Genomic DNA, 232,029 nt, shown 5'->3' on the forward strand with positions numbered 1-232,029 from the left:
AGTGTGAGGCATCACCTTACCATTGGGATAGAGTTCAGGTCTGACTAAATCTTCTGGCAGATGCGAACATAATAAGGAAGTTAGTCTTCATTCTCAGCCTTCTCAGGGGAATATCCTTGACCGGTTCAAATGGATGTTTGGTCAGGGCTGTGTAAAATGTCTACTGAGTGAGGGCTTCCCACTCAGAGTTGTAAGTTCTGAGCATAAACTGAGCATAAACTCAGAGTTGTAAATTCTGAGCATAAACTGTTTTCTGAATGCTAGGAGAGTGTTGGCCACCTCTCGGGAATATCCCCATCTTAGGAAGGTGTTCCTTTCTATTTCCACACTGTTAAGCAGAGTAAGTCTAAATGAAAAGGCCAAATTGGTCCCTGCTGTAACTTGACCGGAGAGGTCAGTAGGATGAGAGGTGGAAATATCACCATCTGTTGGAGGGTGGAAATGCATGGTCTGTTACTGGTAAGGGTAGTAATACACAGAGGAGGCCTAATGGCAAATGCAATGTCAGGGCATCTGCTTGTGGGTAGAACAAATCTTGTCATGTACCCCGGTAGTTGATGGCTGTGTTGGGGCGCACACAGGTTCATGAGGTGTTGTGAAGTGCAATGTTATGAGATGTTTCTTAAGGGACTATTCCCCTCTTGTCCCCTCAGCCAGTCTGCCTGGGCAGTGGATATGCCTTTGATGTGTACAGTTCTGATCGAAGCTAGGTGACCATCCTCCCAGGTAAGTATCCTTGCTGCCACCTGTGTCACTTCAAGGTCCTGAATCCCCCTTGCTTGTTTATATATGTTTTGTCTGCAACCTTGTCCATACAGATCTCTGAACTGGAACAGGGCCAGACAAATTGCTCACCTTTCTAAGTCATTGATAGGAAGACAAGCCTAACCTGATTCTTACACCTGTAAATGTGTTGTTCTTGAGGGGTTGATCTGAAGTGGTATCTGAATGGGAAGATCTGTCTTCTCCATGATCTGTTGTTAATGAGATCTAAGAAAGGTCTGAAGTGGTCTTGCCTATAGACGACCCCAAAGGTATTGCATTGTAGGTGGCCACTAGCAAACCCGTCAGTTTCAGTAGTGTTGTGAGAAGTGATTTTGCACTCTGATGACAGTCTCAATCAGCAGTTTGGTCTTCATGACTTTTTCTTTGGTGAGGGATAGAAAAAACCCTTTTGGTGACTGTGATCTAACCCAGGTGTTCAGGATTGTAGGAACTGAATGGTGAATTGAGTGTTGTGGTGAGATTTTCTCTTGAACCGATCAGGAGATCATCTGGGTACAAGTGAACATGAGTACCCCGTCTCTGAAACGTATGATGGGGTTGATCATTATTTTATTTTATTTTAAACATAAAATCTTAGGTATTGTTGATGGGCTGTCAGAAATGGCACATGGAGGTATGTTTCTGTGAGATCTGTAGATGTCATGTGTTCTTCTGATTGATTGGTCACTGCAACTGAGTCCAGAGTCTCCATTTAGAAGTGATACAATTTGATAAACTTGTTCAAAAAACTTGAAGTCTAATAACACCCTCCAGTCCCTATTATTTTTAGGGACTGAGAAGAAGATTGAGTAGACCTCTTTCTGGTGGGCAGCTTTCAAATTGAATGGAATATTTGTAAGGCCTGCCTGCTTGTCAACCTAGGCTTGATGATAAAGAGTAGTTGGCCTCTCACAGGGACAGCTAGCAAGTCCTGTCTTAAGAGATCTGGGTATTAAGGTTGGATCTCTTTCCACATGTGGAGAACTGTCTGTTTGATCTTAGGAAAAGGTAAGCATTATCCCCACAATACAGCTGGAGAGCTGGGACTGAGAGGACTGGTTTATCCAAGGCCATGTGGCAAGTTCATGGCAGTAGTGAGATTTGAACCTGCAGAGTGCTGCATCACCGTTCAGTTACTTAACCACTATACTACAAGTGGGGTCTTGAAAAGACCCCTCTTAATAAAGGGCTGCCTAGATTAACCCCAGGATGGCCATTTGGAATCTTGTCTGGACCTTAGTAGTGTGTGTTGTGAATAAAAGGCTAAGGGCCAATGGATCTCCTCTCAGATGGTTTGAGTGTTTTTGGCAACACATTTTTCTGTCCTAGGTCTCAATCTAGATCTTTCCCAGGGCATCCCCAAATAGCTTGCCTCTCTGAAAGGGGTATGCCAGGACGATATTTTTAGAGTGTGAATCTGCTGGCCATGCTCTTAGTCAAGCGTGCTGGCTTGTTACTGCTGTCAAGACCATAATCCTGGAAGAAAAAAGTAAACGTATCCAGGATGACGTCTGTCTTGAAGGTATTGGCCCTTACATTTCTGTTTGCCCCTTCAATGGGGGCAGCTATTGTTGTACAGGAGTTGGATCAGTTTCCAGATCCATACTCCTGACACTCTTGAAGCAATTGAGACAATAGCTGTAGCCTTAATAGCCATGGTCACGGCCTCGTGAGCACTTGTTAGCATGGCCTTTCTCCTCTTGTCTAAGTGGTCTCTGACAGATCCTTACCCATCTTCTGACCAGAGCCCAGATGACTGAAGTGTAGCCACTGGAGTTTCCATCGCAGGTACCTGCAACAACTCATAGCAAAGAAGGGTAGTGAGTACAGTTTGTTTTGTTTTGGGACCAAGTTTGGGGATTATTAATTGGTTTATGGTTTAGAGCACTCAGCCTTGAACCTTCTCCCCAAATATTCTGGAAATGGGAGGACCATTTCTGAGGAACTTCACTAGGAACAGACTCTCGTTTCCCTGGGTTGGATTTAGTATTCCCAGACTACTCCCCCAAGGGTAATTTCTACAGGTCTAAGGCTGAGAATGTCTTAGGTAGTAAATACTGGTAGACCTCAGATTCAGACAGCTGGACTGACTGTTCTGGTAGGGATATTTTCTCCTCTTCCACATCTGAAGGAATTCATCCTTCTCCCTGTCATTACGAACTCTATCTGAGGGCGATCCCCCTGCTCCGTGGGGATCCCTGACTGATAAACATAAGCCTGACTGCCTTATTCTGACTCAGACCATCGGTCACAGTGTCATCTCCTCAGACTGGCAGCAGGTCACCAGGGTCTCAGGAAGAGGTTTTTCTCCTCATCTACCTAATCTTTTAAACTGGAGTTAATGGGAAACAAACCTGGATCCTTTGCATACAAAGCAGAAGCTCTTCCACAGAGCTACAGCCTTACTCATGGAAGGAGGAGGAGGTAGACACCACACCACTATTTCCTCCCTCCTGGTTAGTCTTAAGAGTTAAAAGGTTCAAAGACACTGGCAAATTTGCGCCCTTTATACATTACCCATCTGACAGGGAAAGGCAGGGCTAGATCCTGTTGTAAAAGCAGGGCTAAATCCAAAGGGGAAAGGCCTGCTGTAAAAATCTCCAGCCAGGAGATTGGCATGGGCACATTCACATGGTGCCAGGGCTGAGGAGATTTCTGGGATCTTTATAGGGCCAAGGTGCTTCTAACTGGCAAAGTGACAGGATTTCCTCCCTCATCGTCAGTCTAATTGCTGACAGGAATTCTGGAGGTATAACACCCTCGGGGGAACACTTACGTACGTGGCCCTCCTGGTCTTGTTGGCTGGAACTCTCTCTTTTTTTTTTTTTGGCCTGTCTTCAGACTCTGCCGCTTGTGCATCGGGGAGCCGGGCTGCCCTCGAGGGCTTGTCGGCGCCAACAAGGTCTGTTCCCACGGCCGGCAGAACGACTCCATGGGAACCGCCAGGGACTGCCTGGATTATGTTTCAGCCGTGTCTCTCCTGCCAGGAGATTGGCAAGCGCGTCGCGTTGTTTCCCACCAAAATTGAGCTCCGCCAGGTGGCGCTGTTCTCAGCTGGCTGGCTGAGGCACGCTGTTTGAACAAGCTCCCTCTGTGGAAGATGGGGCTGTAGAGAGGCCTGAGTCTCTTCCGAGGCCATTTCCTTGCCGGGGAACCCATACAGCCTCAGAGGCATGCTGGTGCCGGCTGGACCTGTTCCCGCCGCCGGTAGGACGGCACTCCATGGGAACAGCCCAAATTCTCCTCGCCAGGGAACCCATACAGCCTCAGAGGCAAGCTGGTGCTGGTTGGGCCTGTTCCCGCCGCCGGTAGAACGGCACTCCGTGGGAACAGCCCAAATTCTCCTCGCCAGGGAACCCATACAGCCTCAGAGGCATGCTGGTGCTGGTTGGGCCTGTTCCCGCCGCCGGTAGGACGGCACTCCGTGGGAACAGCCCAAATTCTCCTCGCCAGGGAACCCATACAGCCTCAGAGGCACGCTGGTGCTGGTTGGGCCTGTTCCCGCCACCGGTAGGACGGCTCTCCGTGGGAACAGCCCAAATTCTCCTCGCCAGGGAACCCATACAGCCTCAGGGGCATGCTGGTGCTGGCTGGGCCTGTTCCCGCCACTGGTAGGACAGCTCTCCGTGGGAACAGCCCAAATTCTCCTCGCCAGGGAACCCATACAGCCTCAGGGGCATGCTGGTGCCGGCTGGGCCTGTTCCCGCCGCCGGTAGGACGGCTCTCCGTGGGAACAGCCCAAATTCTCCTCGCCAGGGAACCCATACAGCCTCAGGGGCATGCTGGTGCCGGCTGGGCCTGTTCCCGCCGCTGGTAGGACGGCTCTCCGTGGGAACAGCCCAAATTCTCCTTGCCAGGGAACCCATACAGCCTCAGAGGCATGCTGGTGCCGGCTGGGCCTGTTCCCACCGCCGGTAGGACGGCACTCCGTGGGAACAGCCCAAATTCTCCTCGCCAGGGAACCCATACAGCCTCAGAGGCATGCTGGTGCTGGCTGGGCCTCTTCCCGCCGCCGGTAGGACGGCTCTGTGGGAACAGCCCAAATTCTTCTCCATGAAGCTTTCCTCAGAGTCCGATGACTCCCTAGAGACCACCTCGTCCTCTTCTTTTCTTTCTTTGGCAAGAGGAGTAAAAGAAGAGGAAATGGGAGGAGAGTAAGGTAATGAAGTAAGTAAGGAGTAAGGAGTACGGTAAAGAATGGTTTGAGGAAGAAGAAGGATAAATAAGAGATAGAGAGAAAAAAGGCAGCAGAGCTAGCCTGCTGAAGAACTACTCTCCCTGGAGGCAGGAACAGAACTGAAGAGAGAGGGTGGTCCCACAGGCTAGACAGGAAGAGGAAGAAAGTTAGTTCCTGCCTCCCTGATTGGATGGTGGGAATCGCCCAAGATGTCCTCCGCCTCAGAGGGAGAAGATGTAATTAAAGGCCCAAAGACAAGCCAAAGGCATGTTTAAAAAACAAAATTGTTATATATTTTATTTTATGTATGTCATTTATAGACTACCTTTCTCCCTGAGACTCAAGGCGGACTACATAGAGCAGAACCACAAGTGACAAAAGGCACAGGTTGGACACTTGTCAGCTTCCCTCAAGTTTTGATGGGAAATGTAGGCCGCTTGGCGGAATGTTGGACAAGTGACAGTTGAAAAGTCCATTGGACAGCCGTCGGAGAGCCAAGCTGCAAGACCAGGACGCCTACATTTCCCATCAAAACTTGAGGGAAGCTGACAAGTGTCCAATCTGTGCCTTTTGTCACTTGTGGTTCTGCTCATAGTGTGAGATTAGTACAGTCCATATCAAGGACATTTCAATAAACAATGCCGTAGGGTAAGTAGATGCAAGTTTACAAAGACATAACATGAGCCAAAAAAAACAGTATAGAGTTGAAGAAATGCTGAAACAGCATAAGCAATTCTAAGACTGACATTCAACAACATAGAATTGCCCAGTAGGATCATACTAGGAGCACATACTTAAAGCAACAAATAGGACGTAAGGCAACACAGTGGTCTATGGCCCCTATCTCATTAGTGAAAAATCTCTCTGAGATCACCTCCCTACAATACAGGCCTCCTATCATGAACAAAAAAGACCTTTTGAATCATTCAGTTTTGCATCAAGGAATCGGAATAGCTGGCCGGTACCAAGCAATTACTACTTGACTGACAGCTGCCCATTTAGTGTTCAGGGAACATAGTATGTCATAAATAACAGCAGACATTTTGGGACTTGCAAAGCCTAAGCACGTTAAATGCTCCAAACAATTCCCCATGGCTTCAATATTTTAAAAAGTGTTTTTTTTACTTAAGTCCTGCAAGACTTATAGAAGGTCATGACATCCTGCGTTTTCTGGGAGGTTCCTGTCCGCTGTACAGAGTTGGATGACCTCCTTCGGGTGTGTTTTCTAATGTGTGGTAAGGATAAGGAACTACTTTCTCCTGCCAGCGAGGCTGGATTAAGACATCTGAGGGTCAAGTTTAAGAGGCCCCAGGATATTACCAAACGAATTGTAGTTCAGTCATTTTTTAATTCTAAAAAAATGTATTTAGAGGCCCCATAATCTGAGGTCCTACGCTGTAGCTGACTCAGTTTGTGCCCTATGTTCCTGCAGCCTATGTGCATATACATGAACATATGTAGGACATTGTATGCATGACCTGCTCCCCTGGAAAATAGAAGACCCGGAAGTGTGCGTACAGGAGCACATAAAATTAGCCATGCTGCGATCACTAGAGAAACATACTTTCCTCAAAATCTCTTGATTATATACCAGCCAGAGTTTTTCTCTTGAGCACATTCTTAGGGCTAAGCCCCAGTGAAATTGCCTCCCCCTTCTTAGTAAAGAATCCAGTAGCACATTTAAGACTAACTTTATTGTGGCATAAGCTTTCGAAACGTATCTGACGAAGAGAGCTGTGGTTCTCGAAAGCTGACGATGCATCTGACGAAGAGAGCTGTGGTTCTCGAAAGCTTATGCTACAATAAAATTGGTTAGTCTTAAAGGTGCTACTGGACTCTACTATTTTGCAACTACAGACAAACATGACTAACTTCTCTGGATCTCCCCCTCCTTATGACCTTGAAACATGACTACTTGGGTGGTAACCGATTAACTGGATATATCAGAAGATGTAGCAAATGACACCTCACTCCCCCCACACACACTTAAGTACATAAACTATACAACACTGGAAGAGAAATACTCCATTTACACTCTGCTAATGCTCAGAGGTTAACCTAAACCAATCTTCCCAGCTTGGTAAAAGGCTATAGAACCAGTTTCTTTTGCTAGCTGTTAGCCTCCCTGGCCTGGATTCTGCCAGCAGGGACATTCAAGTATGTCTTCCTTGTAGCTTCCAGACTGTCACCTGACCACTGGATTCCCAGAAATCTAGTGCCAAGACGAGTCATTTGCTTCAGGAAAAGTCTGGTGGTTCTTTAAGAAGGAAGGATTCCTTTGGGAAATCTGGAATAGGATGTCAGTAACAAAGCAATAATTTGGCCTTGCTGAAGAAGGTAACATGTCGTTAATATAACAAAAAGATGGAAACTGAAATCTGGTAGCTATTGTTATTTTATTTCTCTTAACATCTTAAGAGAAGGTAAAGTCATAGGGCAAGCACGTTCATTATTCATAGTTTTATTTTCCATTGCTCTGCAATCGTTAGGCAATTCTTACTCAACTGTACTTTCCCCTTTTTTCTACCCAATGACTTAAATTATAAGTAAAGTTCCATTTTTCTTCTTTGAACTTATGTAGGTGCAGAACAAATACAACAAAACAAGTGCAAGAGAAGATTCTTCCCAGTAAAACTGGGGTGGGGGGTGGGGGACTAAGCCCCCTCAGTTAGATTGGAAGGGCTCTGCAGGTAACAGCACACTGCATGCACAGTGGAGAGGCAGTGTTGTATAGTGGTTAAAGTGTCTGATTCTGGGAATCTGATAAAACAAAACCAGTCCTGCCTTATAGGACTTCACATTACACAATTCTCCTTTTTCCAAGGCAATGTGTCCCTAACTGTGGCCTGTACTGTCACACACAATGGTGTACAAAGGCCATTATGGGTTTGAGGAGTGAGGGAAAGTTCTTTTGAAACAGTTGAACTGGGAGATGGCTGGTGTTTTGGTGTAAGCAAGTGCCTGCCTGGAGTTATTTACTACTTAAATCTTTTTTTCCAACCAGCTGAAAGGGAGAATGTGCTCTGAGGAGTGACTCTTTACTGGACTCTTTACGGAGTCCAGTAGCACCTTTTTTTTTTTTATAAATTTTTTTATTAGATTAGATGTCATTAAATTGTACATTACAATCAGTTTCCTTTAATTTTTCCAATTCTAACCCCCTCCCTTTCCCCCCCTTTTGTTGACTTCCAACAGTTTTCCAACCCCTTGTCCCTTTTCCCTTACTCATTTTAAATTTATTCTATCAAACGTAAACTTTCACTTTCTTCTAAGCTTATCTATATAACACAGTGCTCCTTCTGTCTTCCTACTTACTTTAACAACTAAATAATACATAACTAAATAACACATTCTTGGCATATTTTCTTTTGGTAATAATCATTTAGCTAATTTTGGTACTCAATACTCTATTTTATAATCTCATCTTCAATATGGGACAAACAATTTATCCCTCATTTAGCATAATTTTAGATACTTCTATAAACAGTACATTTCATATAAGTCAACCAATTTAACTTATACTCTATATATTACTTTTTCTACATATCTTATCTTCATACTGTTTTAATTATATAATTGTATTATTCTTTCATTATGCAACTATCCACCAAAAATAGTCAATCAATTTGACCCATATATACCTCCAAACCAATTCAGTCAATTTAATACATGATCTATACATTAATATATATTTTCCCACCTTACTTAAATTCCTTCATTGCAATTATAAAATTATCTCCATTATACAATTATTGCCAGAAATGAAATTAATTAGTTTCTATCCTTATAATTAGTTAATTTCTATCATTATAATTCTTGTAATAACACCTATAATACTTAATGCTATATATAATAGTCTAATAAAATAGTTGCTTAGAAATCCTCATTTACCTCTCCAACCCCCGGTAAAGTCACCTCCCTCTACTTTTATTGTATTTCAGTAATTTTCAAACTGCCACAGTTCTCCTCCCACCTCCCATCTCTTCACTAAATATTGTTTCAGCTTCTCCCAATCCGTGTTGAACTGTCCTGGATCAAGGTCTCTGTTTCCTTGTCATTTTATCCATTTCCGCCATGTACAGCAATTTATATATCCAGTCCTCAATAGTTGGCACTTCTTGCACTTTCCACTTTTGCGCGTACAAAAGTCTAGCCGCTGCTGTCATGTAAAATAGCAATGTCCTATATTGTGCTGGAATATCCTCCATTCCCAAGTTCAGTAGCAGGAGTTCTGGGTTCTTATTAATTTGAAATTGTAAAATCTCGCTTATTACTCTTATTATTTCCCCCCAGTACTGCCTAGCTACCTCACAAGTCCACCACATATGGTACAAAGATCCCTCATGCTTTTTACATTTCCAGCATTTATTAGACGTGTTCAAATTCCCTAGCGCAATTTTCTTTGGTGTCATATACCAACGATAAATCATTTTGTAGACATTCTCTTTAATATTGGTGCATGTCGTGATCTTCACTGTATTCTTCCACAAGTATTCCCACGCCTCCATTGTTATTTCCTTATTAAAGTTTATAGCCCACTTCACCATTTGCACTTTAACTGTTTCATCTTCAGTATACCATTTCAGCAGCACTTTATATACCTTAGAGATGGAGTCCAGTAGCACCTTTAAGACTAGCCAACTTTGTTGTAGCATAAGCTTTCGAGAACCACAGCTCTCTTCGTCAGACTCATGTATCTGATGAAGAGAGCTGTGGTTCTCGAAATCTGATTCTACAGCAATGTTGGTTAGTCTTAAAGGTGCTACTGAACTCTTTACTATTTTGCATCTGACAAAGAGAGCTGTGGTTCTCGAAAGCTTATGCTACAACAACCCGGAGAGGTTCTAATGGGCTGAAATTTCCCTTCTGGCATTTCACAGCCCCTTCGCACAGCTCCAGTGTATAGCAAAGCCTTTGCCCTGTTGCAAGCTCTGTCTTTTTAAACTCCCCATTCCCAGCTACCATTGCATCTCCCGACACGTGTTCTTCACCTGTCAGATGTCTCGTGTAGAGAGACTCTGTGAAAGCGTGAGAAATGGGAGAGGGTTGTACAATGGGGGACCTCCTCCTCAAAAGGCCTCATCCCCAGTCAAAAGTCTCTGTAGGACGGTAGGACCACTTTGGTCACTTTGTTCTGGGACTCGGGACAATCAGAGCGGCATTGTTTCTGATTTTCCAGTTCAGGCAGCACTAGATGAAACACGAGGAGGTGGAGGGAGAGAAAGAAATAATAGAAGGTGGGACCTCAGACCTTCGAGAGCCCACAGTTATGTCTAGGGATGTGCACTTCGGGTTTCTGATTTGGGTTTTTAACCCAAATCGGGCCCAATTTGGAAAGATTCGGGATTCCTGAATTGGACCCAGCATTGCTGAAACGATTCGGGAATCCCAAAGCAAAGCTCTACGCAGGGCTTCCCTTGAGTCTGACCCGGAAATTACAGCTGGTCCAGAACGCTGCTGCCCGTGTCCTGATGGGCTTGCCTTTCAGGACACGTGTAACTCCAGTTCTGCAGCAGCTACACTTGCTCCCTGTGGAGTTCCGGATCAGGTTCAAGGTTTGGTCTTGACCTATAAAGCCCTAAACAGACTGGGACCAGCATACCTGAGGGACCATCTTTTCCCATATACTCCCCGGAGGGTGCTGAGATCAGCTGGGAAGCACCTACTGGTGGTCCCTGGCCCCAGGGAGGCTCAATTCGCCTCAACCAGGGCCAGGGCCTTTTCGGTCCTGGCTCCAATCTGGTGGAGCTCTCTGTCTAAGGACACCCAGGCCTGTCAAGATCTTGTCTCCTTCAGGCGGGTCTGTAAGACGGAGATGTTCCGCCAGGCATATGGTTGAGGCCATCAGCGATTCCATCAAATGAGCCTCTCTCCTGGTCTCCCCTATATCTGTAGGGGGGTATTGACCATCTATCCCGCCCATATATGAACGACCATGCATGGTTAAGCTGCACCACCTCCGTCAGATGCTAAATGGTTCTTATACAGTGAGCAGGTGTTTTATTAGAAGGCCATGTTAAATGATTGTGATTTTATCTCTGTATATTTTATCTACTGTTGTTACCTGCCCTGAGCACGCTTACAGGGAGGGCAGGATATAAATATGATGATGATGATGATGATGATGATGATGATGATGATGATGATGATGATGATGATGATGATGATGATGATGATGATGATGATGATGAAATAACTTGAGCCACTTTCCATTTGATGGAGAAACACTGCTTGGCCCAGAAAATTCCAGCTTCTGCTTCCACAAACTCTGGGCCTTTCCATTATCAAGTAAGTGATCTTGCTTCGTGTCAAAGGGTTTGAATTACACTCCTAGATTGTACAAAGGCTCTGTTTAGTTGCAAACCTCCTAGGTCAGCATCTTCTCTCTCAGTGGCCTGCAGATGCTTCACCCATAGCCAGCAGGGTGTTTTTAAAGTGACAGCGTCTACACCTCAATGGACAGCCAGTCCTAGCAATTGAACACAAGACATTCAAACAACAGAGAATGCTTAAATTCAGAATGCATCTGACAAAGAGAGCTGTGGTTCTTGAAAGCTTATGCCGCAATAAAGTGGGTTAGTCTTAAAGGTGCTACCGGACTTTGTACTATTTTGCAATTACAGACTAACACGGCTTAACTCTCCTCTGGATCTAAATTCAGAATGGAAGACACTTAAAGTCCGAAAGCTACAAGAATGACATTTCAATGGCTGCAAAGAGGTACAGTAGAACACAGAGGCATCTCCTCCTCCTCCTCCATATATCTAATTCTTATTGTGGCCCTAACTGTGGCTATTTAAATCCAGAGATTGAAGCCATGAAAAGATAAGACAGATCTTTCCACAAACCTGCAAAAAGTCCCAGGTTAGCAGGAAAATTGGAAATCTCCTTAGGTTTTGGGACTTCTGCTAGTTTTCTAGTCATAGGGAGGCCATGCAGGGTTCCCAACCTCCAGGTGGGCCGTGGCTTTCTCCTAGAATTACATCTGAAAGCACCTGCCTGGGAGAAAATGGCTTGGTGGAGGGTCCTGGCTGAGCTCCCTTCCCTCCCCAAAGCCCACCTTTCGCAGGCTCGGTCCCCCAATCACTGGGAATTTCCCAACCCAGCGAGCCAGTTTGGTGTAGTGGTTAAGAGCCTCAGGACTCTAATCTGGAGAGCCAGGTTTGATTCCTCACTCCTCCACTTGAAGCCAGCTGGGTGACTTTGGGTCAGTCACAGCTCTCTCAGAACTCTCTCGGCCCCACCCACCTCACAGGGTGATTGTCCTTGAGGATAATATAACACACTTTGTAAGCGGCTCTGAGTGTGGCATTAAGTTGTCCTGAAGGGTGGTATATAAATCAAATGTTGTTGTTTTTATTATTATGGGATAAGATTTGGAGAAGTCTCTTCATGCAACAGGATAATAGTTCTTTAACCTGTGGTGCTGGAGGAGAGTTTTGCGGATACCATGGACAGCCAAAAAGACAAATAAGTGGGTATTAGATCAAATCAAGCCTGAATTCTCCTTAGAAGCTAAAATGACAAAACTGAGGCTTTCATACTTCGGTCACATCATGAGAAGACAAGATTCTCTGGAAAAGTCAATAATGCTAGGAAAAGTGGAAGGCAGCAGGGAAAGAGGAAGAACCAAAACGAGATGGCTGGGCTCAATAAAAGAAGCCACGTCCTCCAGTTTGCAGGATCTGAGCAAGTCTGTTAATGATAGGGCATTTTGGCGGTCTTTCATTCATAGGGTCGCCTTAGGTCGGAGATGACTTGAGGGCAAATAACACACACACAACTACTAGCGGTTAAAAAGCCGCAGGACTCTAATCGGGAGAGCCGGGTTCGAGTCCCCACTCCTCCACTTGAAGCCAGCTGGGTGACTTTGAGTCAGTCAGAGCTCTCTCAGCCCCACCCACCCCACAGGATGATGATTGTTGTGGGGATAATAACAACATACTTGTTGAACCACTCTAAGGGAGCATTAAGTTGCCCCGAAGAGCGATTATTATTATTATTATTATTATTATTATTATTATTATTATTATTATTATTATTATTGGCCACGCAGGGCGGCGGCGGGGCCGGCCGTTCCTGAGGCGCCCCTCCCCCGCCAACGGGCGGCCTTCCCCAGCCCGTGCCGCGCGCGTGACGGTTGGCGGCTCCTTCCCTCCCCCCTTCCCTGCCTGTGAGGCGGCGCGTGAGGCGGGCCTAGCGCGGGGCCGGCCGGCCGGCGGGCGTTGCCGCGTGTGGCGCCGGCTGAGGGGAGGCAACGCAGCGCGGCCGCCCGTCAGCATGGAGAGCCCCGAGGAGGCCGCCGCGGCGCCGCGCCGCGCCGAGCCGCTGAGGCGCCCGCCCGGCCTCCACAAGCGCTCGGCGGCGCGGGGCGACGGCGCGGAGGCGGAGAGCGCCGGGGGCCCCGAGGCGGAGGGGCGGCGGCCGCGGCACCCGCAGCACCCGCAGCTCGAGGGCGCGCCTCAGTCGTCGTCGTCCTCGTCGGGCTCGGAGGAGGCGGCGCCGCCCCACCCGCCGCGCCGCCACCGCGCCCACCACAAGGCCTCCCCGCCGCAGCGCCGCCGCCGCCGCCGCGCCGACCGCCTGCTGCTGCTCGACCCGGGCGGGGGGCCGCTGCTCTTCCCGGCGGAGGACGAGGAGGACGGCGCGGCCGAGGAGGAGGAAGAGGACGACGAGGAGGACGAGGACGGCGCGGAGGAGGAGGAGGAGGAGGCCGGCGGGCCGGGCAGCAGCGGCAGCGCCGGCAGCGGCTTCTCGGGCCCCGCCGCCGAGCCCCGCAAGCGCCCGCGGGGGGCCGGTAGCCGCGCCGCCGCCTCGGTCTCGCCCTCGGCCTCGGCCGCCCGCTGCTACGAGGTGGTCCGCGAGCTGGGGCCGGAGGAGGTGCGCTGGTTCTACCGCGAGGAGCGCAAGAGCTGGAAGCCCTTCATCGGCTACGACTCGCTGCGCCTCGAGCTGGCCTACCGGGCCCTGCCGCTGCTCGAGCGCCGGCCCGCCTCGCCCAGCCCCGCCGAGGGCTCCGCCAGCCCCGAGCGCAGCGCCTCCGGCGTCCTCAGCCCGGAGCCCGTGTGTGTCCGCGGCGGCCTCTACGAGGTGGACGTGGGCAACGCCGAGTGCTACCCGGTCTACTGGAACCGTAAGTCCGCCTCCCCGTTGCAGTCACGGTAGAGCCTTGCTCGTGAGTACGGCTGCCAACCTAGGTCTCTCGGAATTGCAAACGATCTCTAGGTTATAGATCGGCTCCCCTGGAGAAAATGGCAGCTTTGGGAGGGGGGGGGTACCCTTGACATTACACCCCGCTGGGGTTCCTTCCCGGACCTGCTGTCTACAGGCTCTACCCCTGGACTTCTGCTGGTTTGCAGATTTACAGGCACATACCCTCTTACATGTGTATTGAAGTGTTTTTGAAATTGACTGCACTGACCCACTCTGTAAACCGCCTTGAGTCTGAGAGCCAAGTGACGAATTACACTTGCCAGGCAGATGAACAGACACACGTGTATTCCCCCCTGTTCACTTGCCATTCACTTGCTCTGGAGCACAAGTGTAATTTGTCACTTGTAGCTTGGCTCTCAGTGAGAAAGGGGACTATCCATCCATCCTTCGTTCCTCATTTTTATAATCCGCCTTTCTCCTTGAGACGCAAGGTGGATTACACAGTGCAAGATTATTACAGTCGATATCAAGGACATTTCCATAAATAATGGCATGGGGTAAGTAGATGCAAGTATGCAAAGACAGCATTAGCAATAATCCAATTCAGAGTTGAAGGAATGCTGAAACAGAGCATAAGCAATTCTAGGACTGACATTAGACTACGTGTATCTACCCAGTAGGATCATACTTGAAGCACAGGTAGTACATAGGAGCACATACTTAAGGCAACAGATAGTATATAAGGCAACATGGTGGTATATATGGTCCGTATAAATAATGTACATAAATACAAATCATCAGGAATTTCTCAACCCAGAGTTGGCAACCATGTTTCCAGAGTTGGCTGGCATAGGGCAAATGGGATAAACGCAGCCTGCAGACCTGCCCCGTCCCTCTGTGTTTTTTGGAAGTGGGTCCCGATGTAGTTCTATGGAGTTTATTCTCTTACAAGGGTGCATGGAATGGCAGCCTTGGGCATTGTGCAGCAGGAGTGGAGGAAAGGCCATGGCAGCCCTTGGACAGTATTACAGATTATGGGCACAGGGAGGGAGATGCTGAAGGGAAGGGATGCTGAAGAGAGGCACACTGCAAGCCTGACTCATTGTTTCCTTTATCTTCCTTCTCCACCCAGGCCTCCGGTGTCTGCCTTTGCAGTGTAGTTGCTTGACTCTTCCAACTACCCCCTGCCCAGCACCAATATTATGTGCTGGTGCCTGGTTTTAGAGTAATTGTCTTCTCCATTTTGGTTTTATTCTTCCCCTGTCACGAGATTCCACTGCCCTGTTTCCAATGTGGGTTTATCTCTGCCTTTGTTTTCTCCAAGTCCATATAGTCATCATCATGTATTCCATTCAGATTTTGCTTATGCATACACCTGAGTATGTATGTGGTAATGGTGATGCATAGCCACGTGTTTCCGCAATCGCCCATATTCAATACCTGCTTACTCATAGCAAGAATCCACACCTGCCAGGTAGAGGTGGAGCTAAAACCTCTCCCTGTATCCTTTGCCGTACCAGTCAGCAGCACCTGGTTGTCTCTGAATATGGAACCAACCTTTCTCCCTCTGTTCTGGCACAAGGTTAGCCAGGTGCTTTTTTGTGCCACGCATACGTGCTGTCACTTCCCTCCTGTTAAATCTGTGGCTACTGCCTCCCTTGCAGTCTTAAAGAGATGTCTTGCATTTCCATCAAGTTACCCTCTAAGCCACTCTGCTGATTTGGGGAGGAGTAAGTTTGCCTTTTTTCCTACCTATGCTGTTTATCCTGAATAAACACCATAATTGGCACTGGGGACAGTATGGCTGCCCTCAAGGCTCCATGTATCATGTGCTAAAATATTTCTACAGTGAGAAAAACTGAACTTGCTATTTATGTAAACTATTTGTATTTGAGTTTCTTCTATTCTGCTCACTTTTCCTGCATTTAAAGGGTTTTTTAAAAAACAAAAATCAGGTTTCTGTTAGATAAAATACAGGATATTTTAAAAAGTTAAGACTGTTTACCCACATCTGTTGAAATCTTTTTTCCTCTAGCTTGTGAGACTTAATTAGGCATTATCCACAAACTTTCGACCATAAAGGATTTATTTTAGAAAGAGAGAGTTTTCTTCTAGAATGGTAAGTAGAAAGCTAGGTTCATCAATTATCATGACAAGGAGAGAGGCACCCATCCAGGCAACTACAGGAGAAGGCCAAAAACTGAGGCAATCCTTTCTCGGCTAGCCAAAGGACACAGTTTGGGCAGAGTGAAAAAAGTACAAGAGGATCCCTTCTTCACTTACAATTGCCTCTATTTTAATTGCACCGTACCTCCACAGATCTGCTATTGCAAATTGGGCCCTGCTGTTCCAAGAGTTCTGGCAATTACACATTATTTTATATGCCAACAGTACCCACCTTGTGGTTGAGGAAGATTCCTTGGCCTCCTTGCTAACTGATTTGATCTGTTGTTCTTAACCTTTAGTCGGCTACTGCCTATTAAGTATGTGTGCACTGTATCACTGACTGTCCTCCCGAGGATCTAAACTCTGCATGCCAGACAAGGCAACTTTGTTAACGTAGGCAAGAACTTTATTTACCCTTGTTTACCTTTACAAGAAAGTCCCTGCAGTTTATGCCCATTAAAAGCTCTAGTGAATAAAATGGCCTTGCAGTGCCTCCTAAAAATCAGTACTAGGGCTCATTCTGTAGGAAAAAGTGGGCTGTAGTAGATGCCGGGTGGGCTACCTCAAAGAGGGAGGCAACCTGAAGGCTGCCAATTGGTGTACAGGGACATGTGGGGAGAGACAGATACCTGGATTCCAGGCTGTGAAGGGCTTTATAGGTCATCACTGGCATCTTGACTGGGACTCAGGAATAGCCTGGTAGCCAATGTAGCTGTTTTAAAATGGGCAAGACATATTCCCATCAACTAGCCCCTGACTTCCATATTCAGAACCATTTAAAGCTTGTTAAAGTAACCCAACCACAAGGTAGCAAAAATGTGGTTTAACGTGGCTAGGAAAGGAAAGAGTTGATGAACCAGCTACAGCAGACAGAAAGCTCTGTTGGCTACCCTGCCATCCCCAGCAGAGATGGGTCTGCAAGTGTCGCTTAGCTCTTCACCTGCTCTGCGAACACCAGTTCCACTCTGTCTGCCAGACATGGCTCCAGTCCCCACAAAGCAGCATTCTTCCTGACCAGCATTGCTTCTGTCTTGCCTGGAAAAAAACATCTGTTTCAGGGGAGAAATCTAAGATCTGGGATTGTATGCCAGGGACAGAGTGAGCACGATAAAACATCTGTACAGTGGCTGTCAGAAGCTGTTGCAGGTGGAAAGAATGGCCTGTCCTGCATCGTCAGACTCTTCCCTCAGAAATCAGCCTTCATTCCAAAGTGATGCTGTAATTCTGTTGCAAATTTCCACAGGACTGAGTATTTATATAGGTGCATACACCTATGGGTTTGCTCCTCCTCTCTCTCTTTCCCAGAAACCTTTCAGTGGAAGATGAGGGGCCTTTCCATGCCTGCTGTCTCCATGTAACTTCACTGCTAGCATGGCTCCAGCTTCAGCGTCTGTAGACCTTCCTTATCTGTTTTACAGTTGCTGCGCTTTCCCACATGGTGTTTGCTAGGCAAGGTTATCGATCACATTTTTATTCTGCCGTCCTTTCTCCACGGGGCTCATGCTGTTTACTACAGCACTTGCATCACAGTGTTTTGGGGGATATGAGTTAGGCTGCGAGAGAGTGATTTGCCCGAGATCATTCAGTGGATTTGAACCCCATCTTCCTAGTCCAGTGCTTTAACCACAAACCTTTTCTGATTTTTTTCCTTGTCATTTCCACTTTCCATAAGTTTCCCTTATTGTTGTTTAAAATGCCCCTTTGAAAACCTGGGTCTCGGAGATAGAACCGAGGGAGCAAAAGTGAGCATCTGCATGCCTGTTTCTGCTGATTTTGATCCGTGAACGCAGGGGGTGTTCTTGCTCTGCCTCAAAGCCATACAGAATGCGCGCGCGCCTGCAGCAAAGTTGCATCTGTGCTTCCCTGTCCCTTTTATCACCTGAAGTGCGTAGAGATGGTGAGGCCTCCTGTAGTATTTAGTTAACTGGGGCAGTTAGATGGCTTTTTGTGTGAAACACAGTCTGACTGCAAAATGGGGGAACAGCTTTATTTTGCTTCCTGGCTGATTGTGCAATAGGTAATGGAGAGGGAGAAAGCAATACCTACTTGTTTGATGAGGTGACCATGGGGGGAAAGACAGAGACTGGGAGACGGTGAATGTAAACAGCAGAGACTGAATTTGGTGCCCTCCTGTGTTGTTTTTCCACTTGCAGGCAATTTCATCTTATTAAATCTGGTGGACAGATGTTTTAAATCACAGCATATGCTGTTCACAGAGGGATTTCTGAGGTTTGGAAGCAGAGGTTGTGAGATACCAGCTTTAAAAGCAGCACTGAGAAGAGAGGATGTAAACATGTGGCCTTGAGAAGATTAAACACAAGATGCTTTTCTGTCAACAGTAATATTATAGTAGTGGTGACCTGTTTACCTTGGGTAACTGTATCAGTTTACAGGACTAAAATCACAGGTGGCTTAGGGATCCCCGAGGTCTTTTGCCTTCTGACGCTCTGTGGGAGTCTCTCTGTGTACAGTGTCCATAGTTGCATTTCCTCAATGTCTTTTCTGCCCGGTTGTGGAGGCTTACTGTCTTCCCATTGATTCTGTTCTCTGGCAAGCCATTTACAGTTGCTTTAGTAGGCAATTGTTAATCATCTGTTGCTTGTTTTTCTGTCCGGTTTGCTGTGGTGCTGCCTTCTGCAGTGTCAGATCCCAGAAATTCTGCCCTAGGTTGGATGCCATTCATATTGCACAGCTCCCATTCCTTTCACTGAAGTTCTCACATACTGGATTTTCTAATGATCGGCCTCAGAGGTACTTTTCTATAACCCTATTGAAATGAAAAGAGGATGCGTAGCAGTGGCGCTCCGAGCAGTCAGCCACAGCAAGTTTCAAACTGTAATTACCACTGTCTTTTTACTGCCCAATTCTGGTCGCTCTTTATTAGGATAGCTCTTGTTTTAATGAGCTAAATATGAATTTGCAACATCAAAAATCACAGCTTGGAATGCTAGGGGCACGATACAGAAGCGGGGGGCGGGGGGACTAGAATGCTTGCTGCATAATTTGTGAAGCCAGCTAAAAGCAATTGCTATGTTAGGATTGCTGCATTTCTTTTCAGCATTTACTTTGTACGTACTTTTTGCCTCTGGGATTGTTGAGTGAAGTAAAATCATTCACTTAGAAAGAAGTGTTGAATGCATACATGGACAGCTGCACAGCTGTATGATATATGTCTTTGTGGCGTAGTAAAGCAGCTAGCAAACTCCTGAAGTGTAAGAGTGTCTTATGAGGATTACTGCACAAGTGGATATTCTCACATCTGAAAATCCTTGGCCTTAAAAAAAAACACATTTTAAAGGCTAAAAAATGAACGGAGGAGTTACAGTTGACAATGGCTGCAATGTAGGAATTCTGAAATGTTTGTCCAGCCCATTGTGCAGGCATAATGTGCACATCTTCAATGAGGCATTATCTTTTGCATAAAATATATAGGAAGGGGCGTGTTAATTGGGAGGAATGGGTGACAGGATGCGGGGTCAAGTCCCCAGTCAAAAATTTCATGGTGGGGGAGCTCTTGTAAGTAAGGCATAGTAGTCAGCTCTACTTTCTTTGGTTAAAATGTGTAGCCTAACAATGTCTGTAGACATCTGAAATAAATTAGAATTTCAGTCAGGTTGTTCCATCTTTCCTAGTACGAGCTTGTGTGCCAGCTTTTTATTTTTATCATTGGTATGGTTACAACTCCTTTCTACAGGGAAAATGAGAGTTATAAATGTTTTAAATAATGGCTCAGATCACTTTTACTGTTGTTGATGATGATAAAATCAAAGCTAGTGTGGGAAAATATATAGGATGTGTAAAATTCTTAATGAATACCAGCCACCTGAGCTTTCCGACATACCTAGTGATTAGAATTTGTAGAAAGTGTTTGTTAGGATCTCAGGCGAACAGCCTATTAATTCAGTGATTATACCTATGCTTAACTAGGTGTGTAGGATTACAGCCTTATTCTGATTCTTTCAATATACAGGATATATATTGAAAGAATCAGAGCGAAGGAATCTGCAGGAGGTTGTTTTGTGGTGTGTATTTTCATCTTTCAAACTGGTGAGCCCAGGGAAATTTCTTCTGTGATTTGGTGTTTGCCAGGGGTCAGTGGAGTGAAGCATTTGCCACATATTAAAACCCACTTGGGTGTTCTCCCTTGGCTCAGGCCTCTTTGAACCTGACAGGTTCACTGAGCCGGTTTATGGTCTGTGTGTGGAAAGCTAAAAATATTTGTAAATGGAGAAAGGAACTCACTTGAATGCAACAACTAGTTCTTACATTACAGTTATGGATGAAGTTCAAAATTAGGCCCCGTTTTAAAATACCAATTTACTGTATTCTGTGGAAGCTGTAAAGAGCAAAGCCTTTGTTTCTCTGGAAGTATCTGCTTCAGTGTCTTTCCTAAACAAGGATGCTTTCTTTAATTGAGACCTTAGACATGTGGCATGGTCATCTCCTTCTTTTTCAGATGTTCTGACGGATTCGTCGTGGACGTGGATTATATTTGAAGAAATGTTGCTTTCTTTGTATTTCTGTCTTCATTATCATACTTTATTTCCTTTGAGAGAGACAAAGACAAATGTGTATTCTTTTCCAGGCTTGGTATAAATTATCCCTGCTGACGCTGTAGATCTCGGTAAGTGGAGACTTCCTCCAGGACAGGATAGCAGCAGAGCCTACAAATGAGCTGAATTGATTTTGCGGTTGGATTCGGTGCATTTGCAGAAGCCTTGCGAGGCTTTTTGTTAATTTGTCTAATGGTTTCAGGCATAGGGAGAATGTTAGCAAAGGGTTTTTGTTGTGTAATGAGTTTCGGTTGCAGACCTTTCTGATAAGGAAGTTTAAAGGTGGAGGAGAGGAGAGATTAGAAATAAGCATTTTCTTATATGTTTAATATGTACTTTTTCATTTCTAGTCTTTCTCATTGAGACTCGAGGATAACAGAATTAGAAAACAATGCAGTAAAAACAGCATAGTATATACAACAATGCAATAAGAGTAGATTACAAAAATTAGAAAACAATGCATTGGATAATGCACAAGAATTGGATAATACGCTTAAAAAGCAACGCACTAAAAAAACTGCCTGCAAATTCCCCAAATTACATCCCTTTCCCAGAATGTCCTCCTGAACAATTCTGTTTTACTCAATCTGTTGTAGGGGTTCCCGGCTTTTTTGAGTCTGCTGGCACCTTTGAAATTTTGACACAGTGTGGCGGCTGCAACTGCAAAATGGCTGCAGCAACTGCAAAACGTCAGGAAGTGAAGTTATGCGTAACTCCAGTAGTAACACTTTAACATTTCAGGCAGAAGCTCTACTGTGGATGCCTTTTAAAATGACATATTGTTTAAAAAAACTTTCTTCAGTCATGCAGAGAAGATTCTTGTGCTGTTGTGGCAGGTGCTATCAAAAGCAAAGATTTTTTAAATCTGCTCAGCCAATAAGAAGCCCTGCTGGGCAGAAGTCCCACCTCACTCCACTCACTTTCTAAAAACACTTGGGCACCTAGAAAGGTAATAGCAGGCGCCATGGCACTCATGGGTGCCCTTTGGGCAACTCCTGATCTATGGTATGATATAAGTAGGCATGTGCGCTTCGGGATTCTGATTCAGGTTAAAAACCCGAATCAGACCCAATTAGGGAAGATTCGATATTCCCGAATCGGGTCTAGCGATCTGGAAATACCAAAGCAGAGCAACCCGAAGTGATTAGGGTTGCTTCGGGTTGCTTCGTGTTTACTGGGTTGTAGGCTGGCCAAAAAACAAGCCTCCAATTTATATCCCTTGCAGCATCTCCTTCCAGAGAATCCACTGGCTGGAAGGATGATGCAACAGTAGAATTGGACACTCCTAACTCCCCCCTCCTTCTCTGACCTCCCTCCTCCCCCTTATACTACTATCACGAAGTGATTAGGGTTGCTTTCGGGTTGCTTCGTGTTTCGCATTTGCAAACAGCCAGCAAAGTTCTGCAAAATGCAAAGCTTCCCGCTCTTTCTTAGCAGAGGGGAGGGGGAGAAAGAGTGACTAACTCACTACAACCTCCCCCCTCCCATTTGGTAAAAAAAAGGCAGGAAGCTTGAAAGCAGCACGTTCCTAGCTGTTTGCAAAGTTGCTTGCAAACAGCAAGAAAAATGCTGCTGTCAGAGATTCCCTCCTTTTTTCTGAATGGCAGGGTAGTTAAGGAGGGATAGTAGTATAAGGGGGAGGAGGGAGGGAGGTCAGAGAAGGGAGGTGGGAGTTAGGAGTGTCCAATTCTACTGTTGCATCATCCTTCCAGTCAGTGGATTCTCTGGAAGGAGACGCTGCAAGGGATATCAATTGGAGGCTTGCTTTTTGGCCAGCCTACATTTTCCCTTGGCCCACAGAGAGACATTGAGAGACTTCCCCTGCTGGATAGACTCTCTGTCTCCATGCTGTACATAGAGATTTCCTCGGGTTCCCCTAGAGTTTCTCACAGTTTCAGCCTGAAGTCAGCTTCGGGGGGGGGTACTCCCTCTTTTAATAATTTAATATTGATGTAATAAATGTTAATGTAACATTAATGGCTGCTGTTACCATAAATCTAATAAATTAAATTTATTTAAATTGATTTTTTGTTGGTGTGATTCTCTGATGTGAAGGTTGGTCCTCATAGGGGAAAATGAAAAGTGGCACTGGCTGGCCAGCCTGCTCTGGGGGTTTCTGGAGCGTTTGGTTCTGTTTGGCTATCCCAGGAATGTGTGCATAAGTGTCCCTGAGAAAATAATTTTTAAAAGTTCCCATTATCGAGAATAATGGGGACTGGCTGGCCAACCAGTTCTGGGGGTGTTGGGCTTTTGGGCGGCTTTGGTTTGGTTCTGTTGGGCTGCCTGGGCTGTGGATGGTAAGTGGAAGTGCATCGCTTCCACAATCCATGTGTTTACTGTGTGGGAATCTGGATTTCCTGCAATAGAAACAGACAAGTGGAGTGGCTAGGATGGTCAACCTTCTTTGGGGGACCATTACATGACCCCTCAAAGTCCAATCTCCCTGACAATAGGGTGATCTTCAGAGGGCAGGTAGGAGTATGTCCCCTGCAAGTTTGGTGCATTTTGCCTGCAAAATGCCACCCCCCTCCCTCAGCATCTTAGAACGGCCCACTAGTTTTTGCCACATGGTTTAGGTTGAATTCAATGGATGATTCTTTGGAGGGAAGTTGTTCCCCTTTCATAAGTTTGGTTGTACTGAGGGGGATTTGTCCAGTAGTCTACTTCTAGTTGCACACTTACTTGCTTCATGTGGTTTTGTGTATTTTTAATCAAATTTTTCTTATTGAGATTTTCTGGTGTGAAGTTAGTCCTCATAGGGAATAATGTGGCTGAGCAGATCTTTTGGGAGGATCATAGCATGGCCCCCCAAAAGTCCAATCTCCCTGAAACTTTGGAAGCCGTGAGGGGAGGGTTGGGAGAGGGTTCCCTGCATATTTGGTGCATTTGCTTGCTGCTTCGGGTTTTGGGTTTACCCGATTTTTTTTCTTGCTCTGAGTAAACCAGAAGCAGGAAACCTGAATCTTTTTGGGGGTGCGCAGCCTGAGATATAAGTGTAGGAGTCTTCCTGTCTTCATAAGGCATACTGTTACCCCAGCTGGCAACAGTAACAGAGAATTCTTGGGTATGGGCAGCTTTTGACCGTATCTATTTGCAGAGTCCAACAATAAAAAGTAGTATGCAGTGTTGTATCTTTAGTAGGCAGAGTGAAGAGTTATTTGTTCTTACTATCACTGACTGTATTTTAAAATGTATATTCTGTATTTAGACTGAAAGTTCACAGATGTAGTTGCTTGCCAGGGTTTGCCCATTGCAGTTGCAGTTGACCATGCAGTGTCACTGCCCATTCATATATAGAAAGATAAAACAGCATTAATGAATCCTTTCCCAGTGCAAATTAGGAGATCCAATGGCATGTACAGATGGGAGCCAAAACAGAATACAGCTTGATCCACCTAGTTTTTCATTAGCTCTCCTGAAATACTCTGTAGGATTGCTGTGAATGAGTTTTCCCCTTGACAGAATTTGAAGTCATTTTCTGTTTGGTTGGACATGAATGTTGTTTCAGTTTACACCCGCATGTGTGGAAAAACCATGACATATCGGCTAATGGCAACATATTTACAAACTATAAGAGAGAGACTCGTAGGGAGGCTATCTGCTGAGCCTCCCTACCAGTCTCCTGTTGAGAGGGGGCTTTATATCATCCTGCCCCCCATATGAATCAATTTGACTCGAACATTGCTCCTGCCTCCCCTCCCCCCCCCCCGGTGTACTATCAGCAGGGGTGGGTGTTTAAGGATGAAGACTGCCATTTTGGAGATTACAACTTCAAACTGTAAATTATATGTGTATATGACTATATGATTTTACTGTGATTTTGAAATGTATTTATGTCTGATGTAACCCCGTTCTTGGGGAGGCCAGGCTAAAAATATAATAATAATAATAATAATAATAATAATAATAATAATAATAATAATAATAATAATAATAATAATAAAGGAAAGAGAAAGGGACACTTATTTTTCAAAATTGTACAAGTGTCTCAATTCAATATTATATTTGCCAATTACACTTTTAGATGATGTACATTAAATTTTAACCATCTTTCAGAAATTACTATCCACATTCCTGCTCAAAATTTCTGACTATAACAATGAAAAGCAGAAAATAATCTATACTGGCTTAAAGATGTGTCCTAGTTTATATGGCGTCAGATAACATCGGTATTGGATTTTGTAGAGATTTTCTCTCGTATGTAATACAATATTAGGCTTTCAGACCATGCTATATTCATTTTATATCATATAGTTCCTTCCATTTCATCCTTTAGTGGAGGATCAACGACTAAGATGAATTAAATACTTTCTAAATTGGATGGGCCGTATGTATATTCTTTTTTGTTACATACAAACCTAATTACCAAATGGGACAGATGATGCCCCTGATGGTAAGACAACATAACCACCTTCAGATGATATCATGCAGACAATTAATTTAATTTTTAATTTAATTTATTGTATTTATATTCCGCCCTCCTTTTTTTTAAAAAAAGCAGCACATAGCAAAAGTTTAGTGTATCACACAGCGGTGTTACCAGAGCAAATCCATACCATAGTAAGTGTGGCACCAGCATCTGCGTTCACATGGGGGAATAGTTTAACCCCCCCTCCACGGTGGGGGGGCACCGCCCGGCGTCAGCCATATGCCTGGCGGAATAGCTCCGTCTTACAGGCCCGGCAAAATGCAAGCAAATCTTGCTGGGCCCTAGTCTCGCAAGGCAGAGCATTCCACTAGGCCGGGGCCAGGACCGAAAAGGCCCTGGCCCTGGTCGACGCCAGGCGGGCCTCCCTAGGGCCAGGGACATTTAGAAGATATTTTCCACCAGGTCGAAGAGTCCTCTGGGGCTCATACGGTGAGAGACGGTCCCTCAGATATGTGGTGCTCCTCCACAGTCAGAAACTTGCCCCTTTTGTCTTTGACACACTTGTTAGTGAAAATCATCCAAGCAAAATATACTTGATGCTTAATTGTGGAAATTTTGCTTATGATTTCCAAGGCATGCAGAAAAGTTCAAGTTACTGGAATTATTGAGTAGTTACAATCCATTGGAAAAATAAAGGTTAGGCTCCTTGCATTTTTAAATTTTAGACCCATGACTGGAAAAAATGACCTACTTTAATGTTTTGCAGTTTACTGACTTCCTCAAATCACAGGACCAACAATGTCATTGATTTACCTCAAGTTCAGCAAATGCCTTGGAACTGCAGAGTTAGCAATCACTGTAAAAGCAGTTCGGTTCCCCATTGTGAAGGCAAGATCCACTGCAGTCAATCTGTGATAGACAAAATTACATCTGCCAGACAATGTAATTTCTTAGTCTGCAATCCCGAAATGACTGTGTTCCTTTCTTTTTTAGAGACAGAAAAGATTCCTGTAATGCGTGGGCAGTGGTTTATCGATGGCACATGGCAGCCTTTAGAAGAAGAGGAAAGTAATCTGATAGAACAAGAACATCTCAGCTGTTTCAAAGGGCAGCAGATGCAGGAGAACTTTGACATGGAAATATCAAAACCCGTGGATGGAAAAGAGGGTAAGAGTACATTAACAAAGATGCTGCGCTGCTTCCCTGTATGAAAGCCATGATCTTTTATTTGCAGACATGGACTATTAGGCATGATTAACCATGAATTTGCTTTAGTCTCCTGTTAAGCACATCTGAACATTGGCTCGGTACGTTTTCAGGATCTGTAGTCCTATGTGGAAATAAAAAATTCACAAATCTACTTGTTTTTCAAACCAGTTTTTCTTATATTAAAATGTATTTTGTTGTATTTGGAATTCTTCCTTGAGTCACTCATTTTGTCCTCCTGGAAAACATAGTAACTTTATAAAAAACAACCAGTCACTGTCTTTAACTATACCACAGTTGGACAAGAAGTCTTGTATTTCTTAATTTTGGATCTTTCCAGGGCTAATAAAATCATTTGTTGTATTTTTAGTTGCTTTATGGTAGAACAAGATTCTGTTTTTAAATGATTAGGGTGAGTTTAGTTCTTGGGTTTTGAGAGTAATAACCAGTCCCCGTGTTTTGTGTGTGTGTGTGTGTAAATCCTATGAAATGCCTATAATTTACCCATTTATCTTGTACAAAACAATCAGTTGCCATGAGTAAGCTTGTCAGCAGAGTGGGCCTGAAGTCTGAATGCTCTAGGCAGAGATGCAGCTTTGTCTGTCTGCTGCATGTGCCGCCTTGCTTCTGTCTGCTGCTCCTGTCATTGCCTGCCGTCACCAGATTTCTCATCTGTCTCCCTGTTGATGCCTGAGTCATGTTTTTTAACCAGATTGGGGCTTTATTGATAGGTGGCTTCATCTGGCTTCTGAGTCCCTCGTTCCAGTCTGGTGCTTAGGACAAATTCCTTTCTTGCTCCATGGACAGACTGGTGCCTAATAGCAAAAGAGGGACATCCTTGCTTGCCACTTAATTTCCAGCAAATAAAGCACCCTGCAGATTTAAGGGTCGTTTCACCCCCTCCCCACCATACACTGGTAAAATAACAATTTTACTAAAAGGTTTGCATGGAAAAGAGAAGCATTCAGAAAGGTTGTTTTTATAGTTCTGGACATGTTTTTTCTGCATCTGTTTGGTAATTCTCTGTTTTTTTGCTACAACTTGAGCCTGGCCTCATTGTTATTCTTGACCTCCTTTTTACCACAGCAGACTGTAGATGGTTGTTAGCATGGAGAATTACTAATGTGGGGAAATGAGATCATGCCTGACCTGTATCTGGGTTTGCTGGGCATTGAGGCATTGGATGCTGCATTTTCTTGGTGTCTCTATCCTTGTTAAATTCAATGCTCTTTAATGCCTGGAGGTAGGGCAGGCATGACCCAGCTCCCATAGCATATATAGGCAAATTGCAGTTTGAGCCAGACTGGGTGGATGAAGTGAATACCTCTTAAACTGCTGACAATGCCACCCATCATCATGGAATTGGAGGGAACTCCTGCGTCAAGCTGTGGTCTGTGGATTATAGAGGAGAGGAAAATTCCATTTTGAAACACTTCTCTTCAATTAAAGTCTTACTTGGATGGCTTATGTTCTTCTGGGATGCCCAGCTTGTAATGATCTTTTAAAGAAATTATTAAGCATTTTGTATTATTAAAGCCCTGTAAAATGCTTGCTTTGAAATCATATTGACTTCATTGGGACTTGCATATGTCTATTGGGATTGCAGTTATAAAAGCGAACTTCAGGCGGAGGTTTTACGGCTCCTAAAGACTCGAGAGCAGAAAATGTCAGGATCTATAGAAAGGGAGGTGAAGCTATAGTCGTATTCTTCCATTTGACAGCTTCTCTAAATTCCAGGCTCCCAGTAGAAATCTAACCGTTGCCACATAACCATCGCCATGCACTTTCTCTCCAGTGTTCCATTTCTTGTGAACGAGATTGGTCAGCTTGAACCAGAGAGGACAGAGGGTAGAATCGTCTCCTGTCCGTCACATGATCAGATCTTGTTAAACCCTCTCAGACAATTCCCAAAGATGGATAAAATGGGAGTTCCCTTTTTGGAAGCCATGCTGATGCTTCCTCAGTAGGATTTAATAATTCTGTCTTTAATAACAGTTTCATCTATTGTTTCTCTTATTTGCCTGAATTCTTCCAAGAACTTTTTTAAAAAAACAATGTCTTTGGCATGGGTAGCTACCCATGTTTTCCTGCAGTGAACAATCTCTTTGTCTTCGGCAATCTCTACACTCCTTTGTCAAGCTAGTTTCTTGCTTCTGATGTATATAAAGAAATTCTTACTGCTTGTCTTAATGTTCTTAGGAGCATGCTTCTCATGGCTCTCTTTCAGCTTTCCGTATCAATTTCCACTTGTTTTGCTATCACCTCTGTTCCTTTTCATTCACCGTGTTTGCGTAAGACTGAAAGGAAATAGTCCTTGTTTTATGGCTTAATTGATTTCACTCATTTGTTACACTGACCTCCTTTTAGATCTGATGGTGGTGTCCTTATCTACTGTGTACATTCTAACTGAGCTTTCATTGTTGTGGGTTTAAATAATTTCCAGAGATCCTGAAGGGATTTGACCCTTTCTGTGTGTTTGTGTTGCATGTGTGTGTTATGTGTCATAAAGTCACCTCTTACTTATGGTGATCCTATGACTGAAAGACCTCCAGAACGTCTTGTCGTTAACAGACTCTTACCCCATGACATTGTTTATGGAAATGTTCGTGACTCTGTATGGAAATGCCTGCCCTTGTCCTTGCCACTGATTGTACTAATCTCACGCTACGTAATCCGCCTTGAGTCTCAGTGAGGAAGGCGGAATATAAATGACGAATGAATGAATGAATGAATGAATGAATGAATGAATGAATGAATGAATGAATGAATGAATGAAATAAGATCTTGGCAACTGGGGGATGTGGCTTCTTTTATAGAGTCAAGCCATCTCGCTTTGGAACTTCCTCTTTTCCTACTGCCTTCCACTTTTCCTAACATTACTGACTTTTCCAGAGAGTCTTGTCTTCTCATAATGTGCCCAAAGTATGATTGCCTCAATTTGGTCATTTTAGCTTCTAGGGAGAATTCAAGCTTGATGTGATCTAGAACCCACTTACTTGTCTGTTTGACCGTCCATGGTGTCCGCAGAACTCTCCTCCAGCACCACATTTCAAATGAATCAATTTTCTTTCTGTCAGCTTTCTTCATTGTCCAACTTTCACATCCATACATGGTAATGGGGAATTCCATCGTTTGGATTATTTTAATCTTGGTCCCCAGAGAGACATCCTTATCTTTCAGGATCTTTTTTAGTTCCCTCATGGCTGCTCTTCCAAGTCTCAGTATCCTGATTTCTTGGTTGCAGTCTCCCTTTTGGTTGATGGTTGAGCCAAGGAATAGAAATTCTTGAACCATTTTAATTTCCTCATTGTCAACTTTAAAATTATGTAATTCCTCAGTCATTACTTTTGTCTTCTTGATGTTCAGCTGTAATCCTGCTTTGGTGCTTTCTCCTTTAACCTTTATCAGTAGTCATTTCAAGTCTTCACTATTTTCTGCCAGTAACATGGTGTCATCTGCATATCTCAAATTGTTAATGTTCCTTCTACCAATTTTCACTTCACCTTCTTCTTCTAAATCGAATACAGTTTTCCTTATGATATGCTCTGTATATCCTTTTGAGTTTCCATTTGATGAATCCCCTCATTTTTTAGACATTTCCTTTTCTGAAATCGAATATGGTAATGTTGGCCTTCTTGGATAACCTTCCATTCCCAAACTCTGACCTTCTCGGTGCCATGATCACTGTCTCTAATCAGTGCAACAGCACATACATCCACACCAGGTCCTGAGTATCATTTAGTACCAGATTCTGCATTACACCTCTCTTTTAGTTAGCACCATGACCTGTAGTTGTAAGGCATAATTATTTACAGATTTTGTCACTTTCTAAGACCTGAACACACATTAATCCAGCTAATATGAGGGTAGTTGAAGTTGCCCATTGTTATTCAACTTCTTCTGTGATTACCTTCCATTCTCCCTTTTAGATCACTCTAAATTTTGGTCAGACCGGTGATACTTCATCACTGAAAGTAAGCTTTGGGCTTCATGTTTCCTTCCTTCGTAATTTGCTGGATAATCTGTCCCTCTGAAGAATATACCGTGGCAGAAAAGGGTGAAAAATTGTTAAAGCGATTGTGCGAGACAGCATTTAGAAAACAGAAGTGCTATGCCATTTGTGTATAGAAAAGCTATTCATTTTAAGCTGGAAAAAATAGCTAGAACAAGCTCATACACTTAGCTGTTGCTGTAACTCCCACTTAAAGCTCTGTAGAAGCAGGGAATTATTTGTGCTGCTTTTCTTTGAGAAGCAGTGTTGTTAACACTTGATGTTAGGCAGACAAATACCGGAAAATGTTCCCATGAGCCAAGTAGGCCCTTGTGCCATTGATGGGCTTGCATCATAGCACCAGTTCCTACTAGAAGCAGGAACAAGGGCCCTCTTTGCGGCGAGCCTGTTTGACAAGTGCCTTTTAGAAGCAGGCACCTCCTGTCTTGCCCCTATGCGGCGGAACGGTCACAGTAGGTTTTGGCTCCCTGAACTGTCTCAGTTTGGTGTAGTGGTTAAGAGCAGTGGGACTCTAATCTGGAGAGCTGGGTTTGATTCCTCACTCCTCCACTTGAAGCCAGCTGGGTGACCTTGGGCTAGTCACAGCTCTCTCAGAGCTCTCTTAGCCCCACCCACCTCACAGGGTGTTTTGTTGTGAGGATAATAACAACGTACTTTGTAAACCACTCTGAGTGGGCATTAAGTTGAACTGAAGGGCGGTATATAAATTGAATGTTGTTGTTGATATGGAGATCAGCAAACTGATCTCCATATCAGAAGCTACTGTTTGCATCTACTTCGCCCTCCCCTCTCCACCTATATATCTGACCAGTTTCTTCTTGCCCTCCATGCATCTGACGAAGAGAACTCTGATTCTTGAAAGCTTACGCTACAATAAAGTTGGTTAGTCTTAATGGTGCTACTGGACTCGTTTTGATGTTGTTGTTGTTGTTGTTGTTGTTGTTATTCTTCAGTGGCCACCCTGAGTCTCTACCTGGCAACTCGCTTCCCTCTTGGCCTGCCAGACCCTTGGAATTATTCATTCTCTCTCTCTTCCTTCCCCTTTGGTATGCTGCTACCAGTTGGCCAATTGAGGAACGGCCCACAAAGCACTCCCTACTTCCCTGCTGCACTTCGGATAGTGCCTGTTTCTCCCCCTGCCCAGCGGCTGTTTACCACAGGGATGCTTGTCCCACTTGTGTGCTTCTGAGGAATTAGTGATCAAGCAACTAACCACCTCCATTCGCCAGTGCCTGTTTTTGAATAGTAAAAACAGTAAAAAAGGAAAAAGTCTACACACATACTCATCCAAAAGAAAGGTGCAAACATGCAGTCCTCTGTCCCTAACTCTGTACAGGTCCCTGCAGGTCTTATTCCAGGGCAGACTCTTTAACTGTGGAAGTTACAGCAGTCTAAAAGCTTCCTATTACCCTTTGTGAGCTCCACATGATAATGATGGCAATTCAGATGGGATCAGCCAGGATGGGCCATGCAAACCAGACTTGTCAAAATGGACCCGTTCCCCTCACAACCAGACAATTTATTTTCTCTTTCTGCCTTTCACAAGAAGAGATACTATATGGCATCTCGCATCCTTCCCAAAGTGTTACATTCCTGCAACTGGCCTTGGATCTTGCTCTTCTACTGCAGATGAATACAACTACTCGCCTGAAACTATATTCCTGCCAGGGTATGAGATAACCTTTTGATTGTTCTCTGTTAGCTAAAAGCATTTACAAAACTGGGAGAGCCATCTACAGGTGCTTGAGAACTTTCCTTCTTTTTCTTGTCCTTATGTTGACAGAGAAATCTCCAGAAATGAATGTGAGGATTTCAGAGCTTCAACCCTCAAAATAAAACATGTTTCTTCATACCCTATAAATGTAACAATTTAAAAACTGACTTTTAAAAAACGGGTTCTCTGTATTTTGACAAGTGCTGCCTGTTCTGAATGCAGCGCCTGCTAGACAGGCAGAGATTAGGGGCTCCAGTGTATGAGTGGCACTGTGGGGCTGGGAAGAAGAGTTAAGAGCGTTGGGCACTGGGGGAACATTTGAGGACAAGCCAACCCTGTGCTAAAGAGGCAGGTTACAGGTTCCACTCGATAATGGAATTGCGCTGCTGGGGAATAATGTCAAAGAGGGCAGAGCAGTGACCTGACCAAGAGAGCAGAGCAGTTTGGAACTAACTTCTGTAGGAAGATGACAGGAGCTGGAGAGCATCTGCTTTGTCCTTAAAGGATGATGATGGGTTAATGGGTCTGGTTAATACAAATGGGGTAGAATTTGCCAGTGAGAATGTGCCAGGGGTTGGGTCACCTCTTCCCACTCAGTGCCCTTTCATCCACTGCGGGAGCAGCAGTGTCTAGAGACTTTTCTAAGCATTATTCCTTTGAAGACCTAGCTTGATGCTATGGTGCTTTATAAATATTTTTTCTTAGCACATACACCTTTTCTCGGTCTGTATACGGTAGTTAGTCTCCTGTTTGTCCTAGCATCTGTGCTGTGACATAACATTTAAGAGGTGACATTTTATCAGATTCAGATGGATGTTGGAGGTGTTAGCAGCTGACTGTAAATTTGAAACGTGTTAAAGAGTAAGTCTAGTTACCATGCCATTTTGTTTAGAGGTTAACCTACAAATTAACTTTACACTATAAAGCTCACTGGATCTTAATCCACTTACTGCAGTATTAGGATACAGTCCTTCTTCCTGGAACCTCTCTAAAGGACAAAGGCTCTGGATCTGATGAGCTTTGGTAATAGTTAAATGAGTAATTCCTCAAAAGTGGAAAGCAGTAGCTGTACGAGATACTGAAATATGGACTGAAGCAACGTTAGATCATTCAGTCAAAGAAAGTTGCCTTTCATAGCCTTGTAGTTTAGTGACTGTTTTGTCCCATCCTCAGCCGTGCAGATGACTTAGGATAGGGTAAGGTTTTAAAAAATTGCCTTTCCCCCACTGATTTGAAGAGGCAGTTCTTTTGCAGTTCTTTGGAGACGACTGTCAAGTAAGCTTTTATTATCTAAGACGGGACCTGAATTTGCTTACTTCTTCCTTCCTTCCCTGTCCTTTTCTCCTTTTGTACCGTCTGTATTACATTTTAAGCCATTATGGCAGGGAGCCATCTCTGTTAGCCTTTGTGCAGCATTTAGGAGCGTTATTTTATTTTACATCACCCAGCAAGTTTCCTTGGCAGAGTGGAGATTTGAACCTGGCTCTCTCCCAGATCCTAGACCAACACTCTAGTTACTATACGAAACTAGCTCTCTTTTATTAATTAATTAATGAATGAATTCATTCATTATTTTACTTGTTTGGGTATTTTAAATACTCAATAAATCCTCCCTCAACAGATGCTCTCTTAAAGCTGCCTTTTCGTTAAATTGTTTCCAGGTGATCAGCTATACAGCCCCACCACCCCTGTGTGTGTGGACCTGTCTGTGTTCTTTCTTCTGCCCGCAGAAAGCATAAGCACAAAAGCCAGCTGTTTTTCCTTGGGAAGGGGCAAGAACTAATGCATTCTGAACCCAGGGAGTCAATCTCTAGGGCTTGCACTATGAAAGACCGTGCTCAGGTCCCTGCAAGCTGGGATTCCTGTCCACGAATAAATATTATTTACATTTTTAACCCTTCCTGTCCTGAAGGCTACAGGGTTCAGTATAATTAAATGCCAGAAGGACTGGATACTCCCTATTTTCAAATGCGAATTTAAGATAGCAGCAACAAGAGCTAAGGGAAGGCCAGGGCAACAGTAAACTCCTTGAGCTTAAACTGGTGCCTCGTTTCTGGTTAAACGCATCCCCTAGAAATCACAAACAGGAGGTTGTCCTGGATTAGATAAGGATTAGATTTGGGTTTCATAGGTCAGCAGTACCTGCTAAAGAGGGAAGCCACATCAGTTTGTGTGCCTTGATGTCGATGTCTTTGTTCTTACATCAGCTCACCAGAGCTGTGCACCCAACTACCTGATTTGCAGCATGCAAACAGAACTTGTTTGCTGGAAGAAAACATTAATTTGCATGTGCTTTTTCTACTTCTGGAGTATCAGCTCAACTCTTTTGAAAGGACTTGAAAATAATTGGAACCTGTGTGTGTCTGTGTGTGCGCGCGCATGAAATGGAGAAATATACTATTGGGCCTGATTGCAACACAACCCAGACTTTGGTGCATTGTGGCCTTTGCACTATTTAAAAAAAAAACCCGCTTTTACAAATGCATCCCCTCCCAGTGGTCTGACTCAGTATGAGGTAGTTTCATGTATTATTAATAACAACAAATACAACAACATTCAATTTATATACCGCCCTTCAGGACAACCTAATGCCCACTCAGAGCGGTTTACAAAGTATGTCATTATTATCCCCACAGCAAAACACCCTGTGAGGTGGGTGTGGCTGAGAGAGCTCTGAGAGAGCTGTGACTGGCCCAAGGTCACCTAGCTGGCTTCAAGTGGAGGAGTGAGGAATCAAACCTGGCTCTCCAGATTAGAGTCCCGCACTCTTTACCACTACACCAACCCTCCCCATCTTATACTTGTTCCTGCTTCCTTGTACCTGTGCCAAGGAAGCTCTTTCTTTCTCCCAAACTCATGCATTTCATTCTCCAGATGGCAGGAATAACATTTCATAAGAGAAACCTATGAAATCCTAGGCAAACGATTTTTTTTTAAAAAAAAAATCAGTATCCACAAAGTTCTTTCCCAGCCAACTGTTCCTCCTACCTTTGATTTGATCGTGCCCCCTTCTTCCAAGTTTTTGCTCCCAGCTTTTACTTAGAGATACACAAAACGATTAAGCAGAATTTCCCTGCAAATCCCCCACAGTTGTGGTTTAAGACAGTTTCCATTGGTTCAGGTTAGTAAAGGTTTAATAACTGGTTCAGCTCAGCCATATGGTCATATTGTCATGCTGTTGCAACCCATCCTTCATACTTGGAATATTAGATTTCTGGTACGGTGGAGTGATTGACTTCTTTTATCTTTTAATTTTTGTTTAAATACCAGTTTCTCACAAGTTTCACTTAACAAAAAAGCCTGAAATATATTGTGTGTTAAATACATGCATTACACAGAAAATCCTGTTGCAGATCCAGGATCTTGGCTGGGGTGGAAATAGTGTAGTACAAGGAAAATAGTATGCAGATCCTGAACTTAGTTTAATTTTAAGCAGTGCCTTCTCTTGCATCATGTTCCCTTCATCTTCCAGATTCTCTCTCATCTGTTGGTGATCCGGCCCCCGAGGCTGGCCAGTGGAAGGCTTGGTGCATTGCCATAGACTCCACAGGCTTAACCCTCACCAATGCAGTTCCTCACAATAGGCTGCTGTGATTCTGCGGCCCCTTGAGGCAAAAGCTAGAAGGAAAAGGCTTCTGATAATAAGGCCAAACCAGATGTTACGAGGGAAGATGTTACGGGATTCTGTACCTGTGCATTGGATTGCCAACTGCCTGGAGAAAAAACTGTTCTGTCACTTTAACAAAGGCTTAATGGGATGTTATTTACCCATTTCTACACATTAAACCTCTAATAAAGGGACAGGGCTTTTTTCCTCCAGGTGGTTGGCAACCATACAGGCTATTCACTGCCTATTGATTCTTCCTTGCGTTTTCTCCCTTCCCAGCAGATTTTTATCCTCCTCTTTCTCTCTCCCACCTTGCCACGGGGCCTTGAAACCAAAAGTACACCCAGCTGAGAAATGTGTGTGGGAGGGGGGATAGGGTTTCAGCCTGTTTTCTTGTGGCCTGCTGACTCTCTTCAGCAAGTGTATCCACCCACCCACCCTTTCCCATGATCTCAGTACATACGACATTGGAACCTGCAGTTGCCATAATAACTTCCTGTTCTGCTCTGAGCCGTTTTCCTGAATAAAAACAAGAGATACATTTCAGTCTTATTCATAAGATTTTCTTTTACCATGAGTCTGTAGTTTGGCATACCTCCTGATTGAAAACAGGACAGGCCACAGCAGTGAATCATGCAGAGATACAGCAGACACCTTCTTCTGTGATAGATGAGTTAATATATTACTTGCAATACACTGCCTTGCAATGATCTTCCAACACAGACTTTTGGAATTGCTGAGCTATGGAGAGTGGTAAACACTAGCAGCATGAATGAATCATTCTTCTGGGTACAGATACAATGTCCTTTCACCTTTTCTCCGGTGAGGATGTTTTTTCTTCTGCTTTAAAAAAAGTTGCACTGATGTATTGTTCCATGTAAACACAAGGAGGAAATCCATGTAATACTTTTTATTAGGATCACTTGACAATTTGGTTGGTCTTGATAAAAAGGTATTACATAGATTTTGTTCTTGCTTTTGGTTTATCTTCTGTCTGCCACAGTTAATTTTCAGTCAGCTTCTGGCCTGCCTGCAGTTTCCTTGAAGGTTGAAGACTTGGATACAAACGTGAAGCCATACCTTATTTTCAGTTTTAGTCTTGATTTTTAAAATTACACACTTTCTCTGAAACTGGTAACTGGCTTTTAAAAGCATGTATCCTGTTTGGAGGTCAAAAGGGAATATTTAAAATACTGACCCCCCCCCCCCATTCCATTCCAGTTCAAGAAAAAGTGTTCCAAGTTTTGTCTTGGGTCTGCCTTGACTCCCTGCTTTAATCCCAACTGACCTTGGCGGTGCTTGTTGTTCTCCTGTTTCTTAGGTGGGGCACAGCAGCTTTCTTCCGATCCCTAACCTCCCTCTTGTGAGATGCCACAGCATTCATTCACCTTGTGATGTCCCTTCCTACACTGAACAGCACTGGCATCTTCCTGTGGGGGTAAGGTAAGTCCATCAAACCACAGTACAGTCATTACAAAGGATACCACTTTTTCAGCGTTCTCATTGGTTAGCCTGGAGGCTGTAAAGTGAGAATGCTGAAAACGTCACAGTGGACTTGCGTTACCTCCACAGGGAAGCTCCAGTGCTGTTCAGGAATGGAAAATTATATGTAGGCAGTGCATGTGGGAATGTCCCTTTCTCTTTCATAAAGCAACTTCTGCTCGTCTAGCCATCACTGACCTCTTTCTGCCTTCCCAGCATTTTAGAGGAGGCATTGAGTAGTTTTTCTTAGGCTAGCCATCACTTAGAGGTCACATATTAGAGTGGTGCATTGTAGCAGTCACAAAAAATAGCATGCTTGCTTGTCCAGTAAGAGCCAAACTACAAGACCAGCTGGGGTTCCTGTGATGCAGCTCACTTTTGGCTGCGGGAATCTTGCTTCCCAAGCACCTCAGGGCCTGATTTGGATCAGGGCCGTGACACTTGTGGGAGGTGAAGGGGCTCCTGCCTTCCCCTTTGCACCATTTTTCCCAGCTGAAATGGTCAGCGGGGCGCATTTGACTCTGTGTGGTTGCAGAAGCAGTATTCAGTGCACATCCAACCCCACAGTGGGGCAAACAACATGGCCCCCCAGGACCATCTCAGCTCATGAAAACCGGGAGGGGAGGAGCCTAGAGCCCCTCTTTCCCTGGCGTCATGGTCCCAGTCAGCCTCTCTAGTGCTTGAGGAAATTTGTCATGTGGCTGCAAAGTGGCTGCAGGGGAAAAGGTTGGGTCAGGAGAGCTGGGGAACCCTGAGCCAAGCAGTGGCCAAATGTATAGCTTGGCCTTCACTCAGAGGTGCTGGGTGACTCTGTTCATCTTGCTCTTGCACTCCTTCTGAATTGTGTTTTATTTGCATTATTAAGCATTTCATGAACAGTACAAAAGAAAACTGTAAATAATCAAATTTCCCTTAAAGCTGGTGCTCCAGCTTTGCATGGTTTGTTCCATATTTTCTGCATTCGTTGGTTTCCTTAGTTTCTGATTTTCTGCCAAAATGGACAATGCCCGTTCTCAAACTTTCAGTTTGAAGCTTGGTGTTTTTACTTTTAGTTATCTACCACCTCCCTCCCTTCTCCCTCCATTCTCTGTTCAAATGGAGAGGATATAAAGAGAATACAGAGGCGACAGGGCTTAAACGCAAGCGGTCTGAAGGTACAGTAATAGCAGTAATTGGATTCTTCTTTTCTCCTTTCATAGGAAGTTTTTTGTTGTAGCTAGTGTCTTTCAACGTAGCGTGCTAGATAAACTCGTGCTTCCATGTCTGCATGGTGTCAATATCTTCCATAGTGCAGGAGAAGGAAGAAAGCATTGTGGATCTTAGTGAGAAAATCAGTGTTTTCTTGATTACAGAGAAAATTATTGGCTCACTATGCCCTAACAATGTGTACTCACAATTCATCAGGAACCGAAAACATTTTACGTGTTTGCAGTAGCATGCGGTGTGTATGTTTTTCTTCATATAAAAGGCTGTCCTTGCTCTAAATTGTGCACAGCTACTTTCAAAAGGTTCTCAAAGTATCCATGAATTCCATCTGAGGGTAGACGTGGGTCTCGAGTTCTCTTTTCCTGTTGAGCGATGAAGCTCATTGAAATAGTCCTGGTCAAGTCACTGTATCACAGTTGAACTTGATTTCAAGGATTATTATGGGAATTAATGAAAGAAGAAGGCAGCACATCAGTGATGTACAGTAATGCAAGGTAAAGCTGAAGCATGATATAAAACTGCTTGGAATTCCCCCCAGCTCTTCAACCTTGAATTTAACAGAAGAATGCCCTTCCAAGTAGCTGTATGACCTCTCTCTCTCTTTCATTACCTATTACAGATTTAAGGAATTAACTTTTCGGAATTGTCATCACTGCTTGGGCTTCTTTTTAATGATATGCTTTCTCTCATAAATAAGCTTCGTTTTGCATGTGTATTATTCCTGTTTGCATCTGTTATACCCACTGAAAGAATCACAGTGAGCACTGACTAGGAAGTCCTTCGGTCGGAGGAATTACTGGTCTCCTTGCCAGCAGCATAACATGGGAGCTGCTTCCACATGACAGCAATTCTCTGTTTAGCTTTCATTGCCACAGCAAAGGCACTGACAGCAGCAAGGGAGCATCCACACAGTAGTCCAACCTGCACTTTAGCACCACACCGCTGACAGACACATGTACAACTGCCAGCAGAGAGTGTTTTTTTTTAAAAAGTAGTAGTTGAGATACCACTAGAGCATGTTAATGATCTATTTACTAGCTCCTTTCAACTCCCAGCTTTCATTTTTGTTAAAAAGTAATCTTTGACCATTTTCATTGTAAAGATGTCAGGATAAAGGCAACAAAAAGAGCTAGAGACTTTGTTTTTTAAGCAAAAGCTGGAAATTCAAAAGAGCCAGCAGATTGTTATAACGCTAAAGTGATATGCCAATTGCCAGAGTTTTTTTTTTAATATCCTCTGATGATAAGGGGAAATGGTAGCCATAGGAGGACGGGAGACGAAAAACCTGGTGTTGATGGGCAGGGAGGGACCTGTAAAATACGCACCTTCCCATCCACGCAGCCTGCAAACATGCTTTTGATGTGACCTTCCCAAAAAGATTGCACCACACCAGGCTTGGGAGAATTGCAGCAGAGTGGGAGAAAACGTTGAAGTCGATAATCCAAGGATGACGTCATGGTGTTTTCCACATGGGGCAGGTTGTGTCGTTTCCCTTTTGCAGTAGCAGCTGCCAGTATAGCACAGGGGCAACCTAAGGAGGGTTGAAGAAAAGCTGGAGATACCCCAAGATGCTATGGGGAAGCAGGAAAAAACCCCACTCACTGCATCAGACCTAGGGCAGACCTCTGTGGAAACAGCCACGTGGATGCTCCACAAAGCCCTGTTCTAGTTGGGATGCCAAACCAGAGCAAAACCTCCACCTGGAAGCACCCTAGAACAATGTTTTAGCCCTTGGAGAGGACTGATTTTGTCCTTCGCTGGTAAGGAGTCAGTTACAAGTCTTTGGAAATCTCATAGTGTTTCCAACTCCGCAACTTCAAACAGTAAAAGGGAGAAGTTTTAATGTTTTAATGTATGAAACAAGATAAGAAAGTATATTGGAGGCAGGATGTGGAGTAGAAAGTAATGCGCAGGGAAAGGGTTAAGCATATGCATATTGGGTTGGTTCCCTAATAACCAAGGTCTTAAAGTCAACCATTTTACACCCATTATATGCTCTCAAAGAACCATTTTTCTTGGTTTTGCTCTACAACAGTTCCGTGCGAGACTTTTGTACCCCCAGTGCATATGAGTCATCTTATTCCTCTCAGTTTCACCATGGAAGTTTTGCACTAGGTCATAAATCTTGCAGAATGCTGGATGCCCTTGGCTTCCTTCCTGCACTGCTGTTTTGGGGAGCATGGGCAGGACATTGGCCTCTATTCATCCCATTTCCATGTTTTCCTCTCCTTTGCTTCAGTCCTTCCCAAACCTGGCCTGGCACAATCTTTTTGGAAGGATCACAATGAAAAGCTCTTCTAGGCACCTATGCACATTGGTGCCACATTCCATACCTCGGTTCTCACAATGCCCCCCTCCCTGAGCTTTAAAAAAAAATTGGTTATCGCTATTGCATTATAATGATCTATTGCAATAATTTACTAGCTCACAGATTTCATTTTTTTTAAAAATGTCACTAGCAGAGTTATAAGGGAAAAGGTACAAGCTGTGCATTTCTTCTTATGACTGTGCAAGAAAAGGGCTGGATCCTTTAAAGATGAAAGCTAGGAATTAGTACAGTGTTGCAGTAGATCTGTATAATGCTGTAGCAATTTACTATTACTGGTTTTTTAAGCTCCTTCCAAAACCCCTCTGCTGGCAGGGGTGGGAAATAGCAGCCAGGGAGGGCTGAAGCAAAGAAAGTGCAGCAGAAATTTTGCTTTAGAGGCTGCATTACCAATGCAAGTGTACCTCTGCATTCCCAGCAGCACTGAGAGGTACACAGAGAATTGTCTCCATGTAGAAAGCAGCCCAGGTACTCTTCAGCATGTGAGTACCTCTCCAATCCCACAGTAGGAAGACTCAAAAATTTACACTTGATTGGGGTGAGGGATGCATAGACACTCCCTTAGTGGATCCAAACAAGCAAGTAGTAAATAGCTTCATTTAAATGGCATAATCCAGGCCTCAGCTAGACCTAGGTTATGTGTATTCTGTGCAAACTTCCCCAAGCCCATTAAGGTTATACCCTAAGAAAATACAGAGCATGTATTTGAAACCCATTCAATATCTGTGTTCATTTAAGTTTGCACAGGGCTTTTTTTCTGGGAAAAGAGGTGGTGGAACTCAGTGGGCTGCCCTTGGAGAAAATGGTCACATGGCTGGTGGCCCCGCCCCTGATCTCCAGACAGGGGAGTTTAGAATGCCCTCCATGCTGCCGAGCAGCATGGAGGTCAATCTAAACTCCCCTCTGTCTGGAGATCAGGGGGCGGGGCTACCAGCCATGTGACCATTTTCAAGCGGTTCCGGAACTCCGTTCCCCTGCGTTCCCCCTGAAAAAAAGCCCTAAGTTTGCATAATGTGTATAATCTCAGACTTAGAAGTCTTGGGCTGTTTTCAGATGTTACCATAAACCATCAAAACCCACTTTGAATCCAGACTGGGGCTTGCTGGTTAGTACTAAACTGGGATTTCAAGCTAGGGCTTGTTGGTGGTTTGATAACCACAGTTTGTACTAATGGTGGTTTGTTGAAACGTCTAATTTGACAAACAAGCCCTTATGATCACCTGGCCACAGAAGCTGCTGTATGAAGAGATGAGAAGCAAGCAGGAAATAAACTGGAGTTTACACACTAATAATAATAATAACAATAACTGAGCTTATATACCACTCTTCTAGACAGATTAGTGCTCCACTCAGAGCAGCAAACAAAGTTAATATTATTATCCCCACAATACAGTTGGGGAGCTGAGGTGGAAAGGAGTGACTTACACAAGGTCACCTGCTGAGCTCATAGCACTAGTGGGATTTGAACTAAGCCACGGCAGCCAGGATTTGTTACTTAACGTCTGGCAGATTAAACAGTGTTTGCAAAAACCACAGTTTAAACAGAGCCATGGCTTGTTGGAACACTAGACTGTAGTCTTGGGATGGTTCTAGAATTTTAAGGTTTGAGATGGCATTGAATGGCAGAAGGCAGACTGGGGAAATGAGCAGGGTGGAGCTAGGACCTGTGACCCTATGAAGCTCTGGACCCTGGTTTCTGAGCTTTCGACCTGCATGGCTCAGTATTACCTGACTGCCCTAGTGCTTAATTAGCTAGAGGGGGGAAATCTAAAATGATGTTCTTACGATTCCAAATACTGTGCTGGGGTAGCAAGCGAACGCATGAAAATACGCACAGTCTTGTACTTACTTTTCATGTTGGTATCCCTCTTTAACTCTGCCTGGCTTTGAGCGAAACCCTGCTGCATGTGTTCTTTAAACTAAAGGCAGTTCTTTTTTGCTACAGCTGTCCATAGTTTGAAGCTGAGCCGCAACCATGTGGACTGGCACAGTGTGGATGAAGTATATATTTACAGTGATGCAACAACTTCAAAAATTGCAAGAACGGTCACTCAGAAGCTGGGGTTTTCCAAAGGTACTATATTTGAGTTGCTTTTGATGTGTGTTGGAGCTCAAGTTGACTTCCTTCTTCTGTGAAGAAAACTTCAGTTAACCTAGAACTTGAAGACTGAAGTAGTCATTTGCTATTCGCCCTTGCAAAAGGATAACTATTATGCTGGGTATCCAATTTAAAATGCGCAGTAGCCTCTTTCACCAAAACTTAATGGTTTAAAGGATTTGTACATTTTCACACCACAGGTTCTCCAAGTCCAGGAAACAACTAAGCATGCCTACTGTAGGACAAACAGCTAGAGAGATCAGTTTGCTGTCTTCAGTCTTTCCCTTTGCTTCGTGGCAAAGAATAGGGAGCACAATGTTCTGCAGACCCACAACAATTTATAAGAACAAAGAGCTTTGGAAAAAGAATGGCTGTTGAATTCCTGGCATTAAGTTGACAAACAAAGGCACAGAGATTCCTGATGTGCTCAGAACTTTCTTGTGGGTGGGTGTACAAGAACTCAAGCTTCCCATGCCAGCAGTTTATGCCTCCCTTGGGAGATCTGCTTAACATTGATTTAAGCCGAAATTATATTTAGTTATATATGAAGTGGGATACACAGTGTACAGCATAAATTTCCCATGTACAGTTTACAGTCTGTATTGGGCAGATGCGCAACAGCCATTTACTTGCAGACAATTAGTAATGCATTTTCCCACTTGCAAGGGGAAAACTGGCCCCAAGCAGAGACAGAAATTCGAACCCACTTGGACCAGGTAGTTGTGGTAGTTTGTTGCCTTCTTTAACAACTAGGGGTGTGCGATTCGGGGTTCCAATTCAGAAAAAAAAAACCCTGAATCGGGCCCGATTAGGAAAGATTCAGGATTCCTGAATCAAGCCCAGCATTACTGACCCGTTTTGGAAATACTGAATCGAAGCGTTCTGAAGCAATTTGGATCGCTTTGGAAAGCGGGTCAAGCGGGAGCAGCCTGCAGCACTTTTCTGGCATTTGCAAACAGCCAGAAAAGTGCTGTTTGCTTTCAAACTTCCTGCCCCGCTGCTTTTTTCCCGCAATGGAAAAAAGCAGCGGGGCGGGAAGTTTAAAAGCCACCCTTTTCATACTGCTTCCAAGCGGCCTGGAAAGGGGCACTTTCAAACTCTGCGCCACTTGCTTCAGCTAACTGGAGGAGGAGGATTCGGCGCCAGTCAGCTGGGCTTTGAAAGTGTCTCTTTCTGCACCACTTGGAAGCGGCGTGGAAAGAGGCACTTTCAAACCCTGCGCCACTTGCTTCAGCTGACCAGTGGAGGAAGAGGCTCCCCTGGCCGTCAGCTGAAGCAAGCGGCGTGGGGTAAAGGGTAGGTTTAAACTTATTGCCCTGCCGCTTCTTTCACCCAATGGGAGGGGGAGGAATCTCCTCCTCCCCCTCACCAAATGGGAGGGGGAGGAGGGAACCCCCCTCGTCCCCCTTCCACCCATTGAAATAAGCGACGGGGCAGGAAGTTTGAAGTTGCTTTTTGGTGTGCTCCGAATCTTTACAGAGCATACTGAAACAGGTCAGTAAGTGATTTCCGAAGCAGCTTGCCACCCCGCATGCTGAAATTAAACGGTTGTGGTTATTCTTCTGCAGCTTCAAGCAGTGGGACAAGACTTCACAGGGGCTATGTGGAAGAAGCAACATTAGAAGACAAGCCATCGCCCACAACTCACATTGTGTTTGTTGTGCATGGCATTGGGCAGAAAATGGACCAAGGAAGGATTATAAAAAACACTGCCATGTGAGTTTCCTGTTCTCCTCTGTTGTTATTTTCATTTCTAGGCCGCCTTTCTCAAGGCAGGTTGCAAGTACAGTAAAAATTTTCAAACAGTCAGTAAGCAGGTTACTGCTTGGGTGGATTATATTGTATGGCTTTCTGTCTAAAAGTAGGCTGTTCTTGAGCCTGATGCATGTAGATGTCCCCACAAGCACACACCCCAACAGTCTAGGGCCATTTTAGGGGTGTGTGTACACTGGCTTGCCCCAGGATGCCCCTTCCCCAGTAGAAGTTTTGTACTTCTACTGAGGATCACCCAGAGGCTCCACAGTAAAATCAGTTCTGAAAGTATTAGGCACCGCAATGAAACTTCTAGGTGCCATGGCGACGTGGTGGCTAGAACTTGTTGAGCCCTGACAGATGCCTTGAATGGGACCCCACAGCCAATCAGAAGCCAGTGCCGTTGCTTTGAAGTTGGTGCAATCTGCTTAAATCTTCCTATTCCAGTGAGTGAATTAGCAGCTGTATTCTGTACTCCCTGAAGCTTCAAAGTGATCTTCATGTGTGGTTTACAGTCAATACGTAATTTCAAATTTTCTAGGATGCGGGATACTGCAAGGAAAATAGAGGACAAGTATTTCAGCAACCACCCCACTCACGTTGAGTTCCTGCCTGTTGAATGGAGATCGAAGCTGACCCTCGATGGAGGTAATTCCACTTGACACTGTGGACGTGGTTTTCATGGCACCAGTGGTAGTGGATTTCAGATTCTGTGTTCACAGGACACTCTTTCCTTGTCAACTTGCCCTCCAAGAAATCTCTGCCTGTCTCTCACATAACACCTGCATCTTGCAAAGGATTTTGGAGTTCATGCCAGGTTCATCTCACCTCCTAGCTCTCCCTGTGGCTTTGCATTAAAGGGAAGAGTCGTGGGCAGGTCCTCTTTTCATGGATGTTTGTCCCTCCTTGGTGAAGTCCTGAAAACTTTTTCTTCCAGGGAACACCTGGGCTTAGTTTGAAAGCAACTGTGCCATGGGAATACCTTGATACCGATCTTGAATGTACTTCTTTAATCTTAGCACTTCTCGAAGGACTGCGTCACTCATGCATTTAAATGGTCCCATAAGTGTGTACCCATATCTTCCTGAATTGTTAATCTTAAACCAGTTGTAAACCTTGCCATACTTTGCAGTCACACTTGGGTCTCCTTTCTTCCTGTAGACACTGTTGACTCTATTACTCCAGATAAAGTGCGTGGCTTAAGAGATATGCTCAACAGCAGTGCAATGGACATAATGTATTATACAAGTCCCCTCTACAGAGATGAAGTAAGTGTGTGTGTCTTTAAGTGCCTCATTTAAAGTATGCCCAAATAATAGGTGCAGCAAACCTGCGTTCTCAGATTTCATCACATTTCAGTTCCTCCATCTGCAACAGAGGAACTTGATCATTATGGAGAATCTTTTGCCTGGGAAGTATTTCCAAGACACTTGGAGAGCAAAAGTCAGTGTGTGTGATCTGTATCCCACATCTCTGTATTCTGTTTTAAGGTGGAACAGCTAAAAGGGAGGAAAGTCAGTTTTCCCAAACTCCTCGTATTTAAAAAAAAAAAAAGATAATGACCAAAAGTAATTCTCATTGATGAGGTCCCCAGTGGTTAGCTTTTTAAAAAAGATACGATACACTTTTTTGACAGATCTCCTAAAGCAGCTTACATCATGAAAAAGACAATAAAGAACTAGTTTTCTTGGGAAAGTTAAGTCAAATTAACACATGATTTTACAGTCCTACAGCTAGTGAGCATGTAGAAGATTTTGGGATGGATTACAAATTTATTTTGGGAGGGAAGTCTGCACAGTATAGTCTGATCTCATCAGATCTCAGAAGCTAAGCAGGGTCAGTACTTGGATGGGCAACCACCAAGGAAGACTGTACAATGGAAGACAATGGCAAGCCACCTCTGTTTCTCACTTGTCTTGAAAGCCCCTTGGTGGGGTCACCATAAGTCGATTGTGATTTGACGGCACATATGCATGCACACATGAATATTTTGTACAACTGATATTTTTCTAGCACATGCTTTTTTCATTTTAATGTATTTTATTACTGTTCAGTAAAAAGGTAAAGGTAGTCCCCTGTGCAAGCACCGAGTCATTACTGACCCATGGGGGGGACATCGTATCATCACAAGTGTTTTCTTGGCAGACTTTTTATGGGGTGGTTTGCCATTGCCTTCCCCAGTCATCTACACTTTACCCCCAGGAAACTGGGTACTCATTTTACCGACCCCGGAAGGATGGAAGGCTGAGTCAACCTTGAGCTTCCGCCAGGATCGAACTCAGGTCGTGAGCAGAGCTTGGACTGCAGTACTGCAGCTTACCGCTCTGTGCCATGGGGCTCCTCCTTACCTACCTTACTGTTCAGTACCTTGAGCCAAAAGGTAACTGTTTTAAACAATGCTTCATTTTTCAAGAAGAATTGCCATTGCAATATCGCAGTGATGCCCTTCTGCATTCCAGCTTGTTTGGGTCCATTAGGTATCTGGTGCAAACCCATCTGTAGACGTTTAAGGCTCGTGGTTAAGTGAGCCATCTCAGTCCCGTTGAAACAGCAGTGCTTTACAGAATTTGAAGTTAAGGGTACATGAGGATACCGAAACTGAATTTGCAAACTCTAAGAAATGTTCTTTTTTTCCCTCTGCCCTTCTCCCCTCCCCCCACAGTTAGTGAAAGGCCTTCAGCAGGAGCTGAACCGCTTGTACACGCTTTTCTGTTCTCGGAACCCAGACTTCAGGGGCAAGGGCGGGAAAGTGTCGATTGTGTCACACTCCTTAGGCTGCGTGATCACCTATGACATCATGACAGGGTGGAATCCAGTCAGGCTCTACGAACAGTTACTCGAGAAGGAGTATGAGGACCTTGAAGACACCTGGATGACCTATGAGGAGCAGCACTTGCTAGAAGAGTTTTACTTAACCAAGCAGCGGTAAAGGACTTCCCGTGCCATTACTGGAGGGAATTTGGTGTGTTGCAAATGGAGGGCTCCAGGCCTGGTGGAATTGCTGGTGAAGCAATTACTTGCTTGTCTCAGCAGAAAGTTGGTGGGGAGGGTGCCTTTCCTAATATTTTAGCATTTGTTCTTTCCCTGCATGTAAAGGAGCACTGAATTCAGCTAGTTCAGCGCACAGTACTTGGGTATACGTTAACCCACTTTTGGGATTTTTTAAATGCTGCACCTTTTAATCATAATTCTCCATGTAGCTTACAAAAATAATAAACATTTCAATAAAATCAGTCAATGCTAATTTATAGCAAAGTCATTAACTTATCCAAATGTAAATCAAAGCAGAAATAAACAGCAACAGCAATCCAAGACCATGAACTGTGAAGACTGCAAAGAAAAAAAGATTAAATGATGAAACTGGCTATTGATTATTACTAAAATGTTTATATACGGTGTCTAAAATGCCGAAGAGTAGGCTCCAGTTTACCGATGCAAGGAGGGAATGCCATAGGAAAAGTCCTGCCCGATATTGGTGCCACCTGGCATCAGAGATGGGGATGCACAGAGCGAAGCCTCTGAGGAAGATCTCATGCTGCAGGTTCAAATGGAAGCAGGGACCTGTGGCTTGGACACTCGCCTTGCTCCGCTGACGGCATTTTAACGAGGGCTTTACAGATCCTAAGCTACACAAATGCATAATACACAGCACAGCTCTTAGGCTAAGCTAGACATTCCATTGCTTTGAGTTCTCTTTTCCCAGCCCAGCTCCAGGGCTGGAAGTGAGCTACCCTGGGAAGAAAATGCTTTCAAGTAGCATAGAACTAAGATGGAAAGAAGGAGTGGGGTTAAGTCCCTCATCTGAACACCACTTTCATGTGTAAAAAAAAAAAAAATTAAACTCCTTGCCATACAAACAAATACATGTGGCTGTTCCCGTCACAGCTTATTTATTAAAATATTTATACCCAGCCATTCCTTATGGTGGCTTACCCATCTAGTTCGGCTTCAAGCAATTGTTTTTTCCACCTCTAGATTGAAGGAAATAGAAGAGAGGTTGCATGGACTGAGGACATCCACCATATCCAAAACACCTGCCTTAAAATTCAAGGTAAGACTGAATAAGAAAATGTTCTCTTATGCAAGTAGCACACTTCCAGCAAGAAAGAGGCTTTAGCGCTCTTTTCCAGCTTCCGCTGTTGTCCCCCCATTAACGAAACAACAGAGAGTTAATAGAGAGAACACAGCTGAGAACTGGAGGGTTGGCAGCCTAGTCTTGAAACAAGCCTGCCAGCCGATGAGTGCTTCTTGCATGCTCTCAGCACTGCTGTTGGCTGCTGCACTGAGGCTGCATCCAGAATAGGACAATAGAGTGTCGGCAGGACCCTGGAAAATGCGTGCATGCCTTGGCTCAAATCCTGCTGTCCTCCTGCAGACCAACACGGCTACCCACCAAGAGCATGCTTGGACTGTGTATCTTCTCCAAAAGATCAGAGAAAAGTCAGTTTGGAAAAGAGTGTACCAAAGACAGGGAAAGGGAAGATTCAACACAATGTCATAGGGATCTATTTTGAAAGGGAAAGTAGAGAAGAGCTCTTAGTGGAAGCAATCTCTCTCTGTGCCCAAGAAAAGAGATCTTGAAGTGTCAGGAATAGCACTGAGAGCTTGGCGATTAACCTGTGATAGAGCAGATGCAGACGGCCTCAGTCCAGTCCCTGGCGCCTCCAGTTAAAGGGCTGTAACGAGTCAGATCCCGTGTCTAAAACCAAGTTTCAACTTGCCAAGAGAAAGATGGATCTCTCTCCGGGGAAGCAGAAAGCAGTTAGTCTTTAGACCTGTCAAACAGATAAGTTCTTTGAACCAGCTGTTTATCAGTACATTTATTTATATAGGGTTCAATATTGCTTTGCAACTCCTTATCAAACACACAGACACCAATCTAGAGTTTATTTCACTTTATTGAAAATACACCCTAGTTTTTTAATGAAGCAAGTAATCAAAATATAAATGGCTATTAATATGAATCCTATAACAATAGAACATAGAAAGGCAATAAGAAATAAGTTCACTAACATTTCTTAATAAATCCTAAGTTTAGCATTGCTCAAAGTTTCCATGAAATACATAGGTAGAAATAGTTTCTCACCTAGATTCTCCCAAGAGATTTCTTCCATCAGTACCCTGCTTATTCTTTCTGTGTTTGCAATTATATACCTAATCATATGTAAATATTTAGGGTCTATTCACATGATAGCACAAACAAATATTGATTGGTTTGACACTTCACTGAATATTCATAATTTCATAGTACAGCCTTCCAATTAGTTAAAAAATTATGTCATAATCTAAACTTCACAACAAAACTACAAATCTCCAACAAGTGTCAGGAAAAGTTAAGTTGGACGATCACCATTGGTTGAATCTCTGATAGAGGAACATCAATCTCGGTAGAGTCCACTATTTTAATTAATTGTCAAAGGATGAAAGCACACCTGTTGAATTACCTTATACATAGAAAAATACACTGAAAATTCATGTAAAGTTTAAAAGTTCATCTAGAGAGTATAGAAGCTAGGCCTAGTATTGTTCAGTATTGATTATTGGCATATGATCTTAATCTATATTAGCATAACAGGGCTGGGAGAAGAAGTGTCTGCTTGAGACTTTGGAGAGCTGCTGCCGGTTGGAGTAAGCTAGATGGATCAGGGTCTGGCTCTGCATAAAGCGGCTCCCTGTGGTCCTGTGTGCATTCATTGGTTTCATTATATGCAGCTTGCCTTGATGCTTCCCGGATGGTCTGTAACTGGCTAGAAGAGGTGGGGGTGGGGAGGCAAGCAGTGGAGCACTTTCTTCAGATAAGCTGTGGTTGCAAGCTGCTTAACTTCCCACACAGTCACAGCTGAGCAGGTTTCCACTGTTGGGGGGACACCCTACAGAGTCATCTTTCCCTTCCAGCCTCTCTCAGGCTCACCGGTTCAGAATGAGATTTCCCGAGATATCATGAGCAATCTTACAATCTGCGTCAGTAGCCCTTTTCAGTTTCTTATTGCTGTCAAAAGGTAGAAAGGTGACTCATTTATTACCCTGTGGGTTTCCCTCAAATTTGTAATGTCTGCCTTGCGGTAATGAGATTGCAGCCAAAAACTGTGGGGGTGGGAGAGACCAGTATGTGCTAGAAAGCTACCGTTTTCTCCGCCTGTTAATATCGAATGAAATGTCTCCTTAGGTTGAGAATTTCTTCTGTATGGGATCTCCATTAGCAGTGTTTTTGGCCTTGCGTGGCATCCGTCCAGGAAACAGTGGAAGTCAAGATCACATTCTGCCCAGAACTATTTGTAACCGGTTGCTAAACATTTTTCATCCAACAGATCCAGTGGTGAGTGTTAGTGCAGTCACAAGCTTTCACCTCGAGAGCAGAGGCGGCCCTACCATGAGGCAAGGTGAGGCGGCCCCCTCACGCGGTGGGTTTGGGGGAGCCATGAAGGGCAACAGCGGAGCGGAAGATGGATTGGACCCATGAGGCACAAATCACTGGTGTTTTCCTGCGCAGCCTCATCGAAACGAAAGGGGAACTTTTGAAGACCTGCGCTGTCAGCCATTCCCTTTCGTTTAGATAGGGCTTATGCAGGAAAATTTCCGAATGGCTTGTATCCCATGTTGTCATTGGAATGCAGGGACGTACCATGGGATTTATGCCTCAGGCCCTGCTCAAGAGCATGTTTAAAAGCAGCTGGAGGGGAAATAAATAGAGCATGTAAGAAGGACTCCTCAAAGGTGCCCATGGGGACTAGGTGTGTGTGTACATGTAACACAACCTGACAAAGCATTGTCTTTTAAAGCAAACACTGATGCAGCATGAAAGGAAAACTCACAGTGCAGTCCTCAGCTGCAGGGTTAACCCACTTTCGTGGCTGAAATGACGGGCTCAGACATAGCAGCAAATGGAACAGCAGTCGGTGGTGATACACTCAGGCCCGATGAACATACATGAATTCTGTTCAATCACTTGGCCTTTGTTCATTGAACCAGATATGCTTTATAAGAATACAAAACTGCTCCATAGTTTGGAGACGGGATGTTCTTGGTGGCTTTGGAGCACTGCTCTGTCAGCACTGCACACCGCCAGTTTTTGCTTCCCGTTTGCAAGAACCGTGTTTTCTAAGCAAATTTGACCTTCCAGAGAGCAGCCAGACTGCTCTAAAATGCCGCATGTTTCTTGGTCTTCTTCCACTGTGTGCCTTTTCAAGTTGTATGTAAATCAGTTGGAAAACACTGTGTCAAACATTTCATCACGTTTTCGTTAGCAATCGTGTACGTGGTGAAATGAGCTTTCTTAAATACTTCAGCGACACAGAGCAGCATGAACCAGCTGCAGATACCATTTAAAAACTGACACAGATCTTCGTGTCTCTCTAGTGTAGGGGAGCTGAAATGTGAATTTGTCCTTAAAGCTTCGGTTTGGTCAGTTTCCAGAACTTCAGTGATCCAGTGACTTGGAGGCGTCCTGAAAGTATGCCTTTCCACATTTTATGGCCTTGTGCAGATGTGGTGAAGTCTTCTGAACCAGTTTACAGATGAAGCAATTTATAATACCTTAAACATTTAAAAACTAATAAATATTGTCGAAGGCTTTCACGGCCGGAGAACGATGGTTGTTGTGGGTTTTCCGGGCTGTATTGCCGTGGTCTTGGCATTGCAGTTCCTGATCCTGACGTTTCGCCAGCAGCTGTGGCTGGCATCTTCAGAGGTGTAGCACCAAAAGACAGACTGTGACACTGAGAGATCTGTCTTTTGGTGCTACACCTCTGAAGATGCCAGCCACAGCTGCTGGCGAAACGTCAGGAACTGCAATGCCAAGACCACGGCAATACAGCCCGGAAAACCCACAACAACCAACTAATAAATACTTCCACATTTCTCCCTTAAGGCATTCTTTGTTTACAATGTCGTAAAGAGTCCAGTAGCACCTTTTAAGACTAACCAACTTATTTGTGCAGAGGAGTTAGCCATGTTAGTCTGTGGTAGCAAAATCAAAAAGAGTCCAGTAGCGCCTTTAAGACTAACCAATTTTATTGTAGCATAAGCTTTCGAGAATCAAGTTATCTTCGTCAGATGCATGGTACAGAGACTGGTCAAATATAGAAGAGGAGGAGGAGGGGAGGAGAGAGAAGATGCAGTTAGGGGGGGAGAGGGAGGGTGCAACCAAAACATTCCTTTGCTAGTAAATGTAAACATCTCCTTTTGGTGTGAGGCTTCAAAGGAGTTTGCCATGTTAGTTTGTAGCAGCCAAACAGCTAGACCATCCAATTCCAATGCAGTATAAGCCTTCGATAACCACAGCTCTCCCCGTCAGGTGCATCTGACAAAGAGAACTGTTGCATCTTCATCAGATGCAACAGCAGAGTGCATCTGCCGTTGCATCCGCAGAGCTTATGCTACAAATAAGTTGGTTAGTCTTAGAAGTGCTACTGGACTCTTTACTATTTTGCAACTACAGACTAGCCCGGCTAACTCCTGGATCTTTGTTTACAATATGTATAATTGTTTCCCCATGTCATGGTGCAAAGTCAGCAAAGAGCCCTGGAGAGGTGGCCTAACCTTTTCTGAGCATTCAGCTGCCCTGAAATGTGTCTTGAAATAGGATGGTTTCAGATGGTTTCCATTCATTTTACTAGCCAGGCCTTTTCAGGAATAAATGGTTTGAAACTGAGGAAGGAAAAGTTTCCTGTCTAGATGGAAAGTGGATGGCAGCAGGGAAATGGATGCCTGCATCTCACAGGGCTTCCCGCTCTTTTTTTTTTGCTTTCAGGCCTACAGACTAGAACCTTTAATTCTGAAGCATTATAGCAACATTTCCCCTGTCCAGATCCACTGGTACAACACCACGAACCCTCTACCTTACGAGCACATGAAGCCAAGTTTCCTTAACCCGACAAAAGAACCTACCTCAGTCTCTGAGAATGAATCCGTTCCAACACCGCCCAGCCCAGCAACGTCGCCTGTCATGGCGCGGCGGCACTATGGAGAGTCCATAACGAATATAGGCAAAGCAAGTATATTGGGTAACTATTTCAGATTTCCATAGGGTGAAACCCCCGCTTGACCGCGAGGTTCGCAAGTGACCTTGAGCCAATCAGTGTCTCAGCTAATCTTCTCACAGGGGTAGAATTTACGTGTGGGGCGGCAGTGGGGGGTAAACAAAAAGACAGTCGAATTGATGCTTCTCTGAGCTCCTTAGAAACAGGGGCGGGGTAAAAAAGTGCGTCCGGCTTGGTGCCTTCAAAACATTGTCTCTTGGGAAGCAAATTCAGCTTTTTGTTGAGGGGCTGCCTGAGTTCACCACCACCAAAGTCTGTGCAGTACTTGCAATTACAACAGAAATACCAGCTGGAAGAGGAAAATGGCATTTTGTTTTCCCAGTAGCGGACTATGGGGTCGGATGCCACAATCTTGTCAGCAGCACTGCTTTAGGCATATTAATTTTAGGCTGCTAAATATTCTATGCTCTTTTTATGCTCCAAAATTGTGGTTAATGGCTTGTTTTAATATTTATCATTCTCGTTGTTGTTATTTCTGTGGTTTTATATTGTATTTTTTTGGTGAGCAAGTCTCCGAAGAGGCAGCATATAAATGCTCTAACTCATCATGTTCTAGCCACAGGGTGGCAGCAGCGTCAAAGGAAGAGCTGGCATGGTAGCTTTGAAACAGGAACGGTTGACGTTTCAGGCTTTGATAGTGAGAGCTTTTTCAGTCGTGCACTGATCTCGCAGACAGCAACAGTAGCAGTGGTGAAAGTTTGCACAAAGTTTGTAGCAGTGGTGAAAGTATGTTGGGAGGGTGAACAGAAGTCTGCTCTCACTGAATTTAAATATAACACTCCCGTCACTTGGCTTTCACTTTCTGGTCTATGCTCCAAGTTAAAGGTTATATAGTAAATATGTGGCTGCTTCCAAAGTGATGGCAACATGTCTGGTTGTATTCCTTTGCCCAGCGTAATGTCTGCGCGTCTGCTATGCTGTAACCGTTCTAACACCGAACTCTACAAGCACCAGTGCTGTACTCATCATTCCTCCCTCCCCCCCCCCCCTCATACATGCTTTGGCTCCAAAATAGATATAGTTCAGTCCTTTGAACAAGCCACCGTTTTGAGGCATGTTTCCTCCAGGGTACATGTTAATTGTCTTCCTCTCCCTATTTTAGAAATTTTCGCAGTCCTCCTCAGCACACTCAGTTTGCAGGGGGGATTACTGAAAGAAACTTTTCACTAAGAAACTGTAGTATGTCAGTTGTGCCTGCATTGATAGATCGTAGCTAATGATCCCATTGTGGAGGAGCCAGACTTACATTTTTTTTTCTCCAACTTCATGGTTCACAATGACAGTAATTATCACATCATCTGGAGAATGAAAGATGTGGTATAAATAATAATAATAACTGCACTTATATACTGCTCTTCTAGACAGATTAGTGCCCCACCCAGAACGGTGAACAAGTTAGTGTTATTATTATCCCCCCAATACAGCTGGGGAGCTGGCGCTGAGAGGAGGGGCTGACCCAAGGCCACCTACTGAGCTTGTGGCAGTGGTGAGATTTGAACCAGCAGAGTGCTAATTCGCAGCCGAACCACTTAATCACTGTGCTATGTTGTCTGATGGATTTTCGTCTGTTTATAAGCAAATACCACAAAACGAGACGTGATCTCTGATAACTAATGTCCGTTTGTGCATGTGGACTTTCCTTCTCTCTAACTTTACGTATTGGATTTTACTCGCTAATTTGTAAGCTAAGATAGCTGTCGTGATAAATGCACACTAGCCACCAAAAATAGAATCTGGGTATGGCAGGTCCTGCTTCCTCCTCTAATGTCTCTCATAACTTACCTGTGTTGTTTACCCAGTGATGGTTCCAAACATTCACCCCCACCTTGCTACCCCCCAGCAAGGGGAAAGGAATGAACATGGAAGGTAACAAGGTCAGGATATGTCTTTAAATCGTGTTATTCCCCACCCACCTCCAAACACTTTTGGCAGCAGCTGCTCCTGAATCCTGACATTTAGTTTGGCCTTGAGTGCTTTTGTCATTAAAACGTTTAACTCCTCTTGTGTTGTGCTGAATGCAGGAGCTGCTAGCATTGGGAAAGGCCTCGGAGGTATGCTTTTCTCAAGATTTGGGCGTGCAAGCGTGCCCACCTCACAAGCCCTTGAATCGGGAAAAGAAGGCTCAGAAGCAGAGGAGAAGAAGTCGTCCTCTAGCCAGGCATCCATTGGAACTCAGACCTTCCCGCACAGCAGTTCTGGCTTCCTGGACCCAACATGTGAGTGGACAGCTCTGGCCCCAGACGTGTGTGTTGCTCCTCCGAGAAAGAAGCACTTCAGCTACTTGTTGCTAATGTTCAAAGATGTCAGAATTTGTTCTGTGTCTTGGCAGTATTGTTTAAAATAAGACTGGACACGCTCCTTTTCTGTGAGTCAAGCGTTCTCAAGCTTCACTACGCCCAGCCTCCATAAATTGCTGGGAGTCGGGGGGTAGCGAATCAGAGCTCCCCTTGGCATGGTCAGGGCCTTGCCTGGTGACTTGCACAGTCTCCTTTCTATTGAGCAAATGGGAAAATGGGGCCCGGGGCGGGGGGAGCCAGCTGTGTGTCATGAGCCATACAAGGGGGGGAGGGTAGGTAGGGGAAGAAGGTCACAAATGGCGAACTGAGCAGCAGAACGATGTCGGCTTGTCTTCCCGTCCCAGACCCTGCCCTAAAAACCCCTCTAAGGACCGGGGCTTGGGAAAGGGCTTGGTTGCTATCCTGGGTGATCCCCGTGGCCCTGGCTGCTGCGCTTGAGGATGCAGGTAGCCAGTGATCAAGCCCCATTTACTCCCACCTTATTTTCTTTTCACAATACCCCTGACGGGCATGCAAGCATGGTTTCCGTTCCAGAGAAAGCAGTGTAGGACAGTTGTTGAGTTGCCTTCCCGCACTATCTGTGCCCTGCCATCTTGAGGCCTCTGGTGCTGTGCATTCAGACAGTGGGCTGGCTTGATTTTTTTTTAAAGTTTTCAGTTTGATTACTTTCCTGTTCTGCCCGTCTGGAACTCCAGGCATTCTGTGTTAGCTTCAGCAAGGTGGCTGGCTGGCTGATGTGTCATGTAACTGGGCCCCTGGTGTGCAGCTGTCTGGGTGGGTCCAGTCCCATTCTGGGGATCCATATTGGATTGGCAGTGGTGGCTTGTGATAACTAGCATGATCCTGTTTCTGTGTTCCCCAAAGGCATGGTGGAGGTGAGGAGAAAGTTGGGCGAGTGAGGCGGTGGCTTTCTTCTTGGGGATGCTGCATTGCAGTAGTAACCCTTCCTGACTTTGCTGTTTGTGTTTCCTGCCTAGTGGACTTGGAGCACAGGATTGACTTTGAGCTCAGGGAAGGCCTGGTGGAGAGCAGATACTGGTCTGCCGTCACGTCGCACACGGCTTACTGGTCATCTATGGACATTGCTCTCTTTCTTCTCACCTTCATGTACAAGCAGGACCAAGAAGAGGATGGCATCAAATCACATGCAGACCCTGTTTGATTTTTGCTGGGTGGGGTGGGGGGAGGGAATGGGGGCATAAAACTTGTTGAGCATCATAGACCAATCTAAGTGAAGTAAGACACAGATGTTTCAGGTTTAAATGCATGTCTGGATTTGTTCCTTCTGAGATTATTTGTCCTTCCAGGCACCCTTCCACTTCTCAAACCATTTGCTGTTCTAATGAAGACCCTCTTGAAAGGCTGTTCTCAATTACTTGCCATTTCACCTGGACAACCAAGCCAGCAGTAGCGTTTTAGCATCTACACTAGGGGTACTTCATGGCAGGTTTAACATAACTGCAAGATATTTTTTTTTCCTTTTTAAGTGCAAAGATTAGTCTGCTACAACTAAATTCATTTTTACTCAAGAAAAAATGCCTGCAAACCTAAAACAGCCATGTTCTGTGTCCTGTGTGCTGGGAAATTTGAACCAGCAGTATCAGTGGTCTAATCGGAAGTCTGTCACTCCCTGTTCCATTGAAATTCCTTTGGGATGACAGACTCAAAAGATGTGCTAACACAACTCATTCAGAAACTAATACTGGCAGGCAAACATGAGGCAGATATACTGTAATCATAATTTATTATTACCTCCAACTAACTGTTTTCTTTTATTCCAGTGTGTAAAAAGCGTTACTTTTCTACAGTTTTTTTTCTCTGGGTTTTTTTTGGGCATAATTTAAATAACCACATTTCTTTTCTACAGTGTTTAAGATTTTTCCTCAGATGACATAACTTTGTATTATTCAAATGGAGCTATGAACACTGTGGCACACTTTTCAGTATTTTTTCATTAAAAATAAATCTTTGTGGTATCATACCGTTAGCACTTGTGAAACTTCTTCAAGGTAAGCCGTGGCTCCTGTTGGGATCAGTCGCCTGCTTTGATTCTCTCACCTGAAAGCACAAAGAATAAGCTGTTTTCACACTTTAAAATACCCATATTGAAGTTCTTGCAGATAGAGAACAAAGGGGAGAAAGTGAGCCTTGAATTTGTATTTCCTCCATGACCTTGGAAGTTCTTAAATGTACTTGTGTGAACAATTAATTGTTGAGATGCTTTGATAAAACAGTGCTCGTTACGATCCAGAGAAGAGGGATCCATGTGCCCAGCAAGAGTCTTGGTGCAGCTCTTTACACCGCCACAGAGAGCATCTATTTTTTTAAACTGGTGAGCAGCTTGTATCTTTATTGATTGGAATGGCTGCTGCAGAAATATGCCTCCACCTGGATTCGCTGATCTTCCCTCCCCGCATTCTTGGAGCCCCACTGCCGCAAAATCTTTTCTGTTATATATTCAAGAAATTTACATTATGAATAAAATCCAGAATAAAGCCAACAATAAAACAGATGTAAAAAACTCAAAAGTAGGGTGGAGAAACATCTATGCTGTTCTGTGTGGGCACCTCGAAAACCACACAAACACATAAGCATAAATCAGAAGCAGTAACGTTAAAACCACTCCTCTGATATTTCCTAAGCAAGCGCTTTCACTGTTGTCCTCTCTGACTATGTGGCAAAGTTGCACAAACCAGCCCTTCATCCACACATTGCGACCGTGATCCTGTGTGTGGCAGTATACACAGGAGACGAGGTGGTCGGCTTAAGCATACCATTTTAACCCGGAGCTTTTAGGAATTAAAAGGGATTGCAATTCAAGTTGCATAAATTGCATCTGTAAAAGCTCATTCTTCACATGCTGGAATGCAAGATGACGCTTCCTTTTTCTGTTGCTTCAGAATGGAGGATCTAATTTTCTGTCTTCCAGTTATGGAATAGGTTTAGCAAAACTGCGTGCCAAAATTCTGAAATCCTTTCAAGATGTCAGTTTTATCTCAGATTTTGACATAAAACTTTTCCATCACAAGAGTGTCCTGGAATTGTTTCCATGAAGGAATGGCGGGGGGAAGACATCCAGATGGAATTAAAAGATCACATAAATGAGTAGTGGAAAATGTCTCTGAGCATTGCACAGCCTGGAGTTGGCTGGCAAGATCGAAAGAGGTTCCCCAGAACAGCCGGAGTGTTCCCCGGTTGCTGACTGGGCTGGATTTTCCCTTGAATGTGGCCCCGAATCACTTGTCAATGGCAGGCATCCTCCCGTGTAGTATATAAAGCACAAACAATGAAATGGCCCTGAACAAGGACAGAGTGCATTCCTCTTGCTGCTAGCTCAAGAGGGTCCACATGACTGCAGGGGAAGAAGATCCCCCTAATTTGATAGGGTGAGGAATCCTCTGTATGTTAAGCCATCCTTTAGACATCTTGAATGAAGTCAGGAGGGGCTCAATTCTTACTGCTACTCGAGTGTAGCAAAGGATGGCACCCCGTGTCCGCAAGCTCTTTTGGAATGGGAACTTGCCCTGAAGCACAGCCAGGTGTTTTTGAAGAATTGGTGCCCTTCTCTGTATGTGCTGGGGCATGAACAGCACAGCGAGGTTTCAGGAAAGCTCTCACTGAAGGAAACATCAGTTCTGTGGCAAGAGAGCCAAGTAATAGATGAGGCTGCAAGGTTTGGCCTGTGGAATCGGGTGTAGAATTGGACCTGTTCCTTTGCTGCTATTTCTGCACAGCTGGAGCGGATGGTCTCGCAGTACAAAGGCGAGCTGCTTTCTGTCGGTAGAATTCTCCCTCACAAGATGAAAGGGCTGTACAACTTTTAAGTGGCCTGGCTTGAAAACCTCAAACAATACATGTATTGTGGCCTGCCAGGTGCTCACCTGCCACTCCGTTTCTGCAGTCTGTGGGCAGCAGCAAGGCCAGGAGGTTTACCGGACGCCTGTTGCTGGATGCCATACACAGAAGGGAAGTTCGGCGGGTTGAGTGTTGCGCAGCTTGGTGGAAAACAGGTGCACTGCTAAATGGCTCAAATGTTGGTTTTGGTAATCTGTTTAGAGATACCATGTTGACAAATTCCCTCTGTGATTGCTCTGGATCAAGAGCCCGTTTTAAGTCTGTCCCTGGAAAAAGGTGTATTTGACCTCTTTGGACCAGTACCTGACTATAAAGTAGGAAGTTCCATAGAAAGACTTTTGTGCGAGTGAATTGTGACTTCCTTAATATGCCTCCAGACCCTTTCGCTGATCTGCATGTTTTTGCTTGGTGGTCAAAGGCGTTCTTTGGATTTGCTTTTGTATTTATATAGCCAGAAAGCCTCAAGTTTTATCTCGGGACTTTAATAGGATGTGGATGAGTCATAAGTTTTTGTAACTGTACTGCTTTTGGCTGGAGGAACCTTCTGTGCATTGTCTATTACCTTCTGGTTTCTTCATTAACCGAAAAGGTTTAACATTTCCCCCCCCCACCCCCCCACCCCCGGTTTTCTATTCTAACTGACTCACCCACCCCAAAATATGTTTTCCAGCCAGAGGGCCTTCCTGGACATTTTCTTCGTTTTCTAGAGTTTTATCGTTAGCTTTGAACATTGTCCTTGAGAATTTCTCAAATAGTGAATCTTCTGTCAATCATTTCCTTGGTGATCAGTACTGCTTGACCTTCCATCATCTTACGGTCCGCGAGTCCAATCTGAAGGGGGAACAAAGGCCCCTAAGCGGCTGCACAGCCTCTCTGCTGTGATGTGAACCAGGGTTTACCAGTGGGATCTGATTTCGATTCCAGAGCCCAGCCCTGGAATCCAGAGAACAGTTGGAACCTTTCTGTCACTGGTGAGTAATTGCAGGCAGGCCAGATAGCTGGGATTAGGGGCAAAAGGGCTTCCAGGAAGTTGTGCGTGCTAGAACCTCTTAGTGTTAGAAATAAGTACTGCCCTTCCCATCCATTTCCACCACCACTCCCCACCGCCATTATAATCGCATCTCTGCTTGTTTTTTCAAAGATGCTTTCATTCCGCTCTGAAATAAATTGTGTCGGAAAATAAAGGGATGGCAAACGCTTTAAAGGGTCACTATGGAAATTCAGAACTAAATCAATTTAAAGGACCGCACAAACCTATAGAGTAATTTAGCAAGGACACTTGTGAAGTATGAGACACAGAAAAGTAAGGCAATATGCAGAGCCTAAGATGGGAGTAATTAAAGGCAGGTGCATGTGCTAAAAAGCTGTCAGAGAGAACATACGGGAGTACGAATTGACCAGGCCGTGCTCAGGAGGTGAATCCAACAGTCGGCTTTTGAGCAGTCTCTCATGCAGCGCGTATACGGTGGTTCCAAGAGAAGCGCTGTACCGAGAGAACTTTGGGAGAAAGTGACTACTGGATGGAACCAAAATTATTTGTACATTCCTTGGCACAGCAGTCCCCACATTGCTGCTGTCTAAGGATTTTTTATCATCCTGAGCGTTTCCAGAACGCAGCGTGTTTTCCTGTTCCAAGAAGCAGTCTTACTGTCAGACAGCATGGGACAAGCAGTTCCGTGATTCTTCCCCCTCGCTTTTCTGAACAGCTACAGGATGCTGTTACGGAGGTGCAGAAGCCTGAAAAAGACTGCCGACACCTTTCTCCTGCCTTGCTATCTGTGTACTCACAATTGTCCCCAAAGATGTTTTTCTGTTAATGGGAGAAAGAGGCAGGCTCTTCATGTCTTTCCCCCCCAACTGACAGGCAGTGCAGTTTCATGACAAGCTGACTGAGTGGATCAAAGGCACAAAGGAAAAAAGGACTGAGCAGCCCCTCTGATCCTGATTTCAGGCCTCCTGCAGGCATTTCTTTTTAAAGGTAAAAGAAGGATCACAGAACTGTCCGTTACAGAGAACAATAACCTGGCCTTTAGCCAAACCTATAACCAAAAAGCACTTCAGCAAGTCAAAAAATAGTCGGCCCTCTTAGGATCTCTTGACTTCTGGAGGGGGGAAATCTCAAAAAAACTGATGCTTACTGGGGCAATGGTAAAGGGAGGTTGAACCCTTCCATCTATTTCCCTGGTTTAAATCACCACCACTGCTATTCGCTGCAGGGAGAAAAAATGACAATTTCACTGCGGGTTAATGGCAGCTACAGGGAAATGGTTTCGAATCTGGGAATTGGCAGTCAGGAGTGGGTTAAAAAAACGCATCTTCTGACACTTGCTGCATTTAAAACTTTAGTATAGAATATGTAAATCCTGTATATTGGATATTGCCTCTGCTGTGAGTGGTAACACCAAACCTATCACCAGCCTGCCTTCTGGAGTCTCGTTGCTGAAGTTTACGAACCCAAATTTCCACTGAAGCCTCCAGCTGGTGTGGCTCATGGGAGCAGAGTTTCTGCATCAGAGCTCAGCTTCCGAGGAGCAGCTGCATCAGCGGTGTGGAATCCAGTCTTGCACTCAGCTGAAAACCAAATAATGTGCAGGGCCTGGGATTTCATATAAGCTGCGGGTGGATGGTATGAGCAGGCAGAATTCATAAGAAAGCAGCACAATAATAGTTTCTGGAGGCGAACACCAGAAAATGCTGGAAGGCCAGAGTTGGTGGAGAAGCAGCATGGGGCAGGGTCCGATGAGAGAGTAGGGGCTATCCTGCAAAGATAGGGGCCACTGCTAAGCTATGGCACCACTTCTGGGTGGTAGGAGTAGGCTTTATCCCATTCAACCCTCACAGCAAATCCTGTGCAGTAGGGTAGGCTGATAATGACTGGCCTAAGGTCACACGCTGGATGAGGTTTGTAGCTAGGCAGGGATTTGAACCTGGGAGTCTGGGACTCTTCCATCCGTGTGGTGCTCTGTCCTCTCCAGTGTATGCCTCTTCAGCTGCATTCATTATTGGCTTCTCCATAAGTTCCCTGTTGTCTTCCAGGTAGAGTTTGCCAGCTCCCCCCAGTAAGGGGGGGGGGCGGCGGCAGGTGATCACCTATCTTCTCTTTGCACATGTGCATCAGTGTGCTTGCTGGGGGTGCCCTGTGACGAGGTCACTTCCAATGTAACCTGGAACTGACAATATTGTAACAATGCCAGTTCCTAAAAAATTGGTCATTGCAGCCGGATTGCACCGGAAGTGATGTCATTGGCCGGGGATGTGAGTGCATTCATGCCCACATCCCGGGCTCTTTGCCAGGTTCTCACTGATGGTGGGCAATCTTCAGGGAGCCGGCCCCTCTTGCCAATCGACATCATTTGGTGGGCAAAGGCTATAATCGCCAGGAGAGTGCCCGTCATCGGCAGGAAACTGGCAAGCCTACTTGCAGGCCAAAATTCAAGATACAAAAACCTGAGCAGGTTTTTGTCCTGCTCAGAGAGACTCTGCATCACAGCTGGGGAGATCAGCGTTGAAAGCTATCATGATCCTTGGCCTAAGGCTGAAGATTGAGCGGTCTGAAGGCCTCAGGGAAGCCTCTCTTCTACACAAGGGTTGCCAGATCCTCTTCACCTCCCAGCAGTAGGGTGGGGGCCCCAGAACTTACTGTCTCGATTCCCTCGCTCTCACGGCTCCCAGCGCAGTGTGATGATGTCACTTCTGGGAGGCGACTTCGCACAGGCCCTGGTAGCACTCCTGAGATTTGCATAGGGCTGAATTGGGCCCCAAAGGGGCTGATTCTTTAAGAACTGGCCCAGTGCGTCGTGCAAGAGGCCTCCTGAGTCCTGTGCGATGACCTCACTCCTGGGAGTGATATCGTTGTGCTGGGGGCATGCCTGGAAGACCTGCTCCCCCACTTTCCCCCTCCGCTGGCCAAGTGAGTCATGGCAGAGGGAGGAGGCAGGGAGCTGGGGTTCCCCTGCCCCCACCAGGGAACCGGCCACCCTATGTTCCGTGTAGGCCTTTGTGTACATTTTCCGATAGGCCTACAGTTCTCAACCACCCTCCAAGCTTTATGATTGGGCTGGGAGAAAATAGAGGGGGAAAGCAGAAATCGATCACTGGTGAGGAGGGAGGAGCTTGGAGACAAAGCATATAAGGCCCTGCACAGAGGCCTGCAGTGGCGGTGAGTCTGGCCTGTTGAGGTTAGGAACTGAGACAGAAATAGGAACAAGGTAAGGCCCATTGGTCATTTTGCATCCAGCTTCTTTTCTGTGTGTGTTTTGCCATGTGTAGTTACAGTGTTCCTGTCTTAATTCTGCCCCATTTTTATAACTGTTCTCTTGTTTACATAACTGTTAATAATTTCTTTAATGAATAATAATAACTAATATACCTCACCCACTCAGAGCAGTGAACAAAGTCACTGCCAATATTATTCCTGCAATACAGCTGTTTTCTTGTTCGCTCTACCTAGGTCCTTCATAGAGTTGCCAAGTCCCTGTACTCTCCCGGCGGGATGGGGAGGGATCTGGCACTTACCAGCAGGTAGATCCTGGCGCCAATGCAATGACATCACTTCTACGAAGTGAAGTCATCGCACTTACGGTGTTCTCCCACACTTTGTGTGGGGCCAATTCAGCCTGTTGGGGGCCAAAATTGCCCCCTGAGAAATTTGGGAGTATGCTTGCCACCAGCATGATAACATCACTTGAGGAAGTGACATCATTGTTTCTCGCCACGCCCACTGTGCACCTGCCCAGGTTGTCTACTAGTGGCAGGTGATGGCTGGGCAGTTATGGGGCAAACCCCTGGGAGATTGCCTGCCACCACTAGGCAACTGGGCAGGGCCCCCTCCCCAGTAAATCCCCCAAACCAAAGTGGCGGTAGCCACCTAAGGCCCTTGTCTGCTCCAGGGCTTAAAGGGGCAAGATACGGTCACCAACTCTGGTTTGTGAAAGTCCTGGCGATTTAGGGGTGAAGCCTGGGGAGGGCAGAGTTTGGGGAGGGGATGGACCCCAGCAGGGTATAAGTTAATTCAGTTCATCTTCCAGAGCGGCCATTTTTCTCCAGGGAAATTGACTCTGTAGTCTGGAGATCAGTTGTAATTCCAGGAGATCTCTCTAGGCGTCACCTGGAGGTTGGCAACCCTTGGGCAGGAAGAAAGGGCGGGGGGGGGGAGGCAGGGATCCTTGGAAGGGAAGTCCCGTCTGTGGCAAACTCTGTTGCAAACCCTGTGTGGTCCCACCCCCTTTCTCAACAAGCCCTTTGGAGACCTAATCATTTTGCAGAGATGGGATGAAGAGAGACGACTATTTCTCCAGAAATATGGAACTTTGCACCCATGGTACCCATCAGAGTCTAATCTTAAATGCCATTTGGGAGTGCTATATATGGAGAGACAATTAACTATATGTAAGCATAAGCATTTTGTTTGTTTGAAACTCTTATTAGCTGCCTTTCTACCTTGCACGAACTCAAGGCAGCTTACAATATAACCAAAATAACAACAATAAGATGAATAAAAACAAAGGTTAAAAACACAGTTTAGGATTGCCAATGTACATAAACACACAGTTAATTAAAAGCAGTCCGAAGTAAAAACATATAAATCAAATCGTTGAATTAAAATGCACTTATTTCACTGGGTGATTCTGTAATCCCATATTTTTACTATTCTAAAATTGTTCTTTCCTGCCTCCCAAGTTTTTGGGAATATGAAGAACAGAATATAAAACAGGTATCTGAATGCTATCTTAAAAGCAGCAGGAATGCCCCTAAATATGGCTGCGTTTTTTTCTCTTTTTCTCAGTTTTTTATGTAGTCACCGAAAATGATTTAATAGGAGTGGCAGAGTTTGGTGGAGTTGCCAGAATGTTTTTGCACAAAAACATGAGTCAGGCATCAAAACTGGCTTAGAAACGGTATTTATAAATCGGCATCTGGTTAACTCCTCTTCTGGTTTTGAACCTGCCAAGATCAGTGAATTCTGTTTGCAAGCTTTTGTTGAAACCAACAAAATTGATTTTTAAAGTGGTAAGCCCGCACTGAGTTTCCCCTCCTCCCTGATAACATAATTGTGGAAATAGATTAAGATGGGTAGCTGTGTTTGTCTGTAGCAGTAGAAAAGAGCCAGAGTCCAGTAACACCTATAAAACTAACAAAATTTGTGGTAGGGTATGAGCTTTCGTGAGTCACAGCTCACTTCTTCAGATAATTGTAGAAATGTGGTTAACCCCACTCCACCCCTTCGTTGTCTGTGTGCCTGCAGTGGAAGATCAAGCAATTGACATTCCAGCAAGCATTTACATTATCGGGAGAGAAGGAACTCAGTTGAGAGAGTTTTTTAGTTTTGGCATTAACTCCACATTCAGCATCACATTTGCTTCTTCCCTCAATATGTCAGTATATGTGTTACGACCCCCTTTCTGTCGTGTACTTAGATTTCGCCTTTAACCCTCTTCTTAAACCCTCTGGGTAGATTGCTGCCACCAGGAATTATATTCCAAAGTAGTTAACTTAAATTTCTCCTTTAATAACGTGCCCAAGCGCCAGGCTCCTTTGTGGGACTATGCGGCCCTGAGGAATGACAGATAGGAATGACAGATACTCTGGGATGAACAAAAAAAAAACACATTTATTTTTACATGAAGAATATTGGTTTTATACTATTGCTTGATGGTTTCAAAGAGAGTTCTTAAAATTTCCTTACATAGGCTCAGTCACACAGATATATACAAACTTTCTCAGGGTCACACACAGTTTGCCTGCTTCAAATAGATCAATCTCTCACTCAAACATACATAGACTTTCTCTCAGGCACACAGTTTGCCTGCTTTAGATAGAATGAATGTTTTTCTGTCAGACACACAGAGTTCAGATTTCCACACAGGTTGTATTTCTCCGAGAAATGCATAGACACTCTCAGGCTGCACACAGCTTGCCTGCTTTGCCCAGACTCAATATTTCTCCAAGAAATGCATAGACACCCTCAGGCTGCACACAGCTTGCCTGCTTTGCCCAGACTCAATATTTCTCCGAGAAATACATAGACACCCTCAGGCTGCACACAGCTTGCCTGCTTTGCCCAGACTCTATATTTCTCTGAGAAATGCATAGACACCCTCAGGCTGCACACAGCTTGCCTGCTTTGCCCAGACTCAATATTTCTCTGAGAAATGCATAGACACCCTCAGGCTGCACACAGCTTGCCTGCTTTGCCCAGACTCTATATTTCTCTGAGAAATGCATAGACACCCTCAGGCTGCACACAGCTTGCCTGCTTTGCCCAGACTCGATATTTCTCTGAGAAATGCATAGACACCCTCAGGCTGCACACAGCTTGCCTGCTTTGCCCAGACTCAATATTTCTCCAAGAAATGCATAGACACCCTCAGGCTGCACACAGCTTGCCTGCTTTGCCCAGACTCAATATTTCTCTGAGAAATGCATAGACACCCTCAGGCTGCACACAGCTTGCCTGCTTTGCCCAGACTCAATATTTCTCTGAGAAATGCATAGACACCCTCAGGCTGCACACAGCTTGCCTGCTTTGCCCAGACTGACTCTTTTCTCTCCACTCCGTCACTGAAACAGCAGTTCAATCCGCTCACACTCAGTCATCAGCCAATCATCTCACTCACTCATCCCTTTTTTTCACCCTAATTCTTCACCTGTAACACAACAAGCATTTAAAGACACACACACTTAAAATCATGGCAGTATTTTATAGGTTGAGGGTCAAACTATACATTATATTTAAGTTTGCCAGATCCAGGTTTGGAAATTCCTGGAGATTTTGGGGATGGCGCCTGGAGACAGTGGAGTTTAGGGAGGTGTATGGCCTCGGTGAGGTACAATGCCCCTCAAAGCAGCCATTTTCTCAGGGGGGCTGATCTTCGTCACCTGGAGATCAGTTGTAATTCCGGGAGATCTCCAGCCACCACCTGGAGGCTGGCAACCCTAATTATATTACAGTCCTTTGTGTAGTTCCCTTAACACACAAAGAGTGTGCCCAGTATGGATTAGGAATGTGGCCATGGGGGAAAGGGCATATAACGTTCTTCCACCACACCATTTCCCTCATTGAAAATGCTCCCAGCAATTTGCTTTCAGCCCTAGTAGGGAAGCAGCCGGGTACTGTGCCCGTATGTAAGGTGCTACTGGACCCGAATTTTACTTTTCTACTATAGACCAATACAGCTACCCGCCTGAAACTTTTTATTCTTTTATTCTTCCCCAACCTTATCTCCTCAGACTCGAGTCTTTTTCCCATCAGGACTTAAAACAGTGGAGGGGAAATATTTCAGTCAGGGGGAAAGTTGGAGGGTGTTACCAAAAGCTTTCCCAGGGCAGCTGGAGCAGCTCACGTACGTGACTAGAGCCAAGCTACAAGTGACGCCTGACACAGGTTGGACACTTGTCAGCTATCTTCAAGTTTTGATGGGAAATGTAGGTGTCCTGGTCTTGCAGCTTGGCTCTCCATTTAATTGAAGTTTACAGAAAAAAACCCCACACACCCAGTGGAGGGGAAGGGGGGGCGCCTGGCAAGAGCCCGCCTGCACTCCCCTCCCAACCGCATGTTCTCCCTCCCATAGACTGCCGCTCTGTAAACTTCAATTAAATGGAGAGCCAAGCTGCAAGACCAGGACGCCTACATTTCCTTCAAAACTTGAGGGAAGCTGACAAGTGTCCAACCTGTGTCAGGCGTTAGTTATAGCTTGGCTCACAGTTTGAAAATTCTAAAAGAGCTATACAAAAGCGACATGTTATTGTAATGAATGAGTTACACTCAGCTGGTCCATTGGGAACCAGAGTGTGCGCTGGATGCTTGCATGTGCTGGTTTCCCATAGAGAAAATATCACTCCCGCCCACAGCCCTTGAGCTGTTTCATCTGCCAAAACCAGCACAAAGGGGAAGGTAGGAATTCCTCTTTCCTCTAGGCATCACTCCCAATCCAAATCAGGCCCTGCTGTGCGTTTACAGGAACTATCAGCTACAGTATAGGTGCAAGCCCCCTTGGAGGGCTTGTGCCATTCGTAATGTCTAGTTAGGCTCTGTGGGGATTTGAATGTGGGTCTTCCATGCCCTAGGCCAACACCCTAACCCTGTCTCTATGCACTTGCTGCTTTGGCCTTCAAGCTGGGTTCCTGCCCTCAGCTTCCCAGCCCTTGATTCGCTGTAGCAGAGAAGGAGGAGCAGCTCCCACTAGCCTGGCAGTGGAGCAGGAGGATTTGGGAGCCATATGTGGAAACAGGTCTCCCAGGTAAGCAAGCAAGTGAGAAATTGGCAGTGGTGCAGGAAGGAGAGAGTGCTCGATGCCTGCTCGATGTGGTGCAAAAGAAGCAGCAATCAGCCAAGAGAGCTCAGTGCCCAACACAGTAGGGAAGATAAGGTGTGGTGGTTGCTGCTGCTGCTGCCCCTTATCGGTGGGGGGTTAGCATCAGTGGACCCACTCAACAGCTGCCTGATTCCAGCCCTGCACAGCAGGTCCCTGCTCTTTTCCTTGCAGCAACCTTAACATGGCTGCCCCTCTCGAACGCCTCCCCTGGGGCAAGCCCTGCTCCTTTAAGGCATGGAGAGTTGCCCAAACGCTCTTCCCCCAGGTTGCTGAAGCAGCAGAGGAGGCATGCGAGGTCACCCTGGAGCCCATGTAATCGAGCAAGCGAGCAAGTTTAATGGCTCGGACCCAGCAAACAACAAAGCGAGCAGTTCATGGGGCGTGTTTGATCTGTAAACAGACCCAGCTGTTGGCATCCAAGTCATTAATAATCCTGTTAATAGCAGAACCTCTCATAGCCAGGGCTGCCCATGAACGATGGTGAAAGTCACAAGAGTTACCGCAGTCTGAAGCACCCTTTGTGTTACCCAGCTATGCTATGCCAAGCCGCCTCTACCTGATGCTGATGAAGTTCTTCTGCTCACCCAGAGAGCCACCTTGAAATGCTCCAGAGCCCCGAGTAAGCCCTGCTGCTGCTGCCACCTCAGCAGCAGCAGCCCTTCCTACTGGTGAATCTGGAATCGGCTCGATAACGTGCTCTGCCAGACCGCTGGTTTACCTGGCTCAGGATCATCTGCTTTGACTGGCAGCAGCTCTGTATGTAAGGTCTCTTCACGAGAGTCTTTTGTAGTGCACAGAAGACGCTGTAAAATGGTGATCGGAGGGGGTGCAAGATATTATACACGGGGCTTTTTTTCAGCTGGAACACGATGGAACGGAGTTCCGGCACCTCTTGAAAATGGTCACATGGCTGGTGGCCCCGCCCCCTGATCTCCAGACAGAGGGGAGTTTAGATTGCCCAATGTAAACTGCCCTCTGACTGGAGATCAGGGGGCAAGGCCACCAGCCATGTGACCATTTTCACTGAGGGCGATTTAAACTTTAACACACACACCCTGTTCTAGCTGACTCAAAGTGACATCATTGCACAATCCCGGAAGCGTGTGCGCACTTTGCGCATGCGGTACCAGGGGCACTACGTCCCACTAGGAGTTGCTCTCTGTGCTGGCAACCCACTGAGTTCCACCACCTCTTTTCCCAGAAAAAAAGCCCTGATTATACAAAGCAAGAGACACCCATTGTCTTTTGTGTTGTCTCCTGCAAGTGGGATCTGAGCCAAGGCCCTGTAGCAATGCTCGGATCCTGCAGTTCAACATCACAAATGCATGAGGTGGTGCCTGTCTCCTCTTGCCCTGCTCAGACCTGGAGTGAGTGAGCTGAGCCCCACGGCATTGTTCAACACACACACTAGCAGTTATTTGGGGTGTTGTTTGGCCGAAGCATCAGCCCTATTGGAGAGCCAGTTTGGTGTAGTGGTTAAGAGCGGCAGGACTCTAATCTGGAGAGCCAGGTTTGATTCCCCACTCCTCCGCTTGAAGCCAGCTGGGTGACCTTTGGGTCAGTCACAGCTCTTTCAGAGCCCTCTCAGCCCCACCCATGATTGTCATGAGGATAATAATATAACACACTCCGTAAGCCACTCTGAGTGTGGCATTAAGTTGTCCTGAAGGGTGGTATATAAATCTAATGTTCTTATTGTTACGGGATAATATTTGGAGAAGTCTCTTAATGCAATACCCTCAAACACAGCACAGAGTAAAATAGGGACACACTTCTAATACCCCAAGGTAATTCCCTGAGCCACTCAACTGCACATAATGTTTTATGTGCTGAAGAAGGTTCTTCTCCGTCTGCCTGAGGCTTCATCAATTTGGTCTGCAATACTCTCTGTCTTCCATAGGTTCTTAAGCCAGGAGGGTGCATGGTTAAAAAACAGACTAGAAGAACCTGCTGGGCTTATAAAAGATTATCAGCAGTTGAAAATCTATCTTCCGCAACTGCAGGGCTCGGGGCTGCATGGTGCCTTTGTCTGCACATAGTGACATGTGTGTGTCACATACAAAAGAGGGCATCCGCTTCCCACTCCAAAAAAACTTCTAAGAGATGCTAACAAAGATTTATTGGGGCCTGCAGAAGAGGAAAAGTTGGTCACTGATGCAGTGATAGAATCAGTTTAGAGACATTGCCTTCTGATCATTTGTGGACTTGACCTACAATCTCAGGACCATAGTTTGATTTATAAGAGGGTTTAGAGGCTGCTGAACAAGATGTTTAGAATCTCTCTACACAAGACTGCTGACACTTGTTCTTCACGTGTCGGGAGATGCAATGTTATCCAGGAAGTGTAGTTTTAAATGACAGAGCTGGTGGAGATTGCTCCAGGGGGGATGGATTCTCTCACTGCCCACCACCACCACTGGCATGCTGGACAGTCTCCCCTTCCAGAGTCTTTGCCCTGCTGAGACTCAGTTAATTCAAAGTTTTCAGCAGCGAGGGCAGCAGTGCAAAGGCGCTGGAAGGGGAGACTGTCTGGCACGCCAGAGAGGACTGTGAGAGAATCCATGTCCCCTGGAGCAATCTCCACCAGCTCTGTCTTTTAAAACCCTATGACCCTATGAATGAAAGACCTCCAAAATGTCCTATCATTAACAGACTTGCTCAGATCCTGCAAACTGGAGGATGTGGCTTTTTTTTTAAACTAAAAATGCAAAATCTGTGAACCTCTTGCTTTGGTGTTCCTCGTGCAAACGTTACGGCCGTGGTGGTCAGCCTTCCTTTTCAAAAACGGAGATCAAGAAAACTTCTTTTTACTCCAGGCCTCTCGGGGCTGACAAACACGTCTTCACATTTATGTTTCTACCTCCACGGAACTAATGGCCCCCAGTGGGTTGGCTTTGCTCCACACTCTGCTGAAATCTGTGGCAATGCTAGGTACTGAAAGATGAAGCCGCATTTCCTGTTTTCTAGGTCTGTGGTTTAACCACAAGGCTCATGTTCCCTTTTAAGCCTGACGGTGCCGTCCTGTGAACAAGCCATTGTTTGTCTTGCTACCACATCAATGCCCATCTCGCAGGCCGTGCCCGGGATGCAGGGCTGTGTGTTTCTTCTGTTTCAAGGGAAGAGAATCCCAAATGTTAGAATGGCAGCCCTTGATAAGGGTGGGTTAGATCCAATCAAAGTTAAACACGTCTCAGTCCTGTGGATAGATTTCACCGGGAGAGAGTAAAACAAGCGCCCTGCCTTTGGGAGCTCTACCATGGGATCCCTCTGAAATAGGCTTTCCGCGAAATATTCCTTCATCTCTGCATTTTTAAGTGTTTTAGATTCCCAGCTTGCACTGTGCAAGAGACGGTGTGGTAGTAGCTAAAGTGACGGACAAGGATCTGGGTGGCTTGGATCCTAACCTACCTCACAGGGTTGTGTGTGTTATGTGCCGTTAAGTCACCTCCAACCTGTGGCGACCCCGTGAAGGAAAGACCTCCGAAACATCCTATCATTAACAGAATTGCTCAGATCCTGCGAACGGGAGGGCGTGGCTTCTTTTATTGAGTCCAGCCATCTCGTTTTAGGCCTTCCGCTTTTCCTAGCATTATAGACTATACCAAAGAATCTTGTCTTCTCGTGATGTGACCCAAGTACGAGTGGCTCAGTTTTGTCATTTTGTTGTGAGGAAAAATGGAGGCAAGGAGAATAACCTAAGTCAAAATAAATAAAAACAACATGTTAAAAACCTTTTGCTTATGTGAAAGGAAGTGGCGTAATGGGAATTCTTGTCATCAAGGGGCTTTTGCTTCGACCTGGACAGGAAACCCCAAAAAGCCAGATTGCCAGTTTCCTGGTCCCAACATACCATGGAAATAAACCTTCAAGTTTCACACTGGCAAGAGTTTGTGTAGGTGCTTCTCACGTTACGATTTAAAATGTGAACTCAGTGGGTTGACCTCGGAGAAAATGGTCACATGGCCGGTGGCCCCGCCCCCCTGATCTCCAGACAGAGGGGAGTTTAGATTGCCCTCCACAGAGGGCAATTGAAACTCCCCTCTGTCTGGAGATCAGGGGGCGGGGCCACCGGCCATGTGACCATTTTCAAGAGGTTCCGGAACTTTTCAGCGTTCCAGCTGATAAAAAGCCCTGGATGTCAGCAATGGGGGAACTCTGTTTTCGAAGAACATGGATCCCGGAGGGGACCCGAAACAGCTCCAGGGGCACAATTTGACACTTTAGGGGCTGCACATGTAGTCTATCAGTATACACATAGCCCCCCTCCCATGGAGCAAATAACACCACCTAGCGACATTTCAGATCAGGAGAATGGTGCAGGAGGGAAAACTGAAGATGCTTCTTCCGCTGTCCCAATCTGAATTGAAGGCCTGCACGCTTGGAAAACACGTTCTCCCACCACTGACATCTGACTGTTAAAGTCAAGGTCAAGCCTGAACCTTACAAGTTGCAAAGCAGTTATAAACAGACGTTACAAACTGTAACCTGTACTCTGGCACTAAGGATGTCTGTCCACACCATAGTTTCCCACATCCCAGTTGGCTGCTGGATCGTAGCGTGTGGACCCTGGAAATTAATAGGACCTGGCCATGCTGATCTTGCAGGCAAGCCCAAGATGGGCTGCTGGTGAATGGGGATATGTCTACACGACAGAATAAAGCCAGCTTTAATCCTGTTTAACTGTCATGGCTTCCGAGGAAGGAAGGTCCTCTACAAACTTGATACATGAGCTTAGGCAAACCTCTTGGGATCAGCAACATATGGGGTAGGAGAAATACAGGCATATTTTGCAGGAGTGTCGTATGTATTACAGAGATTATGATGCATTTATGAAAAGTGCTATAGAAATGAATGTGACCAGTTATTTTAAAACGTTGGTTAAGCTTACCCAGCTTGTGGGTAAGTTAACACCAGCCCTGTATGTTTCTGCGCAATATTTGGCTGGTGGACGGGGTTTTGCCTTTTTGGTCACAGACCTGGACTCTCTGAAACAGCTTGGATTGCAAGCAAAGAATTCTCAGTCCCTCATAGAACAGCTACCCCAAGGGTTCTTTGTGGGAAACAGTGTTAGTCGAATGGGCTTCAGTGTGAATACGGACATTTCCTGTTTGCCGTAGATATCAGATCTGCCGTTTCTGATCTGATCTGGCATTGAGGGCCAGTGTTGGTTGGGCAGTTGCTGATGCTCACGGACTGACAGAGATCCCGCTGCCAGCTGGAGACACTGGGACGCTATTTTGTCCACTGGGAGATGTGCACAGCAGCACCTGTGCATAGCGTGTCCTCTCTTTCTCCCTCCAGTTTTGGCCTCCCAATCGTCTTGTTGGTGCAAGTGGGTGCGGAAGAGGAGCCCAAGTTTGGATGGTAGGAAGCAGCTTGGGCGAGCCCACAAACATCTACAGCGAGTCCTACATTAGAGCCCCGAAATGAGCACATGACCAACAACAGTGAGTGTTTACCAGTGGTTGGTAGGACGTTTAACTTTCCTAGAAAGTTCCTGCTGAATTCAGTGCACTGGAGGACAACAGGAAGCCGTGCCCCAATATCCCAGCGTAGGGGATGTTCAGCTCACATCCAGCCAGCAGTGGGATAGGAGGGGCAACAGACAACCTCTACCTGTCATCCTTGTTGATGTGGCCTCGGTTTGCCAGCTCCTGGTTGAGAAGTTACTGGAGATTTAGATTGGTGGAGCCTGGAGAGGGCAAGGTTTTTGGAGAGGAAGGTATAATGGCATAGATAGTCTACCTTCCAAAGCAGCTATTTTCTCCTGGGGAACTCATTTCTTTGGCCTGGAGATCAGTTGTAATTCTGGGAGATCTCCAGCCGCCACCTGGAGGTTGGCAACCCTCATGTGGGCCTGTCTGAGCCGCCCGTCACTTCTGCAGGAACCACTTAGTGCTGTCTGCCGCTTGGCCATTTGAACATCCTGCTCTGCCCCTATTTTTATAAGCGGCGTGCGATTTGGTGAGAAATTAAAAAACGACTTTACAAATCAAAGGAAGGATATCTCTTGCAAAAATTGCAGCCAGGCTTTGACAGCAGAGTGCTGAGTAGAGCAAAGGAAAATAGCTTTCTTACCAAATGCAGAGACGGAAAAGGCTGAGAGCCATAAGACTGTCCGGCCCAGTAGCTAACTGAATCCAGGTCTGGCTGATGTAATTTATGCCTCTTTCTGAGCCCCCTCGCTTTGGTACCTTATTTGGAGATGGCTGCCTGTAAAAAATCCAAGCAGTGCTTGCAAACACTAGGATGAGTTTACCGCTGCTTTACTCCTTATGACGCACGTTGCCTGGATTACCGGCTTGCCTTCAAATTGTGCGATGGAAAGCTCAATAAATCTGCCTTCGGGCAATTTTTGGAGTCTGTTACAAATGCAGAGATTGCAGCAGTGCGTCTGTGCACGACTGGCTCATCCGTTCATGCATTTCATTTTGCCACACGCTGCCTCCCCTGCTTGAGGGTGGTCAACAATGGGAAAGACCATTTGTGTGTATGAACACAATCAGCAAGCTGGGCCAGCAAAAGAGGCATTTTGCTCATGCCAAAATCCACATTTTTGTAGTGCTATAGCAGAACTGCAGAATACATACCGGATGACTTGTAGCCCTTCTACTGTGTCTAGGAATGCAGAGCAAACAGCACTGGAGAAACAGCCATAAATTAGTCCTGAAATAGACCTTTTCCCCTCCCTCTTGGATACACACCTTAACACAGTGAGGGGGTTTGAGTGTGTCAGTGAAGCTGAGAGCAACACCATCAGGAGTACAGGCTTGGTCAAGAGCCTAAATTCCTGGAAGAGTCACTCAAAGCAGAATGGTCAAAGCTGAGACACCAGATTAAGATGTATCCACCCCCTTTAAGAATCAACGGTCACATCGGCAGAAGAGAATTGAACGTTCCAATGGTGATGGGAGTGGAAGAATCCTTGAAGGCTAGCTACTGGGCAGCAGCGGTAGTGGAAGGTGACACTGGCGGAGGATCTTTCACAGACAATGGCAGCGCCACTTCAACTAACCCTGGTTAGTACTGCTAAGCAGAAGGCAGCAACGGTAAACCACTTCTGCTGATCTCTTACCTTGAACACCCTATGATAAGATAATCCAAGAGGAAGACCTAAAATGAGATGGCTTGACTCAATAAAAGAAGCCACGGCCTCCGGTTTGCAGGATCTGAGCAAGTCTGATAATGATAGGACGTTTTGGAGGTCTTTCATTCATAGGGTCGCTATAGGTCGGAGGTGACTTGATGGCATATAACACACACACAGACCTTTTTTCACTCTCAAGCAGAATGCCTGCAAGAATAGGCATATGGATTAGTTGTGTGTCAATTAAGCAGCAGTGATTTTATCTTGTATATTTTATCTTCTGTTGTAACCTGCCCTGAGCCCGCTTGCGGGGAGGGCGGGATATAAATATAATAAATAATAATATAATAATACAAAGCAGATCCAAACTTGCGTTACATCTCATCTATTGCAGACTTTAAAGATGCAAAGAGCATGGAAGTAAAATGGGCTCTGCTCCAGCTGTTTGGCTTTCACAAAGATCAATTAAGCATTAAGCAGGGAAAGAGTCTCTTTGAGAAGAGACAGTGAAGTATAATGGTTAGCGTGTTGAATTATACCTGGAGAAAGCCAGGCTCAAATCCTCGCTCATCTTGAAAACTCATGGGGTGGCCTGGAGCCAATCACTGTCTCTCAAGCTGTCATCCCTCACAGGGTTGGTAAAAATAAGCGGGATTATTCTACTTTATTAAAATTATAGTCCGCTTTCACCGCAAGCGGCTCAGAGCAGATAACAACATATATAAGATATAAAACCACAATAATAAAATAAAATACATTCAAATATCTCAATACCAGTGAAATAACATCTCAGTGCAGCAATCCCTTGGAGCTTTTTGAGGAATGGTGGAACAAAAAGAGTATTAAATAAAAATATATTTTCTTATCACTGCAAGTAAAAAGCTGGCTGCGCATCACGGCATGCTGGATTTTTTACCCTTCTTTAGCAGACACTCAACTGGCCCACCTGCATTTTCACATTTTGAACGGAGTTATGCAAACAGCAAGTGTGAATTGTGAAACTTGAATTTGTAAGGGGACACGGGACAATACGCATGATTACAAAACACAGGATCCAGGCCCCAAGTTGTTAAAAATCTCTTTTGCTCCTGCTATGTTGTTGGGCGACTTGACAAAACCATTTTCACATAAGTTGCCCGTCTGGGGCTTGGTGACCGTTCTTGAATTGCTTCAGTACACGCTGTGATTACAGCTCACCACATCCTGGAACGTGGGATTCAAGCCAGGACACAGTCCTCTGTGATCTTGACACACGTTGGGACATTCACAAGACCTCCCAGCCGCCGTGTTTTGCTACTGTTTTCGTTAATGTCTTTTGTTGCATTGGGACTGACTTCTGCATCGCTTTTTCTACTTTTACTGCTGAATTTAATAACTGATTTTCTTGCATTTCATTTTTTTTTATTTTGTAAGTCTCCCTGAAGACCTGGTTTAAAGACAGGTGGCATTCAGCGGTGCTTCAGATTAATCCGGAATCAGTGTGACACAATGGATACCTGTGGGCAAAAAAATAAAAAGTTGACACGTGCTCTTATAAGTATACAATTTTCTGCACTAGTCAAGTTGCTTCCAAAGATCTTCCCTCTGGTTTTGTGAAGTTTCATATTGCTTTGCATCATATCGCTTTGCATCTCTTCCCTCACTTTACCTTCCTTCCCTACCTCCTCCAATAGGATACATCAAAGACTGAGAGCTAAGCTACAAGCGACGCCTGACACAGGTTGGACACTTGTCAGCTTGCCCCAAGTTTTGATGGGAAATGTAGGCATCCTGGTCTTGCAGCTGTAATGGAGAGCCAAGCTGTAAAACCAGGACGCCTACATTTCCCATCAAAACTTGAGGGAAGCTGACAAGTGTCCAACCTGGGTAAGGCGTCACTTGTAGCTTGGCTCTGACTTGTCAGCATTTATCTGCCTGCCTGCCTGCCTATCTATCCATCTATCTATCCAGGGCTTGTTCCCTGGGAAAAGAGGTGGTGGAACTCTCAAGAGGGAAATGAGGGAGGAACACATGGGATTCTCTGAAATAATATTATTTTCATGCGCTATTGCCAAGTATTTTCAAGAGGTGCCAGAACTCCGTTCCACCATGTTCCCACTGAAAAAAAGCCATCTATCTATCTATCTATCTATCTATCTATCTATCTATCTATCTATCTATCTATCTATCTATCTATCTATCTATCTATCTATCTATCTATCTATCTATCTATCTATCTATCTATCTATCTATCTATCTATCTATCTATCTATCTATCTATCTAGATTTTTTTAGCCCGCCCTCTGCACAAGCAGGCTCAGGGCGGGCTACAATTCCATACGCTGATATAATCTTAAGAAAACAAAGGCAATCCCACCACAGACCCCAAACTAGTCACGTGGCTAAGGGGGCACAGCATTCGCATGTCTATTTTGGGGGTTAAAAAATGGAAGGTGGTATATCGCTCCACTGTCTCCTGAAGCTAGTTTGTTCACATGAAAAGTCAACCCACCCGGAGAAAATGTGTATAAATCTCAATTCTCAGGACGTGAATTGCAGTTGGGATAATTGGAGAGGTTATTTTGGGATAGAGTGACCCTCGGGGGACATTTTTTCCATACGAGTCTGTGATCCTGCCCCCACCCTTGCTGATATAATAATGGGCTCTCTATTCTCGCCCGCCCTCCTCTTCCTTAACCTCAGCCAGCTCGACTTGGTTGCTATCCAGCCTCTGTATTTTTACAGCTGTCAAGTGGCTATCCTTTGCTGAGCTGGTTGCTTGCTAATACTCAGGAATGATTGGCGGGTGCTTCTCAAAGGGACTGAAGCGCTGGAGAAGTGTTTTTTTTTCCTGAATGGCCAGTACATCTGCCGGGTTGGGACTAAGCTCAGCAGTGATGCAAGGGAGAAAAGAAAGCTTAGAGAGCAAGAGTTTTTAGCTGGAGCTGCCATGCTCAGGTTGCACTTGTTCTCTTCGAGGACGGGATGCAGGATTCGTGGTTCTGCTGTCTGCTACAGGAGTATCTATTTGCTCCAATATACTGTGTGTGGTGATACCACAGGTGCTGCCTTTCACGTGTTTCTTTAGACATGTGTGGAATCTCTAACTTGGGTTTGGGAAACACCCAGAACTGCAACCAATTTGGGGGAATTAAGCTCAGTGTCGGGGATGTAGGGGGCCTGTTCCGACTTCCACAGCCTGGCTAGCTTGGAAAACTGACACACTTACCAATTAGGGGGAGCAGAACACGTGATTACGGGGTCTTTCGCCTGGATAGTGGGCAGGCAAACTCAAAGTACCTCTAAAACAGCAGTTCCCAATCTTTTTGGCACCAGGGACCGGTTTTGTGGAAGACAATTTTTCCATGGACCGGGGGTGGGGATGGTTTCGGAATGATACAATTGTGCACTTTATTTCTATTACTACATAATAATATATAATGAAATAGAAAAGAGTCCAGTAGCACCTTTAAGACTAACCAACTTTACTGTAGCATAAGTAAAGTAAGTAGATGCATCTGACGAAGAGAACTGTGATTCTCGAAAGCTTATGCTGCAGTAAAGTTGGTTAATCTTAAAGGTGCTACTGGACTCTTTTTCTATTTTGCTACTACAGACTAACATGGCTAACTCCTCTGAATATATAATGAAATAATTATGTAACTCAGCACAATGCAGAATCAGTGGGAGCCCCGGGTTTGTTTTCCTGCAACTAGACAGTCCCATCTGGGGCTGATAGGTGACCACCTACCTTGCCTGCTCCCTGGAGCTGGCTCTGCGCTCACCCACCACTCGCCTCCCATGCAGCCCAGTTGCTAACAGGCCACGGACTGGGACCGGTCCACGGACCGGGGGTTGGGGACCCCTGCTCTAAAAGGCAACCGGTAACCACGAAACAGCCAGATCTTTTCCAAACCAAAGCTTAAATTTATTGAGGGAAATAGAGGGGTACAGGGACTGAAAAGGTACTCGAGTCTAAGAACATTGCAATTGTTGTGTTCTGAGGGACAAGCATATGGTGAGTTAAAGGAAAGGAGCGAAAGCAAAACCAAACCTCCGCCTGAGAGGGAACTCTATTTTTATTTATTTATTTCAGATTTCTATTCCGCCCTCCCTGCGAGCGGGCTCAGGGCAGATCACAACCCATTAAAATATAATAAAATTCCATCAATAAAAATATCATTAAAATAAAAACCTATTTCTAATTATACACTTCTGCACCTAGGAATGGCCACAAGAGAGAGAGAGAGAGAGATTTAAAGAAGGGAGAAAGATTTTTCAGGGAAAGGGGTGAACAGAGAAGTTTACCTATCCTTAGAGTCTATCTACAGGAGACTCCTGACTTGTGAAGAACACATGTTGGGAGATGCAACGTTAGCTGGGAAGGGTAATTTAAAAAGACAGAGCCAGCGGCAGGGCAAAGGCTTTGCTATACAATGGAGCTGTGTGAAGGGGCTGTGAAACACCAGAAGGGAAACTTCAGCCCATTATAACCTCTCCAGGTCCAAGCCCGGCTCTGGAAGGCAGCTCCAGCCCATTTCCATTCCTCCTGTCCTCTGGTTGCCATCCCACACAGTTTTAGACTGGAGAGGTGAAATTAACAAACCTTCTGGGGAGGTGAAGATGAAATTAACAAACCCTCTGAGGAGCGATCTCCACCTGCTCTGTCTTTTTAAACAACCCTTCTCGGCTAACAGTGCATCTCCCTACCCTTGACAAACATGCTGTGTAGAGAGACTCTTAATCTGCTGAGGTGGGTAGAGTATATCAAAAGAGTATCAAAGAAATAATTGTAACATCCTGGAATTCAGGGTGAGCCCTGGGTGCGAATCTCTGCATTTCCTGAATTTGAGTGAGCTAGGAAGGAGTTTTTCCAGAAAGGTAACAAAAAGGTGATTGACTCTAGGAAGAGTAGACAAAAAGGCTGGCAGGCTGGAGGCTTCCCCCATGCCTGTAAAAAGTTGATAGGACAAGTATCTGAAGAAGTGAGCTGTAGCTCACGAAAGCTCATACCTTACAACAAATTTTGTTAGTCTTATAGGTGCTACTGGACTCTTGCTCTTTTCTACTGCAAATTGATAGGAGACATTCAGGCAGGGTCAATAGCCACCTGGGTGCTCGAGAGTAATCAGTTTGCTCAGGAAGACATGTCCTTGCAGGTGAGCATATTGATAGATCTAGGTGGGTGCAAGCCCCTGTGGCAATGGGTCGGTAAGCCGATGTCCCATCAGGGCATCAATCTCCCACCCAAAGTTATGGCCACTTGTTAGCATAGAAGAGCTCCTTGGCCTTACCTTCTCTAAAGTATGGCATTGCTATCTCCTGAAACGGCTGCCACAATGCATCTAGCCAAGATGGAGTCAGAGCAGACAGCACACATCTGGGAAAGGGGAACCTGGTGATAGCGTGTGTGCACAGGGCTTTTTTTCAGGGGGAACGCGGGGGAACGGAGTTCCGGCACCTCTTGAAAATGGTCACATGGCTGGTGGCCCCGCCCCCTGATCTCCAGACAGAGGGGAGTTTAGGGGGCAGGGCCACCAGCCATGTGACCATTTTCTCTGAGGGCAACCCACTGAGTTCCACCACCTCTTTTCCCAGGAAAAAAGCCCTTTGTGTGCATGTGTTAAAAAAAAAAAAGGCAGAATCGGGACACTCTAAGGATACTCCACAGTGCAGCTATGCTTGTCGTGAGAATAAAATGAGGAAGGGAGAACCACACAACTTGTTTTGAGCTCCTTGCAGGAAAAGCAGGATAAAAATAGATCCAGAGGAGTTAGCCGTGTTAGTCTGTAGCTGCAAAATAGTAAAGAGTCCAGGAGCACCTTTAAGACTTTATAGTAGCGTAAGCTTTCGAGAACCACAGCTCTCTTCGTCAGATGCACCTGCCGAAGAGAGCTGTGGTTCTCGAAAGCTTATGCTACTATAAAGTTGGTTAGTCTTAAAAGGTGCTACTGGACTCTTTACTATTCAGGATAAAAATGTGATAGATCTCTAATCCAAAAGAGTCCAGTAGCACCTTTAAGACTAACCAATTTTATTGTAGCATAAGCTTTCGAGAATCACGTTCTCTTCGTCAGATGCTTGCAAGCAACGTGATTCTCGAAAGCTTATGCTACAATAAAATTGGTTAGTCTTAAAGGTGCTACTGGACTCTTTTTGATTTTGCTACTACAGACTAACACGGCTAACTCCTCTGGATCTATCTCTAATCCAGATTCTCCAGGAAAGGCCCCCGTTTCCCTCCACCGTGTTCTCCTCAACTTCTCTATCATGGGTGCATTGGCACTTTCTCTCATCTCTTTCTAAACTTTCCTTCATGCCCCGAGCAATGCACAGCTGATTCCCTGCAAGTGAAGTATTAGAATTTGCCCTTGGGTACAGACTTCACTGTCATTAAGAAAGGGCAGCTTTCTAGGTCTTAAGTCTGCAAAGATAGTGTTGACGGTGTGTGGTGAAAGGCTAACCAAAGGCGAGCCTTCGGATACCCCGCGCCAAAGCCTCACCCCCTTGTCCCTCACCAGGATTCCCATAAGCAGAAACAAATCATATATTTTGCGATACTATGAGCTGCCTTGAGCATCCTTTAAAGGAAGAATGTAAATGTCTTGAATACAGAAAACATTTACGCAACGTGTTCCTGCTGCAGAATCCAGTTTTTTCTAGATGGAGAATCTGGCTTAATTTTGGAATTTGGAAGTTTCTGTGCAAAATTCAGAGCCTCTAATTTCATTCCTTCACAGCTATTTCTGCTTCTGTCTGCAACACACACACACACACACAAATGCACATACACAACAAACAATAGTAGGCCCCAGCCCTCAAAGTGCCCTACCCGCAGAGAAGACACTTAACCTCCGCACTTCTGGAGAAAGGGGTCAGGCAGGCTCAAGGGCTGCATTTGTCCAGAATCCTTCAATTGCTGACTTTTACAAGACTGTCCCATTTAAATTTCCCTCTCCCCAAACAGATAACTTTCCCCTCAAACGTATATTCCACGAGTTTGCCCCAGGTTCTCTCCTCTTTTCACCATCCAACACAACTAATGCCAGCCAGCGATGTGTAGTGGTTAGAGTCCTGGGCTATGATCCAGGAGACACAGGACTGAATCTCTCTTCTCTGGCCTGGAAGCTCGTAGGGTGACCTTGTACCAGTTGCACACTCTCAGCCTAACCTCAGCTCACAAGGTTATTGTGACAAAAAATGAAGGAGAATAATGTAAGTGGTTTTGGGTGCCCATGAGGGAGAAAGGCAAGGTATAAATGAAGTGCAAAAATAAGATCCAGAGGAGTTAGCTGTGTTAGTCTGTAGTTGCAAAATAGTAAAGAATCCAGTAGCACCTTTAAGACGAACCAACCTTATTGGAGCATAAGCTTTCGAGAACCACAGCTCTCTTCATCAGAGCTATGGTTCTCAAAAGCTTATGCTCCAATAAAGTTGGTTCATCTTAAAGGTGCTACTGGACTCTGTACAAAATAAATAACACTTGTGTGCCTCCCTTTCCTTCTTCTTGCTGCAGCTTCTGGCACCCCCTCAGGAATAATTCCTGCAGCTTGAAACTTCTCGGCTGCCTCTCTCTGCCTCATACCGGCAGTTCCATAGGTACTAATTCTGAGGAAAGATACTGGCCCCCTATAAATAGGCATATTCTTGCCTCTTCCCCACAAGTCCATTTCTTTGCCTTCCTTTTTATCTCCCCAGCCCCACTTTAGCAAACAATGCCATCTTTTAAATATACATTTCATGCGCCTCTGCATTTTTAGCAGATTGTCGCTGTACACCAGACAGGCAAGCTTGTAGTACACTAACAAAGTTATAAAGTATTAAGCTATTACAAGCTTGCCAACATACTATAAAAGCTCAATCTGCTAAAAAATTCACTGAGTCATTTCAAATGAATACATAATATAAATGATTTATATATTTTCCCTTAGTTTATGACAAGGCTGCTGTTGACAATTCAATGCAGAGTTTAACATACTGTGATTTTAAACATTCATTCGCCGGGTGTTGGATTGTATCACGACCAGGTCTGTAGGGCAAGCCCAGGGCAGAATCAAGGAGTGGAGCTTAGCGGGAAGCGGCTCCTGGGGGGGGGGGGTCAGAAACCGGTGGGCTTTGCAGGGTTGGTGGGGCAGAATCTGGCACATTTCAGCCGGCTGCACAAGATGGCGGGCAGAGCTTGGTGAGTCAGCATGTGGAACTGACAGCCTTTTTTACAAACCCCCCTCAGTCAAAATAAAATCGAAAGCGGCAAGCACGCAGGAAAAATGTCGAAGAGTTGGCAGCCCTGAAAGGAGCCATTCCAATCACATATTTCTTTGGCTACTGCAGCAAATACGAAATGGAGCCTTGTGGTACCTTAAAGGCTTACAGTTTCATTGTGAATTGAGCATCTGCAGACTGGAGCCTGCCAAGTGTGTCCCCACCTCAGCCGCTTTTGTAAACAGGAGCTTTCTTAAGGGCAAGATTTCATTTGTCTTTCAGGTGCCTCAAGACTTATTTTGGCCTCCGACTCACAAAAACTTGTACCACAATGAATTATTAAGTTAATCTTTAGGATGCCACAAGTCTCTTGTGTTATTTTGGCTCGTAACATTTCTGCAACAAGAGATATGCTTTTGTCTTTCAGGAGCCACAACACTTTTGTTTTTCCTCTGGTTCACAAAAGGATTTGAGTCCAGTGGTACTTTAGAGACCAACAATATTTTCAGGGTATAAGATTTTGAGAGCCCAAGCTCCCTTCTTCAGATAGCTTTGATGCGCGAAAGCTTATACCCTGAAAATGTTGTTGGTCTCCAAGTTGCCACTGGACTCAAATCCTGCGGTTCTACTGCAGACCAACACGGCTACCTACCCAAAACTATGGTTTATAAAACTTCTGCCATAATAAATGAAAAAAGAAAGTAATTTTTCACTCCAGTTAATTAACTTATGGAACTCACTGGTACAGGACAGTGATGGCCACTTACTTAATTTTAAAAGAAAATTAGACAAATAAGGGCCATCAGTGGCTATTAGCCACAATGAGATGCTAGTGGACATGAATCTAAGTCTTCTTATGATCATCTTCCTGATGCCACAAAGTCTCCTGTTATTTTGGCAATGAGAACTTCAGACACTCCCAGGTGGAATAAACACATTGCTACCTCCTACCTTATTAAGGTTGCCAACTCTGGCTTTGGAAATTTGGGATGGGATAGGATAGGAGCCTGCAGAAGGCGAGTTTGGGGAAAGGAGGGGCCTCTGAAGGGATGAGATGCTATAGAGACCAAAATCAGAGAGTCCAGTAGCACCTTTAAGACTAACCAACTTTATTGTAGCATTAAGCTTTCGAGAATCACAGTTCTCTTCGTCAGATGCATGGAGGGCAAGAAGAAACTGGTCAGATATAGAGGAGGAGAGGGGAGGGCGGAGTAGATGCAAACAGCTCCTTCTGATATGGAGATCAGTTTGCTTCTGTTAAGGAAATCAGTTACTTCTGATAATGAGATAACCATTCATAGTCTCTATTCAATCCCATCTTGACTGAGTCAAATTTACATATGAATTCCAATTCAGCAGCTTCTCCTTGGATTCTGTTTTTCAAAGGTTTCTGTTGAACTACAGTGACCTTTAAGTCCTTGATGGAATGTCCTGGTAGATTGAAGTGTTCTCCCATTGGTTTCTGGGTGTTGCCATTTTTAATGTCAGATTTGTGTCCATTTATTCTTTTGCGTAGAGGTTGGCTGGTTTGTCAAATGTACAGAGCAGATGGACATTGTTTGCACATGAGGGCATATATCAGATTGGAGGATGAGCAGCTGTAAGAGCCAGAGACAGTGTAGTTGACGCCATTGGATCCTGTAATTGTATTTCCTGGGTAGATATGAGGGCAGAGCTGGCATCTGGGTCTGTTGCAGGGCCTGGTACCTGTGCTGGTGACTCTGCTAGCCGATTCATGATTGTAAGTGAGAAGTCGTTTCAGGTTGGGGGGCTGAGACCAAGAGGATTCGTTGTAATTCAGGAGAATGCCAGCTCTTAACAGGACGTTGGCAAGCCTATGCTGGATTACCGGTTTGTGGAAGCTTCTGCCAAAAGATATAAAATGAGTCAATCTCCAGGCCATAGGGATCAGTTACCCTGGAGAAAATGGCTGTTTTAGAAAGGTGACTCTATGGCATTATACCCCACTGAGGTCCCTCCCCTCCCCAAACTCCACCTTTGCCAGGCTCCACCCCCCAAATATCCAGGAATAGCCCAACCTGGATCTGGCAATCCTGTCCATGAGAAATAGGGATGCCAACTCTGGATTGGGAAATTCCTGGAGATTTGGGAGTGAAGTCTGGGGAGGTTGGAGCTTGGGAAGGGGAGAGACCTCAGCAGAGCATAAGGCCCTAGATTCCATCCACCAAAGCAGCCATTATCTCCAGGGCAACTGATCTCTATGGCCTGGAGATCAGTTGTAATTTTGGGAGATCTCCAGCAACTGCCTGGAGGCTGAAAACTTTAAATCGTAAGTGCCCTTGGATTTATCGTATGAAAACATGTTTATTACACACATTAAAGGAGAGAATTCTGTAGTGTCTTCTTTTGCTTTGCAGGGAAGAATGTAGAGTTGCCAACTCTGGAGTGGGAAATTCCTGGGCGTTTGGGGGCAGAGCCTAGAAGGGGAGGGGTTTGGGGAGGGACCTCAGTGGGGTATAATGCCATAAAATCCACCCTCCAGAGCTGCCGTTTCCTCCAGGGGATCGGTAGTCTACTGGAGGTCCCATGTCATTCCGAGAGATCTCCAAGCCGTAAACTTCCGTGAGACCACCTGGAGGCTGGCAACCATAATCTGGAGTCAACAAACTTCCATTAGGTCTCCAGGTGCCCCCTGGAGGTTGGCAACCCCACACTGGAAATCAGCCGTTATTCCAGATGTCTAGACCCCACCTGGAGGTTGGCAACCCAAGACGGGAAATCGGCCGTTATTCCGGGAGCTCTCTAGGCCCCGCCTAGAAGTTGGCAACCGACTGGAGATCAGCCACCATTCCGGGAGATCTCTAGGCCCCACCTGGAGGTTGGCAACCGACTGGAGACCAGCCAGTAGTCCAATGTCTAGGCCCCACTTGGAGGTTGGCAACCGACTAGAGACCAGCCATCAATCCAGGAGAGGTCTAGGCCCCACCTGGAAGTTGGCAACCGACTGGAGACCAGCCATCATTCCGGGAGATCTCTAGGCCCCTCCTGGAGCTTGGCAGCCGACAGGAGACCAGCCATTAGTCCAGGAGAGGTCTAGGCCCCACCTGGAGGTTGGCAACCGACTGGAGACCAGCCATCAGTCGAGGAGCTCTAGGCCACTCCGGGAGGTTGGCTGCCCTAGACTGGAGACCAGCCGTTATTCCGGGAGAGCTTTAGGCCCCACTGGAGACCAGCCGTTATTCCGGGAGATCTGCAGGAGCCGCCTGGAGGGCCCACCCGCCCCCGATCAGCAGAGTTTCCCGCCTCGTCCGAACAGGAGGCGCGCCTCGGGCCGGGCTCCCCTCGGCGCCGCTCCTTCCCGCGCTTTCCTGTGGCCTCGGCCGCCGCCAGGCCGCCGGCGGGGGAGTCCCGGATGTTGGCCCCGCGGCCCGCGCCGCCGTCCTCGGCTGCCATACAAGGGCCGCGCCTCCCGCTCCGCCCCCTCGCAGCCCCTCAGGCCGCGCCGCCGGGGGCCGGGTGGGCCGGCGGGCGGAGAAGGGGCCGGGCCGGGCCAGGCCGCCGCCGGGGGGCGGCAGCAGCAGCAGCAGCAGCGCCGCCTCCGCCTCCTCCAACGCCGCCGCAGCTCCCGTCCTGGCGGCGTCCGCAGGGCAGAGGCAGAGGCAGAGGCAGGCAGGCAGGCGGCGGCCGCGGCTCCTCCATCCCCGCCCGAGGGGCTCCGAGCGAAGGCGGGCAGGGCTGAGCGGTGAGAGGCCGGGCGAGGCGCCCCCCCCCCCCCATTGGGGTAGGCTGGAAATAGGCTGGAGGCGCCACGTTGGGTCTGCGGGGAGGGGAGGGGAGGGTCGCGGGGGGGGGGTCCCCTCATGCTGGGGTGTGGGGGGGGGCGGGGGGGGAAAGACTCTCTCTCATCCCGCTTCAGCGATCGCTTTCGCGGGGCCAGAGCCAGCCGCCCTCGCGCCCCTTCGCCCCTTCCCGGGGGCTCTCCTTGCCGGGCTGCCCCTTCCCCTCGCCCAGACGCGCGTCCGGGTGCAGCCCCAGCTGGCTTTCTCTCCCTCCTGGGGATTCCCCTTCGCGAATTATTTTCCCCTTCATTAATTATTTTCCCCTTCATTAATTATTTTCCCCTTCATTAATTATCTTTTTCTGGTCTGGGCTGGATGCTTCTGCCTCCCCCGCCCCTTCCCGCACCGGATTGCATACACACGAGCTCGGTCTTTTCTCCAAGGACGCGTGTCTCAGGCGGCTGGAGGAACTGTGTCCTGAGGCGCATGCCTGGCGGCGGAAAAGGCCGGGAACTCGGGACGCGGAATTCCCGGGGCACGTCGGCTTCCCTTTCCCCCTCCATTTTCCCTCTTGCAAAATCTTTGCCTCCTGCACGTAGTTCTTCTGGTCCCTTTAAAAGAAACTGCCTAAGCTGGTCTTTATATATATATAAGTATATAAGTATATGTATATATGTTCTAAAAGGGGAGGGGGATTGTTGAAGAATCAAGGATCGGATGGGAGAGGCTCGTGTGTATGTACTGAACCATTTGCGCCGGCAGTCCTGCCTGTTCCCACCATTGCATTAGTTCATCTCCCTTTAATGCAGATTTCAGACATTCACCCGTCTTAATCAGACCAGTTTTAAATGCCCAGCCCAGGAACATTTTTTAAAAACATGGATGATGTTATTTGTTTCTTAGAGAGAGGTAGTAAATAAAGAAAGGCTGTGAAATAGCGGAGGTGCTGAATAGGGGACTCCTATAGTGACGCTGCCTTTAAATACATGAAGCTGCTGGGCAGAGTTGGAGCTAAATAAGGTTTCAGTTTGCATATATTTCAAGCTTGGGCTGTTGTTGTTTCAGGCAGCTGGAAGTTTGTGCCGCCTGATTCTTCCCTCCCCCTTCACCAACCTCCTTACTGAGTTCTTTGTAAACTGAGCTGAGGAGCCCGGGCGCTTTGCTTCTTCTCTGCAGTTGACTTCGGGGAGCTCCGCTATTGTGTCCGTCCTCCTTTTCCCCTCTCCCTCGTGACTGCAGTTTTCTTCACTAGAGTGGGAAGCAGGGAGGACGGTGTGCAGGAGGCTTCTGCTTCGCTAATGAATGCTATTTCCTCTGCTCCTTGCTTGCAGGAAGGAGGAACCATGGCTCTGGACGGTATAAGGATGCCAGATGGCTGCTATGCCGATGGGACGTGGGAGCTGAACGTCCACGTCACAGACCTGAACAGAGATGTAACGCTGAGGGTCACAGGGGAAGTCCACATTGGTGGTGTCATGCTGAAGCTGGTGGAAAAGCTTGGTAAGCTGTAATTATTAGGAGGAAAGGTGTGGCCCTCCTCGTTGCTTTGCTGCGTCTCCGAACGTTGGAGGGGGCGGAGGGTGTGGAAATGGGGTTGCATACTTGTGTCTCACTTAGAACTGATTTTCAGAGCCCTGTGGCTGTTCTAAAACCCTTGTGCGTTTGGGTGTGGAGGTAGTAAAGTTAATGGCTGTTTAGCTGGCAACCCCCCCCCCTCCATCATATTAGTCCTGTTGAATCCGTAGTTCTACTCCCATCTTATCATCATGGCCCTGACACCTTTTTCAGCTATATGTGGCGGCTGTCCTATTTCTTTAAGGTGTTGAAGCTCTACATAAGTAGACACACATTCAATTTCAGAGGACCGCCCAGCGGAGAGGGGACATTGGCCACCATGACATGAGTGCGAGGTCAAGACTGGCTTCAGAAGTAGCAAACTCGGGTGTGGTTGATGTCGTGACCCCAGGTTTTGTCCAGTGTCTCTTCTTCATCTGCCTTCACTAATGATGATGATTTGTGTAATCTGTGCAGCTGAATTCTAAAACTCGTGATTCCTCTGTATAGGTAGGTAGAGGGTCTGTAGGGGGTATTGACCATATACCCCCTATATATGAGTGACCGTGCATGGTTAAGCTGCACCTCCACTTCCGTCAGATGCTATATGGTTTTTATACGGTGAGCAGGTGTTTTATTAGAAAGCTGTGTTCATTGATGGTGATTTTATCTTATATATTTTATCTTCTGTTGTGACCCGCCCTGAGCCCGCTTGCAGGGAGGGCGGGATATAAATATAATAAATAATAACAATAATAGGTGCTTAAAATTAAAAGCTGTTGATGGAATCACATATTAGAGCTTTTCCTAGACTATTTAACTATAGACTATAACTGCACTGCTGTATGTTGGGATGCTATATATGTTTTTTTTTTAAATGGGTCAGCCTATGATTGTGCCGCTTGTAGTGGTACAATCTAGAAAAAGCTTATTTTCTGATTGATGTTAGTGGTATAAACTTGGCCATTAAATGTTACCTTCTGTAAAGATGAAGGAATGATATGTAGAGGTCTCGCTGCCTGGTCTTACACTGCTGCATAAGTGGATGCTTGCAGTGTTTCAGCTGAAGAAGGGTCCTGTGTTTGACAAGTGAGGAAAGGAGCAGGTAGCACCACTTTGCTTGACATTCAAAGAGGTAACATCCTACAGCTGTTTTGGCTGCCCTTTCACTGTTCACTGCTGCCCATGGCCCTAGCTGCCTCCTCATTCCTCAGACTTCTGAAATATAGGTGGACTGCAAGTCTAATAGTCTGGCACTGTAAGTAGCTGAAACAGCCTCTCCTTTTTAAAACTGGAATAATTTCCCAAAGACTTCTGTGGTCACAAGTGTTTAATGATTGGGGGGGGGTGATGCCCAAATCACATTGCAATGTGCTAAATTCCAGCTTTAACAAAAGTTCTGTTGTGTGTAGCAGTCCCTTGATTTTTAGTTCATAGTGTTCAGTTCAAAAACCTTTGACGAAATGCCAGTTAAGGAGAATCTTTGCATCAACTGGCAAAATATGGCGGCTTTTCTCAAGAACACTGCATGGTTATTTGCATTTAAGTTTAATAATAATGTTCATTCCTTTTTCTGTGACTTCTGGTTTGCTGAAAAGACAGTTGTATTTTTTTTAAAACTACTGTACCATTTTGAACTGGGCACTCTTCTATAATACGTGCTTGGTCAATGATTATTCGTTTAGCTTGAGAATTTATATGCTGCTTTGCCGGAGAATGGTTTGAAGCTGCTCCCAACTGAAAAAAGGACATCAAAATGAAATAAAGTCCTGGGCATAAAAACAGCATTAAGCAAATGTTGAACAGCCTAAAACGATATTCATAAAACAGTCCTCAGGTTAGAAGCAGACCATAGGGCAGCTTTTTAAAAAGGAACTTCTCCGTTAAAACTAAGGGAGGTATGAGTCCAGTTTCAAGGGAAGCATTCCAAAGACAAGACATCACCGCTGGTGGATCCCTGCCTCTGGTCACCACCTGCCTCACCTCTGCAGGCCAGGACCCAAAGAGAAGGCAGTCTTAACTGGCTGGCTGGGCAGTGCTGCCCAACGTTTCTTTAACTATCATATTTAACCCAGCGAACGAAAGTTAATACAGTATTAGAATATTTCTCACTTCAGCTAAAATCATATGTACATTTTAAAGGTTAACCGCTGCTTGGAACCCGCTCTTGTTTCAGTTAATATTGCTTACTGCTGTTCTCAGGTTATGCCTTTTCTGGTTTAAATTTAATCCCCTGCTTCCTCCCATCAGGCATTCCCTCCTGAGAACAACTGAGATCAGGCTCTGAATTCCCCCAGAAAGCCTCCCCAGCTGTCCCAGTGTCGTTTCCTTATGTCGCTTCCCACCTTTCCCCACTCTGCACTGAAAAATGACAACACTGGAGAAATCTCTGTCACTTGTCAGGCTTTATGTTACTGTATAAACAAATCCTTGGTGCACCAGCTTGTCTTTTGAAACTTCCCCTTCCCAAAAGCTACAACCCCAAACCCAAAGTGTACAACTCTTATGGTAGATTGGACCCATTTTTTTCTCCTGGCAGAACCCATCTGCATTCTGCATAACATTTGTAAAGTGATATAGAAGGTTTGAAATTCTGTCTTCCTGCATAGCTGTACATTGATTTTTAAAATCTAATGAAGAGCATTTAAAACTGGATTTCTGTTTCTTGCACCTAAGTATCAGCAGAAGAGAGAATTAAAGTGCCTCATTTGGCATGAGTGAAGCCTTATTAAGGCATCCAGTTCTGAGCAGCAGTGAAGGATCCAAAGCAACTTCCATCTTAGATGTTTAATGATGGAATGTAACTAAACAGATTTCAGCAAGAGTGAAACAGCTTCTCTCATCTCTGTGAGTGAATAACGGGGAACATGCTTGATGCTGAAGCCCTAGATGAGAACTGAAAGTTCACCCTGCACGCGTAACCCTTTCTGACTCTAGGATATGCTTAGTTTACACCTGCCGGGGCTCCCTCTGTGTCCAAGATATGTCATCTAATTTTCTCCCACCGAGATGTGGGGGATGAGAATGCTGTCTGCTCCTGGGAACTTATTCCCCCCCCCCCCATTCTGAACATTTGCCTTGTTGCAGTAATCTTTTTCTTGCTGCTGTATTCCCAGCTCTCGCTGTCTGTCTCTGTGTTCTATAACAGTGGTAGTCCATTGGTTTCTTGGCCAGGGTTGCACTTTCAACTTCCTCTGTAGGGTGACAAAATGGGTTGGCGTATTGTGCCATTGTTGTCGTATCGTGATACTCCAGTCCAGGTCCAGAAGTTTTCTGACTGATGACTGTGATGTTTTTGCACAATTCATTGTACACAAAGTCTTTCTGATCTGCTGCAATTTAGACATCCCATTATGTGTGGCTCTTGTACCAGGAGTATTCAAAGTACTGCCTGGTCATGTTTAGTTGGATCGGTTCAGACTGATCTCCTCCATGCATGTTGGCAAGATCCTGGTGGTTGTGGAAGAGACCACCATTACTGCAGATCTTTGCTTTTCCTGTTTGTTGAATTCTTGCAGAGAAAATTAACTTTCGTTGTGGAAGGGTTTTTTCTAAAAGGTTTTGAAGGAGGCCATAATATGCTGAAAAGACCATACTTGGAAAAGAATGATGCAGCCAATTGCAGGCTGGTTTCAGACACACTGTTTTAGGGAAAAGCAATTGGAACAGGTGACAGAAGAGGATTTCCACGATTTCGTAGTTGACAGATCTGTCCTTAACCAGTTTTAGTTGGTTTGGGATGGGGATGGCTTTGGCTGTTCTGATGTATTATCCCCCCATCTGATGGATGGGGGATACACTTCTGGGCAGTAGTATATGTGAAAGGGATCTTGGGGTAAGAGTGGATTGTAAACTAAATATGAGCAGTCAGTGTGATGCGGTGGCAAAAAAGGCCAATTCAATCCTGGGTTGTATCAAAGGGGCCATAGCATCGAAATCGCAGGAGGTCATAGCCCCTCTCTATACTGCCTTGGTCAGGCCACACCTGGAGTATTGTGTGCAGTTCTGGAGGCCTCACTTCAAAAAGGATGTGGACAAAATCGAGAGGGTGCAGAGGAGAGCGACGAGGATGATCGGGGGCCGGAGACCGAGCCCTACGAGGAAAGGCTGAGGGCCTTGGGAATGTTTAGTTTGGAGGTTGAGGGGGGACATGAATGCTCTCTTTAAATATTTGAAAGGCTGTCATTTGGAGGAGGGCCCAAGGGTAGGACCCGAAGCAATGGGCTTAAATTACATGCACAAAGGTACCGGCTGGATATTAGGAAAAACTTTTTCACGGTCAGAGTAGTTCAAAAGTGGAATCAGCTGCCTGGGGAGGTGGTGAGCTCCCCCTCACTGGCAGTTTTCAAGAAGAGGCTGGATGAATACTTGTCAGGGATGCTTTAGGCTGATCCTGCACTGGGCAGGGGGTTGGACTAGATGGTCTGTATGGCCCCTTCCAGCTCTGTGATTCTATGATTATCTCGCTGTCTTATACTTAATCAGATCATTGGCCTGTTAAGATTGGTCTTGCCCCTCAAACTAGCAGTGACTCTCCAGGGTCGTAGGCAGAAATATTTCGCATCGCCTACTAAGTGATGCGTATCAGATGTCGGAGTGGATTATTGTGACTGCTACATGAGGCTTACTGGAGTTCATCTCCCCCCACCCATGTTTAATATTTTTATGTGACCATTTGGGAAGATTTTCTGGAGCTTTGGAAGTGGTTTTTTTTCAATATACAGTCATACCCAACTCTCAATTTCGTTAAGTCACCAGAAGCAGCTGTCTCCATCTTGGGTCAGTGCTTTGATGCCATGATCAAGTGTTCTGAAGGAATGAGCTGAAAATGAATCCTGGTGGAATGGAGGCAATGCCAGTTGGACAAGCTGATGTCTTAGGGGAGGTTGTAATCCCAGCAGTAGGTGGGACTGCCCAGTGAGGCAGTGAGTTGGAAACCTGAATCAGTACAGACCTCTGCGGCATGACTGTTATCCAGTGCAGATTGCTTTAATCATATTTCACCGATTTTGAAAACGCAGCGCTGACTTCCGGCATGTTTCCCAGCTCAGTGTTAAGGTGCTGTTTTTGCCCTCTAAAGCTCTTCATGACCTGAAACCTACATATCAAAGGAGCGCCGCTTCTAATATTGGACTTACGTCCTTCCGAACTAAGTTTGTTGGCAGTCCCTCCACCCTTGCCCGATCAGAGAGGCGTGCTTGGCAATTGGCCGTTCCAAAGCTTTCTGTGCTGTCACTCCTTAGCTATGGGCTTGGCTTCCATTAGGAGCGCAGGCTGCCCTCTTGGCGTGTATCTTCAGAAAGGTCTGCAAGATGACTCTGTTTAGGAGGGCGGGGGGTGGGGCATGTCCTATAAACATTGTTTGAATTGGCTTGATGTAACTGGATTTATAGTTTTTTATAATTGTGTTTTTGTGTTTTTTATATATATTGATTTGAGTTCTTTGGGAGTAAAGTGATAAATACTTTTAACACATTTAAATACGCTGCTTGTGAAACAAGAATGCCGTTCATAGCATTCTTCTCCTGCCTACGTTCAGTTGACTGCTGGTCCTCGGTATATGAAAGAGGAGATTTCAGCATGATCCTCCTTAGTAAGAAGCCCCAGGAAAGATTTCTTGCAAAAACAGATGAGAGATCCTGATGTGGGAGGATCCAGCCCCTCCATTCTGCTGTGTCAAACCTTCCTTTCGGCGCTCGTATCTTGTTTGTTTGTTTAGCACATTTTTATCCTGCCCTTCTACCAAGGAGTTCAGAGCAGCACGCATTGATGTTCCTCTTCTCCATTTTACCCTCAAACCAACTCTATGAGAATAGGAAGGTTCAGTTAAAGAGAGGGTGACTTTTCCAAGGTCACCCAGCAGTCTTCATGGCACGGTGGCGATTTGAACTTGGCTCTCCCTGATCTTAATCCAGTCATTACCCCTAGCGAGTGTTTTCGCTTGCATGGGTATGCCCTCCTCCTCTGGTGTACAAAAAATGGAGGACCGGAGAACAACGTAAGCCGTTTTGGGGAGCGAGGCAGAGTATCGATGAAGTAAATAAATAAATGTGCGGGTGAAATCCGTAGCACAAGGCTGAGGTTGACTAAAGAGTTAGCTCAGGAGCTTCAGGGGGATTTGAAAGTTTTCAACTGGCCAGGACTTGCTCTGTTGACTTCTGCCTTATCAGGGCTGTCTTCTTATCTCCTGACTATGTGCATGCTGGTGGGATTTGGCAATGTTTGTGCTAGTCATTGTTTCTCTGTCCCTGTCCGTCCCTCTACGATATGCCCACAATTCCCTCCTGCAAAACCTTAACTGCTGCCTCTAGTCCACGAGTCCCCGTGCTCTTCCCTTGTGATCCCTGGCCTTTCTGCCTGGCTCAAGCGGATCCTCTTCCTTGGACGATCCTCTACCAGGACATTCCACCAAAGACTTAAAGGTCGCTGTGGTTCAACAGAAACCTTTCCAAAACAAAATCCAACGGGAGGCTGCTGAATTGGAATTCATATGCAAATTTGACTCTGTCAAACTGGGACTGAATAGAGACTATGAATGGTTATCACATTACCACAGGTAACAGATTCTCTTTACAGAGGCGTGATCTGGGGGAGCCCAGTGACGCCTGGCGTGGGCTTTCGGGGACCACAGTTCTCTTTGTCAGATGCAGCTGGCAGGGAGAGCGGTGGTTATCGAAGGCTTATACTACATAGTAATTGGATACTTTCACTGCTTCAAACTAATATGGCAAACTGACTGCACACCAAAAGGAGATGTTTACATTTCCAAGCAAAGGAATGTTTTGATTGCCTCCACGCTAATTGCATTCTGTCCCCTTGTGATTTATGTCCCCTTCTTTCCTCTCTCTCTCTCTTCCCCCCTCCTCTTCTGTATCTGCCCAGTTTTGATCAGGCATCTGACGAAGAGAACTTGATTCTCGAAAGCTTATGCTACAATAAAATTGGTTAGTCTTAAAGGTGCTACTGGACTCTTTCTGATCTTCCTTGGACGAGTATCCCCATGTCATGTTAACAATAAATACTGAGTGCCCTTTATGGCCTACATTGTGGCTTCCTAGACAGCCCTTCCTGTGACAAGTAACAAATCCTTTAGGTCCCTAGCCTACTGCTCATTACTTACTGGAAGGTAGACTGCTTAGATTTTTGTACTTAAACAGAACAGAAGGCTGTTAAATTGGATAAAAACCGGGTAAGCCACAGAGGGTACTGACAATCTGACAGCGACCAGTACTAATCATATTGTAGGCTGCATAAGGAAGACAGAAAGCTTGTGCATTTGTATTCTGCGAGTCAAGATGGCTTGACTCAGTAAAAGAAGCCACGTCCTCCAGTTTCCAGGATCTGTTAATGACAGGACGTTTTGGAGGTCTTTCATTCAAAGGGTCGCCATAGGTCGGAGGCGACTTGATGGCACATAACACACACACACACACACACACATTCTGCTTTGGGGGGGGGTAAGGCCACATTTAACAATCAAATACAACTTCCTGCCCTTTTAAAAGATGCTGAAATTTACACAGTCAATCTGATATGTTCTTTCCTTAATAAATATCAGTGAGGCTGATTGGTATAAGAGTGCAAACAAAATGTGTAAATAGCTGGCTTGTCGGCTTGCCGTGTATAAAAGTCATAATGGTGCAGTATATTTTGAAAGCCATGCTGGGCTACAGTAAGGCTTTTTTGTACTGATGTAGTAAGGAAGGAAAGGCAGATATAAATACTTGCTTTGAAAGGGAGCTTGTGTTGGCGTGAAGGACTCTTTAAGTTTGGCATGGTTTTGCACATAAGGAGTTTTAATAAAATATTTTCGTGCTCGGATGATGAAAGGAATGACTGAAAGTGCTTGCACTGGAGAGAAGTGTCTTGTTCAGTTTCTACAAATGATAAGGAAAAGTATACCGCCCTTTCTTGCATAATGAGTAAGTAATACTTCCTGCTGGCTTAGAGTGTCATTGAAAATTGGTTGTGTCTATAATTTGCTCAAGTATAGGATGGGATCTATTGGAGACAGGAAGCAGTTTAAGAAGCTGTATGCCCGGTCACATTTAATTGCTTTGGACAGGATAAAATCTTGCCTGAAGTTCATGTGTGTATTTAAGGGACATTTTAAAAAGTGGTACAACATTTATTTCAGTATAAGCTTTCACGAGTCACAGTCCATTTCTGAAGACAGATATGTGAAGGGAAATCTTATCGGGAAGGTTGGGGGAGAGGGGCCAAGGCTTGGTGTGACGTCATGAATAAACCTCAATGTAAGGGGGAAATGATGTAGAAAGGGGAAGAGGGAGTCCTGTCATAAATCAACAGAATTAGCAGTTACGCATACCGGATGGTGAAGTCAGAGGTTCAAACAGATAAGCAAATAGTTTAAGTGAAAATTAACTGAGATTGGTAGAAGGTTATCAGCCAATTAATATTTTGAAAAAGTGGGTCTTGTAGAGTTATTAGAAATGCATGTTTACGTCTCTTCAAGTGACTCTCAAGTATATAATCTACTAGTCCAATTCAGAATGTTTAGCAAGCCACAAATGTTTTGAGGATTGCTGGCCAAATCCTGAATTCCTCGGTTTGAAAGCTCAACATTTTGGCTTGGATTTAATGAACTCCCAGTGGTAGGCATGTGGATTTCCTCCATCCCAGCAGTCCGTTTTCAATTGCTAGAAAGACTGCTTCTGGAGTTTCAAGACCTTTGTGGACATCACCCCATGTGGCTGATGAAACCTTCCTTCCTCACTGCTGCCCCATGACCTGCGTGGCCTTTTGTCCACATGGCTCTGTGACTCAAGGAATCAAGGGGTTGGAAGCGAATGCTAGGCAGAGGAGAAGGTGGGGAAAATCTACGTCTGTCAGTGTCTGCTGATGGTTGGATCTAGGCCTCGGTGTCTTGTGTAGCTGGTATAGTGCAGTGGCTAAGAGTCTACGTTGTGCTTAGGAGATTCTGAGCTCAAATGTCACTTCTGCTGTAAATTCACTAGGTGGTCTTCGGCAACCCTTTCTGTCTTTCTCTCAGCCTCAGTTCACCATCTGCAATATGGGAATAATACTGGCCTACCTTTTGAAATGATTACAAGATGGAGGAATGGCTGAAAAAGATGGTAGAACTGGCTAAGATGGCAAAGTTTACTTCACTGATTAGAAAAAAGCCAATAAGTTAGTTTATTGATGAATGGAAACCCTTCATAGACTATTTGTATGAAATAGATAACAATGAATTGATGATTTGTGGATTAAGGGATTTTGATATAAGAAAAAAGAGCTTTTAATCTTTAGTAGATTTGACATGATATGAATTTGTTTTGGAGAAAATCAGAAACCTTTTAGTTTGTTCTTTCTTGTTTTGTTCTGTATTATGTATGTTAATTAGTTATTTTTGTTTTGGTTTGTTTTATTAGTTGTGCGTAACTGTAGTATTTTTGTATGGTTTTTAAGTGCATAAAACTCTTTAAAAATGAAAGGATTACACAGTGCTTTAAACATTGGAAATGCTGTATAAAAGCACAAAGTAAGCATTAGAAGTACATTATTATTATTACTTATTCCATCTTTCTCACTGAGATCCAAGCCAGTACATAGTGTAAGTGACAATTCAATATAATCCACAGCTAGGACATTTGCTGAGCAAAGTACAATAATGAACAACAGCTAGGACACTCGGTGAAAGAGATACAATAGAGTATGGTAGTAGACAATTTGAAAAAACAAGCATGAAGCCAAGAGCAGAGAAAATCTTCCTGAAAGAAAGCATAACTAATTTACATAGCATATTTAGCAACATGGGAGCTCCTTAGGAGGCGTATGTCTAAATCAGCAGACAGTACCCAGCAGGGTAGCGTATAATCCCTTTCCCTTCCAATGCATCTCTCTGAGCTACTTCTTATTTATTCATTTCTTATTTAACTTGCCCTGTAATCTGGATAGAAAGCCCTCTTGAATATATCAGTTTTATTTATTTATGTCATTTATAGTCTGCCTTTCTCACTGAGACTCAAGGCAGATCACACAGTGTGAGATTAGTACAATCCATATCAAGTACTTTCCATACAGTATTAAGGACAGTTTGCACAGTTTGCGGAAAGCTGGGAGAATAGGAGCTTTCCTGACCTCAGATCGGCCCTTCCATAAGGTGGGGGCTACCACAGAAGAATCGTATGTGCGGGCAGCCGTAGAATTCAGCCAAAAGGAATCTTAAGGAAAGACAGAGAATAAGCACAGGCATGTGGCTTCGAGGATGATGATGATGATATATTTATATACCGCCCTTCAGGACAACTTCATGTCATACTCGGAGCAGTTTACAAAGTATGTTATTACCCTCACAACAAAACACCCTGTGAGGTGGGTGGGGCTGAGAGAGCTCTGAGAGAGCTGTGACTGGCCCAAGGTCCCCCAGCTGGCTCTCCAGATTAGAGTCCTGCCGCTCTTAACCACCACACCAAACTTGGCTCTATTACTGCAAGTAAGACTTGCAAATATTGGGGTGAAAGACCCATTGAGCTGCTTCAGTCTCGGAATACAAATTTGGGGATGTGTTGGCTGGGCATATTTCACATGATGTGCTTAAACACGAGCATTGTGTGGTGTACCGGGGGTGATGATGACCCATTACCAGTTCTGGCCCACAGTTTGCCTAAACTGGGAGCACCGTCGCTGTTCATGCTGACAGACGGGATAACGGTCTGCAGAGTGTAACTTCCTTGCCTTTCCCCTCTTGCTGCAGTCCAAAATATCCCCTGAAATACTGCTGTTGTGCTGTCTGTACTCTGTCCACGAGACAGCAGCAAGTGAAGTCCAGAGATGTTCTCTATTATCGGTATGTTTTTCTAGGTACTTTAGGACAGTTCCTGTCACTGTTAATAAATTTAATTCATGTTTAGATCATGTTAGAGATAGTCCTTTCTGCAAAACAAACTAAAATAGTGGCATCCTACAAAACCCAGATTATAAAATGTTTCATGACAAACGTTAAGTCTCAGGGTACCATGCAAGTAAATAGGTCCTCCTGGAACTTATAACAGTTGTGCAGATGAGTTGCATGTGGCATTGGCTCAAGGCATCCGCTTCTTAAAATTTAGTTGGCTTCCACAAAACTGACCTTTTAAAGGAAATGGCTGCAAACTCCCGCTCTAAAAAAGGCTATATTCTCTGAGTTGTCTCTTGTCCATCCTGTTTGTCACATTGCTGTTGAGAAAGATCTTGGGATACCAAATGTGTGTTTAGAATAAAAGTACTCTGTACGAGTCTTCCCTTTAAGTTTTATAAACAACACTGCTTTGCTGACCTGTTCACTTTACCAGAAGCATCTGTTACTGGAAGGTGAGCCTAATCAAACCAAAGAACTTGAAATGGTTGTTTTCTCCTCTTAGCATGTTTAGAGTAGCTGCAGCTAGAAGATGCCAAGTTATACATTTTATCTGGGACCAAGATCATACAGTCTATCCCTAATGGATCATGGGCATACCATGGGACTTTGCGAGGCTGACCTATCAGTAGGAAGGAACTACAATCGGTCCCTCTGGTACGGTTGTCACAGTAAGAAGAGATGCCCACACTGCTCAAGTAATGTGAGCATTTAGTAGGCTATGACACCTTTTACCTACTGAGGGAATGAGGTGGGTTGGAAAGAGGGTATTTTTGAAAGCGTGGCTTGAAGTCTATTTGGTCTTCTCTTTGTTCACCCTCTGAAGGAACTGTAATTACCTCTGCTGACAGTTATTAAAGTTGCAATTTGCTTTTATAGCCGTTGTAGCCACAGGTATAGTTTACTACTTAGCTGTTAGATTTGGCAGGAAACTTCATTCATTTGCTTGATTTTTTTTTTGATTTAGGATTTTATCAGACTGTTAACTAGCATTTCCTGCGGAAGAGTAAATGTGCTTGAAATGTGTATGCATGGGATTGTCTCAAGCATCCTTTCTCTGAAGGTTGCATGCTGTCCTTAAAAAAATTAACTGCATTGCATTAAGTTTTCCTGGACCGATAGACAAGGGGCTAGGCAGTGCTTTAATTTTCTGTTTTTCCAAGATTTTTGGCTACTGGCATGCAAGGTTTAATGTTCTAGGAGTCACTCATTAACTTCGTAATTTTGATACCTTAGAATAAGGCTGGATAGAAGTGTTTTAAATTATATTTGAGTAGCCAGATCTTTGTGTTCACATCTTGGCCACGTTGCGCCGTTTTGGAAGTCGGGAACAATCTTCTGCCTGTAGGTCTTTGTATAGAACAGAAAGAGCCCCCTGGACCCTGCGCTTCCTCCTTAATGTGGGGCCCAAGAGTGCCTAGTAGCCCTACTGCTAAGGTATCTCTGTCTTGGGCTCAAAAAACTAGGGACACTGTATGGGTGAGCATGTGTGCTCTCTCTCTCTCTCATTCACACACAGGCACATTTAAAACAGGCACGTTAACTCAGGGTTTCTGCATCTCGGTAATACACTGAGAAGCTCCGTGTGAGCTAGAGATTGGGGATGCAGTGTTTCTGGGGCACAGTGTGCTAAAAAACACATGGCGTCTCCCTGTTGCAGCTCTCCAGACAGTTGCATGTTGCGACAGTGTTATCAACTAGAATAAACATGGGCTAAAACAGGGTGTACATACTCCCTCACACACACACATACACAAAGTTCATGGAGTATCTGGTGATCTGCCATGTCACCACTGCTTTAACTCCCTGCTCTGTACCTGACAAAGATAGGGAACAAACTTACTACAAATCACTGCTGTCTTATATAAGGTTTGTTGTCGTATCTGTTGTGTGCTTGGAATGGAACACACACAGAGCTCACTGTAGCTTGTTGACACCACATCCGGGAGGGATGAAGTGATAAACCATGTGCAGAATCCTCACTTCCTGCAGATTGGTTCTGATCCTTTTTAAATTGTAATAGTGAAAGTTTGGTTTGGATCCTGTGAGCCACTTCTGTGCACAGTCGTGTCTGCCATGGAACACTCTTCTGTTTGCAGAAGGGCCCACTGAAAAGCATTGCTCTTGAGCAAACGGATGGTATAACAGCAGAGGATGTGCAGTAGAGAGGCTAGTGCACACAGGCCTCGTTCACGGGATCCAAGCTGGAATGTTTGAAATGTGATGGGCTACTTCATGTGTGTGTTACGGGCAGAGATGTAAGGTGAGATTAAACATGTTCAGAACGAAAAGGCCAGTTATGAAATCACCTAGTTGTCTGTGCAGGTTAGATAAAAAACAAAGGTAAAATGCTATTTATATGTCTCCTCTCATGTGGTTGGAAGAATATTGTAGTTGCCGATCCAGTACTGGGCTAACATGTAATACAAGGTGGTGCCACAGAGAGTGACAGCGAAGCTGGTGTAGCCCAGTTAAATTCTGTTGAAATAGGTGAGTGGACAACTGCAGCCACAATCTGTGATTTGGGTGTGCTAAAATAGCACATCAACCATTTTCAGTGCCTTTTTAAAAACAATGTAAGGGAAGTAAATGCTATATTTAAATATTACACATCATTCCAATTAAACTAATCAAATATTTCCATTTGTATTGGTTACTGTAGTGGTTAGGTGTAAGGATAAAATGAAGGAGAGACACCCAATGTAAGCTGGTTTGTTTCCTCATTGGGGGAAAGGCAAGGTATAAATGAAGTAAATCAATAAAAAATAAGTCAAAATTAACATCCTAAATCAGATCACACTCTATTTATTAATTTACTTCATTTATATTCCACTTTTCTCCCCATTGGAGATCCAGACATTCTTCCTTTACTTATCCTCACAACACCCCTCTGAGTTAGGTTAGGCTGACAGTGTGACTGCCCAAGCTTACTAGTTGAGCTTCCGTGGCAGAGTGGGGATTTGAACCCGGATCTCCGAGATCCTAGTCTGATACTCCATCCACTATATCACAACGGCAATGGGTAATATGCTAGAAAGTTTCCTGGAACATTTTCCAAATTTAATATTTCTGGAAAATTTGCACCATTGGTTGTAGAAAAAATTTTATTTTATTTTTACTAGCAGGTATGTGTAACTGTATTGCCCCTGTCTCTCTTTCTTGACAGTTGCAGAGATAGTAGTATTTTCCAGGTGTATTGTTGTGACTTATGTGGTGTTTTGCGGTTGTTCTGAACTTTATCGTTTTGGACAAGGTTTTTTTTTTTTTTAATGGTAACTATCTGAAACGTTAGAGGACAAGTTCTTCAAAAAGCATCTGTTGCCAGTTTGGTGTAGCGGTTAAGAGTGGCAGGACTCTAGTCCGGAGAGCCGGGTTTGATTCCCCACTCCACCACTTGAAGCCGGCTGGGTGACCTTGGGTCAGTCACAGCTCTCTCAGAGCTCTCTCAGCCCCAGAGGGTGATTGTTGTGCGGATAATAACATACTTTGTAAACCGCTCTGAGTGGGCATTAAGTTGTCCTGAAGGGCGGTATATAAATTGAATGTTGAATGTTGTTGTTGTTGTTGTTGTTGTTGTTGTTATTATTATTAATGTATTTGCCTACCATGGCAGCTTGTTGCTTACAATAGTAGAGTTGTTATGCTATGTTCTTTTGAGTGGTTGCTAAAAATGTTGTCACCATGTCGCTTACCTACATCAAATCGGTCAAAAAGGTACCAACCAAGACCTGGTATGAATTGAGAGTTTGGATTTCTTTTCTTGTGACTGCAGGCTGCATTGCTTTGAGCTGTGACTCCGTACCGGTCAGCAGCCCCTTGAATGAAACAGGCTCCTCTTGGGAAAATGTAAACACACAAATCTGGTTTTGTCATGACATTTGAGAGATGAAGCAAATGAAACATGATAGCAAGCAGGCTTTAAATGAAGTAAATGACTCTATGTGCTAAACATCCATACATTTCCTCTCAGAACAGGAAATGAAATACACAGTTTGGCACTCTAGCTATTTAGCTGGCAGGATTTGTCCCAAAGCACAGCTTCCAGCAGTTGACTCACCCGGCCGGCGGGGGGGGGGGGGGGTTCTTTTTCTGCACAATTCTTACAGTGCATTAGATTTTGTCTATACAAGGTTGCTTTTAAATAAGAGTGGTTTAGTATGCCTTTTTACTTTAGATGACAGGAGGGAAGATAACTTCTAAAATCTGGCCATTGCAAGAAGTATTGTCGAAGGCTTTCACGGCCGGAGAACGATGGTTGTTGTGGGTTTTCCGGGTTGTATTGCCGTGGTCTTGGCATTGTAGTTCCTGACGTTTCGCCAGCAGCTGTGGCTGGCATCTTCAGAGGTGTAGCACCAAAAGACAGAGATCAGGACACTGAGAGATCTCTGTCTTTTGGTGCTACACCTCTGAAGATGCCAGCCACAGCTGCTGGCGAAACGTCAGGAACTACAATGCCAAGACCACGGCAAGACAGCCCGGAAAACCCACAACAACCATTGCAAGAAGTGTTTATGATGAGTACTGATGATAAAACTAGGTTAGCTTCAAATGGGTTTGTTTCAGAGGTGAGAACGCTCTGTTTGGACCAGGCCGACGGAAGGCCTGTCTTGACTTTAATGCCAAACGGATCTGAAAGTTTCTGGAAAAATTAATGAAATAGGGTAGAGCACTCCATTCTGTCTTGTGTATTTCCATCTCCTAGTATGTTGATTGGAAATACCTTGGTTAGCGAAATATCCAAAGGCTCTTACATTGTAGTCATTGGTTTTTGTATTACGGGGTTGGACAGATTGATGCAATATTTGACTCTGGGTGCAGTCTTAAGCAAGTGTGTGTGTGTTTGGGGGGGGGGGGTAAAACTCCACTGAAATTTGGCCATCTTTTGGATGGAACCATTCATTTATGCCATTGGTCACTTTTCTATCTGGCAAGACCTAGTTCCATATGGAACTAGCTGCACATCATATTGAAAAACCAGTTGCTGTTAACTTTTCTGGTACTTTATAGTGTACCACTTATTTATCAGCACATTTTATGCCCCGCCCCAGCCCTGATTAGGGCCTCCAAGCCAGCTAACAGATCAAAAACGCACATAATAAAAACGCATCTTCAAAAAAAAACATTAATACCAAACAAAAACACATCATTTGGACAATTAAAATCAAGCTAAAATACATATACATAAAACTAATTAAAACATAGGGCGGGAAGGAGAGTTCACTGCGAGAACATCACATGAAACCAAAAGGTCTTTACCCACCGATGGAAGATAGCAACAGAAGGGCACAGAGGTCTCTCTGGGGAGAGAGCTCTGGAGTTTGGGTGCCACAATCTAGAAAGCCCTCACCTGGATTGCCACCTGCCTGATCTCAGAAGGGAGGGGCACCTGAAGCAGGGCCTCAGAAGATGATTTTCACAGTTGAGTAGCTTCATAATGAAGTAGGCTTGCTTTGCACGTTTTCATTTATTTCATGTCCTTTTCTGATTAGACTACAATGGAGCTCTGCTTGAAGCCACACAGTGTGTTTCACTACTGTAAGCAGAGAAATGATTCCAGGACGTTCACATTTCCCTGTATAACAGCACACATTAAGAGACCTCCGAAATTTGATCCTGTCTTATATCTTGCAGACAGAGTGTCTGAGAAGGTTTGAGCTCCCTTCTGTCTGACATGGCCATATCTTTCATTGGGGAAGGGGAAACCATCTTTATATCTGATTCTGAACATGGTCCCAGAGTACAGATCAAAAAATCCACACCGTTGGGCCACACAAAGATAAAGGGGATTATTCTATTAACCTGAAGGAGCGCCAGGTTTGCGGAAAAATCTGAGAACAAAAACGGAGGGTGATTTAAACCGCAGTTTACAGAGGGGAAAAAATGAGATAATGATGCTGTGTCATCATTAAATACCATTTTGAGGGTTGCTTAGCAACCCCTTAAACACTGAGGGTAGCCGTAGCCTTATTGCCAAGGGCAGAAGGGGAAGTATGGCAGCAGCATGTGAGTGAGAGGCAGTGCCACCCAAGGAAGGTGGTGATGGGGGTGGAAGCATGCAGCAGTGGGAGAGTGAGCAGGAAAGATGGGGCTGCAAGTTGAGAGGGTGGAAGGTCTGGTGGGGAAGGAAGGAAGGAAGAGGGGGAGAGCAACGGTGGGAGGAGGAGGAGGAGGCAGTGGCTGGCAGACGAAAGGGAAAAAGATGGTGGTGGGGGGAGAGCAAACTAGAACCAATTGAAGCGGGTGAGAATTCCCCTCCTCAACAGTTTCCTCGCGTGTCCCTGTTTGTCTAGCTCTTTCCCCCTTCCTTCCCGCGTATTCTGCAGTTATCTTCCTGTTCACGTTGTAGTGATTATAAGCAAAAATATTTGCCACCATGCAAGAGGGAAGGGAAATTTAGTCTGTGCCGTTACACTCTTCTTTCCCTCCCCTTCCTTCTCAGTCTGCTTCTTTGAACGCAAGCGCTGCAAAACGTTTTTTCAGGGAGGCAGGTGCAGCATCCGAGCACATAATAAGCAAATAGGATAATAATTGTTTGCAGTAATAAGCATATAGCAGGGGTGGGCAATTGTTTTGGCTCGGGGGCCACTTTGTGGGAGCGGAGGTTAGCGGAGGGCCGCACCTTTTAAAATGATTGCATTCATTAGTTAACTTTGCATTTCAGAAAAGGTATAGATTGTATCATAAAAAATCAATAAATATAAATTAAATTAAATAGTGGTAGTTTTATTCAATTTATTTATTGTTTTACTGTTGCAAAGGCAAAATTGAAATTAACCAGATCATCTGGAAAAGCGCGTATCTACACTGCGCATGCATATTGACGTAATTCAAGAATAGTCTGAAACTCAAGTAGAGCATAAATAACATTCTGTCTAATAAGGATATATCACATATATCAGCTTTTTCTGTTATCAGTTCATTTACATCTGTCTTCCAGTTGGGTAGCAGTGATTATCTTGCTAGTTTGAGATTGTGTATGTGTTATGTGCCACACTTCCGCCTTATGGTGACCCTATGAATGAAAGACCTCCAAAATGCCCAATCATTAATAGACTTGCTCAGATCCTGCAAACTGCAGGACATTGCTTCTTTTATTGAGCCAAGCCATCTCGTTTTAGGTCCTTCCTCTTTTCTTACTGCCTTCCACTTTTCCTAGCATTATTGACTTTTCCAGAGAGTCTTGTCTTCTCATGATGTGACCAAAGTACAATAGCCTCAGTCTTGTCATTTTAGCTTCTAGAGTGAATTCAGGCTTGATTTGATCTAGTACCCACTTCTTTGTCTTTGTGGCTGGCTGTGATATCCATAAAACTCTCCTCCAGCACCACATTTCAAATGAATCAACTTTCTTCGTGTCATCTTTTTTCAAACTGCTAGTCTAGAACAGAATATTTTTTCCTTTCGGTAATATTTTATATATTTGGTTTATTTTATATATAATGTATTGTTTAATTTAAAAAAAAACAAGATTCATGTAGTTTCCTTGTAACAAAGACATACAATTGAAGTAGGGAGCTGATTGACTTCAGAAGACCGCTGCATTCTTATTTGACGGTTCCCAAACTTTGGCTTTTTATACAACAGACAGGAAATAGCTGGTTTATAATTTAGACCAAGCCCAAATCAGTAACTTCCTTTTAGGAACAACCGAGTTTGACTCTTCTCTGAAATATTGCACAGTTCTAAATCCATACCATTAATGCTATACTAAGGTACTCTTTAATTTTCTAGTTTATTGTAACTATGGGTATTGGAAACAAAGTTAAGCCTTTCAAGCCCATTTACTTCAATATATTCTGCTTCAGATGGCAAGACATTTTCATTCTAACATAAGGTTTTGCGGATTAACTAGAGGCTACTTCATCAGTGTCATGTACTGGATCTTCATTAGGCAGATGTAATGTGAGGGTATGAAACCATTTTGGCCTGATCCACTTGTTCATTCTCCAGTGTGATATATGTCATCATGCACGTGTCAACAATTTACCTCTTCTCTTTGTATAGGACAAATAGGCCAGTTCCTAAGCTGAAGAATAAATGAACACAAACTTATCACTGAAAATAGCGGTATTCAGAAACTAATAGGGGAACATAACCAGCCTCTCAGGACACACAGTTGCTTATTTATTTTTTTTATATTTATTTATTTATTTATTTAAAACATTTGTACGCCGCCTTACTACCTAAATAGAGTCCCCAAGGTGGTTTAAAACTGTTTTCCAGAAAAAGAACTTGAAAGGGAAGCTCCAGCATTGAACTGATGAATATGAATTTATCAAGAACTTCAGCTCTATAATCTGATGACATAACATGGATTTAGAAGTTAACTAGTTTAGGAAAACTAGGAAGATTGGCTTGCATTTGAATTTTATGTCGTTAACGTCTCACCCTGCATTTTCTACATTTCATTGCCCTTTGACCCTACTTCCTCCCTAACCTTGTATATATCTAGTGAGGGCCCCACTACATGCACCTGATAAAGTGGACTCCGCAAAAGCTTATGTTAGAATACTAACTTCGTCTTTAAGGTGCCGCAAGGCTTTCTCTTTTTTTCACTGCAGCAGATTGCTAGAAAGGCATTGGATACTTCTTCAGTAGTGCTTACAGCCATGGAGGATATCGGAGTCCACTAGCTTCCTTAGAATCCCACGTCTCATTTAAAAGGAGATAGCTAAACACTGCCATATCAATACTTCCTAATTTATTATCCAAAATCTGTAGCAACTTAACATGGTTTTCTAAATTGGGTTACCATACTGTGTGCCTGTGACTTTGTTTGGGAGGACTAGCAGGGCTGTCAAGAGGATCTCGTGGGCCTAGTACACTATGTATGCCTCGCTTTGGGGCACTAGAAAACTCCCTTGGGCCCACAAAACTCTTACCTCTACCCATCTGCCTGTATCCCTGAGCACCAGTATCCATCTGTCTGTATCCCTGGGGAACCAGTATTCCAGTCCAGTGAAAATGGATCTGCCAGCAATGAAAAACTGGTTTACTTGGGTTCCCCTCAACTAAGTATAGTACTGTGGGATCCACCCCCACCCCCAAATGACTGCACAATAATTAAGACTTGGTGTATTTCATGTTAGACTTACACTCTGCTCTGTCAAGGCAGGTAGTAATGTTATAGAACCTTGGAGCATATTACAAAATCAGGAAGAAGGGGGACATTCTAAAGCCGAGGTATGGGCACCAAAACCTTGTTTAATGTGCTGCTTCAGTGCAATCCTAAGCAAAATTGTACCGTTAAGTTGTGAGGGTCCACTCTGATAAGGGGTTGTTTAATTTCCTTCTGCTGTTGTGGTCCTTCCTCCCCCTCCTGTTCCTGGGAAGGTCCTCCTGTGGCCTCCGATATGGTAGCAGGAGAGCCCGGGTTACTTCACCCCCTGGGTGCTCTGTTGTCTTCCTGGTTGTGATCCTGAGCCTCGGGGCCCACACCCCATTTCTCATCCCAATTATCGGCCTCTCTTTACAACCCTCCCACCTACCCTCAGGACACGTCCCAACTCCTGTGCCAGGAGCACCTTCCTCTCTTGGGGGCCATCCCCACTAGTTTGGTGTGGTGGTGGTTAAGAGCAGCAGAACTCTAATCTGGAGAGCCAGGTTTGATTCCCCACCCCTCCACTTGAAGCCAGCTGGGTGACCTTGGGTCAGTCACAGCTCTCTCAGCCCCACCCACCTCACAGGGTGATTATTGTAGGGATAATAATGTACTTGTAAATCATAATGAGTGGGTGTTAAGTTGTCCTGAAGGACGGTATATAAATTGGATATTATTATATTTATTACTGCTTCCCTAGACCCTCATTGGCCCATGAACCTGCTGGCTGCAGCACCAGCCCTCTCTCTGGGATCCTCGATAGTTTCACCTCCGCATTCTGCCTCTGTGTCCCAGCTGATGCTTGAGGGCAAAGTGCTGGGCGCAAGGGCAGCCCCAAGGCTGGGAGTCACCAGGTAGCATGGCCAGCTTTGCTACTCCTGGTCCAACGCCGGCCAGTGATGCCAGCCGGGACTGCCTTGTTGTTGCTGCCTCTGATAGGTGTTTGTCAAGCCAGTCGCCTGTGCTCTGTGTTGCTGCCACTGGCCTGCTGCTCTCTGGGACCTGCTGCAGCTCCAGTCTTCGTTCTGGGTGAATTGGGGGCTACACAGCCCCTGAGGGGTCCGTGACTGAGGGTCACAAGGGAGGGGTAAATGAGGGGCTGTCCTGGCCCCAGACATAAGTCCATTGAAGTCAATATGCTTAGAAGGTATGATTCCATTTAGGATTGCTTTGTTAGGTGTTCCAGCATGGGTACTTGGCTGTTATGACTAGACATAGTTGAGGAAGATAATAGCGGAAAGCCTATAGATAGAGTAGCTAAAGCTGTGTAGAGCTGTAGTAAAAACCAGTACCTTGTATTGTCCAGTGGGATTGTGGGAGACAGTACAGATGATGGAACCTGCTGCTGTAGACCAATCACATTTTATTGTTTAGCTTGACTCTTTTTAAGCACCCCCCCCCCCTCCCCAGTGCATTACAGGAATTTGATGTTGAAGTTTTGAAGGCGTGAATGACATCCCTAAATCTGAGAAGGCCCTGGCCTATCAAATTGCTATAACGGCATATCGGGTTACTATCAAAATATTTATACATCTTTTCTTTGTGGTTCAAGGCAGCTTACAGTTTCCATTTCACACCTACCCAGTACACTCGGAACCCAAAATAACCCCCTTCCCACAAAAAGCTTGCAGCCTACCCCCCTTTAAAAGCCCCAGTGAATAAAGTAGACTTGCAGTGCCTCCTAAAGTCTTTCAGCGGCTGTGCCCCCCTCCCCTCCTCAGGGAGCCCATTCAGTGGGGTGAACTCTGCTACAGAAAAAGCAAGGGCTCTGATCAGTGCCGGCTGGGATGTCTTCTTGGCGGAACAGCCTGTATGCAGCAATCTCACTACCATAGTTGGTGCTTAAGGACGTATGGGGAGAGATGGCCCTTTAGATACCTCCATATTCCCGTCACAAATCACAGGATTTGTTAATCGTTGGTGCCAGCATTTTTGGGTTGGGAATCTGAATCACTGGAGGGTATTGTAAGGAAAGAGGAGGGAAACTTAGCAGTTCTTAAACTTCCACCCACACAAGCTCTCTTTAAATGTTTGATTTTCAGCTTTCAGATCGAGGTTCTACTATGTTTGTCTGAACTTACCAATTAATTCCAAAACATGTCCAAATAAAGTACTTCTGTTGGGCTTGAGAGGGAGAAGATTGTGAAACTATGGCAGAAAGTTAACGATTAAAGTGCAAGTAGAAGAGAGTTCCCTTGTTTTTAAATGTTTAAACTACATTCTGTTTAGCAAGCAAGCTAAAAAATTACCACTTATTTCTACCTCTGTGGCTTCTAAGATGGTCACGCCAACTGTTTTATGCAAAATTTGTGTGGACAAACAAAATTACCCAATCTAAATTGTACTCATTAAAGCCATTAACTGTCAAATTTCAGAACTCTGAGACTGAAACTGGGAGTAAGTATTAGCTTGGCTTCACCACGGATTTGCTGGTGGGAAGACAACTTCCTCTTTATCTTCCCTGTATGCAATCTATGAAATAGGAACCATAGTGATATATAACAGGCCTGATCTCAGGTAGCAGAACATAGCAAGAATTCTGTATATATAGCCATCAACTGTATTTTTCTAAACACTTAAGCGTTAACACATTCAGCATACCTCACAATGTATGAGAGAGAAGGCTGTTAAGCTGGAATCTACTTTGTCATTTGCCTGTCCTGTGTGGTTCTTGTATTAAATTACTAGGTCAGTGTGGGCTTTAACCATTTAGAAGGTGCTCCTATTCTGGAAAGGTCACATCTGAATTGAGCCTGTTAAGAGCATTAGAAAAATATCCCAGAGTTCTGAAATCCAATTTATTTCAGATGTCTCCAGAGGTGGGCTAGTCTTAAGAGATTTACCACCCAGATACGAGCATAAGGTTGGCCCTAACAATCGGCCATCTTGATTCCATATGGCTTCAGAGTCATATAATGAAACCATATGGGACCATTGGCGATAGTAATTTGCAAACCTAGTTTGCCTGGGAGTCATCTTCTGTAATTTCACAGATGAGGAGATAACTGCATTAAAAACGAAGAAATTTTGTATGTCCGATACCTAGGGTCAAAAGAGCCTTTGTCTGTTCTACCCCTCTTCTGTACTGAGCTTATTCTTTTCCCTCTTTGAAAGGTAATGGTTGCTTATGGTTTGAAACAAAGCGTTCAAAAAGTCTGATGTTGCAGAAACATCAAGGATGGAATGTCTTGGGAGTACAGACCCTTAGTTTTACTGTAATTGGAAGTTAAAGGTGGGGGGGGGGGCGGCTTTTACTGCTCCTATTCATTTCTTGAGACCTACATGGAAGACTGGCTTGGTAAATTGCATCTTTCATTATGGTACTGATATAATTGATGGCAGGAAGTCTTCAGTTTCATATGTAGCTATTGCAATTGTTTGTTTGCAAGCTAAATGGCATGTGTTCATCTTAAATGGTAGAAACTATAAATAAAAGCAAAGCATGCGTGCCAGTTAGGAAACCCCAGATGTGCAGTTCTTGCAGTGTTAGGTTTTTGCAAATTGCTCTAACGTTGTGGTTACAGGGCCATTGTGACAGAGATCACTAGCTTCAAATTACATCTTTTCAGCAGTAGTTTACATATAATAGGAACTTTTAAAAATTAATTATATAAGCAAATATAAAGGGATATGTTAATTTTGTAATTATTTAAACCTTTTCTTAATATTTTGTTTTGCATTGTTTTTAATTTGCAGTGTGAGGCACCATCTTGGGTAAAAAGGCAGGATAAAATTTATTTTAATTTTATCACCAAAAGCCATTCTTCTGGATAAAATTCTGAGTGTTTTTTTTCCCCTACCCATTACTAGAATGTTGTGTTGAACCTGCAATGTTACCAAATCTGCTATGTTTTTTATTCTTTACAGTTGCAGAAGAGAGCCTGAAAACATGCAATTACCGGCCTATTGCTAATGTAATTACATGAGAACAGGCTGTGAGCTTGTATGCTTCCTCTTCCTCCCACTCTTCAGTATGAATTTCTCCTTCCCTTATGTTGATTCTGAACCATGGTAACATTGATAACTGTGGCATATAGTTAAACCATAGGTAACTCAACCAGGATTCCTGTGGGTGTGAGATTTGAATGAATCTTGCAAGTCTTGAGCAAGTGGGAACTGATGAGCTTTAACTATGGCTACCGGTGCACATATAATACTGCTGCACCGTTATTAAAGCTGGGGGGTGGTCGAACTACACAGTCCTTCTCCCAAGCCCTTAACCATGGTTGAAAAATCAGCAGTGTTAAACCTGCACCTGGATATTGTATTCCAAATTCTCAGAATCCAGTGTCAAAGGATGCTTAGAAACGCTGAATATGGAACCTCGATAAACAAAGCCTGTGAGGTCACTTGAGTGATATTTAACGGGCTGGCTCAGTTTGATTGTAGCTTACTTCCCATTTTTGTTTGCCAGTCTATTTGTTTGCTTGTTTTTAAAAAATAGGGTCTATGTTAACTCCTTTGAAGGATACCAAAGCCAATGAACTGTTGTAATCTAAAATCTGCCACATACATTCAAACCAGAGACAGCGAAGGTCCTGGTAATGCAGAATGCTGCTGCCCATTCCCCCCCCCCCCCATTTTTTAGAGTACTGCAGATTTGGACCAGAGTTCATTGTGATGATTTGACAGATTCTCTGAGAGCAGCCAAGTCTCGTTGCAAGCTGCATGCTTTTCTATATTTGGTTTTGTTTAATTTGATGGTGTAATGCTGTCGAGAATCATGGCTGCTGCTCTTGCTTTCTGGCGAGCGGAGTTTACTTTAGACAGAGAAGAATCCAAGTTTAATCTTTTTTTATGATCCCAATGCAAGCATGGCTTTCTAAACTCAACAAGAATTTTCCTTTTTTTCTCTCTCTAGGTAGGCTTTTTGTTTCAGAAATTTAAAGATTATGAATTTAAAGATTATGACATTTTTCAACAATTATTTGGATGTTTCTTGTTTATTAACCTGATTCTGTGACTTTAAATTCGTTGCCATGAGTGAAGTTTTTGCCTTGACCACAAAAGCAGTTTTCTCTGCTTGGTAGGTAGGGCAAAGAGTCCTCCTAGCTCTTACCCTAAAAGTCCACTTACTCCAAAAGCTTCTTTCTACTACAGTTATTAGACAAAGAGACTAAAGCCAGAACTGGGAATGGATTTGCATTAGAAAAAAACCCTGCACAATTATTAACTGAATTCTGAGATACACAGTGCAATCCTAACAGAACTTTCCTGAGTGTAAGCCCCCATTGAACAGACTTGAGTACAGTACTGAGTAGACCTGCTCAGGATTGCTTCCCGTTAAATACTAGTTAGTTTTTATGGTGTCCCTGTTTGTATTTGCTGCATAAACTTCCTTGGACTAGACTAGAGACTACTGCTTCATCTGAAGAAGTGGGCTGTAGCCCACAGAAGCTTACGTTGGAACAACATCTTGTTAGGAGTCTGTTGGTATTTTAAATGCTGTGTATGTGTGTGTATACATACATAGTGCACACACCAGATAAACGGAAGAAACAATATTTTGCATAATTCTGATTTTGCTGGCCGTGGAAAGGGGCAAGGGACTATACAGGGCACTGAAGTCCTGTCCCCAGCCACGGGAAACCTTCAGCACTTTCTCTGGCTTCTGGGACTCCAGTAGGTGTTGCCCACACATTTTTCAAATGTCTCTTTGTGGCTGTAATGGATAAGAACTTGCTGAGAGCTGAATTTTCTGCCTGAGACTGCATTCTGTCCTTACGTAGAACCATTGAATGCGCAGAACGCTGCCCATAGCTTGCTGCTTTACCGTGTCTTTTCTGGCCTCTTCCCAAAGTTCCTTGTGTGCAGAACTTGGCTGTGCGACATAGGAGCCTGGGTGGGGGTGGGGGGTGGAAGCGTTTCATCAGAAAAGCTGTAACCAGTACTATGGCGTGATCCTATGGCACAGTCCTAACATAAGAAGTCAGATTATTCTCTTGGGGCAGCATCAGGCAAGACTGCATGCAGCTAGGGAAATACCAGGGCCTCGGGGATATTTTAAGTCAGGAAATTGATGTGTGTAGCCCCCCTGCCCCCATCCAGATCGGATTTGAGGAGCCTTGTGCACCCTATGATGGATGTTTTGAAGATGTTGGAGGGGAGCTTACCGTTTTTTAGAATACATCGAGATGGGGGGATACATTGAAGTAGGAGATGCCCACAAATATTGTTTGATTTGTATTTGTAAAAAACATTAATGTGTAATAGATCAACTATTGGGATAATATATATTTCACACACCTATGTTTAAATCTAGTACTGTTGAAATTTTTGTTGTTGTTGGTATATGATAAACTTAACTTGTTGTTGTATGATAAACTTGATAAAATCGAGAATTAAAAATGTTAGAAGTTCAGGAAATAGAATCTTTAGCTTCTTGTCTGTTTGGGCTCTCAGTTTGGTAACAGGACTATACACCTATGATTGTATAAGCTGATTTTGCACAAGAAGAGTTTATACATGCCCATTTCAATCCCTATTATGGTATGGTACTCCAAATTTACCTGCTTTGAAACTGTCTTGCTAGATTGTTTACTTAGCCTTTTCACACCTAACATTCTACCTTTTTTCCAATCTCCTTTTCTTTTATCTGTAGTTGTAAAAACAATTCTGCACATTTTATCTTTATACAATAAGTGAATCTTGAAACCAGAACCTGATGCATAAGAGAACTTTTTTGATGGGTTTAAAAAATGCTTTCCTCTTTGATATCTGTCTTGCAGTGACTGTTTCCTTTTGTACAGCTGATAAATGTCTGATCAAATGCAGGGCATCTGTTCTTGGGATTGATATATGCCTTGCCGAGAACAATATCGATAACATCTGCCATATGAATAGATATGCACAAATTTTGCATGTTGATAATGCGTTCTGAGGAGAAGTGTGAGCTTTTGGTTCATAACGCTGTTTCCTGGCCTGTGGGCTGAATTCGTGTCATGGCAAGCCTTTGATCTGTATGATAGAGACGGAACAGATGACAGAGGGGACCATATACATACATACTGCATAGTTATTCCACACTTCCTTAAGGGGAATGGTTCCCCCCCCTTCATTTGTATCTCTGCAACAACACTGTGAGTTGGGTTAGGCTGAGAAAATGTGACTAGTCCAGGGTCCCCCACTAAGCTTGATCAACCCAGCACTAGAGGTCAGGGATGTGGTTGCCATCTTCCATAAGTCTTTTGCCATTCACAGATTTCCTGAGCAAACTCTAGCTGGCATTAATTGTCTGTTCCTTATGATGGGTTTGGGCATTTATTGGTTGCTTAATTCTCTGCTGGGCACCCTGTCTGACCTGGAGAAGGTAATTTTAGGCTTGGTGCTAGAGACACCTTGATTGATTAATTGTTTTTGGTGATTTACATATTCATTCTGATGACATCTTGACTGGGTTGGCTCGGGATATTATAGAGCCTCTCTGGCCCTATAGGGGTGCCTCAGGTTGTGATGGGCCCTACTCATAACAAATGATACACTTTAGACTTAATTATTTCCAGTGAATCTTTGGAGGAAGGACTGTTTGGGGACTGGAGGTTCAGCCTATACCAGAAAACTCTAAGTGAACTTGACAGAACATGCTGTTGAGGGTATCAGAAGATCTATGAGGTTGTGGTGACAGTGGCAAAGAATCAGTTGTATAAGCTAGTTCTCACCTTAGTTTTTCAAGCTATTTATGTACTTGTAGCTGCTGTAGCGCAGTGGTTAAGTGGTTCAGCTGCGAATCAGCACTCTACTGGTTTGAATCCCATGAGCCTGGATAAGCCACTCCTCTCAGCCCCAGTTCCCCAGCTGTATTGGTGGGGAGAATAACACTAACTTGTTCACTGCTCTGAGTGGGGCACTAATTTGTCTAGAAGAGCGGTATAAGCACGAACCTTTAAATTCCCAGGAACTGATGATTAGTTGTGATACTTTCGCAAAATTCTTTGCTTAGAAAGTCTCTCATACAGATGTGGATACTGGTTGTAATATAGCTGAGACACTAGAAATGCCCAGTGCACAGTCTGGTGCTTCTGTGGATCGTTTTGGCCTGGAATCATGATTGATGCTGACAGGATCCTTGGATCTGTGAAGGCTGCTGCTTGTACTCGGGATCCTTGTCCACCTGACTTCTGAAATCATGTGAGGATCACATCAATGAAGGCCTTGACAAATTTGCTTTCGCTCTAGGAGTCCACCCCAAAATTTGTATTTTAATGGTATTTTCTAATTATTGCTACCCAAAACCTACTATTAAATAAACACTTTGCAGTTTCTAGCAATTCTGTCGAAGCTATGATATGATAAAAGCATTGAGGTGTACATGGGGATAACTCTTGCTGTTATCATTGCTGAAAATACTAAGTGCCACAGTGAAATTCCTAAGGGCCATGGCTATCTGGCACCTGGGATTTGTTGAGCCCTGCCTCAATGAGTTCCTGATACCCATCCTAAATCAGTCACTAATTAAGGGCATCTTTCCTTGGTCTTTAAAACCAAACGTCTTCTGTCTGCTACATTGTTAGAGGAGAATGACGTGGGCCAGTTACCACCTGGTGTCTAATTTGCCTTTCCTGGGGAAGATAGAGTGTTAGCTGAATAACTCTAGGTCTTCCTGTATAACTCACCTACTCTAGACCCCCTTTCAGTCTGTCTTCAAGCTAGACAGAGGAGTGGAGATGGTGCTTGGGCTTTATTCGATGGTCTCCATTTGAATGTAGTCATGTGCCTCTTCGTTGCTCTTGCTGGATTTATCAGAGGCATTTGATACTGTGAACCATGCCATCTTGTTGAGACATTGGAGGTAGTAGTAGGAATTAAGGGTCATGGTTGTTGTGGGTTTTCCGGGCTGTATTGCCGTGGTCTTGGCATTGTAGTTCCTGACGTTTCGCCAGCAGCTGTGGCTGGCATCTTCAGAGATCTCTGAGAGATCTCTGTCTTTTGGTGCTACACCTGGTTGGTGCTACACCTCTGAAGATGCCAGCCACAGCTGCTGGCGAAACATCAGGAACTACATTGCCAAGACCACGGCAATACAGCCCGGAAAACCCACAACAACCATCGTTCTCCGGCCGTGAAAGCCTTCGACAATACAATTAAGGGTCAGTTTAAATAATTCTTTATGAGTAAGTCTCAGCGAGCTGCCGTTGGAGATCAGTTGCCATCAGTGCAAGAGTTGCCGTGTGAGGTTCCACAGGGATCAATCTTACCTCCCCCTCCATTATTCAGATACAGTGTAAAGTTAGGAGAAATTCTTTGCACTTTTGGAGTAGGTGATGTAGGTTGGGAGGGCTGAGGTTTGAAGGACGTTGTGCTTTCCACTCTTGAAGGAGTCCAGCTGACTCCTCGGGATTATACTGGATCCAGCTGGAGAAGCAAGTTAACGCACCTGCAAAAAAAAAATGCATTCTTCCATCTTCAGTTATCCCAGAAGATGGCCTCATACCTTAACTTGGCTGATCTGGCCACATAGATCCATGTTGTGGTCACTCTGATGTTAGATCCAGAGGAGTTAGCCATGTTAGTTTGTAGTTAGAAAATAGTAAAGAGTCTAGTAGCACTTTTAAGACTGACCAACTTTATTGTAGCGTAAGCTTTCGAGAATCGCAGCTCTCTTCGTCAGATGCATCTGCCGAAGAGAGCTGCGGTTCTCAAAAGCTACAATAAAGTTGGTTAGCCTTAAAGGTGCTACTGAACTCTATACTACTCTGATGTTAGACTGTTGTCATTCACTCTTAAAAGACAACTCGGAAACTCCTTTTAGCACTGAACACTGCACAGAACGCGAGTATGATACTCATTGTGCTCCTTTGGTTACTTACCAGTTACTGGGTTCAACTCAAGGTTCTGGTTATCCCCTGCATAGCCATTAATAACCTTGGAGAGACACGCCTGCAGGACCGCCTCTCTTGCTACGTTTTTCTCACTCAGCAAAGGCTTCTGAAGGTGCCACTCTGCACATAGGTAGGGCCAGGGCTTTTTTTCAGCGGGAAAGCGGTGGAACGGAGTTCCGGAACCTCTTGAAAATGGTCACATGGCTGGTGGCCCCGCCCCCTGATCTCCAGGCAGAGGGGAGCTGAGATTGCCCTCCGCACCGCTCAGCGGCGCCGAGGGCAATCTCAACTCCCCCCTGTCTGGAGATCAGGGGGCGGGGCCACCGGCCATGTGACCATTTTCTCCGAGGGCAACCCTCTGAGTTCCACCACCTCTTTTCCCAGAAAAAAAGCCCTGGGTAGGACCCGCAACTGCTGTTCATGCCCATGCTTTCTAGTGGCTCCCACTTTGTGGCACTGCTTGCCCAAGGTGGTCGGGAAGGCTCCCACGCTTCTGTAATTTTGCAAAGTGTGTAGAACAGAAACATTCAGGAGGGCATTGTAAATGTTGTAAATGGAACTGCTCAGGAGGCTGCTGCTTTTATAAGTGATAGGATTGCAGACTGTTGCAATGCTTATCTTATGTATCACCTTGCTTTTATTGCATTATATTCTACCCTTATAACCCACTGTCTGCATTACGTATGTCATATCAGTGCAGGTTTGTGTTCATGGTTTGCGTTGTTTTGCTGTTCTGTGATTCTACTCCTACTACATTGTTGATTGGATTAGTTTTTTATTTTTTGTAGTCTGTTTTGAGTCTCAGATACAGCCTGTTTTATTTATAGCATGCTTTTCTTGCTGTTTGCAGAGCAGAAGCTGGGGACAGAGAGAGAAGGGTGGTTTCCTACTTGTAAGCTTCTCAGAACCATCTAGCCCTTGTTAGAATGCTGGAGTAGTTGTTGCAACGTTAAATCTTGTAGGCGTGAAAGATTGTTTAATCCTATAGTTTAGAGTCCTGCTGTGGTCAGTACGTTGTGCTCTGTGACAAGATTGCTTTGACCTGGGACATGCTGTAATGGAGGAGAAGGTAGTATTGAGGGAATTTTTCTTGACGTTGTTCCCTTTTGTGGAAAACATTCCACTCCTCTCCAGCCTCAGCTTTTCTGCACCTTTGCTGTTCAGACTTGCTGCCTGGGGATGAGAGAACACGCTCTGCCGACTTTAGAGATTTCTGTAGAGATCACAGCAGCATGGAGAAGTCTCAGCTCTTCGAGGCTTTTTAGGTTACTTGTATGGTATCCACTAAGCAATAAGAAGCCGGTGCAGAAATTGTGGCATTGGAGTGACGTGCTGTTGACCTCCCAAATTGGACAGAATGCCAGATGGTTCATTCTGTGCTGGCTTCTGACACTTTTGAGCAGCCTTCTAGAGTGGTTAAGGCTGACAAAAGCACGGATGGTGGTGTAACATCTAAATGTGAAACAGGTGGCAGCTTTCTTGCCAGGCTGGGTAAAAGCTTCTAGTAATCATTGTTGCCAGGATTCCAACCATAGCAGTAGGCCTAGGATCATCCCATAGCCAGTTTGGTGTAGTGGTTAAGAGCAGCAGGACTCTAATCTGGAGAGCCAGGTTTGATTCTCCACTCCTCCACTTGAACCAGCTGGGTGACCTTGGGCTAGTCACAGCTCTCTCAGAGCTCTCTCAGCCCCACCCACCTCACAGGGTGTTTTGTTGTAGGGATAATAATGGCATACTTTGTAAACCTCTCTGAGTGGGCATTAGGTTGTCCTGAAGGGTGGTATATAAATTGAATGTTATTATGTTATTATAGCTGCAAGAAGAACTGTAGGAGATAGAACCTGTTAGCCTATATTTACCAGCTGCCATTACTTCAGTCATGGTTGGATTCTGTTTTGGTTGACTTGTTGAAGACCAGGCTCTAGACGTGTCCTTAGAGTCTTTCAGGTCAAGATCTGAAGTTGTGTGGGAGGAAAAGAAGGGGGACATCACAGCACATTAATGCTCGTGAGCCTCAAAGAAGTGTTTTTAAGATTTTTCTGTCCAATTTCCAGTGCATTTGAACGGCTGGGGTGGGGGAGATACACCTACCTTTTTTTTTCTTTGAGAAGCTTCGTGGTTCCAAGCTGCCTAAAGCAGGTGACCATTACATCTCAAAATCTGGTCAAGATGAAAGAGCAGAGGGGTCTGCACACACATTCTTTTCCAGCCTCCTAGAGTCCCCTTGTGGGAGAAAGCATGGGATGTCATATTTTAAATAAGTAAACATGCAGCAAACTGAGGGTCTCTAATGTATAACAATATTCAAAGCAAAAGGAAATGGTCTTTCACGACTATGTGGAAAAAAAGTGGGACATGAAAGGGAAAATGTGGTCTTTGGATAGTTGCTAGAGGGGAGAATAGATCTTTACTTGTTTGTAATTAGTGAAATAATGATAGTATATGTTAAGAAGAATATAGTAATATTGAAATAAATATTAGAGATACATTTGGAATATGAAAGATAGAGATGAGTATATTATGGTTATATTATTATTATTAGGTTATGTTATATTATATAGTATATATTATAATGTAGAAATACTTAAGATTATATAGTAGGAAATAGTGACTTAGTATGAATGAAGGGAAGGGAAAGCTGTTGGAAGTCAACTGAAAAGGGGGGGATGGGTGGGAATATTATAATGTGATGGTTGTTAAGTGTGTATGGTGATTTATATATATTGACCCATCCAATAAAAATTCTTTAAAAAGAAAAGGAAATGGTCTTTCACGGGTGCACTGTGAATCTGTGGAATCAATCCTGTGCGGAGGGATATTGTGAAGGTTAAGAGACGAGGGTTTGGTCATTGATCAGGTTGTTCTTGGAATGTCGCTTCCTGTCCCGGATGCCCTTCTGGTGTCATCTGTTAGTTGTAACAGTGAATGAGGGGAAAAGACAATTACATCATCTTCCTCTTTTTATTCCTTAGCATGTAGTATTGGTCATTGCTGGAAAAAGGATACCAGGTTAGAAGGGCAATTGGCCTGGTATAGTGTATGCTAGGTGGGGGATTTCTTACCCATTGATAGTAGCTTTCTGTTCCAGTAATTCCCCCCCCCCTTCCCCCTTTTTTTCTGTTAGTCGCACGGAAGAGATGTGCATGGTAAGGCTGAGCAGACTTTCCTTTATAACAAAGGGGATTGTAAATGAGTAGAACTCCTGCTCATTATCCGTGTAGATATCAAGATGGTTCCTACTGTATCCTAAAGTATTTGGGTGCCGTAAAAAGCAGCCTTCAATGTGGTCCTTCTGAGTGACATGTAGATGAACAGATGTTACCCCAAGAATCTTGCAGTCAGTGTTATATCATAATCTTAATCTATGAAGAATTAATGATGGGGCCAATTAAAGAAAGCCCAATGGTGGTAGTGACTGAGTTCTGCCGTATCGCCCATAGAGTGATTTATGATTGATTTCCCCCCCCCCCCCGCTGATATGTTAGAGAAAAAATAAACATCGCAAACAGGAGCTTTGATCCATCAGCTGGGGCCAGGTCTTTTCACATGTTGTAGTAGGGGTCCTATTTCGATAACAGATGTAAGTGAAACATACACATGAACCATAGCGACCGTAAACTGCATATAAATCAAAGTGCGTTACCACTGGGTTGGTTCTGCCGATGTGGCTCCATCTGCATTAATAGTGGTTTTAGAAATTTAGTGTTTTACTGTTGACATATGAAGCAATGCAATAGAGAAATTGTTTAAATAAACAAAATACAGTTGGAGTAATCATAGTTCTTAAAAACATTATTTGAGTTACCTTGCGAGGCAAGACCGTTAACGCCCTTCTTTAGTGATGGTTAGTTATTTAATTAATGTTAAAGGAGGTTTAGACAGATTAATGGAGGATAGGTCTATCAGCGCCTAACAGACGCAATGAGTAAATGGAACCTCCATGTGCAAAGGCAGTAACCCTTTAAATACCAATGTTTAGAGAAAGCAGTAACAGGGGCAGGAGGCCTTTTAGCCCCTGTGTTTTGCTTGCAGTCCTTCCGTGAGCAGATGCTGTTCAAACAGTGGTCAGGATGTATTGTCGAAGGCTTTCACGGCCGGAGAACGATGGTTGTTGTGGGTTTTCCGGGCTGTATTGCCATGGTCTTGGCATTGTAGTTCCTGACGTTTCGCCAGCAGCTGTGGCTGGCATCTTCAGAGGTGTAGCACCAAAAGTGGTCAGGATGCTGGTCTAAATGGACCATTGATCTAATCCGGCAGGCCTGCTCTTATATTGCTAGTCCACAGATTCCAAAATGTGAGTCTAAGAATGTATCAAAAGCCAGAGTTGTCATGGCACACAGACCACATCTTTACAAATTGTGGCAAGTAGGAGACGATCAAAAGGAGGAATTCATTCTGCCCATCCAGAGAGGTGGGTGTAATACATTTAACTCCTTTTGTATCCCGATGTTCAAGTTACGGCCTCTTTATTTTGTGTTAGTATAATGCAAGCAGCATGCCTAGAGCCTGATGTACTCTCTGGTGTCCTGTACACATAATCAAACAGCTGCGATAGCACTATGGCTGGAGAATCCTGTATCGTCATCCGTGAGGATGGCATTATTTATTGCTTAGTCCACAAAAGAGTAAGAGTTCAGTCTCCTAGCATTTGTGGTTTCCATGCACTAAAGTTTCATCTCATTCCAGACCTTTGCAAGATAATGGATATCTACAGATATAATAATTGAGGACGGTGTTTGTAGCCAAGTAAATTACTTCTGTGTGTGTCTGTTTTGTGGTTCCTCAGCCAGTGGCTAGATTTGTTATTTAATCCATGACTTTGTATCTTTGCTGTCTTAGATGTCAAAAAAGATTGGTCTGACCATGCTCTGTGGTGGGAAAAGAAGAGAACCTGGCTCCTTAAAACTCACTGGACCTTGGATAAGTATGGGATACAGGCGGACGCCAGGTTGCAGTTCACCCCCCAGCACAAACTGCTCCGGCTCCAGCTTCCGAACATGAAGTATGTGAAGGTGAAAGTGAACTTCTCTGACAGAGTCTTCAAAGCAGTGTCGGACATCTGCAAAACCTTCAGTGAGTATCCGCTGCTCGTGTTGATTGGTAGTTGCCTCTTAATGTGACATGCGGCCAGGTTTTGGTACCTGTTTTGTACTGTGCCATGGATTTGAAGCATCAACCTTATAGCAAGCATGGACGCTTTAATCAGTTTTCCTCTGTCTTGACTGATCGGTTTGCGGTGTCATGCGATACCTCTGAAACAGGAAGAGTGAATGACTATCAGCTTGATGGGAACATGTACACTAAATATTAGTGAAATGAAGGCTTTGGAGTAGCGCTGCTGTCATCTCTGATGGCCCACAGTAATTCTCGAGCCTTTGTTTCTAGGCTTGAAGTTTATGGTAGTCTTTGCCTGCCTTAATGTGAATTGTCGATTGCTGTACGAGACACGGATCTGAGAGGAGGGCTAGGATTGACGTAACGGCTGCTGCTGTTATAAATGGTACAGTTGATTCCCTAAAGCAGGGGTGGGCAATTGTTTTGGCTCGGGGGCCACTTTGTGGGAGTGGAGGCTAGCGGAGGGCCGCACCTTTTAAAATAATTGCATTCATTAGTTAACTTTGCATTTCAGAAAAGGTATAAATTGTATCATAAAAATCAATAAATATAAATTAAATAAAATAGTGGTAGTTTTATTCAATTTATTGTGCTAATTTCATATCATCTATAGCTCGGTTCAAGGCGGATTTTTCTGACTGTCTTGGCGGGCCACAAAAAACTCTGTAGCGGGCCGCATGTGGCCCACGGGCCGCAATTTGCCCACCCCTGCCCTAAAGCATGGGGGAAAGCAGAGATTTCCCTATGAAGTTTCTGGGCAAAAGCGACGCTCTCCAGGTCAACAGTTGCAAGGTCCTAAAAAGATTATTACCTTCCTTTGCACATTCAGTCTAGAGTCTTTTTCACCCAGACCAGAAAATCCACCAGTCAGAGGGCTGGGATGTTGAGTTACAATGATTTAAAATCAAAAAGAGTCCAGTAGCACCTTTAAGACTAACCAATTTTATTGTAGCATAAGCTTTCGAGAATCACAGTTCTCTTCGTCAGATAACGGCTAACTCCTCTGGATCCAATGATTTAAAATTATGCTTGTTGGAAACTGTATTTTTGAGAACTGTTGCTTAATGTCGGCTAAGTAGTCTTGTTTGGTAAAGAAATTCTTTCTTTTAGTTGCTGTCAGCATCCCACCAAATTTGGTGAAAGACACTTCAGTTTTTAAATTCTAGAATAGGTATGGAATATGCATTTTTAAAAAACATTTGCAATGATAGGATACCAATGGAAGACTAGAGTGTCAAGAAAAGGTTATGGGTGTTGGTGTTGTTTACTGTTGTCAGGCTGAAGGTTTATTTTACAAATGGCAGTATATCAAGTTTAAATCTGCTTATCCAGCAATAAGACAACCGTCAAGCTAATGAAGTTAACAACCGTATGTTCGGAAGCCAGGCTACACACAACACTGGATCTCCGTGACTGGAATTCCAGAAGTGTAATTTGCAGCTTGAGGGAAGGCGGCAACACAAATCAAGGTTGTGGCATTGAGAAAGGGTATCTTAAAAAAAAACAAAAACTCTTTCCTCCCCCCCACTGTTTCCCTAATCAAAAATCTCCCTTTACTATCCTTCCCCACTGACCCGTGGCTTAAAGTAGCTGCAGGAGACTTTCCATTAGGGAACTACGTTGCCACAGGCCAGGTTCATATGAGTGGGGGAGTGCTGTCAAGTCACTTCCAACATATGGTGACCCTATGCAGTTAATCACCTCCCAAAGGTCCTATCATTGGCAGCCGTGCTCAGATCTTACAAACTGGAGGCCCTGGCTTCCTTTTTTTGAGTCAATCTCAAGGTGGATCTTTCTCGTTTCCTACAGCTGTCAGATTTTCCTAGCATTATAGTCTTTTTAGTGGTCTTCTCATGATGTGACCAAAGTATGATAGCCTCAGTTTAGTCATTTAACTTCTAGAGAGAATTCAGGATTGTTTTAATCTAGAATTCACTTACTCTCTTGGCAGTGAAACTCTCCTCCAGCACCACGTTTCAAATTGATCTTCTTTCCTATCAGTTGCCCAACTTTCACATCCATACATAGTATGTAATGGGGAATATCTTCGTATGAATTCTCTTGATCTTGGTCTCCAGAAAAATCTTAACACTTAAGGATCTTTTGTAGTTCCTTCATGGTGGACCTTATGTATGTATGTCATTTATAGTCCACCTTTCTCCCTGAGGCTCAAAGCGGATTACACAGTATGGGATTAGTACAGTCAATATCAAGGACATTTCCATAAACAATGCCGTAGGGTAAATAAATACAAGTTTACAGACATATAGCATTAGCAAGAAATGCTGAGACTGAGCACAAGCAATTCTAGGACTGACATTAGACCACGTATAACTACTCAGTATGATCATACTTGAAGCACAGGTATCACACAGGAGCACATACAACAGATAGTATGTAAGGCAAGATGGCGGTGAAGTATATGGTCCCTAACTCCTTAGCGAAGCATCTGAAACCCGGAGGCTCGGATGAGATCTGAGATGTGGAGTTCTAGTTGTGAAACTGAATCATCCTGTTTAGTTTGGCCCCAAGGTTCTTGTGAATGATCATGAACGTAGGCAGTTGCTTCCCATCCAAAAGGAAGCTCAGAGAGGAACAAATGGTTCTCCCATTTGCAGTACTGCTTCAGTGCTTAGTAAGAACACCACCTATTTTATAGTGTTTCCCACCTGGATCATCACACTCCTTCAGCTGTAGATCTTTTCCGTATCGCAAGACTAGATCCAAGTTTTGCTTTTCCATTAAAGTTGTCAGTTACTCATCTTGACTGTACTGACTCACACTGTATAATCTGCCTTGAATCTCAGCGAGAAATGCGAACTACAAACATAAATAAAAAATAAAATTAAAAAATCTTGATGAGGAAATTGCATTGATTAAGTAATTTTTTTTGTTCATTGTCAAAATTCTGCTGCTAATCTACTTGGACTAAAAGTTTGCCATTTTCTACTTATCTGTGGAACACTGCAATGAATAGATCAAGATGGGTAGCTGTGTTCGTCTGTCTGTAGCAGTAGAAAAGAGCAAGAGTCCAGTAGCACTTATAAGACTGACAAAATTGGTATCTGAAGAAGTGACCTGTGACTCACAAAAGCTCATACCCTACCACATATTTTGTTAGTCTTATAGGAGCTACTAGACTCCTTGCTCTTTTCTGCTGCAGTGAATTGCAGTGGCTGACTGCTGAGGTACTCTGTCATAGTGTAAAGGGTGAACTCGTGTGGGGTGGAAGTCTGTCTCCCCACATTTACTCTATGGAGAGAAAAAATTTAGCAGCCCCTCTTTTCTGGGTAAAACTGCCTTTTCTGTTTTTCCTTTTAGAAGTAACCTACAGTTGTAGATACAATTTTATAATGATGGAAACAATTTCTGATGTGCCTTGTCTTTCTAGAGGCTATTGCTCTTTTTAGCAAAGCATCCTGCTTTTATCTTCAGTTGACATTTTCTGATAATTGCTAGTGTCAGTTTTGAACTGAAGTCTTTTGCTCTAGGCCAGTTTGAAAAGGAAACCAACATTGAATTGTGCAACTGGAACCTGCTACTGAAGCTTTGTCATAATAAATTTATTTTTGCTTTTAAAATAAAAAATGGATTACTTTTGGCTGACCTATATCTGTCAAGAGGCAGGAAGTGAGCCATTATAAGTAAACTATTAAGGCATGGCAGTGATCTTGTCAAATAGATTCCTGATTTAAAAACTCTGCTCCCTCCCCTAATAATATGGACGATATTGAAAAATACTATTTCAGTTTACTTTAGATATCATCTCTCTGCATCCTGAAGGCAGGAGAAGGGGAAGTAACAGAAGCCTGAGAAGAGAGAATAAAACTGCATTGCATTAAAATGTCTGTTTTGACTTTATTCTGAAGCCAGAACATATGGATAGTCCACCCAAAATGTGCCCAGTTCTAGGCTCTAGTGTGTCCTCAGTAGGAGGAAGTTCGTAATAGTGAATAGAGTAACCGCTAAGGGAGCAAGGGTGCAATCTAATATACTGGCGGTGTCACGTTGACACTGAATTTATTTCTGCCATTGTAATGGGACATATGCAGAGCAGGTGGTCTCTAAGGGATGTTAGGTTCAGGATTTGAAAGCTTAAACCCAGCACCTAGAACTGCATCTAGAAAAGAAGCAGCTAGTTCAGATATCAGAATATTGCTGTTACTTTCAGGTAACTTGCCCTCACTGCAGACTGGAGCAGAATGAAAAAAGAATTGTAAAGTATCATCCATTTGTTGTGGCATGAAACACTACTGTCTCCAAAGGACATTGCCTAACACTTTGATAACTCTGAACAAGCCACTGTAAGGAAAGTCAGAATTCATGCGTATTAAGTTCCATGATAAATTAGTTGATTTTACCGTTCCTCACATAAGCGCGCACTATGTCTGGTATTCCAAAGTTTACTGTCTCTGAATTAAGACGTTTCCTTTAGTCTCTCTGGCTATTTTTATTTATTTACGTTATTTATAGACTGCTTTTCTCACTGCAATGGAAGGTGGGTTACATGGTGTAAAAATACAGTCAACAGGATGGGTCATCCAATAAGTAATGCAATAGAATTAAAGGTAAAGGACCGAGTCATTACTGACCCATTTGAAAGCGTTGAAACAAAGCATAAGTATTAACATGACGAGTTAAATGATGCAGACATTACATAGCATGATAATACACAGAGCAACAGATTGTCCATACCATACAAAATAAGGTAGTCCAGTCCCTTTGCCTTGATTAAAGCAGCTTTCTGCCCCATTCCATTAGTAGTTAGCAGCCATAGATGGACCTGTCTAATCCTCTTGAAAACCATCTGAGAACATGCCTCTCAATTTTATTGGTTGTGCCCGTGTTACATAAAGTTCTCCCTATCCACTTTTTCATGCAGTGATAATTTCATAAACCTCTAGTATGTCAAAGTATGATAATCTCTTAATAATCTTGGTTGCCCTCTTCTGCACTTCTTCCAGTTTTGCAGCGTCTCTTTTGCAGTGTCTCTTTTGAGATATAGTGAAGAGAACTGCTTACCGTATTCCAAAGGAGGCCTCACCATAGATATATACAGGAACATTACAATATTCACCATTTTATTTTCCTTTCCTAATAATCTCCTGCATGGAGTTTGCCTTTTTCAGTGCTGCTGCACACCGAGTGGACATTTTCATTGATTTATCCACTGTGACCCCAAGATCTCTTCCTTTCAGCCTCTACCAGTTCCATCGGCATATACTGAAAGAGGGGTGTTTTTTTTTTGTTCTCTTGGGCATCACCTTGTACTTACCTATGCCAAACTTAAATTCGGTGCGCTGTTGCCGCTCACACAGTTCAAAATTTGCCTGTAGCTCTTCACAATCTGCATTGTTTTCACTATCCTGAATAATTTGATCATCTACAAACTTGGCCACTACACTGCTCAACCCAAATGCGGATAATCTAAGAACAAATTAAATAGCGCTGATCCCAGTAATGATCCTTGTGGGATCCATTAACTTCCTTCCGTTGGGAGAACTGTCCATATATTCTGACTCCCTGTTTCCTGTAACTTATCCAATTTTTAATCCTTGCGAGAACCCTTCTGCTTGTTTTATGCAGACAAAATTAGAAAAGTTTAAAGATAGAGTTGAACTAATTAACATTTGTAAAGGCGTGGGATATACTTAAGTATTGGCATATATGTGAGTTAGAAATGACAGGTCTTCGTTACAACTATGGCCGTTTCCAGATGGCTTACCTGCCTCCGGAACGTTGCGCCATCTTGCGGGGAAAACGTGAAATATCGCGTTTTCTCGCACGAGTTTTGTGCGACGTCGTGCAAAACTCGTGCGAGAAAACGTGATATTTCGCGTTTTCCCCGCAAGATGGCGCAACGTTCCGGAGGCAGGTAAGCCATCTGGAAACGGCCCTGGCTGAGAGACAACGTTCTTGATCAATGTTAATTCCCGTTCCCGTTGAATGCTTCCTTTGAAGCGTTTATGAAGCAGAATAGTGACTTCCAGATCTGCAGCCGAACGCCCTGAAAGCTTAAAATTCTTACCCACTATTTCCTGACTGTGGTGTTAAGGTCAGGTTTAGGGGTATGCGCCAGAAAAAAATTGGGTAAGGAAAAAGCGGCAAGCCACTTCAGATTTGGGTATTTAAATCACTTCGATATGCTCTGTAAAGATTTGGAGCATACCAAAGTGAGGGGGGGGGGATCCCGAATCTTTGCGAAACCCGAATCACACACCCCTAATCAGGTTTGTGCTCGTTCATTCTTTTGTATATCACCTGCTTGTCTAATGCAAGGATTATTCTGCTAGCTAGTGTGATCATAGAGGAAAAACTTGAGGCTATGGGACATGAATGATATACCATTATTTTTATCCCCAGATTATGATCTTAAAATGTTTATTTTATGATATTGTAGGTATAATTAATTATCCCTGCATTCTGATATGTGATCCAGATATTCTGTATAGGGTGTGCTGTGAGTGAGAACAGCTTTCTTTAAGGCTGTTTAGGGAATAAATGGTGAGATCTGAACCGGCGGCCTCTTGGCTGCTACACTGCAGTAGCTGTTTTATAAGCAAGAATCAAATTTTCTGAGTGAAGGATCACGGGTCCAGTTTGAGGGGACTTCAGGTCTCCTTCAGATGTTATCTTCCTCCTTCTAAGCATATTGAAGGTGTCTCTTCCTCTCCCTGCCCCCCGGCCCTCTTTAGATTTGTCTTGGCACAGCTTGCTCTTTCATAGGAAAAAAAAAGAATGGGAAATTCTAGGGTAGTAGGTTCCTATCAAGTCTGGTTCCACATTGCAAGAAGTCTCCACTATGCAAAGTCATGCTGCAGAGTCATCATGTTCGCATTGAGGTTTCCACATGGGGAGTTTTCTGTGTACTTTTCCTTCCACCCGAGCTCTGCAGTGACTCCACTCTGGCTGTCAGGGGTGTTGTTGTTGTGGCTGCTGTGGCAGCTCCCACTTGCTTTTCTTTCCGTGGCACTATTGACATACCTGTCATCCTGCACTTTAGTTTACTTTACCTGGTACATGAAGAAATCTCTGTGGCGGGGTTTGAAACGGTTGTTTGAGCAGTGACTTCCCACTACATGATTTGTCTTGCAGTTTCCCCTCCTTTTGCCTTTTCAGGCCATCTGGACAAAGTCTGCCTGCACCTTTCTCTTGATATCTCTGCAACAAAAAGGACTGAAGAGTTAATCTTTAAAAAATAAAAACTGGGAATTCAGAGGAATTGTAATTTGAAATAGAAACTGATAATAGATTGCTATTGCTCTGTACAGCCATAACATTATAACAGTTTCTTCACACCTACTACCCCTCTGCATACCCCATCCTATTCAATCACGCCTGCCTTTGTCATTCACCAGTAGAGATGGGCACGAACCAAAATACGAACTAAAGTTTGGGACGAACCAAGCCGGTTCGTGGTTTACAAACCGGCGGTTCATCAGAGCCCATTTCTGACGAACCGCCATGAACTTTAGGGCAGTTTGTTTGGTTCATTTTTCAGTTTGTCACTGCAGACAGCTTGGTGCAGATCAATCAGTTTCCTAGGCAACGGGGGATGGGCTTTCTGCAGACCTGCTGACCCGGAAGTGACCTTCTGCTGACCCAGAAGTGGTGATTTGCTGGCCTGGAAATGCCGTTTTCACGAACCAAACAAACCGGTTCACGAACTGGAGCAGGTTCGTGAAAGTTCATGGTTTGTGGTTCATGAAATGTGACGAACCACGAACCGCATGATTCGTTTTTTTTCTGGTTCGTGCCCATCTCTATTCACGGGCTATTATCATCCGGCTTCTGTAATCACTCCGCTCTCCAAGATAGAAGGACAGATGGACTCATATTCTAGCTATATCTGAAGAAGTGAGCTGTGGCTCACAAAAGCTCATAGCCTTTCACTAATTTTGTTAGTCATATAGGTGCTACTGGACTCCTGCTCTTTTCTGTTGTAACAATTGCCAATTAAAAAGCCGCGTGGTTGCGTGGCAAGCAAGTGTGGGGAAATGGAGTTAGCATGGGGTTGGACCTTTGCAAGGTGCCACCATTCCTTTCTGATGACAAAATAACTTGCTTGGATACGTTCTTTCCAAAAAGATTAGAGTAAAGCAGATTAGGGAAATTAGCATAGTTAGGACAAGGAAAACCTGGAAAGAGGGTTCAAGTCCAGTAGCACCTTAAAGACCAACAGGATTTTCAGGGTATTAGATTTTAAGGAGTCAAAGCTCTCTTTATCAGGCACTGGAAAGAGGGTTGTTGCAGTGTGACGTGTAGGATGCTTTTTAAAAAAAGCACTCTAGTTTAGAAGCCGAGAGAGAGAGAGAAACTTCCATGTGGAAGCAGCCTAAAATAATGTCCCATAATCTCTTTACCCCGTTCCCACCCCCTCATAGGATGGGGCCTCCCTTATGTAGGAGCAGGGCTAAAACAAAACCTTTAAAGCTCTATGTGTTCCTCTTATGAGATGGGAGTGGTAGTCTTTTTATTTTTAAAAAAGTGTTTATTTTCATCATTCGTCATCATGTCATATGCACAATATTCCAAAACAAAACAAACTTGATGGTTGTTATTTTTGAAGGGAGAGAAATTTTCTATTGTTAGCAACCATATTACAAGATGAATCACACCTCTGGCCAGAAACCAAGGGGCTGGTGTGTGTGGGGGGGGCGTCTCATCGCCCTCTCTGGGTTCTCTTGTTTCCCCTCCTCCGCTTCCCGATTCCTCTATCCCCACTCCTTGCACTGAGTTCTTAATCTGAGTGTTTGCTAGGTGAGTGGAATTGGGATATTGTTCTCAAATGCTACGCTATAAGAATTGCTACTGCAATTTAGGGACATTTCTGAGCAACGTAACAAATATTTACCAGTCAAATACCTTTTGCTTTATTGAATAGCCTGTGAGTAGATGTATCTAAGATGGTGTGTTTAACAAACAATTTTTGGAGGTTTAGGGTAATCGTGCAATTGATTACAGCTTTATCTTTTCCATACCTTCCATAGTCTCCTATCAGTGGACTTAGTATTAGGTTTGCCAGCGTCCAAGTGGGGCCTTGAGATCTCCCAGAATTACAACTGATCTTCGAACTAAAGGGATTGGTTCTGCTGAAGAAAATGGCTTCTTTAGAGGGTGGACTCTATAGCATTATACCATGCTAAGTTCCTGCCCTATCTCAGGCTCCACCCCTGAATCTCCGGGAATTTCCCAACCTGGAGTTGGCAACCCAACTTAGTATTCTAAAATTCTTGAGAGGAGGCGAAATAGTCTATTCAGAATAGCATGGAGACTCTCTATTGCTACCAACACTCTTGTCAACCCTTTTCCTATTTTTACTGGAAGTCAGCTTCCTAGCACCCTGCTTGTGAAAGGCCTGAGCCAGGGATTCCTCTAGTGCCTTTGGGAGGGGTGGGTGGGTGCGGGGTTAGGATGCTTATTTGTTACTGTGAGAGTTGCAGCACAACATCAGAGCAATTGAATATTTGTGCCCCAAAACATCTTCTGGAAGTTTAGACAGCCAGTTTGGTGTAGCTGTTAAGAGAACTGGATTTGACTCCCCACTCCTGCACTTGAAGACAGCTGGGTGACCTTGGGTCAGTCACAGCTCTCTCAGAGCTCTCTCAGCCCCACCCACCTCACAGGGTGATGGTTGCAGGGATAATAACATATTTTGTAAACTGCTCTGAGTGGGTGTTAAGTTGTCCTGAAGGGCGGCATATAAATCGAATGTTATTAAGAATGTTATTAAGGTGGTTGGTTTGGGGACAAAGCGGAAACTTTTCGAGCCTTTCCTCCCTTTGGACTATCAAAAGTGGAGATCTCTATTTGAATTAAATATGACTCTCGTGAAATGGAGTAAGTGAAACCCTGCCATGCCGATGACCACTGCCAATGCCATGCATCTTGAGGGCAGCAAATAAATAGAGAGGAAGGGAAAACCTCTGTCCTAAAGACATTCATGTCTGGAGGGCATTCTCCCCTGCTGCCCAGCGAAGTGACTTCTTGTTGACGAGCTGTTCTTAGCTAGCCTGGGGCATCCCATTTAGCTTGTACATCATGGTGATTCAATAATGTCAGGGTAAGTGTTTGTTTGGCACACAATTTGGGATAATGAGGAAGCAGCACAATGCTAGAGTTAACAATAGTTTTTAAAGAGCTTTTGCTTGAAAACTTAAAACATATGCAAGAAAGGGATGTTTTTGGTAATGGACTTCAGCAGCCGTTTATGATATTTATTTTACATCTTGTCGAGGCATGGTGGGCGTTAACTTTGTGGAGCAAAAATGATGGTTTCAAGACTTCTTTTGCATTTGAAGGAGAAGCTGTCATGTGAAACTAAGGAGTGGAGGATGAATCGGAGTCTCTTGGCCTGTGTGATGTAAGAAACATCACCATGATAGCACCATATTGACAACTGTTAGTATGTCAGGCTGTGTGTGTCTTTTAAGATACAGATCTCAAACACTATATTTTTAGCAGTCTCCTAAGTGAAAAAAAGTCCAGTCTCTTGGAAAACTGAAACTTCCCCACTAAACCTTTTTTATTTCTCTGAAGGTAGGTGCCAATACATTTTCTTCTGAAATTGAGAACATGCATGGGATGGCTTTTAAAAAATGAAACTTAATGCTTAAAGCCTATCCTATTTTTCTGAAAGGAAGGCTGGAGTTCTTCCACGTGTGTCATCAGTGAAAAGAAGGGGGAAAGGGGATAGATAGTCTTACGTTCAGGGTAGTCTTCCTTTGGGTTAGATATGGTATCTTGCATCCCGTGTCCTTGCAGACTTTTTCTGCCTCTGACAGAGCGACTGTTCTCTTCCAGCCTGGCGAAGAAGAAACACAACCAGCAACACAACACGGACGAGCTTCATTTTAATTGCTTTTGTGGGATTTGCTTGTGTTTGTTTTTTTAATATATTGTGATACCTGTCTACTTCCCTAAAATCTCTTCTTCTAATGATATCTGTGGAGGTTTTCCTTCTTTATGAGAATGGCTAGAACAACATTTTTGGCACCATATTTAGAGCCCCTGGGGATGGGCGGTATATAAATTGAATTGAATAAATAAATTTATTTATTTTATGCACAGAATTGTTCCCCCTAACATCTGATCCCATTGCAGGAGAGACCTACTTCCTTTTGCACAGAAAGCTTGTAAAACTGAAGAAAGACAGCCCTTGGGAGGCTTAAAATGCCATGCCTGAATATTATTGGACATTTCCAAATATTTCTGGAATTTTTCTGGAATCCATATCTGGTATTTCCAAGCATCCAAAATACCAGTAAGGAATTTCCCAGATACATATTCAAACCAGAAATACCCAAATATACATCCCTAGATGTGAAGTAGAAGTCAATTATTTGGTTTGGAACTTTGAAATATATACTAATTCTGACTTGCAGAGGATGCGGCACAGCAGACGTGGCTTTGCCACTATGCTGGGTTTTTTCTCAGCCCTAAGCTCTGGGGCGAGTCTTGCTGCATAGGAGAAGCACTATAGAATGAGTACATTGTAAAACTATGGTTTGGCTTCTAGTACAATTAGAGCCTTCTTCACAATCGAGATATCTTGAAGGGTTAAGTGTGGCAGTTTCAATATAGTTCATAGACTTCATTTCCCTTGGCTCATAGGCCAGAACACTAGCTGCTTTGTTGGCTCTGAAGGCTGAAATCTGCAGTAGCCTGGTGTACAAAGTCTGGACAAAAGCCATTGGTAGCAATATCTTTATTAGCAAGGCGCACTGAAGCCTGAATATTTTCATACTTCCTAGCATGCTAATTAACAGTGACTGAGAGACAACATTTATTTTTTTTCTTATTCAATATTCTGACCTTTTCAAGTAGAAAAGCAAAATATGACCTGTTGCTGACAACATACCACCTCTCTTACAGTGCTTGCAAGAGAATCCCTTTTTAGATTTACTCCTCGAATGCCCCACAGTCTCTAGTGCCCCCCTACTCCCAGCCACTCCCTTGGCACCTTTCTGTTGCCAGTTTCCTAGTCTCATGTTGATTTTTCAGTGGTTGCCCTGCAGTTGCATTTTGTGCATGTGCAAAACAGCTTCAAAGTATTCTAGATCAGGTAACTGGGATCTAAGATCCTTCCCTTTGAAAGGAAATTTTTAACAATACGTACATACCTTGAGGCTTGGGGCCAGTACCCTCACACTTTGTTCTTTTTTTGATTGCTTCAAAAGCACAACATTGTTCTCCAGGACTGCAGTGCCCAGCAAACACATCCTTTTATTCATGTTTAAAAGGGGCTCACTGTTTACTGGTTAATCAGGCATTGCTTTCTGTTTCTGAGAGTTCTTTTTCTTCTAGTTCCCACATGCCTGTGGCACGGCAGATCTCCTTTAAAATGTTTTGTATATGTGTTTGCAGCGAGAAGTCCCTGCAACGGTTATGTTCGGTGTTAGTTTTGGATGAACTGCAGACTCTTGTCCACCCTGCCTCAGGTCCACCAACCAAGCCTGCTGCAATAATTTGTCAGTAGCTATAGCTGGCCAATCTGTGGGTTTGTTGGTACTTCAAGCTGACCAACTTCGATGTGCTATTTATCAAATTTATTATTCCGGTCTTAGACCAGCAAAAGAATTACAGGCATGATCAATGTTACAGAGATAAACTAGAGAATTCCGATTAAAAGATACCTCAGTAACATAATAGATTACATTGCCTTAAAATATTTAAAATGTTTAAAATATTTAAAATATTTAAAAATGCTTAAAATTTAAATTTCAGCATATCATAAAACCCAGGTACCATAAAACCATAGTACAAAACTGTCTTTAGTTGGTAGTAAACAAACTCCTGTTCTTTATTGCCATCCAACCAAACTTAGCAACCTTATGTGTTATGTCCTGGGATCTATCCGAGAGCATTTTTGAGAGTAGAAAAGCTCTTTGTCTACCTGGATGGGCAGAAAGTATAGGCCTTATATAAACTTCTCGAAGTATTTTGCAGTCAAAGATGACATGTTCTAGCGATTCTATTTTCCCATCACCACAGGGACACAGGTATTCTTCCAGTGGCTATGTGCTATCTACTCCCTTCTGTCCTTTAGCCCAGCCTGCACCGTCGTATCAAAGCCAAACACGTCACACTTCAACATCTTCCCGTTTGACTTCTTCCCCTGGTATGCCTCTTGGACCCGATATGCCACCTCCTTCCAAGGTCATCGTAATCACATGCTCCTCAAAACACTTGAGAGATTATCGAAGTTGCAGCTTGTAGTTCATCCACCTCTTTGGGAGAACGAAAGACAACAAAGAAGCATGACGATTAGGATTGGTCACCATAGAGGGTTCAGTCCTTTGGACATGCAATCTGATTCAGCAATCCAGCTCTTTGCCTCTGGTTTCTACGGTGACTACTCTATTTAATTCCCTCCACATGGAAATTACCATTCCTTGCTCCTGTGTAATAGATTGTGCCAGATCCCATTGTCAAGGGTGTATTCCATGGCCTTTAGGGCAGGGCGTATCCAGCCCATACCTCCATATATATTTAATACTCCCCATGATATTTCTTGATGTCCACTCTAAGACCCTTTGTAGACTCTGGCTATTTCCCTGTCCTTCTGGCATAAGGAAAGCTTAAGGGAGCTTTCAGGATTCAACCTTGATGTGCTCATCAGCTAAAACAATTACAGAAGCTGTTTCCATGGACACAATCACAGTACCAACCAAAAAGAGTGAATCAGTTGCAGTAGCCTTCAAGGCTGCCAACAGCAGCAGGGGAGCAAGCAAACTTTTCCCAGAGTTGAAGCCTATAAGGTCTGATCTATTAATGCAGTAGAAAGAGGTGATGGAGTCCTCATAGGAGGCTGCAGATGAGGAACATGTAGAAGAAAGCTTTTTTTAAAAACCACAAACCACCTACCCTCATGAAAGAAAATTAGCACAGTAGGAAGCAGATGGATTAGAACCCTTCTCTCCATTATGATGGTGTCTTTACACCAGGGAGTGGTTTTTTACACAGTGGAGCATTCAAAAGTAATCTCACCTTCAGCCAGAAGTTATATGGGTTGCTCCAGATTCACCTTCAAGGATCGCTGTTGGAGACCAGTTATCTTCAGAGTGGGAATGATCTTGCGGGGTCCCAAAGGGTGCAGTCTTATTCCCCATGTTATTCATCCTCTATGTCAAGCCTTTTAATAGCTTTGGAATTGGATGTCATCAATATGTGAATAACACTCAGCTCGGTTTTGCAATCCAATTCACTGGGGATGCAGTAGAGATCCTAAGTCACTGCCTGACAGCCGCAGTCAGCTGGCTGAAAGCAAACAAATTGAAATTGAACCCAGACAAGATGGAAGTGATGCTGGCGGGGGAGGTGGAGATCTTGAAGGACATTGTGCTCCCCACTTGCAGTAGGGTTCAATTCACCCTTGCCGACTTGGTAAAGAGCCATTGCGATTATACTGGATCCAGCCCTGCTGCTAGAGAAGTTAATGCAGCTGCAAAACAGCCACTTTAGGGGAGCAAGCAAGATGCTTTTCACGGAGCCCAGAAGCTGGATAAACTTCACTTTTAAAGAAAATTTGCAGCAGGGCTGTGCTGGAGAACAAGATTGCAGTTGGAGAAGCAATTGCCTGCATAGCCTTCTCATTGCCCTTTCTTTCTTTGGCCTGCATGCTGCTGGTCAGCCTGGATTCATGTCTGCGTAATTCAATGTATTTCGGACCACTGCGTAGTATTCCGCAGTGGCGCTGACACAGGCAGCAATAGCACTTGGGAAACAGCAGTAACTTGAAACAGAATTTGGTTTTTTGGTGTGTGCTAATAAAAGGATGTGTGAGTGTGTGTGTGTCTGTGGCAGGCATAACTAATCAGAGAAAAAAGCCAGGAGCCTCAGAATTGGCCACCAGCTTCAGGGGGATCATCGGAGTGCCAAAAATGAGGGGAATCAACCTGGGCCAAGAACATCTGCCCCCAGACCCCCCACCCCTCCTGCTATGTGCAATGGAAACAAGGATTACTCTTGAGAAGCCAGGAAGGTGGAGGCAGCACAGACAGGAAGGATGGAAAATTTAAAAAAGGGAGGGGGGATGAGTTAAGAATTTCCCTGAACTATCCAAGCCGGTATGGTCTACTGGCTACAATGGATGACTAAGATCAAGGAGACCCAGGTTCAAATTGCCAGTCTGCCATGGAAGGTTGCTGGGTAACTAGGTCACACTCTCCTTTACCACACAGGGTTGTTGTGAGGTTAAATATGGAGGATAGGAGAGTGATGAAAGCTGCTTTGGGTCCTTATTAGGGACAAAGGCGAGGTGTGACATTTGTTATATATCTGACTTTGTGTATAGTTTGCTCCCCGCAGCTCTTGCTGTTGCTTCATCAGGTGTTGCTGCAGCTCTTTAGCAGAAGGCAGAACTGCTCATTCAGTATCCACGCTATCCTTAAATATTGCAAGCCCAAGGAGCTATGGGGTTGATGAGCAGAGGAAGCAGGAGCAGCACCCTAGCTTTAAAATCAGGATGCTCTCCACCCTCACCCCAGTATTGAAACTGTGGCCGTCGTCACACGGGCTTAAAATTAGCGCGAAAATTGCGCAATCTACCGCAAAATTCCCACCTTATTCTGGCACTGTTGCGAGTCTGAGATTTCTCCTCTGGTCTCAATTTTCGCGCTATAATCTGCTTCCGTGTGACCATCCGGCATCGATTTCTATCCCATAATGACGGAATTTTCCCTTTCTTATCTTGACCCGTTATCCCAGACGCCCTTTCGCGCTCTCCTGCAGCGAGCTCCTTTTTTTTTTTAAAAAAAACGTCCTTATATCGCTATAACGTCATAATATTATAAAAATACAAAGCAATGAAAGAGTGTTCTTTCTATGCTGCTCGAGCAGCATAGACCGAAAAAGTCTTTCCGCTGCCCTTTGCCTCCGACGGAGGGATCGCAGGTGTGCATGGCACAGAGTGAACGTGCTCTGAACCATCAAAACAACCAGTTGGGCCACCAGAACTACAAGTTCACTCGGTGGAGCCATGGTTGAGTCTTCGGCGATGGGGATCACGTCAGACAGGGGTTTTTCTCAGAACAAGAGTATATTTATGGATGTTCAAATTAGGAAGAAAAACAATCTTAGCCAATGTTCAAGCTGCTTCCAGGGCGGGAAAACTTGGCCAACCTATCCTGCTCTTTTGGGGTTGGGCTAACGTTTGGTTATAACGATGTAATGTCGTTATAACGCAATAAAGCGGGAAAAAATTTTTTTAAAAAGGGGGGAGGAGTTTTTTCTGTGCCCGTTCAAAATGACGGCACAGAGCGCTACAGTGTGAACAACTCGAAGCGGGAGGAGACGGTATTTGACAAAAGATTGCGTCATGGCGCCGATAGGAACAATAGCGCCACATAATGGAAATTTGACGGAATAAACGCCCGTGTGACGACGGCCTGTGTCTGAGGACGTGTAATGAGAAGAAATGCATGTTATTCTGCTATGTATCCCCACCTTCACTTTCTCCTCCTCCTTTTCGTCCTCTCAAATTTTACACTGAAAGCTCCTTTGGGCAGGAGCTGGTATTCTTGTACTCCGTAAAGTGTCATGCATACGGATGGTTACGGTTAACTTTGCACAGGTGTATTAGGATTTTTAAATGGGTTTGGGAAATGATGAAAGTTGCCAGGGCAAAGCAGAAAGGAAGGGAAATTAGCTTTCTAAATGGGTATTTCTTCCCTTAGTGGGAGTGTTTGAATTACTTTCTTCTTCCACTCGCATTTTCTCCTGGTTCTAGGGTTGAGCTAATGAAAGAGCTTTCTCTGAACCTGGTAAGCAGTCTAGCTGCATTCTGGAGATGGCAACTGGTGCATGTGTGTGTGTGTGTCTTAAAAAGCTTTACAAATCAGATTAAAATATGTGCTGCAAACTGGAAAGCAGTTGGCTGTCTTCGGTGTAATTAGGTACAATGCATTCTCCTATCATAACTCCTGGGGACTAAGTGTGCCTCTAATTAGTGATGGCTATAAATATGCCTGAAGGTTCATTCTTCTCAGAAAAGAATATCAGTTAGTCGAGAGACAATGAAGGTCTGAAAATGGCAAGGTCTGAGAGGGATTCTAATGAAGCCTTTTTAAAGACGTTCCCTTGAAACCTAACTCAAAATAGTGCTGAAAATATAGGTTCTAGGCTCTGAATCTGAAGGCAAAAGAGAATAAAGTTACTATTTTAAAAAAAACACCTCAAGAACTGTAAAAATGCATAGTCATTTTTTTGCTAAACCCTCGACTGCATACAGATACTCCAGCAAGCTTTCCATTACTGCAGTCTGCACAAGCACAGCTTGTGTCCTGCTCATGTACTCTCCTCTTGCGTGCAGAGCTTGAAACATAGCCTGGCTCGTGAAACAAAACTTACCAGACGGGAGCTTTAGAATGCTGGGACCAGCTTGCAGTGAAAATATACATACTGGTATCTCTACTGTTTGTGATTGTGGGGCAGAGGAAGAGCGTGAGGGTTTGAACACTTACCTGCAAGGACAGAAAGGAAGCCATACATATACGCGCTCTCTCTCGCTCGCTCGCGCTCTCACCCCAGAGCCACGACTGACTCCAGGTCCTCTGTAGACTGTTGGGTTAGAGAGGCTGTACTGGGTGCAACTCATTAAAACTTTACGTACATTCCCCCAGATCACTTCCTACCATTTCTGTGGTGTGATGCCCAGATGAACACCAGTGCATTCTGGACCGCATGTAGGATGTGAAGTGCATCACAACACAGTACCATCTGAACTAGTTCATGCATCTCAGATGACTTAGCATTTCCCTGGTGAGATCACTGGTAGAGGTTCTCCAACCCAGTGAATGTTTAATATCTGTACATCTTACTCAGTGTCCTTTGGTCCGGCATCTGCTCTGAGCACCTTCTCCAAGACAATGATGTCAACTGTGGCTATTTTCAAGATTCAGGGATTCCACCTGCATACCTACTGTTCTGGGATCATCTTTAAGAGAACAAGCCTTCTGGTACAGAGGAGGCAGTTGCATGTGGGTAGCCATGTTGGTCTGCAGTAGAACAGTAGGTTCTTCCTCTGAGGCAGAGGGCATCTTGGGTGATTCCCACCGTCCAGTCAGGGAGGCAGGGACTAATTTTCTTCCTCTTCCTGTCTGGTGCATGGGACACCCTCTCTTCAGTTCTGTTCCTGCCTCCAGGGAGAGCAGTCTAGCAGTGGACGAGCTCTGCTACTTGCTTATTAGGACTTCACTTTCCCATTCCTGCTTCTTTGCTCTTCTCTTCCTCTAATCTTTCCTTTGTCTTTCAAACAATGCAAATCAGAAAGTTGGACTTAACTGTTCATCAGTATATCTCCCCTCAATTTGGGGAAGAAAATGCCTTCAGCAGCCGTAGGTGCCAATAGCAAAACACACACTATCGAAGCTCACAACGCTCTCATCGTAGAGGTTGCTAATGGAATAACGGCTCGCTCTGTGAAGAGCGCTGCTACCAGGGCAGCATTATGCAGGAACATTTCTGTAAAAGAGGTCTGCAAGCCAGCAACAGGGTCATCGATCTCAACCTTGATGAGACGCTACAGATTAAATCTATATGATTCAACGGACACCAGCTGCGGTAGAAATGTACTGCAGCTCACGATCTCGGACGAAGACCGCATCCCACCCAGAAAGTGGAAACTGCTTTGGGAGCACCCAAGATGTCCTCCGCCTCAGAGGGAGAACAGACCTTTGGACACTTACTGTGAAGGATCCTTCTTCTTCACCTTGCCCTCCCTGGGTCTTGATCCTCCTCTACCGGGCTGCCTCATTTGTCAACCTCCTCCAGGTTATACTTTATTTACAGTACCTGTTAATGCAACAGGTGTTTTTTCTCCCAGTATTGACAATTGCTGAATGATAAATTCAATGTTACTGCTTTGTGGAGTCACCTGAACTGAAGAGAGGGTGTCCCACACACCAGACAGGAAAAGGAAGAAAATTAGTTCCTGTCTCCCTGATTGGACAGTGGGAATCACCCAGGATGTCCTCCTTTCCTCAGAGGAGAAGGACCCTTCACAGTAAGTGTCCAAAGGTCTGATTTGAGTCCAGTGCCACCTTAGAGAACAACAAGGTGTTCAGGGTGTTAGCCTTCAAGAGTCAAAACTCTCTTCAAGAGCCTGAAAATACCCTGAAAATATTGTTGGCCACTGGACTCAAATCCTGCTGTCAGGAGGTGTTGATTTAGAGGTTAGTGGTTCGAGAAAGATTCCCCCAATCTAGAAGGTGCCACTGAAGTCTTCTTTATTTATCGTGTGAACTGAGTTCCACCAGTACCACTGTTTGGGGGTGGAACAGATTGATCCTGACACTGGTGTGTATCAAGCCACCTAAGATCTTTGCAGAGGGCGGGGTTTGCTTGCTTTTCCCCTCCTGGTGCACTCCACTGAGCCCCCTGCATTTTTGTTCCTTTGCGTTAACAAGACTGTCAGGGATAGCATGGGAGATAAAGTGGGCATCTGAAGTGGGAAAGGGGGCAGAAAACACTGCCCCCCCCTTTCTGCAAAGAGATACGCTGTTCTGTCAGAGGAACTATGTTGGCTATATTATATTGCCTGTCAACAGGCATACTGTAGCCTTTGCTCCTATTTCACTGATCTCCAGACTAACCAGGATGATAAAACCGGACAAGATGGAATTAGTGTATGGCCCTTGCTGGCTCTGAAGACCTTGGTGTTTGAACCTTGTGAAATTGGCAGTGGAGTCTCTGGAGGCAGCATATAAAGCTTATGCTCTGCCACTGAGCCAGAGCTTTGAGAATTCACATAATCGATTCTGTCTGTTTGCTTGCTTTCAGATCCAGCGGGTCTCCCACAATCAGCCATGATGCCTTTCTTACATTCATGGTATTTCAGATGTTCCATTTTGTTTCTTGGATATGAAAGTAATAAACTAGTCTTTTAAAGTGAGACAGTCTTTTTTTCATCTTTGAAAACTACTCTAAATATTTCCATTCACGTGTGACTTAAAGTCTCTTAACCTGAATATTTTCCATACATGATCCAATCATTTTGAAATTTAATGCAGAAGGTTCTTAAAATATTTTGAGATGTGTTTTTGTAAACTGCTAGCTTGACTATTTTGGCAGGAAGCGACTTTGTTGCCTGCGAAATCTCCCCCCCCCCTCTTTTTCTTTTACTGTCTTTATGTCTGCAGTATATTGGGACAGTTCCAGTCCGTCTTGCTTCCCGAAAGCTCATTGGCACTACCAGAGACCCTCCCCTCAAAAGAAGCATTGCCAAAGCACTGCTTCAACTTTGGACAGAAGGAAACTGCTTGGCTTTCATTCATGGCTTTCATTCAGACGCGTATATTTCAACCACCAGCTGAACAGTTTCTAAAGAAAAGTTCCAAATGGTCTCTTTCCCTGTGGGTAACATCTAATCATACTAATAAACATAACGAAGAACAAATTGACCTCTTTCTGGTTCTAACATGGAAAAGGTCTTCAAACACAATAGTAAAGTCAATTGCATGCACATCTTTAGTTTGCTAGGGAGAGCTAGTATAAGGCAGTGGCTATGATTAAGCTAGGCATCAAGAAGTCCCCAGCTGAAATCTCACTTTTGCCATCAATAAGGAGCTTTAGGCAAACATCTCCCTTAGTTCTCAGACTGCAATATGGGGGAGGAGGATGCAGACCCCCTCAAGATGGCCGTAAGGATTAATGCATGTGAACCCTAACATGTGAATGCCCCACACGCTAGACAGGAAGAGGAAGAAAATTAGTTCCTGCCTCCCAGATTGGACAGTGGGAATCACCCAAGATGATTCCCAATCACCCTGTCCTCAGAGGAGAAGGACCCTTCATGGTAAATGTCCAAAGGTCCATTCCGCCACCTCTTGTATCAATTGCCGAGATGGAGAGTGTATCTTCAGTTGCAGCCAAATGGTAATCTCATTAGTGGATTATTTGAAGCTGGTAGTTTTTAAAAAGCATGTTTTCCCTCTGAAAAACAATCAATTGTTGGTTAATTGCAAAAAAAACCCCTTTAAACCAGATGTAACGTCAGCAGTCTGATTTCAGGAGCAATCAAAGCTGAGCTGTAAGTCTTGTCTGGGGATTCTTTGTTTGTTAATGCTGATCTGTAATGTCAGCATCATTAATGATTCACTGAAGCCAGACAGTGGTGAGGAATATCCACATATCCAGTTGCATTTCCTAGTTTAGGGGAATTTCTCCGACCTTAAATGGATTTTCCCAAGATTCATTCTCTGAGAATAGTAGAATGAAAGATTATTAAACCTCTTGGAGACTGGAATGGTTATGTAATTAAGCAAAGCAGTTTTTCATGTATGTGAATTCCTTTTGCTGAAATTATGGAGGCAGAGCAGGAGAGGTTCCCTACAACTGGCTTTCATTTTTTAAAGCCGGCTGTAGTTTAAGTACCATAGATACGGAGCACTCTGAATTATGAAGCTTTGTTAGCAAAATGAAAGGGGCTCCATCTTTTTCTGTTATGTTCTGGTCTTTGTGACTCTTTATCAGAACCAAACAATTGCAGATCAGAACCAAACAATTGCAGATAGACGTGTTGTATGTGGGGCTGCCCTTGAAGACTGTCCAGAAGCTACATTGCTGCTGCCAGACTCTTGCCTGTCACCAGGCAACACCTCACAGGGTGTTTTGTTGTGGGGATAATAATAACATACCACTCTGAGTGGGTGTTAAGTCATCCTGAAGGGCGGTATATAAATCGAATGTTGTTGTTGTATCATAGGGACCATATTACTCCAGCGTTGATTCTGGCTCCCAGTTTGCTCTCAGGCCCAATTCAAGATGCTAATATTAACCTTTAAAGCACTATACTGCTTGAGGCCAGCATACCTTTAGGACCACCTTCTCCCACGTGAACCCATCTGTCCACCCTGGTCATCTTTCGAGGCCCTGCTTTGAGTGTCCTGCTATCTGAGACTGGATGGGTGATGACAACCCGAGAAAGTGCTTTCTCAGTTGTGGTGCCAAAACTTTGGAACACCTTCCCCAGGAAGATTCGCCTGTCTCCCTCCGCCAGTGTATGAAGACTTTTTAATTTTGTTTGGCATAAATTAATTAAACTGAGAATAGTCATTATCTGGATACCCATGCCATTTATGTAAAAGTCTCTTGAGGTGTTCATTCTTACTCTAGGACTTGACATAAGCTATTAAGCATGTTCGAACATGACAAGAAAACTTTTTGACAGTCTCCTGTGGCAGGCTAAGGAAGGGATTGTTGATCCAAAGGCCCTTGCTTGATGGTTTTTTTTTAAGGATGGGTTGAGTCCAGACTAAGTTTTCTGCTCACCTAAGGTGCTTATGACAGTGGAATAGAAGATTTCTGCATTCCCCCTCCCCCTGTACAGCGCTCTCTCTTTCTGCTGTAAAGAGCCATGGATATTTCTGGCACTCTAAAAATAATGATAGGGGAACAACAGATGATTCTCACATAAAGTTTAGTAGTTTATTAGGTGTTTAACCCGCCCTCCCCACAAGTGGGCTCAGGGACGGCTCGGCCATTGTTTTGCCGGGAGTCCTGTGCTACAACTGCTTTACAGCCCATGTTCTCAGAACCCATTTAAATGGCAAGTATAGTGGTGACAGTAAAAGAAGTGAGGGGGTATTGAGTAGCGCGCTGGAGAAGAACATGTCGTTCTAAGCTAACATTTCCCATTTTCAGGATCAATCCTGCCAAATAATTGCACTCAGTTTCATGACTCAGTACAATTTTGAAATGTGTGTGTTTTGTGTCAATGTTTGCCTTCCAATATTTGCAAGATGAGAATAATTTCATCTGCTGCTGCTTCTGAGTAAAGCAAGCTAAGAACATGAAAATCTAGCATACGAGGTCCAAGATTGGGTACCAAGCATCTGCTGCTTAGAAAGCTTCCAGAGAAATACGAAAAGCCGTTGTTGTCATTTCCCAGATCAAGTGGCAGATTTATTTATTTTTTAGTCTGTATTACAAGAGCCAGTTTGGTGTAGTGGTTAAGAGTGCCGGGACTCTAAACTGGAGAACCGAGTTTTTTTCCCCACTCCTTCGCTTGAAGCCAGCTGGGTGACCTTGGGTCAATCACAGCTCTGTCAGAGCTCTCTCAGCCCCACCCACCTCACAGGGTGATTGTTGTGGGGATAATAATAACATACTTTGTAAACTGCTCTGAGGGGTAAGTTGCCCTGAAGGGTGGTATATAAATCTGTTGTTGTTGTTGTTCCTCTATAGGAACAGCACTTTATAGAGGAAGGCACTGGCAAACCACCTCTGCCTCTCATTTGCCTTAAAAGCCTCTTTCTGGGGTTGCCGTAAGTCGCTTGCGACTTTTAACACATACATATGTTATAAACAGCAAAGAGCTATGTTGAGTTGCACATAATATTAACCCTACATACCAACTGAGATAGAAAGTACATGTGGCTAAACCACTATACTTGCTCAGAAATTAAAAGGAACATGATACCTCTTCAAACTCTGCATGCAAAACTTCCCACCTGTATTTTGCACAGGTAATAGGGTTGAACAAAATAGTTGATAAAGATGCTTTGGTAAAGAGTTAGGGACCATGAACTAAACTGCTGTGTCTAGTTCACACCGTCTGCTGCTGTAAGTAGAATCCTGTGTTGTTTAATGTGCCATCCTAATGCTTGGGCTTTGTTTCGCTCTGTTCAGATTTCTGCTTAGTTCCAGATTTCTATAATCCAAATCCTATTACATTGTTTATTGGATGTACTTTCTGGTTGGTTGTGTTGTCTTGCACTGACTCACACTGTGTAATCCACCTCGAGTCTCCGTGAGAAAGGCGGACCATAAATAATGTGCATAAAATATACCAGAATAAGGAAGCACAGTGAAGCAAAAGGGACAAGAATATACCAGGATAATTAAGGAAAAGCAATGCATACTGAAAAGGAATTATTACTTTAAAAAATAATCTGCCAACTGGTGCAGAACCATAGCTGAAAAAAGTGGTGGAATGTTTTCTAAACTGTGTTTGGAACAATAAGCCTCTATAAAACAAGTTGGCTACTCATTAAAAGATTCGGCTTCATCTTCTGGGCTGCCTTGTTAGTGATGATTTGCTTTTTTCTATTTCATTTTTTATAAAGAGTAGTTGAGTAGTTTTATCCTGTCTCATTCCTGCTACCCATGATAAATGAGAGAATACCAGGAGTGAAACTCTTTAAGAATCCTAATTATGATTATTAGGATATTATCATAATTATGACTTATAATAAATATATAATAATATTACATATTATAATATTAATGTTAATATATAATATTATATAATATTAATATTAATATATAATATTAATATTTTAATAAATACAACTTTTAATACTCAAACAGGACACAGTGTCCTATTCCAGGACACTAAAATACTTGACAGCACCTCCAACTACTTCGTCAGACTGCACAGGGAAGCCATTGAAATTCATAAGCATAAGCACAATTTCAACAGGAAAGAAGAGACTTTAAGAATGAATAGAGCATGGTTTCTAGTCCTGAAAAACACCAGGCTAACAAAACACTCTATACCCAACAATAGCCCTGCAGAGAAGATTAGCACATCAAGCACCAATCCATATGCAAAAGAACCTCCTCAGGATACAGTGAAGCCTCCCACCATTAGCATTCCACACCCTGGGAAACTCTTACAGGATGACACAGCCCAACCCCACCCCTCCTGAGTAGATATAAATTACCTGCCAACATCTTCTCCACACTGTGACACTGAGAGATCCCTGTCTTTTGGTGCTACACCTCTGAAGATGCCAGCCACAGCTGCTGGCAAAACGTCAGGAACTACAATGCCAAGACCATGGCTATACAGCCCGGAAAATCCGCAACAACCATCGTTCTCCGGCCATGAAAGCCTTCGACAATAGACTTATAATAAAGTTCGGAAAGTGGATCACTGTTGGGCATCTAGAATTTTATTAACTATTAGTTAGTACAATCCTATGCCGAGGTACTCCAGTCTAAGCCCATTGACTTCAATTAGCTTAGATTGGAGTAACTCTGCATAGGATTGCACTGTATGTCTCTCGAGAGAATTAAAAGAAGGCAGAGCATTCATACAGACCCGTCCTTAATAATGAAGCCCTCAGATTTGTTACCTCTTAACCAGTGATGTGGGGCAGGAAAATTTCCCAAATGGAAAATTTTCCAATACTGTATTTTGCTAGGGAAAAATTTGCCCAACATATATAAACGTAATTTGGCTGCTATGCTGCAAATCAGTTATGTTAGGTGGACTAAATGTGGGAAATGAAGCATGAACAAACTCTGGTGCTCATATGTGGTCTTTTGCCTCCTTTTGCTAACATTATTTAAAAGTTTAAATTATTTAAATTTGAATAGGACAATTTTCTAATTCAGGTTTTCAGAGAAAACCTACATCACCAGGCTAGGCGAGCCCATTTAGATCAAAATGGGTAGCCATATTAGTCTGTCTGCAGCAGTAGAAAAGAGCCAGAGTCCAGTAGCACCTGTGAGACTAACAAAATTTGTGGTGGGGTAGGAGCTTAGCATTTATCTAGCCTCACTTTATATGGCAGCGACTGTGCAAAATAAAAAACACATTGTGGTCTAGTCTGTGCCCATTGTGGTTGTAGGTAGGCACATTAATTGTATGCTTGATTCTGGAACAATTGCCACCCTCCACTCCTATGCTCTAATTTTCTAACAAAAATTAGAATTGCCACTTGTGAACTTGTATAGACAGTAAAGAATAAATTCATCTATCTGACGAAGGGTCCTTTGACTCTTGAAAGTTTATACCCTGAAAAAATTTGTTCGTCTCGAAGGTGCCGCCACTGGACCCAAATTCTGTTGTTCTACTGCAGACCAACATGGCCGCCTCCCTGAAATTCAGCATTTAGTCACTCTGGAATATCACATTACTTAGACTGCCTGCTCCTATATATTCCTGCTTGCCTGTTAAAAATCTGCGTCTACTTTCAGAAGGAAGATAATGTGTCTCTTAGGAAAAGGCCTTTCTCAGTCATGACACCTCCTCTTTGGAATTCCCTCCGTACAGTAGCAGAAGGCATAGGACACATGGGGCAACGGTGGTCCGCAGCAGGCCTTGTGCAAAGACCTGGTAGTGTGAGGGAGATGTGTAGGAGAAGAGGAGTAACTCGGCTACAGAAAGGGAAGCAGCATAAAGACTTGGGAAACGCCATGCTGGAATATGGGAGAAAATTTATTTTGTACTCTGGAAAGCTAGACTGGAGAACCATTAGTCCTTCTGTTGACCGCTTCATCTTTCTACATGTCCTTATATATTAGCGTTTAGTTTCACAGTTGCATGAAATGGAAGGGTGCATTGAGTGCTGCATTTCTTGCTTGCTATGGCAAACAGGGTCACTGCTCGGAGCATCCATGCGAAGACTGGGTTCCTTCTGAAGCTCATCTTGGGCTGAAAGCTCTTGCAGCATGGCTAAAGGGCAAGAAATCAATGGCATCATTCATAAGAGGAGCATAATACATGGAGTGAATTAAACTCCCCAAACTCCCACGACTTTCAGCAGAGGTCGTCTTTTTCGTGTTGCCTTGTAGGCCGCCCCTGTGAGTGAATTAATACATGCAATTTAATAAACCTTGACAAGAATGCTACCTTTCTAAAATCCTAAATATCAAATAAATGCACTATAGAATCAAATTGCATGTAACTGTGCTGTTAACTCATGGAGGGGATGACAGATCGGGGAATTTTAAAAGAAAGCAACCTTTTCCCCCTTATGGGTCTTCAGGTGCAGAAAATGGGTAAATAATATCATTTTTAAGCAACTGAAGCTGATTTTCAAAATTCTTTTAAAGACCTGGTCTGTAGAATAATTTACAGAGACGGCTATAGTTGCTAGTAAACTATTCCAGCAAATGAAGCCACAAAAGCTGTTGGTCCAGAGAATCTGACAGTTGATTTAGAGTAAACTTTTCTTAGAGGCCCAACTTAAGCAGATTTTTACTGCTGTATAGTATTATAAATATCGACTGTATGCTTTTGCACTTCGGTGCTATGTTCTAGTAATGACAAACTGGGGCGAGCAATGCCATCTGGTAGTCTTTAAAATCCTGGAATTTCTTTGCTTTCGCTACAGAAACTAAACTCCATGCTTGCCAAGATTATCTTTTTATTCAAAACATGTTTTAGGAACCTTTCTGAGAAGTTTATTAATGACATAAAGGGAAGAAGGAAGGGCAAAGTCTTTCGCTTCCCAGTAAACTTCATGAGTGATTTAAAAACCCTTGAATAAAACATGAAAAATAGATTGGTTTCATTCCCCCTCTATATCTAGTTCTCTTGTGATTATCTGAATACTGAACATTATAAGGGAATCCAGAGCCAGAATAGGTAAGGGTGGGGCTGCCAGCATTTTTTTTTCTGGAGAAAAATGCCCCTTTAAGAGAGGCTTAATGTGTAGAAACGAGCAGGTAAAGTATTTTCATAATTTGAAGGTAAAATATCGTCTGGTAAATACCGTCCTAAGTAAAGGAAGCTACGTCCTCCAGTTTGCAAGATCTGAGCAAGTCTATTAATGAAAGGATACTTTGAAGGTTAATTCATAGGGTCGCCATAAGTCGGAAGCGACTTGATGGTACATCACACACACACACACACACACACACACACACACACACACACACAAATGCCATCCACACACACACACACACACACACACACACACACACACGAATGCCATCCCATGAAACCTCTGTTAAAGGGACAGGACATTTTTCTTCAAGCAGGTGAGGCCTGAAACTCCTTGGGGAGTTTGAGGCCTCAGGTCAAATATAAATACTTGTGTTTGGATCCTCTTAACAAGTTCCACACACACTAGATGGTCTCTTCCGTAGAGTACACTTCCTTTCTTCCTCTCGCACTTCCGTTTGCTTCAGGGCCCATTGAAAGCGATTGACCTTGTTCAGAAGAAGGAAGCGTGTTCCGCAGCAGAGACTATCTAGCATGCACGGAACTGGTTCATAGGACCCAAGATACAGAGACTGGCTCTGTGCCCTTGCTTTGTTGACCAGGCAGAATATCCTGCCTGCTTCTCTCCAGCCGCAGCAACTGGCAGCAGGGGCCCTGGGCTGGAGCAGTCTGTGGCTGGGTTGCGGCTTAACTGGTTTGCTGCAACATGAACAGGCCTTGGGGGTCCTTGGACTTGCATGTTGCTTTCTCACCTTATGTGCAGCCAGCGAACTAGAGATTTCCATTTCTGTGGTTACCCTTGTGTCTGACCCAGCAAACTCTGGTTTACACTTGCTGTGCAGACCCACAGTGAATGAAGCCAGTTTGCAAATTGGTTTACTAAGGAAGCAGAAAATCTCTGTTAGGCTGCTTTCACATGGCAAGACTTCTTTGTGTAGCTGTCATGGCTGAGAGTGCAGAGGCTTTTGGAGTGATAACAGAGCGTCTGCATGCCAGTTTTCCCTGCATTTTCCCTGCCTCAGCCCCCTGAAGCACAAGTTCCCACTTTGCCACCAAGCTTTGTAAAAAAAATTAGTGCAGTATGCTGATAACCTGTATGTCAGGAGTCCAAATATGTATCTTTAGTCAAGTAAGAGGCTGATTAACTTCCAGGATCGTGTCATTTCAGAGATCCAACTTGGCTTGTAGCCCACTCCTCTGACACCTCATTCTGTCACTTTAATCATAATTGAATACTTTCTTGCCCTAGAAACAAATAGCTGCTTCTCCCCAGTAAGAGCTCTGGACTGCTAATGAACTATTAATAAAAACCTACCTCATACATTCAATGTCAAGGTAATGGCAGCACATATGGCAGCGTATCTTAACATGAGACAGAAGTTGTTTGCAGTTGTACTGGTCCAAAATCCAAAACCAAAGCAGAATCCCCATACCATTTTTATTAGGACCAACCAAAATAACACAAAACAGTATGCAAGCTTTTGAATACACCAGAGCTCTTCATCAGGCAGAGGTGGGCAGGGGAGTCATTTCAGGCCATGGTTTTGACGCCTGTTCTTGCCAGCATTCCTATGCTTAATGTCACAGGCGTGTAGATATAAAGTGTGCTGTTGGTGCCTGTTTAAAAAAAAGATGACCAACGGGACAGAGTTTTGCAAAATTACATATGGGGTGGAGAGAGTGGATGAAGGGAGCTTTTTCTCTCTCCCCAGACTGGGATGGGAAAAGGGCCCCACCTCGCCAAGGGGGAGAGGTGGCCAGCCCCACTCCCAGGAAGAAGGGAGGGGGAACTTGCTTGCACAGCCAGCCTCCTCTTTCCAAGCTCCTCCCCCCTCAGCTGGGAGGCTCTGCCTCTTGCTGGTCAGGCAGATCTTATACGGGCCAGGTGCTGGCTGCCCCCAGTTGGGTGGGTCTCAGGAGGGCCTTGGATGGGCCAAACACCACCTCCAACTGGCCATGCAGGTGTGGACAGGTGCCCCGTGACTGACCCAGCCCAGGTTGGGGGGGGGGGGTCAACAGCCCACTGGAAGAAGTCCTGGTGGCTATCATGCCTGATTCACCCTTGCTCTCCAATAATACTAGAACTTGAGGGCACCCAATGAAGTTGATGAGCAGTAGATTCAGGATGGACAAAAGGGAAATTCTTCTTTACACAGGGAGTAAACTCACTACTAGACATTGTGATGGCCATGAGCATAGAGGGCTTTAAAAGCGGACTACATAGATAGGTCTCTGACCTGGATGGCTCAGCCTAGCCCAATCTCGTCAGCCTCTCGGAAGTCAAGCAGGCTCGGCACTGGTTAGTACTTGGATGGGAGTCCACCACGGAAGACCTCGGCAGAGTTGTTACACAGAGGCAACCACTTCTCTTCGTCTCTTGCTTTGAAAACCGTACTGCCTTGTCATGAATCAGCCACGACTTGATGGCGCTTTCCATTTCCACCACCACAGAGATTTAAGGTTGCCTACTCTCTGAGTGGTAGCTGGAGATCTCCTGGAAGCACAAATGACCTCCAGGACCCAGAGATCAGTTCCCCTGGAGAAAATGGCTGCTCTGGAGGTATTAGACTCTACGATATTATACCTTGCTGAGGTATTTCCACTCCTTGAACTCTGCCATCCCAGCTCCATCCCCAAATCCCCAGGAATTTCTTAAATTTGAGCCGGCAGCCCTAGAGAGGTTCATGGGACAATAAGCCCATCAGTGGCTACTAATGATTGTTACTAAGTCAGCGGCAGCAAACCTCTGAATACCAGTGCTAGGGGCAGCATCAAGGGAAGGCCTTAGCCTCTATGTCCCGTTTATCGACCCGTTCTCCAGGACAACTGGTTGGTCAAGTGTGAAGCAGGATGCTGGATTAGATGGACCATTGGTCTGATCTAGCAGGGCACCTCTTATGTTCTTAATACTGATCCTTGTGGGATCCCATTGCTCACTTTTTTCCATTGGAAAAAGCGTCCATTTATCCGTACTCTCTGCTTCCTGTCGTTTAACCAATTTTTAATCCACAAGAAAACCTGTCCTCTTCCTGCTAAGTTTACGCAGGAGTCTTTGGTGAGGAAGCTTTTAAAAATCTCTTTAATGTCTACTGGATATCCCTTTCCCACATGCTTGTTAATCTGCTCAGAGAACTCCAAAAGGTTGGTGAGGCAGGACTTCCCTGTGTAGAAGCCAGGCTGATTTTTCCCTCCGCAGGTTTTGTTCCTCTGTGTGCTTTTTGGTTGGCCTGCAATTTCATGGATCCTCTCTAGAACCCCTTTTTAAAAATTGGTGTGACATTTGATATTTTCCAGCCCTCCAGGGCAGAGGCTGATTTTAGTGACAAGTTACACGTGTGCTGGTTAGTAGATCAACAATTACATGTTTTCTTTAGAAGCTGTGATTCTTCAGATACTGTCTGGAAAAACAGCAGCTCCGGTGTGGGTGTACGCCTGGCATTTTCCGCGGTGAAAACTGACGCAGTCTCCACCTGCCATCTCCCTATCCTCCTCAAACAACCCTTGCATTCTTTTGTCATCCATTGCTACAGCTGCCTCCCTGACTGGTTTCCTGCTCCTGGTATATTTGGTGGAAAAAATGCTTATTGCTTGTTGTAATTTTTTTAGCAATCCATTCCTCAAATTTCCTTCTTGCTTGTCTGATTGTCAACATATATTTGTTTTGCCAGAACTGTGCTGATTTCTGGGCAACTGGGAGAACCTCTTTAAAGGAAGCCCATTTGCCTTTTATTATGGCTTATTTGACCTGTCCCATTAACCACGCAGGCATCCTTTTAGGATTGGTGGTACCTTTTCTAACTTGAAATATGGAATATATCCGAGTCTCTCTTATTGTGGTTTTAAATACCTCCATTAAAGTGTTTTCCATGATATGTTCGGGGGATAAACTACTGGAGTCTAATGTATGTGTGAATGCTTTAGGGGTGCCAGGTCTCTATACCGTCCTGGCAGGAGAGGGGGAACCTGGCATTTACCCAGGGCTCATTTTGAGGGGGAATGCACAGGAACGCAGTTCCCCAAAGAGGTCACATGTCAGGTGGCCCCACCCACCTGACTCACGGCCATTTTGGGCCTGTTTCGGCCTGGAATGGGGCTGAAACAGCCCAGATTGGGCCTCTGACGGGTGGTGGATCACTCTCCTGCTAATCAGTGGCCTGATCCTGACCATTCTGGGCCCCTTTTCAGCCATTTTGGGTCCAATTTCAGCCCTGAATGGCCAGGATTGGGTCCAAAACATCCAGGATAGGTGATGTCAGGGGGTGTGGCATATGCAAATCAGTTATGCTAATGACACACTTCCAGTGATGGCAAGAGGCATGGCATATGCTAATGAGTTATGCTAATGAGTCATGCTAATGAGTTCCTCCAGCTCTTTTTCTACGAAATGGCCCCTGCATTTACCTCATGTCTGTCGCATGCTTCTCCCAGCACTTGCGGGATGACAACACTTCCGGAAGTGACACCATAACGCCAGCCACGAGAGTGCTCCTGCAGGGCCCATTTCAGCCTCCCCAAAAGTGTGGGAGCACTCCCGCGGCCAGCGCAACGACATCACTTCCAGAAGTGATGTCATCGCGTCTGCTGGAAGTGCGTGTGCCATGCATGTTTCCAGGGTGCCTGCCAGTGGCGGACGATCTCCAGGGGGCTTGCCACCTCCTGCCAATTGCCAGCGATCGGCAGGCAACAGGGCAAACCCCCAGGAGTTTGCCTGCCACCAGTGGGCAACTGGGAACCCTTTTTGTATGCATTGATACCAAGGTCATTTTTTAAAATATAGTAAGCACTTGTTCAGCACTTTGTTCTTTTAAACTTGGTTGTTTATTGTGGAAGAATCCTCTTTTCCTCTCAGGGAGAAAGAACATGAGCGGAGCTCCTTGGCAAAGGAGGCTGAGCAAGTGCCCTTGCGGATCTCTCGGCCATATAATGCTAAGTGGCCTTAATCCTTTTAGACTGACAGGGCCGGTCCGATTCTGATGACTGAACAGGACAGCTTCCTTGATGCCTCTTGGAAACATGCGCTGTACTTCACGCACTGTTGTGCTTATGTTTACTGGCACTTTTGGTCAATGGTATGGATTCCAGGCTTCAGAAGGTCAGGCAAGCGGAACAGTTGTGATACGTCACTCGTGGAAGATGTGGCTTATCATACTGTGGGACACTGTTTCTTTTTTAAAATCTCTGTTAGTAGTTGGAATGTTGCAGAGGGGTAGGACAAACTCAAGAAATGCTGGGAAGTTTAGTTTGTGAACGGCTTTACAGCAGCTGTTCTCAGATAAGTTGATTGGGACCCCAAACTGGGCCAAGATTCTTTCAGGTTGCCAGTCGGGAGGAGAAGCTGAGCAGGAAGGGGAAGCTCTAGGAGGCTTGATGACAGATTTGGGTTTGCCTCTACGAAATGGCCATGAAATATATCCTTTAGCTCAGTAAAGCTGTATATTTATAAATACTAAAGATGAAAAACAATATCTGAATTTGATTATTGTAATGCTAACTGATGTCAGATTGCTGCATTTTATGCTGAATATCGGAAAAAGCAGAAAAGAGCAAGAGTCCAGTAGCACCGATAAGACTAGCAAAATGTGTGGTAGGCGATGAGCTTTCGTGAACCACAGCTCACTCCTTCACATACAGCTAGAATCTGAGTCCACCTGTCTTTATATCTTGGAGAGTGGAGTGATTGCAGAAGCCGAATGATAATAGCCGGTGAATGACAACAGCAGCCGTGATTGGATAGGGTGGGGTATGCAGAGGGGTGGTGGGTGTGGAGAACAGCGTTGGTAGAGGGAACTTTGCCTCTTGAAAGCTTATACCCGGGGAATCTAACTGGTCTTTATGATCTGCTGGAGTCAAATCTTGCTGTTCTGCTGCAGACCCTCCCGAAACTATGGCACATAAGAGCGTAAACTTAAGAGCCTGGAACCCCCCCCCCTTTTTGCACTAGGGGGTGAACCCTGACATAAGGTAGCCTCTTCATTTACCTATCCATTTGTATTCTGCCCATCCTCCAAGAAGCTCAGGGCAACATACATTGTTCTTTCCTCCCGTTTTGTCACAACAATCCTTTGAGGAAGATTAAGCTGAGAGAGAGAAACGAGTCACCCAGTGACCATCCTGGTTGAATCGGCATTTAAACTTGGGTCTTCCAGATCCTAGTCTAGCACTGTAACCACTGTACCACACTGTCTTTTTATCTGCTGCAAGGCAACCAGGAGGGAAGTCCCCCCCTTACAAACATTTCTTAGAACAGTGGTTATTCGGGTGGTGATTTAATTTTTGTTATGTGATGTAACTAACAGTCAAAGTCAACCAGTGTTAATTCCTTCTGTAGCTAACAGGATTCCATACTAGATATTGTCTTGCCCTGCTAGTCAAAATATGAGAAACCTTAGCTGGGGTTACTGGGACTGCAGCAATTTTGATTTTTTGTTTGTGTTTCTCTTAGGCAGCAGCTCCTCTGAGCATAACTTCTAAAGTCCAATTGCTTGCTTCATAACAGAGGGAAATAATATTTTTGGAAGGTTGTGTGATAGTCTAAATGCTGTTGATAATATTGAATATATAGAATATTGAAGAAATGTCATAAAATACTAGGCAAGATTTGTTCAATGGCACACCATATTACTGCTGCTGCAAACCCATTTTTCACAGTCCCAGGCTAAAACAACGGACCTATGTAATTTGTTTTACTGCTACTCAGTAATTCAGCAATGCTGGCATCTTAGGCACTTTAATAAAAATATGATTCTGCCCTCCAGTTTGTAAGAGACACTGATATTGTGGAGGGGGAGGATGGCATTTGGAGAAGTAAGTGTGGGGTGGGAGATTAACAGGAAAGATCAGGATGTGGCGATCAGGAAACTGTTTTGCATAAAAAGTGGACTTGGCAGAAGAACATGTAGGAGGAGATACATGCCCTGAAAGATAATGAGAAGGAAACCATTCATTATGAATGAATTGTGTTTCTAGCAGGCATCTGATGTTTTAAAAAAAAATTAAGAATAAAGCTATGCTTTTTCTCCTCTCCGTGGAGTCTTAGATTTCTGCTTCCTATCAAACTAACAAAAAGAGCAATCTTATAGTACCTTGAAGACCTCTATCTAACAAAGTGGGCTCTGGATCACAATAAATCCGTTGGTCTGTAGAGTGCCACAAGTCTGCTTGCTACAACTGACTGACACTGCTACTCTCTGGGGTTTAAACCTAGGCGGAGGTTCAACATCAGACCTTTTTTTTTTATTTCCAGATGCACAACTAGTTGTGTCTACAGGGGTTTTGAAGCACGGACGTGACTTATTTTTTCTGATTCTTCTGGCATAGAATGTACACATAATTTAAGGATGCTTCTTGGTTACCCTTTTATGAAGTACTATGAGCTCACCATGGTATACTGTGTGCGTGCTCATTTGGTAAAGGGTAAAATGGCTACAATTTATTGATACCAACAAAATGGAGAACTAGTATTTTAATGTAATATTATTCTTCTCTAGACATCAGACATCCAGAAGAACTCTCCCTTTTAAGGAAGCCCAGAGATCCCACCAAGAAGAAAAAGAAAAAACTAGATGATCAATATGAAGATGAGACACTTGAGCTGGAAGGACCATTAATTACCCCTGGATCAGGTAAGAGTGTTGTCTTTTTACCTTAATGGGATTAGAGGCTGTATTTAAGGATGTTTAATGTGCCAGGGACAGAAAAGGAAGTCCTGAGCCGGACCTGGAGCAGATGCTAAAGGGAAAGATGTGCAGTCACACCCAGTTTCTTGATGGCTCTGTAGGAAATGGCATTGAAACTAACGCCTGCAGAATTCACTGGAGAGTTTTATATTACTTAATAATGCTAGTATTTGACATCTGTTTGCACTGCTTGGCAATTAAGACAGTGGCACCATGTCAAGTGCTCTTTGGAGTATTGAGGCTACTGTATTTAGTCATTGCCCTGTTGCTGACCTGTTGTCCTATAACAATGCCTTGGATGCAGTGGGAGCAGCAAGTTGAGCGTGCATTTCCTAAGTCAGAGGAGTTAGCCATGTTAGTCGGTAGTTGCAAAATAGCAAAGCGTCCGGTAGCACCTTTAAGACTAACCAACTTTATTGTAGCATAAAGCTTTCGAGAACCACAAGTCTCTTCGTCAGAGAGAGCTGTGGTTCTCGAAAGCGTATGCTCTAATAAAGTTGGTTAGTCTTAAAGGAGCAACTGGACTCTCTACTATTTCCTAATTGTATTTAATTTCAGTTTCTGTCCAACAGGTTCAAATTCTGTATTACAGCTGACTGGAGACAGAAGTGCTAACCTTGTGCCTGTCTGTTCTGAACTGCAAAGCAACAACCTCTTTTAGCCCCAACCGAATTGTGGAAAGATTTGTTTTTATCCTTGTTTGCATCAGTGCTCATTGTTCAGTGGCACACAGCACAGCTCTCAAATGTATTTTTTAAAAGAAAGTTGCCAGGTGATAGTTGGTCTTCTCTAATGGGGGCGCTGTAAGTGGATCCTGTGATCTGCAAAAGGATCGCAGATCTTTCACTAGTTCCCTTCCCCCTGCTGGTCCTTTCTGACGCAAAGGAAGCTTATTCCCAGGCTTGTGGGATCCGTTCGGGAGGCTGCAGAGGGGAGGGAGAAGATAAAATCACCCTGTATTGTCGAAGGCTTTCACGGCCGGAGAACGATGGTTGTTGTGGGTTTTCCGGGCTGTATTGCCGTGGTCTTGGCATTGTAGTTCCATTGTAGGAACTACAATGCCAAGACCACGGCAATACAGCCCGGAAAATCCACAACAACCATAAAATCACCCTCTCCTCTCTTTCCTGACAGCCGGAGAGCTGTGCTCTCAGAAAAGGCTGAGAGGCACTGGGACTTTGTTTGCCACCATGGAAAAGCTACAAATGGGAGAAAGATTCATAAGAGCAGTAAAGGAAATTTATAGAGACCAGAGTGCAGCAATTGTGGTGAATGATGAGGTGACCAAGAAATTGACTATAGGTAAAGGAACAAGACAAGGTTGCCCGTTGTCTCCACTGTTGTTTATTTTGGTTTTGGAAATATTGATGATACAGATACGAGAAGACAATGCAATCCGTGGAATAAAAATAAAGGACTTTTCCTATAAGGTCAGAGCATTTGCGGACGATATAATGCTAATTGTGGAAGATCCAATGGAGAATATGCCAAAAGTAATAGAGAAGATTAAGGAATTTGGAGATTTGGCAGGATTTTATGTAAACAAAAAGAAGTCAAAGATACTATGTAAAAATATGACTAAACAAAAGCAACAACTATTAATGGAAATAACAGACTGCGAAGTAACAAGTAAGGTGAAATATCTGGGAATTGAACTGACTGCAAAGAATATAGATTTATTTAAAAACAACTATGAGAAATTGTGGACTCAGATAGAGCAAGACTTGATTAAATGGAATAGACTGAACTTGTCATGGTTGGGAAGAATTGCAGTAATTAAGATGAATGTGCTGCCAAGAGTGATGTTTCTGTTACAGACAATACCAATTATCCGAGACTCTAAGCAGTTTGAAAAATGGCAGAGGAAAATAACAGATTTTGTTTGGGCAGGCAAAAAGCCTCGAGTGAAAATGAAAGTGTTACAAGATGCAAAAGAAAGAGGCGGAATGCAACTGCCCAACCTAAGACTTTATTATGACGCAATTTGTTTAGTGTGGTTGAAAGATTGGATGACGCTGAAAAACCGGAAATTACTGGCCTTAGAAGGATATAAAAAAATATTCGGATGGCATGCATACTTATGGTATGATAAAGTAAAAGCAGACTCTATGTTCTTACATCATTATATTCGGAGAAGCCTATTCACAACTTGGAAGAAGTACAGAAATTACCTACAAGATGGAATCCCCTCATGGGTGGTTCCATATGAAGTAATAGATCCGAGAACTGTCGATAATGAACAACAGTGTTTAACATACAAGGAGATAACCCGAATGGAATTTTCTAAACCCAAAATAAAGACGCAGGACGAGTTGTCTCCAAGTTATGATTGGTTTCAGTATAGACAGATCAGAGAACTTTATAATTCGGACTGTGCGAAGGGAGGGATAAGAATGGAGAATTCGGAATTAGAACAGGCACTTTTACAAGAGGACAAAAAGGAAATCTCTAAGGTATATAAAGTGCTGCTGAAATGGTATACTGAAGATGAAACAGTTAAAGTGCAAATGGTGAAGTGGGCTATAAACTTTAATAAGGAAATAACAATGGAGGCGTGGGAATACTTGTGGAAAAATACATTGAAGATCACGACATGCACCAATATCAAAGAGAATGTCTACAAAATGATTTATCGTTGGTATATGACACCAAAGAAAATTGTGCTAGGGAATCTGAACACGTCTAATAAATGCTGGAAATGTAAAAAGCATGAGGGATCTTTGTATCATATGTGGTGGACTTGTGAGGTAGCTAGGCAGTACTGGGGGGAAATAATAAGAGTAATAAGCGAGATTTTACAATTTCAAATTAATAAGAACCCAGAACTCCTGCTACTGAACTTGGGAATGGAGGACATTCCAGCACAATATAGGACATTGCTATTTTACATGACAGCAGCGGCTAGACTTTTGTACGTGCAAAAGTGGAAAGTGCAAGAAGTGCCAACTATTGAGGACTGGATTTATAAATTGCTGTACATGGCGGAAATGGACAAAATGACAAGGAAACTGAGAGACCTTGATCCAGGACAGTTCAACACGGATTGGGAGAAGCTGAAACAATATTTAGTGAAGAAATGGGAGGTGGGAGGAGAACTGTGGCAGTTTGAAAATTACTGAAATACAATAAAAGTAGAGGGAGGTGACTTTACCGGGGGGCGGAGAGTTAAGTGAGAATTTCTAAGCAACTATTTTATTAGACTATTATATATAGCATTAAGTATTACAGGTGTTATTATAAGAATTATAATGATAGAAATTAACTAACTATAAGGATAGAAACTAATTAATTTCATTTTTGGCAATAATCGTATAATGGAGATAATTTTATAATTGCAATGAAGAAATTTAAGCAAGGTGGGAAAATATATATTAATGTATAGATCATGTATTAAATTGATTGACTTAGTTTGGAGGTATATATGGGTCAAATTGGTTGACTACTTTTGGTGGATAGTTGCATAATGGAAGAATTATATAATTATATAATTAAAACAGTACGAAGATAAGATATGTAGAAAAAGTAATATATAGAGTATAAGTTAAATTGGTTGACTTATATTGAATGTACTGTTTATAGAAGTATCTAAAATTATGCTAAATGAGGGATAAATTGTTTGTCCCATATTGAAGATGAGATTATAAGAGTACCAAAATAGAGTATAGAGTACCAAAATTAGCTAAATGATTATTATCAAAAGAAAATATGCCAAGAATGTATTATTTAGTTATGCATTATTTAGTTGTTAAAGTAAGTAGGAAGACAGAAGGAGCACTGTGTTATATAGATAAGCTTAGAAGAAAGTGAAAGTTTACGTTTGATAGATAGAATAAATTTGAAATGAGTAAGGGAAAAGGGACAAGGGGTTGGAAAACTGTTGGAAGTCAACAAAAGGGGGGAAAGGGAGGGGGTTAGAATTGGAAAAATTAAAGGAAACTGATTGTAATGTACCAATTAATGATATCTAATCCAATAAAAAAATTAAAAAAGAAAAGAAAAGGCTGAGAGGCCATTTAGTTGCCTCCCAAGACACTGCTTAGTGATGCAGATTCTCCAGCCCTGGGAATGAGCTTTCTTGGGGTTAGGCTGGACTGCTCAGGGCAAGGGGAATGTAGGAAAGATCCGTGGCACAGCACCTTCTGCTAATGGGCTGTGGGGTCCAGTCTCATGCCTCTAAATGTACATGCCAGTTGAACAAGCCAGGGTGCTTTCAGGCCTCCGGATTCTTTGGGAACGGCCTGTGACTGAACTGCCATGTGAACTGGCTTGTACTGCTTCTACAGCAATCATTTATTACTTTATTTCATTCATACTCTGCCTTTCTCCCCAAAGTGTTCTCCTCGCCTCCATTTTATCCTCCCAACAAGCCTGTAAGGTAGGTTAAGCTGAGTGTGCGTGTCTGGCCCAAGGTCGTCCAGCAAGCTTCCATGGCAGAGGGGGGGTTCAGACATGGGTCTCCCAGATCCAGTAGCCACTACATCCCACTGGCTCTCCCACTTTCCTGGCTTTCTGCAAAGTGTTCAGATCTGAATTATTCAGGAGGAATTTTTAATGCGGGTAGGAGGGAGGTGCTGTACCAAAACGGTTCAGAGAGCTACTTTGGGAAAGGGATAGGAACTGCAGACTGTACTATTGTGTACTGACTGCATTATTTATGGGATGTTCCAGCTGTTGTTCTTATTGACTTACACTGAGTCTCACTGAGAAAGGTGAACTATAAATAATGTAAATAAATAAATCGTAAATCAATAAATCTGACCTTCTGGGGCAACGGAAAGCAGTTCCGTGCCATCCTCTATATGACATCCCTTCATGTGAAGGTTGGACAAGAACCAACAGGCTGAAATTAAATCAAAAGTTTTTTCAGCTAAACATTAGGAAGAACTTCCTGACAGTTAGAGCGGTCCCTCAGTGGAACAGGCTTCCTCCTGAGGTGATGGGCTCTCCTTCTTTGGAGGTTTTTAAGCAGAGGTTAGATGGCCACCTGACAGCACTGCTGATTCTGTGGACCTGGGCAGATCGTGAGAGGGAGGGCAGGAAGGGCTACATCAGTGCTTCGTTCTCGTGGCCCCTTCTTACATGCCCAGGGTAAGGCCGATCGCCACTTTGGGGTCAGGAAGCAATTTTCCCCAGGCCAGTTTGGCCAGAGATCCTGATGGGTGTTTTGCCATCTTCTGGGCATGGAGAAGGGTCACTGGGGATGGGGGTGGAGGTACATTTGTGAATTTCCTGCATTGTGCAGGGGGTTGGACTAGATGACCCTGGAGGTCCCTTCCAACCCTATGATTCTATATTACTAATGGTAGTGTTTGTAAAAACCACAGTCATCAAGTGGAGTTTGGGATGTTCAACATTAACACACAAAACTGCAATAAATACATTATGCCTGTTCGGTTGTGTTTTTTTAAGGAAGCATCAATTTGGGAAAGGAAGGCATGCATTAATTGAAAACCCTCCTTGGGTCCTGAGATGTTTGGGGAAAAGGCTGGTGTATGTTAATTTATTATAAATAAATAGTAAATTAAACCAATATACACAGTGGCTCCTCTGAAAAAAAAACCCTGAAGTTTTTCTCCAGGTATATTTAAAGATCAGGAGAGAGGAATGACAACTGAGATAGAAGAGGGGACAAATTCCACACTGAAAGTTTCCAGAGCAAGAGGCTTAAAATCCACCCTGAACCCTTGGTAGCAGGTGGTAGACGAGTATTAATACACATCAGGTTAAGATTCTTGGAGCAGGTCCGGATGTCGCCTGTACCAACCACTGTGTTTAAATTTAAACTGCCATTTTGCAAGTAACCGGTGTCACAGGTTGTGACATTGTGGCGCAGTTGTGTTCCGACAGGATCTCAGAAGCACGGTAGCCAACTGAGTCATGGCTATGTCTGGCCCGAGCAACTCCGTCAGGAATTAAGTCAGGGTTCTTTGATAATCTGTAGACTCCGGGTCTCCTGTCCTGCAGGCACCTTCCTATTTTTAATTGTGGGTCACTATGCCCAGGCCAGAGAAGCAACAGCATCCTCTTCTGCGTCACTGCAGGAAGTGCTGAAATCGAACTCTCTGAGACGTGGAAAGGGCATGTTGGGGCCAGGCCCAAGAAACCCCCTGTGGCGAAGTCTAATGGATTGTATTACCAATGCAAACATGAGTGGTAACCTAATGCTGAAAACATCTTTCCTGTCCTGTCTGCCTCCTTTTAAAATGTCAACCACCTCTTTAACTGGCAACAGGAAGTGTCATGCGCTTCTGAAAGACTTCCCTGCTGAATATAGTCTGGCGTCTGATTTCTGGTTTACCAGGTCACCCACTAAGCAGTGCGACAGTCCTAAGCATACTTTCTGGGAAGTCTGTCCCACTGAACTTAGTAGGGTCAACTTTGGAAGTAAACCTGCTTAAAGTATAAGAAGAAGGAAAAGGTGTCATTGCCTCTAAGGATTATTCTGTAGTCCTGGGTCCTCTGGGTGCCCCCATATATTTAAAAACAGACAATAAACAAATCATGCCCAACAGTCGGTGATTCCGCACACGTTGGATAATGCACTTCCAATCCTCTTTATAGATCATTTGGAACGGATTTTTTTGTGTGCGGAACAAAAAATCCACCTTAAACGATTGATAAAGTGCATTGAAAGTGCATTATCCAACGTGTGCGGAATCAGCCAGATGATTAAAACTACCAAAAAGAAAGTTAGCTGATAGGAAATCCCTGCTAGCTTTGGAACAAGCTGTGAATAGTTTCCTGGAAGCAAACATAATTGGGAGGAGTTTGCAGTACGTTCATTTATGTCCTTTTGTTTCCTGTGTCTTGAATCTTTCCCTTGCTATCCTTTGTCCGTTTTGACATTAAAGCAAAGGTCCCCCATTCATTCATTCTAGAGCAGGAGTAGGTAACCCCTGGCACGTCCGGTCATGCACAGCAGACCCTTTTGCTTGGCGCACACAGGACAGATCTCTACCGGAGGAACTGAGAGGAGTCTCTGAAATGTTGCAAGCACCTCTGGGGCTCAGCTCACACCAGCTGTTTCTGGCCAAGCGCAACCCTCATCACTCTTCTTCCCCCAATTTGCTGGCACCCTGGTATCTTCACAGGTAGATGATGTGGAATGTGGGGCATTTTGACCAAAGAGGTTGCCTATGTCTGATCTCGAGTACCTTTTATCTGGTCTGAGGCTTTGGAGAGTGGGCTGTAAATGTAACAGGATGAATATTCATAAGGAAGCTTGCACGCTAGTAGTTATGAATTTAAAATTATATCCAGTAATGTATTTGCTGGAATATAGTGTCAAGGTAATTCCAGAATAAGTTATATCTTCTCAAAAACTTAGTTGTTGCAGCTTGAATGATCTTGGCACGATCGTGGACTCAAAAAACTTTACTGCAGCTAGAGATGGTTGTGCATTATGTTAGTGGCCAAAAATATCTGTTTAGAGACGAGATCAGGCAGGGCAGTTCTGTTCATTGTATGCTGGAATGTATTTAAAAGGGTGTGTTAAGTTTGGTGTAGTGTATTTTGCAGTGCTTTTTTGTGAAATCAAAATCTGTAAGATTAACCTGAAGAGAAGGCAAAAGAATGATGATGTCTCTGTGGCACCAGACTGGCATGAACATAGGGTTGCCAACATCCAGTTTGTGGCTGGAGATCTGGAATTGCAGCTGATCTGCAAGCTAGAGAGATTCCCTTCCCCTGGAGGAAATGGCTGCCTTGGAAAGTGGGCTCTATGGCATTATACCCAGCTGAGGCCCCTCCCCTCCCCAAACTCAAGCTCCACCTCCAAAATCTTCAGGAATTTCCCAACCCAGAGCTGACCGTTCTGCATGAGCTCATGCATGCGCCTGTTTGCATAGGTACAAAGAAGATTGGCTCGAAGGGGCATCTTCCTCTTACCAAGTGCACAGGTATCCGTAGGGCTTCTTTGGAGCTTTCTTCATTCCACCTCCACAGAGGTTGAAACTCCGAGCAGCCCTCACGGTCGTGTACTTCATTGCACATAAAGTTAATGCCCACACTGGGAGATCTTGTGGTTATTTGAATTCAAGATCTCTCCTTAACTATTGAAGCCCCTTCTTCTAGCATGTTCAATATGCAGTTCAGGGGAGATCCAACATTCAGGGAACTGCAGGACGTGTCAGTTCAGTTGTTCGCTTCTGCGTGCGACTTAAGGAGTGGTGGAGTAGGAAGTGTGCAACTGCGGCCTGCTCCCAGTTTCGCTGTGCGCAGAGGGAATATGAAGTATTGTAGGAACTGTCTCTTTGTTCATACTGAATGCTTGGTTTTGGCAGCTTCAGGTTAGTGCTGCACCCGCGGTGGATGGGATTTCCTGATTGTTTTGTGCTAATTTTAAAATACTTCTGGGAAAGTGTTGAATACCTGATTATTTCATACTCTAGGACGTTACATAAGATGCAGTTCCTGTTGGGACAAGGCACACGGTGGATTTCTTTTTAAATTGACTCTCTTAGTAACTTGTACAAGTGTTTGCCTGCAGCTTCATGCCATATAATTCTGGTATTAAAACACGAAGCTTCAAGAAGCTGCTCCTGGTATAGTTATTAGTACATTCCATCCCAAGTACTATTGCTTGAGCCTGTGAGAAACATTTAAAAAGCTCTGGCGGAAAAGAGTACTGAAGGGTACGCTACAGCTTACCTCTGGAACGCTCCCTTCCTGCACAGTCTTGCTAGCCAAAGTATTCATGTTCATACGCAGTACATTTAGAGGTAGTAATTTGGCCTCGTGACTGGCAAGGCCCTCTCTGCCTGGTGCCAAAGAACATTCTTGACCTCTGTTTTCTAAAGTGAATTCTAGCCCATGAGGTTTAAGCGATGGTTTAAAACTCAGCACGTGCAAACATCCTGCAGCCCTTTTCACTCCTGCAGCCCTGACCCTTGGACTATTCCTGACATCGTGGGACATGTGTGGAGCTGCACCGGTGAGGTAGGGTTCTGTAGTTAGGAGGATGAATGGGGTAAAATTGCCCTTCCTCCTCCTCCTCCTCCTCCTCCTCTTTGCATCAGTGCAGGTCCAACTGATGCAAGAGAGAGGAGGGTGAAATTTCATCTCCTCCTTCCTCTCTGCAACTCCCTTTCAATCCATGCAGCTCTTCCCCCACACAGGTCCTGCCACCCCAAAAAACTGTAGGATTGGCCTGTTTTTTTTTTTAAAAATGAACTCGTTTAATTGGTTTTGTTTTATTAGTTGCAGCAGCTCTCTGGATAGGTGGCTTATACATTTTCTACACAAATAAAGTAAAATAGAGACTGGAAGAATGGAATGTGGGGAAAGTCTGTTTACCTTCCATTCAGGCTTTGTTGGATAAAAACGAGGAGCCTGTTTGCTTTAAAAGACTTTCCTGCCAGTTATTTGTCTTTTCTGCAATTAACGTTTAAGCCCATGAATTCTTACCTGCTTTGATTCCAGTGAAATAATTGAAAATCATGAACAATCCAAAGACCTGATGCACGTTAATTGGAAATGGAAACCGCTGATTTGGTCTGAAGTGCATTCCCTCCATCGGCTTCCCATCAGCTGCCATGCTCAATTCAAGGTTTTGGCTGTCACATACAAAGCCCTTCAAGCCCTTGGTCCCTCATGTCTACAAGGCCTCCACGGTCTACCTGTGCCCCACCACAGCAGCTTCGCTCATCTGAACAGGGCCTTCTGCAGTTTCGACCTTCCAAATGGGCAGAATCAGCAGCTGCTCATGCACGTGCCTTCTCTGTGGTGGCCCCTACCTTAATGGAACGGTCTGCCTGAAGAGGCCTGGGAAGCTCCTACTCTTCTGGCTTTCCACAAAGCATGCAAAACTGAATTATTCAAGAGGGCTTTCTTACACAGTTAATAGGACTGTGCTGTATAGAAATGGTTCACATAGATGAATTGGTTAAGGGTCAGGGACTGTTCGCTGTACTACTGTGTACTGTATTTTCCTGGAATTATGCTTATACTGGATAGTTACTCCATGTCTTTTAGTACATCATCTCAATTGCATATGTTTCAGCTCTGTATAGGATTTCTGCTTCTTTTCACATTTCAATTGTATTGTTTATTGCATGTCTCGGCCTTTGTTTATAGCGACATACTCTGTGTAATCAGCCTTAAGTCTCAGCGAGAATGGCGGACTATAAATAACATAAATTATGAAATGGGGTGGCAGATTATTTACAGGCCTGTTTTTTATTCAGTTTGCTGAATTGCAGAATTGGTTCTTAATATGTTCTTTTGGCTGCTTGCTGTTCTGCAGTTATGTCAGACTAGGACTATCATGAAGAATGCAATCTTTAAATAGGAAAAATTGTTATCAGTGCTTGTAAAAGAAAAACCTTGTCGCGCAGGGACTTTGTCAGATTAGCAAAATAGCTGCAATTGGGGGAACTGGACAAATTAAACTGTTAAAGAGCTTGGGACTGTTACCTCAGGTAGGTTGCAAGGACAAGAGTTCTGTAATGAACAAGGAACAAGTTGTTATGCATCCTTGCCTTACAATATACAGAGCAAATACTTGGGTGTTCCTGGTTCTATGAGATTGCATGCTAATTCCTGGGATTCTTTGACCTCCTCAAGTGAAGTCCTCATATTATCTTAAAGTGGACAGATAACCAGGGATTAGGATTTCTCAATGCTACAGTGGCAATCTATACCAAGATCCAGCAAGCCAAGCCTAAGCTCTTCCCCATCCCGCACTTCGCAGTGCTTGCTTTTCTTTATCCGTGTGTTTTAAAGATCAGATCAGCTGTTGTTTTAGGAAGGGAGCAGCTAAGCAATCTCTGTTTGTAGTCCACCCTCCCCTGCCCTTGGCATTCTTCCACAAAGCCCAGAATTATAAATAAGCCAGTAAATTGCTTTGTAAGAGTGCTTTGCCCCCTCCTCAAATGTGAAGGAAATTAGAAGTTTATTAGGCTTTATGTCTTATTTTTTTAAAGTTATGAGGTGCGTATTAGCTTAAAGGATATGGTGCTTGGCACAGTTTCATGACAAATGTGGTTTGTGGAGTTCAGCACGGGACTTCCTTCGCCGTGAGTAGAAGTTCAGTGAAGTGCCAGGAAGAGACGGACAAGCAGTGCAGTTCTGAGCAGAGTTGCACCCTCTTAAGCCATTGACTTCAGTGCACTTAGAAAGGTGTGACTCTGCTTAGGATATCACTGTAGATGCCACGCAGGAGATGTGGATAGCAGTCAGTGAAAAGCAGCCATGGAAGGCTGCAGTCAGGAACAAAGGAATGGTGGGAGTGAGGAACCGTTTCAACCCCTTCTGCTCGAAATTCCCCATTTCCCACGGGTGGAATGCGAATTCTTCCTGCTTTTCTGTTGGAGGAAAGTTACCAGTGGAGGCGAAGAAGAGTCCCCATAGCCTCCCATTGTTTGTCTGTTCTCAGTTGTAGCCTCCTACAACTGTTACTTCCCTGTTTAAAAAAATGATACCGAGGCCTGCCTCCCAAGTGGCTGTAAGAGCCACACACAAAAAAGACCATTTCAAGTGGGTAGCCGTTTTGGTTTGTAGAAGAGCAAGATTCAGGTCCGGTAGCACCTTAGAGACCAACCACATTCCCAGGGGATGATCTTCGAGTTTCAGCTGAATTGACTCTCCGTCTTTGTGGTTCCTTCTAGCAACATATCAAAGGATTTCTCCCTGGGAGTACAGGCAAATGTCACACCCTGTTGAAAAACAAATTGCATTGGCAGCTGTAGAAGGTGGTTCCAATTGGGCTGCTAGTTTTGGAGCTGAGTCTAGGAAACATTGCAGTGCAAAGGGTGGGGGGCTCTAGGTGGAAAGCAGTCGATGGGGGAAGCATCCACTTCTCATCACTTTGCGAGTCACTTGCAGCTGTGAAGGGGCTCCCATGTTCTTGGACCCATGCTTGCTACCAAACTTGTTTTTGTTCTGAATAATGTTGAGTTACCAGCGTCTCCAAAGGGTTGGGCAAGAACGTAAAAGTCCTCTCATTTAAATGAGATGCACAAACTGCTAAAATTTTAAGTTATTAGGGTAGAGTTTTACTTTAAACATCTTATTTGTCAATTTGACTACAAATGATTAAGTGCTGCCCCTGTTCACTCAGCCTCCGTTGAAATAAAGGGAGGCTGTTCATCATCAGCGGTCCATAGATTTCCGCTCCTTTGTGTCCTTAATGTGGATTGCAAGATGGCTGTGCCAAAGCAGCTGGCTTCCTTAAGAGTTCCAGAGCGCTTTGTTTATGGTGGTCCGATTCCAGTTGTCCTTGTCCTTCAGGCTTTGTTGCAATCTGACAACTGTTCTTCTCCGGGCATTTGTCTGGGTACTGTAGAGAATTCTGCAGATCTTCCAGAAGGAAAGCCATCGTTTAAACGAAAATTCTTTACCTGCCGAAAAGCAAATGGAACGGGTGTCCTAAACTGCACCCTGCCTCATTGTTGCCTTTTAAAAGGGTTCATTCCTGGTAGGCATATAAGGAGGAGGCTTAAAATAGATCTGTAAATAGTCACTCATCTGTTGCAAGTATAGCTTCTGCATCTCCAGGCAACGAAGTAGGGAAGTTTTTGTAATTCGAAAGCGGTTGGGTGCTGCAGGTGACGACAAAAAGAGATGTGTTGGACCAGGTGGAAGTGGTCCAGACTTTTGGGAAACTCCCAGATTTCTGTGCACTGGTTTTCAAGGCTGGCTTTGAACTGCCCATGGGTGTGTTCTGGTACTGGTTCTGATGTGCTGAGAACCGTTCTGCACATACAAGTTCATACATAACAGGAAAAGCTCCCTGTACTGTGGGTGCGGGATTGTAGTTGTAAGTCTTTCAAAGACTGTAGCAGATCTCTGTCTGCTGAAACAACAAGTCTCTTGTTCGCCTTCTGCTCCCATTCTCCATCTGTAAAATGGGCATAACATTGACTGGCTACTGTTGTGGTTTGGGGGCGGGGAATGTACAGTATTTTGCGTATTGGGAGAGCTGCAGGAATGAACTTATGATTACATTTTACACATCTTGCACTCTCTTTTTTAATAAATTCAATATCAGCTGCTTGTTGTTCATTTCATTATTTTGCCTCCTCCCTTCCCCCATCTTGTTTGTCCTGATGATCATCAAGTACGGCAACGTTTCTTTTAAAAAATCTCCTGCCAGCAGTGCTGTTGTTGTTTGTTTTGTCTGCCTTCTCAGGAGCACTTTCAAACAGGCCTTTATTTGTGTACACAAGGGGGAAAAAATTGTGTACACAAGATTAATCAGGAATGACATGTCTTTGTATTATGTAGGTTTTATTTAACATGGAACATATACAACAAATACCTAATGAAAATCACGCTGCTTATGGGGAAGGGACATTTACTAAGTGCCACTCTTTTCTGCATCTTCTACTCAGTCGCCCTCTTTAACTTGCCAGTAAACGTAGTACAGATACATAGTGTGTTGGGCTAGTCCTGATTCCGTGTTTGTTGTGTGAGTGTGCTTTATAAACTGCAACACTAGTAAGTGCCCTGTAGCTAATAGGGACATCCCAAGATTAAACAGATGAGAAATACGGCAGCCCCTTTTCAGTGACACACACAAGAAGCTCGCTCTCTGCTTGTGCTGTTAGTAAAACCCCTGGATTCCTATTGCAAACAGAACAGCTTTCTTTACTTAAGAAAGGCTTAATGGTCGTATTAGTGTTGGAATAGTCTGTCAAGGCAAGAGAGCAGAGAGAAATTAGTCTTTTCAAAAAATTTCCACACCGGCTTTATTTTGGATATGTTGAAATGGATGCTCTTGAGTGAAGCAAAAAGCAAATAAACAAAGGATCTGAACTGGATTGTTGAGGACTCTCTTTTTGCCCCTCTAAAAGAAATATTCTGCCTTCTGGTAGCCTTCATTAATGTCACGTGGGATGGCGGTAAGACCAAATATTCTAAAACCGTAAGGAATGGGTCTCGCAGCACATGCATAGCAAAAGGTTATATAAAACTTGCCACAAAGAGAACATGAAGCTTAGGCTCCCATGAACTATTTTAAGAAGCATTGATTTGAGGCTGGGGAGCCACACACTGAGCTGAAACCAAGTTGCCTGTATTTCGGGAAGTTCAGCCAAGAAAAGGAAAACGTTTGGAAGGCTGGTTCAGATGCTCACTTCTCATGCTTTGACGATCATCTCAGTTTCATGCATAAAGTTTGTCAAATACTTAGCCTTCTGGTGGGAAAAGTGGAAACAGTGATCACAGTTTTTTAAGGCGTCTTCTCTCCAGTGTGGTCACATCGTACGGAGGCTGTGTCACGCCCCGCGGCTGCTCCTACAAGTCTGAGGGGCGGCTGTCGATGTGAAGACCTTGCTGTCTTTAGTACTCAAAAGGAGTAAGGAATTTTAAACTACTACTCCTAAAAAAAAAGGTAAACATATAAACAGAGTTTTTTTTTAAATTGAATAGTAATCAGTATAGCATAAACAATATAGCCTACAGAAGAAAATAAGTACTTAAACTTTTTGTGCTTCTTTGCATTGAAACTCTTCACAAGTAATACTGGCTTTTTAAACCCTGGTTTTTAAACCCTGGTCACTGGTTTTTAAACCCTCCTCAGCCAAATACTAAGCAAAGGCTGAGATAATGACCGGTGCAATCCTAAACAGAATTTCACTCTTCTAAGTCCACTGAAATCAGTGGGCTTAGAAGAATGTAACTCTCCTTGGCAATACACTGTTAACCTTCTTCGCCCCCTACTCCAGTCACAGTAAGCTTTTTGGAAGCTAGAAAGACACGCTTTTCCAAGAGACTGTTAAATCGCCAGTCCAGCAGGGATGTCTTTATCCTTCTCTGTCTAAAATGTCCACAAACCCATAACAGCTATAGCTAGTTGTGCTAAATTGCTGTAAAACCTGCAGGCTGTGGTGGCTTCTCTCTCGGGGGGGGGGGGGCAGGGGGAGCAGAACTACGAGGCAACTCCTGCCTGAAGCACAAGGGAAGAAGCAAAAACCAGTATGGAGTAAAGTTCCAAACCAGAAACACAGATCAGTACTAGTAGAGGAGCAAATCTATTACCATATGGCATTGTTTATGGAAATGCACTTGATGTTGACTGTATTACTCTCACACTGTGTAATCCGCCTTGAGTCTCAGTGAGAAAGATGGACTACCGTTCCTACTACTTTTTTAAAAAACCTTCTCCTCCTCCTGTCCTGTGATGTTTCTGCCCTTTTCTTCCTTAATTCCAAATGACTTTCTTGCTGTATTCTCCCTAACCGCTCAGTAAAAACCTGTTCCCACATTCCAGTGTTCTAGTCAGTGAGTGCAAAGGCACTGAGAGCCAAGCTACAAGTGACGCCTGACACAGGTTGGACACTTGTCCGCTTCCCTCAAGTTTTGATGGGAAATGTAGGTGTCCTGGTCTTGCAGCCTGGCTCTCCGACTGCTGTCCAATGGACTTTTCAACTGTCACTTGTCTCCAGATTAGATTCCTGCCACTCTTAATCTACTACACCAAACTGCCTCTCAGTTCATGCCTTGAGTCTCAGAGGGCCAAGCTACAAGTGACGAATGACACAGGCTGGACACTTGTCAGCTTCCCTCAAGTTTTGATGGGAAATGTAGGTGTCCTGGTCTTGCAGCTTGGCTCTCCGACTGCTGTCCAATGGACTTTTCAACTGTCACTTGTCCAGCATTCCGCCAAGCTGCCTACATTTCCCATCAAAACTTGAGGGAAGCTGACAAGTGTCCAACCTGTGTCATTCGTCACTTGTAGCTTGGCTCTGAAATGATTGCCAAGCGAGGGGAAAGATGAGATCCGGCTTAATGTCCTAACATCTCATGTACAGAACAAAGGCAGTGAAGGAGGCCGGGTTTCTGTGCCTTTTTTCTTGTCCGCTGAAGAACTCATTGGCTCCAGATGGCTATATCTATGTATATTCCCTGACGGAGTTAACTTTCCTGACTTGACAAAAGTGTAGAGGGTGCAAAGCTTTTTATTTCCCTGGGTGGTATGGGCACATACATTTAATTTTAATAAAATGTAAGAATAGTTTTGTTTAGGTTTATCGCCCCGTTGATGTATGATGCCCTGCAAATGCCACCAGTCCTGACGACAGGACTGATTAGTCATTCATTTGGGTTGTAACCCACTATAGGGCAGGCTGTTTCGCTGGGTACTTCAGAAAAATTAATATGTACAATGTGCCACGTAAAGGATTTGCACATACTATGTGCTGGATTTCATTCTTGATTATCTTCTCTCTTTTTTCACCCCTTTCTTTGGTTTCTTTCTTTGTCTCCACCTTTCTTTCCTCCTCTGTAGGCTCTGATGTTCTTTACATTGGCCCGGTGAAAGGTGAGCCTCATATGAACAGAACTTCTTGTCTCCTGTGACTTTCTGTGGCTGCTTTTCTTTCTCTCACTAATCCATGAAACTGAAAGTTCTTATGCAGCAAGATATACTCAGTTGCTTTCCCCCCCAACTAGAACCTGCAGTGATTTGGACACTGTAGAAACTGCTACCAAGGTATGGGAGCCAGGTTCTGAGACTTCTTTTCCGTTGGGTGAATATTTAGAATTATTATCCAGTGTCGTTAAAATGCACAAAGAGTTGATTTGGATATTACATCAGAAGTGTGGGCTGCAGGGCTTCAGGTAACTTGTGCTTGCGATTTCCCTGTTTCTGATGTAGTGTGTGGAATGATGTCTTGTGAATCTTCTTGTTGACGTGGAAATCCATGAGTTCCAGCGGTCATCTGGAAATGCAAGTCTTTTCTTAGTGCATGGAAAACAGGGAGTCAGATCTGAGGAATACGAGCGATGGCTCAGTTTGCCACTATGAAATTTTGCTCTTGTTTGTGTAGTGTTCCATAACAATGTTGAATTGTTGTAGGGCCCTCTAATAACCAAACATTGAACATTAATGCTATACATTTACTCTTCTAACCAATTAGGGAGCATTTACTCAAGCCCAGGACTTTATAGCAAAACCATGACACCAACTTACGATTCTCACGATGGAAGCCCTTTATCACCGACTTCTGCTTGGTTTGGAGACAGTGCTTTGTCAGAAGGGAATCCAGGTATTCTTGCTCTCAGCCAGCCAATCACCTCTCCAGAAATTCTGGCAAAAATGTATAAGCCTCAGTCGCTTCTGGATAAGGCCAAGATCAACCAAGGGTAGGTTTTAAAGCTGTTTTTTCGCAGTTTGTATTTTTTATTGTCCTAGAATGGCTAAGAGAGCAGCTACTTTACATGGTGTGTAAATAATTGGCAGGTGGCTGGACTCCTCAAGATCACTGATGGAGCAAGATGTGAAAGAGAATGAAGCCTTACTTCTCCGGTTCAAGTACTACAGCTTCTTTGATCTGAATCCTAAGGTATGCAGTTGCGCCTGCAAATTCCAGTGGGCAGGGCCGGTGCGTCAATGGAGGCAGGTCCAGCAATCGCCTCCAGCGCAGAGGCGCTGGAGGAGGTGCGGGTGCACGCGCCACGGAGCAACTGAGCGGGAGGGCTGGGAGGACACGCACGCCAAGCATTCCCCCTTATCTCCTTCCTGTCGCCTCACAAACTGGAAAGGAGTGGAGGAAAAGTGATAAGTTTGTTTGGGGGGTCTGGGGGTGGAGATGGGACGGAATAATGCCAGAAGAAATCAAAGGGGAAGGGAAAGAAGAAAGTGAGAAGGACCTAGAGAAACAGCTGAGCCTCAGGGTGTGTGCTTTGAATGAGCTGCTGAAGACTCAAATCCTTCTTCCAGGCACAAGCCTGCTGGAAGTGAGGGCCTCCAAAGACCATTCCGGGGTGGGCTGCTGCTGCTCACTCCCAGGATGCCCTTGTGTCGGGGGTGGGGAGGGGGGCTTGTGCCTGGAAGAAGGATTTGCGTCTTCAGCAGCTCATTCAAACTGCACACCCTGAGGTGCAGCTGCTTCTCCTTCCCGCTTTCTCCTTTCCCTTCCCCTTTGCTTTCTTCTGTCATTATTCCGTCCCATCCCTCCAAGAAAACTTGCGCGACCCTCGTCTCGTTTGGAACAGCTCTAAGTTGCCCCGTGCTGCTGCTGCCGCTGATAACACACAGCTGTGGGCCAGGCACGGCAGGTGGCCAGGGCGGTGTGGGGCAACTGAGCAGTCTGGGACTTGGTGTGCACGCATGTGCACGTGCGCACAGGGGCGGCAACAGCCCTGAAGCTGCCCCAGGCCTCAGGTGCCAGAAACTCTGGCACCGGCCCTGCCAGTGGGGTAGCCTTGTTAGTCTGTTGCAGCCATGCTGGTCTGTTACTTCAATAAATCTGTTAGTGTGCTAAACAGAAACAACAGGATTCATTTAAAGTGTGGTGGTTATGTGCACCAGTAAGGGCTGTTCAGCAGAAGTCTCCAAAGTGTTTTGCAGCCAGCAACAGAGCACCTCCTTGACTTCTCAGCACTTTTTTTTTGGCCAGGGAACTGAATCTGTCCTCCCTCTAAGTGTTGCCTCTTTGCATAGATTTATGGTGTGGCCTCATTTGGAATACCGTGTACAGTTCTGACTGTATCTGAAGAAGTGAGCTGTGACTCACGAAAGCTCATGCCCTAGCACAAATTTAGTTAGTCTTGTAGGTGCTACTGGACTGTTGCTCAGTTCTGACTGTTGTGACTTTAAAAGGACATTGTAGAGCTGGAGAGAGCGCAGAGAAGGGCAACCAAAATGACTAAGATATTGGAGCATCTTTCCTATGAGGAGAGGCTAGAGAGTCTGGGGCTTTTCAATTTAGAGAAAAGTTGAATAAAGGTGGACATAATGGAGGTTTATAGGAATATGTAAGAGGTAAAGTGGATAGAACTTTTTCTCCATCTCCCATAATACTAAAACTTGGGGATACCTTATGAAGTTGATTTATTTTTATTTATTTTTGTTATTTATAGTCTGCCTTTCTCAGGGAGACTCAAGGTGGATTACATAGCGTAAGTCAATATGGCTACAGCTGGAACATCCCATAAACAATGCATTAGGTTACAGCATCAAACAGTTCACAGTCCTTGTCCCTTTTCCAAAGTATCTCTCTGGACCATTTTGATTCAGGGCTCTCCTATCTAAAAAACTTTCCTGAATAATTCCGTTTGCATATGTTCATCTAAAGCACTTTGTCTGTAGTGATGAGAACAGGCAAAAATTTTGCAGCTAGCATCAATTTCACACTGTAAAATAAAACACTGGCACACCGGTTCAGGTGGATGGAAGCAAAATCTGTGCAAATCTGTAGCTAGATTAAGAATCATACATATAAACAGTTTCAAGTGGGTAGCTCTGTTGGTCTGCAGTAGATAAGCAAGGTTCAAGTCCAGTAGCGCTTTAAATACCAACAAAGTCATTCTAGGGTATAAGCTTTTGAGAGTCAAGGTCTGTATCTGATGAAGGGAGCTTGACTCTCAAAAGCTTACATCCTAGAGTTGGTCTTTAAGGTGCTACTCGATGTGAACCTTGCTCATGTGTAAATAGTGCTGCATGTGCGTAACACCCCATCGGAATTCAGTTGTTGGCCTGTAAATGGAATCCCTGCCTGATTCTTCCTACCAAACAGTTTCAAGAGTCCTTTTTAAAAAAATTAGTTTTATGTGCAGACCCAAGTATCTCAGTCTCCATTGCATTTTTATCTAATCCTTTCTCCAAGGATTTCAGCGCAGCACACACAAAATGTAAGAAGAGCCCTGTTGGATCAGACCAACGCCCATCTACTCCAGCATCCTGTTTCACACAATGGCCTAAGAGTTGCTCTGGAGGACTAACAAATAGGACATAGAGAAACTCAGAACTTCCACAAGGGGGCAATTAGGATTGTCTACCCCAGGAGGTGATTTGTAATAGATGCAGAATTGAACAAAAGTACTAATTCACTTAAAATTTGCTGCCTGTGGATGTTGTAGTGACTGTGAGCACAGATGGCTTTAAGTGGGGGATAGCCCTAATGACTAAAGAGAACCTCTATATTCAGAGGCAGCAAACTTCTGAATGCCAGTGCTAGATGCACTGTTAGGTAAATTTCAGGTGTTATCTGTGTTTTTTGTTCAGTAAGCATGAATTGGGAGCACCGAGCAAGATGCTATTCCACGTGCTTGAGTGGAATTAACATACTCGTGATACCCAAAACAGCTTTGGTTGAATACAAGCAGCTGTCCTCCTCCTGTTTATTTATAGCATTCATATTCCGCCTTTCACACTGAGACTCAAGGCAGATTACATAGTGTGAGTTTAGTACAACCAACATCAAGGACATTTCCATAAACAATGCCGTAGGGTAAGTAAATACAGGTTTACGAAGGCGTAGCATTAGCCAGAATCCAATACAGAGTTGAAGAAATGTTGAAACAGAGCATAAGCAATTCTAGGACTGGCATTAGACAACATAGAACTTTCCAGTATGCTTCTCCTCCTCCCCACCATCACCATTTGAAGAGGTATTTGGGAGCAGTTCTAATTAGGCAGGCACTCTTAATCAGAAAAAGACAACACTTAACAGAGCAAAGTTTAAGATTGGGAAGCAACTGTATTTGTTCAGCTAATTCTGTTTTGCAGCCGTTAGCACTGTTAGCCTTGTTCCTTTTTGTGGTGCTGGTGTCAGTATCATAGAACCAGTGCTAATTCCTGATCAGAGAACTGTAGGTTTATTATATACTATACTATAGATTTACCAGATAGATCTACTATAAGTTATAAATAGACATGGGCACGAACCAGGAAAAACCGAACCTCCTGCTTCGTTCAGTTTCACGGAACATGAACCACAAACTTTGCCGAACTTGAGCTCGTTTGCGAACCGGTTTGAGGGAGCCCAGAACTGGCCCCTTCAGGCTCAGAGAGCCCAAACTCACAGGGAGTTTTCAGCAGGCTCTCCTCCAGCCACCCTCCAAGCAAATAAAAGTGAGGCTTCCTGGGGCAGGGGAACCACAAACCCCCAGAATCCAAACCAGAAGAGAGGCCCTCCAAACAGCAGAGGAGAAAAAGAAAAGCAAATAAAACTCACTTAGTCGAGCAAGACCCCAGTTCTCCTCAAAGGCCTAAGACTAGGCTGGGGGGGCGGGGGAAGAGGAAAAAAGCACCCTTTCCCAAACACCTCCCCTGTCCCCAGTAAGAAAAGGCAAGAGAAAATAAAAGAGGATTTTCAGTCCCTTTTCCAGCAGCAAGAAGTGCAGGCCAAAGATTCCTCCCAACAGCAATAAATCCAAGTTCCAGCAAGCCCTCCTCTCTCTCAGGAGAAACTGAAACCACAAGGCACAGAGCTTTCCCTTTTTATGTAAAAAGTCCAGATTGAGCACTCTGGTTGGCAGAAAGACCTGCCTAACATGGTTTGGGAGGAAGAAATTGGTGTTGCCATGGCTGCTAAAGGCCCATCTCTTCAGTTGCCTTAGAGATTCTAAGCCTCTCCCCCCGCTTTTCCTGGCTGGATGGGCCAGAATAGGAGCTCTCTAGTTGGCAGGGGCAGCTGCCGATCAAGCCTGGAGGCCTCAGATTGGGGGCAACCAAAAGACTTCCACCGTTGCCTGGGCGATGGATTGCATGGCGGCAAAGTGTCTGGCTTCCCGAACCAGCAACGGAACGGTAGGAAAAAGTCGTTTGTTTAGTAAAAACACGGCCCTACGGAACGTGTGTTTCTTTGACTACGAACCAGCTGTTCCGTCCGGAATTTTGTTCTGAGGTTCGTTTTGTGCCCATCTCTAGTTATAAGTTACTTACTATAAGTTATCATTGGCCATGTGATTAGGGACAAGGTCATTGATTATTCTGGCAAGTGAACAAATTGGGCTATTCCAAATTAACAACAGTATTGGATTGGCAAGTAGAAAACAAAGGCTTTTTGTCCTTAATGGCTCATTTATCATGGCTTTCATTTGCAAATGGGCATAGACCTTCCTTAGGTGAGATGCCGTACACTTTGCTTTGATTATGTCCCCGCAGTATGATGCGATCCGAATCAACCAGCTCTACGAACAGTCAAAATGGGCTATTCTCTTGGAGGAAATAGAGTGCACAGAGGAGGAGATGATGATGTTTGCAGCATTGCAGGTAAGTGGAGAGATCCGGACTCGTTAAAAATCTCTCAAGCCGAAATAATTTTTGGCCCTCTTTTCATACAGAGTCCATAGAAAGTGTTGGGAGCTCTCGGCGTCTTACTCTCAGAGTGTTCAAAAGCCTTGCCCCGTAATTCCTCCGGGAGCTGGAACGTTTTGTTCTTACAAAACTTGGCTTGTTTCCTACCCGGCAGAGTTTGCTTGAACCTTTTTAGGTAATTTAAAATAGATTGCCTCTTACTATGCCTCATGCAAAGGAATTTGGATGATTTTTCACAAACATGTTTATATCCATCTTTAATTTTTGTTGGCCTTTTAAAAAAAATGACAAGTACATTAGGTTACTGAACCATGAGGTCCTGGCGCTGAGCCTGTTCAGCAGCTGGTGATAATCCCTGGGTTTTCGAGAGAGAATAAGAGAGAGAGATGTATTTCTTTTTGCACAACGTTATGTGCCATATCTACCACACAGATACAATGCTTAGAAACACCGACTGCTATCTCATAGAGTATTCTTTCTGATGTAGACTCAAGGTCTGTCAGTTGGCTTCATTCTTTAAAGATTTTTTTTTTACCCTAAATTCATTTTCTCACTTAAGGATGCAGCCTGCAGTGAATCTTCATTATATTAATAGCAGAGCCCCATTTCTAATTTGACTCTAGAACTGTTTGCAGAAATTACTTGATAGGCAGTTACACACTTTCTAGTATCAAAAACACACACTGAGCTGCCATCAGAAAAATAATTGTCCAGGAATAAGCGATAGGGAGAGAACACGAGGGGCCGCAGATGACATAAGGTTCCTTTTTCACATAATGTCCTTCCATAGTAACTAAGTTACAGCAGTGCTAGGCAATTTGAAGGAAATCCTAGCCTGCTTTCTTCCCCGGGAAAAATACACAGAAATGTTCAGTCAGCAGCATTTTTTTGGTGCTATATCTGCAACCATTTCCCCATAGGAAGTTTCCAAGCCAATCAGAACAGCCCATACGTTAGGGCTGCTGTTCAGGAAAAAGGGGTCTGGTCCCGTAAAATGTCATTCTGTAGATTTTCCTCACTGGCTGTTCTGACCTATGTGATGGTATGGTTCACTCACCACGGGAGCCGCCCATCATGGAATATAATTGGAGTCCTGGAGTTAAGAACCCAGAGCCCCATTTTATTGTGTTCTTGCTGTAGAGCTGAAATGGGAGGACTAGAAACGTGGGATGGTGCCGATCTGGACAATCCCAATCTTGCTTGAATTAATTTTGCAGTTATCCCCCAGTTATCCCTCGTGCCAACAAATTAGGACAGCTGCCGTCTTTCCCTGTAGCGGCCCACAGATAAAGCATCCGTTGGAGTATGTTGAGAAAGATCCCTTTCTTCTGAGCTGTTGGAAACATTGTAAGACAGACCTTCTATGCAGCGCTCTTAGTGAGGGTGCTTCATCTGAGAGGTTCAGGGGGATGGCTGAGTTGTTCTGTGGCAGAAGGCCAAGATTCAAGCCCAGTGGCCCCTTGAAGACCGACAAGATTTCTAGGAAGCTTTGACTTCCACAAGCTGGTGCATGGAAATCTTGTTGGTCTTTAAGATGCTCCTGGACTCGAATCTTGCTCACTTTGAGAGGACTCCCAAGTGAACTATTATAATGTTGCTTATTTTTAATATATTTTGATATACAGCATTTTAAATTATTCTGGATATCATAGAATCATAGAATCATAGAGTTGGAAGGGTCCATAGAGACCATCTAGTCCAACCCCCTGCCCAGTGCAGGATCAGCCTAAAGCATCTCTGACAAGTATTCATCCAGCCTCTTCTTGAAAACTGCCAGTGAAGGGGAGCTCACCACCTCCCTAGGCAGCTGATTCCACTTTTGAACTACTCTGACCGTGAAAAAGTTTTTCCTAATATCCAGCCGGTACCTTTGTGCATGTAGTTTTAGCCCATTGCTGGTTTTAAGTATATCATTAGAAGCCACCTTGGATCCATTGTAGGAGAGCGATGGGGTATAGATAAAAGAAAGAAAACAGGAAAATTTACATGTCTGTGCCATGTTTGTATCTTCTGGTGGTAAAATACGTTAATGGGCAGATATGGCAGCAGGGATGTGCCCTCCCACGTGGCCTCCAGGCTTTCTCACAGAAGAGTTTCAGAACCTTATGGCCATGCCAACATAAACAGATGCACTGCAAGTGGCAAGGAGAGAAGGGACGTGCTTGGTGGGCAGAAGGAGTGGAAACTTGGCAGTCTTTTCCGCTCACAACCTAAGCATCACCCGTATCTAGATCTGTTGTTAGGCCTGGATGACACTTGGAAGAAAATCTCCTTTCCCTACAGATATTCTCCAGGTGTGGTTCATGCCACATATAAAGAGGGGAGGAGAGAGAGTTTTGAGAGTCAGTAATGGCCTTAGGGTTTGAGTATGCATGTTCTTCTGTTTGCTAAAGTACGGTTTCTGCCACAGCAGTCTTTGTTTGGCTTTCTCCTCTGTCTGTTGAGTGATTCCTGGCTTTTTCCTACTTGCGTTTCAGTACCACATCAATAAGCTATCAATCATGTCCTCCGAAAATCACTTGAACAACAGTGACAAAGAGGTGGATGAAGTCGATGCTGCCCTTTCCGACCTGGAAATAACTCTGGAAGGTGGGAAGACATCGACCATTCTGGTAAGAGCTGGCAAGGACTTAGTCCCGCCCTAAGTAGAGCATTCCTCTGCTAAAACTTCAGGGCCAGTCGTCTTTAGGCAAGCATTTACAGAGGGGGCAAGTAGGGTGAGTAGTTAAGACCTGTTCATCTTGTAGCTAAACATTGAGTTGTTGAGTATCCAGGCCAGAGGCAGCAGCTTTATTGGACTAGGTGGAACCTTCTTGGCCTGTTTTGTCACTTGATCCTCACTGAATTGTTAGCACTACCCTCAGGCCTTCTACAGTGGGAGTGCGGAAGGTCATGAGAGAGTAGTCCCAACAGTTCTCCCCACCGGTGATACAGGAAGCATGGCACCCGGCTATAGTCCCACGGCTAGAGCTCCAGGTTTTGCATTCTTCCCTTTAAAAGGAGGACGTTCTGGTTAACTTGTGTCTGATGAAGAGAGCTTTGACTCTCGAAAGCTTACACCCTGAAGATCTTGTTGGTCTCTAAGGTACCCCTGGACTAAAATCCTGTTATTCTTGTTAAAGCATTGAGCTGATATTTGCAGGCCTTCTTTTTCCCCTTTCCCTTCCAGGCCTTTAGTGTAATGTCACATTAAATCTGAGCTGCAGTTCCTTCTGTGGAAACATGAATGAAACAAACGGGAGCTGTGCTGCAGTCACCAGTTTATGCACAACTCTGTTCATTTTGAGGAGGGCTTGAGCAGGAGATTGTCCCGATCGAGGATTATGTATGTCCCAATAAATGCAGTGCGCCAAACTTGGAGTTGACATCTCAAGAGCATGCATCTCCGCTTCTAGGCTTCCTCTCAGAATTGTTACCAAGGGATTCCAAAACTTGGGGTTGGGAGGAAGTGGAGGTGGGGTTAGTCTAGGGTGCAGTCCTCTCACTCTCGTGTTGGGTGGACAGCACGAGACCACCTCCTTCCAATGCATAGCTCACGGTCGGCCGGCCCAACAAAGCTAGCCTGACGTGGGGCAAGAAAACACATTTCCTGGGACACAGGGCAGGGGCAGGGTAGGGAAAGATTGACAGGTCTCCACCCCCGCCCGCCCAGAATCTCACAAGGGGTGCAATTCTTGTGAGAGGCTGAGATGGTGAGGGGCTGTGGCTCAGTGGCAGAGCAGCCGCTTTGCATGCAGAAGGTCCCCAGTTCCATCCCCAGCATCTCCCAATTAAAGGGATCATAGGGTGATAGTAAAGACCTCTTTCCTGAGATCCCGGATTGCTGCTGCCAGACGGAGGAGACAAGACTGATCTTGATCGACCGAGAGTCTGGTTCACTAAAAGGCAGCTTCATGTGTTCGCGGGTTTCTGTTTGGTTTTAAGATGCATGCCTTTAATCCGTCAGCCGCCTTGGTGGTCCTAATGCGGGCAAAAGGGCAGGGTATAAATTTTGTAAATAAATAAATGTGTGTGTTCATGGGGGCCTCTGTGAAGAAGCCTCGGGAGCTGGCTGAGGAGGAACTACCCAGGGCCTCTCCTCAAGCCAGGGAGAGGACTGGAAGAGAGGGGAAGGTCCCAGGGTCACAGAACACCCCCTCCCCTATCTCTTTTGCAGTCAGGAAGAGCCGGAAGGCTCAGCCAAAAGGGCTCCTGCTCTACCCGTCCGCTACGAGCCCTGCCCCTCCCACATTTCAGACGCTGAGAAACCTGCCTCTGGAAAGGCATACATATTTGGACAGATGGAGAAAGAAAACTCTCCGCTGGCCAAGCAAGGCAAGGCTCTGATTGCAACCTGGTGGAATTCTTTTGTCTGAAACTGGAGAGCTGTTTGAATCTGTATCCATTCAGTTCTAAAATTTCAAGGAATGCCCTCAGCAGCAGCAGCAAGGGCCTGTCGACATGGGCTTCTGATTGCTCAGCAGCTGTGAAGAAGAAAAAAAGAACGGGCAGCATCTGTTGCCAGAGGAGTGGGCTGGAGCTCAGCTGCAACCCCTGAAGCACCGTTCGCCACCGTTAAAGCCAGATCTGCTATTTTAGGCACTGTACAGAGAAATGAGCAAGTGCAAACACTAACACGGGGGTGGGCTGATTTCATTTCCTTAGAACTTGTTCTTGAATCCTCGCGGTCCATTGATGATGAGCTGCATTTATAACGCAAGAGTGCTTAACCAAGGTCTTCATAATTAAACAGCCGGTCTGTGCCAAGTGACGTTGACGTCGCAGACAGGTTCTTGAGCAGAATTGCTTTGCAGGACATTATCAAGGCCAACCAGTCATCATTCTTAGCACGAAGTCTGAAGCCAGCAGTAACTGGGGTGTTCAGCTATCTTCTACTCATTCTGCCGTAAGGCATGTGGTCAAACCAAAAGAGGCTATCAAAGATGCTCACCCACCCAAACTTGCCAAAAAACACAAATGAGCACTGATGCAGTGAACTAAATTCTTCACACAATGTTCACAAAAATAATTTAGTGAATTTGAAAGTAATATACAAGAGTGAATACAACATGTGAAATTCTAAAACATCGTAATCACTATAATATCATCACAATCAATCACACACAGCAAGGTGTTACAACACCGAGTAGCATGTGTATCCTCAGAAAAGGGAAGAATCCCAAGAGTTCTCTTATGAGCTGTCTTCAGTCAGTACAGTGAGGATTCCCGCTGAAACCGCGGGGGCAGATGAAAAGTCCCTCCGGACAAAGTGGAAAGGAGCTGGAAGACTGGGAGGAGAATGGAATGTGCAGGTGGAGAACAGCAACCGGGAGCCCCCGAGGGGGACCTCCCCGCCCGACAAGCCTCCGGGTATCTCAAGCTTGTTTCATGGCATGTTTCATGGCATGTGGTGCCAGTCCGAAGCTTCCATACCTGAGGAGCTTAGAATCATGGAATCAGAGGGCTGGAAGGGACCTCTAGGGTCATCTAGTCCAGCCCCCTGCAAAATGCAGGAAATTCACAAATACCTCCCCCCGCCCACACACACACAGAGTGACCCAGAAGATGGCAGAACTCCATCAGGATCCCTAGCCAAACTGGCCTGGAGAAAATTGCTACCTGACCCCATGGTAGCGATCGGCCTTACCCTGGGCATGTAAGAAGGGGCCATGAGAACTAAGCACTGAGGTAACCCCGTTCAGGAGCTTGTGGTATTCCTGAATGGGACCAGGAAGGAAGAGTTCCCTGGAATCTATAAAACGTTGCGGGGAGGTGACAGCCCAGTGCTAAAGCATACCATTGAACACCTTGCCAGCGCAGCTCAAGTGGGACCTGCTTGAAAGAATCAGAATGACAGACGATTTGAATAAATGAAATACGTACCCTTGTTTATTAAACTGCTTGTGCCACCCCTTTCCTCTTGATTTCTCTTCATTTTCTGCCCAGCGTTCTCTTGCCTGTGGCCCCTCGGAGGCCTCGTTGCTGTCATTTCCATGAGGCCGTTTTCTCCTTGAGCAGGGGCGTCGCTGTTTCAATAAGCTGAATCACTGTCCCCGAAGCACCCCTCCCCAGCCCACGCTTCCGAGCGCTGAGTCTCGATTCTGGCTCACGGGTTGTAACAGCTGTTCTCTCGTTCCCAGGGCGACATCACTTCGATCCCTGAGCTTGCCGACTACATTAAAGTGTTCAAGTAAGTGCTGTCTGGAGGTCCGGGGAGACATCTGAGGTTAAGCAATCCCTGCGATTTCAGGGCGCCTTTCCTGGGGTCCTGAGATGAGAACTCCTCAGCTGTGCCTTACAACCTGAAGTAGCTTCCAGAGCAACTGCTTAGGAAGTATATTTCTTCCAGTGTTGAAGATCACATAAATATTTTCTGCTGGCGAAAAACTTAGTGTTTAATGCCAAGGCTTCGCCTTGGAACTTGTGAGGCAGCAAAAGAAGAGTACCTTTGAGCATGTGCAGAGTGCATCTTCCTCAGTAATAATAATCACACGCACTCTCTCCGTATTGCAAATGCTTTGCTTTGAGTGATCCAGCAATGGGATAAATAATAATTTAATCTGGGGGGCTCATTAACTCCTGCAAGTAATCTCTTCTTTACCAAGCTGTCCTCAAATTAAGGGATGTGTTTACAGCTTGAAATATCACTCAAGTATCTTTCTTGGAATTTAGGAGTGTGGGGGGGGGGGATAATAAATAAGCATAATTCCATCCAGCTTTGCTCTGTTCAAACTGCCAGAAATGACCAGCTTTAGGCAAGTCGAGCTGTTCTTCAGTCAGATTTATTTTGATTTTAAGACAGACTTCTTATTTTAGAGGGAGAAAGGAATAGTTATCTTGGATTAAGGCATGTGGAAACTGGAAACAGTTGTGTCTGGCCTTTGACAAACGTTTTGGCAGCTGTTGCTGTCTCTTGTAAACTAATACCCATCATATTAAGGATATGACAAGAAGATATGACCGGGGGTTGGGGGGGGATTGCAGGAGAGGTATACAAAGTCGGGGGGAGCAGTTGCAAGGAAAGAGTATAGAAACAGCATGAACTGGTTTTCTGCACTGTGATCTTACTTGGAAAAACACCAAGTCCTGTCCTGGCTGCATGCAACAGCTAGATATTTTTGTACCATCTTTTTATATTTTGGACATAGAACTGCTTTCCTGTTGTTCCTTGGATATGTTTGCTTGTTGTACATTCCTTTAAGCTAAGTATTGCCCATACCCCAGTTTTTAAAGCGAAAGCCAGTATTGTGTAGCGGACAGAATGCTAGACTAGAGAGAACCACGTTTAAATTCAGCCATGAAGTTCACTGGGTAGCTTGGACAAGTCACGCTCCCTCTCTCAGCTCAACCTGAGGATGGCTGTTTGCTTAAAACGGGCTAACTGTGTTTTCGCTTCCCTGGCTTTGGAGGAAGACCAGGATCCAATTATAGCAAACTTTTAAAACGGAGCAACAGGATTGAAAAGAAGAAAGTTAGGCTGTGCAGTAAGATTTCTGAAACACAAGGAAGCAGACAGCTGGAGGAAGGCCTTGTTTGGTGCTGACACAGAAAGCAAAACTGGAGAGGATGGCTTGGCAACCAGTACCTACAGGAAGCACATTCTTCGAGTAAACACAGAGCACACCCCACAGCTCCATATGCAGCAGAGCAGAAGGACCAAGGCTGTGACTGTATTTAAATGGGGCACACTCGGGTTTCCAAGTTGGGAAAAATACCCAAATCGGACCCCATTTGCAAATATTCAGGATTTCCGAAACGGCCCCAGCATGCTGGACCTTTTTCAGAAACCCCTAATCAAAGATTCCCAAAGCGGTTTGTATCGCTTCAGGGAGCTTCAGGTCAAGGGTTTTAAATACCCCCTTTCTGTGCCGCTGCGCAGTGGCACAGAAAGGGGCATTTTAACCCTCCCAATCAGCTGTCTGGTGGGGAGTTCTCCGCCAGACAGCTGAAGCCAGTGGGATTTAAACTACCTCCCCCCCAGCCACTTATTTCTCCTGATGGGAGGAGGAGGAGGAGGGAACCCCCTCCCATTGGGTGAAATAAGCAGCTGGGCCAGGGAAGTTTGTTGGTGTGCTCCCAGTCTTTATGGAGCACACCAAAGTGGGTTAAATAAGCGATTCCCAAAGCAGCTTGCCGCTTTGGAAATCCCTTATTTATGAATTTTTGTCTCACTTCGGGTTTCCTGAAGCGGGAAACCCGAATTTTTTTTGCTACACACCCCTAGAGAGAGAAGGGGGAGGGAGAAAAGAATTGACTGATGGTCCCAAGGTCAGCCTCACAGCTAAGTGAAGATTTGAACATGTCTCTCTATGACAGACTGTTTCTTTCAGTGGTACATTTGTGCTCTGAACCCCACTGCCAGACCTCCTAGTAACAGAGAATTTATTTGACAGGCCAAAGAAACTGACACTCAAGGGCTATAAGCAGTATTGGTGCACCTTCAAAGATACGTCAATCTCTTGTTACAAGAGCAAAGAAGAATCCAGTGGGACTCCAGCTCACCAGATGAACTTGAGAGGTAAGGAACACAAACAACCTTGGGTTGTCTCCTGTAGTTTGTCTGCTTGAGATAACATTGGAAAAGGTGGTGGATGCTTTATTATGTGCAGCATACCCAAAAACGCTCCGCTTAATTTTGACACAGTGTGGTATATATCAGGACGGTGGCTCACGTTCCTGCTCAAGTACAACAGCTCATTTGTTTCTGGTCCCACCTCCAGAGCAAGGGCACAGTTTCCTTTACACTGGAGCTGATATGTAGCAGCAGTGGTTCTCTCACACGAGGGGGCAGTGAAGAAGGCAGGGCTGGTTATTTCTTGCTCTCCCGTGAGGATCGGCAGAACTTCTGGGCAGTCTCTTTGCATTTTGAATAAGCCTTTTTGAGGTTTTCAACGGCCAGAAGGAAGCACAGCGTGGAGTACACAGCCACCGTTTGCTGCAATGAGCACAATCTCTAAAGATTAGGTGGCTGTATATTTAAGGGTAAAACCTTAATCTGTATTGATGCAATAAAAAGCAATCTCAGGTCCTTTCGTACTTCTGGAACGGTCATATTCTTCGCATGCAGAATGTAGAGCAGAGTGAAGCAAAAGCAAATGATGCAATATCTGTGTTTCTGCAATAAAGGGGGATACAGATTCATAAACTGAAGCCAGTGGTATTCATTAACAGTTGCAGAATTTCTTCTTTATTGGAGACATTCCCGCCCCCCGCCCAATGCGCGCACACACATGCTTTGTTCCCATTGCAAGGAATGTGTGCTGCATCTGACATTCCTAAAGACTACCCGCTCTTCTTGTATTCAGCAATAAAATGTTCCATCTTGGAGGGTTGTGAAATGACAGGCACCACTGATAGCCCTTTTTTTTTTAAAGCCTTCGAGGCAGAAGCAGAACAGCTGCCAAATGACCTCAGACTATAGCTACGAGGATGTGAGCTGGGGAAGGGCAGCATGGAATACCTTTTTGGGAGCTTTTTAACAAAGCTGTTGCTGACTGAGCTTTAAAAGAATCCTGCAAGAAGAGCTGAAAGAGGCCTAAAATTGACTTCCGTGTTGCAAGAAAATTGATTTCTTATTGCCTGCTTTGTATTAAAAGCCTTTATAGTGTGGTTCTAAGCACGAAGCCTGCAATCTTCTTATTTATTAAAACATTTTTGCCTTTCCTTTCCTTGTGGTTTCAAGTCCAGACTACGTCAGGGTCATTTTTATTTCAGTGACTCCCAACAAACTGCTAGTTAAAACTGTGTCTGGATTCTTAAATTTGGCAGGGAGGCCAAATGCAACTGAATTCCTCAACTGAAAAGGAAGTTTTTTTTAAGAATTGCATGCCCGTCACAACTTATGCGCATCAAGGTCCCTGTGAGGTACACCCATTAAAATCCCACTGAAATATATGGCAGCAGGATTTGTCAGGCCTAAAATTCTCTGGATTGCACCCCTTATGTGGAAGTAAGCCCCAGTGACTGTAAATCAAACTTTACTTCTGTATTTATTTCCAAACTGTACACCGGCATTCAGACAGATGCAGGTATGCAGTGGCCCAAGTACATAACCTTCACACCTATGCACATCTTAGGGGAGCCTAGCTTTTCTGCTCTTCATGCTTTTGAATTAATACATACTTTCAGCTGTGGAGAAATTTGACGCGAGTTCTCCTGTCGTGGCTATTCCATAGGCAGCCTTCTGTACTATTCATCTGCCAAATCTTAACACCTCCCCCATGTCTAACAGCACTCCTAGCTACTGTGATTTCAGTGGATTACAGTCTTGCAATGTGTCAGATTCCCTGCTCAGCAAAAAAAAAAAAAATGTTGGGGGGATGACCAATTTGCCCATCAGTCAGCCTAACTGGAGCCCTTGAGATAAGATATACATTTATTTTTTTTATTTCTTTATACCCCGAGTTTCTCCCCAAAAGAAAACCAAGGGGGTTCGCCACATTGTTCCCTCCTCCTCCATTTTATCCTCCCAACAACAACCCTGTGAGGTGAGTTAGTCTGAGAGAGACTGACTGAGGTCACCCAGTGAGCTTCCATAGTAGAATAACAACAACATTCGATTTATATACCGCCCTTCAGGACAACTTAATGCCCCACTCAGAGCGGTTTACAAAGTGTTATTATTATCCTCAGGGCAGTCACCCTGTGAGGTGGGTGGGGCTGAGAGAGCTCTGAGAGAGCTGTGATTGACCCAAGGTCACCCAGCTGGCTTCAAGCAGAGGAGCGGGGGATCAAACCCAGTTCTCCAGATTAGAGTCCTGCCGCTCTTAAGCACTACACCCAACTGGCTCTCAGTTTGAATGGGGATTTGCGCCCGCTGCTCCCACATCCTAAACCCGCACCAGGCGTGGCTCTCCAAAGGCAGTCAGATCTGCCAGAGAGAGATGCCTGATGATGCTGCCCTGTGCCGTATCCATGGTCAGTGGGGGTTTGATGCTTACCTGTGCTATCCTGCATTCCAAGAAGAAGGGGGCTAATCAAGGAAAAGGGGGTGATTCTGTTGTCTGTCATATAAAGGCTGAATTAAATTCTTTGAATGCTTTTTTTAAAGATCAGCTCAGTACTGTTTACCAGCTGAACATGTGATTAGAGATGCTAATCTAAACCCCAGTCTCTCGACCCAGACACTTTTTTCATAAAGCAACCAGTGTTAGGGCAGGATGATTCCCCTCCGACTCCATAGTCTCCCTTACAACTGGATTTTCCCATATTCTGCTGGTTTTCACTTCTCTCCGTGCCTGCAGGCTGGCCGTGGAGTGCCTCTGGTCACCTGCTGAGTCCAATTCCATTGTATCCAGATTCCGAAGGGGGTGGGGGAGAAGAGATCAGGTTGCCGGTCAGAGGATAGCTCCCAAGCCGGCTCAGTATCCCTCAGCATCTCTTAAGCAACAAGTTGAGCATTGTTTAGTAGTTTTTTCCAGTCGAAGAATTGTGTGCCGAGGTGGGGCGGGGGGTGTACATGGATTATTGTGCCGTGCCGTGGCTTATGAGCTTCCCAAGGAATTTGGCTGGACATGTGTGGAAACAGGATGTTGGGAACGATGGGCCGTTGGTCTGATCCAGCAAAGCAGTTCTCAATATTCTTATGATCATTTATTATCTCTTACGTCCCAACCCATATGAGAATGCACAAGTATCCTTCCCCCTTTTTGCTTAAAGGCCCGGTTAACCCTTTGCTGAAAGCCTGCTTTGTCTTCTCTCCCTTTGTACCCCCGTCCCCAACCAAACCACCCAGTACTAAACAGAGGACGGTTTCTCCCTGCACGTGTTGAACTATCAGCCATACCTGTAGGCAAAGCGTAATCTCGAGCTCTCTTCTTTTATTGTAGGCTGCGAGGTGACTCCTGATGTCAACATTTCTGGTCAGAAGTTTAACATCAAACTTCTCATCCCAGTGGCTGAGGGCATGAATGAAATTTGGCTCCGTTGTGATAACGTAAGTGTGAACGGCGGCATTTCTGCAGTTTTGGGGCGCATTCGGGCTTCCCCACAGCACCCTTACTCATAACCTGACAAGTTGTACTATTGATTTGGAGGGTGGGGTGCGTCAGACAAGGATCTCTCCTGAGCACATTCTCCAGATGCTGTAAGTGGTTATTTTTTTTCTTTGAATTCCTTCTTCCACCTTTGGGGAAACGTTTACTTTCGTGCTATGAAATAATAACAGCGTTATGAATAATAAAAACATTTTTTTATTTTTAAAAAATTTTTATTGGGTGAGTAAAAATTAATATTACAGATTTTCAATTAAAACCCTCACTTCCATATTCTCCCACCCTTTTCCCTCCCCCCTTAATCTAAGACTTCCAACAGTTTTCCAACCCGCTGTCTAAATCTACTTATATCCCCTTTTCTATTCTTAACTATCTTAACACACTAGTAAAATAGATAATATATATTAGATTAAACAAAACCTAACATCAAACTATCAGTTACATTATGTTTCTAACTTAACCTCCTCTCTTCTCTTGTAAAGATCAGTATCTCCTCCTTTCTGAAAAAATTAATAGTTATCTAACAACCATAATTGTCCCTTTACGTCCCACTTCTTTTCCAAATACTGTTTTAGTTTACCCCAGTCATTAAGAAATTCTTCTGGATTCTGTTCTCTCAACTTTCTCATCATTTTATCCATTTCTGCCATGTACAGCAATTTTTGTATCCAATTTTCAATAGATGGTACTTCTTGCGTCTTCCACTTCTGAGCATATAAAATTCTTGCCGCTGTTGTCATATAGAATAATAAAGTTCTTTGTTGCCTGGGAATCTCTTCTAATTTCAGATTTAGCAACAACAGTTCTGGGTTCTTATTTATTGGGATTTGTAAAATTTCAGTCATAGCTTCTGTAGTATCTCCCCAGAACTGCTTTGCTACCTCACAGGTCCACCACATATGATATAATGAACCTTCATGGTTTTTACATTTCCAACACTTGTCTGACATTTTGTTGTTCCCATATGCTATTTTCTTCGGCGTTAGGTACCATCTATATATCATCTTATAAACATTTTCTTTAATATTGGTACAGGTCCAATAATAATAACGCCAATAATAAAAACATTTGTAAGCCACCTTTCTGCCCAAAATATGGTCCCCAAGATGGCAAACATTAAAACTCTGACAATTTAAAACAATGTTTAAAATATTTTAAAACAATGTTTTAAAACAATGTTTAAAATATTTTTTTTAAAAAAAATTCAGAAAACATACACACATATGCAACACAAAGAACAAGCAGGGCAAGTAACAGTTATTTGGGGTATTCCAGACAAAGCAAAAAAGTCGGAAGATAGTAATAGAGGGAGACAGACGAAGCTCCCTGGGGAGGAAGTTTCCAAGTTTTGGTGCCACAGCTGAGAAGGCCCTTTCTCGACTTGCCACCTGTCTAGCCTAGGATGGTGGAGACACCTGAAGCAGGGCCTCCAAAGACGACTAGAGGGAATGAGCAGGCTCATATGAGAGAAGTCCATCCTTAAGGTATGCTGGTCCCAATCCGTATAGCGCTTAAGAGGTCAACGTCAGAACCTAGAATTGGGCCCATAAGCAAATTGGGAGCCAGTGCAGATGGAACAAGACTGGAGTGATATGGTCCGTATGACCCACTCCAGTCAGTATTCTAGCCACAGCATTCTGTACCAGCTGAAACTTCTGGACCGTCTTCAAGGGCAGCCCTGCATAAAGCGTATTGCAGCAGTCTAATATATACGTTACCAGGACATGTACTACAGTGGCAAGATCTTTCCTGTCCAGGAAGGCCTACAATTGGCTCTGCCATATATCTGATTATTGTTCAATTGGAATAATTCAGTATTTATTTCATCTTGGCAAAGTGTTTAGAAGTGTCTGGAAACATACCTTATCCCTTAGGTTTTCTGCGGTAACCAATTCGAAGTTCCCTGTGTGGCATCCACTCTTGCCGGAATCCGCATTCATTCAAGTGCTACGCGATGAAACAAAAGCTAGCATTGTAATGCTCTCATCTTCAGTACGTTCATGTCTTACCCTTTGGTCTCCTGTCCCTTGTTTTCCTTTGGGCTTTTGGGTCCATTCGTGTTGCTGCTACCTTGGCTCCTTCCCAAATGTGTCCAGTTTTTTTGCTTTTCTAACCACTGAATCTACTAAAGAATTGTTGGAAAGAGGATGAAATGAACAAAGGCCCCATCTCACGACTCTCTCTTCTTGCCTTTCGATTGCAGGAAAAGCAGTATGCTCACTGGATGGCAGCTTGTCGTCTAGCCTCCAAGGGCAAGACCATGGCAGACAGTTCCTACAATTTAGAAGTCCAGAACATCTTGTCTTTTCTGAAAATGCAGCACCTGAACCCAGATCCACAGATAATTACCGAACAGGTCAACCTGGACATCAATCCTGAATGTCTGGTTTCCCCAAGATACCTGAAGAAATACAAGAACAAACAGGTACTTCACTGTCAAGAGGGGTTTGCAGTTTGCAGGTGGGCACGTGTTGCTCTCAGAGGTGGTCAGAAGTATAGTCTGGTCTTCTCTTGGGTGACTTGTTGCTTCTTCAGGCCCAAACTGAAGATCACTTAGTAACAACCACTGAGCCCTTCCTCCACTTCCCCACTGTTGGAAATTATATTGTCTGTTCCCTGAGCCAGGGATGATCTATTTTGCTTTGCCACTCTGTGAATTGCAACGTATTCTGATGGTGCCATGTGTAAACTGTTATTCCCTGGTACACTTGAAACCAAAAATTATCAAGGTGGTTGAAACATGATTTTTCCATTGGTGCAGGAATTCTGGTCGTATTAGTGATTGAGCACTGAGCTAATGAACTATTTCAGGGACATTAACATGGCCTACAAAGGTTTGATCTGTGTGTGGCTTTACTGTTCTTTTGTGAGCGGCCATGCCTTTTCACACTAATAGGCATTTTAGATCAAGAGCGTTGCAGGAGCAGCGAACCGGAGCATGTAGCCCTCCCCAGTACCTGCATGCATTGGAGCCATCTGCCTGGCTTTGGCTTTCTCCCATTTTGCCTGTCCTTCCAGCTGCCAGCTTGATCACCCACACAATGCAAGAGGTTGGTTCTTGTCTTGCATACCTATTTATGCTCCAGTTGTGGGGGTCGGGTTGTTTGTGCGGCCTTTGCAGGAAGCAGGGTGTCCGGCATTCTGACCCAGAGCGAAGTATTTCTCCCTTTCCCCACATGCCGTTAATATTTCATGCCTTTTAAGACAACTGTGTTCCTCTTGCTCTCCCATTAATAATCTTTAATTGTGGCTTTGGTCTGTGATCAGGAACTCGAGGCTGTGAAATCTGCAGCCTTAATTGTTCCTTTCAGACTTTTGCTCTGATCAGATTCCGAAGAACAGCTTGGAACTTCTTGTTCAACTGTCAACTGGGTAGGTTCGTTTCCATTTGAATGCGGTTAGTCCATAGACATCAGTTGAAGCAAGAGACGTAAAGTGCAGTTAGATAGCTCATGTAGCCTTTTTCAGAATCAAAAAAGCGGAACGTTTTTGAAACCAGAACTCGTTTGCTCTCTCTCTCTGCTCCTTAGACCTCTGTGGATGGCTACAGGAAGCGTGATTCCTTTGAGGGAGTGAGAAAAATTAAGTTAGCTTGACTTTTAATTTTCCCCCCTGAACAAGTTCTTTGATTTATATGTGGCGCATCTCCTCCATGATATTTACACATTTCTTCAAATGCTCTTTGTCAGTGATACGCAGTGACTTGGGAGCCACAGGTGGCCCTTCGACATGCTGCTTGTGGCTCTTCTAAGTCCTGTTCCCCAGTGTGACGCCTTCCCCGTGTTTCAGAAAACTGGGCAAGGCCTTGCCTGGAGGGGGCTTGTTGCTGGCAGGTGGGTGGATTCCACCTTGAAGCAAGCCTCCATGTAGTGCAGGCGTGGTGCCAGAGATGGAAGTAAATGTTGCTTTTTTGTTTGACTTTTAACTGCCAATACGGCTTCCCAGGAGCCACCAAGTGAGTACCCCTGCTGTACGTTCTCACCACTGGTTTCCCTCTAAAGTGACATTGGCTACAGAGCCACCAACAATTTACTAAGCCCTGTTGACTAAAGTGGGACTTGCTTTTTAGTAGACCTGTTTAGGATCACCCCCATTGTGCTGCAGAAGCCCTGATTAGATCAACATAGGATAGCAAAAGACAGCAGATACAGAGGAGTTAGCCATGTTAGTCTGTAGTAGCAGAATGGCAAAGAGTCCAGTAGCACCTTTAAGACTAACCAACTTTACTGTAGCAGAAGCTTTCGAGAACCACAGCTCTCTTCGTCAGATGCATGGAGGGTATGGAGAAAAGACAGCCAAGATACCGATTGCATAAAGCAGATTTGTATTAGTAGAGCAGTAGCAGTTCTTAAAACGGTTGCTTGGTGGATCTTTGCAAACCTAGCCAAGGGATGTACTTGAATTGCAGCGCTGCCGTTTGATCTCCTCCAAACATTAAAGAAGGGACAGTCAGTCAGAAAAGGGGGAGGGGTCTTTTACTGGCACAGTGTGACAGCTTTCTGGCAGCAGAGCGCCCCTTTTTATATAGCGCTCGTTTATTCTCTGAAAGAGCCATTATGCCCTGTGGAATGGAAGGGACATTGTGCATATAACAGAACTATAATCTTTGAAATGCTGCAGTCACAAGCGCATAAGAAGGTGCAGATTTTATCTATTTAAAACTCATCCTTGCTGATGGCAAAAATAACTGGGAGAACTAAGGGTTACCGTTCTAATAACTGGAGAGTCCATTGATGGAAAACTGTACAAAGACATTGGAGCTTTTCTTTACATAGACCAGCAAGAGTTGGCAGCCTTTCTGCTGATCTTGTGTTCTTGAAGCGCTGTTCTCGATTTCTTAGACTCTGGAAGCCAGTCTGAAGGCAGTCTTAATCCCACAAGGCCCTGCAACGTGGGGTTCACAGGGAATGAAGGAAATGCTGCCCTTGTGGAATTCATAGAATGCAAGGAGTACACTGGGAGCAGAGAGGGCTTCTGCTTCCGAAGCGCCCGGTCATCAGCTAGAGGAATGCACAGTGTCTGCAGTTCAGCAAAGAGAGATCTTATCATGCGTGAGGCTTGTTTTGAGCAAGGAAGCAAGATTTTCTCCCACCACAAAACTTCACATTTTCTATCAGGTCTTTTTTGCACAGGGATTTTTCATTGGTTCTGGCCCCATACTGCATCGATTTCTCTCCAGAGTTCTGCACGCACTGTCTTCCCCTGAGCTTCCCTAAATAGCCATGCCAGGCAAATGAATATTCATATTCGACATTTGTGTGACAACTTGAGTGATTTGCAGATTTCCCCTGGACTACCAGTGGACTTGAAGGGATGTCTTGGCATTCTAAGCACCGCCTGTCTGCAGACATAGCTTTACTCGGTTTCTTATCACTTGATTATTCAGCAGTTTGGTGGCTGCCATCTGAACCTGGGAACGGACCCCATCGGCAACTATTGTTTGAGATGGCAGCAGGTGTTGGTTTAGATCTGTGGGGACTCATTAACCCATGCAAGTCATCCTTGACATTGCAGCCATCAAGCGGCTGGGCAGCATAAGCTGCTGTAGCATAGAGGTTAATTGGTTGGGCTGCGAATCAACACTTTGCTGGTTTGAGTCCCACCACTGCCATGAGCACAGCAGGCAGCCTTGGGTCAGCCACTCAGCCCAGCTCCCCTGCTGTATTGTGGGGATAATAATAACGCTGACCTTTTTCACTGCTCTAATAATAATCTGTCCAGAAGGACGGAGTATAAAAACACTGTTGTCATTGCTATTAAGTGGTCAGCGTGCATGTGTGAACCAGCCCTGAGCCAAAAAACACTTCATTGCTTTTAACAGGTATTAAATACAGGGAGTGAGTTGAGTGAGGAAGCCTTTGTGCTTTCCTATGGCGAAGTGTTTACTGGAGTGCTCAGGTTTTTGGCAAGGAGGGTTGAGTTTCCAAGCAGTATATGAGTATGTGGTGAACCATAAGGATAACCCCTTTATGTGCTACGCTTGCAGCGTCCTGGAAGACTTTTATGAATTGGCCCACTTTTAAGGTAGTTTTAACCTGGATTCCTTTCAGTAATTTTGCAGCCTAAACAAGTTAACTTCTTACAACGTTAAAATGTTTCACTGCTGATAGTGTGGCCTGCAGTTTCAGTGAATGGTTTTAAGGATCTATTGTGCTGGAGCCTCCCCTGTCAGATATGTTTTGGTGGGTTTTTTTAATGGGGGGGAGGGGGAGGCAGCATCTTATTCAGCATCCAGGGCCACCCCTCCTCCCAACATGCAGCTAGTTTGCATGCTGTAGTTGTTTGTGACTTAGGCAATTTGCATGTTTTCAGCAGTGCAGTGGGATGAAAAGCCACGGGCAGAGGTTGTATTGCATTTGAACATCAACCTTGCGCATGTTGTCTTTGAAAAAATATTCATGGTATGTATTTGAAATCCACAAGCTTGAGAAACATCATTTTAATTTAAGCTTCGTTCTGTTGGTTTCCTTATGTCTGATGCTTTTCGCTTTTTTTTTTGGCGATTCCATTTTCTATCAGTTCAGTCCACACAAGGGCTAGAGGCTGGCTTGCTTCCAAAGAGATTCTGTTAAATCGTGAAACAGAGCCCAGCGTTGCCCCCTTGCATTCTGGAATTAGCGGCCTTGCTGTTCTCCTTGGCTCCCTTTCTCATGCTCAAATCCATCTCTTGCTACTTTTTCTCCCCAGGAGAGTAGTATGAAAGTTTTGAGTTCTGTTTTGTTTTTTAAATTGGCTCAAACCTTTTATTGTTGCTAATAATTTGCACATTTCCTCCCTTTGCTTTGTTGCCATATTTCTGATTTGCTTTTTTTTTCTTTTCTTTCCTTCCTTTTTATGCTTCCTTTTCTTTTCTTCGCATTTGCAGCCAGGCTATATAAGAGACTTGGTAAGTGTCAGCAACCATAAATAAGCACTTAAGATTTCACTGTTTGTAAATGTATGCTTAGACGCAGGGAAGGGACTCTCGGAACTGCCAATTAAGAAATGAATCCCGATGCATCTGTGTCACTTTATGCTGTGTTCCTTCTCATTAAAAGAGCCTTGTCGATAAGAAGTAGTGGGGTAGCTGCTGCCCGCTGTGGGGCACTGTTTCTGTGGCGCAGCTGTTAATGTGCCTCCTCCTTTGCTATCTGGTATTAACAGCGGATGGCAGAAATGGAGCCCTGGGTGAGCGGCAGCCATAGCATTCTGCCATGGAAACAGCCCAATTCGAAATGTGAATGCAGATCTCCTGCAGACCTCAAGGGCTGAATCCTGCAACAGGTCAGCAGTAGTTGTGGATCTTCCCTTTTTTACCTTGCTGCAAACAGCCATTTCTGAGCCCAGAAAAGTTGATTACTGGGGCCGCAGGACTTGCATGGAAGAATGGGCATTTGGTCAGCGGGCTGCTCTGAGGAGGAGGAAGGAAGCGCAATTGCCCTTTTTGCTTCTTCCATCGGCAGAGCTTTGCTCACAGAAAATGCAGGAGGAAGTGATTGCGCAGTCTTCTCTTTTCTTCCTGCAGCCTGCTGACCCACATTGCTGTTCTTCCATAGGGGCTCCATGACCCTGGGAATCAACATTCTTGTAGTCTGGTACAGGATCTGAGAGCCCAGATGAGTGAGTGGAGCCCTGGATCCAACCCGTAGCTTTCAGTCCAAAAGACCAGGAAAGAGAGGGACAGGCAGGCAGCCATGAGTATCTATCGCGTATTGCTTATGTAACTTCTCTGGTGGCCCCCTTCCACCTTAGTCATACCATGTAAAAAAACAGATTTATTTGGGTGAAGGTAGCTGAGACGGAATCGACATTAAAATGTCAGGATTGCCAAATGCTCCATCCAGCGAGAGGCAGGTAAAGACCTGAAAGAGCAGCAGGAAGGGGGGATGATTGACAGCTCCCGTTCCCCTGCTGTGGCTAGCCAGAGAGAGAGGATGGCAGTTGGTGTTAGAATGATGAGCTGACAGTTGGTGCTAACAGAATGAGCTGGAGCTGTTGGAGTTAACTGAAGAGTGAAAGGGAGTTGGAGCCTGGCTTCAGACCAGAGAGGATCATCCAGAGAGTCCTCTGTGTGAAGAAGGAAGGGAACAGTGTAACCTTACAGTAGCCAAAAAACAGATTGAACTCTTTTAAGGGGAAGAAGGCAGGGAATGACAGCTAACACAGCATGGCCACAAGGTAGCTACGTGTGCGCACTTTGGTTCTTCACGGGCTATTGACTGCTAAGGGCAGGGGGCCAAGAAAGGCGCAAGGTCCATGATGTAAAGGTTGCCCGTTCCAGCTCTGAGCAGCTAGGTAGTGCTGCAGTGTCAGGCAAGAGCAGGCAGACTGCTGGAGGAAGAGATACTTCACCAACCCGCTGCTTACCTGGAGGCCCTTGCTGCTCACCACAGGTGAGTGGAAAATTGCACAGCTGCAGTGATACAGTTTCGACAATAGATATTCCGGATCTGAGGGTGATTTCTTCCCTCCGACTACTGTGAGGGTAGCCAGTTTCCGCAGCTGTGTGCTTTGTCTTCTCATATGTGTTTGCATGATACTTGGAAATTGCAAACCCAAGGACAAAGAGAGGGGTGGGAAAGGAAGAAGAGCCGGTGGGAGAGGCCAAGTGCTATGAACCCTGGTCACTAGAAGCATTATCCAAGGCTCCCTTTGAATCCAGAGGCTTCCTGCACAGTTCCAGTCTTTCTTTTTTCCAGAAATGAGAGCTAGAAGAAAACTGTTCTCTAAAAGATAGATGGGAGGTTGTTGAGGAGGCTGAATTCCAGATAGATTTTCACATTATTAGCAGAATAGATTCTCTCCCCGCCCCCTCTTATTCCAAGGTTTCTTTTTGCCAGCTAATTTTCATACAGCAACTAATTTTTCTTGCAATTTTTAAATCTCTGTACTTTCTACAAATAGTCGACTGCTGGCAGCTGCTCAGGGCACATATCAACGCACATGAAGCAGTTCCCAGCAGCTTTCCCTCTCTCTTTTTTTGGGGTGGGGGAGGAAGTGGAGAGGAAACTGCACGATCCAAGATGCTTCTTCATCTCACAGTATTGTCTCTGGGCCATGCACACGTGCGTGCACACACACACACAAAATAGATTTATACATAGTGTGTGTGTGTGTTTTCAGTGCTTGTCTGCAGTTTAACCAACCAAACCAGCATCTCACACTTTGAAGAGGAGGTGATACATATGGAGCAGTCAGAAATCAACATTGAGACAAACGAGAAACACGAAGGGGCTCTGGTGCAAGCATGAACACAGACAAAAACACAAAGTAGGGGGAATCTTGGGATCATTTTAAATAAATGTTTTCCCCTGCTGCCATAATTACGCCCTCCATCTTGATTTTTTCCCGGCAAGTGTACACACAGCACATTCCTAATGATGATCAGTGGGCTCATGTCTGTGTGTGTCTCCCCCTGCAGATCACTGCCAGGATTTTAGAGGCCCATCAGAACGTCGCTCAGATGAGTCTCATTGAAGCCAAAATGAGGTTTATACAAGCTTGGCAGTCCCTTCCCGAGTTCGGCATCACACACTTCATTGCAAGGTCAGTGGATTCGACATATATGGGCAGGAGGAACTGCAGCCCTGCTGCCCTTCAGTGAGTGGCCCTGGGCTCTGGGCAATTCCCACTTTGGGCCAATTGGCTCAGTTGGGCATGTCAGCAGAACCACATGAATCTGTGGCCAGCCGCTGTGCCTGCACAGCCTTTCGCTCCTGTCGCCTCGTGGACTCGGGCACAGGGAAGGAGCCTTTTGCAGAATCTTACCCTGCACTGAAACCAAACAGTTGTTTGTATTTGTGTTCAGGTTTTTTTTTTTCTGTGCAGCCTTTCCACAAAATACTAGAAATGTAATGCTCAGGGCACTTGACACACTAAGGACAATTTCCCTGGGTGTACCTGATGCCTCAGACAGATGCTGAAACAGCATCTGGCGTGCTGGAGGAGGCAGGAGGAAGACGAGCTGGCTGGCAACCAGCTACATTTTCAGGGGGAGGCTAGTAGGGAGGAGTTGACCGGCTGAAACTCCAGGCCCAGGGAATACACGCTTGGGAATCTCTGGTTCTGATTCAGAGATGCAGGTGACTTATTTCCTCTTGGAGGATGCTGCCTGTTCTGGCTCTGAATGAGTCACTGCTGAAGACAACCCCAGTCAGGAGACATCCCCAAAAGAGTAACTCCGTGCAGGAGGAGAGGGGTGGGCTCCTTGAAAGACAGATAACTCACACACACTCTAAATGGGGCAGGGGAGGAGAGAAAGTGTACCTTGCCTTTTAATCCAAGAGGGAAGTGTGGCCCAGCTCTCAGAAGTCTTGTCAACACTGACACCCAAGTGTTCCTTTATAAAATGTTAATGCTGCAGGTTCCAAGGGGGTAAGAAGGAGGAACTTATTGGCATCGCCTACAACCGGCTGATCCGGATGGATGCCAGCACCAGCGACGCCATCAAGACGTGGCGATTCAGCAACATGAAACAGTGGAATGTAAATTGGGAGATCAAAATGGTAAGTACCGTTCTCTGAAATGGCGCGCCAGTGTTACAGCTCACGGCGGGCATTCGTAGTAGTTGTCTGATTCGTGCATCACGGAGAACCGTAGAAAGCGGAAATCCAGAAACAGGAGAGGGTAGAGCACACGTTCCCATTTTTCCCCGTTTCGGAAAATCAGCTGATGAGCCACTGTGTGAGTACAGTGGCCTTGGGATGAAAAGGCTGGAGATCATATCCTTGCTTGCCATGAAGTTACCAGGCAACTGTAGACCAGCCCGTCCTGCCTCACCAGATTTACCGGGAGGATAGACTGGGATGCCTCTTGTGTTCCCTGCCCTCAGCCCCCCGGTAGGATAAAAGTTAATCAATGGGAGTGGTGTGGCTGGAGAACATGGGAGCTCCCCTAACACACTTGCTTTGTGCCTTTAGGTGACGGTGGAATTTGCAGACGATGTCCGTGTTTCCTTCATCTGCACGGAGGTGGATTGCAAGGTGGTGCACGAGTTCATCGGAGGCTACATTTTCTTGTCAACGCGCGCAAAAGACCAGAACGAAAGCTTAGATGAAGAAATGTTCTATAAACTGACCAGCGGCTGGGTGTGAGTTCAAAGAGAACCCCCCCGTTATCGTGACACAAACTCAATGGCCATATTAATATTTAACTTCAAAAGCTGTTATTTGAAATATGCTGCTTAATCAAGTTAAGATTGAAGTGTATCTTTTCTTTTTAATGTCATGGGAAACTTTGCCTTAGCAGACCAGTTTTGATATATGTGCACTAAACAGCACTTCCGTTAATCTGCTAGAACAAAACAGTAACATGGAGTGCGTAACGCAAACACTCAGTGCCTCCCATTTCCCCCACCCCGCCTTGGCAAGAAAGTGAGGCTGATCAGGTTAATTTCTGACAGATGTAAGCTAACCAAATCAGTAAAAACCTCTAAGCCATTTAACTACAAAGATACCCAGGGGCCTAATCTATATGAAGTCTATTTATCATGTTTAATGCATGTTTTGTGGGTTGTTTTAAAAATATATATAGGGGAAATATATATATATTGTAAAATTGACATCCATGTGTTAAACGTCCTTCCTACTTCAGAGCAGAATTTCTTGCACGTGGCCCAGGAACCGTGGTTGCAGCAGCCCTTCCCTGTTCGTCCCAGCAGGGTTTGTGGCTGGGCTCCTGGGTTCAGCAGCAGCTCTTTGTGGACTGCATTCTGTTACCCCTGACTTCTCACACTACATATAATTGGGCCCATTGCAGAGGCCTAAAACTTCTACAAAAGCAATCCTGCGTGGCCTTGAAAAGGAAAAAAAAAACCCTTTGTTAGATTTTAAGTGTATTTGTTGTAACTTCTCGTTTCCTTTCAATAATCATTTATATCTTGTGCGTCTCTCTTTCGCCTCTCCCCTTATTTTATTTTTACACCGTATTGTATTACAACCAAGTTTAGTATTCACCAGCATAGCTACTCTCTACCTAAGATATGCAAAAAAAAAATATTTCATTACAACATGAAGTAAAGGTCTATGAAGTATAAGGATTTTTTGTGTGTAACTAATGTAAAAAGAAAAACACAAATTTTATAAAATTGTACAGGTTTTTCTTTTTTTAAAAAAAGGTAGTCTCACAAGCCAAAGTAGGTGAACCGCAGTGTCCTCAAGCATATTGGCCTTAATATGTTTTTAATCTAAGTTAAAATCTTGTTGTTTTATAGCTGTGCCACAAAGCCCTTAGCAACGAGATTCGGTTGCCTGGCATTCACGGGGTTCCCAGTTCCAGATTAACACTAACCGCCAGGGTTCCCTGACTCGCCCAGTGCCGAGAGATAACCAGTATTGTGTTGGGTAGTCCATCACTCAAAGACCATGTACAAATGCTTTGTATTTTAAATAAAGGTCAAATCTTTTATTTAATGACTAGCCCTAATGTCTATTTGTGTGTCTTTTGTTCTCTTATAATGCAAACGGTATAATTAGGCAGTTGTATCCCCTACTTTTCACAAAGGTCCAGCTTTTTGTGGTAGGAGACATGAAGTGATGCGTTTGGACCTGGCAGACCCAAGTCCTTGGCTCAGCCAAGGCTGCTGTCTTCCACCCCCTGCTGACTGCATTGGGGGGGGGGGGGTTGGCCACGATGAAACTCAGGCTAGAAAAGAAATCAAAACAGCAGTCGAAGCTTACCTGAATGGTGCCCATAGTAGTGTGTGATTCCTGACCCCATCAACCCCATCGTGTACATCTCCTAAAATGCCTCTCTCGTCACACATGCTCCTTCTAGAGGAAAAAACGTGTGAATGGTGTGGTATAAGGCTGACCACTTCTCCCAGCACTTGCTTCTGGATTCCTTCGCATTCTGTGTGGTCTCCAGATTCCACGGGAATCCCTTCACAGAGATCATTCCTCCCCGCCCAAAATGTGGCTTCTGTGTCGTCCCACCTCATCTCGCGCATCTTTGAAACTCTACAGGGCTCTCTCTTTCTCCAGGCCTGTTCAGGTTCTTCTGCAAAACTAGGAGAGAGCCAACACATTCTAAAGGAAATAATTAGGAAAATAGTAAATTGCTCATTTTTTTTAGATTTTGGTTGTTTTTGTTTTGCATTTCTGAGAAAATCCAGACAGACTGAACAGCTGCACAAGAGGAGATCTGGGGTGCTATTTCTTTTTATAGCCCTTAATCCTTCAACTGTAATAACATTTCCCAGCTTTGCTTGGCCGTAAGTGTTCCACAGTCAATGCAAATTGCATTTGGGAGAGAAATCATCCCATTTTGCAAGCCAGACAGCAAATGTTTAGGGCTAAACACTGTCTCTTTAGCCTTTCATTTGGTAGCCTAATATAATATGAAGGCAATGTTACAAGGCAATGTGCATAGATTCCTTCTGATGGAAGGGATAATCATGCAGAACTTACTATATCAGATGATATTTACTTTGCCAAATAGACAATCCTTCCTAAACCCTCTTGGTTAAATGAATATCCTGAGTAACAATGCAGTTGTAATTGGCAAATTTATCAGTATGGCACAACAAACTCACTTTGAACAGTCACCCTTGCCCCCAGTTCCACGTTTGCTTTCTTAACAAGGTGTGGGTTGAAGAATCAAAATCTAATGTAATGCAGACAGCAAGTATCTTGGTGGGGGGAAGGTTACAGGTGGATTTATATTCTTCTATGTTTTTTTAAATTGTGTTTTGTAAGCTGCCTTGAGCCACTAGGAAAGGTGGGATAAAAATATGTAATTAATAAATACATCATTTTAGTCTCAGTTTTGTCATTTGAGCTTCTACATTCTCCCTAGAAGCCAAAATGAGTAAACTGAGGCATCACACACTGGTGACAAGATTCACTGGAAAAGACAATAATGCTAGGAAAAGTGGCAGGCACTTGGAAAAGAAGGCCCGTCATGAGATGGCTTTACTCAAAGGAAGTATAAATACACAGATATCACCGTGTCAGGCTGAATTTCAAAATATTTATAATAATCTCTGTCTTATAATTATGTTTACCAATTATGTTTACATTTACATCAGTACACAATTTCTCAACAGAATAGTACAAATTTCCACAGACGAGTATAAATGTAGTTGGAGCCTCTAATTGGTGTCTGGTTTTCTTCCAAATTCTTGACGAGAACTTTCAACCCCCCCCCCCCCCAGCCACCAGTATGTGCACGTTTTCATGTGCTTCCTCAAGGTCACTCATCATACAAAAATACCTTATGGAACCAAAGCCTTTGAATATTGTTTCCTGCCAGCAGGGTTCATTTCAAGGGGGAACGCGCAGGAACGCAGTTACAGCAGTTCCCCAAAGAGGTCACATGTCAGGTGGCCCCACCCACCTGACTCTCGGCCATTTTGGGCCTGTTTCAGCCTGGATTGGGGCCAAAATGGCCTGGATCGGGCCTCTGATGGGTGGTGGATCACTCTCCCATTCAGCAGCGGCCCGATCCTGACCATTTTGGGCCCTTTTTTCGGCCATTTTCAGCTCCTTTTTGCCATTTTGGGCCCAATTTCAGCCCTGAATGGCCAGAATTGGGACCAAAACATCCAGGATAGGTGATGTCAGGGGGTGTGGCATATGCAAATCGGTTATGCTAATAACACACTTCTGGTGATGACAAGGGGTGTGGCATATGCTAATGAGTTCCTCTAGCTCTTTTTCTACAAAATGACCCCTGCTTGCCAGCAATTTGTTCTCTACAGCAATAATTCCTCCAAAAATAAAGGCAGCTCTCTGTTTGCTTGGGAGTTGCCTCCACTTTGCAAGACCTGAGCAAAGCTGTCAATGATAGGACATTCATTCATTGGGACACCATAACTCGAAAGTGACTTGATGATATATAACACACATTTAATCTGGGTGCCCATTTGGGATAAGCCATTCTTACTCAGCCCTGGCTAGCACCAAAATTGTGGGTTTGGGAACAGCTTGAGGGAACTTGGATGCTACTAGGAGTCCTCATGATGGAGAGGCCAGATTCTTTGGTGCTGCCTTGGTTGGCTCTTCTCTACCATCACCTCTTGTTTGTACAGAAGAGAGAAACGAGCAAGTGTGCAAGCAGTTCCCTAGCGTGGCACCAGTGTTTTCATTGTCATGGTACCTGCGCAATTTCACATGCGTGGTACTCCTTTTTGACTGCTCAATGAACAACAGTTACAGGTAAGCACAACCATGTTTTCCTCTGCTGCTTTTGGATGAGCAAGAACAGGATACGAAGCAAGTCTGCAGTGGCTAGCAACCACCCGACTCAAGAGTAGATGGAGGAATCCAAGTGGATGGGTGCCAACGGAATGGGAGAGCATAGTTGGTGTAAGATCCAGAGGAGTTAGCCGTGTTAGTCTGTAGTAGCAAAATCAAAAGAGTCCAGTAGCACCTTTAAGACTAACCAATTTTATTGTAGCATAAGCTTTCGAGAATCAAGTTCTCTTCGTCAGATGCATGGTACATAACCTGTATGATGCATGGTACATAAACTGACAAGTTTATGTACCATGCATCTGACGAAGAGAACTTGATTCTCGAAAGCTTATGCTACAATAAAATTGGTTAGTCTTAAAGGTGCTACTGGACTCTTTTTCATAGTTGGTGTGGAGCCTCAGATGAGAGGCAAGGAACTTGAAAATGACAGGAAACATCAGAATACCAGAACAGGAATAGTTGTTCGTTGGGTTTCATCCATGGAACTCAAAGTGACCATGTAAGAAATCCTGGAAGTCTTTTATCCTGGCACTGACCCAACCCAGAGGGTCTTAGCTTCAACAAAGTTGCTCCCTACCATACAATGGAACAAAAAGGCCCATTTCTGATGGCATCTACATGGAGGAAACCATGACGGACTCCATGAAACATTTGAAGCTGTCTTATGCAAGATTCAAGGGTTTGGTATTAACCTATAAAGCCCTATGTGGACTGGGACCAGCATATCTGCGGGACCACCTCTCCCCATATGTGCCCCAGAGGGCGCTCCAATCAGGAGATAAACAACTAGTGGTGGGCCCTGGCCTCAGGGAAGCTCGCCTGGCCCCAACCGGAGCCAGGGCTTTTTCAGTCCTGGCTCCAACCTGGTCGAACTCTCTGTCTAGTGAGGCCAGGGCCTGGCAGGATTTACTCTCTTTCTACTGGGCCTGTAAGACAAGAGATGTTCCGCCAGGCCTATGTTTGAGGCTAGGCTAGGCCTCCACTGGCCTGGATAGAGGAGGAGAAGGGAAGATCAGATCATACCTCTCCCTATCAGAGGCTTTTTAAAGTGGTAGACTGATTGCCTCCGATTAGCTAACTGCTGCTATCTTACATATTTTAAAATCTGTATTATATTGCTATACTGTCTGTTGAATTTAAACTGTTTTAAGATGTAAGTTTTTATTATAAATGTATTTTACGTGATGTAATCCGCCCTGGGCCTGCTTGTGCAGGGAGGGTGGAATAGAAGTCGAAAGTAATAAATACAAATGATAAATAAATTATACTAACTCGAACCGCCGGCCCGTCCGGAGAGGCCTTTCCCAGCCAAACTGCTTGAGATGGTTTTGATTGAAGATACCAAGGGAAGAACCAAAGACAGCTGCTCATTCTGAGCTTTTGGCGCCTCCCTGCAGCGATCCAGAGATGCAGATTATCTGGTTGTGTCAATGTTGGGCTCACACGAGCTGCCTCCAAGAGACGGCCATCTGCATGGTTGCATTAGGTCAGACATTACTTCCTCACTGTTGCCATGTCCATGGGCGTTTGGAGATTTTAGGAACATCTCAGATGAAGCCATTAGGATACTGGTCAAGAGAAGACTCATCTTGGAAAGGCAAGAAACTCTTCTGGGACTTTTCTAGTATTTGAGATCAAACCCATATATTCTGGTTCGGTCTGACCATGGGATCTCGAAAAGAGCTTCCTTAAATAGAGTCAGACCTGGATTGAATAGAGACTGTGGGTGGTTATCTCATTACCAGAAGTGACTGCCTTCAGACGTTCCATTCAGATGCAGCAATGGAGGGGTCACACCCAGCCTGGACTGCACACTCCACCTCTTTCATGACTTTTGCAACTGATTTGCATTTATATGGCCCTCACTCCCTGCACCCTCTTCCCTCTCCCCTCCCCTCACCACTTATATATCTCTGGCCAGTTTCTTCACACTCTCCATGCATCTGACGAAGAGAGCTGTGGTTCTCGAAAGCTTATGCTACAATAAACTTGGTTAGTCTTAAAGGTGCTATTGGACTCTTTACAGTCCTTAAACACTGAAATGGCACAACGCGCAACGTCTGTTGTATGTGCATAGATGCACAGAATCTATGCAAATACTAGCATGGATGCACAGAATCTGTGCAAGTACCAGCAGTCTCGGGAAATTCTTAGCCCTTCTCCGTTCAGGTGCTTCTCCAGGTATCTGGAGTCACTTACAACAGCTAGTGCATTATCTGTTCGCCATGAGACGTCCCATGCCTGAACCACAGGCAGTTTCTAACCAAGAATTATATCAAGTTCTAAAAATTCTCTTTCAAGTTTCATGTTAACAAAGCTGCCTTGTCTACATCTTGAGAACATCAGCGGGCATCTCCTTGCCCATTTCCAAAAGCCAGAACTCCCCTCGCCAAAAAAAAACATTTATTTTAGGGTATGCTTAACACACAGAGAGAGAGAATTTGGCAGAGGGCTTTGCCAGGATGACTGATAATGTCAGCTCACTGTCTCGGAGGCACTCCACAACTGTACCAACCAAACATGAGATTTGATTCTGGGTACAGTATTACTGTTCTGAGATTCTCAGCTTTACTTTAACAAAGAGAGGCAAGAATCTACCTTTCATGGCTGTGAAAACATGTTAGAAGAAGGAGCAGTCCCTGGTAAAAGCAGAGGGGTATGAATGCAGATGGGAGTAGATTCATTGCATAGTTTTTGTCCTTTACATCTCTGCTGGAAACTCTTTCTGCGAAATAAAGCTAGTATGTGCCAATTTGCTTAATTTTAACCATGTAAAGCTGCAGAATTTCAGGTTATCTTGGTGCAGATTTTTCCCTCTGAGCTCTCTGCCTCTTCTAATTCTCTCTTGCTCATCCTTCCTGGGGGAGCGATTTCCCTGGCAATTTGTTTTTTGCTTCCAGTTTTTTTGGGGGGGGGGAATGGCCTCTGCTCCAAACTATTTCTCGTTGTGGTTGCAGAGCTCTTGCTGTGCTGGCTGACCACCAGCCTCAAAAGTCCTCATTTTCATCTCCTCTTCCTGGAACTGGTGGGCCCTGCGGCCTAAATGCCCTTGCCAGAGATGCGTCCCTTGTTCCCTGTAGGTGGCCTAGCCCTGGGTAAGAAGAAGGGACGGACACACAGCAAAACTCCTGCTGGGTTGGTCAGTCCACATCTTGCAAGGATATATTTGTGTGTGAGAGAGCCTGTTGCATGCATTCTTCACCTTCCACTGGAACAAAGATTATTATTTCTTAAAAGCACTGTCTGTCTTCCCAGGACCCTTGCTTGACCTGCTTTCCTCTTTGTATCTTAATTCCCAGCATTTAATTCAGCTGTTTCAGCAGGCTCCCTTTGCACTGCGCTTGAGTGTGGCCTTGACCTTCTTGGAGGGCGTGCAATAGATGCTGTAGCAACTGTCTAACTAAATGGGGCAGGATTGGTTTGAGCTGAGAGTGGAAGTGGAAATGGAGACACTTCAGAGCAACCCACTCACTGCAATGCAAACGTGGAGTTTCTCTCTTAATAAGCTGTGGAGTTTCCCGTTCAGGTTGTCTCTGAAGACTGCTCCACCCGTAAGGCATGCGCATTCAGGAAAAACCCCAGGGCTGTATATAAATGCAGTATGACAATCCGGTGGATTCTGTTGATCTGTCGCTCTCCAAGATCTTGGGTCTTTCTCAGCCTTGTAGCTTTGAGATCCTTTGTAGCTGGTGATATCAAGAATTGAACTCAAGATCTGCATGCCAAGTGCATATTCTAACACTGAGCTACAGCCCAGGTAAATTCGTAGCCTAAGCCCTGCTAGCACCCTCACACACACTAGGGTTGCCAGCCTCCAGGTAGTGGCTGGAGATCTCCTGGAATCACAACTGGTCTCCAGGCCACAGAGATTAGTTCATCTGGAGAAAATGGCTACTTTGGGGGGTGGACTCTATGGAATTATGCCATGCCAAGGTCCTTTCCCTCCCCAAACCCCACTTTCTCCAGGTTTCACTCCCCAGATCTCCAGGAATTTCCCAACTTGGAGCTGGCAACCCTAACACACACACACCCTGGAAGCATTGTGTTTTAGGATATGTGAAATACACACATACATACACAAGGAAGGGGCCCACTAGACTTGCAGGGGAAATCGTGTCCTTTTTCATATACACAACGCTTGTTGGACTGCCTACTCTCCTGACCACCCATTTCCTGGCCAATTTACCTGTCTACAGCTCTGCTGCCTCTACCTGCCTTGCTGGTGCAGACAGCTCTTCTCCAGTTTGTTTGTTTTTTTAAAAAAACCCTCCCCCAATGTTTAAAGGTTTGGGAGTTTTCTGCAAACCTGGGTAGTCCCCCCACAAAGATCTCTTTTGTCCATGGCCCAAATCTGACCCCTTCCCCAGCAGCCTCTCTGTCATGTATGTCCGCCTGCCGTACATGCCATGGGTATGTTCTGTGCAACCTATTGATCCTCTGACACTGTGGAGAGTTCAGAGTACCGTTCAATGCCTGTTATTTGGAAGTTCAGTGTGCTCTCTCTCTCCGTTGAAGTTAAACACTTTCACTTCTGTAGCCAACGGCCTTGAGGCCAGATGCCGCTAGTCTGAATCGCATCTTCCCTGAGAACCGGGATGATTTCATTCCCAACTTGCTATTGTTGCCTGTCATAGTCTAAACTCTGATACTTTTTGTCTCTGGCGTTCGCGCCAGAATTTCAACGGGCTACTAACCTGGGGGCAGGACATTGCCCTATAACTAACCAGGCTTTTCCTTAACACGTCACTTCTGCCAATTCTACTGTCTGAGCACCTTGAACCTGATAGATCTCTAATAAAAGTTACTTCAACCAAAGCACCTGTGTGATTGCTGTGGAGAACATGGGGATTTATTTGCCAAGGACTGACACTCTCAACTGTGGCCCAGTTGTATGGTGCCAGTTGCATGGTGGGGAACCTGCAAAGACTTGTATGGGTTACTTCACTTTCCCCTGTATCCCCTTTCCCACACTATTTCTTCTTTCCCTCCTCCTGGCAACCCCCATAGGGTCACCTTTTCCTATGTCCTCTCCTTCAAACCCACTAAACAACTTCCCTCTTATCTGCCCCCCCATCTTCATTTATATTTCTTAATTTACTTCATTTATATGCTGCCTTCCTCCACAGTGGTGAACCAAAGCAACTTACATCATTCTCTTTGCCTCCATATTATTCTTGCAACAACCCTGAGAGGTAGGTTAGGCAGAGAGTATGTGACTGGATCAAAGCCACCAAATGAGCTTCTACAGCAGAGTGGTGATTTGAACCTGGGTCTCCCACAGCCTATTATGAAACTCTAACCATAACACTATACTGCTTTAGTGGGGGACTGCTGTTAAACAGCAGCAAGCAGCCAGGCCTGAGTGAGTTATGAAAGTCGGGTAGCCTCAATTTGCCTAGAGATTGTTTCTGGGCCTGGCCCCCATGAGTCCTCTTTCAAAAGTGAAAACAGCCTTGGAAAGGGCCCTGCTCCCTCCCCCTGCCTTTTACAGACAGAAACTAGGCCTGGGATACTGGCTAAACTGTTAGGGTTGCCTAGCAACAACCATTGAGGGTGTCTGGTTAAAGCTACAAGCACTCCTTTTATTATATTAGGTTTTTTTATTAAACACTTTTTAAAGATTTCATATTTTTCTGCAAACCTGGGTAATTTTTCACATGTGCAAGAAGATCTGTCTTGTTCATTCATAGCTCCAAGCTCCAGATTTAAGTATCCACAGATTAGGGCCACTTGGCAATTAGTTTCTAAGATGTTCACTCATCTGAACAGAACTTTCTGCAGGTACCATCCTTCACATGGGTAAAATCAACAGCTGCCCATACATGGGCATTCTCAGTGATGGCCCCAACTTTATGGAATGGCCTACCTGAGGAGGTTGGGAAAGCTCCCGTTCAACTGGCCTTTCATAAACTGCAAAACCGAATTGTTGAAGAGGGCTTTTTGTTCAGACAGGAGGCTGTACTGTAAGAAAGTGTTCTCAAGAGATCTATCAATAAAGGGAAAGGGAACCCATCAGTAAAGAGTTAAGGAGCAACCACAGACTTCACTACTATTACTGTAAACAGTGAGGGACCGTAAGACTCCACTACTATTGCTATAAATATACTGGGTAGTTCCTATACTGTTTAAAACATTAGTCATGGAATTTACCTATGCTCTGTTTCAATATTGTTAAATCTTTAAACCTTTCTTTTCATTCATTCTTTTTCTTTACATCTTGCACGTTGCGTGTATATACCCATTACTCATTGAAATGTGAGATTGATTGTACTGACTCACAGTATGAAACCCATCTTAAGTCTCAGTGAGAAAGGAAGACTATAGTATAAATGACATAAATAAATATTGTAAGGGGTGTACAAGTACCAAAAGAAGAATAAAGTATTAGTTAATACTGTGATTACATTAAGGCAAGTGTTTCATCACATTTTTTTTTACATTATACTACTCTTTCATAAATAGCTACCAAACTACTGAAAATGCTTCATTGTTTCCTTACAGAGTCTGTCACCTTGAGCACCTTAGCTATTTAGAATAGAAATGAGTCCAGTAGCACCTTTAAGACTAACCAACTTTATTGTAGCATGAGCTTCCGAGAACCACAGCTCTCTTCGTCAGACGCATCTGGTAACTTATGCTACAATAAAGTTGGTTAGTCTTAAAAGTGCTCCTGGACTCTTTACTGTTTTGTAACTACAGACTAGCATGGCTCACTTCTCAGCTATTTAGAGGGGTAGTTGTTGGCAGGGCTCATTTCAAGGGGGAACGTGCCGGAACGCAGTTCCAGCAGTTCCCCAAAGAGGTCACATGTCACCCTTTCCCAAAAAATATTCGGAGAACCCCACCATACATGGAAAAGATCCTCTTTGGATTAAGTGCATTGCCAAAACATTGCTGTTTCTTTAATATATTTCAGTTAAGTTTATACAGGGGTCATTTCGTAGAAAAAGAGCTGGAGGAACTCATTAGGATACCTCATTAGCATAACTCATTAGCATGAGCCATGCCCCTTGACACCGCCGGAAGTGTGTCATTAGCATAACTGATTTACATATGCCACACCCCCTGATGTCACCTATCCTGGCTGTTTTGGACCCAATCCTGGCCCTTCAGGGCCGAAACTGGGCCCAAAAAGACAAAAGGGGGCTGAAAATGGCTGAAAAGGGGCTCAAAATGGTTAGGATCGGGCCGCTGCTGAGTGGGAGAGTGATGTACCATCCGTCAGAGGCCCGATCTGGGCCGTTTCAGCCCCAATCCAGGCTGAAACGGGCCCAAAATGGCCAAGAGTCAGGTGGGCAGGGTCACCTGACATGTGACCTCTTTGAGGAACTGCCGGAACTGCGTTCCTGCACGTTCCCCCTCGAAATGAGCCCTGAGTTTATAGATTGTGAAATACGATCCATATATCAGCTTATAACTCTTTCCCCTTAAATTCTATAAAAAAATATTTCACAAATTCCCTCTGCAAAAATACTCAACCTTCCGAAACTGAAAGTCTCAGCCTTCTCCCCCCTCCCAATTTATATTTTTATCCATTACCTAAATGACCTTCAGAAAGCAAAAAATGTATAAGTCTTAGATGCGAATCCTTTCTTTTTAATCTTCATTTAGAACGAGTATCTCAAAGGAGGTATCATTTAATTGCACATTCCTGAAATGAGCACTACTTGTCAATCTGTGAAACTGAAGATACTGGAACTAATAAGACGCATGATTGGCTCATTTTCCAGGGAACAGCAGGGCACAAATCCTTTCGCCAAGACTGACAGCATCTCACAGAAAAGTCCCAGATGGTAGCTCCAAAAGATCCATTCCTGTGCAGCTCCCAGCATATCCCCCGAGACCGTTTCTGCAGCTTTGGCCTTCGCTGACATGCATCTCTAGCGGCTTCGTAAATTTTCCAATCCCTCATAGGGGGAAAAAAATACAGCTGAAATAGAGAGTCTGGGGAAGTCACCTGCTTAAAAACTGTTGTGGGAAACTAACGCCCTGCCGCTGGCAGCGTTTGGAGTAAGAGTTTGCATAGCAGGTTTATAAAGTGGTTTTATGCACTCAGTGGATCTCAGGCGATGAGTAAACATGCACTGCACAACTCACAGAAAACTTGAACCCTTGGATCTCCTTTCCCAGCCACTGCAAGTGGATTGGTAAACTGCAAGCTCTTGGCCAAGGTTCCGGTGCTTCGCTCCCCCTGAAGCTACAAGGTATAGGAGAAGATTGGGTGGGTCACACATTAACACCAAGGAGCAAAGGGCTGCGCCTGACCCCTCGTTGCATGGCCGCTTGTGTTTATGGGCTGTAACATAACTCGGCTGGTAAGGCCTTTCATCGCTTCCCCGAGGCCTTTCATCGGCTTCCTTGCACAACTGAAAGATCTGAGCCAGGCCCTTTTGGCAGCAGGTGAAGTTCCAGCTTGTCCCTTTCTGGCGGTGGCGCATCTCGACTTGCAACCATCAGGGATGCAGCAATTTCCTGTGCATGCTGAAATGGTCCTTGTGAGATGGGTTCCCAGAATAAGATGCACACTGCCGGGAAGTCACTTTCACACCCATATACCAGAGCTTAATATCTTAAGCCCTGACCTGGATAGCCCTGGTGAGCCTGATCTCATCAGACCTCAGAAGCTAAGCAGGGTTAGCCTTGGTTAGTAATTGGATGGGAGACCGCCAGTGAAGACCCGGGTTGCAGAGGCAGGCAATGTCCTGATGGACGCGCCATAAAGGACATCTATTACTCCCATCTTGCAGCAGCTGCACTCGCTCCCCGTAGAGTTCCGGATTAGGTTCAAGGTTTTGGTTTTAACCTTTAAAGCCCTAAATGAACTGGGACCAGCATATCTGCAGGACCGTCTCTCCCCATATGTACCCCGGAGAGCTTAGGTGCCTCCCTACTGGTCTCCTGCTAGGGGGCAACAAAGTCATCTGCCCCCCATAAGTGCTGTCACCAGAATATGATCGACTATAAAAAACCATCTCTGTTAGTCTCTTGCCATGAAAACCCCACCAGGGGTCGCCATAAGTCAACTATGACTTGAGGGCAGGATTTCATTTATTCAATATCTTAATAGCTTAGTATCACACTCAAAGGCAGAGCTTAATATCTTCACTGAGAGGTGCCTGGGCCCATCGGGTGGTGGAAGAGTAATGTCAAGTCATAAGTGACTTACAGCAACTTCTGGTGGGGTTTTCATATCTCAATAACAGCACTTGCAATAAATAAATAAATAAATACCAATGAATAACTTACTGCAAAAGTGGTCTCTATGTGGGTGAGTAACTCAGGTCAGAAAGGACTGATTCTTCATAAGTAACTCTTTATTTGTAAGAACGTGTGGGTTTGACAATTTGTACAATTGTTTTGTCTACTGTATGGGTGGAAACATGATTGGCCCCTGAGGAAGTGGATGTGTCGTGAAACAAGCTGAACGATCAAGCCGGCAGCTTGTAGGGCCAGGTGAGCCCTGACTGGGCTCATTGTCTATCTTGGAAATCCACCTGTGATATAAGTAAAAGGAAAAAGAAGAACAGAACGAGAGTAGTCAATTTCCACCGTGTTATTGTCTTGAACTTACCTACAGCTGACAGCTAAGGGATTTCCTCCAGCGCACTCAGGGGTGCCCTACCTGTTATGCTGCATTTTGGACAACTTTTTGGCAATATTCATCACAAGGGAGTCTTCAGCTGTTGAGGCTAAGAATATACACCAATCTGAGGACACTGTCATTGCTGAAGGACTGCCTTAAAGGGACGTGGCCGAATTTTGTCTTTGTCAGATGCATCTGACGGGGAGAGCTGTGGTTATCGAAGGCTTATACTGCATTGGAATTGGATAGTCAAGCTGTTTTGCTGCTACAAACTAACACGGCAAACTCCTTTGAAGCCAACTGATCCCCACACCAAAAGGAGATGTTTACATTTACTAGCAAAGGAACGTTTTGGTTGCACCCTCCCTCTCCCCCACTAATTGCATCTTTGCTCTCCTCCCCTCCTCTCCCCTCCTCTTCTATATTTGACCAGTTTCTGTACCATGCATCTGACTAAGAGAACTTGATTCTCGAAAGCTTATGCTACAATAAAATTGGTTAGTCTTAAAGGCGCTACTGGACTCTTTTTGTATTATTAATGTATTTCTATTGCATGAATTTTGTATGACATTGAAGTTTATTAATACTGTGTTATTATATTTTGGCACTGAGCAATTTAAATTGACACAAGAATCAGTATCACTTTTGCAGTAAGTTATTCATTGGTATTTATTGCAAGTGCTGTTATTGAGATATCGTGTGAGTTGCACTTTGCATTGCACCCTCCGTTTGTTACAGGTGGGGTTTTCATGGAAAGACACTAACAAGTGGTTTGCCATCGACCCGGGCCCATCTAGAGTTCCCATTATTGGACCTGGAATTATTTCCCCCAAAACCCTGTCTGTGCAGAGTATCTCAATAAAGGTCACTCTCTTCTAAGGGAAAAATCATTTTGCATAAACCCAGAACCCCCAAAGTATTTAAAACTTTCTTGTAACTCAAGCTGAGAGTGTCTGAGCATACACAGAGAGAACAGGGTCAGTGTATTTATAACCTGCTTTGTCAAACTCAAGGCAGCCATTAGAACAGCAAAAGCTGCAAAGATACATGAACAGCGTAAGCAACAAGTCAACGCCAATATGGGATTCAAACACACAGCTAAAAAACAGCCCAGTTTACCTCCATCAAATGCCTTCTGGAACAGCCACTCAAGCAACTGCACAGGGCAATACAAAGAAGAGGGCACAGATACTCTGCTCTGGTTAAACCTCACTCACCTAGAATATTGTATTCAGTTTTGAGCACCAAAATTTAAGAAGGATATAGACAAGCTGGAATGTGTCGAGAGGAGGGCAATAAAGATGGTGAGAGGTCTGGAGACCAAGTCCTATGAGGAAAAGATGAAGGAGCTCAGCAGGACTTTTTTTCCAGCTGGAATGCTGAAAATAATCACACGTCCAGTGGCCCCTCCCCTTTCCTCCCCGAGCACCCTACGTGTTGCTGCTTTCAATGCCCGAAGTTTTTTTCCACTGACAGGAGGGGGATTCCTCTCCAATCAGCTGAGAAAAGCTGTTTTAAAATGCTGGCAGCTTTTTCAGCAGAGGGGAGAGGGAGGAGGGACCCCCTCCTTCTCCTCCCCTCAGCTGAAAAAAGCAGCAGGGCATTTGAAAGCAGCAATACTTTTCTTGCAAGAAAACTGTTTCGGCATTCAAAGCCGGAGGTTTTTTTCCACTGACAGGAGGGGGATTGCCCTCCCATCAGCTGAAAAATGGCTGGCTTTTGAAAGCAACACTTTTGTTGCCTTTTGCAAATGGCAAGAAAAGTGCTGCTTTGAGCTTCGATGTGCTCCGTAAAGATTCCCGAATCATTAAGGAGCATACCGAAGCATTTACATACCCGAATCCGGAAGCGGCTTGCCACTTGAGAGTTGCACCACCTCTTTTCCCAGAAAAAAAGCCCTGGAGCTCGGTATGTTTAGCCTGGAGAAGAGATGACTGAGAGGTGATATGATAACCATCTTCAAGTACTTGAAGGGCTGTCATATAGAGGATGGTTCAGAGTTGTTTTCTGTTGCCCTAGAAGGTCAGACCAGAACCAATGGGGTGAAATTAAATCAAAAGAGTTTTCAGCTAAACATTAGGAAGAACTTCCTGACAGAATGGTCCCTCAGTGGAACAGGCTTCCTCGGGAGGTGGTGGGCTCTCCTTCTTTGGAGGTTTTTAAGCAGAGGCTAGATGGCCATCTGACAACAACGCTGATTCTGTGAACCTGGGCAGATCACAAGAGGGAGGGCAGGAAGGGCTACATCAGTGCTTCGTTCTCGTGGCCCCTTCTTAAATGCCCAGGGAAATGCCGATCGCCACTTTGGGGTCAGGAAGTAATTTCCCCCAGGCCAGTTTGGCTAGGGATCCTGACAGTGTTTTGCCATCTTCTGGGCATGGAGCAGGGGGCACTGGGGGTGTGGGGGGGAGGGGAAGTAGCTGCATTGTGTGGGAGATTGGACTAGATGACCCTGGAGGTCCCTTCCAACCCTATGATTCCATCATACACCCCAGGGACTCAGTTTTCTTTCCGATAGCAGTAGAAAAGAAGGCGACTGCCATCCTTCCCCTCACTTCCCCATCTGTATATGTTCAGAGGCATCACGTGCCCCAGGACAGAGGCCTGGTTCAGACTGAGTCCTGCAGAGCCTTTTGCTAAGCTACTTGGCTGCTTCCGTGCAAATAGTTCCGACTTGCGAACCGCAAAATTTCCGTCAGTGGAACACTTTGAGACTCCAACTGGCTGCTTGAAAACAAAATCTGTTCCGTCTGGATTTACTCAAGGATGTCGTTCTCCCGGAAAAAGAAAACACATGGTGGTGGGTGAGAAGCAACGATTGGGTTCAATATCGCAAGAATGGTACTGGACAGCTGCAGCTGAAGCCTGTGGCCCAAGGATGCTCAAGGTATTTTCTCAGCCCTGTAGCCCACAGGAACAAGCTGAGCTCCTGCAAAGCCCCAATGCCCCTTCGCCCCACATAGTGCCACCGTCAGCAGCCCCTTGGGCGGTTTTGCTGGAGAACCAGTCCTGATGCCACTGCAGCTAGCTGCAGACATGAGTTCCCAAGTGGTAAGAAATAAGTCAAATAATGAGAGCCTTCTCTGAGCCCCAAGAACTTCCTTGCTGGGGGAGGCTGCCCATTATGTCTCTGTGGGAGTAACTGCTCTGGCTTGGCATTCCTCCTTTCAGCCTTCACATGGTGGTAGATAGTTCTGCCATGCTTCGGCATTCGGTGTGGTTGGATGACTCAGTCCGGGTGCAGCAAAACTAACCAGCCTCAGAGGAGTCACACCCCAAAGAACAGTCCATGCAAGAATGCAGGGAGTGGACACTGTTGTGTGTAGGGGTGTGATTTGACACACGGCAAGTAAGCTTGGAGGGGGTGAGGATCAAGTCTAAAAAAACAGCAGTGGTTCCAATTTTTTTAAAGTGAGCTTTTGCTATCAGAAATTTGAAGAATGAGCAAAGGTAAAGGACATGGTATTCCTGTGTGTCTCTCTTTGTCCAAAAATTCTCTCCAAACCTATGATTTTGTTTAAAGCCATGTAAGAATTTTCGCGTCGGATGGTTTGCCTTTGGGGAGAGACTTGGATGTTTTTAAAAGCTGGTATATGCTTAGCTGCTTAATTGAATTTTAATGGATACCATTACTAATACAGTTTTAATTTGTCATTACCCAGTCTCTTTTGTTGTTGTTGTTGTTGTTGTCGTCGTCGTCGTCGTCGTCATTACCCAGGCTTGTTTCTTCTGGGTGGGGCTGGGTTGGTTGTTAACTCGAAGAAAAATGCCACTCTGAACAGCGGTACTGGGAAGGCAAATGAAGCTGCCTAAACTAAAAATAGACACTCCAGCCGCAGATGTCAAAAGCCACGTATGGGAGAGATTTCTGTGACTGAGTGACTCATTTTGTGGCCACAGCTGACTGACCATTGGTTTCATGCTTCTGACTCAGGGATCTAGTAAGGTGGGGGAAGTTGGCCCATGAGGGCAAAACCAGGTACGACATTTCCCTTCTTTTAAACAACTTCTTTTCCAATAATGTGTTCCTTTCTTTGCGCACATTGGAGATGTGCTATTCCAGTCACACTTGCCATTGTCGACGTATTCACTTGTTGCTTTCTTGAACACACTGGAGTCCTGGTGTGGATCTCTGGCTCAGGAAATTCCTGGAGATTTGGGGGAAGTGCCTCTGGAGTGGAGCATTTGGGGAGAGATTTCACCTAGAATCTGTGGTATACCGTAAAGGACGCCAACCTCCAGGCCATAGCTGGAGGTCTCACAGAATTACAACTGATCTTCAGACTACAGAGAGGAGTTCCCCTGGAGAAAATGGCTGGTTTGGAGGGTAGACTATGATATTATACCCTGCTTAGGCCCCTCCCCTCCCTAAACTCCACCCTCTTCAGGCTCCACCCCCCAAAACTCCAGGAATTTTACAACCTTAAGCTGGCAACCCTAAGAGTCCACCCTGGAAGTCCTGGACTTACAACTGATCTCAATATTACAGAGATCAGTTCCCCTGGAACACATGGCTGTTTTGGAGGATAGACTCTATGGCATTATAACCCACTGAGGGCTCTCTCTACTCCCGAATCTCCAGGAATTTCCCACCTTGGAGTTGGCAACCCTACCTTGAAGTGATTTCTTCCCCCCCCCTCCTATACTATCTGAAGTATTGCTTAAATTGTGGGGGGCTACTTTAAAAACAAATAGACCTCCTCTGAACTACTGATCTCTATTAAATTTACAAAGCTAGAGAGTCCTGTTGCACCTTCAAGACTTACCAACTTTATTGTCGCATAAGCTTTCGAGAACCACAGCTCTCTTCGTCAGATGCATCTGACGAAGAGAGCTGTGGTTCTCGAAAACATACGCTTTCAGGGAGTCAGCCCTGTCCCCTGATTTCCGCATTTTTGACGTGCTTCTCGGATCATCCGTTCTTATTATTTATTTAGTGAAATCTCTGTATCCCGCCTCCCCACCCTGCCCCAGTAAAGAGGGAGAGGTTAATTGATATTAAATCCATTCGTCCAATTAATTCTCCGAGATCTAGAGTGGCATTTTTTGCTAATGGTATATTTACCCTCGGTTGCGCTGAACTGACTGCTTGAGATACATTTTTTTTCCTTTCAAGCAAGATGTGGCGTTTCTGGGGATGTTGTAAACAGCACCACCTAGAGGCGGGCTGTGCTCCATGGCTGTCCTAAGCAGAAATATGGTGCATGTCTAACAGTTGCTAGAGAGAGGCTGTGTGAAGTAATGGTTAGTGTGAGAGGCTTTGGGGGCCAAACCCCCATTCAGCCATGAAGCCCCCTCACTGAGCTTGCATCTATAAGACTCTCCTCCTCTTCTGTATTTGACCAGTCTCTGTATCAGGCATCTGACGAAGAGAACTTGATTCTCGAAAGCTTATGCTACAATAAAATTGGTTAGTCTTAAAGGTGCTACTGGACTCTTTTTAAAATTTGTGGTAGGATATGAGCTTTCGTGAGCCACAGCTCTGATGAAGAGAGCTGTGACTCACGAAAGCTCATACTCTACCACCAATTTTCTTTGTTTATGCTATTTATAATTCACCTTTCTCACTGAAACGCAAGGTGAATTACACGGTGTAAGTCAATGTTACCCATAAGATGAGACATCTAATGAGCAATGTGATAGGAATGGGATCACAGAAACTTGAACAGAAATCTGAAGCAAACGTAAGTATTACCATAGACTTGCCAGCTCTGGGTTGGGAAATTACTGGAGATTTGGTGGAGTGGAGACTGGGACAATGGGGTTTGGGAAGGGGTGGAACCTCAGCAGGTCATAATGCCATAGAATCCACCCTCAAAGGCTACCATTTTCTCCAGGGGAATTGATCTCTCTGGCCTGAAGATCAGTTGTAATTCCAGGAGATCTCCAGCCACCACCTGGAGGTTGGCAACTCCAGCTCCTTCTCTACTGGCAAGTCAAGAGCAGATGCATCCATTGTGCTTGCCAGTTTTCTGCTCTTTGAACCTATTTTGTCCTATTTTGCCTTGATAATACATTGTATTTGGTGAATTGCTAGAATTTTATTCTTCGTTGCCTCCATTTGATCTCTACAAATTAAATCTCTTTGTGGGAAGTAGATTCCCCAGCTCTTAGGTTTTTTTGTTTTTTTGTTTATTTATTTATAATCCACCTTTCTCACTGAGCCTCAAGGCGGATTACACAGTGTGAGATTAGTACCATCAATATCAAGTACATTTTCATAAACAACGCCATAGGGTAAATAAATACAAATTTACAAAGACACAGCATTAGCAGGAATCCAATACAGTGTTGAAGAATTGCTGAAACAGAACATAAATCAATTCTAGGGCTGACATTAGACCACATGAAGCACAGGTAGCTCATAGGAGCACATATTTAAAGCAACAGATAGTACATAAGGCAACATAGTGGTGAAGTCTATGGTCCTTAACTCATTAACGAAGCATCTGAGACCCTCTCCCTACAATACAGCCCCCCTATCTGAGTAAAATTCTGACCCAGGTGAGCCTGATCTTGTCAGATTTCAGAAGCTAAGCAGGGTCAGCCTTGGTGAGTAATTGGATGGGAGACCTCCAACAAAGACCAGGGTTGCAGAGGCTGGCAATGGCAAACCACCTCTGTTAAACCCCACCAGGGGTTGCTATAAGTCATCTATGACTTCAGGTCACTCTCTACCACCACCATCTGAGTATTTTGAATAATTCGGTTGCAACCCTACTTTTCTCCACCACTGTAATTAGTGGAATGACATGAGCTGTGCAATAAGGGCTTTGGCATGCTCACAACACCACCTTCAGTATGGCATTCTGAATCACCATGCCTCTTTCAGCCAGGGGAGAAAACCACATTGTCTCAGTAACATGAAATTGCAGTTCTGAATGCTGCAAAAATGAGATGCCCCCAAAGCAAAAGATTCCGTACTGAGAATGTAACACAAGCTGGGCCTGCTGTGAATTCCACTCCTGCTCTTTCCCCCTCGAACTCAGGATATAATCCCCTTGTCTCCTCACAAAACCCTTGTTCGAGAGGTTATGCTGAATGTCAGTCCCTCCACTGGCTGCCCGCTAGGGTTGGGCTCAGTTCAAGGTCCCAGCCCTCATGTACAAAGCTCTACAAGGTCTTGGATCCTCAAGGCTGCAGGACATTAGGGTTACCAGCCTCCAGGTGGTGGCTGGAGATCTCCAGGAATTACAACTGATCTCCAGGCGATAGAGATCAGTTCCCCTGGAGAAAATGGCTGCTTTGGAGGGTGGACTCTATGGCATTATAACATTCTGAGGCCCCTCCCCTCCACAAACCCCACCCTCTCCAGGCTCCACCCCCCCCCAAATCTCCAGGAATTTCCCAACCTGAACCTGGCAACCCTACTGCAGGTCTACCTCCCTGCCTATGCTCTGCCATGACAACTTCACTCATCTGAGCAGGGCCTTCTGTGGATAGTCTCCTACAGATCGGCAAGATCAAAACCTGCCTGTACACTTTTGTCCTCAGAATTGGCCCACACCTTGTGGAATGGCCAGCCTGAGAGGGTCAGAAAGGCGCTCACACTTCTGGCATTCCGCTATCTATATAATAACAATAACAATAACATTTGATGTTATGTATTGCCTTTCAGGGCAACGGAACGCCCACTCAGAGCAGTTTACTAAGGTTTACTAAGTGTGTCGTAATTATCCTCACAACAATCACCCTGTGAGGTGGGGCTGAGAGAGCCCTGAGAGAGCTGTGACTGACCCAAGGTCACCCAGCTGGCTTCAAGCGGAGGAGTGGGGAATCAAACCTGGCTCTCCGGATTACAGTCCTGCCGCTCTTAACCGCTACACCAAACTGAACAGAGTTGTTCAGCAGGGCATTTTTTGTAAAACTGATAGGGCTATATTGCAAGGGAATGATTCAGGAAATGTTTTAAGGACAGGGAAAAATCTGTGGACTTTGCTACTGAGTGTAGTATGTGTTTGCAGAGGAAGGCAACGGCAGATCACCTCTGCCTTTAAAACCCTGTGAGGCGGAACATGGTTACCATGAGTGGCTTGAGAGCCAAGCTACAAGTGACGCCTGACACAGGTTGGACACTTGTCAGCTTCCCTCAAGTTTTGATGGGAAATGTAGGCATCCTGGTTTTACAGCTTGGCTCTCCATTACAGCTGCAAGACCAGGACGCCTACATTTCCCATCAAAACTTGAGGTCAGCTGACAAGTGTCCAACCTGTGTCAGGTGTCACTTGTAGCTTGGCTCTCAATAGCATACTTTACTTTTATGGTATGTGTTATCTGTTGCTGTACGCATTATCTTGTTCTCAGCGCGTTGTCTTTCAAATTACATCATACTGCTCGCTTAATACGGCATACTTAAATGTGTTGCCAACCTCTGCCCTGGAGATCTCCCAGAATTATAACTGATTGCTAGACACCAGAAATCATTTCCCACAGGGCTTTTTTTCAGCGGGAACGCAGTGGAACAGAGTTCCGGCACCTCTTGAAAATACTTGGCAGTAGCACGTGAAAATAATATTACTTCAAAGAATCCCGTGTGTTTCTCCCTCATTTCCATCTTGAGAGTTCCACTACCTCTTTTCCCAGAAAAAAAACCTGATTTCCCCTAGAGAAAATGGCTGCTTTGGAGGGTGGACTCCATGGCCTTATACCCTGCTGAGGTCTCTCCGTTTCCCAAACCCTGCCCTCTCCAGGTTTCACCCCCCAAATCTCCTTGGCCTAGATGTGGCCTTTAGAAAAGTTCTCAGAACATCCCAAAATGTTAAAAAAGCATCCTTCATTCCTTCCAAGGAGCTGATTCCTGGTGATAAATGCTGCAAACTTCAAAGGGCATTTCCTGCCATCTCATAGAAGTAGAAACAGACACCCACCCATGTGTTGCATCTTGGGGATTGACTTAATGTAAACTTCCTCCCCTACAGATTTTTGTGGCATTTCCTGATTTCTATCACACACACGCCCCCGCCATACCATTCCCAGGGTCTATTTCCCCTAAGAGGGATCTCTTGCAATGCAAATCCCATCTTGGTTTTGAGAATAATTATTGTCTGTTAACTAGCATGCAGTTTCACAACAGAATTCCCCGTCCTTCTATTTCGTCTCTCAAATCAAAGTCTTGGAAGTTTTATTTTATTTATGTCTTTTATAGTCCGCCTTTCTCATTGAGGCTCAAGGCGGATTACACAGTGTGAGATTAGTACAGTCAGTATCAAGGACATTTCCATGAACAACGCCATAAGGTAAATAAACACAATTTTACAAAGACGTAGCATTAGCAAGAATCCAAAAAAGACTTGAAGAAATGCTGAAACAGAACATAAGCAATTCTAGGGCTGACATTAGACCACATGAAGCACAGGTAGCTCATAGGAGCACATATTTAAAGCAACAGGCAGTACGTAAGGCAACATAGTGGTGAGGTCTATGGTCCCTAACTCATTAGTGAAGCATCTGAGAGCCCCTCCCTACAATAGCCAAAGGCAGCCCCACAAGGAAGGGGAGAAAACAGCTGTAAACGAATTTCTGGGTCCACAGCAAGAGTGCTGTTGGCTTCACTTTGGAATGAAGCCAACAATATTTTCAATATTTTTATCAATGATCTGGATGAAGGAGTGGAAGGGCTGCTCATTAAATTTGCTGATGATACCAAATTGGGAGGAGTGGCAAACACCCAAAAAGATAGCGTTAAAATTCAACAAGACCTGAATACTCTGGAGAAGTGGGCAGCTGTGAATAGGATGCAATTCAACAAAGACAAGTGCACAGTATTACATCTGGGCCACAAAAATGGGAAGCACAAATACTGGATGGGGGATACACTTCTGGGCAGTAGTGTATGTGAAAGGGATCTTGGGGTAAGAGAGGACTGTAAACTAAATATGAGCAGTCAGTGTGATGCGGTGGCAAAAAAGGCATACTCAGTCTTGGGTTGTATCAAAGGGGCCATAGCATCAAAATCGCAGGAGGTCATAGCCCCTCTCTATACTGCCTTGGTCAGGCCACACCTGGAGTATTGTGTGCAGTTCTGGAGGCCTCACTTCAAAAAGGATGTGGCCAAAATCGAGAGGGTGCAGAAGAGAGCGACAAGGATGATCAGGGGTCTGGAGATGGAGCCCTACGAGAAAAGGCTGAAGGCCTTGGGAATGTTTAGTTTGGAAGAGACAGAGGGGGGACATGATTGCTCTCTTTAATTATTTGAAAGGCTGTCATTTGGAGGAGGGCAGGGAGCTGTTCCAGTTGGCAGCAGAGGGCAGGACCCGAAACAATGGGCTTATATTACATGCGCAAAGGTACCGGCTGGATATTAGGAAGAACTTTTTCACCGTCAGAGTAGTTCAAAAGTGGAATCAGCTGCCCAGGGAGGTGGTGAGCTCCCCCTCACTGGCAGTTTTCAAGAAGAGGCTGGATGAATACTTGTCAGAGATGCTTTAGGCTGATCCTGCACTGGGCAGGGGGTTGGACTAGAGGGTCTGTATGGCCCCTTCCAGCTCTGTGATTCTATGAAGCTAACTAGGACCAGCTTTTCTTATCAAATTGTTGAACAGTGCTGTCGGGTCCTGCAGAAATAAATGCTATAATGAAATGTCACCAATACGTGTAAAGGGGCACGTTTCAAATAATGATGGGGTAAGGGAAACTAGAATATTGAAGAGGTGATGATGGAGCCCAGGGTGCTTGCCGGTGACGTGACCAAGGGGGGCCCTGGTGGAACTTCTGGAAAGCTCCAGTCATCAAACATGGCCTGTCCGTTGCTCATTCAGCACAGATTAATCGCCTTTCATTTCAGCTGTATCTGGTAGAGGTAGACCCAAAACCGCAAGTCATTTCTTTCAGATACTGCGCGATCTAACTCATTCCAGAGACATTTAGCAAGTTCTCATTTCTTCTGTTTGATTAGAGCTTTATACTGGGACCGAAGCATCGTTAGACTGCTGATCCAAGCCCTGTCCCTATTATGCCTGGCCTGCCTCATAGTGCGGTGGGGTTCTTTTATAAGCGCTCTGCATTCGTGGTCGAACCAACCACTTTGAGCGTGGAATATCGACTTCATAGGCCTGTTGTTTGTTAAAACAGGTTTAAGCTGGGAATTGATTCCATCAAAGATTTTAATTGTTTTGTAAAAGAGATTATCTCACTTCCAAGGATGACAAGGTATTGGATATGATGCAATGTAGTTTCTCGGACCGTTTGAGCCTCCTAAGATTGGGTGAATTGTGACGGCCTACGGCTATAGACAATAAACTCTTTTGACTTGACTTGGTAAAGGTAGTCCCCTGTGCAAGCACCAAGTCATTACTGACCCATGAGGGGACATCACATCACAACATTTTCTTGACAGACTTTTTTGTTACAGGGTGATTTGCCATTGCCTTCCCCAGTCACCTACACTTTACCCCCAGGAAACTGAGTACTCATTTTACCGACCTCAGAAGGATGGAAGGCTGAGTCAACCTTGAGCTGTCTACCTGAACCCGGCTTCCGCTGGGATCGACCTCAGGTCGTGAGCAGAGCCTTACCACTCTGCACTACGGGGCTCCAGGATTTTTATAGTGCCATTCATGCATCTATCTGAATAAGCATTTTATCCTGCCATTCATGCACTGGACGTACACTGTGAAATCCACATTTAGTCTTGGTGAGAAAGGCGGGCTACAAACAAAGTAATTAAATACATAAAATGAATATGATTTATTTTCTACCAATTTATCTTCACACCATCCCTGTGAGGTAGTTGAAAAGAGAATATTAACAATGACCTTCAGGGCAGAATGGGGGTTTCAACCCATGTGTTGCCAACCCCCTTCTGACACTGTAGCCATTATACCACACTACTCTTACTAGCCAATCTGGCCCTGCTGATAAAAGGGATTCAGGCCCTCCGCAAAACAGCCTTTCTCACCATCCGCTGCTGTTTCTTCCATCTGTGCCAGAGTTGAATGCTGTTTCTCTTTCCTTGAGAAGCTTGTGAAACTTGCAAAGAGTTTTGCGCAATCATGGCCAAATCAAATCTCAATGACGCTATTGTTAGGTTTGGGGGTGTTGGAATTTGGCCTGTGATTGAGATACTCAGTTAAAGAAGAGATTGTGATTAAGAACAGAGGCAAGGAAAAGAGAAAATAAGGAAAGAGTTTTGTGGTGGGGGAGAAGCTGTACTGGAAGTTACCATGGGAAAGAGCATTTACGTGGGATTTCTGGATTTTAGAATGGAATTTTTTTAAAAAAATGTGTCTGTATTGTTCAAATTATGTATATGGAGGGATAGTGAAGAATCAGATGGGGTACGGCTGTAGAGAAAGAAATAGCTGTATTGAGAGAAATTCATAAAGATTTAAGCAAATCTATGGGATGGAGAAGAATTTGAATAGAAATAAATTGACTTGTGAAATTAGAAACACCGAATGGTTTCTACAAACATTTTTCAAAGTCTCATTGAAAAAATTTACACATTAAATGCAGCCAACCCAAACCCCACAGTATCCGCAACAGAATCGGCACGTTGGTCTCCAAAACAGAACATAAACAGGAATGGGTGGTGACTTTTCTCTCGCCTTCTGAAACAGGCTGTTTTTCTGATGCAAATGTTGAGGTCAAGCCAAGGCAGAGGGAGTCATTGCTAGGGTTGCCAACAGACCAGGAGAAAAATGTTCTGTCCCTTTATTAGAGGCTTCGTGAGTGTGGAAATGGGCAGCTAAAAGCTTTTAATGGCGTGGAGGGAAATCACATCGCCCAGCAAATAACATCTCATTAAGTGTCTAATAAAAGTGCATGGCAATTCTCTCCAGGCCAGTTGGCAACACCAGTCATTTCCCAACCTCCCTTTCATCTGGTCATCATGCCAGTATTAAACATTCTGACTCAGAAGTAGGAGAGGCCCTAGGGGCCAATCCTGCTCCTCCCACGAGGAACCAATTGGCTTGGAGAAAAATGTCCTGTCCCTTTAATAGAGGCTCCATGTGATGGAAATAGGCAGTTGAAGCTTTTTTAAATAATAACTACAATAAGCATCCGTAAACCATTAACAGCTAACACCATTTGAAGATAGGAGTGACACTTAGGGAAGGCAGGTTTTGGGGCGGGATGGGGGGGGTGAAAGCAGGGTATAATGTCATAGAATTCACCTTGCAACACAGCAACTTTATCCAGGGGAACTGATCTCCGGGGCGTGGAGATCTGTTGTAATTCTGGGAGATCCAGCCACCACCTGGAGGTTGGCAACCCTAAGTACAAGTGACTGGGTGTGCCTGCTACAAAAAAGTGAGTGTTTGGGTGGCTAGCCCCTATGAACACTCGCATGAGAATCTGAGTCACTTGGGGTGTTTCCATAGTAATGGAAGATGATTCATTAAGGCGGGGGAAATAATGTTAAAGGAGAAATGTGGAAAAGAGAAGTCATCCATGAAAACAGCATTCACTTTTTAATGCGGTGGTTTACTCTGTCTCTGAGTAACCAGCTTATGGTCGCCCTGCCGTGAACCGGTAAGATGTCGGAGGCCGCAGTCCACCAGAATGGTTCTGATGTGTGCCACTGAAATGGGCACATTCGATGCCAGCGAACAATTATGCATTAGGGTTGCCAAATTCCAGGTAGGGTCTGGAAATCTGGAATTAAAGCAGATCTCCAGACTACAGAGATCAGTTCCCCCGGAAAAAATGGCTGCTTTGGAGGGTAAAGTCTATGGCATTGTATCTGGGGTTGCCAG

At 44.5% G+C, this 232,029-nt stretch overlaps 2 protein-coding genes across 8 annotated transcripts; both read left to right on the forward strand.

Moving 5' to 3' along the window:
* Nucleotides 1–13,192: 13,192 nt before the first annotated feature.
* On the forward strand, nucleotides 13,193–57,902 carry DDHD1 (DDHD domain containing 1). Of its 2 annotated transcripts, XM_054972449.1 has the most exons (13): nucleotides 13,193–14,075; nucleotides 26,177–26,350; nucleotides 38,257–38,358; nucleotides 42,682–42,810; nucleotides 44,403–44,550; nucleotides 45,128–45,234; nucleotides 45,748–45,854; nucleotides 47,249–47,511; nucleotides 48,562–48,637; nucleotides 50,753–50,902; nucleotides 53,336–53,588; nucleotides 55,646–55,840; nucleotides 56,899–57,902. In XM_054972449.1, exons 1-13 carry the CDS (start codon nucleotides 13,223–13,225, stop codon nucleotides 57,081–57,083), a joined length of 2,742 nt encoding a protein of 913 aa, XP_054828424.1. In that variant the 5' UTR covers nucleotides 13,193–13,222; the 3' UTR covers nucleotides 57,084–57,902. The 2 variants fall into 2 exon arrangements, with proteins under 2 accessions (XP_054828424.1, XP_054828425.1); XM_054972450.1 differs by lacking the exon at nucleotides 38,257–38,358.
* A 2,824-nt stretch (nucleotides 57,903–60,726) lies between these two features.
* Nucleotides 60,727–205,965, forward strand: FERMT2 (FERM domain containing kindlin 2). 6 transcript variants are annotated; one of them, XM_054970706.1, is made up of 18 exons: nucleotides 60,727–60,747; nucleotides 89,430–89,598; nucleotides 124,271–124,504; nucleotides 159,431–159,565; nucleotides 175,848–175,880; nucleotides 176,479–176,704; nucleotides 176,802–176,904; nucleotides 181,452–181,559; nucleotides 184,082–184,216; nucleotides 187,724–187,773; nucleotides 189,977–190,101; nucleotides 193,412–193,518; nucleotides 195,780–196,001; nucleotides 200,442–200,462; nucleotides 202,977–203,101; nucleotides 203,919–204,060; nucleotides 204,475–204,644; nucleotides 205,767–205,965. In XM_054970706.1, exons 2-18 carry the CDS (start codon nucleotides 89,442–89,444, stop codon nucleotides 205,834–205,836), a joined length of 2,163 nt encoding a protein of 720 aa, XP_054826681.1. In that variant the 5' UTR covers nucleotides 60,727–60,747; nucleotides 89,430–89,441; the 3' UTR covers nucleotides 205,837–205,965. The 6 variants fall into 6 exon arrangements, with proteins under 6 accessions (XP_054826681.1, XP_054826680.1, XP_054826682.1 ...); XM_054970705.1 differs by lacking the exon at nucleotides 60,727–60,747 and adding an exon at nucleotides 87,874–88,061; XM_054970707.1 differs by lacking the exons at nucleotides 60,727–60,747; nucleotides 200,442–200,462 and adding an exon at nucleotides 87,875–88,061.
* The last annotated feature ends 26,064 nt before the right edge of the window (nucleotides 205,966–232,029 follow it).

This window comes from Eublepharis macularius, chromosome 2 (assembly GCF_028583425.1).
Source record: "Eublepharis macularius isolate TG4126 chromosome 2, MPM_Emac_v1.0, whole genome shotgun sequence".
In the NCBI taxonomy this organism is placed as follows: domain Eukaryota; kingdom Metazoa; phylum Chordata; class Lepidosauria; order Squamata; family Eublepharidae; genus Eublepharis; species Eublepharis macularius.

What these genes read in the sequence shown, in the direction of transcription:
- FERMT2 (XM_054970706.1), top strand. Translation starts at nt 89,442, where the DNA reads ATGGCTCTGGACGGTATAAGGATGCCAGATGGCTGCTATGCCGATGGG. An exon ending in TTACATTGGCCCGGTGAAAG is followed by an intron (nt 175,881 to 176,478) that starts GTGAGCCTCATA and finishes CTAACCAATTAG; the next exon opens with GGAGCATTTACTCAAGCCCA. An exon ending in AAACTGACCAGCGGCTGGGT is followed by an intron (nt 204,645 to 205,766) that starts GTGAGTTCAAAG and finishes GTTGTTTTATAG; the next exon opens with CTGTGCCACAAAGCCCTTAG.
- DDHD1 (XM_054972449.1), top strand. Translation starts at nt 13,223, where the DNA reads ATGGAGAGCCCCGAGGAGGCCGCCGCGGCGCCGCGCCGCGCCGAGCCG. An exon ending in CACCTGCCTTAAAATTCAAG is followed by an intron (nt 48,638 to 50,752) that starts GTAAGACTGAAT and finishes ATGTCTCCTTAG; the next exon opens with GTTGAGAATTTCTTCTGTAT. An exon ending in TTCATCCAACAGATCCAGTG is followed by an intron (nt 50,903 to 53,335) that starts GTGAGTGTTAGT and finishes TTTTGCTTTCAG; the next exon opens with GCCTACAGACTAGAACCTTT.